The sequence below is a fragment of the Trachurus japonicus genome, chromosome 14, assembly GCF_045865225.1.
Source record: "Trachurus japonicus isolate A0001 chromosome 14, Traja_1.0".
Taxonomy (NCBI): domain Eukaryota; kingdom Metazoa; phylum Chordata; class Actinopteri; order Carangiformes; family Carangidae; genus Trachurus; species Trachurus japonicus.
In genome coordinates this window covers 17183541-17415312 of record NC_140920.1, presented here as the reverse complement: position 1 = coordinate 17415312, position 231772 = coordinate 17183541, and the positions used below count along the sequence as shown (strand labels likewise).

The 231772-nt window shown below is 42.8% G+C and overlaps 20 protein-coding genes across 33 annotated transcripts; 8 read left to right on the top strand and 12 right to left on the bottom strand.

Annotated features, from left to right (window-relative positions):
- Window positions 1-10498: 10498 nt before the first annotated feature.
- On the bottom strand, window positions 10499-30885 carry mybbp1a (MYB binding protein (P160) 1a). The gene is made up of 27 exons (XM_085798182.1): window positions 30671-30885; window positions 29980-30075; window positions 29163-29246; window positions 28997-29071; window positions 27307-27414; window positions 26346-26536; window positions 25993-26160; window positions 25624-25741; window positions 24762-25051; window positions 24547-24657; window positions 24327-24452; window positions 23146-23352; window positions 22305-22413; window positions 22074-22164; window positions 21795-21958; window positions 21002-21136; window positions 20743-20916; window positions 20444-20614; window positions 19991-20148; window positions 18804-18938; window positions 18617-18704; window positions 16905-17036; window positions 16728-16796; window positions 15488-15601; window positions 13726-13827; window positions 13504-13628; window positions 10499-11157 (listed from the first exon to the last, which is right to left on the bottom strand). The coding sequence occupies exons 1-27, from the start codon at window positions 30845-30847 to the stop codon at window positions 10791-10793; spliced, it is 3885 nt and encodes a 1294-aa protein (XP_085654308.1). The 5' UTR covers window positions 30848-30885; the 3' UTR covers window positions 10499-10790.
- An 872-nt stretch (window positions 30886-31757) lies between these two features.
- On the bottom strand, window positions 31758-36396 carry tbl2 (transducin beta like 2). The gene is made up of 7 exons (XM_085798181.1): window positions 36207-36396; window positions 35189-35310; window positions 34873-35057; window positions 34598-34749; window positions 33565-33691; window positions 32643-32795; window positions 31758-32374 (listed from the first exon to the last, which is right to left on the bottom strand). The coding sequence occupies exons 1-7, from the start codon at window positions 36331-36333 to the stop codon at window positions 31915-31917; spliced, it is 1326 nt and encodes a 441-aa protein (XP_085654307.1). The 5' UTR covers window positions 36334-36396; the 3' UTR covers window positions 31758-31914.
- A 920-nt stretch (window positions 36397-37316) lies between these two features.
- pom121 (POM121 transmembrane nucleoporin) lies at window positions 37317-47697 on the bottom strand. Its single transcript, XM_085798180.1, is given in 15 exon segments — window positions 37317-38819; window positions 39485-39583; window positions 39750-40094; window positions 40308-41462; window positions 42138-42416; window positions 42644-42743; window positions 42849-42973; window positions 43062-43141; window positions 43577-43665; window positions 43755-43926; window positions 44051-44131; window positions 45231-45380; window positions 45846-46052; window positions 47057-47168; window positions 47171-47697. Coding segments are annotated over 15 exon segments (3576 nt in total). The 5' UTR covers window positions 47652-47697; the 3' UTR covers window positions 37317-38718.
- A 1111-nt stretch (window positions 47698-48808) lies between these two features.
- Window positions 48809-53411, bottom strand: LOC146974627 (G protein-activated inward rectifier potassium channel 3-like). Of its 2 annotated transcripts, XM_085798177.1 has the most exons (4): window positions 53326-53411; window positions 52042-52267; window positions 49791-51018; window positions 48809-49240 (listed from the first exon to the last, which is right to left on the bottom strand). In XM_085798177.1, exons 2-4 carry the CDS (start codon window positions 52234-52236, stop codon window positions 49044-49046), a joined length of 1620 nt encoding a protein of 539 aa, XP_085654303.1. In that variant the 5' UTR covers window positions 52237-52267; window positions 53326-53411; the 3' UTR covers window positions 48809-49043. The 2 variants fall into 2 exon arrangements, with proteins under 2 accessions (XP_085654303.1, XP_085654304.1); XM_085798178.1 differs by lacking the exon at window positions 53326-53411 and having other exon boundaries at window positions 52042-52305.
- A 342-nt stretch (window positions 53412-53753) lies between these two features.
- On the bottom strand, window positions 53754-61502 carry zw10 (zw10 kinetochore protein). Its single transcript, XM_085798176.1, has 16 exons — window positions 61312-61502; window positions 60630-60764; window positions 60446-60547; window positions 60148-60225; window positions 59697-59856; window positions 59281-59433; window positions 58264-58461; window positions 57961-58097; window positions 57634-57816; window positions 57236-57456; window positions 56752-56823; window positions 56476-56645; window positions 56227-56357; window positions 55448-55579; window positions 55053-55255; window positions 53754-54464 (listed from the first exon to the last, which is right to left on the bottom strand). The coding sequence occupies exons 1-16, from the start codon at window positions 61414-61416 to the stop codon at window positions 54344-54346; spliced, it is 2301 nt and encodes a 766-aa protein (XP_085654302.1). The 5' UTR covers window positions 61417-61502; the 3' UTR covers window positions 53754-54343.
- Window positions 61503-64403: 2901 nt separating this feature from the next.
- mks1 (MKS transition zone complex subunit 1) lies at window positions 64404-69976 on the top strand. Of its 2 annotated transcripts, none has more exons than XM_085798174.1 (18): window positions 64404-64767; window positions 64893-65014; window positions 65211-65263; window positions 65462-65629; window positions 66107-66207; window positions 66358-66486; window positions 66728-66832; window positions 67026-67134; window positions 67227-67283; window positions 67400-67442; window positions 67526-67588; window positions 67679-67749; window positions 67838-67907; window positions 68016-68123; window positions 68418-68551; window positions 68777-68859; window positions 69244-69341; window positions 69448-69976. In XM_085798174.1, the coding sequence occupies exons 1-18, from the start codon at window positions 64691-64693 to the stop codon at window positions 69549-69551; spliced, it is 1695 nt and encodes a 564-aa protein (XP_085654300.1). In that variant the 5' UTR covers window positions 64404-64690; the 3' UTR covers window positions 69552-69976. The 2 variants fall into 2 exon arrangements, with proteins under 2 accessions (XP_085654300.1, XP_085654301.1); XM_085798175.1 differs by having other exon boundaries at window positions 64439-64767; window positions 66110-66207.
- A 519-nt stretch (window positions 69977-70495) lies between these two features.
- LOC146974624 (AP-2 complex subunit beta) lies at window positions 70496-88122 on the top strand. 2 transcript variants are annotated; one of them, XM_085798172.1, is made up of 22 exons: window positions 70496-70670; window positions 72980-73034; window positions 73242-73347; window positions 73578-73713; window positions 73943-74188; window positions 74340-74530; window positions 74632-74853; window positions 75423-75543; window positions 75953-76048; window positions 76261-76376; window positions 76465-76630; window positions 78202-78300; window positions 78423-78682; window positions 79938-80130; window positions 81016-81057; window positions 81453-81605; window positions 82972-83117; window positions 83296-83425; window positions 83785-83869; window positions 84255-84341; window positions 85354-85508; window positions 86510-88122. In XM_085798172.1, exons 2-22 carry the CDS (start codon window positions 72998-73000, stop codon window positions 86582-86584), a joined length of 2862 nt encoding a protein of 953 aa, XP_085654298.1. In that variant the 5' UTR covers window positions 70496-70670; window positions 72980-72997; the 3' UTR covers window positions 86585-88122. The 2 variants fall into 2 exon arrangements, with proteins under 2 accessions (XP_085654298.1, XP_085654299.1); XM_085798173.1 differs by lacking the exon at window positions 81016-81057.
- Window positions 88123-90022: 1900 nt separating this feature from the next.
- hepacamb (hepatic and glial cell adhesion molecule b) lies at window positions 90023-95898 on the bottom strand. The gene is made up of 7 exons (XM_085798171.1): window positions 95707-95898; window positions 93903-94244; window positions 92073-92354; window positions 91679-91772; window positions 91524-91597; window positions 91347-91420; window positions 90023-90962 (listed from the first exon to the last, which is right to left on the bottom strand). Exons 1-7 carry the CDS (start codon window positions 95789-95791, stop codon window positions 90810-90812), a joined length of 1104 nt encoding a protein of 367 aa, XP_085654297.1. The 5' UTR covers window positions 95792-95898; the 3' UTR covers window positions 90023-90809.
- Window positions 95899-97432: 1534 nt separating this feature from the next.
- timm10b (translocase of inner mitochondrial membrane 10 homolog B (yeast)) lies at window positions 97433-99591 on the top strand. The gene is made up of 3 exons (XM_085798170.1): window positions 97433-97688; window positions 97774-97869; window positions 98770-99591. Exons 1-3 carry the CDS (start codon window positions 97662-97664, stop codon window positions 99343-99345), a joined length of 699 nt encoding a protein of 232 aa, XP_085654296.1. The 5' UTR covers window positions 97433-97661; the 3' UTR covers window positions 99346-99591.
- A 1710-nt stretch (window positions 99592-101301) lies between these two features.
- ilk (integrin-linked kinase) lies at window positions 101302-109731 on the top strand. The gene is made up of 13 exons (XM_085798169.1): window positions 101302-101456; window positions 101931-102069; window positions 104702-104867; window positions 105470-105565; window positions 105680-105776; window positions 105880-105963; window positions 106046-106131; window positions 106220-106329; window positions 107605-107732; window positions 108377-108498; window positions 108587-108686; window positions 108921-109051; window positions 109199-109731. The coding sequence occupies exons 2-13, from the start codon at window positions 101981-101983 to the stop codon at window positions 109346-109348; spliced, it is 1359 nt and encodes a 452-aa protein (XP_085654295.1). The 5' UTR covers window positions 101302-101456; window positions 101931-101980; the 3' UTR covers window positions 109349-109731.
- A 602-nt stretch (window positions 109732-110333) lies between these two features.
- smpd1 (sphingomyelin phosphodiesterase 1) lies at window positions 110334-117649 on the top strand. Of its 2 annotated transcripts, none has more exons than XM_085798163.1 (9): window positions 110334-110599; window positions 110712-110949; window positions 112225-112545; window positions 113337-113617; window positions 114422-114595; window positions 114760-114931; window positions 115165-115241; window positions 115973-116118; window positions 116213-117649. In XM_085798163.1, the coding sequence occupies exons 2-9, from the start codon at window positions 110731-110733 to the stop codon at window positions 116632-116634; spliced, it is 1812 nt and encodes a 603-aa protein (XP_085654289.1). In that variant the 5' UTR covers window positions 110334-110599; window positions 110712-110730; the 3' UTR covers window positions 116635-117649. The 2 variants fall into 2 exon arrangements, with proteins under 2 accessions (XP_085654289.1, XP_085654290.1); XM_085798164.1 differs by having other exon boundaries at window positions 110334-110605.
- A 766-nt stretch (window positions 117650-118415) lies between these two features.
- On the bottom strand, window positions 118416-124586 carry tpte (transmembrane phosphatase with tensin homology). 3 transcript variants are annotated; one of them, XM_085798166.1, is made up of 19 exons: window positions 124529-124586; window positions 124036-124114; window positions 123804-123884; window positions 123681-123728; window positions 123423-123584; window positions 122725-122844; window positions 121022-121121; window positions 120818-120881; window positions 120663-120727; window positions 120496-120556; window positions 120323-120404; window positions 120054-120142; window positions 119910-119971; window positions 119741-119821; window positions 119192-119297; window positions 118989-119086; window positions 118792-118887; window positions 118635-118705; window positions 118416-118539 (listed from the first exon to the last, which is right to left on the bottom strand). In XM_085798166.1, exons 2-19 carry the CDS (start codon window positions 124080-124082, stop codon window positions 118437-118439), a joined length of 1536 nt encoding a protein of 511 aa, XP_085654292.1. In that variant the 5' UTR covers window positions 124083-124114; window positions 124529-124586; the 3' UTR covers window positions 118416-118436. The 3 variants fall into 3 exon arrangements, with proteins under 3 accessions (XP_085654292.1, XP_085654291.1, XP_085654294.1); XM_085798165.1 differs by having other exon boundaries at window positions 124412-124552; XM_085798168.1 differs by having other exon boundaries at window positions 124036-124112; window positions 124515-124552.
- A 1429-nt stretch (window positions 124587-126015) lies between these two features.
- fgl1b (fibrinogen like 1B) lies at window positions 126016-128693 on the top strand. The gene is made up of 9 exons (XM_085798162.1): window positions 126016-126234; window positions 126317-126409; window positions 126702-126942; window positions 127047-127206; window positions 127339-127436; window positions 127567-127655; window positions 127737-127862; window positions 128031-128095; window positions 128299-128693. Exons 1-9 carry the CDS (start codon window positions 126229-126231, stop codon window positions 128477-128479), a joined length of 1059 nt encoding a protein of 352 aa, XP_085654288.1. The 5' UTR covers window positions 126016-126228; the 3' UTR covers window positions 128480-128693.
- On the bottom strand, window positions 128548-134970 carry thsd1 (thrombospondin, type I, domain containing 1). Of its 2 annotated transcripts, none has more exons than XM_085798160.1 (8): window positions 134728-134970; window positions 133842-133961; window positions 132662-133053; window positions 131914-132574; window positions 131226-131387; window positions 130670-131090; window positions 130044-130578; window positions 128548-129960 (listed from the first exon to the last, which is right to left on the bottom strand). In XM_085798160.1, exons 2-8 carry the CDS (start codon window positions 133891-133893, stop codon window positions 129310-129312), a joined length of 2874 nt encoding a protein of 957 aa, XP_085654286.1. In that variant the 5' UTR covers window positions 133894-133961; window positions 134728-134970; the 3' UTR covers window positions 128548-129309. The 2 variants fall into 2 exon arrangements, with proteins under 2 accessions (XP_085654286.1, XP_085654287.1); XM_085798161.1 differs by lacking the exon at window positions 134728-134970 and adding an exon at window positions 134035-134053.
- Window positions 134971-136655: 1685 nt separating this feature from the next.
- vps36 (vacuolar protein sorting 36 homolog) lies at window positions 136656-141619 on the bottom strand. Its single transcript, XM_085798159.1, has 14 exons — window positions 141436-141619; window positions 141133-141201; window positions 140976-141046; window positions 140233-140347; window positions 140048-140137; window positions 139362-139448; window positions 138827-138859; window positions 138654-138731; window positions 138442-138576; window positions 138271-138336; window positions 138050-138114; window positions 137543-137627; window positions 137366-137442; window positions 136656-137223 (listed from the first exon to the last, which is right to left on the bottom strand). Exons 1-14 carry the CDS (start codon window positions 141529-141531, stop codon window positions 137142-137144), a joined length of 1149 nt encoding a protein of 382 aa, XP_085654285.1. The 5' UTR covers window positions 141532-141619; the 3' UTR covers window positions 136656-137141.
- Window positions 141620-141815: 196 nt separating this feature from the next.
- proser1 (proline and serine rich 1) lies at window positions 141816-152510 on the top strand. 2 transcript variants are annotated; one of them, XM_085798156.1, is made up of 12 exons: window positions 141818-142428; window positions 142521-142586; window positions 142822-142890; window positions 143029-143123; window positions 143235-143328; window positions 143577-143687; window positions 145612-145713; window positions 146345-146423; window positions 146739-146831; window positions 148101-149559; window positions 151063-151207; window positions 151307-152510. In XM_085798156.1, exons 1-12 carry the CDS (start codon window positions 142384-142386, stop codon window positions 151427-151429), a joined length of 2481 nt encoding a protein of 826 aa, XP_085654282.1. In that variant the 5' UTR covers window positions 141818-142383; the 3' UTR covers window positions 151430-152510. The 2 variants fall into 2 exon arrangements, with proteins under 2 accessions (XP_085654283.1, XP_085654282.1); XM_085798157.1 differs by lacking the exon at window positions 146739-146831 and having other exon boundaries at window positions 141816-142428.
- A 1596-nt stretch (window positions 152511-154106) lies between these two features.
- On the top strand, window positions 154107-157518 carry stoml3b (stomatin (EPB72)-like 3b). Its single transcript, XM_085798155.1, has 7 exons — window positions 154107-154226; window positions 155755-155858; window positions 155971-156043; window positions 156184-156266; window positions 156358-156561; window positions 156898-157032; window positions 157124-157518. The coding sequence occupies exons 1-7, from the start codon at window positions 154166-154168 to the stop codon at window positions 157310-157312; spliced, it is 849 nt and encodes a 282-aa protein (XP_085654281.1). The 5' UTR covers window positions 154107-154165; the 3' UTR covers window positions 157313-157518.
- Window positions 157519-160962: 3444 nt separating this feature from the next.
- mtus2a (microtubule associated tumor suppressor candidate 2a) lies at window positions 160963-200420 on the bottom strand. 3 transcript variants are annotated; one of them, XM_085798148.1, is made up of 16 exons: window positions 200112-200420; window positions 187993-190215; window positions 186433-186691; window positions 182793-183062; window positions 170777-170932; window positions 167950-168048; window positions 165034-165224; window positions 164803-164928; window positions 163447-163513; window positions 162871-163085; window positions 162633-162738; window positions 162456-162529; window positions 162255-162353; window positions 162025-162144; window positions 161832-161932; window positions 160963-161730 (listed from the first exon to the last, which is right to left on the bottom strand). In XM_085798148.1, the coding sequence occupies exons 2-16, from the start codon at window positions 190039-190041 to the stop codon at window positions 161199-161201; spliced, it is 4464 nt and encodes a 1487-aa protein (XP_085654274.1). In that variant the 5' UTR covers window positions 190042-190215; window positions 200112-200420; the 3' UTR covers window positions 160963-161198. The 3 variants fall into 3 exon arrangements, with proteins under 3 accessions (XP_085654274.1, XP_085654275.1, XP_085654276.1); XM_085798149.1 differs by having other exon boundaries at window positions 161832-161929; window positions 200112-200371; XM_085798150.1 differs by having other exon boundaries at window positions 170777-170925; window positions 182789-183062; window positions 200112-200346.
- Window positions 200421-202709: 2289 nt separating this feature from the next.
- On the bottom strand, window positions 202710-219926 carry slc7a1a (solute carrier family 7 member 1a). 4 transcript variants are annotated; one of them, XM_085798153.1, is made up of 13 exons: window positions 219711-219926; window positions 210992-211297; window positions 210718-210900; window positions 210387-210545; window positions 209919-210096; window positions 209606-209739; window positions 207977-208199; window positions 206410-206546; window positions 206042-206144; window positions 205322-205527; window positions 205065-205216; window positions 204834-204942; window positions 202710-204352 (listed from the first exon to the last, which is right to left on the bottom strand). In XM_085798153.1, exons 2-13 carry the CDS (start codon window positions 211176-211178, stop codon window positions 204168-204170), a joined length of 1956 nt encoding a protein of 651 aa, XP_085654279.1. In that variant the 5' UTR covers window positions 211179-211297; window positions 219711-219926; the 3' UTR covers window positions 202710-204167. The 4 variants fall into 4 exon arrangements, with proteins under 4 accessions (XP_085654279.1, XP_085654277.1, XP_085654278.1 ...); XM_085798151.1 differs by lacking the exon at window positions 206410-206546 and adding an exon at window positions 207253-207392 and having other exon boundaries at window positions 219711-219910; XM_085798152.1 differs by lacking the exons at window positions 206410-206546; window positions 219711-219926 and adding exons at window positions 207253-207392; window positions 214447-214596.
- Window positions 219927-220463: 537 nt separating this feature from the next.
- paxbp1 (PAX3 and PAX7 binding protein 1) lies at window positions 220464-231428 on the bottom strand. The gene is made up of 18 exons (XM_085798147.1): window positions 230980-231428; window positions 230609-230731; window positions 229873-230085; window positions 229530-229751; window positions 229347-229450; window positions 228832-229055; window positions 228310-228499; window positions 227095-227218; window positions 226297-226399; window positions 225082-225197; window positions 224756-224955; window positions 224508-224655; window positions 224283-224404; window positions 224104-224180; window positions 223945-224011; window positions 223080-223226; window positions 221172-221326; window positions 220464-221013 (listed from the first exon to the last, which is right to left on the bottom strand). The coding sequence occupies exons 1-18, from the start codon at window positions 231290-231292 to the stop codon at window positions 220893-220895; spliced, it is 2769 nt and encodes a 922-aa protein (XP_085654273.1). The 5' UTR covers window positions 231293-231428; the 3' UTR covers window positions 220464-220892.
- Window positions 231429-231772: the final 344 nt, after the last annotated feature.

Below are 231772 nucleotides of genomic sequence, written 5' to 3'. Positions count from 1 at the left end.
CAAAACAATCACATCAGTGCATAATTTGTATGACATATAGGGCCACATGAACAACATGTACTGTAGGAGGTAGGATCTAGTCCACTGCATATATAACAAGGTTCAGTGTGCCATCAATATCAATCTTCCTGCGACTTACTGACATGAAGGTTATCTGTAGAAATACCATATTTAATCCCTATACAGCCTCAGCATGTGATGGCGCCACAGCATGTCTTATTGGAGGTCAGTGGAAGTGAATCAGCATCAGTCAGTGTGTTGGCCAGGTACCAGGACACCATGTTCCTAATTGTCCCCAGCGAAAAGGCCTGGGAATATGAAGTAGTCTTTGGCAAATCTCCAGCTCTGGAAGATGCACTGACAGACTGCCTGTCTATCTTATCTCATTGGCATAAGTGCAGCGGAATGAAACCATTTATTTTCGCAGCGAAATTGGAAGTAAGTCAATGAAAGTTGACTAATGCATTCTCCATTTAAACATGTGTTTCCTCCAGGACAATTTATAGATCAGGATACACCGCATCATACGTGTTGAGCATGAAAAAGAAGCAGTATGGTGTAGTCACGACCAGATAAAATCACAATGTTTCTGCCGTAGCCATCTTATGAAAATGCAGATCTTTTTGTTTGCCCTGGTTGTGAGGGTTTATGGTTTATTTGTCTGGGAGATGAAACACTGCTGCCTCTTCATGGTAAAGTGGGATGAGGGATGGAGCGAGCTGACTGTCAGAGGTAAGCAAGGGATGAGAGAGAGAGAGACTAGGGATGGGCGGAGGTTAAGAGTAAATACCTGAGTATTGGCATTTAGAGATGGATGGATGGAGGTCAGTAGTTAGGAAAGGATAAAGGTCACTGGCTGGGATTGGATTAAAGTGAGTGACCAGGGATGGATGGAGGTTAGTAGATAGGAATGGGTGGAGGGCAGTGGATAGGGTTGGATTAATGTAATTAGAGGGATGGATAAACATTAATGGAGGGATGGATGATGGTCAGTAGAAGGACAGAAGGAGGTCAGTTGCTGGGGATGGACGAAGGCTAATAGAGGGATGGAGGAAGGTCAGTAAAGGGATTGATGATGGTCAGTAGAAGAATGGATAGACATCTGTAGGGGTGGAGGAAGGTTAGTTAATAGGGGATGAAGAGTCAGTAGAGGGATGGATGAAGGTTTACAGAGGAATCAAAGAAGATCAATATGTATGGATGAACATACGTAAATAGAGGGATTGAAGAAGGTCAGTTGAGGAACTGACAGAAGTCTGTAGAGGGGTGGATGAAGTTCAGTAAAGGGATGGGTGAACATTAATAGAGGGATGGACGAAGAATGGATGGAAGACTGTAGGGGTTGAGGAAGGTCAGTAGAAGGATGGAGGAAGGTCAGTAGAAGAGTGGTCAGTAAAGGGATGGATGAACATAGAGGGATGGATGGAGGTCAGTAGAAGAATGGATGGACGTCTGTAGGAGCAGAGGAAGGTCAGTTACTGGGGATTGATGAAGGTCAGTAGAGGGATGAAGGAATGAATGGAACTCAGTAGCACAGGATGGGCAGAAAATAAGGATGGATGAAGGTAAATAGTGCCAGAAATTGATGGCGGTAATTGGCCAGGAGAGGATGGAGGTCTGGATGTGCAGTAGTTAGCACCATGACTTCATGTGCCATGGGGTTTTTCTATGTAGAGTTGTTACACCAACTCTGGGAGCTCTGGCTTCCTCCAACCGTTAAAGGACATACAGGTCAGGTTCACTGGTGATTCTTAAGTGCCCATAAGGGTGAATGTACGCATTATTCCCCACCCTTACCTATTGTCCGCTGGGTTTAACACCAGGTAGGTGGGTGAAGGTGGCTGAGACATTGGAGGTCAGTAAATTAGCTTATTATTCAGAGATATATGAATTAGGTACTGCTGTTATTTATTGCCACACTTAAAGAGTTGTGTTACAGAGAGACACTGCAGAAGACACTTGTGTGTGATTTAAGTTTGCTCAGGGAATAGCCTAGTTATTGTATATAGCCTCATTTAGAATTAATGAGGCCAGTTTTCAGGGTTTTGTTGTCCCGAGAGGTTTTTCTCTTCTGTGCTGCAGATAGACTTTGTAAGAGGTGTTGGCTGGCCAGCGAGTGGATTAGGTCCTCTGAGGGGTTTTTTTTATTACAGCATTATTATGGTTGTGTATAGTGAATGTGTCACCTCAGGCTGTTGGCCTTCAGTTAGAAGAACTTAAAAACATTTAGGTGACCACATAATAGGAACTTTTGTTGGTAAATCTTATGAAACCACCAAAAGAAATCATTAATTTGGAGAAAGTGCTATATATTAATAGGTTATTGATTTTGTGGTGGAAAATTGCTATGATGGGTATTCTCCTTGTAATAAGTGGTAACATAGTCTTTGAAGTAGTTGTAGTAAGACCATGTAGCAATCCTGTTAACTCCATTAGTGGAGACATTTGTGTATTGACCATAATAAACCTGGGGGCAGAGGAAGGACACTAGGATGACCTATGTACAACCTTGTTTACTAACTGATCTAGGTTGTAAATTCCTATAGGGAAACCAACAACTGGGGTAGACATTTGTTGAGTAACACATCTGTTGATTGTTTTATTGTCTGAGAAAGCTAGAAGTGCTTGTAGTAATGAAGTAACCAGAGTCATAAATTGGGGTATAAGAAGGGACTGCAACCTCTGTTCTTGGGGCACTACTCTGAACTGCTACCTGCCATGTAGTTCTGTGTTCTGTTCCCTTCTCCCCTTCTCTGTGGAGAATGGAGAATAAACTTGGGTGCATGCTACCTCTCCTGTCTTGTTCTTTGACTCGCCACCGGCAGGACCAATATTCCCACGACAAGATGGTGGCAGCAGTGGGATCTCGTGAGTGATTCGTCCATCTGCTGAGGGCAGACAGAGGCTGATCACCCCGAACAGGAAAAAAGTTCGGTCTCAAACCTCGACTCGTTCAGAGAGAGAGAGAGCTGACTGACTCAAGGCAGAGGGACCATCACCGACGAGACAAAAAGAGCAAAAGGGCGAGTCAAAGAACAACACTTGTTACGGTAACGGGGTTTAAAAAAAAAGAAGGCTGTGTTTATCTTTCCTGTGCTGCTCACCTGGAGAAGAGAGGCTCTCAAAAGGGCACAGCCATATTCCGCCTGCAGAACTGCTGAGGGTATTCGGTAAAGTACCCATTTGGGGGGTCTGGGACCTCTAGTGCTTCTAAGGCGAGAGGCCGTACTAGTAAAGATCCAACTACGGGGTCGGGGTATTCTGGGAATACTGCCTAAAAGTTGTCTCTGGGAGGCACGTGTAAATAGCCGGGGTTTACACCTAATAGACGCGTAGAGGCCGTGAGGACGCTCATTGAGCATGGGATCTAACAGCAGTCAGGAATGTGAGCCTGTGTCGCCAAACGAGCAATGCATGAAAGATAAATATGGTGATGAAACAATTAAGTTTATACAGCTGTGGTGTAGCAAAATGGGTTTCCCAAAAGGGGGTTCCTTTAGTTTGCAACACTTGGCGTTGTTTAGAAGGAAAACTAAGTAAAGAAGAAAAAGAAATAAGAAAGGGTAAGAAGGTAGTAATGATGGATTTGAGGAAGTGGAATAGCAAAGAGCGGCATTTAATGCGTGGGAAAAGGAAGCGAAGCGTAGGGATAGAAAGCAAACTTGTAAGTTGATGAAGAAGGTGCTTGTAGAGCAATCAGACATGACAAGAACAGACAATTCTTCTCAGTGCTTTTCTCTGTATGCTTCTCTTTCACAGTTGGTAAAGGTTGACCTGGAACTCGACTCCTGTACCACTCCTCCCCCACCACAACAACAGCAGCCGCAGATGCAGCCGATGCCGGATGTGCAGCAGCAGCAGCAACAGCCGCAGCCAGCACACCAGCCACAAGCAGATGCGGGCACAATCAGCAGCAGTACAGCCGCCTCAGGCAAGCACAGAGACTGGTCCTGAAGCAGGAGCAACAGTATGGAGAGCGGGGAGCTGTACATCAGTCCGCTGATGTGATGTCACCTGATGTGAAGCCAAAGACACTGACTTCTTTGACATCTCCACACACAAGGACATGTGTGTAACATAGAAAAGAAGAGACACAGCAAGAGTAAAAGACAGCAGATCTTCACAACAGTTCACAGCAATTCTCAGAGAGACAGAGAGTTCAACACCCGAGGAAGATGCCGTGAAGGAGGACAAGTGGGCAGAAGATTTGGAGGGCCAAGCAGGGCCTACATTAAAGACGATGTGTTTCACATGCGGGCAAAAAGGACACTGGGAGCGAGATTGCCCAAAGAACAAATCAGACTGATGGGGAGAGCGGACGGAGGAGAGGAAAAGGTCTCAGCCGAATGCCACTGTGTCAGAGGATAGAGGTACTGCACACACTCACAATACACACAAAACACAAACACATAAGAGTGCTACTGGGGAAAACTAACGTAAACAGAGGCACATATGTACAAATGCAGAATGAGGCCTATCAGCGGTTGCCAGAATATATGCTAACTGTAGGTAAAAACAAACTCAAATTTCTTGTTGATTCAGGAGCAACAAACTCTGTAATCAGAGCATGTGATCTCTCTCCCTCTCCAAAGATGAGTGGTAGATATGTGTATTCCATGGAAGCATCAGACACAGCAGTCTGATCACTGTCCTATTAATCTCTTGGGAAGAGATGTAAGGATAACTTTGGGGATATCTATTTTGTCAACTATAGAGGGACTGAAAGTCATAAAAGCAAATGCCTTGGTTAACCAAATGGTGAATATTAACACTCCACTGTGGTACACGTATCAATGGCAGTTGGCCAACACAGAAGAAAAGCAGAACATTAATTGAAGAGGCAGAGACAATCATGACCGCTCCTAACATTGTATTCATGCAAGATTTACTGTGTATTGACATATGAGACTAACTGGTACCAGGACAGACAACCTGACGACTTGGACATACTGACTATTGGTGACGTTTACAGGGACACAGACAAAAGTGCAGAAGCCATAAACCTGCCTAACGACCCGTGACAACTGTTTGAAGTTCCCAATGCAGTCCCACATGTAGCCTTGGCTAATACAAACAACTGTTAGTGGGAAGACATAGGGTCATTTGTTAAGGACTGCACACAAGCGACTGACTGGATAGACACTTCCACTGAAGGTGTCCGATACTGTGCGAGACTGAGCTCATGTAAATAAGCATTTTCTGCTGATGTACTGTATACACAGCATGCGCAGCGTAACACTAATGTCTGAGAAATGAATGATCTAACCTATATGTTTCCATGTATGTCTGTAGAAAAAAAGAAAAAAGCGCATGTTCATCCCTTGTTAAGTCAAGTCCCTGTCGAATTGTGGGCTAAAGGGAAATATGATGTGGGTTTAGTAAGAACGATAGAACCTAAAGCTGATTATCGACCATGTCAGAAACAATACCCACTGAGGCAAGAGTACGTCCTTTAAGGTGAAAACGTGGACGTTTACACATATGAGTCAGGGTTACTGTGAATCACCTACTATTTACAACAGTGCCTTAGCAGTGTCACTGTCATCTCTGCAACTCACACCAGGATCAGCCTTGTTGCAATACTTTGGTGATCATCTCCTTTGTGCCTCAAGAAGCCTGTCTACCTAAAGCGTGGTTTCTGCATTTCGCCAAATAGACACATGGGTTAGGCCGCGTGTCAAAAGGGGGGATGTATGCCACATTGGCAAAATATTGGTTTATTGCTTGTCTTCCTTGTTAGTGGACTTTCATTCACAGGTGAAAGCAGCACTGAAGGGTCCAGCCAGCAGTACACTCCACCCATTCCAGTGAGGAGATTGGGTGATAGTAGAAGACCTGAGAGTGAAGAGGTGGAACCAAAAGAAGTGGCTAGGACCATTCCAAGTGCTCCTGATATACAGCAGTGAAAACTTCTGAGAGAGCAACGTGGATACGCCAGTCACTGCAGAGAGGTACCAGAGCCAGAAGACAACCCCACACAACCAAAAGGAGGGAAAACACTCACTCGCTCACACACACACTTACAGCGAGGCAGCGATGACCAGCACAGCTGAAAGGTGTAAGCCAAGCGCTGCCACAGCTGCAACAATGAAGTTCACATGTTGCACACGCATGATTCCAGGGTAAATGCAACACAAAAGACACTGTGTAGTGTCCAACGAGGGACAACGATGGAACGCAGAGCTTCGTGACAAGTGTTTAACAACCTATTAAGATACTGTAGTGCTAACAATGATGTCTATGATGTGTAAAGGTTGAAAAAAGTGCATTCAATGTTGTGTTGGATTGAAGCTTGTGCATTTTCTACAATGATGTCTGATTAGTTTATCATTAATGATAAAAAGGGGGGAGTTGTGGTGGAAAATTGCTATGATGGGTATTCTCCTTGTAATAAGTGGTAACATAGTCTTTGAAGTAGTTGTAGTAAGACCATGTAGCAATCCTGTTAACTCCATTAGTGGAGACATTTGTGTATTGACCATAATAAACCTGGGGGCAGAGGAAGGACACTAGGATGACCTATGTACAACCTTGTTTACTAACTGATCTAGGTTGTAAATTCCTATAGGGAAACCAACAACTGGGGTAGACATTTGTTGAGTAACACATCTGTTGATTGTTTTATTGTCTGAGAAAGCTAGAAGTGCTTGTAGTAATGAAGTAACCAGAGTCATAAATTGGGGTATAAGAAGGGACTGCAACCTCTGTTCTTGGGGCACTACTCTGAACTGCTACCTGCCATGTAGTTCTGTGTTCTGTTCCCTTCTCCCCTTCTCTGTGGAGAATGGAGAATAAACTTGGGTGCATGCTACCTCTCCTGTCTTGTTCTTTGACTCGCCACCGGCAGGACCAATATTCCCACGACAATTTAATCCCATGTCCTTTTTACTAGTGGCATGAAAAAGACAAAGTTTCCAATTTTAGCCCCTCACCATCCTGTCTAGTAAGTGCAGCCACTAACAGGTTGGGCTTTTAGAGAAGCTTTGTGGGTTTTAGATTTTATCTGAGCGTGCTCTCCTCTTCTTGTTATTGAAGTGTTTGGAGTAACCTTGGCTTCTGAGACATGGCTTGGACTGTCTCAGTAAATCATTTTTTAATCTAATCTGTTGGGCACGAACAGAATTCGTTGCTTCTTACCTCCAGTTTGAGCGTGTTTCCAGACAATCATTGATTTCCTTTCACTTCTGCAAAGTATGAAGATCAACTCGCAGACACTGGAGACTCGCTCGAGTTGGCAGTCGTTGGTTTGGTTCACCACCAAGTGCCAGACGGCCTCTTTGTTGAACACAGACTTGCACTCCTTGCTTGCTTTGGAGAAGGTCAGCATTATTATAAATTATACAGCTTGAGCTTTGTAGATAGTGACAAGGAACATGGAAGAAAATGGGTGTGCTCCTTTAAATTATTACTGCAGGAACAGAAATATTTCAGCACAGCAGTATTTAACAGGAGAAACAGACTGTGTGATGCATCCTGATTTGGGCTGCTTCCAAGCAGCAGGACAACTCTGGTTGTTCCTACAACGCCTGGCAACTAAACTAGTGGGTGCACTAATTAATAGGTTTCCGGTTGCACTCAATATAAAACCAACACCCTGCCAGCATGCCTGTCACGCTTCCTGCTGTGGAGCATCAGCCTCCGAAGACCTACACTTTAACTAAGGCAACAATGGCGGAGACAAAAAAAAACTGGAATGATAAACTCTCCACACTCTGCTGCGTTATAGATTGGGAAAAATCCAGTCCACATTTTACAGCACGACTCCATAGGAACTAAAATATTTCATGAGGCAACGGGGGCGAATCAGGCCTGCATTCATTTACAGCTTCCACATATTTATGAGGCTTTGCCCTCGACTTTACAGCTCACTCTGATTATTCTGCTGAGCTGTATTAGCAGATTGGCTCTGCACTCTATAGCTCAGCTCCCAGTGATGACAAGTGACAGTTCGCTGTCAGAGAGAGAGGACACCACCGCTCCTGTTCTCACCCCTGCCGTCACGGTTCGAGGTAGATGATTTGTCACCACCGGTGTCTGTTTAAATGCTTCATTGCTGCAGGTTCAAGCTGTGGCTGTGAGGTTACCAAGCACTCAGACAAGTGCCTCCTCTGCTCTGTGGGCCAAAGACGGAGTATCAAATCACACTTTTTCAAAAGGCTGCAGCATTTCTCTGTGGAGAGAGCTTTACTTCTAAACTTCCTGTCGGAGCTTTAGGAGCTCTATCACCTGAAACAGACACAGTTGTTTGACTCCACTCTCCTGCCATGACACCATGTTACTGTACTGATGCCAATACAAATCATGATTTAAATGGACCTGAAATGTACCAGAAATATTGCTTTATATTCCACAGTGTGGGTCTATCTACGGCAATGCTGTTCTTTATATCGGTCCACCACTTTGCTCCAGAATGAAACATCGCAACAGGTAAATACTGGATGACAGACAGAGATGACTTTAGCAGTTTTTGCTGCCAAATGTAAATTCTACTCCTCTGACCTTTTCAAATGCTTCTCACACAAAAATTACTTTCTGGTCCATGTTGCTCATGAGATTACAAAAAGTCTGACTCTTTTTCACTAGAGACACCAATGACCTGTGAAATTATCTTTGCCTTTCACACCCTAAAGATAAAAAAAAGTCTTAAATTTAACTTTGCATTAACTGATTTTTTTTGGTAACCAGGGGAAACTTAACCATTCATTTGTTTCATGTCTACGGAAACTCCATGAATTTAAGACCAGTATTCAGTTTCTTACCAACTCTTTGGGGAAATCAGGCTGCTAAATTCTCCTCTGTGTTAACTTATAGTTTCTAATATTGTCTGCTGTCTGGTGCTGAACAGTTCAAGAAGGAAAAAAACTTTGCAGGTTACATGATGGATATTCAAACTTCGATATTAGCACAAACTGACCACTGTGCAGGTCATCTTAACTGACGCGTAAATACTCACTGCACCTCCCACCTCCTCTGTGCTGCGTCTTGGATGCAAGATGGCTGTTACTTCCCACCAATGAAGGTTCCTGCAGTGAAGAGGGGCTTTAAGATGAGATTACTGATGGATGGGTCTGCTGCCCCGCTTGACACTCCTGTAGATTTATTACTGCACGGCTTCATGTCCTGTATAGTAATCCATTTGTGGGACACTACATCATTTTTCTGACAGGTGAATTAGAGTTCTGCGTGACCGCTCATCTTAGTTTACAGCACAAAGCCTCGCAACATCAACTCCAACGAAGGGGCTTGTGATATTTTTTCCTAATGACAATGTTGTGTAATGAAGCTGAATTTGTGTCAGTCCATAAACTTGACACAGAAAAGTGAAATCTGACACAGTTTCTCCCAAATGTGTCAGTGACGACTCTTCAGCCAAGTTTAACAATGAGTAAACTTCTATACAAATCTATATTTAGCATGTATACAATATAAATTAAGTTTATATGTATATTCTATGATTATGAGCTGAGCCATTATTGCCATATGCTGTCTGATGTTTGTTATTCCTCTGTGCCATCAAGCTCCATTGCTCCGTTGTCCAAAAACGAATAAAAATACATCAGAGAGTATCTGATAGATCGTGACACCATCGATGGGATCAGTGTAGTCAGTCAAACTCAGTGTCCTGCTGGTGGAAAAATATTCTCTAGACCAAATGTGTAGCTGAAAACATCCCAGACAAACGCTCCATTTCCTCCTGTTTGAGTAACGTTTGCTAAAAACTACACAGAGGAGCAGTTTAGAGAAACAACTGAGCCTCTTTATGAACCTAAAACTGTATTTGTGCCCCTTCTACTGAAGATTGTTCTCAGTATTAACCAGTTGTGTTGGAGCTGATAAACACAGTGTTGGTTTTGCTTTTTCAACAAAAACATAGAACTACTAAACTGAGAACACTGAGGTTTTGTCCTTGGCGTTTTTCATGGGAATCAAATTCTTCTTTTACTTTTAGAGCTGCACCTAAGTTTTAGACACTTTAGATGTTTAGATTGGGTTCATTTCCCAAACTCGTTCACCACAAAAAACAACAACAAAAAAAAAAACAGCTAGCGTCATCAAGAACCATCTTCAGTGACAAGAACAACAAGGAGTCCTGTGACAGATGGTCGAAGCCCCACAGAGTCCTGGTCTCAGCGTCAATCTGGATTCACATGAAGAGACAGAAGAACTGTAGAAGTTTCTCCAAGACACTCGGACCAAGCTTCCTGCCAAGGGCCTTGAAAAACTTTCTAAAAAACTTTCTAATGCTATATATTTAGATTTTCAAAATAAAAGCATCATCTCATCATTTTCACCACAGAGATATCAGATGATCTGATGGGGTGATGAAGGCAGACTTTTCATCTTATATTAGGGTTTTTTATTTTGTCTGAGTGGGACCGTGACTGGGCAATGGTATAATTAAGATTTCACTAATGTGTCTCATTAGTGCTGCATAGCAACACTAACTGAACTATTATGGACTTTAATTATGATGGGATCAGGGTTGTGATGGGTATTTGGGAGGAGAAATGAATTTATTGTTGTAGATATATATATATCTTTTTATCAAGTCTCACATTAGAAAAATAATGTGTCTTAATTAACCTTACACACATCATGGAATCATCTCACATGGAAACACACCAACACTTTGCCAGGACCTGCAGCCGAATGAGCTGCGCACACAGTAGAAAAACAAAGGGACAAAAACACAGCCTCCGAATTAACAGACGAGAGAACGCAGCCTCTCCAGAAGGAAATGAACAAAAACTTCTCTGTGTCCATTAAAAAAAAAAGAAGCAGCATGTGCTTTACATTTCACCTCCTTGCTGTTTCTTCTGTTTGGGTTTCTTCTTCTTGTTCTTCTTTGCCGGTGCGTTCTCTGTCTGTGTCTTACTCTTCTTGGCAGGGCTGGGCTGAGACGCCGCCGCCGCGCCGTCGGCCGCTCGTTTCTGCTTTGTTTTCTTGTCATGTTTCTTTTTGGCTTGTCCTTTGTCTGCTGCTGGTTTGTCTGTGGGAGTGGAGCTGACTGCCGCCGCCGCCGCCGCCGGCTCTAAAACGGGCTTCGTTCGCATTTTACGCTTTTTTGTGTCTGGTAGAAATCCTTTCTTCTTCTTCTTGGAGACCGTCTGCTGGTCGTCCTCCTTGACAGGCTTTGTCTTTTCCACTTTGGGCTTCCTGCGAATGTGAACAGGAACGAAATTCAAGGTCAACGCGGCGGCTTCAGTGCACAAAAAGAAAAGAAGAAACCTCATCTTTCACCAAGGCTCCTGACTGAAGCTCATTCATTTATCATCATGTAAAAAGAATCAATGAAATTCATTAAAAAAAAAAACTGATGTGGTTTTAATCAAACAGCCAACACTGGTGCTGAAGCCCTCACTCCACTTACACATTGAGTGGGGTTATTTCTATTTATTGGTTATATTACTTTCTAAATTGACTAAACTGAAGTGAACTATAAAGAAGTCAAGTGGAGAAGGAAAGAAAAACGCTGCAAACGTCTCGAATCATCAAAAAACTGAAGCATGGATCGAAACCCACTCTCTGCTGACGACCCTGAACTTCAGCGCGCCGCGTTAAAAAGAAGATAAAACCTCTGAGTGTCTTTCACTCGGCACTGAAGAGGTTCTGCTTCTCTTTGTCAGCGGCTGTCAGATCTTTTCCAGCTCCAACACTTAACGTTTAAATCTCAGAGTCGCCGCTTTTCCCTTTTTTAAAGCTTCGACTACAACTTCTGACCCTCAGTTCCTTGTCTCATTCATCACTTTTCTGCGTTGACAACCCCCCGCCCCTGACCACACTTAGAAACAAACAGGCAAGGCAAATAAAGAAGCCACCAGAAAGAATGGATAGGAGTCAGACAGACGCTTGAACTGCATGAAAATGAGACGGAGCCCTCGTTCACTTGAATGGGACGAGACAAACAGGTGCACGCCAACGTTTCTGGTCAATATATCTGAATGCACTGGGAACAATGGGCCTCATTCACGAACCGTTCTTAAGAACAAATTTGTTCTTAAGTCCTACTTACGAAGTTTTTACGAAGATTGTGGCATTCATGAATGTTTTCTTATCCAGAATTTGTTCTTAACTAAGAACAAAATCTACGAACAGTCAGGAGTATACTTACGCACTTTTAAGTGCTGAGACTTCTGCAAAAATAACCGATTATAGCGTTTTCTTTTGTTCTGCAGTTGTATGATATTATATGATTTGAATAAGAATTATTTTCTTATCTTTTGTGATGTTTTTAATAATCATATATTAATAATAATAATTGACAAGTCATTGCAGTTTCTTAAAAAAACATTATAGACACTTAATTCATATCAGTTTTTTTTTCTCTTTTTTTGGGAGGGGGGGTTAATGTGTTGTTTGTTGTTGTTGTGCGCAACATACAGCTCCTGATATGATTTTTTCTTCCTAATTGCGGGCTGCAACAGTGCACTTACTGTAAGTGTTTTTTTAAATATGTGATAATATGATGATATTTATGATGGCACACATGAGAGTGTGGTCTCTCTGATAACAACCCGAAGAGCTGCATCCACTAAACTAAATATAGCCTAAATATAAAAATATAAACTAAATATAGGCTAAGCCTTTTGTTTGTTTCTGTGTTTCATTCCTGCCGCAGTAGCGCCACCTCACTATTTAAGTTCTTTTTACGTTTGGAGTCTGGTGCTGCCTCCCAGATTTTCATTTGAGCATTTCAATTTTCTTTCTCACTTCACCTTCTCTGCTCAGTGCCTGTGGGTTGTGTGCACACGGCCCTGCAGTCTCATGCCCTTTTACGGGCATTGATGGGGCTGTTACCTATGCTAATCCTATGTTAATTAGACTCACCTGGCACACGCCCTCAACTTACAGCTGCGAACAATTCTGAGGCTTACGAACGCGTTGATGAATCTGACGTAGGGTTTTCTTAAGGAACTTCTTAAGAACAACTTAAGAAAGAATCTAAGAAGATTCTTAAGAAGATATTGGTGAATGAGGCCCATTGTGCTTATTCTGCTGTTTACCTGGTGGAGACAACAGTTACTGCTGCACCTGTGGCTTTAGCATTGTTATTTTTTATTTGAATTTCCCTCCAGGGGATGAATAAAGTATTTTTCTTTTTCCTCTTATCATCAACTGTACTCTGCTGCTGCTAAATGAAGAAACATCCAGATTGTCTACTGTCGTTTACTGTCAGCGATGCTCTAACCCGTTTCCAGGGAACTTTACGAAACGTTGATTTCCTGCCCGTGTGTCCACGTAACCTGATTCCCTATCGGCTTTTTTACATGTGAGCCTGTGCAGGAACGGAGAAGCCATCACAGCGGTTGAACGAAAACAGAGATCAATACACGTAGCGATGCATCCTCGTACTCAATGAACAATTTCATTCCAAGTCAGCCTCCAGCTGCACGCCGTCCCCGTCCTGCTGGTCCAGTCGGTTGGACACACGGATCAAGAAAAATATTGAATTTCCAATTTGTTATGAACCGTTTCAGAAAAAACAACCACACACAAACTCACGTCACTCCGAAGTGTTTCATCACGGCCCAGTAGGTGTCCTCCATCTTGCCGGTCTTATTGAAGGTGAGGACGCTCGTCAAGGACAGCAGGACCGTGTGAAGCGGCTCCAGGTCCACAGACAGTTTCTACACAGAGGGAGAGGGAGGGGCACAGGAAAAGATTGAAGGTCTGGACTGAAACCGCACACCGACGGCTTCCCATCATGATCCGGTCTTCACTCACCTGCTGGTGAACGTGTTTGACCAGGAACTGACAGAGCTCCAGGACCTTCAGCACCTTCTCCTTCACCACTTTGCTGTCAGTCTGAGCGACCTGCTGGAGACTCTGAGGAAACACCACACACACCGGTTAGACTGACCTTCCTGTTCCTCTGACTGTCAATATGATTATTAGATTTCCTGTATACTAGAATACAAATAAAGGGACGTTTGGTGTAATTGGTACTGGCTATTGTTGCCACTTAAAACACGGTCATATTTATATTTTTCAACTCTTTGTAATGCATGAATTTCTTCTGTTTTAGTTTGCAGAGCTGATGTTAAACTAAATAAAGTAGAATGCCGGCTATTTATTTTGATATCATAGCTCCTAGATCTGTTGTTGTTAAAAAAAAATAACACATAGAACTTTTTAACAATTGGCATAGATGCTCTTATTTATATACTGCTAATCTTTGTGTCTTGATATTGTTCTCTTTAAGAATGTCTTTATAAATATATACTATATATATTTTTTTTAAATTTTCTTACTCATCGTGTTATACTTTATTGTTATACTTAAAGTTGTCGCCCCCCAACAGGTGAAGCTCATCACAAGTTGAGCCCTCCAGTCCCCTGATTGGTCAGTCCCACCGTAATATATGTACAGTATATATATGAATCATGTTTGAGATGTTTTCCATATGCCTGATGAAGGTCATATTCCTGACCGAAACGTTGCTTTAATAAAATAATTGAGAGTGAGACAGTGTGCGGGAGCTTCTTCTGAATAAACTAAATAAACTAAAACTTGTTACATGTGTTTCTTAATGAATCCATTTGAAAGCATCAGACAGTTTTTTGTCTTTAGTTCATATAAAATAAAAGATGTAATAGGAGATGAGGTGAAAAGAGAGAGAAAGGGGAGACGTGCATCAAAGGTGTGGAGCTGGACTCGGAGCTGGGATGTTGTGATCAAATGAGCAGCATCTTCAAGGCCGACGGGACGCCATCAGTAAGAAGGATTTTAATGTGAAGGTCGTGTTCGGCCTTTACTTTGAAGGGCTGGTTAGTAAATGGCCTTGATCATGTTTTTTCTGTAGCTGGTGATGCTTCAAGTCCTCCATGGAACAAATGGTTTATTACACACTACAGTGCAGTTGTGGGCAGCAACATGTACAATATGTGTCTGTGAAGATGCATTTTATATTAGTACAACTGTGTTTTACTATATTGTCCTTGATTATGTTTGTAAACCAGCCTGCACTCCTGTTAAAGTGGCTCCAATGTACAGTAACAAACACTTACATCTTATAAAGGTTGAACATGGGAGTAAAAGGGAAGGAAATACTGCATTAAAGAAAAGAAAAAAAAAGAAAATATCCAACTGTTTTTGTGTCACGACTGAAAACAACGGTGCGACACAGAAGTGAAGTGGTTTGGCGAAGAATTGCAGCAGCGGGTAATTATGCTCGTCTTTTACTCTCTGCCGTCTCAAGGACACGCAGAGGACGGCGAGCGCTGTATTGGCTCTAATTATCATTTATCACAGCACGATGCAATCCCATTAACTTTGAGAACAATATAATTAAAATCTGTAGAAGCCTAAAGGAGGCTGGTGATTGGGAGTCTGTAGTCGTCGTGGTGAAGAAGCGACGCGTGGTTACGGCCTCGTGCCTGCATCGCTTTTACACACACACACGACTTCCAAATCGGCTCCGTGCAGATGTTACAGATGTGTTCTGTTGCTGGGGAGACGTGATGTCGCTACAGCGTCGTCGACTCACCGTCGCCAGCTGACCCGTGACCTTCGCGCACAGCTCGGCCCACGGAGCGCCGCTCATCACCTGCTGAACCTCCCGGCTCTGCATCGCGCGCAGCACCAGCACACACGCCTGGCCCTACACACACACACACACACACACACACACACACAGGATATATCAACATTGATATTGAATTGATGTTAATTCTTTACAAACAATGATCGATATGTGGTCAGTGACGTTGCACAGCTGGGTTTAAAACAACAGCTGGACGTTGGTTATAGTTGTGGCACTTTTGTGCATAACGATGACGGCCGACAGATTCATCCTGTAGCTATTTTTTCTCTAATTGTCCAGAAGTGGGCAGTGACGTCAGGCTCCGTCCATTACACAGTGACCTAATGTAATAAGAGCAGCGGTAAAGGGAAGAGACTGTGTGTTTAATCTGAGGCTGAAAGAGAAGGAACTCTGCCCGTTTACTCTGGTAAAAGGGATTTTATTAAAATACTGGACTAGACTTAAAGGAAATATATTTGTTTTTGCCATGTTTATTCTTTAGTCGAAAAATCAATTAATATTGGTTGTTAAAGCCACGACGGTGATATTCAATATTTTTCTTATTATGAACAAATCTCCTTTATAAGACCAAAACCAACAGTGAATAAATCCTGTTTATATATGAGCCAGTTGGAGCTTATTCCTCTGTCAATAAAAATGAAAAATGAAATATCAGACTGCGTTGATCCGCTGAGGAAAATAGTCCCCAACAAATGAACTATTCCCTCCACTTTGTGCATCATTTGCTAAAAATCTACAGTGGTCGGATGTTTAAATAAAACGTTTGTGACAAATCACCAAACTCTTGAGGGAGGAATAAATACTGAACTTCTCTAAAACATGAGTCTGTTCGAAACATTCCCACAAACAATTTTGACAAATGGTCGACATAAACTGAAGCTTTGCAGCCGTGTGTTTCTGCGTGTTTTGATTGTTTTGAAAAACCAGTGGACCCAACACAGGACCCAAAACTACAACAACAAAGCTGAAAAACACAGCTTCTCTTGAGACTCTAGACCACTACTCTGAGTTAAAATTGTTTAATTTACTCTCTGGGGAAAGTTCAGCTGCCTTTGTACAAAGTAGAAATAAATACATTTATAATTGTGTATTTTCATCACTCTTCATGTTCTCGCTGTGTGTCTGCCTGCAACAAATCTACCAAAACAAATCTCCTGCAGCAGAAAAGAGTCACGGTCTTCACCTGTTGATGTTCTCTGACCCCAGATCTGATGTGCTGCACGAGCGTGTCCAACAGGTTCACACACAAAACCTGCAAAACAACCACATCAGCTGCATTAGTCGGTGCCAGCAGAGACGTGTCCTCTGTCCTGAACTCACGTCCGTGTCCTGAGCGAGCGACACGCATCTCTGTACTCACGGGGAATCTGTTGAACAGGTCTGTGAACATCTGAGCGGTCAGCGGACTCTTCCTCCGGCTCATGAAGGACGTCAGAGCGTCTCTGAAGATCCCCGAGACTCGGTCCACGTCCACGTTGCCCATGAAGCTCAACTGCAAAAAAAACAAAAAACACACACACACACACACAAACATCACAAAAGATGAGTGGAGGTGTGGATGTAAAAGAGGAAAAGCAGACGTGGTGACATGTCACAGCAGGAAAAGCAGCGGTGTAAATGATGAAATGAAGGACGACTCGATTCCATTTAGACTTCAAGAAGCTGAAATGTCATAAATAGGATTTAATGTTTAAAGTTGGAGTGTTGACAAAAGCTGCTTTTCCTACGGTGACGACTCGGAGGCATTTTGATCTCAGTAATACTTTCCATTAAATACAAACATAAAAGATGATGAATAACATAATTTTTTCCATTCACCTCCACTGAACCTGTGTGGAGGCAGAAACCTCAGAGAGACGACAAAACCGGGAGATACAACCAAACCTGTCTGTGTGGTTCGATTCCACATGTGTTCTTTTGTTCTGTTTTTTGATGTCATTATGATCTCAGTTCTTTTTATCATTCCTTAAATCAAGCTCTACTCATGACAAATCAAACAAGAGCATCTGGCTGCTGCTCCTGACACATCAGTATGTTTTGTTGCTGTCGACCAATTGTGGAAATATTTCCCTCACACAGAGAATCTACATGAACAGAAACATTAAAGGGATAGTTCAAAATTTTGGCAAATTGGCCTATTGCCATAATCCCTATAGTCACAGCAGTAGGTTTGTTACCTTTAATTGTCGGTGCAAGCTATTTTTAGAACGGCGGAGCAGAGCCGCGCTACGGAGGCTAATGGGATTTCTTGGTTTCCCTCATCAAACTCATCAAATACACAACCCAACAACTCCAAAACGCTCTGGTGGACAAGTTGTGACCTGCACATTCACCACACTATGACAGACCTACTGCTATGAATATAGGGATTATGGCAATGGGCCAATTTGTAAAAATGTTGAACTATCTCTTTAAAACTGTAATTAACAACTGGTTTTGATTAAAAAAAACATATTTTCTCAAGTAAGAAAAACATCTTAATTTCCCACTGCCCAGTTATTTTATGCACAGTCCAAAATTTAAAGATGCTCAGATTATAATCACTGATGATAAAGGAAAAAACAAACCAACACTCATATTTAAGGAGCTTATCAACTGATTAATTAGTGAACTAATCATTTAAACCCCAATAAAATGGAAGGAAAGAAAAAAGGATGACAAGAAATCTGTGAGAAAGAGATTTGAGCAGAAAGAAGCCTGAGTTCTCCGGCTCTGACCCACTTCCTGACCCAGTAAAGTCCAGGACCAGACCTGGAGTCTATTTGGTGCAAAGCTGGACATAATATGAAAGATGAGACTGGAACAAGAATAACTGTATTCTATGAAAAGATTTAACTTCCATCTGTGAACTTGTGAACTTTGTGGTCTGAAATAAAAGAAAAGCTTGGCCTGTGTGTAACGTTTGCAAAGCCTACCTGTAGTTTAAACTACACTGATGTGATGTGGAAGATAAAACTCACAGACGCTACGACAAACTGATCAATTTGCTGCTTTTACTTCCTCCTGATTCTGAGGGCCGGACGGACGGAAAAATGCAACACATGATATGAAATCAGTTTGTGATGAACCTACGTCGTTTGTCGCCGCTTTCTCGGCCGTCTGCTCTTCTTTGCCCTCGGCGGCGGCTCCTCGCAGAACTTTGACCACGTACAGAGACGCACTGCAAGGACAGCACAACATCAGCAAGATACAAGAAAAAAAAACAGCACAGGTGTATGTTGCAGGGGGAAAAAGACGTTTAAACTTCATCTTCTTGTACCTGAAGTAGTAGAGGCAGACGGAGGACTCGGACAGTTTCTGGGTTTTGGTCATCAGTTTGTCCAACAGGTCGTGGAGCTCCCCCTGGCGGTCACCAACGGTCCTGCAGTACACCTTGGACCTGCACAACTGGTTCCTGAAGAAAATACACAAAAAAAGTTTCAGGTTCAGTTTGATTCACACCAGCTTCAACCAAGACTCTGACACAGATCTACACAGATCATTTACTTTAATTTCTTTAGGGTTTTTGTTTTGTCATTGTCTGTCATTGATCCTGTGTGGTGCACTGTGTACAAAGGGAAAGAAGGAAGGAAGGAGAGAGGGAAAGAAGGAAGGAAGAAAGGAGAGAGGGAAAGAAGGAAGGAAAGAGAAAGGGAAAGAAGGAAGGAAGGAATGAAGGACAAAGGGAAATAAGGAAGGAGGGAGAAAGGGAAAGAAGGGAAAGAAGGAAGGAAGGAAGGACAAAGGGAAAGATGGGAGGAAAGAAGGAAGGGAAAAAGGAAGGAATGATAGAGGGATGGAGGGAGGGAACAGATTGGGTCAAAAAAGGAAGGAAGGAAGGAAGGAGGGGAGGGAGGGAAAGGGGATTGTGGGAAGAAGGAAGGAAAGAAAGATGGAGGTAGGCAACAGAGTCGTTCAAAGAAGGAAGAAGGGAAAGAAGGGAGAAAAGAAGGAAGGGAAAAAGGAAGGAAAGAAAGATGGAGGGTCAATTGGATCAAAAGAGGAAGGAAGTAAGGACGAAGGGAAGGAATTATGAATTAAGATTAAGATGCTTTATTGTCATTGTATATCATACAACAAGATTTCCATTTGATGCATTCCCAGATACCCATAGCAGCATTTAAAATAATAAAAAACTCCAGGGAAAAAGGATTGTGGAAAGAAGGAAGAGAGAAAGAAAGGAAAGAAGGAAGGAAGGATGGAGGAAGGGAACAGATTGGGTCAATTTGACCCAGAAGGACAGCAGGAGGGTTAAGACAACAGGAAGTCCCACCGATCATCGCTGAGAGAGATGTGGTGCGGTTTGTTGTTTAAATCTCAGATAACTGCTTTTAATTTGAAATTTCACAGTATATAAAAAACACATAAAACCTCAAACTGTGTAAAACAAACACGACACCGACAGACTGAGTCAGTGACAGACGCAGATGCTGCGATCCGCCTCGGCGCTCGGCTGACGCTCGTTACCTGAATATGTCGGCGGCTCGACGGAGGAAATCCTGCTCCTGCTGGTCGCTGTCGCCGCTCATCCCTCTGTCGATGATGTTGAGCAGCGGCTCCACCAGACCCATGACCAGCGGACTGCCGGCCTGCCGCGCCACGAACACCTCGATCAGGTCCAGCACCTGCAGCAGCCGCACAGAGGACGGTCAGAGGTCAGAGGTCAGAGGTCAGAGGTCAGAGCGGATTCTCTCAGACCGAGGATGATGATGGTGTGTTAAATGTATAGTCTGTATGTAAATGTCTGGTCTGATGTTGATGTCTGCTCATGGATGTTAAATGTATAACTGATGTCTGTTGCTACACAGTACTATGTGCTGGCACTATGCTGTGCCGAAAGCAAATTCTGCCGACTTGTTGCGCAGGCCTTAATAAATGAATTGAATTGAATTGAATTGAATGAGGATGACGATGACGTACCTTGATCTTAAAGTCTCGGACCAGACTCTTCTCTTTCTGGAATTTGGCCTTCTCGTCCTTCTTGGCCTGCGTCTTCTTCTTCTGCTGGGAGAACAGCGCCGCCAGGCTCTTGTCCAGCTCCATCATGGCGTCGTCGTCCATATCTTCATCGCTGCTGGCGTCCTCCTCCGCCTGAACAGAGGACACCGGCTTATAACAACTGGCTGGACCAAACTGGATTAACATTTTTCTGAGCTCATAAATTGTTGTTCCAATAAAGTTATGTTTAAACGGTCAAAGTGAGGAGCGTGGACACCAACCAGAGCGTTCTGCTGCTGCAACACCTTCATCAGCTCCAGACGGAAGTTTTGGTCCACCTCCCCTTTCTCTTCCTCCTCCTCCTCCTCTTCCTCCTCGTCCTCCTCGTCCTCTTCCTCCTCTTCCTCCTCCTCCATTGCTTCGTCACCCTCATCTTCTTCCTCTGACGTGTCGTCCTGGCAACATGTTTCACAGCATCAGTATCGGGCGGTTCAGATGTTAAGACCGACCGGACTGTGACTGTGTAAGAAAAGAACCCACCTCCATTTCTTCGTCCTGTTCATCATCATCATCATCATCATCATCTTCTTCGTCCTTGGATTTCTTCTTCTGGGCGCCGTCGTCGGTGACGACCACAGCGCTGTCCTCCTCGTCGTTATCATCCGTGTCCAAAACCTGCACAAAGTCCAAAAGCACCACTGTTACGACAACGTTGCAATCACTTACAAAAGCTGCCGGTCAACAAACACGACTCATCAGACGTCGTTCATGTGCAGTTAGAAAACGGGAAACTTGTGCATGTGTTGATTCGCTGGTGTTAATCTAGTCGGTGTCACCGCTCAGTGACACGCAGCCAGTGTTGATGCTGCTGCTCCACACGTCACTTCAATAAATAAATAAAGGTTGAATTTGTGTTTCTCTTCTCTCTCTTCTCAAAATATCCACTTTAAACGTCAGGATTTCAACAATGTGACTGTCAAAGCCTGACAGGTGTTTTTCCTCCATTGTTGCTCCAACACAGCAGTGACTCACACTCCTGGAGCTGTTTCTGACTCAAATCCCACACACACTGTAAATACACACTGGGGGAGCAAAAGAAAAAAAGTGCATTATTTATTCTATACTTATTCTATACAACTGAACCATCACTATGACAACTGAGCTAAATCCTTCAGATAAAGATCACGAGAAGAAGCTGAAAGAAAATGGCCTCAAATTAAACACGACCGCTCTAAAGACTCCACTTCTTCTCCGTCGCCTTGTAAAAAAACAAACATTTTCTGACAGTCGGTGTTGACGTTGATTCGCCTCGACCTCGCTGTGTGTTACTCACGTCCAAGATGGCGGTGAGGGCTCCCGCGGTGACGTGGGGGCAGATGGAGGAGAAGACCGTCTTGCAGACCTGCCTGATGTGTCGGCTCGGCTGAGACAGCAGAGACAACAGGATGTCCACCATCACCTCCACCCAGTCGGGCTCCTCCTCCTCCTGCTCCGTGGCTGCAACAAGACAAGGGGAAAACACACACACACACACGTCCATACGATTGAGTTTCTCTGTGTGAATCAGGGAAAAAAAGAATGTGTAAGAAGAAATGAAGGTGGGAATATCGACCTTTCTTTTTTTTCTTCTTTGATTTCTTCTCCTGAGCTTTGTCCATGCAGCTCTGCAGGTCTTTCATGGTGTCCAGCAGCTCCTCAGGCGCCTTCGCAGGAAAAGACATTTACCAGAGCATTTAGAGTCAAGAGGATGATTCAGGATGAACATTTATATTTTGTCTTTAAAAACTCAATAATCCACAAACAGCGGTTCTCCCGTCTCAATGCTCTGAGCTGCACGTTGTACCTTGAACAGGTGCATGCCGACCAACAGGAAGAGCTGCTGGAAGGCGCCGTTCTCCGCTGTCGGGCCTTTCTTTGCCTTCTTCTTCAGATTTGCCACCGACTCCAACATGCTGGAAGAGGACGTGCAGAGAAGGAATCAAACATGTTCCTCTCCAAAAGTGCGGTCATTAACATTACTTAACCCTCCTGTTGTCCTTCTGGGTCAAATTGACCCAATATGTTCCCTTGCTCCATCCTTCCTTCTTTCCTTCCTTCCTTCATCCATCCTTCTGCTTCCTTCTTTGACCTAATCTGTTCCTTCCCTCCATTTTTCTTTCCTTCCTTTTTCCCTTCCTTCAGTCCTTCCTTCATTTGTTCCCTTCGTCCATTCTTCTTCGTCCTTCCTCATTTGATCCAATTGACCCAATCTGTTCCCTCCTTCCATCTTTCTTTCCTTCCTTTTCTCTTCCTTCTTTCCACATTCCTTTTTCCCTTCCTTCCCTTCGTCCTTACTTCTTTCTTCCTTTTTGACCCAATTGACCCAATCTGTTCACTCCCTCATCTATCGTACCTTCCTTTTTCCCTTCCTTCTTTCCTCCCATCTCTCCCTTCTTCCTTCCTGCCTTCCTTTTTTCCCCTTCATCCTTCCTTCCTTCCTTCCTTCTTCCCCTTTGTCCTTCCTGCCTTCCTTCCTTCCTTCCTTCCTTGACCCAGGAGGACAATAGGCGGGTTAAACCGTTTCACTGAAACTGTAATACTGTTTCATAAACCCCTAAGTGAACAAAACTGTGAGTAGAGTAGAGAAGAGTGAGAGTAACTAGGCTGTATTAAGTTGTCGGCAGTTTGAGGTTTTCTTGTCCCACCTGTCCCAGGCCTGTCTCTGCTCGGGGGTGAGGGGCCGGCTGCTCTGGACACATTTTGGCTGGTTAAGCAGGACTTGGGCGTACTGGACCAGGTGGTAGATCCACATGGTGCCGTCGGCCGTCACACCCAGAGCACGCTTCTGGTTGACAGGCGCGCCCTCGGCCGAGTCCTCGCTGAGGGGCAGGTGGTGCATGGACATGAGGAGGCTGGACGGAGGACAGACAGAAAACAGTCATGCACAAGGTCACCAGGCGCAAAACAGGTTCGGCTCCGGCTGCGATGTTACAGTTTTCTTTTGTTGGGATGGTAAGATGTGTTATTTTAGCTTATAATTAATGTGCATATTTTTGTAAAACATCAGGTAACGACTGCAACATGTGTGCGGCTCGGCATGTGAGTTCGTCTGATCCGTCAGAACTGTTAAAACTGAGGAGTGTTGCATGACGTCATAGAGATTAAAGAGTATCAGAGTCCTTTTTAACAGCTTCAACAGGAACTACAGCACAAATACAAAACAACAATGTATTATTTCTCGTGGGCTAGACTCTGACATGTTGAATAAGACTGCAACAGCTGGTTATGGAGCTTCTTATAGCTGCTGCTTGATGATATTAGAGGAAGTGTCTTATAGATAGTCACAGACCTTTGACTCAAAACTTCTCACATCCATCTTTGTGGAAAAGAGATTTATTTTACTGAGATCAATTTTTGTCATTATTTTGAACTCTTGTATATTAAAGGGATAGTTCAACATTTTGGCAAATTGGCCCATTGCCATAATCCCTATAGTCATAGTAGGTTTGTTACCTTTATTTGTCGGTGGAGCAGAGCTAAGCTACAGAGGCTAGTGGGATTTATTGGTTTCCCCCATCAAACTCATCAAATACACAATTCAACAACTCCAAAACGCTCTGGTGGACAAGTTGTGACCTGCACATTCACCACGCTATGAGATAGTAACAGAACGTTCACTCTTCTTCGTTCTAAAAACAGCTCGCACTGACAATTAAAGGTTAACGACCCTACTGCTATGACTATAGGGATTATGGCAATGGGCCAATTTGCCAAAATGTTGAACTATCCCTTTAAACAGTAGCTACTTGGACTCTTCCCTTTAATAACACTCTCCTTTCTACACTGGTTATGATCGATTGGTCACAGAGAAAATTCTGTGTCTCACCCAAAGAAAGAGGAGACGAGCGCTCCTCTGGTGTTGTCGTCCAGCGGGGCGGAGAGCTTTCCCTTCGTCTCTGCGATGTCGGCCGAGGCCTTTTTGGTGCTGAAGAACGCGTGGAAAAACACAAACCTGGGGAAAAAAACAACACAGGGACAAATGAAGGCCTCATATTAAAAAAAACAAAACACAAAGGCCTTCAGTTGCTCGCCCAGGGGAGTCTCACCTGGCCACGTCCATGATGAGGTCCTCCTGCTTCTTCACCTGGTGGTTGTCGATGATGGAGGTGAGCCGAGCGACGATCCACTTCCTCAGGCGGAAAATGGAGTTCTCCCTCCTGGGGAAGGAAAAATCAGCTGTTAACGTCCCGTTATAATCTGCGTGTGACCGGACCGGACGGGTCACAGCTCAGACCCTCGGACAGAAACGCGATTCACTCACTGCTGGCGTCCTTCCTGGCTGCCTTTCTGCTTGCGAGTGCTGAAGTCCAGCAGCTGGTCCAGCTGCGGCTGCAGGAACATGCTCTTCAGCCAGTCCACGTAGCCGAGCAGCGCGGCGGGCCGGAGGTGCTGCACCACCCGCCACACCGACGGCACCACGGGGTTCCCCTGGTTGGTGAGCGAGGAGAAGCCCACCATGGCCGCCAGCTGCTTGTCCGCGTCCTCGCAGCCCTGCAGGAAGTCTGACACGTAGACGTCCATCTCCGGAGCCAGCTTGAAGCGGTCCGGTTTCTGAGAGAGGACGGTGACGGAGGAGATGAGTCTGTGGTTTATCCCCATGACGACTGGTTTAAACACTAAGGAGTCACTTCTCTGTCTACTGGGAGTGGGGACTATAACACCGACCAATCAGGATACATCGCTGTTAAAATTACTGTAATACCAGTGTTTCTGCTTTCACATAACAATGGCTAAAAATAGAAACTAAACATACTGGTCAATAATAATTATTAGACATCACAGCTTGGACCCAGCTGTGAACACACAGTCACTTTTTTCAACAACTTATAGGCTAAAAAATCAGGCTACAGATTGTTGACCAAATATCGATACATTTTTTCATTATCTGGCAAAAGTTTGATTATGATCAGTAAATTAAGTTTTCTATTATTTCAACATAAAATCTATTATCTATTAAGACCAACATAAAAATCGTCAGCCTTATTTAAAGGCTGAATCAGCAGAAGGTGATTTCGAATCGGCAAAATAAACATAAATATTCAAATTGTTTAGACATTAAACTCAATTATGCAACTAAAACTCTACTAAGTTTGTGTCAGAGTGTGAATAAGTGAGCCACTGACCTGAGCAGCCACCACATGTTCCCCGTAGTGCATCATCACCTCTCCAGACAACACGTCCTTCAGCTGGGACAGGGACAGGTGGGGCAGCGCGGCGCCCAGCAGCCGGTAGCTCAGGTAACTGGACACAAACAGGACGAGACCGGGGAGCGAGGTTAGACGAGTGGAAGTGATGTAGATTGGATTTTGGAGCAAAGTGTCACACGGTGATTTAATACCATCATCATCATCACTGACCTAAATTTGAGCATTTCAATCTGGGTCGCTGGATTTATTGATCAGTGAAACTGCCTCCTGAATATAAATGTTCTTTCTGAGCCTTTCTTCTTTCTTCCTGAGTGTGACGTACATGTGTGTGTGTGCGTGACTCACTGCGTCGGCCCAGGCTGCTCCTTCAACATGCCGTCGATGATGGCTTTATTCCAGAAGAGCTGGAAGCTGTCCTCCTTCAGCGAGAGCTTCAGGAGGTCCAGGACCACAGGAGGGAGGACGCACTCCTTCTTCACGGAGCGGGCCGCCGTCTTCAACACCTCCATCAACCTGTCGCAGAACATCACACACTCAGCTTACACATAGCAGCTGTTAATCACAGCTTCTAATTAGCACCATGCGTTTTACAGCTAATATTAGAACATTATGCTAAAAGGAAAAGCTGAACAGAGGAAGAGAAAGACAGTGACAGACAGTGAACATGTGTGTGTGAGGCGGAGGGACAGTGTCTTTACTTTGGGATGTTTTCAGAGTTGATGATGGTGGACGAGCCCAGCAGCTTCTTGAGTTTCTTGGGTTTGAGAGTCTGTGGGAAACGCTGCAGCGCCACCAGCAGCAGCTGCAGCTGCTCGGGAGTGTTGAAGGCTGATGCCAGGTCAGTTTGCAGAGCGCTCAGCAGGACCTCCTCAAACACGTCCTCTGAGATCTGACAGACAACAACATTAGCTTTAAGATCTTAAAGGGATAGTAGCATTTTTTTAAAGTGGGGTTGTATGATCTACAAATAGCCCCTAAGTACTTTAATTGCAGTAGAAGACTCTCTGCACTCCTCCCGTTAGCAACGCCAGCCCATAGCCCTGCCCAGAGATTTACAACATACATTGTTGTGAATGGACCCAAAGAAACGGCCTATTTTTGAGGCCTAAAAGAGGTTTTACCTGAAAAAAAAATACACAGTTCCATTCTTCGCTATAATATAATTTTTTCCAGCCCTTCAAAGTGCAGGAAAAACACAGTTTTTATTTGGACCTAACCAACTGCTGATCGGCGGGCGCTAACCCTGGGCCGGAGGGATACGTGAGTTGGTTAGGTCCAAATAAAAACTGCGTTTTTCCTGCACTTTGAGGGGCTGGAAAAAATTATATTATAGCGAACAATGGAACTGTGTATTTTTTTTCACGTAAAACCTCTTTTAGGCCGTGAAAATAGGCCGTTTCTTTGGGTCCATTCACAACAATGTATGTTGTAAATCTCTGGGCAGGGCTATGGGCTGGCGTTGCTAACGGGAGGAGTGCAGAGAGTCTTCTACTGCAATTAAAGTACTTAGGGGCTATTTGTAGATCATACAACCCCACTTTAAAAAAAATGCTACTATCCCTTTAAGATGAGATGAAAACTCCTTGAGCATCATGTACGTCATGTCTGTGTGTTACGGCGGCGGTGACAGAGCTCCAGTGTGATGAGGCGGTCACTCACCTCATTGAGGATGTCCGTCATGGTCTTAGAGGGAAGGTCCTTCACGTGCTGTCTGTGCTGACTGAGGCTCTGGAGCAGCTTCACACAGCCCAGCACCACCTGAGGCTCCTGCAGGGACACGGGGCAGAGCTCAGACTACAACACACCCAACCCAATGTCAAGTGGTGTAACCGGTATTTTTTCATCAAAATCTGACTATATACAGGAAAATAAGTCTGGGCTCAATATAATGTAATTCACTTTTTCAATGCAACACTATGTTTCTTGACAAATTTGACATAATTTACGAATATGAATACAAATGACTTTATTAATCCCCAAAGGGAAATTAATTTGTCTGTCAGCTCATCTACCATTTGCAGAATAATTAAAAAGTTATTATTTAGAAAAAAATCAATGAGTTAGAATATGTCCTGCCCAGTGTTGCTAAAATGCATTGAAAATCTATTTCAATGTAATGTTATAAGAAAGTATATTCTTTATAAGTACACTTAAATCCACTGTAGGTGGATCAAATATTTAGTATTTATCATTCTTTTGTGGTAAAATTTTCAGGGCACACAACCTTTGCACAGAGTGTTAGACTGCAGCTGTAGTCTACATGGACAGATGTTGGACTGCACCATCAGTACAGACTAGAGGTGTATTAACCATCTGTTGGCCCAGCCGGTGCATATTCTCATTTGTCCAGGTCATAGTATTTCAAAGGAGGTTAAATCGAAAGCAACTGGACTTCAGTTCAACTGATGAAGCCTCTTGGATGAGAGGTGAAACGTCTTCCTAGACAAATAACTAAGTCCAGTTGCTTTTGATTTAACCTCCTTTGGAAAAAAATAAAAAATAAAAAATCTGTTGGCCCCTCACCTCTGATTATGGTGCTTATTTATATGATCATACATCATTTTAATAAAGGTTCTCAACACATTAACAGTGGGAATTTGTGTGATTTGAAAAGAAAAAGTAACACCCACTTCACACATTTGTTAAAATGGAAGCACATCTGTTGTGTGTGAGATGAGCGACAAAAAATCTGACACCGGTTAATAAAAAGATTTCATCCACTCAGCACGGTATCTCTGTCACACTGTCAAAATGACAATGAGCAGTCGACTTATAAAAGACATCATCTCTTTATTCCACATATGGACCAAGCCTGACATCTGCGTTACCAATAATACAACTCTGACACCGTGTCTATCATTATTTTTATCACACTGTTGCCCATAAAGTTGGAATAATTTTGTCACATTGACAGATACCTCTTTTTATTCCTATTGATACACATCAGTAATCACCTTTAACCAGGTGCAATGATTACATACTGAGTCCCAGTTATCAGTTTTGAGATGATATACACTTTATGCATCATGAATAAATCACACTGTCACAATCATTTCATGAGAAGAGTTGAAAAATAAAAAGTATTCAAACTTTATGGGCAACAGTGTATCTGCTTCTGTGTCTTACTTCTCCTGAGAAAAAGCTCAATTTAGAGTGTGAAGATGTCAAACCTCATGTAATGAAAACCCTGTCACAACTTTATTTTCCTATCATGACACAGTGTGTCCGCAGCTTCGATGCTCCGTTTATGTTTGTGGTCAGACACAATCTTGCTCCCTGTTCATCCAGTCAAACAAACAGAGATGAACTTTTCCTTTCAAGGTGATGAGCTGTTTGCGAGGCGACTTACTTTAGAGAGGCGGCCGGACTGTTGGAGGGCGAGGACGCCAAACAGGTTCCCAAACAGAGCATTTCTGACAAGTTTCTGAAAAACACGAGGAGAACTTCAGAGCTACAGATCTCATTCATAAAAGACTTTCTCTGCTGATAAAAAAACCCCCACACCAAACACTCACCTTCTTCACCGTCTGCAAATTGTGCTTTCCTTTGATTCTGTCAAATATGCTCTGCAGCGTGACGTCCTCAAAGGCGCTCAGGACCTGATAATAACAAAAACTCAGGTCAAGCTAAAGCCGACATGTTGATCATTTGCTGCTTGGCTCGGTAATCTTGGCGAAGTCACTGCGATCACTGATCACCTGCGGTTTGTAGCTCGACATCCTCTGACAAAGCCAAAACTCCTCAGTGCTCATCTAAGAAAACTATCCCTGCCAATTAAACATAAACTACAGAATCCCTCAATGGGTCAATGACGTGATGCAACCCAATGTCAAGTGGTGTAACCGGTATTTTTTCATAAGAATCTGACTATATACAGGACAATATATCTGGACTCAATAAATGTAATTCACTTTTCTCAATGCAGCACTATTTTTCTTGACAATTAAATAACTTGTCATATTATTATTAAAAAAACAGTGCGTTATAGATATGTAGCTAAAATGCATTAAAATTCAAATATTGAAATACAACAATGTCATTTCAAATGACATAAAACCAACACGAATATAGAATAGACATTTCAATAAATCTGATGCTTTTAAAACTATTTTGTAAGATATTTCTTAATTGCTCATCTTGCCAAAACTTATTTGTCACTGACCCCAATGTGTGATTGGACAAATGTGGATATAAATATGTTTTTCTATACTGCAAGTCAATGTTATCATCAATGACATCAGTGTATGAAGGTGCTGAGCTTCAGCTACATGACTGCAGGACTGTAACCATGGACACAGAGGTTCATTCAGCGTGGCGGTCGTCTCCACTCACCTGCCCCAGAGCCAAACTGAACCCAGGTCTGGCAGCCTCGCGCGTGTGAGCCAGTCCATCCACCAGCCTCTTGAAGGTGTACTCCAACTCATCTGCCTGTTGCACAAACACACACACACACCATCACAACATAACACACACACACACACACACCATCACAATATGACACACAGCACACACCATCAGGTAAAAACTGCTCAACTGGGAAAAGGAAAATGTTCACATTTAAGAATCTGGTAAAAGTGATTTTTGTTTCTTATTTTTTTTTTACTTTTTTCAATCAGCTAATTACAGCTCAGGTTCTGGTTGGTTTGCAGGTGACTGAGCAGATAATCAAACTACCATGTGATGTGTAAAGTAGGGCCACAACAAACCTGCCATGTCTGAGGGAAACACTGTACTTTATATTCCAGGATAATTATTTCACAGCTCCCGTTATTAATTTATTTACATGGATTAAACTACATGGGAAACATATGATGGGCCAATAAAAATAAAACATTGTAATATATTAGAAAATCAAGCAGTTAAAAAACAGCCAACATCAATGTTTCAGTGATATAGTAAAACACTGACAGGGACCACTGTGATCAATACTTATCATTTCATTTCTAACATTATCACTGCAGGTAGCAACAGTGCTGTAGCAGAGCCACGCTGTGAGCTGTGAGCTGTGATCTATCTGCCTCACCTTGTTGTTAGTTTTCAGGTACTGGATCAGGTTTTCCACCGCCTTCAGCCGGACCTCCTGATCCGGTTTGGCCAAGTCCCAGAAGAAGTCGAGGAAGACGCGGTTCTGCTGCAGGATCGCGGCCGGCCGGACCGGCCCCGAGGCTTTGACCGAGAGCTCCACCATCTCCACGGACATCTCCTCTCAGCGCCGCCGTGAACTGTCCATGCTGCTGCGACAGGAGGAAAACGTGCCTCACGGCTGAGAGACTGCTTCCGGGTCAACGCCATAACCACGCCCCCGTCCCCCCGCCCTCACTGTCACAACTTTATTGAAAAAACAAAACAAACACAGACAGAGCGAGATTTTTAGACTGGAAACAAGAAGCCGGAGTTGTAGTATTTGTAAAAGTCGCGTGTAGTTTTTCATTCATGAAACTGTTATTTCCCGAAAGGAACAAGCTCCTCTGTTGTGTATGTGCAGATACAGACAGGACGGAGGAGATTAAAGTCATCTCATCCATTCATTAACAGAAAAATAATGAGCATAATAATGGCTAAGAGTGATTTGACTTTTTTTTTTTTTTTCCAGAAAATTGTTGACTTTTTTTTATTTTTTAGAAATTGTCTAGATTATCTGTTTCAGCTACTCAAATGTGAATATTAAGATTTCCATGACGGTAAACTCAACATCTTTGGGTTTTGAGCCTCTTGTAGGACAAAAATCATATTTCTGCATAAGCTACCTTCATTTTGCATAGATTGTGTCATTCAGGAATGAGATACACTAAATTTACATCTTTACTGACAAGTTGCATTTCACATCACCTGAGAAAAAATGTATCTTTTCAAAAAATTCAGATGACATTGATAAGTTATAGGAAAGACACCCAAGTCGCCTGCTTCACTAAAAAGTCTTCAAGTGTCAACATTCAGCTTGTATATTTGTCTCATACTGAACCTCTGTTGGTTTTCAAACGTTCTTGGTTTCATAAATTGATTTTTAATGCAAGACTTGTGAGTTTTGGGAGCAGCAGAAGGCACATTTACTGTACAACAACCATCAAGACATTACAAAAAAAAAATTACAAAAACATGAACTCGGAGCATTTTAATTTCCCATAAAAATGTTCTCTTTATTAAAACTGCATGCAAATTCCACTTCCCGACCAGATCACTTAGTGACAGAAGGAGAGTTGAGGTTACAAAAATCATCAGTCAGCGTCTGACATGATCACAATCACAGTGTGGTTTCTTATGGATCCTTCACTCGGCGGGAGCAGCCAACACAGTGTCCAGTGCACTCTGAGCCTCCTTTATCTGCTGCTGCAGCCTCTGCTTCATGCCTTCGTTCTGGGCTTTCTTCAGCATGTCCTGCATGTCTCTGATGGCCGCCCGGTAGCCCGGGGCATTGTGAAACACTCGGATGGCCTTGTCGCCGCTGCACACCAAGAGGCGCCCGGTAACATCAAATCTGAGGTCATTGATCTCCTCGCTGTGGACGCCGTGCATTTCTTCCTCCAGCTTGCCACTGGTGCCGTTGTACATGGCCAAGTTGGAGCCGTCACTGACGGCCACCACCCGGCCGTCCGGAGACAAGGCCACGCGGCTCCCGTCAGACGAGGAACAGGGGACGGTCTTCAGGAGGTAGGGGTCCTGCTGCTTTTTGTACTCCACGTCTGTGTTCCACAGCTTCCATGTCCCATCTTTGGACACAGTCACCATCCTGAAAGAAGGTCAAGGTCACGTTTATTAATGTAGCATCTTCTTAACAACCTAGGTTGACCAAGGTGCTTCACATAAAATAAATAGCAATAAAATACAATTTCAACAAAGACAGAGATGAATACAAATACACTCAGCACTCAAACACGGGAGTCTCCGATGAACAGATATGAAGCGGTAAGCTGAGAACATATTTACACCACAGAGTTATTGTGTCAGGGCGAGCCACTTCGTCAGCTACGTACTGAATTCAGAAAAGCCCAAGTTACCTGTGAGAGTCGTTGGAAAAGGCGAATGCATGAACTCCTGCAGAGTGACCCTTCAGGTCAAAGGCTCGCACCACCTCTCTGAACTCTCCTCCCTTCCCGAAGCAAACCTCCCACACCTTCACGTCGGGGGTGAAGCCACACGACGCTACAAACCTGAGCAGAGACAAACAGCACACACACAATTACACCTGCAATTAAGTCACAAGTCTTCTGCGGTAACATTTTACCTTGAACTAGTCAGTTCAACTGAAAACGGCTCAGTTTAGTTGTTTCAGAAGAGGAGATGACCAGATACGGTACAATACGGCTATGACCAACACTGATCACATAAAGAGATAAGAGGTATTATTCTCTTTCACTGTAGGATTATAAACTGGGTCTAATACTTTATAGATGTTTAAACAACTGCTGTACAATCACTCTCTTTCTCCATTTGACACCAATTTTCCTTGAGCATTAATCATGCAACTGATTTTGAAAGTATCAGGAATTATAGATGTGCAGAATAAATTATCTAAGAGAGAGCACTTGTTTGGCAAATTATGAATGAGAAGTGCAGCATTAGGAGGCTCATTTAGTAACACTGTGGAGGAGGGGTAGTGAGAATTAAAACTAGAATATGTTCACTTTCCAAACAAAATCACCCCAAGTGATCAACTGATGATGTCTTTACTCTATCTAATTTAATTTCTGGATGATACACAAAGAGGAAAAACCTACAGCGCCTTAAAAATGCATCCCTTTGCTGAGAAAGAGTCTGTAGATCAGTGTCAAAAACCCACCACTATGATTAATCCAAATAAAATAAAATCCTTCGAGGGGGTGAATATCTTTTATCTTTTCCAGGCACAGTAAATCTGAGATAGATCGCCATTGGATCTTTCAGCTGGAAAGTATGTAGTGATGGAGGAGTGGGACTGACCTGCCACACGGCGAGATAGCAGCATAAGAATTGGTCATCTGGTTAGTGTTGATGGAGGCCAGTACCTCTCCTTTCAAGTCCCAGATGTGGATGCTAGTGTCAGTGGAAGCGCTCATGATGAACTTGCCTGCAGAGGAAACACAGAATCAGCACGACATGTTTTTAGACCAGTGACAAACTAGAAGACCAGTGAAATGTAAGAGAAGGAAACTGAAGGTATCTTTGATGACACAAAGTTATTCCAAAAATGTACAGTTACAGCGAACTAAATCCTGACTCTGTACTGGTGTTTTGTTATTGCTTCTTAAAGGGACATTGTGTAGGAATTACTCCCATCTAGTGGTGTAGTTGTAGATCGCAAGCAACTCAATCGTATTCTTTATGCTGCATTCACGTGGAATCGGGCAGACGGATGACAGCCGCTGCACGTAACGGGATGAACAAGCGTCTATGTAAACAGGTGGTCTGTCAGCACGAGGCAAAATAATACGCATGACAATATGTTGTCAAGGCGATGTCGTATTGTTTACCTGACTCACGTTTTACCGGCTTTCTCTCTACAACTAAAATGACATCCGTTTTTTTCCCGACTGCCGTCTGCCTGACTCCACGTGAACGCGGCATCAGTGTGACCCTCCATCCTTCCTTTCACAGACGCCACCTCGATCGTTTCTGCCCGAGCCGACCGCTCCGGTGTCTCTGGTGAGTTTCCGTGGTTACCTATGGTCACGCTGCCGCTGAACATAAAAGACGGCGGCACAACATGGCAGCCAGCACCGAGCTTACCCGCTCTATGTATATACGAATGATATGAACGGCAAAATTCAAAGCTTACCAGAGTAATTATTGATTAATGAAACGCATACTTTTGAACGAATTCGATTTTCGTGAATATACAATGAAAGAAGCTACACAATGCCCCTTTAAACAAAGCTGCTGCATTTCTCTGATCTTCACAGATACTCAGATGCAGCAGAAACACAAACAAGGGAGTTCATTTTTTATGAGAAGTAGGCGAGGTTGTGAACATCACCCGTCTCAGCGATGCCGATGTTGAGGATGGGGGCCTTGTGCTTCTGTGGAAAGTCCTCAGGAGCAGCTTTGAAGCTTATAGTCCCATCATCCTTCTTGCTCATTTTGAAGATTCGAATGGCATCCCCATTGGCCAACCAGGTGATAAACGCCCTGCAGTGAAAAGGTGAGAGTGCACGTTGTTTTAAGTTACATTTTAGATCTTGGTTGTGCTGTAGGCTTGTGGGACAGATGCTTCATGTAAATTAGTATGAATAGTAAGAGAGAGGAAGAGACCTGGAGTCAGGGCTGAAGCGAACCAGTGTAGCATGATCCAGCTCCACATTGGCTCGAAGACACTTGTGTTCCCGGTCCAGGAAGTCTTTGGTGCTCCAGATGCGGACTGTGCGGTCGTCAGCGCAGGACGCCAGGTATTTTCCATTACTGCTGAAATCAATGCACGTCACGTTCGCACTGTGGCCCTGTGACAGAAAAACACACATGCTCAAACTGTTCCAGACAGATATTATTTTGCCCACCTCATTTAGACGAACAGGAATTAGTTTCATGCCCAATAGTGTGTTTTTCTTTGTGGATGTGAGCTCCAGTTTACCTTCAGCGAGGCAGCCAGCAGCGGATGGCTGAAACTGTGCTGTGCTGCTTTGTCCTTTCGGCTGCGCTGCTTCTCCTGCTTCTGTTTCTTGGGTGCAGCGCCCTTCACAACATTGCCTTCAGCTGAGAGACACAAACAGGAGCACATTGAGGAACATTTTCACTTCGGGAGACACTACACAGCTCCAGGTCAACTTCTTACTGCTTGTCCTGATGCTGCAAACTTTCTCTTTCATGGTTTCTTTGGTGGAGGTGTTGGTGTCACCATCTATCATACGTAGGTTGTTTTTCATTGGGAAAGCTCTGAAGCATCCTCTTTGTTATTTAATGTTCACCCTAAATGTTAAATTATCAATATATCTATAAGGCTCACTGACCTAAAAACATGTTTAGTAATAGTTGCCAGAGAGACAGACATCCATGCATGGCCTGGGAAATGACGAAAATGTATTGTCATTTTTAAAGTGGTCAAAGTCTGGAGCCCTGTATCACATCACTGTATGGCCCCTGAAACATAAATATATATATCTATCTACATATAGAGATATATATATAGAAATTCATCTCGTCTCAAAATCTATTTCAACACTGACCTCTCTATAGGTCTGCCATGTTTCTTTGAGTGATAAGAGACGCACATTATGCAACGTTACCCCGCAGTGTTTCACGTTCAAATGCAACTTTAAGATGAACCTTTGCATTTTTAATTGAATCACTTGTCGCGTTTAAATAATTAATAGGAAATGAGTGACACACAGCGGCTCCTGCCATTGGTCCGTCAGTGTGACATCCGAGGACTGACCAACGACAGGTGACAGTGAGTCGCTCAAAAGTTGCTGAATGAGTCTGTGTGTCGCTGTGTGAACGACTATCAAATATCTCACACACTAACACTCATTGTGCAGACTAGTTGTGAATGACTGAACCTGCAGAAACGTGCGGAGAGACCCGGAGAGTCGGTGACTCACCGCTTCAGGGGCTAGCTGCTTCACTTCACGTTAGCTACAGAGGTAACTTACCGGCAAACTCCGCTGCCTGCTCCGTTTCCTCTCTGATTTCTTCCTTCCGTTTGCCCACCGCTATTGCGACCAGAATAACCAGTGCGCCCAGTATTAAAGTTAAGGCGACCAGAGCAGAAATCTCCATATCTAGAGTTTTCTGCCACGTACCTCGCACCGCTAACGGCTGCTACCACTCGTATGACACACTGCGCATGCGTAGTTGTGTCAAACCCTTCTTCGTCTCTATTGTAGTGCCGCTTGAAACAAAACGGGATGAGCGCCCCCGACGGATGGCAGCGGAACTGCCACAGCAGTGCATAACCATGGACGAAATTATGTACTTGTGTGATGTGTGAAGTACAGTTACTGCCGTAGGCTATTTTTATATTTTTTTCTATCCTTGAAATGTTTTTAATTGTGTCATTATGTGTTCTGATGCTGTGAGACATGTCTATGGTGGTGAAACCAAAGAGGAATTTCCACTCTGTGGATAATAAAGTTTTCGTATCCGTATTCGTATCATATCCTATATATAACATGAACCCCATAACTTTTTGGTGTTGTAAATTCAGTAAATTCAGTTATGATATAATTAGAATATCTAGATTGATAAATCATTTATTTGGACATACGAATGTATAACTTGAACACTAAAAACGTATTAACCGATAAACTATTTTTTACTGAAAGTACTCAATGCGATTAAAGCTTACTTATAACTTAATAAAAAAAGTTATTTGATAAAGTTTCCATATTCACATTGTAATTCTCATTTCTATAAGTATCTTGCATTTACATTGGATATAGTTCACATTAATCAGTCTAACCAAATTTACATTCACCAACATCTACTTAAATAAAACAATAAGTAAAAAACATAGTTGGGCACAATGTAGAGTAAAATTATATCAGAGAAGGACTTTGATTATATTCTAAAGATTTCTTTTTTGACAGATGTCCAGTAAAATAATACTAAATTACATCAACAAGTAAGAATCATGTATTGTGTTTGTCTTTGTCTTATTCAGTGGCACTGGAAATAATGTATTTGATATCAAAAGTAGAGACAAACTGTCACTTGGTCTCATAGCTGGAAACCAAAAGAATGGGGCCTTGAATAGCTGGATGTGTCCTTGTCCATGTCCAAAATTAAGTTTTTATTCATTCAAATTCAACAATCAAAAATGCATCAGATACTGCTCACTTGTCACATGAAGAGGTGATAATTATTCGGAACAGAAATAATTATGATAAAATGACCTTTGACTGCTGACATCAGTGGATTTACTATCATGTTTGAAATGAAAGACAAGAGAAATCCCTGCATCATAGTGACAGTTTCTGGCAGGTAAGGGTTTCCAAATCGACAGATTGCATTTCTATTAAATCTCATGTTACGTTAATGTGGTGTCATCGATAATAATAACAGTGATATTTCAAAAATGGGAATAATGTGGTGCTGTGCGGATGTTTATTAAGGTGTATCTGTAACAACAGTAGTCGAAGTTAAAATCTTTGATCTGGTCAATGTTGCCAGGTTTGTTATTCTTCAGTGAACTAACAAGGATTCAGTGCCTGGGAGTAAAGAGAGGTAGTCTGGCACAAACAAACACATCTCAGGATTTTAAGATGAGATAAAAGATCACAGATTCTTTTCACAGGCATGAAGATGAAGAATTGGCTTTGGTTTGACAACACAAGTCAATAGTAGTCATCCTAATCACATACTGATCTACTAATTACATCAGTGTTGGCAATCACTTAATTAAAAAAGGCTGTCCACAGGGGGACTCTGGGAATGCTTGCAATGACACAGAGTCTGAAACAAGAACAAAAGGATCCTCACTAACTACATTAAGACATTTACTAAGTCGCCCTTAAGTGCAGAAACAAAATCACTCATATACAGGGTCAGAGAGCCAATTAAAAAAATAATTTAAAATGAAAACGACTCATAACTTTACATTTACACTGCAGCGTCGTGTACCTTATCTGAATCAACTGTGCACTTCACTCTACGCAGACTCATTCAGAGAATGTACTCAAATATTCCGTAACATACAAACCAGAGCGCGCGTCACGTAAAAAAATAAATGTTTGAGCCGAGGCTCCATGTCTTTGTCGGACTCGACTTTCTCCTTAAGACGAAACCAATGGGAGTGTCCACATACTGAAAAAGGAAAAAAGAACTTTGGATATGCTTTTGTTCAGAATCAACTAATCGATCGTCTTTTCTCTCTTCAAGTATTGTACATTCTGGATTCTGTCTCCTCACTGCTACGTTCCCTCGCCGAGCCATGTGATCATCCAGGCAGCATGAACTCAGCGAGCTGGTGTGCTCTTTCTAACTCCTCTGCAAACACAACGTTTTCGGGCCAGCGCAACCCACTGGAGGAGGGGGAGGGAAGCAGAGGGCATGGTGGCGGCCTGGTTGGGGGATGTTAGGCTTAGAACAGAGCAATGTTAGCCAGATTAGCCATAGCAGCAACAGCTGGAGTCCTCTGAAAGCAGTGTCGACACATGTGGCAGGTTACTTCTTCCTGTTGTGTTGCCTTCGCGCCTGCAGCCTCTGGCGGGCTCCGGATGGTTTCGATCCGGCTCCGATAGAGAAGGAGGGAGTCCCCGGAGACCCTGGAGAAAAAAAGCACACAAAGACAGGGACACGTTAGGTCACATAAGTTACATTAATATTTCTTTATACTCTTTCTACTTCTAATTGTGTCACACAGAAATGTCTGTTGAACACAGAGTAACAGTGCACGCTCACTACCCTGCTCTAGTTTCTGCATTTCCTTTGCAGATTAAGGTAAGGAGTCTTTAAGATAATCTTTCAAATAAGACCAGTACTTTGTAGTCATGCTTTCATGTTTCAATTTAACATGAGGTACAAATGAAAGCTGCATGCCGTCCACCACTGTAAACCTGTGGCAGTGACCTTCCCCTGTTCTCGTGTGTCTTCTATAGATACACGGATGTGGTTTTACATGAGAGAGAGAGAGCTTCCTTCTTCAGTTCTCAGTATTTCAGTAAACTTGTTACCCATGTTCCAGATTGAGATCAACCTCATTTTAATGTTTACAGATTCTCCTCTGACTTACTGCTGTTACATAAACAAAAACCAGCAGGGTTTAATTAACTATTGCAGGAACAAACAGTGATGTTAAGTGTCTGCAGCACTTCATCCACTGCTCCTCATTAACACCAGCATGGGTCGACTAGCTGTGGTTGCTAAGGGCTCACAGGGGGCACAACTACAACCACTCCTGTCAAACAACGGCACTTATAGAAACACATACCAAAGGGAGCAGCTTGGAAGCCTGGGACTGGAGTTGCAGGGCTCCCAAAGCCGATGGGGCCGGCAGCAGCGCTCTGGCCGAAGGATGGGGTTGAAGTCCCTGCAGAGAGAGAAGCACGTAACTTTAACCAACCAACCACACACCCACTGAACCAAACAGGGACAGAAACAAATGTAGAACAGGCTAAACATGCTTATAGGAGGAACTAAATGTTACGGTGGATTTAAAATAAATAATTAAAACAGAGCTCGTCTTTGTTTCTTACCAAAAGCTGGTTTGTCAGTAGCGCCCCCAAAATTGAAGTTTCCCATAACCGGTGCAGGGTTATTGGCGACTGGTGTTCCAAACTGGGGGCATGGCATACTGGCGCCAAAGTTGAATCCGCTGGGCGCCGGCTGGGCGGGGCCCGCGGGCGCCGGCTGAGGAGCGCCGCTGCCGAATGTGAAGCCGGTCGAGGAGGCGTTCTGAGTCTGGGTCGCCGCGCCGAAGCTGGGTGCAGCCGTGGGCGCGGCGGGGGAGGCGGTGGAGCCGCCGAAAGCAAAACCAGCGGTGCTGCCTCCAAACGCCGGTTTAGCAGGGGTCCCGAACGTGGTCGCCGTGGTGGCAGCAGGTGCCCCGAACGTGGTCGCCGTGGTAGCAGCAGCTGCCCCGAACGTGGTCGCCGTGGTGGCAGCAGCTGCTCCGAACGTGGTCGCCGTGGTCGCAGCAGGTGCGCCGAACGTGGTGGCGGCAGCTGCTCCGAACGTGGTCGCCGTGGTCGCAGCGGGTGCGCCGAACGTGGTGGCAGCAGGTGCCCCGAACGTGGTCGCCGTGGTGGCAGCAGCTGCCCCGAAAGTGAAAGGAGCCGGGGCGGGGTTTGGGTTGGGGGCAGGGGCAGAAGATGTAACAGCGCTTCCAAAGTTGAATCCTTTTGGCGCCGCTGCTGTGGAGCCGAAGGTCGACGCCGGTGCTGCCGGTGGCGCTTCAAAAGACGGCTTCCCGAAGCTGAAGGTGGACTGGGTGGTGGCGGGGGCGGCGGTGGAGACGGTGTTGGCGATGCCGAAGCCTCCGAACGAAGCGGTGGTCGTGTTCTGACTCGGCGCTGCTTGGCCAAAAGCAAACACCTTCTGGTTGGCGGCGGCTTGCGGGTCTGGCTGCGCGGCACCGAACGAGAAGGCGCCGTTGCTCGCGGTCGTGGTGGCGGCGGCTGGAGCGGCAGCTGGAGCAGCGGTGGTGGTGGTGGTGGCAGCTCCAAACTGAAACGTGCTCCCTGCGTTCGGAGGCTGCGCCGCGGCCGAGCTGGTGCTCGTCGGCGCCGGCGTGGACCAGTTTCCAAAGAGAGACTTGACGCCTGCAGGCTGCGTGGCGGCGTTGGAGCCAGCAGCCGTCGTTCCAGCGGGGGTGTTGGTCAAGCCCGGGAAAACAGACGACGCGGCCGTGGTGCTGCTCGTCGATGCGCCAAACATTGAGGATGTACTAGTCGAAGAAAGCGTAGACGCCGGGTTGGTGGTCGCGAGAGACGCAGACTGTCCGAAGCCAGAATCTGTAGTGACGGCTCCGAAGATGGGCTTGAAACTTTGGACAGAGGGTTTGCTCTCTGGAGCCGAGGAGGAGGAGGAGGAGGTGGTGGCGGTGACAGCGAAGATGGGCTTGAACCCTGAAGACAGCAGAGGGTTGGTGTTACTGAGTGACTCGGGTTTGCTGGCGGCGGCAGCAGCAGCGGCGGTGATGGTGTTGGAGGCTGTGGATGCAGACGGGGCGCTGCTCTGGCCCGCCAGTCCAAACAGGCCGGCTCCCGCGACGGGTGGCGTGGCGCCGCTGCTGCTGGAAGCCTTGAAGACCTGACCCAGGACCTGAGTAAAGGCAGACGGCTGCTGCTGCTCCACGCCAGCGGTGGAGGACTGAGCCTGGGAGGCCGGGGGCAGCTGTGGGGAATCCACCGCAGTCATCGTCTTCAGGCTCAAGCTGCTGGGTTGCACTGGTGTAGCTGATGCAGACGCTGCAGACAGAACAATTTAATTATGGTGTGAAAAACATGTTTAATTAAAAACCAGGTGAATATCAGACAATGAGATTGTTAAAGAGGAACTATGCAGGATTTTTAAGCTTTACTATGCTACATTTTTATCTTAAATAAACAGTTTAGGAGTAATTGTGATGGTTTAATAAATGACTTGTCGCTATACAGTCACTGATACTGTATCAGGATGGATATTTTTGTTGTCTTCTGTGCTGAATTATTGTAAAATGTAAAAAAAAAAAAAGTATTAAAAAATAAATAAATAAATAAATGACTTGTTATGGTTATGAGGGAGAAGGGAAGCTCTCTGCCTTCGACGTAGCGTCTCGGCTAAAAATCAACTTTGCAGGATCCTTGACCCGGTGTCCCAGCTCTCGTCTCTGTGCAGCACGACACAAACATACCCTGTAACCCGTGACCTCTTGTTTATGACCGAGTAAACTACACAAATATAAACATCGTAACATCGTATATGATATATAACGTTATCTACCGCTCCATTGATTGATTTCTTGCCGACTTCGTTGTCAACAAATGCACATGGCCGGGAGGAGGGTTAGCAAAACAGTAGAAAAACGACCAGACTCACATAGTTCCTCTTAAATACAAAAACACGGGAGCACAGATGAAACAGCCTCGGCTCAGTGATCGTACCTGTGGTTGTAACTGTGCTAGCAGCAGACGTGAAGCTCGCAGGAGAGCTGGTCTTCATTTTCAGAGCCTCCAGGAGCGGGTTGGAGGCTGCGGCTGCGGCGCCGACACTGCTGCCGGGGCTGGGGTCGAGGTTGATGACTGGGATGGCGGCGCTGGAGGCTGTGGGAAGAGGAGCTGCGAGGAGGCTGCTCAGGGTGGTGGTGGTGGTAGAGATGGTCGAGGAGGCGGGCTGGCTGGAGGTGGTGGCTGGGGTCGAGACGGACTTCTCCGGCTCTGGAGCTAAATGAGGACAAATCGACAGGAAGGTCAGAGGTCAAGCTGGGGGCTCATCCAATCAAAAGCCAAAAACTGAGGCCTAATAGTTGCAGGAGGCGGCAGCAGGACACTTCAAGGGTCGGTTAATAAATGGCAGCCTGTCGTTCCACCAGCGCTGAAGTATACAAGTGTGAATGGAGGCGAGCCAAACATGGCAGACATTAAACTGGGCGCTCGGGTGTTTTACTCACCGGGCGTCTCCAGGACTTTCTGGATCTTGCTGATTGCAGCCTTCTTCTCTTCATCGAGGTCTTTCACAGTGATGGTGTAGCCAAGCTCGGGAGGTGGGGGCTGCCAATCAACAAGCACGGAGAATGAAACACATGTAGGCAACTCTGACACGTGAACTATATAACGACAGATTTCTGGATGTGAGAACGTGGCAGTTCTCCGTACCAGAGAGATGTGATCGTCCCGTTGGCTGGACACCAGCTGAATCTTCCTTTTCCGCTTCCCACCACCACTGCCAGTAGAGTCTGTCGAGGGAGTGACGGGGACCTTGGGGACTGGAGTCAGCTTGGCTGCAACAACATTATGTCATAATTACTCCATATCCTACATCACAAATCAGTGTTGACGTCTGCTCAGTGGTTGTTATACGTGACTTACAAGTAACAGGTGCCTTGTCTGACGCTGTGTGGTCGGACCTCACCGAGGAGGCCGAGCTGGGAGACTGTCCATCGTCCTCTCTGGGAACAAAACCACAAGTTTAAACATCGTATGTGGCTGGACCACCTGTGGTAAGATCTTGAATTTATAAGTGCAACGTCATCTGACAAAAACCACTACACACGAATGACAAAGAGTGAGCTGTGATTTCAGTCATATTAACTTCATCACAATGGATCTACTCCAGCACTTTTATTTATTTATTCATTTACTTTGATTTGTTTATTTCTGTGATTTTTTTTTTTTCCATTTTGTCATCTTTGCTTGGATCTTGTCTCGCTCCTGTATTTAAGTTGAGTTGTAATTTCTATTGCGTTACGACCAAAATAAACTAAAACAAAAAAAAAAAACGAATCGTGATCAGATGAGCCAGTCAACAGCATCTGATCTTAACAAAACAAAACAAAAAAATCACAATAAGAGATTAAATGTGGACGACTGGAGCAGATACATACCTGGGTCTTTTGGCGGCCGTCTCTGGAGTCTGAGAGCGAGATGAGCCGGGGCTGGACAGAGGGGAGCTGGGAGCAGACGGTTTCTTCCACTGTGAAGGTAAACACGGAGATCAGGCTCAACAAGTCCGCTTCATCACTGTGGGGTCGAATGCACTGTTATCCAACAGGTAGGCGTTACCTGGCAGAGGCCGACTGAGGAGCTGTAGGAGCTGTGGATGGGGTTTCGCCGGGTGCCTGGCGTTCCCCGCGGCGCGTGAGCCCCGCTGCCGGAGCTGATGGAGGACGTGCGGGACCTCTTCATGATGGACTCCTCTGCCAGCGAGGTCATCCCTCTTTTCAGGCTCCCTGGCCTGGAGGAGAGGAGGGAAAGCATTTCCACCAACATTTAGCCAGCGACATTATACTTCATGTGGTGCAATGAGCTTCAGTAGCGGTGTAAGACTGAAAAAAAAAGGGAGATTTCATTTCACTCACTTAGGGACCAGTTGTGACGGTGTTCCATTGGGCAAAAGAGGCTCAAAAGCAGAGTGAGCACTTCCACCGCTGTCGTTACGCCTTGGGAAATAATGGATTACAAAACACGCTTAATATTTCAATTCATAATATATGACCCCTCACTGCCACAGCTACAGAACTATGTTGACACAAAATTCAATCAACTCTTTCAACACCTAAACATTTTGGATGAACTGCGAATTTCAAAACCTGTTATTTTTTAATCCTGGCTCTGTGGTTTGTGGCTCTGTAGTTTCAGGGACCTTAAATTCAAGTGACAACATTTCAGCTTCAGTACTAAATTCATGCTTCCAATTAAACCTACCTTGTATTATATTTTATCAGTGTGTGGTTAGGTTTTCCCAGGTTGAGTAGCGCCATTAGGGGACAAGGAGCCAATGCTCAAGACAAAACACCATTTGGCAAATGCATCAATATTTCTTCCTCACCCAGAAACAGCAGGCGTTTTGACAGCAACAGGGTGAAAGAGAGTCTGTCTAAATCCTGCCACATCATGTTCAAGTTAACAGAAACCTGCCCTAACCTGTATGTGCTCCAAGTCAGTGAACACTTCAGAGAGAGTTAACGCCAAAACAAACTGACCAGCGAAGGATTGAGTGACTTATTTGGCCCCTGCATGCTTTGTATGATATCTGCTATGGCTACATGACCATAATCAGCAATAACCGATGTTTCATTCCTTTACTTGTAAATAACGTCTCCAGTGGTTCTAGTTATTTTTATATTATTGCCTCAGGCTTTTTGGGTTGCTGTCTTTGTTGCTTTTTCCTTGCACCTCCCACATTGATGCTGGGATGCTGAGAATTTCCCTCTGTGACATAAATGAAAGGCATATCTTATCTTAGTTCGAAAGCAAAACCAACAGTTACACTCTGATCTATTTTTTCGTCTATTTCTTCTACACTATCACTTTCACTCAGATTAGCATGCTAACCAGCTGCCCCCAGTCCATCCTAAAAGCAGTCCTGCTCAGAGGGATTATCATGCCACCTCTTGTCTTGTAAATGCAACAGTCTGTGAAGCTCTAGGCGAGATTTGCAAACAGCTGTTAATGCTAATGACGGCTACACACAGTGTTCACAATACTTACAAAGCCCATTTAAGCAAATAGAGCTCAGACTCTGTTTTAGCTTGGTACCTTCGTTTACTTTTCTGCTCTGTCGTGAAGCTCCTGTCCTCATCCTCCACTTCCCTCTTACGACTTTCCTTTAACACCTTGAGGACACTTTCTCTGGAGCAGGGATCTGCAGGAGCCCTGATGAGCCCTGAACAACTCAGATGGTCCAAACTATAAGAGGAGAGAAACACAGCAAACAGTGCAACTCTGGTCAGTAAAGCCACAAATCTTGGTTTTACTGAACTACAAAATATTAGAAACATAGTGCAGTTTACTTAAGACAAAGCCACATCAACAATCATATAAGTTGCAACCAAATTTTGCTACTCAGAACCAGGAAATATTTTGCTAATTTGCTAAACAAATAACTTCAAAGATTATGTTTCAGTTCCATCTATAAAACTAAAACAGTGATATGTGCAGGTTGATGTTGAGAAGTCTCCATTGCATTACCTCAAAACAATGATACAAGTGTGACAAAGATTCAGTGAGGCAAAATAGATGACCCAAATTTTTAAATGGGACACAGTAATGAAATGTAAACCTTACACAGATTATTCCAAGATAGTGAAAAAAAAAAAAAAAAAATACAGAACACACAATGATGACAGACTGTGAGAGTGTTAAAATAGAAACCTGGGGGTGTTGTGGTTGGGCCTGGCGATCTTGACAGTGACGGGACTGAGGGCAGCTGGGGAGTTACGTGGGCTGAGGACATTTTTCTTCCTGAAACCGTCCCACTTGACAGGAGGTAGGACTCCCACAGACGAAGCGCCCGGCTGCTGCAGCGGGTAATGGCGCTGCGGGGTGATGGTGAACCGGCTCACGGCGCCCAGCGGCTCTCTGCAGGAGAGAAGACAAGAGCAAAATAATGCATGTTACCAACCTGCATCAAGTGAGATGTACACATTTATAAACAAAACACCTACATCTACACCATGCTGCAGTGTCCAGCTGTGATGGTGATCTGCAGTGTATTGGCACCGCAGTTTTTTATTTTGATAATACACTCCTGCAATGTGTGATGTGTTTTCCTCCAATAACAGCAGCCTCTACAGTCCATGGAGAAAATATACTACTACAAAGTTACCTGTATGTAATAGTAATGATGTCTTTGACACTTTATCCTATCTGCCTTTTGAAAGAAAAAGATTACATGATAACATTTGTTGTTTTTCTTGTAATTTCATACATCGTAATCTCGCTGAATAACCGGCTGCCATGGTAAAGGTTGGAACAGTTTTAACACCTGCGACAACAACAGGTCCTTTGTCTTTATTGTTCTCGGGTCTGTGTAACTCAACTCACACACAGGCGTTATAAACATATTATGTAGTATGTATTCACCCAATGCCATACATTTAGTATACATTACAGTTTCAGGTCTGTTTCCAGTCCATGTTATCTATCTGTAAGTATAATTCACATTTTATTCTATCTATGCGATTTCCATTTGAGAATAATAAGGTATTTAATTATCAAGTTGTCATGAACCAAAGCTATACAAATTGAAAAATGTATTGATTGATGTTAGCGTGTTTTAAAATTGATCACAAACTCGATTTTTATAGTAAGTTTATAGTTTCATCCTCCTAACAGTTCAAAAAATTGATGTTATTTATAGCAACGCATGTGTCCAGTGTTAGAGTAAATCTCAGAGAGCGCAAATAGGAGGTGAAACAGTGAATTTCAGCTCTCTGCAGCTGATCGGGTCAAAGAGTGAAGACATCAAACCCGCCAAGATGTTGAACCTTTGACTTGAGGATTCATCCGCTCCAACGCCGCTGCCTCCTCACGGCGGCGCACGTTGTTGTTATGACGGGATTTGATTATAAACATAAACATACCCAGCAAACGACAGCCTCCTGTTGGGGGTGCACACGGCGTGGTTGGGTCTGCACAGCTTCTCTCGCAGCTGCTCCCGGGGGTTTCTCCCGGCTCTCGGCCTCCCGGGCTCGGCGGCTGTCCGGGCTTCCCGATGTAACTCCCCATGAGGAAATCCCGCGGACTGAAAAGAAACGAGTCACTCGCCAAAGCTTCCCTCCGATAAATCCCTGTTTCCCCGAGCGGTTGTCTGAAGTGTCCCTCCGGTTCCCGGTGCCCTGCGGCGGCGGCGGCGGCGGCGGCGGCGGCTCTGTTGCTGCTGCTCCTCGGTTTCCCCCGGTTGGCCGCCGACACGCCGGTCGGCCCCCAGCCCCACAACCAGCGCCTCAACGCGGCCGGCGCGGTCAGGCCAGCCCGCGGGTTGAGGCCTAGCCTGGCGGGAAGCGGCGCTCCGCTGTGATAATAACACACAATGCAACAAACTCCGAGAATTAAAGTCGCGTAAAGAAAAGTAGGAATATAATAAAGAGCGAGACTAACTACGCATAAAACAGAGAGAAGCGCTAAATGTTTCTCTCTAGGTGACATGGCGGCAACGCGCCGCCGGAGGACTCTCATATCCCATCATGCTGTTCTTCTAGCAATGGTTCTTCTTCTCTGGATTTAAGAACTGCAGCAGCGCCACCTGTCGGACTGGAGGAGGAGGAGGAGGAGGAGGGGGAAGAGGAGGAGGAGGAGGGGGATGGTGGAGGAGGAGGAGGAGGAGGAGAGGAAGAGGAGGAGGGAGGAGGAGAGGAGGAGGAGGGGGGGAGGAGGGAGGGGGGAGGAGAAGGAGGAGGAGGAGGAGGAGGGGGAGGAGGGAGGGGGGAGAGGAAGAGAGGAGGAGGAGGAGGAGGAAAAGAAGGGATAAGAAGAAGGAGGAGGAGGAAGAGGAGGAGGAGGGGAGGAGGAGGAGGAGGAGGGAGAGGAGGAGGATGGAGGAGGAGGAGGAGGAGGAGGAGGAGGATGGAGGAGGATGGAGGAGGAGGAGGAGGAGGAGGAGGAGGATGGAGGAGGAGGAGGAGGAGGAGGAGGAGGATGGAGGAGGAGGAGGATGGAGGAGGGGGATGGACAGCATGATGGACAGACAGACAGACATGGGATGGAGTTTGGTTTCTACAACGAGGAGGAGTTTAGGAAAAGTTGTTAAAAAAACCAAAACAGAATCCAACGTTTTCCAGAGTTTAGGGTTTAACCAGAGTAGTTCTCAGGTTGAATAAAGGTGCCTGTACACTGGTGCAAACTTCTGCAATAAAACTCTCAACAAGGTAAAAGAATAAAAGTGTTCTCAGTGAAATGTGAGTAAAAATATCCAAGTAAATGTTTTTCTTTAGGCAGAAACAAGTCCCTTTACATATTCCTTTATATGGCACAACAAGAAAGAAGCCCATGGTATTTTAGTGCTGTGGCTGCTTTCTTGACTCAATACATTTAATGCAGTGCAGTGGTTCCCAAATGGGATGTCTGGTAAATTTCTAATGCTGAGACTTGGTTATTTGTCTTAGAAGACGTTTCACCTCTCATCCAAGAGGCTTCATCAGTTCATGCTCGCTTCTGACCAGGCTGGGACTGGCTGGGACCAGAGGTGAAAGAGGTGAAGAGGTGAAACGTCTTCTAAAGACAAATAACCAAGTCCAGTTGCGTTCGATTGAAATTTCCTTGAGATAACTATGACCTGGATGAATGAGAATTTTCACAGGTCTAATGCTGAGACAACACCATAGACAATAAGTTGCAGCAGGATGTTTATTTTATGAAAATCACACATCAGAAAACATCTCAAAATGTAATATAGATTTAATGGAATATAGTAATAAAAACATAGAGCAAATCTTTATATAGACACAAATGAAAAAAACTGAAATGATGTCTACCCTGAGATTAATATTCATGAACTATTAGTGTTAGTGTTTACCAGGCAATATCATCATATTATATCATTATTAATGTGCAGAAACAATAACTTTTTGTTCAGTCAACATTTTCTTGTTCCTTTGCTGAGCTCCTGTGTTTTGCACTGAGTAGGGACATTTGTACTTCGAAGATTTTGTCAAATGCACTGTAGTCGACACGAAATGCCCCTTTCTCCAAGGAAATGCATGACTCAAATCTGTGGCCCCACAGGACCTCGTCCTCTGTGTAGGAAGTCCTCGCCTGGCATGTCATACCTGCAACACAAGTCATCAGAGAATGTGGTACTAAGTGTCACGTTATTGGGAAAGAAAACTGACAAATGAATTCAGAATAGTATTTTTATCAGGACATATTTAATTAGAGATCAAATCAGAAGCTCCATCCATCTCACGAAGCTCACTAAAATCTTCTTCAAAGTAGAAAAAGATCTGAATTATCTTAGTTGCAGGACAGAAACAGACTTAAAGCAGAAGTAAGCGATCCGGTCGTTTTGGCTAACTTCTTGTCAGCCGATGGAGTTAGCAGTCCCCGCCCTCGTCCCTACGTCACCACATTCACGCGCATCCCTTGGCTGCACACACAGAGAGGACCGCCCCTTTATGCCGTTCTCTCTCCTCATTGGATAAAGGTTGTAGGATACAAGGAAAGTTTTCTCCTCGGCTCAGAGCAGAGCAGAGTGACTGACAGACCCGTGTTTCGGACCAAACACTCTATATAAGTGATTGCTGTCGGAAGATAGAACTACTTAAGACATAACACAAACATTCCGCTTATTTCTGCTTTAAAAAAAACATTTCCACAAACCTGATGCCTCCACTATGCCCTCCAGAATGACAATGATCTCAAAGGTTTCCCTCTTCAGACGCTCAGCCCCCACCTCCCAGAAGGGGCTGTTTTCATTGATGACGTGGGTAATGGTCTGGGGTTCCACCAGCAGCAGCCTGTCTCCCCCGGTGTCGTAGCCCAGATTGATCTCCGACTGCTCCAGTGGGATGAACTCCCCCTCCTTCGTCTGCCTGGACTTGATCAGCTTGGCTCGGATCTTGGCGTCCACCATGTGGCTCGCTCTCAGATCCCCGATGCGGAAGAGCATGCACAGCTTCTCGTCGCGCTCGCATATGACACAGTGTTTGCTGAAGATCAACGTCTGGGCTCTCTGCTGCGGCCTGGAGATTTTAACAAACATGCAGCCCACCATGAGGGCGTCGATGATGGAGCCGAGGATGGACTGGACCATGAGGAGCACCGTCCCCTCGGGGCAGTGAGCCGTCACCATCCTGGAGCCGTAGCCGATGGTCCTCTGGCTCTCTAGTGACAGCAGCAGAGCCGAGAGGAAGCTGTCCACATTTTGGTAGCACGCCTTCCATTGTGGGTCGTCAACGTGTGCAATGTCGTCACGCAACCACGCACCTAAAAAGTAGATCACACCGAAGGCCACCCATGTGAGAATGTAGCACATGGTGAAGACGAGGAGGAACCAGCGACACTTGAGGTCGACTAACGTGGTGAAGATATCTGAGATGAAGCGACTCTTGTCTTCAATAGGCCCCAGATTGACCCTGCACTTGCCATCCTTGGTGACGTAGCGCTGGCGCTGGTGGCTGGCAATGACGTGCAACGAGGGCTCATCGTCACCCAGCAGCTTGCATCTCTTCTTGTGGCTCCTTGCACCGTTTTGCTTCTCTATCGCAGACGCTGGTGGGACACTGATGCTGCCGGCCGAGCCCCTCGATTGCCATTTGGAGCTGAAACGCTTGAGGTGTCTCCTGCGATGCGAACGCTGAGGCTTTGACGCCTCCTCCTCTATCGGTTGGAGAGGAGCTGCCTGGGCGGTGGGCTGCTGGGGGGCTTCTTGTTTAGCCAGAGTCAGAGCCTGAGAGGACTGACTCCAGGAACTCTGGGAACTCTGGGAGGGAGACAGAGACACTTCCTGCAGCGGTGGGAGTGAGGAGCAGTTTGCATGGTTCAAGTTGTGGATGAGAGAGGCTCGTTTCGTGATCATCATGGTAGCAACAGTGGATTTAGCTACACCCTGAAATGACAGACAACAATATATAATATTTACACAATGTACAAAACCACAAGTAACCACTTACGGGACATCTGTGTTAATCCACAGGTGAAAATAGTGAGTAACATTTACTTAAAACTACAGAACCCATCTGTTTCAGGAAATATTAGTATTTTTTTTGTAAATATTTAGTAAATATTTTAAAAAGACAAAACTATACATCTGTTACCAATTTTTTATCACAGATTTACATCTTTTTGTGACAACACATGAAGGCTACTTGGGGATGAGAACCTCAGAGTAGACTCATGGTTGGTTTTGATCTTTTCATGACATTTTCTGGCAATTATCCTTTAAATACAGACAACAGATGAGTAGTTTACCTACAGGAATGAATGTGTGAATGAATGAATAAATTACATTATTTATTTCAAACATGTAAAATAGAGTAAGTAAACAGAGAAAAGAAAACAATGAAAGCAAGTTACTGCACAACTTTTGTTCACATGTCTGAAAAGGAGAGGGCTGAAGTTCAAAACTTTTACCGCCCCACCCCTTCTCCTTCAATCTATCTACCAGCTAAGCTTCCTTTACATGCTCTGCCGTTAATTAAATATAACTACAATGTATCAATAGGCTATTGTTATCAAATCCACAAATTCTTTAAAATGTAAATTTGAGCAAAAATGAGATAGTAATAGTAATTACATACTCAGTAAGTAACTAAATAAATGAATAAATAAATAAATAAATAAATAAATAAATAAGAGCTGAGCTTAGGTACCCAGTAAACAGCCTGATATGGTTGAACACCTGCTTCCCTCCTTGTGAAAATCACATTTTTGTACATTCTCTTAACCTGCTTCATGTTTGTACATCCCTCCCACTGTTTCACCCCACAAACTGAAATACAACAACTTTTAATAGTGAATGATAAATACTGAATGATATTTACAGAGTTGTTTTTACATCCAGTAATGAGTCTTTTTTCTTCCTGCCAGGCCTCACATGAAATGGGATGAGAAGTGCTGAGTTTGTAGGTACCTTGAAGGTGTAGGGGCTGTAGCGTACGGCCTCTGGCTGTGGTCTGGGCAGGTAGGCCAGCAGATGTTTAGCGGTGAGGGTCTGGGTCGGGGGGATGGAGTTCCTGCGAGGCTCGGTCCTGATCGGGCTCCTGATGTGACTGTTGCACTGAACGTTTCGAAGCGTCTCTCTGCTGCACATCACTGTGGTGCTCATTGCTGAGGCTGGTCACACTTCAGGGGTTTTTCTCTGTTTGGGCAACAACATTAAATTAAATTGGACCAAACATGACAGTTCTCATAAACAGCACAACCAAATGTCTTCAATAAATACCTCTGAGTGAAGAAATGTGTTTTCCATTGATGAGCGTTTGAAAAAGTCACTCATTGCAACAATTTGTTTTATATTGTGTTGCTCCTCCAAGAAGAAAATCTTTGAGGTCCCTCAGATTCGTCTGTAGATCAGCTCAAGCTGTGATGGTGTGTATGATGCTTTACTTCCTCATCAGCATAACATGAGGTTTCATCTGTCTGAAGTGGGTTGATCAGTGTCCCAGCTCGGCTGCAGTTTTATTACACGAGGAGATTTTCACTAATCCTCGAAATTAATCTGAGAAACACCAAGGAACATGATGGATTTGTAAAGATTACGGTCTGTATTTACCAGAAGGCTTAGAAACAGTATTGTCCAGACATGGCCAAATGAACTGTAGTAGATTTACTCCTCTCTTGTTGAAATGTTAAATCCACGTTATGTTTATGGTGTCACACACAAAACATGAGCATTTTTCCTGAACTGTGACCAAGAGGCAATCAGGCTGATAACAAGTTACTCTGAGAGGATCCATCTGAACAGACAATAAACATTAAATAGAGACATTCTTGTTGTTTAAATAATTAGAAAGGGGAGTTTAAGAGTGAGCTACATCTCTTCTATTTCTATTTCTATTCTTAATTGGTGCTGCTGTGCTATTTCTAGTTCAAGTGGACACGTCTCAATCAACTGATTGTCTAATTAGGACCAGATTAATTTTCTATTCTGTGGTTTCTGCTTCTCCACTGTGAGTTTGTTGCTTTTACTATGTTTTATATTCTAGTGAACAGAATATTTCTTAATTTTGTGTTTTTTTTTGTCAGATTTAAGACATTTAAAGGCATCTCTGTGGACAGTTATGGTTATTTAAAAAACGTCCTGTCAATTTTACAAATGCTGTATACAAAACAGAAAATAACTCATCACTACCACTGGTTATATTACTGTATATACACTGAAAGGGTTGTGACAAAAAAGGGGAAAAATAATCACATACCTCTGAAGCATCCCTTATGATAACACAGCTGCTGCCAGAGTTTTTTTGAAGTCACCAGGTTTGATCAGATGGAGAAAGACACGGACTGAGAGGAGCAGCTGTACAACTGTCCAGCTGTTTGTCTCCTCCCTCTGCATCATCCAGTGTTAATACCAACAACTTTCAACCCATCACACTGGTCATGGCTGTGACAGCTGTCAGTGGACGACCTGTAGTTCAATTTAAACATCACTTTAGTTTCTTCTGTCAGATAAGAAGCCTCAAATTATTGTCATATATAATCTTATACATAAAGCATGACACTAGAGCAAGGACGATCTCCATCCTAAGCAATTAACTGCTCGATAATTTAGCTAACAGCATGGAAAGAATTCAGCACTGGAGCCAAAATCATTATCAGCATATTCACAAAAAACAAACAGTTTAGAAAAGTCTTTTGGTTTATTTGGACAAATAAATACAGTATGGAAGAGATTTAAATTCTTAACAAGAGAAGCAAGGTCCGGTGTGTCTTAGTCAGAACTATATTTGTTTAGAGTCATTGAGGCTTGAGCAAAAATCACTGGACAAACCTTCTCCTCTGAAATGACATCAGTACAGAAAAATGGAGATGAGTGTGATATGAGCCACGGATGAAGTTTAACCAACAAGTTAAAGCAAAGTTAACCCCGGGGATGACATCACGTGTCAACAGATGGCGAGCCGCTGGTTACACAACCTCATTTGGCTTTGTCATAGTAAACCCCCAAAGCTATATGCCTGAGTGTGCAGGATGCTGATGTTAAGAAGCCTTCATGTAATCACACTAGAAATAATTGCAGTCCGAATGTTTAGAAGGAACAAACCGGCTTATACGCCCAGAGAGAACATTTCTCTCTCGTTCAGTCTACGTATATGTGAGTTTATATATTTAAGAGACAAGACAGAAAACGGAAATGAAGGAAGATGTTAATTGTATTTTCCACAGAGGAAAGGTGCTGTTGTATCTCCTTGGTGGCCTGTGGCTCCAAGTGTCTATTTGATTTTGGTCAGAGCTACAGCTCTCCTCTCTGTGTTCTGAAACAAGGCCCGGATCAGGTTCTTCACCTCCGAGGGGGAGAACTCCAGCGCCAACGGACCTTTACCGTCAGCCCACCTGAGGAGGAGAAAAGCAGTATGTTACAGGAACACATCAAATTTATGTATAAAGGCCAGTTTATCAGGAGAAGAGCTGAGCATGTGAAAAAAAAATTATCTCCTGTGCTTAAATCAATAAGCTCTGATTAGTCAAACAAATAAGTTAGGACAATGTAACTTAGCTTAGACTATGAATTGATAGAAACCTGAGCTAAAAATTTAAGGTGTCGAGTTTGAAAGTGAGTTTCTCATAAAAGAGGCTATTGACTGGTATTATGGGAACTTTAGGATCCAGTGTTACAATACAATACAATACAATACAAACTTTATTGTCCCTGCAGGGAAATTTGTCATGGACAATCATGTGCCACAAGTAACTGCATTACGTAAGTACACATAACAGATAAAAAGCCAGTACATTTGACATTCCTCGCACAGTTCTCACATACACACAATTCTCCCATTCACACAGTAAAATATGTAGTAAAATAAACACCAGGGGGGAACTAATTAAAGAAAACAACTAACTACACTTCCTGGATGTAAAAACTACACTGAAGATGTTCCAAGTTATTTGTGAAACTGTTTTATTTACTGTTTCTCTTACCTATCGACGATCTCCTGCAGGTTGGCCCGCAGCACGATGACCAGCTCCTTGAAGGTGCTCCACTTCTTCACGTAGAGAGGCACTTCCTCCTGATACTTCTTGTTCTTCTTCTCCTCGGCCAGAGGGATGAAGACCAGCGGCCCTTCCTCGATGATGGTCTGGCACAGAGTGTGTAGATGCTCTCCATCCTCAGAGGAAATATCCTGGAGACAGCGAAAAATAAAATCCTTGTTGATCAACAGTAATGTAATAATGCATGCGTCAGCAGATCGTCTCCATACCTCATCCAGATAACTATACAATATTGGTTATTGTATCTCACTGACACTTTTTCATTCGTCTGTGACAGGTACACAAAAACCACTGTGATGTAAAAAAAAAAAAAAAAGACAAACCTCTAGCATCATGATTTTGGAAATGATCTCCGAGATGGCAGTGTTGAGGAGGCTGCCCATGGCTTTACAATAGATGCTCACTGGTAGGACGTCCTGCCAGACTGTACCCAACTGTTTCAACTGATGAATGACCTGCAGGCAAACGGATGAAAAGTGTATGCTTTAAAAGCAGCACAATGGGTAAAAAAGCCTTGATGAAGCTTATGATAGCTTTAAAGGGATAATTAAACATTTTGGCAAATTTGTCATTTGTCGGTGCGAGCTATTTTTTAGAACGGCCGAGCAGAGCCGCTAGCTGCTCAGAGCTAAGCTACGGAGGCTCATGGGTTGTCATGGTTTCCCTCATCAAACTCATCAAATACACAATCCAAAAACGCTCTGGTGGACAAGTTGTGACCTGCACATTCACCACACTATGAGATAATAACTGGACATTACAAGAGGGAGTTGTTTTCGAGGTAAATTCATGCAAAACCGCTGATGCGCGTTCCCGTCGGGGGCAGTTTTTGGCAAGCAGTCTCTGTATTTGCCTCTAAAACAACTCTGTCTGGTAACGTTGTGTTATTATCTCATAGCGTGGTGAATGTGCAGGTCACAACTTGTCCACCAGAGCGTTTTGGAGTTGTTGGATTGTGTATTTGATGAGTTTGATGAGGGAAACCATGAAATCCCATGAGCCTCCGTAGCGTAGCTCTGAGCAGCTCGCGGCTCGGCTCCGCCATTCTAAAAAAAGCTTGCACCGACAAATAAAGGTAACACAAGTCATTTCCTCTCTCTACCTGTCTCACTGCTTTGCTCGCTGCAATGTAATTATCTTCATCATCCAGGTTGCAGAAGTTGTGAGCAGTGGAGAGTCTCTCCAGCAGTTCATCCGTCTGAACATTGAGCTGTGCCAAGAAGCACTGGACACCTAAAAGAGAATGCGCAAAACCATTAATGTCCACGGAAAAAACCAAACAAACAAAAAAACCCATTCAAAACCAAAGTTCACAGTAACACGGCCAGTAGTTGTAGCAATTCTTGTTTACCCAGTTTCCTGAATCCAGGCACCATGTCAACAAACGTTGCAACGCCATCGCTGAGGGGCGGCGGCAGGTGGGCCCTGAAGTGGTGGCCCAGGGTGAGCAGGTGGTGGGCCAGGTACATGCAGTTGTTGTGCTGAATGGCAGCAAGGTGCGGGAACTTGAGCAGGTTCTCCCTGGAGGGGGGGAGGAGCGGAGGAACAAGAGCCGATGTTTCAGATTTTCAGGTGTAAAAATGTTGTGGTTAAGTTTGTCAGTTTGTCACGTGATGGAAAAACTTACTTGTGATACGTTGGTACGACATCGTAGAACAACTGGAAAATGTTTCTCACAGTGAAGAAGAGTTGTGATGCACTGAAAACAGAGGAAAAGGTTATTTATTTTTTATAACACTTGGGCAGCAAGGAGCATCAAGATGTACATGATGGGTGCAAATTTCAGGATGTGATGAAGCTTGGGTCTGTCAATCAATCAATCAGATAGATTTTTAATTTTTTTAATTGTATAATAAGAAACATCTCTGAGGAGGAGCAGTTTTTTTTTAATCCATCACCCTCCTGGCAATGTTTTGTAATGATGTTAACTCAACAGTGCTGGGAATCAAATGCTCTTATTAGATTAAATTATCATAATTCCTGTTATTTCATTACAGTCAAGGCCATAGAGTCTTTGTTGTTCCACTGAGCTATTACACTGCACTGGCACATCGAACTCGCATGTGAGTCAGGGACAGAGGACAATAAGCCCATTGAGCTCTGTAACGTACCACTGTGAGGAGCTTCCGACGGCCTCACACAGGGTGTTGAGTGTGAGCTCCATCAGCTGCTGCACTGACTCACTGATGCGACAGGCTGGCAGGCACAGACTCCACGCAGACAGTTGCTTCGTGTTCTCCATTATCATCTCGGTTGAGGCTTCTTGCTTCACCTTCAACTCTGAACTTGGAGCGGGCAGCCTGGGGAGAGGCAGCTTAGACTCCGATGTGATCTAAGAGGAGGAGATCAAACAAAAATTAACATCTGAAAAGACACATCATGTAAAAACTAGACTGTGCTCTACTGGACATATTTCTTACATAAATCTATTCTATAGGATATAAGATTTAAAGAACTTCTGTACGATGAACCCGGTCTCTCTCAGGTCATGGCACAAGTTCACACGTACCTTTACAGTGTTGTGCATCTTGGAGGTCATGAGTTTGCGGGCTGCTACGATGACGTCCTTGCACTTCTTGCTGGCAAAGTGACAGTTGACATCCCTGGCATATTTGAGCAGGTCTGTGGAATCGCCCTGTAGATACTCCATCTCCTTCAGAGACTTCTCAAACTCTGCAGTCTCCTTGATCACCTTAGATTTAAGTACAAGACACAATCTTTGTAGATACGTAAACTTTATCACCTGCTCACCTGAGTAAAAAAAAGGAACACAAAGTATCTCTACTGTGTATATAATATCCTGATACACAACAACAACACCCGGTTCGGTCCTTACAGTGTCAAACTTCTCCAGCTGACTGCTGTTGGTGGGGATGGAGTAGAGCAGACACTCGTGGATGATGCACTGGGAAATCTCCTCCCAGATCAGCTCTCCCAAGATAGCAGCGAGCTTCTTATCACCAATGGACACGTCTGAAAAATGAAAGAGACAAACGAGGATCTGAGGTGAACATGGGCAATACATGTGATGAAGGCTGTCTACATCAAATCCCACTCATGTTACCAGTTTGAATGTGATACCTGAAACGTAACCACAAGAAACCTCGAAGCATCATACTACGTTTTAGTGGGACTGTACCTAGCAGGTGTGAGTGCAGCGTCTTGAGCACCAGCAGCAGTTTGCTGTAGACCTGCGAGGGAGTGGATCGCTCCTCGTGGCTCTCCTCCAAACACTCCAGCGCCAGGACGGTGCCCTCCCCCTGCTGCTCCGTCACCCTCACCGACAGCGACGGGTACATCACCAACGGCTTCAGCATGTTCTTCAACAGCAGTTGACCTGAGCGACACAAATAACAGAATACATTGAGCAGGTTTTGACCTCGGATACACAGAGGTTTAAGATAAACATACAGATTAATTAGCTTCCTAAATTAGATGACATTAGGTTATTCCAGATATGTCAGTATCAATTAGGGATGTCATGATTACTTGTTTTCACATTAATTGTGGTATTAAACAACACAATTAATTCATCGTAAACATTCCTAAATACCGTCACTTCCCAAAAAAGATTATGTCGGAACCATATCTGCAGATTTGTGCCAAAATAAAGGTAAATGCTCAGATACTGGTCCATTTAACTAATGAAACATTGAATTGGTAGGAATTTAAATGTTAGCGTGTTATTTGTATTTAAAAAACAAAAGAACAAAACAAAAAACGAGAACAACACAATTTGGTATAGATGATCATTTATGACCTGAATATTTCAAACACTTCCCCTGGGGGATTAATAATTGGTCATATATTAATAGATACTTCAAATAATTTGTGTCAACAATGAGTAATGTAATTATTTTTTTACTATTTGATTTTACACATTCATAGTGTTGGGAAATTAATTAATACATAATAATCGTGATAATCGTAACACTGTGATTATTTCTGACAATAATCGTACCAAGAAAATTTATAATCGTGACATCCCTAGTATCAATGTAAAAATCACAGTTTCAGTGTAGAAAAGCCACGATTATGCTACGAAACTGTGTCTCCATGACCTCATCTAGTTTATTTTTCCAACTGTAAAATGTGTAAAATGATGAATAAATGAAATACTGAATATTTAACAGCCATCAGTGTCGCTTGTTCTTACTGAAGAGTTTGATCTTGTGCTGGAGGCCTCCCTGGATGGCCAGCGCTTGCAGGAGGCAGCACATCAGAGCAGGTGGGTTGGGTTCACCGTCCTTACTGCACGGATGGCTCAGGTTCAGCTCCACCGTCAGGAAGGACTTCACACCTGCAGGCTCTGGTAGGACAAATCCGAAAAAAAAAGAAAAAAAACTGCTAATGAAACTCATTCAGATACATTGGCTGTGATTTATCTATTTAATCTATTTTATACACGTTAGGTGATAGCATTCAATGATCAGGTGTTCAATGTGAAATGGGAGAGCAGTGAGTATTGGGTTGCAGTCATTCATAAGGTGAGTATCACATGCTATGCCCATATAGGTATTCCTGGCATACATAATTAAAACTCTCAACATTTTTTTCCTGAAGGAGTCTTACCCTTTGAAGATGGTAATCTCCAGATGACGAGGCGCTTCCATTCTTCTCCCAGTTGATATATTAAATTTTCTCTCTGCACCGTCAGCTCAGTGTTGAGAGAGCTGAGCAGAAGCAGCTGGGAAGTCTTCCAGCCCTTCAGTGAATTCACGCTGACTTTTGCCTGAAGATATATTACCCATCAATCATGTTGACGTGCACTTAAAACACTATGTGACTGTAAAGAGGCATACATGTAAGAATGTCCATCGTTACATTTCTCCTCAGTTCTCAAACACACCTCAGAAGTCAGGACGCTAATACTGTATGTGTTTGATCACACAGGGGCGACTCAGCGTTGTCCGGCTGACACTCTTTTCTATCTTTTAGCCCAGGTCATGAGAGATTAAATGCCCCGTCTTAGTTCAGAGTAGAGGTTATGTGGTTGTGTGGACAAGACGTCAGCAGCTCTTACCTTTTCCAGCTGGTTGGCTGCATCAACATATTTCTTCTCTGACAGAGCTTTCTTGAACTCCTCCATAGCATTGTGAAACTGGGCCACACAGAAACATTCAAACATTAATGATGGATGCACCAACTAGACTTTTACTTTTATTCAATATATGGCTAACACAAATCCCTGCAAACTGCTTTACAGATGGTACATTTTAATATGACTTACAAAAAAAATAAAAACATTACAAAATCACACTTGACAATATGTACAAATGACCATTTATGACATCAACTCTGACTTAATAAATATTGTGTACCTCCTTTAGGTGTCCCAGCATTGTTATGATGATGGTATTTTTCTCCAGCTGCTGCTTCAGCTTTGCATACTCAGCCACAGCCACATGGATATTCTGCTGCACCTGTGTGCACATACACAAAAACAGACTTGAACCCAGTCCGTTCTTCTTGGGCTAAGCTTTTTTAAAATGTTTTCATACATACCTCATTCCTAATGCAGTTATTAAGGACATCCATTTCTTTGGAGACATCGTCAACCTGCACCATCAGCTCCTCAGACCCTTGAAGACTTGGTAGGAACTCACAATACTTCTTGTTTATCATGTCACATACTTCCTCCTAGAAAAAGCATGAAGAGTTCATATATATATATAGTTTTATGCTGATTAACTTTATGGAAGAACTCTGTTTACATGGTAAACACAACTGTTGAATCATTGCTTTGAGAGGTGCATGCATACAATCAAACTTTGCAGATATCCTTACATTTATCATGATGCTTCTCATTTTTTGCTTATGGCGGACAATTGATAGAGGGTTATTAATGTGTCCTGGTGTTGTCACATGTATTATGTTTGTGCTGGATGCAGCGTAGCCACGTAGCTGGTTAGGTAGCACCACAGAGAGAAACAGTCCTGCTGGCGAAAATACGCCAAAATCAGCTTTGAAACTGGCTTGACCGTTCGCCTCATTATATCTAATCGTATCGCTCATGTTACCTGTAGCTGAGTGTTATTTCCCTGTAAAAACCAACCCACCGTTGGTCAAAGACGAGTCCAGTTTCTCTGTCAGTGGCAGCGCTAACAGCTAACAGCTAACAGCTAACAGCTAGTTCAAACTTTACAGCCGCTGCTATGCTAACGTTAGCGCTAGCGGGCGGATTTACCTTCGTGTCCTCCACCTTGCGCGACATTTTGCTTATTTTCCCGGACAGGTCCTCTTTCTCCAGTTTGCCAGAGCTGGCGAGAACTTCAGTCACAAACGATGCCATACTTTAGCTGCTGTTTTAATTTTTTTGGTTTCAAAACTGTGACAGGTCAGCACAACAACTCCAGCCAGGACCCGCCAGGCAGTGTGATTGGCTCCAGTCCTCTGCCCCTTTTTCTGCTTCGTCGGTTTTTATGGGATGGATGGGATGAGATCACTGCCGCCGCCAACTGTCGGGAGAGTTTATAACCTGTCCAAAAAAAAAGAGTTTATAACCTGTCTGCAGAAAACTGGGTCTTGCACTTTCTGTAACATTTGTGCACCCAGAGACTGTCTTCCACTTATTCTGGACTTGTGAACACACAATCTATGGCAGCAAGCCAGGCATCTCTCGGTTTGTATTGGAGTATAGTAGCCTCACGTCACCAGCCATGATCAAAACGACTTTAATTCATGAGGATTTTAATATTTCATTATTCCTTTTTGTTTTTGCTCCATAGACTGTCGTTACAGCATGTTTTGATTGTCATGCACAATCATAACGGGATATTCTGCAACCTTGGTCCCCCTCATTTGAAAGAGGTAAAATCTATCATTTTTACTGTTGATTAACGTTATCAGATTACATCATTTTACAATTTCTCCATGCAAAAATATTTTTCTGTGCGTTTATATGGATAGAGATAAAGTTAATTGGCTTGTTATCTCCAGCGGGATGGCGAAGGAGTAGGCCCGCATGCAGTTCAGTAGGTGGCAGCATGGGACTAGCCCAACCATGGATGTAGCCTGTTAGCTCACTCCTAAAGCAAATCCTAACAGGCGGTATCTGGATGAACTGACCACAGACTGGGGATTTAACGGTGACTTTCTCGGTAACAGGAGCCTGGGGGATCAGAGGTCGTTGCCTCGGTAACGGAAGTCTCTCTCGTCTCCTCTGCAGTTTGATCCGGGGCAGTGCGAGCGAGGACGGCGTCCTCCTCCTCTTCCTCACCGGCATCGCGGAGCGCGCCGCGGAGGAGCCGCAGGAGAAGGAGGCGCCGGTGCTGCAGGAGTCGTCCAGCGGCGAGCAGACGCCCAGCGACGGGGGCACACGGGCTTCAAGTCGGTGCTGTCGGCGGATTCATGTGACAGATTGGAGTTGTTCGTAGATCAAGAAACAGACAGGTTTTTTTTTTGTGAATTTCAGTGGACTGCTGCTGGATTTAATATTTTGATGTTGGACACTGCCTGAGGAGTTTTAATGCAGCCTGAACGCAGCTCAAACCGACCCGGTGCCTCAGCACGGACCAAGCTTTGATAAACACACCGGACCCGCGTCGGTTTTACCGTATCCTCCCGTACACGGCAGCTCAGTGACGGCGGCTTTTTGACTCGTTACACACTGTGGTCTCTGTGTTTTAGCGATGGTACATCCTGAGGCCAGTATACAACAGGTAACAGTGTTGTTGTCTCTTTTCACCTCCTCTCTCCCCTGTGTACATTTAAATAGAGATCCCGCTACTTTATGTCGGCTTTGCTTGTTTACATTTCACAAAAAACTCCTAGAAAAGGATTGATTGACTGCAATTAATTTAATTGTTTACATCCTTACTTGGCTTGGCATGCACTGAACACGTGTAATCACACAGCAGTGAGTGTCGGGCGAGAGAAGACACAAGCTCAACAGACATAAAATATCTTGGATGTTCTTTGTAAGAGCTGAAGACAAAGTCCTCTTTTTGACTACTGTGTTTCATGTATGAACCAAATTATCTTTCCTGAAACATTGAATTTAATTTCCAACAAAAATAATAAAAGTGTATTTTGAATTCTGCATTGGACTTCTTCATGGGAAAGGAGGGACACAGGAGGGGGGGCATACACACCGTCAACAACAATATTTAATGTACGCACCCAAATGGTATTTGTGCACTTTCACAGTGCATAACATGCAGTTACAATGTACTTTGAATGCTGTATTGGATACATGGCCTAATCTACATAATTTCATAAGGCCATTGATATGGTCAATATTTTTAAATATTTAAAATAATTTTTATGTATAAATTACGTTCAAATTCGGTCAATATAAGACGTCAAGAGGACGTCCACGCCGACCATTTTTCAACCTTATTTGAACCTTGTATAGACGTCCTATAAACGTCAAAACTGAACGTCCAGAAGACGTCCAAAAAAGACGTAACAAAAACTTTCATTCTGCACCCGCCAGGGACGTCATTTCGACGTCGGACCATGACGTAGAAAAGACGTTGTTTCGACGTCGGCTTGCTCGCTGGGATGATGCTTTTTTATTTTGTTTGGATAATGTATTATTTGGTTTTTACAAACTATGAAAAAAAATTAGATGGGATTTTTTTTTCTTTCTAATCTCATCATATTGCTGGTCAGGTTTTATATTCATAAATGTAAGGTGTTAAAAAATGAGACCCTCTTTTTGCACCTTTAAAAAGGACCTCTTGCAACAGAAAAGCTGTGAAAATGTGCTCCAAATTTGAAGTGTTTTTAGAAGAATTTTTATGCACCATTTGTGTTTTGTCTCCAATAACCCCTGGCATTGTATATTTGCACAATTTTATTTACATTTTTCATTTGTTTGTTTGTGTTACTCTTTCTAATATGATCTCATCACATTAGTCATATCAGCACATATTTGTGTAGATCATGTGCAACAAATAAAGCTTTAAAAATAAACAAACAAAACAATGAAGCAGGGAGATGCTGAAAGACATCAAATTATTTTATCATGTATTATTTTTCACATGATTTATTATTAAATTTGGAATATTTTTTATTGCTATAGATAGAGGTATCAAACTGATGAGAAGCTGGAGCCATTTGATGTTTGCAATTTTTTCTTGGAAATTGACTGAAAAGCATAATCGCAATTGTTATTATTAGTAGTACAAGTAATAGTAGGGGTAGCAGTAGTAATATGTAGTAGTTTAGCAGCAGCAGCAGCAGTAGTAGCATGGTTGTATTTGAGTAGTAGTAATAGTAATGTGTGGCAGTAGGTGGCGGTAAAGCGCCTAAAAACCAAAGCCTGAAAAAACAAAGAAGAACCACCATTATCTCTATGGTAACGACAACTATCCATTTGCCGTCCTCTTTGTAAGCCTGTTAGCTTCTTGTTGTTGCTTTAACCCATAACCAACAACATTAACATTAACTTTTCGCTGACATTATTTTTTGCCAATTACAGGGTTGCAAACGCTATGGACTAACAGACTGCAAGTCGTTGCGAAGACATTTACGACAAACTCAATGAGGCCAGCTGAGAACCAGCTCTAGCTGACCTCAAACCCAAAGCGTCGTGTGTTTTTACGCGTTAAGTCTTAATAATGGCAGACAGTTTTAACACAGACACCGGCGAGGCTGTGTATCGTTCCCGGGATGCTGTCAAAAACTTGAGAATAAAGTAAGTATTTAGATTTAGCCCAGCTACAGTCCTCCAGTGTGCTAGCAGTGGTCCAGACTAGAGGATGGGCTGTGAACACATTATTATTTCAACGCGGTGTCTATGTTTTCCTCACTTCACTGCAGGGTGCGGATAGAGAGGGTGACCTCCACCGCAGCCCTCTCTCAGCACCTCCAGCAGGAAGTCCTGTCCCAGCAAGACAGAGGAGAAATAGAAATGGAAACCCTCACCTCTCGAGGCCACACAGGTGATATTACCTTTACTGCTTCTACTATGGGGAAGTCTCACGCTTTGGGTTTCACTTGGCTATAATCAGTAACGTCTAAATGTACTGCCCTCATGTGTTTCTGCACCAGAATGGCTTGACTTATATGGATGCACACGTGTGTTTCCCTCAAAGCATATTTTTTATCAACTTGACATTTGTGTCTCTGTGTCAACAGGTGATTATGAGGAGGAACTGGAGGTGGGCTGGCAGGAGAAACTCTTCAGCCAGGTAGAAAATTGAGCTTTAAGTTTCCTTAGCCCACAGTAAATTGAAATCTCCTCAAGAGATTTAGATTAAAAAAGAAAATGCTATTTTTTCCACTTGTAGTTTCATTTTCCATTATAAAATCTAGAATTATTTTTGTATGTTTATGAACCACAATTCCTTCACCTCAATGCCATCATGTCTTTTTTTCTGTGTGTCTAGTATGAGATGGAGCTTTTCCAGAATGAGGCAGCATGTCAGACCCCACTGGACCGGCAGTATCACACAGAGGTCAAGGCCCTGAACAGGGCAAAGGGCCAACGAAATCGCAGGATTTTCACATACACTGATCATGACCGCTACACCAACTGTCTTCCATTACACCAACTGGTAGGTTGTGATACGTCCTACATTACACCAACACTCAATAATTCACACAACATTAATGTTTGTTTTTTTCCCCGTAAAAAATAAAAGTCATGATCCACTGGAGACATAACAATTAAGAGTGATCCACAGTTACTTTTCCTGCCTCCTCTTTGTAAAAATTAGAGACATTTACTGACGGAACTGACAAACAGATTAGGTCTGTTCTGTTGAGTGTTGCCAATGTTGCAATATTTGACAGCTCTAGTATTTATATGGTAAGTTTACCTCCTCTGACACCTTATTGTTATGCATTTACCAGACGACTCTCCACATTTCCAGTTTAAGTGCTGTAACTGCAAGACAACAACAAGTTTTTCTCTTATTGTATTGTACTAATGCCAACATATGACAATGTGAAAACGAATGTGAGCCCACAAATTCTGTAGATATTGTCTATAACTGTGTTTGTGACTAGCTTTTTGTTTTTGATCCTGAAAGCAGCACTCTTCTGACTTATTGACCATAACCAAATCTGGCCCCACCTTCCTAGCAGAGAGGATGGCTAGTATAAGACACAGGCGGCAGGACAGACGCACCGTGTAAGTAAAACACCAGCTCACAAACTGATAACTTCCTCTGTCTTCCGACTTCCGCTGTATTCTGTTTACTCAAAATCCATGTAATTACTCTCCCAAATTTCTGGTTTGTAATCTTAAACAATTGTATTGAATGATCTGGTATATTTTCAGAGACTCTAGTATCCCAAAGGCCAAAATCATCAACTGGGAGCCCACAGAGGACTTTGTGAGAAGCAGTCATGTTGTAAATAATGCTATGCAGACCATGCACATCATGGCAGACATGGGCTCTCCTGGAAGGTAAGATAATAACCACAAAAGCCCAGTTCATATTCAGTTCAGTTTATTTTATAGATTACTTCCCTACATGGGAAATTTGGTTTGCAGAACGGCAAAAACAGACTCATTGGTTTCTCTTTATTCAAATGTGATCTGTATTTTGATCTTACCACAGGACTTTACACCTGGTATTGATGAACATTGTTATCTTGGCGTTGTGTGGCTCAGTTGCCATTTTCTCTAAATGAGTTTGCTCTCTCAGGCTGGGCCAGAGGGAAAATGAATGTTTGCTGGTAACCATAAAATCAGATGGAGGTGGAACAGTTGTCATAAAACCCGACTTCAACAAAAGCAAAGAGGCTTACAGGCAAGTTCAAAACATGCATCATTATTGGCTTTTAATGTGTAAGACCTGTATTGACTGTCAAATGTGTATCACTAGACTGAAACATATCAACCAATGCTGTCTGAATGATGTGCAAACAAAGAAAACAGAACTATTACATATATTGCATTTTGTTAATCAAAAACAAACCAATGTGGTGTTTGCTGTGGCGCAGGATTGTAACAGAGGGGGAAAAGAGAGAGGTGTGGCGTCTCACCGTAGAGAACGTATCGACATCCATGAAAACAGAGGAAAAGGAGAGGGAGGGGAACATGTACAAAGATGTAAGTCCATCTTCATCAGCTTTTCCAGGACCAGGCAAGAATCCTATACAGTATAGTTTTAAATGATGAAATGAACTTTTCTCTGTATTTAGCTGTACGTGAGGCATAAGGAGTACCTCAACAGCCTTGTTGGACAAGACTTTGAAATGGTAAGTCATTTAGTAGGGAAAATGTTTGGTGCTTTTGTATGGCTAATCAAGTATGAGTGCTATATTAATAACTGGCTTTGAAAGGCTTTTGTACTGACCAGGTGTCTCTCCTCTAGCCTCCTGCAGGTATTCTGCGTTACCTGATGAACGGAGAGATAGGTGAGTAGAAAGGCTGTTCTCACAGTCAACCTTTCTACGTTTGCAGTTTTGGGCAATTAAATCCTCTTCTTCTTTCTGCCCAGTCTCAGCTAAAGGGTTCGAGTATGATAACTTATACATCCACTTCTTCATGGAGCTGCCAAACAGTGAGTCACATCCAGCATATTGCACTGTTCACATTGTGACACCTTTTAAATCAGCTCAGCTAAATTCAGTTTGCATTATTCTCATGTCAGACTGGTCCAGCCTGCCATTCCAGTCTCACTCAGGGGTTACCCAGACCTGCCGAACCAAAACATTAGGGAAGGTGGGTATAATGTAAACAATAATGATGAACAATTTCAGAGGACTTTCACAGAGTTTGGTCAAATACTCAACATGCTCTCTGCCAACAGGAAAACATAGCTTTCTTCAGTTTTCCCTTCAGCTTTGAGGCTTTCTACATGTGTGAAAAGGAAAGTGAGGGTGAGTATCAACTATTGAACGTGGTGTTTAGATTATGTGTTTCATCGATGCAAGTGTAGTGTTTGTTTGAAAGATTAGACTGATACATGACTTTTCCACTTGTTTCAGAGTCAGTTCTCCAGTGGCCGGTGCTTTACTTCAAGGTTCTCTCACTGGACACCTGGCAGCGCTATCGCACTGAAGGCTATGGCTATCTGCTTTTTCCTGCCACACCTGGTATGTTGTGTATATTGGAAAGGTGTGGGATTAAAAAATAAAAATTCTAGAAAAGAATGAAAAAAAAGATAACTTCTAAAATCACATGATTACATATTCAAATTGCTTGTTTTGTCTAACCGAGTGTTCAGAAGTCAGTTAACTGTAATGTACTGTGCCACATAGAATTTGGTGTTTTTGCTTTAAAAGGTTGATCAGTTATCTAAGCAGCTGAATTTCAAGGTATCTGTTGGCATTAGAAATGTAGATGCTTAACGTACCACTTATTCACTCTGTATATTTTGTTTGCATCAGGTAAACATATAATAACATGTAACACATGGAGACCACTTCAGACAGGAACAGTCTCTGCACTGAGACGCTTCTTTATTGGAGGTTCTCCAGAGCTGGAAGACCACAGCTACGTCCGAATACCAGGGACATTCATGGTAGGCTCAAACCTGTAGGCTCAGGGTATAGTGTGTCAATATGCAAATTAATCTAACCTCATCTTGGACTTTTTTTTTTTTCAATTGGCACATAACTTTTAACCTGGGTTTTATGTTAAAAAAAAATGTAGAAAGTAAAGTACATTTCCCTCCTGTACTATTAATGTACATGTTATGTCAGACAGTTTATTTTAAAAAAATTTTAATTACTCCACATATATCTAGGGAGACAGACTGAGTCGCTTTGGCTTTTGCACTGAAACCACAGGAAGTGTCACCTTCAATCTGCACTGCATCCAGCAAGCCAGGTAAGCAATGTTCAAGTTAACCCAAGAATAAAAACACTGAAATGGGTTTACATGTAGATGTATTGTTGAGTCCTACAGCCTAATGCACATGTATATCACTTTCACTGGAAGAGTTGATCTACGATACAAGTCTCAGTGAATTATTACAGGAACAACTTTGTTCACCGTCAGCAATAACCAAACTTACACAACCAGAACAACACACCAAACACAATAGTGCAAGATGTGAACTTCAGAAGCTAAATTCAGGTCATTAAGACTTTCACACAATCAGGTCAAAGTTCTCTTTTGAATCAAAACTCTCAAATTACTCAGCTTTTAGCTGAAGCTTAATGTACGGCATGGTATGTGTGGTTTATTTTGTCAATGTTGTGTATGTTTCAGGTCCTTTGTGGATGCCAACATGTTGAAGAAAAGGAGGCAGAAAGTTTTTGAGCAGTTAGGAGGATTCAGTCAGCAAGGAGCTGTCTGCACCATCCTGGGTAAAGACATTCACTGAGAATTGTCCAGCGAGAGTGGGAGATGAGCTTTTATTGAGTATGCATTGTTCAACAATCAGTTACATCACTCTTTTTTTTTCTCTGGCAGAGGCCTTCCAGAGGGCGAGGAGAAAGATGCAAGAGGCCAGAGAAAGTCTTCCCAGAGATCTAATCAACACCACGTCCCAACACCAAATCGAATCCTCTGCATAGGTGTAAAAACAACGTAGGACCTGTCAATCTGTCAAATGTTTTAAGTGCCTGAATAGTGTAGATATAGTGGTTTTAGGTTTGTCTCTGGTAAGCCAGAGACAGGAAAATAGTCTCTGATTGTTGTTTTTTTGTAATTTTTTTGTAAAGACAACAGACATGTCAGGAGGAATAAATATAAATTCATGTGGTAATGATATGATAAATGAGAAAAGTATTGGGGGTTTGTTCACACACTGCATTCAATGTACAGTCTCTGGTCGTCTCAGACTATGAAATAGTCTAATTTTTATAGTTTCAGACAGTAGGTTTTCTAAAAACTGATGTAGTAGACAGTGAAATCGTTTTTTTTTTCTTTAAATATGAACTGTATATTTTCCATAGTTTTTCACATTTCTTGTAATATAAACATTTTATATCAACTATAAGCTCTGTTATTGTGTTTTTTCCCCTTTGTCATTACAGTTATATAAGTTGTGTATGATACCTGGACTTTACACAGTCCTCAATTATTGTAATATAAAAGTGACATGGATCCCAGCTGACTCAACCCAGGGCATCACTTCCCAACCTAACCTTTACTCTCGTGCTACATTCACTGCTATGGGAAATTGCAGTACCATAGCCAGTCACGCCCGAGATCCATTGTACAGTTCATATATTTAAATTTCAAATAAGATACAGTGGTTGTACTGGATGATATAACTTGTGAATCTAAATCACAGTGGAGCATAATGATGTGCCCACATCAACTCTCTGCCGCTGGTTTTGGGTGGTCTCACTGCCCCTGTTGTAACTCGCTGTGTGGCATGTCCAATTTTTTGCGCACATACACATGAAGTTCCTGTCCACTATCCGCCGATTAAAACGGTATAATATCTAACAACAGTCGCCCGTAAAAGCGCTGATTCAATCGAAGCTGTACGTGGCACTGCATACCACCCAATATACACTACTTCCTAGAAAGATCAACTCAGGGGAGAAGCTGTCCAGTTTCCGGTGACCGTGAACGCACCATCACAATCCAGATTCTCCATCTTTCTCCCACCAAGCGAAAGGGACCAACCTGCGTCTTTCATCCACTGTAACTTAACATTTTCCCGCTGCCATACACTCAACCAGGTATATGAAATATTCTACACTTCATATTTACTGCGAGGTTATTGGCATTTGTGTGTGTGTTTTCGTGTCGATCACTTCGCTGGACAGGTTTTCCACCTAACGTTAATGTGAACATAGTTCCTGTCAGCGGCAGCAATGGAAACTGAACTGGGCCGCTGGTCACCTCTGTTATGATGTCCCCGATTTAATGCTGTAACGATACTCGCCACACCCGATCAGAAAAAGCCTGCTGATGTTTATTTATCCTGTACTCTGTAGGGTCTGTCTGCAGTGTGTCGTCAGTAGTTATCAGTTCGCATTGCTAACGTAGTCTTTGGCAGTGATCAGTAAACTGATGCATTTAGCATGCAGCAAGCTAGCTACCGTTAGCAAAGTTAAACTGCTGTGGCACTAGTGAAATGTAAACTTGGCGTTACACACAAGTCAAACGTTGTCACAACCAGAAATATTTTGTTGTAAACACTACGTCCAATCAGGGTTATTGATTGTTTATGGTGGGAATTGATGATACATTACTAACAAGTAACTGCTGCGGTTACGTTAATAACGCCATTAACCGGTAACGTTATGTTAGCAACGTAATGAAAAGCTTGCTTACGTTTCTAATGAAGGCGTTAACGCTGAAATACTCTGCAGACAACGTCTTACTGTTAAAGGTCGTTTGTGTGTTTAGCGCTTCATATGGTAATGTAGCATCCTGCACACAGCCACACAACCACAGAGCTATGAGAAAAACGTCACCATGCCAGTTTGTGTTGAATATATCGCTTAGTGTTTTTAGTAAATTGTGTGGTACATTGGTGTATGATGTATCAGGGCTCCAGACTGCCCCTAAAATTTGAGACAGTGCAAGGAAATTTTTCATCTACTTAAACATGCGCGACCAGTAAATTTGCAGTATTTTTTAACACTGGTGAAACTTGAAAGGGACGACTCAAATAATCTGGTATCTGTCAAATGTGTGTGATGTGTGTGATGATGATGAAATGTGAATATTTACCTGCAAGTAGATTTACAGTGTCTGGCCCTAGATTTTCTGATTGCACTCCTAAAGTTTTAAGTTTGGGGCCACTGTGCTCCTTTAAAAAAAAAAAAAGTTAGTTTGGAGCCCGGTATATGAACAAGTCTGTATGGATGTTGGGTGGCACTGAGGTCAAAGCTCTTGTCTCTGTTTTAAGTTCTTCCACAACAAAGTGGGAAAACTATTTCTTTATCGACCTCGACCACAGGGAGGGGACATTGTCATATTTGTACTCCCACCCTCAACATCCAATATTTTAATGACTGTCAGATGTGGTTGTAACATTGGCTAAGGAAGCAACATTGCATTGATAAAGAGTGAAAAACAACCCAATGTACCTTTACTGTTACTATAATAACCATGGATGTATTATATTAGATCCATGATAATAACACTGCCACACTGCTTACTAGCTAAGTGCAGGGCATTAAACAATAAGTCAAAGTCAAAGACGACTTTATTGCCCCCATGGGGTAGTTTGTTATACAGCCTTCAGTCTTAGTCAGTTAACGTGACTGCTTAAGTGTCATAAAGCTCCTCTGTGATCCATATACCATGCCTTACTACTGTAAATTAAGTGTTTCCTGCTCCTTCTCTGTGCTCATCCATGAAGCCAGTCACCTCCACCTGGTGGTCCCACCCTGTGGCTATGGCGACAGATGGGGCTGCTACACTCGTGTCTAAAATATGAGCTTCCTCCTTAACCAAACTGCATTCAGCTGGGTAGGGTAAACCTAGAAAACCTCCAAGCCTGATTCATATGTTCAGACAACACATCGTCACCAACCAAATGTCACATGGTGGTTTTGCTTTACTCTACTTCATGCAGTATTTGAGTATTGTGCATGTAGATCTTAGGTTCTTGTGCATTTGCTCCACTGTAGAAACTACGAGGCTGTTATTGAACAGCGTCGGCAATGCTCCCTGAGGCTGTTTGGGATTTGTAGCGAGTGTTGTATTCAAGCATTAGAAATGAGTCACCGTGCACGTCAGCACTTGGCGGCCCCATCTTGTGAGCTTGTATGTCTACCGGTTCATGGGAAGAAATGTTGTTGCTCCTTCATGTTTCCACTTCACAATAATGGCACTTACGACACGTCTCCTGCAGACCTGAAATCAGATTAAGTGTCATATGGGAAGGATTGTTTCCCTTTGATAGTGCCACACTGAAAAAACGCTGAGTACAACCAGATGGAGTCAACAACACAGATAAAGGGGATATTGGGAAGAGCTCAAGGCAATCTAATTCAATTGTTGTTGATAAGACTTGTGTATTTCTTCTGTACAGACTTAAAGGACCACAATCATGACGGACTCCAAATATTTCACAACTAACAAAAAAGGTCAGTAAAGCCACTGGCCGAAAAATAAATGTACGGTGTTTTTCACTCTGTCTGATTTAGAGTAGCTTTAATTTATACAGCACTCAGTTTTCTTTTACTTCCACTGCAGATAGCTGTAAGGTTAAAATAAAATCTATTTGGCACTATCTGACAGCGAGCTCAAACTGTGTTGCAGCCATCACTCTCTCAACACTTTTCCTCTTTCAGGGGAGATCTTTGAACTAAAGGCAGAGCTGAACAATGAGAAGAAGGAGAAGAGAAAAGAGGCAGTGAAGAAGGTCATCGCAGCCATGACTGTTGGCAAGGATGTCAGGTACGGTATACAATTTCAACTCTGACGGTTACCAGGCACAAAAATAAACTCTTTGAAGTAGTTTAACTTTGGAAAATTACAAAAATTAGGGCACTTATCGGAGGGACAAGCTTTTGTCTCTCAAGCAGTACTTTTAAGGGTGTATTTTGGCATCACATTGCTCTTGATGTAAACAGAAGCTTTGAAGCCTCACGCTGACCTCTGACTAAGTCATTTTGCTCTGCTGTCAGTTCTTTGTTCCCAGATGTGGTGAACTGCATGCAGACAGACAACCTGGAGCTGAAGAAGCTGGTTTACCTCTACTTAATGAACTACGCCAAGAGCCAGCCGGATATGGCCATCATGGCCGTCAACAGCTTTGTCAAGGCAAGAATTTTATTTTATTTTTTTAACATTGATTCAAATGCAAACAAATAGCTAATAAATTATGTTTTCCCATCCTTTTGCAAATGAGAAAAGATGCATTCTTAAATGTAAAATTTGGTATAGTGTGAAAGCAAAGGTTTACATAGTTTGAGGTGTACTTTTTCATGAAGCATTGAATTTCACAACGCCTTAGAAAAACCAAAACTGGCCTGCTTGTCTCGCTCTCTAGGACTGTGAGGATCCCAACCCCCTCATCCGTGCTCTGGCCGTCCGCACCATGGGCTGCATCCGAGTGGACAAGATCACCGAGTACCTGTGTGAGCCGCTGAGGAAGTGCTTGAAGGACGAGGACCCGTACGTTAGGAAGACGGCGGCCGTCTGCGTGGCCAAACTTCATGACATCAACGCCCAGATGGTGGAGGACCAGGGCTTCCTGGATTCTCTGCGAGATCTCATCGCTGATTCAAATCCCATGGTAGGTGTCGTGTCACGCTGACAATGATGGGTCATGTTTTTTTGTTTTTTTTCAATTGAGGTTTTATTTGCATAGGTTTTCATAAATTGTTGGCACAGATCGTAGTGTGTCGGTGATGTATTGCTCATCACAAACCGTCTTCGTCTTTTAGGTCGTAGCCAACGCAGTCGCCGCCCTGTCGGAGATCAGCGAGTCTCATCCCAACAGCAACCTGCTGGACCTCAATCCTCAGAACATCAATAAGCTGCTGACGGCCCTCAACGAGTGCACAGAGTGGGGTCAGATCTTCATCCTGGACTGCCTGTCCAACTATAACCCCAAGGATGAGCGCGAGGCCCAAAGGTAGCCACCATGTCAATAGAATAAGATCCTTTTAATTATAACAAATTATAATTTTCCCTTACTGACCATCATCTTCTCCTGTTGGTTTTTTTTTTTTGAAGCATCTGTGAGCGTGTCACCCCCCGACTGTCTCATGCCAACTCCGCCGTGGTGCTGTCAGCTGTCAAGGTGCTGATGAAGTTCTTGGAGCTGCTGCCCAAGGACTCCGACTACTACAACACCTTGCTGAAGAAGCTGTCCCCACCGCTGGTCACCTTGCTCTCCGGAGAGCCGGAGGTCCAGTATGTGGCTCTGAGGAACATCAACCTGATCGTCCAGAAAAGGTGTGTGATCACACCTGACACGGCAGCCACAATGGGTTTCATATTGCTACTACCCCGTTTATATTGTATTGGCCTGAATTTAAAGGGATAGTTCAACATTTTGGCAAATTGGCCTATTGCCATAATCCCATAATAAAGTCGTTTTCAAGGTAAATTCATGCAAAACCGCTGATGCGCGTACCCGTCTGGGGCAGTTTTTCGGCAAGCAGTCTCTGCATTTGCCTCGAAAACAACTCTGTCTAGTAACGTTCCATTATTATCTCATAGCGTGGTGAATGTGCAGGCCACAACTTGTCCACGAGAGCATTTTGGAGTTGTTGGATTGTGTATTTGATGAGTTTGATGAGGGAAACCAAGAAATCCCATTAGCCTCTGTAGCGTAGCTCTGAGCAGCTCACAGTTCTGCTCCGCTGTTCTAAAAATAGCTTGCCGCAACAATTAAAGGTAACGAACCTACTGCTATGACTAAAGGGATTATGGCATTGGGCATTTGCCAAAATGTATTAATGTCACAACCAGAATCCTCAGTTTCCCCCACAGTCTAATGTGTAACATGTTCATGTGCACAGGCCTGAGATCCTGAAGCAGGAGATCAAAGTCTTCTTTGTCAAGTACAACGACCCCATCTACGTGAAACTGGAGAAACTGGACATCATGATCCGCTTGGCCTCTCAGGCCAACATCGCCCAGGTACCTGACATGAAACACAACTGTGTGGAGATTTTGTGTAGATGATACAAAGGATTTGCTTTCTTTACAAATGATGGTTTATCTGTCTATCTAGGTGTCTGGGTAGAGGGTGTATTTTGCCCCTTTATTGAATTTCAGAATGGTATTAATACTACTATTGGGTCTAAAAAGAACCACTTTGTGATTTCAGCATGGTACCTTATGTGTGTATACAGTACTACTATATGCAGTGTGGTGCTGCATTGAAATGAACCGGAGGAGTAGATCTATTCATCAACCTGCTCAAATTCAGTGAAAGTGAAGCATAACAAAACACAATAGTAAAATGGTTCAATATACTGCAAGTGTGTGTTGGTGTTAATATGTAATATGAACAGTATATTTCATTGTTGTTGTCTGTCTTTTTCAGGTGCTGGCTGAGCTGAAGGAATACGCCACAGAGGTGGACGTTGACTTTGTGCGCAAAGCTGTACGAGCCATTGGACGTTGTGCCATCAAAGTGGAGGTAAGAAATGCAACCATCCCAAAATCTCACACATATGCGCCATTGAGGAACAAGAATCTTAATTCTCTTTAGTCTTGTTAAGGGGGGTGTTGTGGTTGTAGAAATATCATCAATATCCTCTCTGCTCGCAAGTGCAGACAAAGTGAAACATATTGTTATATTATCATGTGTAATTGCCTGAACCCTGAATGATCTGTCCTGTTCATCTGCAGCAATCTGCTGAGCGCTGTGTGAGCACCCTGCTGGACCTGATCCAGACCAAGGTCAACTACGTGGTCCAGGAGGCCATTGTGGTCATCAGGGACATCTTCCGCAAATACCCCAACAAGTACGTTTCATTTCAATGCAGGTTTTCTTTTCAGACGAGGTGCTTGTTTTGTTTTCTTTTTGACCATTGCGATATTGCTGCTCCTCAGGTATGAAAGCATCATCGCCACCTTGTGTGAGAATCTGGACTCTCTGGACGAGCCTGACGCTCGCGCTGCCATGATCTGGATTGTTGGCGAGTACGCAGAGAGGATTGACAACGCAGACGAGTTGCTGGAGAGCTTCCTCGAGGGCTTCCACGATGAGAGCACCCAGGTGGGTTTATTGTAAAAGCATGAGAGAGTTTTAAAGAGGAACTATGCAGGATTTTTAGCTTAAAGCAGATATCAGTGGAATGTTTTTGTTAATATAAGTCCTAAATAGTCCTATTTTCCGTCAGCAATCACTTACATGAAGTATTTCAGCCTAAACACGAGTCTCTCCGTCACTCTGCTCTGCTGTAACCCGAGGAGAAAATTTTCCTTGTGGGATACAAGTGTTATCCAATGAGGGGAGAGAACGGCATGAAGGGCTGTGTGTGCAGCCAAGGGATGCGCGTGAATGTGGTGACGTAGCACGAGGACCAATTGATGCCTGACAAGGGCGGGGGCTGCTAACTCATGGTGCGTTCAAGGAAACTCGTACTTTGTGTTTTTCCTTCCTGTGAAGTCATACCAGTTCGATCTGGTACGAGTTCACGGGTCGGAAGTTACGAGTGGCCGTTATAGGGAACTTTCACAGACAACAGGACGGTAAAAACACGAGCTACGGGTTACCTGGAACGCTACCAAGTCGTAGTTGTGACTTGAAGCTGTAACTTACGGTTTCAAAAGCCTGCCTTGAACACAGCATTAGCCGAAACGGCCGTGCCACTGATATCTGCTTTAACTCTTCAATTTTTAAATAAATGACATGATTTTTTTTTTAGATTTTATTTATTTGCACAATTGACAAAAGAAGAAAAAAACAGCATAAAAACAGCAAGCCAGTTGTGCAGGTGAGATTAAAGAAACCCAGATGGGTTTATAAGAGAAATCTCACCTCATAAAAACAAAAAATAAGAGACCACAATAATAAACAAAACAAGCAAAAACATAAAAAGTATAAAATCAGAAAACAAAAGTAATTCAAAAATCACAGTATAGAACATAACTAAATTAATGTGAGTGTGTATGTGTAAGTGTGTGTGTGCGTGCATGCATGCGTGTGCACTTGTGCTCAAAAAATCCCTATAGTGGAAGAAGAACAGACAATTGCAGTCAGGTATGAGTTTGGTTCATCAGATATGACCGGAGCCTTTGTTTGAAATTCTGCAGGGAGGTGGATTGTAGCATGCTATGAGGTGCCCCGTAACCTGTAATCTTTTGTTTATGACAGATAAGACTACACAAATATACACGTCGTATATGATAAATAACGTTATGTATCACTTTATCGATTGATTTCTCATCGGCTTCATTAAAAACAAATGCACATGGCCAGGAGGAGGGTTAGCAAAACAGTGGAAAAGGAAAAGCGAATAGAGGTGTACAGATGGTAAAGAAAGTAGGTCAAAGTTAAATGTGACTTTTACTTTTTAAACCATACCCTGATAAATGATCAGAGATAACAGATTTATTCCGTTTTATCTTCCTGTTGAGAACACAGTCGAGCATGTCCAGTGGTTTTCCTGTTTGCATTGTAAATATTATTATCTGCTCAGCTCCACTGTTGAACACGTCTCCACGTAGAACCGCCCTGTTCGGCTTTTTCCACTTGTTTGGAACCACAGTGAGAGCCGCAGGGTGGCAGTCATCGCACACTTCAAACTGACCATGAAACAACACTGTGTGCACTTTGAACCACAGGTGCAGCTCACTCTGCTGACCGCCATCGTCAAGCTGTTCCTCAAGAAGCCGTCGGAGACTCAGGAGCTGGTGCAGCAGGTCCTCAGTCTGGCCACTCAGGTTGGTTATGATTTCCATCCAGGTCAACGTACGTTTGAAGATTTATTTACTCACGACTCGGTAACGGTGCGTGAACTTCTCCTCCTCCTCCTCCTCCTCCTTCTCCTCCTCTTCCTCTGCAGGACTCTGACAACCCCGACCTGCGTGACAGGGGCTACATTTACTGGCGTCTTTTGTCCACCGACCCCGTGACGGCCAAGGAGGTGGTGCTGTCAGAGAAGCCCCTGATCTCGGAGGAGACGGACCTGATCGAGCCCACCCTGCTGGACGAGCTCATCTGCCACATCGGCTCTCTGGCCTCCGTCTATCACAAACCCCCCAGCGCCTTCGTGGAGGGCAGCCACGGCATCCACAGGAAACACCTTCCTGTCCAGCACAGCAGGTCAGACTCACAAACACTGTGCACGCTATCACAAACACATTTCGACTTGGCAGTTGTGCACCTTTTTAATCACTCACAGGCTTCGACTGCCTTCGACCGTAGCCACAGTCTTGCTATGTGGCAGCTTTGTCTTTTCTGTGAAATATTCAGCATCTATTCATTTAAATGATTTCAAAGTTTGTGTCAAATTAAATACACATAAAAGCAGAAATTACAAGCAAACCTCCCATCATAATGCAAATCCACTCTGGCAGTATAATAATAATAATAATAATATATGACATTTTGTTAACATCTACCATTGTGTCATTTATTATGAGTTTTTTTAAGCGGTTATTATGGTGTAAAATGTGGCATCAATTTAGGAATGGGTAACATGTATCAACACAGATTTCATAGCACATTTCATGTCAGATCAGCATTGCCCAACCCCCTGAAGGAATTGGACCATGTCTCAATGATTTCTTAAAGGGCAGAAATGTTTTATGAAAGAGGATTCAGTGCTGCTTATGAATTGAAAATTGTGTATTAGAGGTTTCACTTGGTCATAAAATGTCCAGTCAAAGCAAACTTAAATAACTGCACAGCAATATAGCATGAGGTGATATAATGTACAGTGGAGAAAATAAGTTTATTTTAACAGAAAAAGGCAAAATATCAACAAAACATCCAGAAATATAATATCATCATATAAAGGTTATACATTAATTTACATTTGATCAAATTAAATAAGGGTAAAAATCAGCAGGGAATCAAATACTTATTTTCCCCACTCTAAGTGAATAGGACTTTAAAATCAACTTTTGATTGACAATATCTTCACAAAATATAATTCAGTGTTCATCGTTTCAGATGTGTGCGTAATGCTGACATGAAATTTCCATGCAGACCAACTCACCTTGGTAAAAAGGTCATGATCAGTAGTGCAGAGGGCAGCACTAAGATCAAATGAGGACAGATATGTTTCCAGCATCTTCACTCAAATGGAGTCTGCATGCAATAAACCAATCTGTTTGAGGATGTTCAGAAGACAAAGTTTATTTATAAACTTTTATAAAAAAAATTAAAAAAAAGCTGACTCCATCTTGTCTCACTGTTCTCATCCTTTATTAAGAAAAAAAAGAAGACAAAGTTTAATTTTAGCAGCTTTGAAATAACCCTCGACTTCTAGCCCCTGTGCTAAAGACAAACTGGTGTGACTGACCAGCTAAATGCCCCTGTCCTTTACCAGTCTGTTGTGTCTGTCCCGTAGCAGCATTGACACAGGTGAGAGCCCAGTGAGCAGCGGACCGGCCGCCGCCATCGACCAGCCACACGTGATCCCCAGCCAGGGCGACCTGCTGGGCGACCTGCTCAACCTGGACCTGGGCCCTCCGGTCAACGTGCCCCAGGTCTCCTCCATGCAGATGGGAGCAGTGGACCTGCTGGGAGGAGGCCTGGACAGCTTGGTGAGCATGATAGTCTTCTCTCTCTCACACACTCACACATACACAGATTAGTTTTGCTGTAGAGGGGAAGCCTGACCACTTGTCGCGCATTTTTTATTTTTACTTGAATTTTCCTCAGCACAATTTTCTGAGCCGATGAACATGAGGTTGTGGTCATAATAAGCCGACAGTATTATCTGAGGGTGTGGCAACACAACGCACCATGGAAGTGTGGCCCTGAGGAGACAGTTTTTCAGTTTAACAGTTTTCTAAAAAAAAAAAAAAAAATCAGTACATCAGCATTTTGGCAACATTTCTTCACAGAGGAAAGTGGTTTATACTGAAACATGGACTGGTTTCTACTCTGGTCTTTCCTCTTATTTTTACTGCTGAATATAAAAATTGTGACTCATTGAGAATGAAGGGAAGAATTGCTCAAGACTTTGCATCAGCACTAAATTTCTTCTTTAAAATGGCATTTTCTCTTAGAGTTATAAAGTTAATTTATTTTTGTAATGTGAATGGTTTTCTACTTTAGCTGTATCTATTGTTCTGTGGAATATAACACAGACATTCTGGCTGTGAAACTACAGATGTGCGGCGCAGATGTTCTGAATGAATGATTTAACTAATATGTAAAATGAACTCGAGTATTTTTCCAACCATGTTGTATTTTCACCCTGTTAATTGTCATTTTTTTTTCCCACTTCCTCAAGTTCCTGGAATAGCTGGACTTATCTTAATGTCTTTTATGCCATGTGGAGTCACAACTTTTCCCAGAAATGAGAGCTCCTCCTGATGGGCTGCGGTTGCTAAGAAACTCTCTATCTCTGTCTGTGTTTGTGCGTTTGGTCTGTCTGTGATGTTTGGATGCTGTCTTTGGGGTTCCCGTCTTCTCTCCTGTAGCTGGGGGGAGACCTGGGCGGAGGTGTTGGGGGAAGTCCAGCAGTAAGTCAAGCCCTTCTGTTTGACAGCCTGCCTGTCTGCATGCTGCATGCTTCCTGAATTTAACCCACCACACTTTTTCAAATTCAAAGAGTTTTCATGGAGCTTTTCAAACCCGGCTTCGCTGTCGCGCACTCACATAACTTCATCAGTTCTTCTTTTTCATAAGGATTTCTGGCTAATCCCCACAAACCTCATCTGATTAAACATTGTTTTTTTTTCTTGTAATCACTGAAAAGTTTTACTAATTATTTCTATCTCCGGCATGATTTAACATTTCCATTGTTTTTTCTTGTTGTAGATTGGCAAGTTGCTAGTAATACTTACTAAAAGTCAGACTACTTATACTGCTCGTTTTGTGTGTGTGTGTGTGTGTGTGTTTGCTGTGATTGCTTTAGGTGGGACAGAACTTCATTCCCTCATCTGTCCCCAGTACTTTCGCTCCGTCGCCCACACCGGCGCCTCCTGCAGTCAGCAGTGGCCTCAACGACTTGTTTGAGCTTTCCACAGGCATGGCCAACACCACTGGAGGCTACATACCCACGAAAGCAGTGAGTTTACTACTTGAATAATTGGGAACAACAGATGGATTACTCACAGTAAGGCAGTAGTGGAATGGAGAAACTGAAGCTTGGTCTTTTGTAATTAGTTTCCTTTGCAGACATGACAAGAAAGTTTAGATATTATTTTCTCTAATCTCAAGTCACATCACATACTACCAAGACCAGTCATTGGCTGTATATTAAAGTTGCTAGGGCTCTAATACTATTAGTGTTCTTATTTGCTTTTCAGAAATTCCAAATAATCAAGTAATTATTAATCAAACTTTAAACTCATTTTTTAGCTGTCTTTTTTAAATCCCAGCTTGTTGAGAATGTTCTTTTCATCATCCAAATTCTGTGGACCAGACTTCATTCTGTCAATCACAAGCAGGGTTTGAAATTAACTTTTTGATCTTCTAGCCTAGTGGCTAGTAGATGAAAAAAGTGCCAGCCAGATTTTTTACTAGCCAAAACCATCAAGTTGCTTCACTATTGTATTTCGACATCACTAGTTATAATAGCAGTCATCGTAGTACCATATTACAGTCATCCTGTTCTTCTCAATCAATTGTGCTGTGTAGACGATGACCTGAATAACAGTATAAATTCCTATGCAGCAATAAGCAGACACATGGAGCACATTAGATTAAAATATATAAACTATGTATTAAATACATGTCAGGGGGGCATGTTAGGGTTATATATATACAAGTTTGGTTGGCAGTGCACTGATTTTGATTAGAAATGAGAAAATATGATCAAATAATACAAACATGTACAAAATACTTAAGACATACAGAGCAGCTGCAGCCAAGAGGCGAGACAGCTCAAAATCTGTCTGAATCTGGGTCGCAAATGGCGAGTGGCGACTGCTACTTTCAGGCCCTGGTCACAAGTCTGGTGATGTAAGTGACTAACGTGATGTTCGGACTGAAAATAGCACCATTGAAAACACATCTGTTTTGATGTGGCCGTGTTGCTCCGGTACCAGTGTGAGAATAAAACACAGTCCAGATGTGATAATGACTGAGCAATGAATCCAGTGAATTTTAAGATGGATCGAAAGCCAAAACACTGCACTTTGTATCTGAGTCCAAGTGATTCAATAACGACTGTGTTTATGTAGCAACCAATTCAGTTTTCAGGTTTCTCCCCCTCTGTGGAGGAGCCACACTGGGTCTCATTAAAATGAATGAGGCGACTGCATCCTTTCACCCTGTGCTTGTGCCTTTTATGAGCGTGAAGTAGTGAATGACCAAGTCAATCATGAATCTGCTTTTGTAGAAATGTGAGATATAATAGGTTTTAAGGGATAGACAGCCTCTCTATCCATCTACCGTCTGTCTGACCGACCACACGGGTCTTCTGTAACCAGGTGTGGCTGCCTGCTGTGAAAGCCAAGGGACTGGAGATCTCGGGAACCTTTTCTCGTCGCCAGGGCCACATGTACATGGACATGACCTTCACCAACAAGGCCCTGCAGCACATGACCGACTTCGCCGTCCAGTTCAACAAGAACAGGTTGGTGAGATGATGTTCAGCGACACTTGGCATAGACATCCCTCCAAAACAGTGCAGCTGTTAAATCGGCTGCTTCACTCTCAGCTTGTGCTTCCCCATAAATTGTTTTTTTAAAGCTGTATACAGGTGCTGAAAATCCTCAGTTTTGTTTGTTGATTTGTTTGTTTCCCACATGTAGTTTTGGGATGATCCCCACCAGCCCTCTGCCCATTCACACTCCTCTGATGCCCAGCCAGAGTATCGAGATCTCTTTGCCTCTCAACACCATCGGGCCAGTCATGAAGATGGACCCGCTCAATAACCTTCAGGTACAGAAGAACTCAACCTGAAACAGGCACAACATTATTTATTTTACAAGAGACACACAGGATAAAATACTGTCCACAAGCACTTGGCCACAAAATCCAAATACCAATCTGTTTATCACACTGAATGACTGAATGAATAGGTCTGGGTTGTAATTTTTCAAAGCAGTAGGTACAAATAGGAGAGAAGGTGCTGATATCAAACAAAATCATTTTTGTTGTTACATTAAGTAATGATGGTTTGAACCACAGCAAACCATGAGCACAAGGATGAATTCATATGATGTGTTTAATTATTGAAAGTTGCTTGTTAAACCCAAGGCATATGAAACTCATCTTCTTTTTTATTCATTTGTACACAGGTGGCTGTGAAGAACAGCATCGACGTCTTCTACTTCAGCGTCCTCATCCCCCTCAATATATTCTTCGTGGAGGATGGGAAAATGGGTATGAATGTGTTAACCACCACTTCATAAAACAACCTCACATCATGCTGTTGCTATGACATGACATAGACAGTGAAGAAAAGTAAAATCTAATGTGGAAAATTGGGAGTCCAGAGAGTTGAGCCACATCTGTGGATGCAAATCATTGTCCTAATGATTTAAAAACTGAATATTCCATTCACGGAAATGGTATTACGATGACAACATTTAATTGTCATACCTGAACAGAGTGGGCCTGTCATGTATTGTAAAAGAAGAAATCTGTAAAAAACTGTGAAATGTGTAATTGATGTCATCATCCCCAACATGCTGAAAGACTGACCAATTATTGATTCCTTGCTTCCACATAATTGATGTTAAGTCTGTTTCTTTGTTTTCCTCCTCAGAGCGACAGGTTTTCCTGGCTACCTGGAAAGACATACCAAATGAGAACGAGCTGCAGTATCAGATTAAAGAGTGTCACCTAAATGCAGGTAAAGTCTGACACGACTGCCCTCATTCATGTAGTTTCATATTGGCTCAAATTGCTGTGTATATTTGCATATTAATGAGGTTTCTTAATGATAAACTATTAGTACTGGGAGGACACATGTTTAGATGATTTCCAACTCCCCTTCAAGAACCATCATATTTACAACTATCATCGCCTGCGTTCATTTTCTCCATCTGATCCGTCTTGATTTGCTCAGTTCAAGAGACAGAACTATAAAACATGACACCAGGTTTCCAGTTTAGTGCACTACAGCTGCAGGTCAGCACAAAGATGGGAAGCTAAGGACAAGATTTGATCAAATTTGCTCACAATGGAAATAATTTGTTGAAGTTTATGCTGTATATATGGTGGATACAGCACACAAACAGAAAGAATAACATTAGAGTCTCTGTATCAAACATACAGATGAATGGACCACAAAAAATAATTTTCATGCAAGCAGTTGCTCTCTCTTGACCCCTCAGTGGGATATGCACATTCATCCACCAAGTGTCACTTTAAAACTTCATTAATGTCTCTCACTCATTCAAACTCATCCTAAGACCTCACCCCTCTCTCTTGTGTTTTCTCTCTCCACTCACATGCCTGTCTTGGGATGCTTCATCATTTTCTCTTCTTTGTACCTTAAGGAGTCCTTCACCTCTTTGCATTTATAAGCTGCCAGTGTTTGTTCCGTTACTACCTGACAGCAACGCGGCAAACAACTCATCTTTCTTCGAGCCCAGTGTTGTAGTGCATCTGCTCAGGTTTTCTGAACTCTGAAGATTCCCTGTCACGATTCATTAAAATCTTCCTAGAGCTAAAATACTTTTGATTCCCTGATAAAACTACTTCCAGTTGTAGAGTTAGCATTAGATGATACATATTAGTTTTAGTTCCCATAGTGATTACAGCCTCTTGTGTGTTTATTTTTCACGTGGCGCAGTACATAGTTGGTAACATCAGGTGAGGTGTGTTCACCTCCTTCACTAACCTTGGTTCTGTTCCTTCAGACACGGTGTCAGGGAAGCTGCAGAACAACAACATCTACACTATTGCCAAGAGGAACGTAGAAGGCCAGGACATGTTGTACCAGTCCCTTAAACTGACCAATGGCATCTGGATCTTGGCTGAGCTCCGCATTCAGCCCGGAAACCCCAACTACACGGTAGAGCATTCAATCGTTTGTAATCAGTTTTTGCTTTGTGTTTTATGGCTGTTGTATATCCAAAGATTTGTACATAGTCTTCAGAAAATGGCCATGCTCTCTTTAACAACTGTTTTTGCACTAGTCAGTAGCAAACCATCCACATGACCAAGTCAGTCTTTGCACTACACAGTTCAAGCGACCCAATTCTGGCGTGGTGGCACGGATTGGATCTGTAACATGAAAGTGTAACTGGGAAAAAATCCGATTCTGTCAGATTGGATTCAGGCCTCCTTCATTTGTGGAAGCAAATCAGATGGGAATCCGATATCTGCCAATACGTCTGTAATCTAAAAAGACAGATCGGATATTTCCTGGCATCATCAATATTTCGACGATAGCGCATTTTGATGATAGCATAGATAATCGATGTAGCAGCGATCACTGCTGCGTGCACCCAGGCCTTAATAGGGGCTCTCTTCTTTCTCCTCCGCCTTAAAATGCGTCCAATATTCTGTGTACCTCCTAAAATGCTTTGGAAAAAAATATATTGCCTGATATATTATGTCCATTTCATCAGCATCCATGTTGTTTACCTGCGTAGTTTCCTCTTCTGTGTTGTTAGCGAAACTGCATCTGCAGGTTGTTTAACACAAGCAAAGCAGGTGTCAATTCAGACATCAGATATGGGTCACTTCCAATAGAACATGTAAACAGACAGTCAAGATAAATTGGATATACTGTAGGCAACAAATCGGAAATTGGGCATCAAGACCTGTAGTGTAAAGACAGCCTTATAATATTAGTTTTCCTAAGTATCTAAAAGGGTTGCATTTTACCATCATTTTTTCTTCAGAATAAATGAATATAAAATGTGTCATCTCATTGTCCAACAGCCCGTAGGTTGGCTTTCCGAAACCGCTCGGTATAAGCAGCAGTATAAAAACAGATTGGTTCTTAAAATAGACAGCAGGATTTATCCCTTGTTGTCGTAACCATCCTGTTGTGTTTTTTTTGTACAGCTTTCTCTCAAGTGTCGGGCTCCCGAGGTCTCTCAGTACGTCTACCAGATGTACGACTCTGTGCTGAAGAACTGAGCTGCTCTCACTCTGAGGCACTCCGCTCCCTGACAACAAACAGCAGTGTTTTATCATTTCCTGTCACCTGCAGCTTACTGCCAAAACAAGGGATTCAATTTGGGACATTGGATAATTTTTCCTCTGAGGGTACCAACAAGGCTAATACACCGAGGTGAACTGTCGATGTTTCCTTTTTTTTGGCAGTTGTAAGCATCATTGAATTCTCTTCTCCAGCTCCCCATTTTGATTCTTACCTCCCAATGAAAAATGTGTCTACCATTCCATCCTTAACTTAGTGTCTTAATGTTGTAAAGCTGTGACTGATTGTGAAACTGTCCTGAGTGGAAAAAAAAAATCTCCCCACTTTCCATTAAGCCATTGTTGTTGTTTTTTTTTTTGTATGGTGCGGCTTCTTTTGGTAATGATTTATTTTTGATACTGGCTTTGCTTCCGTTGCACTCACAATAAGACTAGTGTTATGTTAATATTTTCTCCTTTTGCCATTAATGTGCTAAGAGTCAAAACCAGTAATGTGATTGTTCTTCAGCAGGTTAGAGTCCTAGAGGTCGTATGCTTGAACATCAAACATTATAAATCACTTTTAGCAACAGGTTTTCCTGTTTTTCTTCTTTTTGCAGCAGCAGCAGCAGTCAAATGTTACTTACCAACCTGAAACATTGAACTAGAACTGAGAAACTTTTATTGAAAAAAATTCAAAGCAAAGAAAACTTGAGGCCATGAGGCAACTTAATTGGAACCGCTCTGGCAAAATAGATCTAGTTTTTACATCATTTAAAGTTGATTGACATGACAGCGTGTAGTACATGTGGGTTTAAATTCCCAGAGAAAATGTGAGGTTGCTGTTATATCTTATCTTTGCCTATTAGCACAGAACCACTACACACCCTGACCACAGCATCTATTTCTATGTTCTCATACACCAGTGCCACTCCATTTTAAGAATGATAGCCTACTTGCTGATTAATTTAAAATGTATTACTATTGTAATAGCCCCGTTTACTGCAACCACATAGATGTAAACGGCTTTATACCCCTTCTCTGTCATTCATATTTATTGTGAATCTACCTCTGCGTTGCAGTAGCTTCGATTCTGTAATGTGCTTTAAATGTTTCACCTTTTCTTTTGATGCCAGTATTGTTTTTCTTTTGTAATCCTCATGCCATTGTTGTCAAGCCAGTCGAAATTTGTGGCAAGTCGGCCGAACCAGTCTCACAGGACCAAGCATTCATGCAAATTAAATGCCAAGTTTTATGTTTTAACACCCTTGTGTCAATATAACCTAATGTTGGCGTTGTGTGTGCTATAGAACATTGGAGCGCGTACACACTGAGACCCAGAGTTTCCCTAGTAAAGTGTAGTCCAGTAATGTTGTAGTTAGTGTAGCAAATGAATTAAAATGTTTTGGTATAGCCCTGAAAATAATGATATGAAGCCTTGCTTCTATCTGTTCATCAGAAAAGGCTTTTTTTCAGTTGTGTTGATGACACTATTTTCATACACAATAACATAAAAATACATTTATGTGCCTGCATGAGCTCACCATCCATTTGACCCTTCCTCGTTCAGACTGTGGATTTGCATTTAAAAACTAATCTCCCAACTCCATGCCTCTATTGTAGATCTCTTGATTTGTTTTGTTTTTTGTTTTTTTTAGCAGCAATGAGCATTGAGCACTCCCACATATAGAAGTATATCTACAACTGTTGCCAGCAATCCAGAATGTATGGAGAGAGCTATAATAGCATCTTATGACATGGAGTATTTTGAGCGTCATTGCTGTAACCCTGTTGTAAATGATTTGTTATTGTCACAGTACCACATCTTATGCCAATAAATTGTGAAACTCAGAATGCCATTGTGTTTTCAGAAATATCTACCACACAAGCACATTGCGGAATTTGTGGGAAGGGCAGCTATCATGATTTATCTTAACTCAAATTCTTTCAACAGATACATGTAGTCAAAGCCAACATTAATATGTATCATTTGTCTGTGCCACTGTTGTCCAAGAACTACGATAAACATCAATAAGCCACTGTGTTGTACGGTGTGACATACTGTATTTATTCATCAGCATGAAGACACACACAATAGTTTATTTGTGGCATGTTCTTCGCCCTGCTGCCAAATACTAGAACACTAAATGTGCACTTGAGTATTTACTTTTTGTTGCTTCACAAAGGGTCGAGGGTGGGAGGTGGTCCATAGTGGAGGCAATGTGATCATCAACCCTTTACAATGAAGAGACAAGTAACAGCAACACTTTATAATAACTACACACTATTAAGCATTATTAAGCATTAAATACTGAATTCATCATTTATAACACATGGATACACACACAAGTCTGTAGTTTATGAACACAGTTGTAAATGTTTTACTCATCATTGATAAGCACTAGCTGTATATATAAACTACATACTAATGAGTATTCATGCGTTATAAATGAAGAATTCAGTATTTATTAATGCTTAATAGTGTGTACTTAGTATAAAGTGTTACCCAAGTAACATCAAAGTGGCATATATTTACAGTTGCTTTCTTTTTTGAGTTGAGAGTCTTCATACCCCTCCCCACCCCCAAGAGCGGCCTGGGGCTCGGCCCACATGCGCAGGCCTTCACACCGGCCCTATCCCATCCAGAGCCTCTCATTCAAGTCAACAGCTTTACCCACTGACCTACCCAGCCACATGTGTTGGGCCCTCAGCTCCACCATACTATTATCCTACACTACATGTGTCACTTGACGCCACAAGACGCCAAGGTGCAGATTTGCAGGAATATTCTTTGGATCTGGAAGCTTGCGGTTTGGTTCCCAGTCAGAGCTAATGTTTGTCTGGGTCCAGACTGAGCTGGCCCAAGACAACCCACTGAGCTATCCAGCTGAAAGTGTGCAGGGACTTCTCTGACTCTCACTCACACTTTGCACAGACAGGTTGACAACTCTTTCATGTCAGTGGTCAGAGAGAATGAGATGATAATGTGACTGTTTAGTTCTGAAACAGATTTACAGCTACGAGGAATCTGCCTAGGTGATTAGTGGCAGGTAAGGTGTATGATATATGGTAACACAAGACAGCAATACTATGTAATGTTATACACATGTTGAATACTTAAGTCAGAAAGATTAGACTACTGGGGGGTTTTGTGGGCCCCTAGAATTGTCATCACCTTTCTCCCTTACGGCCCTGTGAGTCAGCATTGTGGTTGCCCGTCATCAGAAGCTCTACATTCATGCACTTTTCTCTTGTTTTAAGCCACACACATCTTTCAGTTTTAATCTTTGGTCTGTTTGAGAGGACTACAGTAAATTCAGCTGATGGTAACAACTCGCTCAGCATCTGGTTCAAAAGTTAGTTTTGAAAACATCAAAACAATGGTCAGAGGCAGTCTCAGTTTCTAAGCATCATCAAAACACTTCACACATATACTTTAAATGTGAAACTGCTTTATTCAATGGTTTTAACATTTCCTTAATGAATGACACTAAAGGAATCCAAACCAAGAGAAACACCAACACCATTTTGTTACTGCCTTGATGGAGAAAGTCCAAGCAGTAGAAGTTACATACCGTACCTTTAAATCATCTAGTAGAGCTGAAATAGTAATCACCAAATTATTAAAAAGTAATCATTGGATTTCATTGAACTTAACAGAAAATATCACAATATAATATAACAGAATAGCATTTGTGGATGTTTTTTTTTCTTTTCTTTTTTCCTTTTACAAAATGTGTCATTTATTTTCCACATGTCACCTTTATAAACAAACAAACAAACAAACAAATCCATCTTGTGTGGTGATGAATTTGAAATAAGTGACACTCAGGAGTGTTTGCCATTTAGTTGACATTCTCTCCATTACACAGCAGTTTGACAGTTACATCTTACCAGCACCGCTCAGGCTTCATGAAGACCACATGCCATTTTCTCAAATTTCAGGTTTTGTAGGTCCTGTGGTGGACCTGGATAAAGACTTCAATGCCATTTAAAAACATGTCACTTTCTCTACAGGCTATGTTTCTAACCTTAAAAGCAACTGCTATTTGAGTCTCGGTTTACTTGGATATTATCAACAGGCAGTAATGACATTGTAAAGCCCAAGAAAATGGTTTTGAGATGACTCCCAAACTCCAGGCAGGAAGTTGCCACCAGAAGAGGTATACAGTAGGACAGTATGACCTCCCACTTGCTTCATCGAGGAGTTTAAATTGATGGGCTTTCAGGTGAACCTGTGGTTGGAGCAGGTAGGGGACTTAGGGGACGGGGTAAGAGAAGCGGTGTATTTAGGGTAACCAGTGTAGCACGGTGGGTTGTCCAGTTCAGATGATGGAGATCCAATACTGTTGCTGGATGAGTCATCCATGGAGGGATCCTGCAAAACAAAAAATACCCTTAGCCAATATACATCCTCCGCTATACAAAGTTCATTAACAGTATCTAAAGATTCCTATATTCCCTGACATAAACTTTCATCAGCCTCTCATAATCTCAGTAGTCATTTACCTGCAACAACATGCTAGGTTGACGCTCATGTGGAGTATTAAGAAACCTGTAGTTGTTCTTGTGCATGTAGATATTACTAATCTGAAATCTAATGTATGTTGCATTTGTTCCGTTCTGCTAATAAGAGTAAGTGACAGAGCAGCAGCAACAGATGTCACTAATACACTTGATGATCCAGAGTTACTTTTAGTCTTCCTACTTTTTGTGAGTTAGAGAATCCAATAAAATTAGAGCAGTGATGAGAGAGAGTTACCTTCTGCTGCAGGATGTAAAGCGAAGTTACCGCATGTACTCCATTATGTTCTTTCGTTTTTGGATGAACATCATCTGTGGCAAAGAACAAAACAAAACATTGGACAATCTATCAAACAAATCGTCTGAATTCTTGACGTTAGATTAACATATTAGATGAAGTTTAACAATACCATACCTCTGGTACTGATTGGTGAGTGATGAGAGTGGTCTTTAAACCTGGATAGAGGCTTTCTTGGTGGATGTCTTGACCTAACAAAGACTAAACGTTATCAACGCATTTCTAAAATGACCTTTGTTAAAGCAGTCTTTTACAACAATAGTTATTCTTACTTTTTGGTGGGTGTCCAGCAGGCACATATTGTTAGCAACGTGATGAGGAGGAAGATACCGCCAGTGGAAAGAATGATATAAAGGGAACTTCTTCCTGGTAGGATTCAAGGTTACACATAGCAAGTAAATATCAACAATGGACAGAACAACATGGAACCATAAAGTAGTAAAGCTAAACATTCACAACATTGGTTAACATTAAAATGTCTCTAGTCCTACTACTGAATGGGTGACATTTTGTGCATATTCATGCATGTGGTTTGGCATTATTCAAGTGATCGTCAGATAGCCTATAGTCCTTTGTCCATGTAAGTGAAATTTGATATTAAAGATTTAGACATGTGGTTTAGGTGTAGAAACACTTCTGCATGATGGGTTTAGTTGAATCACATACTGTAGACTGTCAGTCTGATTGGTAGGCTCGACATGTTGCCCACAGGATTCTCCACTGCGCAGCTGTAGATGTCATCGTCTACCATCAGCACCCGTGTGATGGTCAACAACTTCTGGTCCGGTGACAACACGAATCTCGTTTCATTGGTCTGAGGCTTCCCGCCTTTAAACCACCTGTATGAAGTCCTGGTTCCGTTGTCATGGGAACAGTTGAGGACGACGTTTTCACTAAGCTCCAGTACAGATGTTGACTCCATGTCGATGTAGGGCCTGGATATAGGCTCTGGGTGTAGGTGACAGTAAATACAACAGTTTTCAGACACAAATAGACAAGAAAAAAGGTACAATTTCCATTCTGTTGTGTGTTAGCTACAGTGATCTCTAAGTCTTTAAACTACATTACAACAAAACAACAAAATCATTTCTGAAGAAAACATTTCACAAATGATTCCATAACAATTTTTTTGGTGCAGCAGAAACAAGCTGGTACTTCTTACTAATATTATTACAGATACACAGCAGCATTTGTGAACTGAGTTATGTTCTTGTGCACCTGAGGTATTTAAGTCTAATATCTACCTATCTCTCCTCAATAATAATAATAATACTCTGGGAAATGTGTGATATTTGTATGAGGGAGACATGGAGACAGTAGGCAGAGGGCCTTTTTTTAACAGGGGTTTGTTTCTCTGCAGTTTAGCAGGAAGAAAAGGTCTCCTTAACACAGACTGGCTCCTGTGGCATGTTATTTCCCCTACTCCTCGCCAGGATACAGGTGACCTTCTCTTAGGCTGCTATGTGGGTGATGCCATACACTATTCGACATACACCGCTGAAGGGGGTGTTTTCTACTAACCCACTTTGATTGCAAAGCTGGCAGTAAAAGATTTCTCTCTCATGGAGAGGTTGGAGATTAGCATGAGCCACAAGAGGTTATAGCCTAATACATGTGGTTTTAGTGTCTAGAGGTTAGTTAACATGGTCAACTGTGTGGACATTACAAATGCAAAACAGATCTCCACAAGACATTTGCCACTATCCCAGGTCCCTCATGAGCAGTGTGGTCTTCATTAACTGGATTTCCTTGTTCTAACAAGCAAATAAGAAGAGCAAGGGGGTGCACATGGAGTAAATCTGTCAGATAGGATAGTTTTTCAAAAAGTCAACTCGCAAGTGTTTCCAAAATATTTACTCTCAAGATACCAAATCATATCAAGGCTTTTGTGAAGTCCTCTGGATGCTCGTGGTCTGCTTCTTTCTCTGATAGGAACTTTTGTCACAACAAGCCCAAATTTGAGACCAGTGCTGAAGCAGAAAATCGCCCTCTTTCTTGACATTTCTGTCTGCCTCAGCCATTTATTATCGTGGCAAACCCCCCAAATGGCCGTGGCTGAGCCTCAGGCCAGAGCCATTGCTGTGGTCAATTAATTAATTATAGACTCCTCTGATCTGCAGTTAATCAATTCCTGACCCCTATCTCCCATACATTTATATGAAGTCTCTGTGAAAGACAACCACATGCAAGTTTGAGTTAAGTTTTACATTGTTCAATCAATGTAGTTTTCATAAAACCTGTTATTTAAATTTTTATTTCAGTTTACTAAATTATTTCTGTCACTGCTAGTTTCTTACTATAATAACCCCGCTGCCAAAAGAGTCTTGGGTTCTCAGGGAGCCACAGGAGCCAGACTTTGCAATTTCAACAGCCCATTAGTGAAGAGAACATGTTTCACCTCTGAAGTCAAGTCAACAATCATCACACTTGGGGTTTGAGTTGGACTTAATCCTAAGGTGATCATACCCTGAGATACAATACAACTTGTCCTCCTACCATCCACAGTGAGTGTGATGCTGCCCTCTCCTGTGAAGGTATCGTCTGTGATGGAGATCTCCACGTCATAAGTTCCTTCATCAGAGAATCTGAGGTTGTGGAGAAGCAGAGTCCCATTCTCGAACACCAGGATTCGGTCACGATACTCGGGCCTCAGGGTGCCAATGATGTCAGTTCCTATCGACTGGACGACGGTGACGGCCTTTTCCCTCTGGAGCTGCCACTTGATGACCGGCAGGTCGAGGCTGAAACTAGTGTAGCTGACCGAAAGAAGGGCCTCTCCTCCGACTATACCTTTGATCAAAGTGTTGGGGATGGTCATATTCACTGCCAGCACCTCACCTGGAGAGAAACGTGGCAGATTTTCTTTCCTCATATCAACACAATTGCAACATAACTCCTACAAATTAAATAACACCACTGTTTTATCCTCCTAAGCATTTCCTCATCAACCTCCTGCATCACTCCTTCAAAGGCAGAGCAATAACTTAGGAAGCAAGATTAAAAAAATACAGCAATTGTGCAACATGTCATTCCTCTATGAATGTTCAGTCCATGTGAAAACCATTTTATTATGTTGGTGGATTCATTTGTGTTGCTATTGGCCCTATTGCATTGTGCAGTGTAATGTAATGTAATGTAATACAAGTCAGCAGGCACGATAGGGACAGTACTCTGTCTAATGCAATAACCATATAAACAATAATTATTGAAATTCCTTCCACATGCAGGCCAGATGTAAATAGTCCACATTCTCTTTCACATTTACAGTGAGTGTTTTTCTTTGTTTACAATGACAGTGAATGATACAGTGGTTTACTGAAGGCTAGTGTGGGCATCACACCCCATCACAGCTGTGTACTGGAGCCAGTTTGCATGGCAGATCCACATTGCTATGGTAACAGCTGTCAGTCCTTGGGATGGGCGAGCATGAGCCAACAAAAGTGAGGATTGTTTGTTCAAATTTCCTTCTTGGCAGTTCATGAAAAGAGCACTGGGAGCAATTCAGATGCCATGCTAGCCTTGCAGAAACAGAGCAGCTCAGTGCCTCTGGTGCTAGCCACAACAATGGCAGGACAGGGATGAGACACAGCCACAGTTGAAAATAACTCAACATCTGAAAACACCCGTTCTTGTAGGCACAATTACTGTATTACTTACAAAGGGTGGGCTCAAGACTGTAAGCACCCACATAGTCTGATGCAATCAAATACCCCAACAACAAATACTACCTTTGTGATGCCTCTAATGCTCTGCACAGCACTGTCAATGTTTGTTCTGATGCTGTAATTGAGGGTAACATTGAATATGTAACAGTGTCATGCGAAACAATGCAGTTACAGCAAACATCTGGTCATATCACATTATTTCGAAGCCTGTGCTTTATGATGTTAATAACTTTTAGATCACCTGCCAACTGGCTCTGATGCTGGCAATGTCTTACATAGCTATGATCATAGAGGATGAACTGTCCCACAATACTGTATTTATAGCCAACATGTAATTAATTCCGAAATTATAGCTGCAAATTCTTTTTTTATTATTATTCCCAGAAACAAAAATACAAATTTAACAGTACAAAGATTTATCCTTAATCTGTGGTTAAATATATGTCACATTGCTATTTGTATTCTTACACAAACCTCCAGAGACATTTCATTAACATTCAAGTGAACCATCAGACCGTTCTGAGTCAAACTCTGTGCTCTAACATCAGCTGGATAAACATCCATAAAAATCCATAGGCCTTCCCCATAAAAGCTGTAAACCTTAATGTAATTCTAAAGTTGAAAACTTGACCTACCTGAATTGAAGAAACCAAGAGAGGTAAACAAAAAAATCTGGGAAACTATTTTGGCTTTAGAAGCACCTTCTTTCTCTGCCTTCATCTTGGGTCTCAAGCTTTGTTTTCCTCCCAGACAAGCAGCATAGTCTGTGTCTCTGGGCAGGACGGGGCACACAGTTCGTCATTCAGTCTCTGTAGGGACTGAGTACATGCTGTTCTCGAAAGCTGCTGCAGAAACCGGACAAAAGTGCATGTGTCTGGATGTCCGATTGTATGTTTACGCATGCTTTATGTGTTTACTGCAATGGTTTTTAATATTCTAATAAACAATACAACTATGAGCTGCAGTGATGGTAATTTAAATACAATTTAGGCTACTTGTTTGTCGTATCTAGTGGAGATAAACAAGCTTTGATATTTTGTATGCACAAATTGCTATCTTTGCCCACTCCTTTTGTTGTCCAGAATGTGGTGAAGATAAGTCCTATGCTGAAGAAAAGGTACATTGAAATAGAATAGTGTGATCACGCTCTTGGCACAACAGTTGATCATGTTGGCATGTTTATTTGTCAAGGTCAAAGTATGGTATCTAAAATACATTTTTTCTAGGCATTATGAATTTCTGCATTTTACTAAAAGCCCAAAATGTCAATTTGCTGCTAGCAGTAGGTTTCATCCTCTGGGGAGCATCAATGTTTGTAAAACCTGTCATGTTAATCCTAATTTCAAGTCTATAACATAGACCAAATAATTTAAAGAATAGGAAACAAAAATGAATGTATTTGTCAACAGCTATAACTATGACTTGCAAGCATTCATCGATGAATTCTGCTGCATAATGAATCACAGTATTTAAAAAAAAGAGAGAGAGAGATAAACAGCTTAGTTCTGCTACAATGTTTGTCTGACTGAAATCAAGACTAGGAAGTTGGTTCCATCATATGTTCATATATTGAAATATCTTAAGAACGGTAGTTTATGTTTTTAAACATCACATAGGCCTATATCACTGCATCCATGCATCTTTATATGTCTTAACCATGGTCTTAACATTTTGCTAAACTTCTACAAAGCGGAAATGGAATTTGTTTTCTCCTCTGAGTGACGCCTCCTCACCAGTATAGACGATCTTTGTTACAAACATGGCTGCGCACAGCGACCATTGGCTCTAATCATGACAGCGACGCTGAAGTCAGCTTCCCATTCGACATTTAAGGGGAAGCTTAAGGGAAACTTAACTTGCAGCTGAGCGACTGATCATTTTTGATGCTCCACATTTTACAAAAGTACTAAGCTTCAATATTTGGCCAGCACCTATGATAGCTAATTAGCCAGTGGCAATAATGGGAATATAACTGTATTTGCAATATGCGGCAAATGTCAATGTAAACAGATAGCCTACAGAAAAAACAAGCAGTGTAAAAAAAAAAGAAAAAAAAAGCATTATTATTCAAGCTTATCAATACATGATGTTTTACACACCATGTGTGATATGTGTGAATGTGGAGGGAACTATAAAAAGGACATACACTTAAAGTTGTGATGATCACTGCAATATTTTACTATGGATGTGGAAAGGTATTAAACTGTTGCAAAAAACAATATTTTTCCAATCTTACAAATTGTGTCAATGTTTCTCAAATTTGCACAACACTCCTCCACAGCTGAGGTGCACTTTTAAGTTTCCCTTAACTTCCCCTTTAACCTTGCCTTAACGGAAGCTACGAATCGGATGCTAACTTCGTGGATGTCAGTGAACATGTGAATGTCACACTGTTTTAATCCACCACCTGAATCTGTCCATTCCTGATATTGATCATTGATTATTGGAAGGAGGCATCCACACTGCATGTAGCGGGGCTGTGGCTTCACTCAGGGCGGACAGATCAGAGCTGAGGCTCGGACTCAGAGGTTTAATTCATCAGCTGCTCCTCCCGTCTCATGTTAGCATTTTAGCTTCAGCCTGAATCACGATGGATCCAGACGGACAGCTGAGAAACGTGAGTGAGATTATCAATAACACACAGAGACACGTTAATGGGAAATATAAGTGAATATAACTTTGTGTGAACGTGTCTCTTGCAGCTGCGGGATTTCCTCATGGTTTACAACCGCATGACTGAGATCTGCTTCCAGCGATGCACCAGCAACTTCAACTACAGAAACCTCACCATGGACGAGGTAAAGTCAGCTGTACATGTTGACTCGGTTTATATGTGTAGACAGCTGCAGCTTTGATTGTAATGGTTTTATCCTGTTGTGTCTGACCACCTTTAATTAACCTGCTCCATTTCTCCTGATACCGGTGTGGCCAAAAGTATATGGACACTCTGACTGTTTAAATAGGAAACTAGGGCTGTGTTTTGGCAGTAATCGGTGATACAATACATATCCTGTTATGATATATTGATATATTGGGATACTGTTAGCAACCCATTCTTACAAAAACTCTCAAAGTTTAAAGAACATACTGTGTTATATCTGCTTAGGCCTATATGCACAGACAAATACAGTTTATTTTTATGCATTTAGACTCAACATTTGCACCTGTATTTGTATTTCACAGTTCCTATAGCATCTTACATCATTGCAAACACCATGTCAATATCATGTATTGATCAAATATTGATGCAGGGCTTCAAATAATCGATATGGTATGATGTTTTACTGTAGTGTATCAAGATCTTTTTAAACTCCTCTAAGAGAATCTTGAAGATGTCTCTCCAAAACCTTTTGCATGTTTATGCTGTTCAATCCCTGCTTTTCTGGAAAGATTTCCCTTTGGGACCTGTTTGCAGGGGTTTTATCCCGTTCAGCCATGAGAACATTAGCGAGGTCAGGCACTGATATTAGGTGATGACTTCTGACAAAGGTGCTGGATGTGTTTGAGGTATGCTGCAGCATTGTGCATGGAGAGGAATATTTCCCTGATTGCAATAAAGGCTCCAAACCTCAGAATAAAAACGCTCACTATATAGCCTATTACCAGCATACGTCTACGTCCTTTTATAAACAGCATATGATGAACACATGATGTAGTAGTTCCTGCCTCATTACCTCTGATCTCTGGTGCCTGTTCAGGAACGCTGTGTGGACAGCTGTGCAGGGAAACTGATCCGGTCCAATCACCGCCTGATGGGCACCTATGTGCAGCTGATGCCCCGGATGGTGCAGCGCCGGATGGAGGAGATGGAGAGCAAGGCCAAGGCAGCAGAGGCAGCTGCTTCTGCATCTACAGAGGCGGCTCCAGGCCCCATCACCACCACCACCTCTGCATCCCCACAGCTGCTGACCCCTGTAGCGACTGATGTGGGACCAGAGGCTCACAGCTCAGTCTTACAACCGGCAGGATTAGATATTCCAGTTGGAATAGACGCGGCTGCCACAGGCGTCCACTTATCGGCAGCTACGCCCCTCACACCTGCAACTGAAACGCTAAATGCTCCAGTTCTTAATAAAGCTGGCGATGGACCGTCTTTTTCATCAGGCTTTGTACAGCCACCTGAGTCAGGGAGCTCAGCGCCTGTGTTTGCGCCGTCCAATCCAACCTCTTTATCAGAAGATGCGCTGGTGTCAACAGCAGCTGCAGCTACGGTGTCGGGGAGCCTGTCAGGCCAAGGTAGAGCCCCAGAGATTCCCCCTGTGTCAGGCCAGTAGTGAGGCCCAGTCTGGGTCTGTCTCAGCTGGACGGACTGTTGTGAGTCCCAAACATAATGATGAAATGAATAGTTGACTAATAGATTGACATACATGATGAAGTTGTCGCATGACTTACAGGCTGTTTTCACTGTGTAATTAAAGGTCTTTTAGTTTTTTCTTATTTGTTTGACACAAAAATAACATAATGACGACCTCACTTTAACCTGTGATGGGCAAAAACCGACATCTCTGTTGTTTTTGTGATGAGTGGCTGTAACAAGAATGAATTTGTAATGTGTCTATGTGTGTCTGTCCAGTGGTGTTAATGCTGACAGCTCTACAGTGACCAGTCTACAGTTTGCACCCTTGGATTGAGGAGACTTAACACATTTGGACTTTCAAAGCCTGGACGGCTCAGTCTGATGATTGTTGGTGATAATCATCAATAAACAAGGAAGTGTCCGATACTTTTGTTATGTTTTCTTAATTGTAAATGCTCCAGTGACGAAATGCTTTACTTGTTATTTGCAGAGATTTCATGCCATCCTGCTGCCGGATGCCCTAACGCAGCAGTGGACTGGGGCGTGTGCTACAAGCTCTCACTGCTGTGGGTGTAAATCCAGTTCATGACCTTTGTCACATATCATCACCTCTCTCCTCCCATCATTTCCTGTCTACATGTTATGTTCTCCAGTCCAGCAGCAGAGCCATGCGAAGAGATCAGTGTTCCCAGTCGCTTTATTCCTCGACCACAGGCTTTGAGATGTGACAGCTCTGTGCTGTAGAAGAAATTTAGTCTCATTTGGATAAAACACGACCATGGATAGTTAAATTCATTCGGATGATATGGTCACGCTATAGTTGAGATATTTAGCCAGCCTGTTGTTGTAGAGTCACGGCCAATGAGACACAAGTTTAAGAATCACTGGTATTTAGTGAAATGTAAGGGAAATTATTCATAACAATCTTATATAAAACCAGTTATACTTTAATGTACAGAAACTGCAAATAACTTTAGAGGTCGTAAATTCTCCTGATACCATGGTCACATTGCTTAACTGCAAGGGATCTTTCAACAAAGATGTTTTTGTTATGTATTTGTGTTGTATAAATATCTTATTTTACTCTCAAACCATCAGTATCAGGCTGAAAAATGTAGTATCAGCCAGACTCTGATTAAAATGATCAAGACCTTTACCACAGGTGTTATTAACAACGTCACTACTGGCTCAGTTTAATCAACATTCAGTAACATCCTCTGGGGGGAAAGGCTCATTATACTGTAATCAACTTATAACTGGTAAACATGCAGAGTGACCGATAAAAAAGGGTTAGGGTTGTTGCCATTATTTTTCAGCTCCTAAAAGCTGCCAATCAGCACACACAGGTGATATTTACAGAAGGTATTTGGTAACCAGGCAGCAGGAAATACACAGGTGTAAATAATCACAACAATGAAGGAGAGACACCTCGTTAATGTTATAAGCAGCACCTGTGCTTTTCTAACTATTGAAACCCAGCACGTTCAATAATTCTTAATTTTATTAGTCAAACTAAATTTATGTAAATGTAAAAGGAGAAAATAAAGAAGGAAAATGCTATGTGATTCACTGGATTTTGATATTGGCATTTTAATACCAGAATCAGAATACTTTACAATTAATAATAAAATTATAGGCCTACTAATGATATAACCCCCATATTCAAAATATAAAAAAAGAAAAAGAAAAAATAAACGCACACCGTCCATAATAAATAATATCTTCATATTCAAGTAGTTAAACATTTACATTCCTGCAGTTCAATACGAGTAATTAGTAAAAACAATAACCCAGAGCCACCTCACCTGTCCCACCTTTGTTTTCCTCGGCTCCATATTTCCACCCCCGGGTGTAGCAGCGCTGCATTTCCTCCAGCAGGCGGCGCCGCCCCGCCGCTCGCAGCCCCAGAGCCAGTAGCGGCTCCTCCGACGTTTCTCACCAGTAGCTGCCGACATCAGCGCCGAGGAGCGGGGCGTGGACTCGGACTCGACCATTCCCTGCTCTTAAAATTTGAGGAGACGGTCGACTTTCAGGGGGGAAAAGGGAAGAAAAAAGAAACTTGACAAGAACCCGATCGATTCGCACCAGGTAAGAGTTTTGATCAAGATTGTGTTTGTTGAATAGTTTGGTTTCTCTTGTGCCGGTGGAGGGTTTGAGGTGGATGTCCAACTTCACTTTGACTTTTTAACAATAGATCTCAAAGTGATCCAACAGGCCAGCCCATCCGATCCCACGGAGGAAGATAGAGCCTCGGGAAATGAGAAACAACAACAACATACAGCTGTTTAAATAGCTGCTTGGATTCAGCTAAATTCACTGTGGAAACTAATCAGTCTAAAACCCAAAAGACTGGACTAAAGGGAGAATGAGGGTTTAGGAATATAGTCTTTAAATGTACAGACAGGGTTGGATAGTGGATAGTGCTCTTTTCACTACACATTCATTTCACTTTAACTTAATACAAGTCAACCAGACAGTAAAGTCTGTTTACCTGCTTGTATCAGATGTGGGTATCACATCTGTACACTTTAATAGGAGTTTTCTGTTGAACACCTTTTGCAGGCTTCATGCTTGAAAGAGACTGAAAGAGCAAAGCGTCAAGAGACAAAGTTATGGATGACATCTTCACACAGTGTCGGGAAGGCAACTCTGTGGCTGTTCGCCTGTGGTTGGACAACACAGAGAATGACCTCAACCTGGGGTAAGAGGATATATCTGCACACAAACACACAAAACTTGGAAGATGACGGCATCACAAATGACCATAATGTGCAATAATAACACAACAAGAACAGTGTCTTATGATTGGAGCAGACTTTAAAAAGCAGACGTACCACATTTGGTATGGTAGGTGAGTGATTCTGTGTGTGTGTGTGTGTGTGTGTGCATACAAAGCAATCCTTGGCACATTAGAGGTGGTCAAATAGTTTCCATATTGTGCTCTCCCTGCTACTCCACATACTGCTGAACATCACCCAGCTTTAGTAATTCCAGTCCAGTTTGTACTTTTTCCCATTTTCTCTTGGATTTCTTCCCTTATGATGTCATCTCTAAAAAAGTGTGTGTGTGTGTGTGTACTGTGGGAGGTTGTGCCATGACGTCAAAGACTCAGACGACAGAATACGATCTAAAACGCATCCCACACTGGATTGAAAAGCACAGTCAACCTTTTAAATTAAAGCGCTAAAACCATTTGTTAGATTGACAAAAAACTAATCAATAGCACATCTGAGAGTCGGATGATTGTTTTTAATTGAACAACTGGGGTTTCATATAGAAAAAAAAACAACCACTTTCAAGATATCACTGTTCTCTGGGAACACCAGAAAAGATTTTTACACAATTTGTGACATATTATACAATAAAAAACAAAGCAAGAAGCGATTATGTGAATTCTTAATGGCCACGAGTTGCATTCCTATTAGATATACAGAGCACTTCTGCCTGTTTACATAATTTCCTTGCTAGAGAGAAGCTAGAAGACCTCACTGCTAAAGACCTTTGTTATCTCATTCTTGGGCCAGGCCATATATGTGCAGTTTGTTGACGTTGACTTTGAGGGCTGCAGAGCTGTGAGCCAACCACGCAACAGCCAAGGCCATTTCCTCTCTTCAACTCCATACAGGGCCAGGCCCTCGCTGACAGAGCTTCTCAGGCAGCTCGCTGCAGTCCCACATAAACATCTGAGAGAGCGCTCATTATGCTGGAGGCCCCGCTCTGGCTGTTACTCTGAGGAGGCTGGAGTGTGTGTGTGTGTGTGTGAAGAAGCAGCCTTCAGTTCAGTGTGTTATGTGTTGAGTGTTGCACATTTGGAAAGTATGTTGCTAACTAGGAATTAACATTTCAGATCTCTCCTGGGAGAAAGTGACACAGGAAGACGGTTGAAAAAAAAGAGGAGGAGAGGGAATGTGTGGCTGAGGATTCCTCTGTGTATTTTCTACTCTGTCATTCCTGAGTTTTTTTTTTTCCCCTGTTACTTTTTATAGCACACAGGGTTGCTCAGACTATGAACTATCTGTCGTCAGCTCTGGATCAGAATTGACAGAGAATGTGACTTACTGCTGTTTCACTTCGGTGTGAGTCAATGCTGCAGCTATTTCCTACAGCCTGCTTGGGTTTGATTGTTAAATGTAGTGTAACAGTTTGTGGCTTTGCAGGGAGTTGTGAGAAGGACTCAATTGGGTGAAGCTGGTCAGTCACATGTAGGTGATAGTTTGGCTCCTCGCCGCGGTGCTGTGTTCACTGTCTGTCAGTGTGTGTCCATCTCTGAATATGTTAGCAGGCATTCCAGCGTGCACACAGACGTATTTACCGCTGGGCCAGGCATCAGAGGGGTAAAAGGCTGCAGGCAGGGCAGAGGAAGCATGTGCTTAAGTCTAAATAAAGATTTGTAGGTTGTGGATGTGAGAACCGGTGTGACTGTGTGTCAGAGAAAGAACGGGGCACAGATAGTATTTTGTCAGCTGATATATGCTCAGGGTTGTTATGGGAGCCCACCAGAGCCCACACACACATATAGATGTAAAAGCAGCAAAGTATGCCCTTCCTTCTAAATATTGCTGTTTTACTAAGACAAACTGGACTTTAAAGTCAAGCCTTAAAGGGATAGTTCAACATTTTGGCAGATTGGCCCATTGCCATAACCCCTATAGTCATAGCAGTAGGTTTGTTACCTTTAATTGTCGGTGCATGCTATTTTTAGAACGGACGAGCAGAGCCGTGAGCTGCTCAGAGCTACGCTATGGAGGCTCATGGGATTTCTTGGTTTCCCTAATCAAACTCATCAAATACACAATTCAACAACTCCAAAACACTCTGGTGGACAAGTTGTGACCTGCACATTCACCACGCTATGAGATAATAACAGAACGTTACCAGACAGTTGTTTTAGAGGTAAATACAGAGACTGCTTGCTGAAAAACTGTCCCTGAAGGCAACGCGCATCAGCAGTTTTGCATGAATTTACCTCTAAAACAACTCTGTCTGGTAACGTTCTGTTATTTTCTCATAGCGTGGTGAATGTGCAGGTCACAACTTGTCCACCAGAGCGTTTCGGAGTGGTTGGGTTGTGTATTTGATGAGTTTGATGAGGGAAACCAAGAAATCCCATTAGCTTCCATAGCGTAGCTCTGAGCAGCTCGTCGCTCTGCTCCGCCGTTCTAAAAATAGCTTGCACCGACAATTAAAGGTAACAAACCTACTGCTGTGACTATAGGGATTATGGCAATGGGCCAATTTGACAAAATGTTGAACTATCCTTTTAACATTCCCTGAGCTAATTATTTAAAGCGTTCTCCGTCTTTCCTCTTCTCCCTCTGTGTCTGCTGTTGTAGTGACGACCACGGCTTCAGCCCCCTCCACTGGGCGTGCAGGGAAGGGAGGAGCGGCGTCGTTGACATGCTCATCATGAGAGGCGCTCGCATCAACGTGATGAACCGTGGAGACGACACCCCATTACATCTCGCCTCCAGTCATGGACACAGAGACATCGTTGCTAAGGTAAACACAGGCATACTGTACATACATATAAGGGCCTTTGACTGTGGCTTAGATATAACAAATAGACAGACTTCTTCCATCTTACGCTGGGCTGTGATTAAGATCAATTCTGGGGAAGTTTTTTTCAAATTAAAAAATGGCCAAATGAAGAATCACATAAAACCTGAGCTGAGCTGTGTTTACCCAAACAAAAACATTTGTCTTCACTCACTTATATGGACGTTGTATTTTGAAAACTCAACAAGAGTGTGACAGGAAAAAGAAAAATCGCTGCAGTCTCTTTATAACAATGTTAGAAAACCACAAATTATCCTGTTTTTTGTTGTTGGATGTTACTGGTGCAGGTGGTGTCACTGATTATGATGTCACCATGACATTGGTCTTAGATCTGAGTTACCCAGGGCACAACATGTCTTATGTTCTTGGCTTAAAACTAGTCAAACTTTAGTTCTGATGAACCAAAAACACTCCAGCCAAGTCTGAGATATCTTTATCTAAACCTTTTATCTAAGCTTTTATTTAAAACTGGACTGTGCGTGTATTGTTCATGGATAGCTGCTTTGTTGTTCAGTTTTCTGACTGCATTAACTTGCGAATTGCAGCTGATTCAGTGCAAAGCAGACCCCAATACAGTCAACGAGCATGGAAACACACCGCTCCACTACGCCTGCTTCTGGGGTCAAGACGAAGTGGCAGAGGTGCGTTAAAATACTCAAACAGAAACAGAAACTCTACCTTCTTTTTGCCCAGCCCCTCTTGTGGAGTTAAAGCAGCGACTACAGTGCTTTTGATTAACGCCTGTTTTTTTTTAGGACCTGGTGGCCAGTGGTGCCCAGGTGTGTATGTGTAACAGGTATGGACAGACACCTCTGGATAAGGCCAAGCCTCACCTAAGACAAATCCTTCAAGGTCAGAGGTCATTCGTAGGCACTTTAACACATTAGGAGGTTATTACTATGAAAGAAGAAAATCGTTTTCACTGCACTGATGCTTCTTTTCCGATATGTTTTAGAAAAGGCAGAGAAAATGGGTCAGAGTATGACCAAAGTTCCCTATAAGGAAACTTTCTGGAAGGGCACCATGAGAACACGACCTCGTGAGTAGCAGCTATTCAATATAACAAAATAAATCAGCATCACAAATTTTTTAAATTCTTTTTCATGTTTTTGCTCTTACAGGTAATGGGACCCTCAACAAGCAGGCTGGTATTGATTACAAGCAGCTTTCACTCCTGGCAAAGATCAATGAAAACCAGTCTGGAGAGGTCAGTTGTTGCTGTCTTTGTTTCCTGCTTGGTGAACACTCAGCTGCCCTGTTGTTTACCAGACAGTGACCGTGTGCTCCGTCCACAGTTATGGCAGGGTCGGTGGCAGGGGGATGAGATCGTTGTGAAGGTGTTGCAGGTGAGAGACTGGACCACCAGGAAGAGCAGAGACTTCAACGAAGAGCATCCAAAACTAAGGTTGGTTAAAGCCGTGATATGAGGAATCAATTCGGGAGCATCACTCCGTCACATGCTGTCAATCTGCTCATTTGCATAAACTGAAGCTGATGACATCTGGCTCTGCTGCTCCTCACTCTTCACATCTGGGTAAACAATGCTAATGTGAGGCTGGGTGTGATTGATTGGCGGTGAATGAGGTCAGTGGTTTACACAGGACTTCGGATCTTGTGCAATGAGCAGAGGATTTCTTTTTATCGTTAGAGGTCGGAGGAACGGAGGGGGGGGTGGTTGGTGCTGCAGTGAAGTATTTGCTGGCCTTCCTTCCTGTGTCATGTGTTCGGCTCTACAGTGTGAAAAAAAAACGACTCCCACAAGCCTCCTTCTGTTTGTAAACACAAAGTCCGCTATGGCATGAAATTAAGTTAAAAAAGAGCCTTAGTTTAAATCCTGTGTGTCGTTACTGCATCGGCCCGTGGTGATGTTCTTGCGTCGGTTTGTGTGTTGAGTTTTCACTGGTAAAATATTTTCCCAAAAGGCAAAGAGTTGCACCTTTTCCATTGTTGACACATGCACAGACAATTGCAAGAGAGGATTGTTGGTGAGCTCACACCAACATGTTTGAACAGGTTTAGCAGAACCCGAAGAAGGAGCGCTTCCGGATCCTTATTGATATAATTACAGCTGTGTGATGTACATGGATCACAGGCGTCAACGGAGAAGTAGCCAACTGTATTAGCTTATTACCGAGTCTGACCAAGCTTTAACAGGTCACGTGCCTCAAACCCTTATAGAGTGAGAAGAAAACTCAAAACAAAACCTTAAATAGATCAGGAATGAGAGAAACTTCTGAGACGGCCAAGTCAAAAAAAAAAGAAAAAAAAAAAGATCCCCCACCAGGAAGGCTGAGTGTGCAATAGTGAGGACTTGGCAGTGTGAGTCTGTGTTGGCTTCAGTTCTTGCCCTCTTATGGGAATTGATGCCAACACTGAAGTACTAAAAAATTCAGAGGCAACATAAAATCTGACATGGTTGGCAAAAATGAAAAACAAAGTACTGCTCATCTTCAGTTTCAATGGATTCAGATGATCCAAACGTGGTGTAAAAACAATGCAGATCCGCTAAGAGTTTATTTATATAATTTATATATGCAATTGCAGAGAAGGACATTTCTTATCTTAAGGTTTTTTTTGCTTCCTCAGAGCTCTGGACTGGTCTATCCCTTATCAGCTGAGAAACACTTGTGTTCTTGCTCTGTGTGTCATGTCTCTGTCATGTCTCTGTGTGTCTCTGCAGGATCTTTTCTCATCCAAATATTCTGCCTGTCCTCGGAGCCTGTCAGTCGCCTCCATCCCCTCACCCCATCATCATCACCCACTACATGCCCTACGGATCCCTCTACAACATCCTCCACCAGGGCACCAGTAAGTTATTAAAAGCAGCATGGCTGTAAAGATTGCTACTGTAGATGGAGGTAGTGCTGTGGTCAAGACCACCTAACCCAGGCCAAGACTGAGTCAAGACCAAGACTTTGTGGGGGTCCAGACCGAGTCAAGACCAAGACCTGGGGGAGGGGAGGAGACCAAGTCCAACACCTAGACCAAACCAATGCAAAAAAGAAAAGACAATTTAACTTATATCTATACTATATTTAATTGAAACAAAGTTTAGTTTGAACAGAATAACACTCCCACTTTTGACCCTGGTGCAACCAAGTTTTTCCAGATGGTTACACAAGTTTATACTTTTGTAGAACAATTTTAATTATTTTAAGGTGATTGAATTACATTACATTACATAAACCAAAATGAGCAAGTGACGGAGAGAGACATTTGCGGTTAAAAGAATAAAGACGTCACTGCAGCTGTGGTCTTGACTGGTCTTGAGAAAAAAAAATCCCGAGTCCAGCTCAACCGACAAGACAGAGTGAAAATGTAGTCGATTCTGAGACAAGACCAAGACCAAGACCTTGAAAATGTGATCCCCAAGACCGGTCTGGAGTACCACAACACTAGATGGAAGACATCATGCAACTATCTTATCTTGTGTCCTCCTCTGTCTTTCTCAGCCCTGGTGGTCGACCAGAACCAAGCAGTGAAGTTTGCATTGGACATCGCCAGCGGCATGGCGTTCCTCCACACCTTAGAGCCAATGGTTTCACGGCTTTCCCTCAACAGTAAGCACGTCATGGTGAGTACCGTCTCTGACCACCTAAACATCTTACTCTGTTACCGCCTCTGTGATAGCACACTATTAAGCCAATGTGCTGGATTTGCAGATTGATGAGGACATGACAGCCAGGATAAGTATGGCAGATGCAAAGTTCTCCTTCCAGTGTCCTGGTCGTATGTACTCTCCAGCATGGATGGCCCCGGAAGGTAGCTATTCCTTTTTCTTTCTTTTTTCCCCCCATTTTTCTCTCCTCGTTCCCGCCTCCGTCCTGCTCCCATAATTCCTTATTAAACCTCATGAGTCATACTGCACTGTATAATTTAGTTGCTCTTCAGCGGTAGTCGTGCTGTTCATCTGGTGCGTTGCCCCAAGTTACCGAATAAAAACAAACCCTGTGAGTTATTCCGTTATATTTTATGGTTGTCTCCTTGTTTTTGAAGCTCTTCAGAAGAGGCCTGAAGACATCAACAGGAGGTCTGCTGACATGTGGAGCTTTGCTGTGTTGCTATGGGAGCTGGTTACCAGGGAGGTCCCATTCGCTGACCTCTCGCATATGGAGATTGGCATGAAGGTAAGTGAAGCGTTCATGCAACCACAGGATTTTGCTCCATGTATTTCCTTGGGGGAAAAAAAAAAAGCTTAAAAAAGAAATTTTAAAGACGATCAGGATATTAACTGGGACTTTGCTTCTCTCCTCCCACCTCCTCCTGTTTCTCAGGTGGCTCTCGAGGGTCTCCGGCCCACCATCCCTCCAGGGATTTCACCTCATATCTGTAAGCTAATGAGGCTCTGCATGAACGAAGACCCGGCCAAGAGACCCAAGTTTGACATGATCGTCCCAATCCTGGAGAAAATGCAAGACAAGTGAATGCATCGGCAACAACTTGTACACTCCTGTTGTTCTGTTGTTGTTGTTTTTTTAAATCATCAAACCACTTATTATTTTCACTTCAATCATGTATCTGCTAAGCTGCTGTAAATAATGTCAGAGACCACTTTTAGCCACACGATCCAAACAATAAGTATTATATTGTGTTTCTTGTATAATTTAAATTTGAGGTATAAATGTTCCTTAGCCTTTGCTGCTCTTTTATTATAGCTTAACCGAAATACTGGCAATGTTTTCAGTCCAGTGTGGATTATATTCAGTGATGAGTTGCTCAGAAACTGATCCAAAGAAATGTGTATAGAAACACTGCTTTTATACACATGAAAAATGCAAATGCAATAAATGTTTTATATTTATGACAACACTTTGTCCTCTTTTATTTTATTTTAAGACATGTTGTTTGTAATTTTAAGAAAACCACAGCCAGCTCATTGGAAAGTTCTGGCTTTCTTCAGTGGATGCAGTTTGCAGCTGAGTAAACTCTTTCCTCTGATGAAGGCCACAAGATGGGGCTGAAAGCTCCAGCTGGTTGACCATGTGATGATTATTTCAGCCTACTGTTCAACACTGTTTCCATGGTCAATAATAGACCTTAAGGTTTAGCTTTTACATGCAGGGAGCTGTGAATGACGGTAGATGAGATCTCTGATGGTTTCTCCACCAGTTTAATACTTATACTGGATAAGAGGTAAGTTGGAGCTATGATTGTTTTTGCACCGGCTGCAGTTTGACATCGATCCAACAGTAAAAAAGGGAAACCGTCAAAACCGAGTATAAAAATAAGCACGCTGGTCAAAATGCGGCCCCCAGCCCCCTCTGCAAATTAATCAAGTGATCGATCAGCTGCGGTTCACGTCACAAATTTGCTCGGACGATAAGAGGGGAGTAAACAAAATGTGACCACGTGACCAGTCAGCTGACTCCGTGTGCCTTTCACAAGACCGCGCGCACAGACGCTGGGATCATAACAAGCCGCGTCCTGCAGCTGCGTGACGGCTCACACACCTCTCCCCCCCCCTGGTCCCCGTGGAGGTGGAAACAGGACCGACCTGACTCTCCTGGCCTACCCGTGTCTGTCGCTCCGAGCCCGGGGAGATAACGACGACGACGACGACGACGACCCCGCCGGTCGGTACTTTATTTTGAAGGAGCACTGCAGCGAGTGGTGGTGGCTAACTAGCTCCGCTGTTACCAGGCTGTTTTACAGAGGAAAAAAGTTTGCGTCTGCGGGTGAGCGTGAGTCATGTACTTCAGTCTGAAATGTTAAATTCAACCACTGTGTTACTTCCTTGACGCCCCGTTCGTCTTTGTGTCTGTCTCTGCCTTTGTCCTCCTCCTTCAGACACCTGCAGCCCGAAACAATGCGGCTTCCTGCACCGCCGCCCTCTGCAGGGCTCATTGCCTGCACCTTGGTTTTCATGTTGCCGCTGTTGGTGTCGTGTCACCCGGTACTGACCTCCGGACAGCACAGCCTGGTCTTCATGGAGCAGCTCAGCGGCCCACACGTCGGCTTCAACTGGAGAAATATCAGCTGCCCCCTGTGCAAAGCTGTCTTCACCATCCTGGACATCGCCCTCCTGGTAATGGCCTTTACACAATACAAAATACACAATATCACTTAAAATGAACTTAAATTAAACTAAACTGAGAGAAGCCACAGACAGGAACATCGCTGAACTGTTAACTCAAAAGTTAAACCAACCATGTTGGGTCCAGGAAGACAGAAATGTTAAAATGTCCAACAGCAGAATAAAAGTAGCCTAGTCTATAGGCAGTGGGCAAACAGAGGAAAGATAATATGAACCACTAAAAAGAAAAAATACACCAGCCATTTGTCATTAGAAAAGTTATTTTGATAACATATCTGCTTTACATGTTAGACTAAGATAAAATAATACTCTTAAATACAACAGCCTGCTTTCCTCATGAAGTTTGTCTTTCAGTCAGTGGTGCAACTGTGAAGAGAAATGACATGTTGTAAAGAAGAGAAGTGTTTATTGAGCTGTTAAGTTTCGATAGTGTCAGATAATTTTTTTGTCAATTCAAAGTACCACAAACTGCAACCCTCAAAATAAAGTTGAGTTGAAAGTTAACTTCATGGTGTTTGCAGTCCAAAACATGACATACTGTTCTTTACCCTGATAAAGACTGATGTGAACATCATTGTTTGTTCTTTTCTTGTTATTCCACTTCTTTATTGTTCTGTTAGTTAAAGGTTTCTAAATTATTGCTTCAACTTACGTTGATGTGATAGTTTGAAAATTATGAAATTCAAGATAATTTCTTCATTTAATTGTGATTTTTGGGGCAATGAGGCAAGTAATTCAGGTCCTGTTGCTAAATGTGCTTTGTTAGCACACTAGATATAGGTCAACACAAGTTTTTTTTTGTTTGTTCTACGCTTTACGAGGTTTACTCAAGTTTACAAGCAAATGCTGCAAGTGACACTAAAGGGCTCTGAATGGAGAAGGACCACTTCTTGTTCTGTTGATGTCATCACTTTTTCAGATCCTCCAGTGATTCCAGCTAATTTAGCTCTAAAGTCTGTTTGAGACATTTCATCATAGGGTCTCTTTGTTGACCTCGACCTGTTGATCTCTGTTGAAGCAGAACTGGACAGAATTAGCTTTTGTGTTCATATTCAAAGTCTGTCTTTGTGACTGAGATGCTGCACCGGCTCAAGAGAGCCACTTCTGCATGATATCAAGCATCATATTGTGGTTAGGGAAGTTGGAAGTTTGCATGTGATTGAAGCTAATTTCAGTTGCTGCTTGTTCTTTCAGGAAGTTTGAGGTTTTTGATTTGACACTGTGAAGCAATGTTTCTGATTTCTGCCTCTTTGTTACCTCTCCTAGAGTGACGTTAACGAAGAGCGAGTGGCGCGCGCAGTAGGCGAGGCGTGTATCCGTCTCCATCTGGCCGATGAGACGGTGTGTCGACAAATAACAGAGCTGTTCAGGGACGACTTCATCCGGGCCCTGCAGGAGTCCCTGCTGTGGCCCAGTGAAGCGTGCGCCCTGCTGGTGGGGCCTTCCTGTGGCAAATTTGACATCTACGCACCCTGGAACATCACCTTGCCCAAGGTCCCCAAGCCGCCCGTTACGCCGCCGTCTCCTCCGAAGCCTGGCTCCCCGCAGAACAGGGTCCTGTTTTTAACTGACATCCACTGGGACCAGGTGAGAGACCAGTCAAACAACTGGATTGAAATATTAATAGCAAGTGCTGGTAGGCAAATCTTAAAGCAGAAGTAAGTGATATATTTGTGTTAATATAAGTCTTAAATAGTTATATCTTCCGACAGCAATCACTTACATAGAGTGTTTGGTCTGAAACACGGGTCTGTCAGTCCCTCTGCTCTGCTCTGAGCCGAGGAGAAAACATTTATCGTATCCTACAGTTTTTATCCAATGAGGAGAGAGAACGGCATGCAGGGCTGTGTGTGCAGCCAAGGGACGCCGTGAATGTGGCGACGTAGGGACGAGGACTGTTATGGTGCGTTCAAGGAAACTCGTATTTTTCCGACTGTGAAGTCGTACCAGTTCAATCTGGTACGACTTCACCGGTCGGAAGTTACGAGTGGCCGTTATAGTGACTTTCACCGGTAAAACAGGTCGGAGAAACACGAGTGGGTTGCCTGGAACGCTACAAAGTCGTAAGTTGTGACTTGAAGCTGTAATTTACGATTTCAAAAGCCTGCCTGGAACGCAGCATTAGCGAAAACGACCGGACCACTTACTTCTGCTTTAAAGTTCACACATTAAATGCAGCGTCATATTGACAGTGATGATCACTGCTAAGTCAAAGACCACAAGGTTGCATGACATCCAGAAGGTTAAAGTTATTGATTTACTTGAAAGGATGTTGGCGTTCTCCCAGGAAATCTGGTCTAAACTGAAAATGAGGGCATGATTTTGATCACCTGATTTTTAAGTCCTGCTGGAAAAAAAAAACCATGTCCCCTTGACAGGAGTATGTGGCCGGCAGCGCTGCAGACTGCAAGGACCCTCTGTGTTGTCGTAAGGACTCGGGCTCTCCCAGCTGGAGGCGGAGAGAGGCCGGGTACTGGGGAACCTACAGTAAGTGCGACCTGCCTCTGCGAACAGTGGAGAACCTGCTGGACAACGCTGCCAGGACCGGACCCTGGGACTGGGTCTACTGGACCGGGGACATACCAGCTCACAATGTTTGGTCCCAGACCAGGAAGCAGCAGCTGTCAGAGCTCACAGTCATCTCCAGGCTCATCCACAAGTAACTCTTCTTTCAGAGCTTTTTGACACAATAAACATCACTGCTTTCTTCACACATAACATACAGCTCTGGGAAAGTGACCGCTCCAATTTTTTCATAATAAATCAGCATCTCTACATGTATGGCAGCTGTACCACTCCAGTGTTTAATGGATTCAAGCACACCTCATTCTACTTAACGAGGCACTGATGAGGTGACCACCTGAACCAAATCATATTTAATGAGGACAAGTATAAACACCTGCTGTGATTAAATAATCAGGGTTATTCCACCAATGTTGATTTATGAACTCTTCCTAAGTTAAAAACTTAGTGTTATGATGTTTAAAAATGAATATGGAGTTTTTAAGTCTGAAAAAAATGCATCTTTTTTATTATTTTGACCACTTGTCATTTTCTGCAAATAAATGCTCTAGTCTAAATGATCATTTTTATTTGGAATTTGGGAGAAATGTTGTCAGTAGTTTATAGAATAAAACAAGTGTTCATTTTACTCAAACACATAACTATAAATAGTAAAACCAGAGAAACTGGTCATTTTGGTCTCTTCATTTTCTTCCAGAGCTGTATGTGCACATGTGAAATCTACTGCGGATAATATCTTCACCAGCGACTGACGTCTAACTGATCAAATACAGTGTTGAAATATCAGACCTGCCAGTCTTGTTACTGGTGATTGACGACTGCTATTGGGTTGTCTTGATAACACAGTCGCTCTAATTTAACCTTTTACCAGCTGTTTGTCATGTGCTACCTGGAGTTCACCCAAACTGGTTATTTACTCTTCCTCATATCTTATGTGCAGGCACCTGGGACCTAATGTGACGGTTTACCCTGCTGTAGGGAACCATGAGAGCACGCCCGTCAACAGCTTCCCGCCACCCTTTGTTCATGGTAACAGATCCTCGGCCTGGCTCTACGACACGATGGCGGAGGAGTGGTCAGTGTGGCTCCCAGAGCAAGCTTTGAAGACTTTAAGGTTCACAATATTCATGTTTTTTATTTTATCTGGGCGCTTGTTGACATTGTTGTGCACCTTGCAGATAAGAGATAAATGTTGTTTCTAGATAGAAAAAGAGTAAAGGCAAGCAGAAAATAAAGAAGAGATTTGTCCTTCAAATATATTGGTATGTTCAATTTCAGATATGGAGGATTTTACACAGTGGTGATTCAGCCCGGTCTCAGGGTGGTGTCCCTCAACATGAACTTTTGTGCCCGAGAGAATTTCTGGCTGATGGTGAACTCTACCGACCCTGCCAACCAGCTGCAGTGGCTGGTTCATATACTCCAGGCCAGTGAGGACAAGGGAGAGAAGGTGAGTAGAGCTGCAAAGACAAACACTGACAAAAACAAAGCAGCCTATGGATGGAAACTGAAAAGAGGAGTTAAGAGTAGATTATCCACTAACTTTATGAACACATATCTTATTCCAGATCTAGGTCATGACTTCTGGGTTTCACTTTACTGCCCTCTAGCAATAAAATATATAAAAAATATGTTCTTTTATTAGTACAGTAATCGTCCTCTTTCGTTTTCTCCTTCATTCAGGTGCACATTATTGGTCACATCCCACCCGGTCTGTGTCTTGGCAGCTGGAGCTGGAACTACTATCACATCGTTAACAGGTAGCTACACTGATCATATAGAGATGCAGAGTCCCAGAACTGAAGGTTTAGTGCTGTAAAGACATCCACAGTGACAGCACATCATTGTGCTCTGTGTTCACTCGTTATCACTGAGGGAAGGAGCGTTTGTCCTGTGCACTCAGCGGTTTGTTCTTGTTCATGTTGCATGTGATTTTAGGAGAAGCTTCAGACCAGGTTGTTTCATTTCTCCACTAAATACTAGCTGCATTAGGTTTAGGGTAATCCATCCAGATTATTTGTAAACTGGGATAATTTTACAATGTGATTTAAATGTGGTTGACTTATTACCAGCAACGCTTGTTTCACTTCCCGTTGTTGTATTTGCATGGAAGTCGTGTCCTGTCGTTTGGGTCTGTTTTAGTAAGCAGGACGGGAAGTTTCATTGAATTTAATTTTTTTTATTAACCTACCGTAGTTAAATTTGCTGCTTGTGACAACCTGTTTTTGACCTGTCAGGTGAGCTGGGTTGTACTGTAAAGTTATCACTGTTTCTTTCTTTTTTTTAAATTTATTTTTGGGGGCTTTTCCCCTTTAATTGATTGGACAGCTGTAGAGAAACAGGATGCAGCAAAGGGCCACTGGCAGAATCGAACTGGGGGCCACTGTGTTGAGGTCTATGGCCTATGAACCTGCTCCACCCACTGTGCTAAACAATACCCCAAATTTTCACTTTTTCTTGTTCAACATACTGTATTTTTTTTTCAATCCAGATATGAAAACACCATTACTGGACAATTTTTTGGACATACACATCTGGATGAGTTCCAGATGTTTTACGATGAGATGACCCAGAGTCGTCCAGTGGGAGTGGCATTCATCGCTCCCAGTGTCACTACTTTTGTGAATCTCAACCCAGGTGAGTTTGTCTAGTGTCTAGTTGAGTCTTGTCTGAACATTTCAAAGGAAACAAACAACACAACTGAACAAAAAAAATGTTTTTCTCTTCCCAGGATACCGTGTCTACTATGTCGATGGGAATTACAAAGGGAGCTCTCATCTTGTGCTCGACCACGAAACCTACATCCTCAACCTCACCGAGGCGAACCACAGTCCGAAGGCGCCGTCTACCAAACCCGATCCGAACCCGAAATGGACTCTGCTGTACCGTGCCACTGAGGCCTACGGTCTCTCCACTCTGTTTCCCTCAGATTTCAACGGGCTGATGCAGGACTTTATCAAAGATGACCGGGTTTTTCAAAAGTTCTGGTACTTAAGACATAAAGGACACGTGTCGGAGCCCTGCAAGGAGACCTGCAAAACCACACTGCTGTGCTTCCTGCGGAGCGGTCGCTACGATGAGCTGGAGCAGTGCGACCTCTTGAATGGATTTGGAGGAAACTTGGTTAAAGCTGCCAGAAAAACTCTGTGTTGATCTGAGGAAGTTTGGACTGAATGGTTGGGCAGGGGGAAAAGCAAAAGGACCAAAAATGAAATTGAGCCAAAAAAAGTTAATTTTGTTCCTGTTGCTGGTGCGTCAACGAGGAACATTGTGTTTGTTTGTCTTTTACTCCTGCACGGGTTTATGTAGGTAAAACCTGACACTGAGTGTGAAGAGTTCTCAGTTCTGCCTTGTGTTGTCAGCGATGTTTTCACAATAACATTTCACCGATTGTGTTTGGAAACAGGGCTCAGTGTTGGTGTCCGTTGCTGTTTCGTAAGGCCAGTTTGTGTCGAGGCTCCTCGAGAGTGTGTAGTGCGATGTTTCTGCCTGAAATGCACAGAGTGGCAGGTGAAGTGCTTTTCTTCAAAGTTGTCATGATGATTTTGTGTTTGGTGCCTTGTGGGAGGAAAAAAACCCATCCTTAACAACAATCTCAATTTTTAAAGATGCTTAAATGCATAATACTACATTTAAAATGAGGTTGGATTTCATACACTTTAGGCATTAAGATTAGACTGTCTCCACACAGGAAATTTCATCAGGTGGTTTTGTTTAAACTGGGACATAGTTATCATGCTTAAAACAATCCATCTTTCTGACAATTAATATTTGATTTGAGGATGTGTAAAATAACTCAGACCGCCTATTTAATTGAATCTGGTGAATTTAAGAGCCTGACTGATTATGTGAGATTTCCCTCCTTCATATCTACCTTAGATAAGCGTGACAACACCTGCCTCAGCAAAGACTTCAAACCTAAATGAGCATCAGTATTTCTCAGCGAGGTTTACTTCTGTCTGCACTTTAATTCTTTTGTTGCCTGGTTGACTTGTAGGTTGAATAGAGGACAAATTTTGATTGACCCCGAGTGTGACGAGCTTAGGAAAAATCTCAGATCTTGATCTGTGTGACCTGTGGTGAAACATGAGCATGTCAAGGAATGCAACTTGTAAAATGAGCAATAATTTAAAAAGTTTGTGAATTGTGAATAAAAGATGATCTGATACTCCTGCCCTTTTTTCTGTTTGTGAGAGGAAGAATACTGATTACAATTTTTACACAATTATTTATTTTTCAGCGATACATGGGTGAGATCTTTCAAAAGTAAATGCAGCATGTACTTTTCCACTACATGACAAGCACGAATGCACCACAGCTTGCCAGTAACTCTCTTAGTGTCAGTACAGACACGAATGTGCCCCGTTTCTCACAGATAAAGTTAGATGTCTTCAGTTCCTGCTGCCTCCACACGTTAGAGCTCAAGGTGGAGCTGTGTCACATCTACTCTACAATATGAGAACACATGTACTCTTGTATCTCATGTGTCATCCTGTCCTCTGGTTAACTGCTCTGTGGTTTCCACTGCTGCATCACAGCACAGATGCCCCTCACTAAGATCAACCACTCGGTACATATAGGTGTAGTCAGATGTGGGACGTTACAAAATCGCTAGTTTCACATTGACTGGAGGGGATAGCCTGCACCAGCGTTGTAAATTCAATGGGTGCAAATCTTTTTCCGATACTTTTTAGAAGACACAAGAGAGCCACAAAATATACACACAGATATCATTGATTCACTTCAACACATTATAAAATGTTTCATGCTACTTCATCACATTATCTAACTGTACACTGATTTGACTTGGAGGTAACAACATCTGTCAACGAGTACTGCCTATTTTTCGATTTAAGCACCGAGCTCTTGTTAAATTTCTTGAATTGGAGCTGCTCGTCATCCATCATTAAATGTAACAAGCCGTTTCTCCTCTATATCTTTCTGTAAGGCTTTTATTAAGGTTCTGAGAAAGACATGGTGACACCAAAGTCGTTCTTGTACAAGTCCCAGGTCTTGGGTTTGTGTGGGTTGTCCAGCTCCTCTCGGGGTAGAAACAGCCTGTGGAGAGTTAGGAGAGAGTTCAGACTCAGAGACTGAAACTTCTCAGTCAAGAGCAACAGAAACTAGATTAACATCCAGCGGCAGAAACGTACTTGTTCTCCTCTACGAAGGAGGTGTTGAACCAGAAGTAGAAAGGAACATCTTCATATCCTTTAGGAATACCCTGAAGGTGAAAGAGAGGCCCGTTAGACTACATGTGAGGCTTCCTTACAGATGTTTTTATAAAAGCGTGTGAAGTGAAGTACTCACAGCGCTCGATTCAAACATGACCTTCACGTCTCCATCGACCACAGGCCCGTCCTGTAGGCTGATGACTACAGCGTTACTGCCCACGTCGGGAAATACCTGCAAACAGCAGTGATGCATAAACCCCCCAGTCTCCCCAAGTCCACAGATGAATCAGTCTGAACCCAATGAGTGTGTGTGTGTGTGTGTGTGAGTCTTACTGTGCAGTTCTCCTGTTTGGCACACACACATTGAAACACCAGCTCTTTCCTCACAATTATCTTCACCTTGAGGTCACTGCCATCACCTTTACCCACACCTGGGACAGAACACACACACACACACAAAAGCAGGTATTAACACAGACACGTTTAAAAGGATGAAGTTACATGTTGGAGAGCCCTGCTGGTTGCCACGGTTTCACCTGCTATGGAGTGGATGCGGATGCTCTTGACCTTGAGGCTTTTGGGTGGAGGCAGCTGTCTGCCGAACCTGTTCTTCATGACCTCGTAGTAGCCCACGTACCTGCTCTGTAGTCAACACAGACACAACACAGATACATAATCATCACTGATTGCCTGTGGTTAAGGTTTTATGAGGAAATTTCTCATTACTGCTAGACTCACACTTTATTATTATTATTTTTTAAATATATTTTGGGGCTTTTTGCCTTTAATTGATAGGACAGTTGAGAAGCCCCAACTCACACATTATTTAGAAATAAATAAATTACTATTTAGTCTGCCAATATGTATTATTATGGTAGCATAGATGTATATATGTATATATAGAAAAATATAATTTGAATGAAAATTTGTCCTATACTCCATCCGCTGTTCATCTTTTATACCACATGGGGGCACTAGTCAGAATTACGGTATCTAAAATGTACACAGTGGCTTTGAGTGTGTCCAAAAATGACTTACACTATAGTAGATACAATAAGTACGGCCCCTGATCACCTCGTTCTTACCTGAGAGGGAGTCTCCACCCCCTGGAACTTGGAGCTCCGACTCTTGTCCGTCCTCCTCTCACCAAAATACTCCAGACTGTCCTGGTGGACAATCAGAAATGTATGTAGTAGTGATGTTAGTCTGCAGTCACAGATTCAATAGACAAGTCTCAAACTTAAAGGCACGTACCTGTGCATTCTCAAACTGGTCACTGTCAATAAGCCAGGTGCACACCATCGTACCTGTGCGTCCTGTCAAACAGAGCAGAGTCACGGTCAAAGTCAAATATTCTCTAAATGACAATGAAATATAATTTGTGATCAATGTCATCACCTTTCCCTCCTTTACAGTGAATTGCGATGATGTTTTGGGGATCAGCAGACATCCACTCCCTCACATTGGCTGTGTATTTCAGCATGTCCCTGAGACAAACAGTACAACACACACTGATAAAGACAAGCTGACAAAGTGATACCGGTTTGTGATACATCCAAATGTGGTGAGGGGAGGATTTTCTTCATGCTCATATCAATGACATACAGTGAGAAAAACGCTGTAAATAAAGAAATGACACATCATAACATCAAGAAAATGTTACTCACTCTAAGGAGGGGACGTTGTGGTCATCGACAAAAATCCGCTCAACTTTGTAATGGAAGAACTGAGGGTCGTAACCTTTCTCACCTGGAAAGAAAAAAAGATGATACATGGGTTTTGTAGAAAGAAAGAAAGAAAGAGAAGGCATTTCATGTGATAAGAGGAGGTGCCAACTTACTGCACAGGTTGTAAACTTTATAGTGGCCTTCATGTTTAGTGTCCAGGAACCGAGCGACCTCCTGTGCAGAAAAAGAGGAGGAGTCATTCTTCGAGGTCTCAGTTAATGTTGCATGTGGATTTCATATATGAAAAGTGAAGTAGGTGAACTCAAGTTGAGAAATGTACCCTAATTGGATTCCTGTAGAAGGACTGTTTCCCAGAGGAGGGGAAAGACATGGCGATGACACGGTCTAGGGGAGCAAACAAATGTTCAACTTCTTCAAGTATGACATTTTTTTGTGTGATCCCTTTGCTTTATTTACGCAGTATGTAACACCTACCCGTGACATAGGTGAGGTCAAGGTCAAATCCGTCCTTCTGGTAACGTCGCTTGTTCTCAGAAACCTGACAACAATAGTAACGAGTCAAGAATCAGGAGGTTGCAAATGTCTACAGTCTCATTGCCACACCAGATGCTACACAGCTGCAAATCTCCACAAGACTTTAAACTCGTCAGACATTCAGAGATTTCTGTGTGACCTCACCATCCTCCTGGTGACCTTCTCCAGCTCTTTCTTCTGAGCTGCCAGTCTGAAAACCCTCACCAGGATTAATATCCTCAGGAAACGAAGGAACGTCACCACCCTGAAAAAAAACCAAAAAACACTCGTGGACATTAACAAACATAAGTATCATGTATTCATCATCACCATAATAAAAATACACAGTTTAAAGTTTATACAACAGTGGAGATGATGTGCTACAAATGATGTAAGGTAAAATAAAACAGAATATTCTGAAATGAATAAAACAGCCAATATAAAAGTTACTGTAGTCCAAATGAAAGGAAATAAAAGCACATGATGGTCTGTAGATCTATAGAGGTATAAGCAATGTGTTAGGGCCAACATTATTACTTCACTCTTATCAATATTAAGTGGGAGGTAAATGTGGACCGTGCTGAATTTGGGGTTTATAACAGAGTCATCGAGCGTATTCATTTCACAATTGTCATCTGCATAGCAATAAAAGCTCACATTAAGCTTGCATGTTTAAAATCCAGCGACAGCCCCCTGAGGTCATCTTCACAGAGGATGACAGTGTTTTGCCAGTGGCCACATAAGGAAATCTATCTTGTTAATAATAAAGTCACTTTAATAATGAACTACAAAAGCCAATAGAGACATCACAAAACCCACTAAAGCTTTATCTAGAACTCCTACAGCTACAAGACCCTTCATCTCCAGTAGTTTTTAAAGGTGTACAGAAATGGCCGTTTGTCCTGTTTGTCGTGCCGAGTTGTCACGAGCTGCAACACGAGTTTACCCGAGTAAGGAAAACAAATTTGATTGGTCGTTATCGAGCAGGCGGCATATTCAAAGTGTGGGGCGAGCCCGAGCTCTGTGTGTGTGTGCGTGTCTCAGACATTTGAATGACGGATTACGGATCCAATATCAGTGGCTGGTGAATCGTGTACAGGCTGACGTATAATCCGTGCGCCTGCATTATCCAATGCGAAAAAAAAAATACACACTTTCATCCCGGATTTACTCAAAAATAGAATTTTGCACAAAGTTTGGCCTGCATCGTCTGAAAGATGAGTTATCACATTAATTTTATGATCCAGAGTGGGCTCAAATTCAGTTTTCTTTTCTGTACACCTTTAAAGACCCTGCACAGTGGGGAAAATAAGTATTTAACCCCCTGCTGATTTTAGCCCTTATTTCACTTGATATTTAATACCTTTATCTGATGATTTTATTTCTGGATTGTTTTGTTGATATTCTGTCTCTCTCTGTTAAAATAAACTTACCATAAAAACTATAGGCCGTCCCTTTCGTAAGCAAACTCACAAAATCAGCAGGGGATCAAATACCTACTTTCTCAACTGTACATGTTTTCAACCACTCAATCAAAAATAAACCAAGGTGGTCTGTGCTAAGAATCACCACACATCACCAAACTGCAGGTGAATAAGCCCAACATGAGAGTGAAGGAGATATCAGTTCATCGTAGTTTCACACAGTCCTGGGCAGAAGTGAATAAGTAATGTAGCTGTTTAGCTCTTTAAAACAGCAGAAGATTAATGTGAGAAGATAAATCTTATCATTTAACATGTTAATTCAAATCTCCCAACAGATCTCACAGAGCTGCCATGTACTTATATTATTCTTTATTCACTATGAAGAAATCAAGTGTCTAAAGAACTGTATGAGCCACGTCGCAGTAAGATTTCATGCGAAGGTACCTGGGGATGAGACTAACACCTGTCAGGTCAGTGAAGGCATAGATCATGGTGACCACCAGGGTGACGACCACAACGCAGGCATCTACGATGTTCAGTTTGGAGCTGAAATACACTTTAAACCTAAAAAAAAGGGGGGAACAAGACAATTAAAAACACAAGGTGGAGAAAACCACCAACATCACACTGCAAGAAATATCAACTGACTTGGTTTCAGGATGAACTGGATCTTTTCAGTGACACTGTGTTAGGGCTCTTAGTCATTATGTTTCATGAAGTCTAGCCCAGTACATGCCAAACATTTCCTGCTCAACTTCCCCTTCATAACGTCCTGTTTAACAGATAATCACACATGCTTTCTGCTGACGCTGGACTCTGGGAATGTTTGCATCACTAAATAGCTCTTGCTCTCACTTTCCCAAGTAAAGCAGTCGTAGCATAGAAGCAAGGCCGCTTACAATACGGCTGCATGAACCGGTGCAGGAGGGAACCCACTTCTAACACAGTGTCAGCAAATAATTAACATTCCCACATCAGATTTACTGCAAGAGTGCAAGGTGTTGGTACTGTATCTATCCACAAAGTTAACAAAGAATGAGGAAGGAGGTGTTGAGATCATAAAAAAAAATAGTTTTCATCGTGCTTGACTTCGTAATCATAACAAGGTGCTGACTATCATAAAACGTCCTGTCCCTACTCACCCTTCCACATAAACCCGCAGGAGAACGTCAGCGAGAAAGAAGAAGGAGATGGTGAGGGACACGGCCTCTAAGGCGTCTCCAACCTCTCTGCTCTTGGCCGGCAGGGAAAGGTCCACAATCACCAGCACAATGTCCACAACGATCAACACCATACCAAATACGCTGCAGAAGTAGACAGAGTCAGCATCATCATCTTCAAGGAAAGGAAACAGTGCAAGCAGCTTTCACTCTGCATCTCTCCATCCAATAGACACTCACCGAAATCCAAAGGACATAACAAAAGGTGTAATCTTCTGACGGATGTTGCTGCAAAGGAGAAAAAAGGTTGTCAGTAAAAGCTGAACGTGCTTCTGAATAAAAAAGTTTGTGGGCAAAACTTACTGGTACATAGTGTCTGGCACCACAGTCTCATCCTTTCCATCATCAATCTCCACTTTAGCATCCTCCATCTTTGCAACGTTTCTAAGAGGATGGGCAGATAAAAGTCAAGACTGACACCTTCACAAGTAAACCAACAGCTGCAGTTCAGGCATTTACATGGTACTGCACACACACACACACACACACACACCCACACACAGATTAAAGGTTAACAATTCCCATGAAAATTTACCCATTTACACCAGAATCCGAGCCTGGGTTGAAATGGACAGTGGACATGATGTGTGCGTCCTACTCTGAACGTGTTGTCTCTGCAGTTTGAGAAACAAAAGAAACTGTGAGTACAGATCAAAACTCTGGCTGCAGAGTTACAATGTGAAACAGACAGGGGAGGACGAGGACAAAGACTCTGTGTCCTCTCCTAAAACACAGTATCAGCTGACACCAGATTAAAAGAAGAAACAGTTTTATCATTCAATTTCTACAGAGGCTGCAGGAGCTCATCCTTTAACAAATGACGCAGAGAGCGACGCTTTGATTTACTGTTAATGAAAAAACAAACAAACTACAAACAAGATATTTTGCAACTTGTGCCAGGATGTTTTTACCTTTAGGAAAAATGCAAACACAAAACAAACAGCTTCCCTCAGTCCTCTGCTCTTCCTCCCTGGAGCGTTTCTTACCAAATTAATCCCCCTACAGAAACTTAACTGCTGCCTTCTTACCGTTTGGACAGTCATTCGTGAATTATACGACGGGTTGTCTTGTGACTTCATGTGAAGAGAAAAGGAAGACGGTTCAAAGGTTAACCGGGCACAGTTTTTTCTATCCATCCACTTTCCTCATCGTTTTTTGCAAACGTAGCGGTTTGAAACTTCCTGGACTCTCTGGTAAAAGACGCTCGGCCCTTTTTTCTTCTCTCGCGCTCTCTCTCTCCAACCCCTTCAGTTACTCTTCACTCATCTTTCCTCCTCACCCACTCTCACACCAGCGCTGACAGAGTCTGACCATAACCTTCCTGTGCGGCTATTTTAGCTGGTTTTGAAGTGAACAACTAGGCCAACAGTCTGTCCGCTGAGCTCCCACCTCCCTCCCTCCCTCCTTCCCTCCTGTCTCTCACATCTGCTTTTAATTCACTGTGCATTCCCAAGCGCCAAAGACTCCGAAGGGCAACAACTGCCTGGTTTCTTTTTTTTTTTTATTCCCCTGCAAAATGTACAGCTACATAATGATAATACTTGCAGAAATCGTTTGGTAACATTGTTAAAAATAAATAAATAAATAAAATAGATAATCCATATACAGTCAAAAATGCAAAGGGGGTGTGAATCAAAGTTGAGGGGCGCAAACCTGCAAATCCTGCATTACACCAGTAGTGGGCAGAAATGTTTACTGTATGATATATGATCTCAAACAAGTGCGTAAAAAGCTCACATCCGCATAGAAGTTTGGAATTTTATATATATAAAAAACCTATTACTTAATAAAAACGTAGCCTAGACTCATAAAAAGTTTGCAATATGTCAATATAAAAAAATATGTTTGTTCATCGACGATAGTGCAGTATCCAACAGAAGCCACTAGATGGAGCCCGTCAACACCACACAGGCCTCCCATGAAAAGAACAGTCTGCTTCTTTTTTCTGTTTTGTTTTGTACCAAAATGAATGAGGTGTTTTCTTTGGTCTTTTGGCTGTAAATTAGACAAGAGAAACAATTTCAAAACATCTCCAGACTCTGAAACTTGTGACTGGCAGTTTATCAAGAACTCTGGTGTTTTGTAACCAAATAATCTGTTTCAGGCAGTCCATCCAGACCATCTCTGTCTATCAGAGATCTATTTACCTTGTCCTGACAATTGTTTGTTATCTGATTTGACTGTAAGTTTTTTGAACAGGTTTCTGGCGCTTGTGAACCAATCAGCACATTATTACTTTAATATTTAATCATTTTAATTCAATATAAAACTGTGCAATCTTCTAATGGTTACATGTTGTCATTTTAAGAGACTGTTCATGAGGACGGACTTAATTTCAGTTTATAAGGTTACAACTAGCACATTGTAGCATAACAGAAACCAACAGTTGGAATTAAAATAGGTGCTTTATTTAGATTTTATTTTACAATTTAAAAAATAAAGGAAAAAAAATACTATTGACAGCACATCTGGTATGTCAGGAATGAGGGAGTCCTCTTAGCACGTTCTGTCCATGAGGCCATTTGCAGGTCTGGGATCAGCTACACTTTCTGAACACGTGAATGCTTGATAACGGCAGACTGGCTTGAGTTCAGCCTTTGGCAAGGTTGGTCAAATCTGGATCCCCTAATGTGGACCATGCAGAACTGGCCCAGCCTATAAATAATACTGACAAATTTAAGAGGAAAAGAACATTGAACCTGGAGAAAACGAGGGGAAGCGCTGTGAAATGAAGGTAGGCTTGTGATGCAGAGAGTCTGAGGAATTTCGTGTCTGTTTTTCAATCTCTAACATATAGATTGTATTTAAAATTTCAGACTGATACAGCAGCAGGTTATTCTTTCCTTAAAGTCATGCCAGTGTTGCTGTTGTTGGCTCTGGTGTGCTCCATGGCGTCTACACAATCGTCAGTAAGTAGATTTTCCTACTTTTGAAGGGCTGCTGGATTTGTTTCTCTCTTTGTTTTTATGTTAACACTGAAAACTGATCATTTATTTGTCAAAATAGTGGTATTACTCATATGCTGGATTGTTTAAGAACTGCCATTCCTAGAAAGAGCAGACATAAAAAAGTCTTTTACAGATCCCTGAAGGGGCCGACTTGTTGTCCCCTCTCTGGATACTGCTATAGTATTAATAAAAACATATGATATGACGGTAGAAATGTCACAAATAACTTGAAACTGATTTTCCTTATTTGAAGGACGTAGAGACGTGTGGGCCAGAGATTGCAATGCTGAGGCGCAGCATAAAGAAACTGGAGAACAAAGTCTTGATCAAAACTTGGCATGTTCAGCACTTGCAGGCGCACAAATACTTTCGTCCATTTCAACATGCTGTGTCTGACACTGAAGCAGCTTCTGATGAAAACCACAACAGCAGCACTGATACGACGCTGATGAAACCACTTCCACCTGCAGGCAGTTTAATTGTACATGACAAAGGTGAAGTAGGCCACAGTATTTTAAAAGTTACAGTGTTAATGGTGATAATCAGCAGTCTCCTGGTTGTTGTTTATTTATTTATTTTAACAATGCTGTTTTCCTAGATTGTTCTGAGTTGTTTGAGAGACTGAGACCAGCAAGTGGATTCTACCGCATCAGACCTAAATTACACCAGGAGCCATTTTTGGTTTACTGTGACATGGATGATGGAGGGGGATGGACGGTGTTTCAGAGACGTCGGCATGGAAAAGTTGACTTCAACAGGTATTAGAGCAGAGAATGTATCCCACACGTGTGGGAACATTGTAAGTCGGCATCAGATTACAATGTAGGCGTTGAAAGAGTTTATACAGCTGTTTCATTAAATATAAAACATCTGCCAAACTCTCATTTCAGAGACTGGGTCGACTACAGAGACGGCTTTGGTGACTTTAAACTGTGGAACGATGAGTTTTGGTTGGGAAACGAGCACATTCATTCTCTGCTTTCAGAAGGTCAGTCATGACAATAAAACCCAGATATAAGTTCCTGCTTCACATAAACATTATTGTATTGTATTTTAATTTGAAATATTCTATATATTCTGCCTGATCAACCACTCATCTGTATTTCTTTACCCTAAAGGTCAGAATTTGGTGAAGATAGATCTAATGGACTGGGATGGACAGAGGACTCATGCTTTTTATGAGAACTTCAGGATCACTGACGAGGCTGTAAGAATAATTATCTGGCGGTTGCTCTGAATTCAAGTGTATTTCCCCTCATACATTACTTGTTTTAAATGTCCATTCCAGGATAAGTATCGTCTCCAGTATGAACAGTACAGTGGCAAAGCTGGGGATGCTTTGACTGGTGGCGCTGGGATGGTGGAGCAGTGGTCTGGTTGCCTCAGTGGCATGCAGTTCAGCACCAGGGATCAGGTGAGTCATCCATTCCCAGTTCAAGATGGTATTTATATGGCGCAATCAGAGCTATTTGCACCATAAAAATACCATATCAGTATCTTGGTCCCATCTCAAGAATCTTGCAAGATTCTCGATCATAGAGAGATTGATGATTGCGATAATGCTTCTGATGGTATTTGACAGGACAATGACCGCTACCTTCACGGCAGCTGTGCCCAGGAGAATAAGGCAGGATGGTGGTTCAACAGGTGAGACCTTTAAATTAAGCCAAGTGAGAATTACTCTTACTCTTTCCATCCATCTTCCTTCTGTTTGACTGTTGCACAAACATTACCACCTGAACTGTGACATCTTCTCTGAGCACGCACACACACACACACACACAAGCAAGCTTTAGAATAAATACAGGTTGAATTATCATAATAATTTTGTTGTTAACCTCTATTCACAGATGTCATGCAGCCAACCTGAATGGGAAGTTCTACCGCAATGGGAAGTACGAGGGTCAGTATGACAATGGTGTGGTGTGGGGGACCTGGAAAGGCCTTTGGTATTCCCTGCGACACACCGCCATGAAGGTGCGGCCTCTGGTTTTCTTGGACGATGTGGGCAGTGGCGCAGGGGATATTTAAAAACACCAGGCTTCACAGACCCTTCTGTGATACAGAACGAAGTTGAAAAATAAGGGCAAAGACTGATGTCAAGTTTGAACTCTGTATTGTTTTAATTTCTCCCTTTGCTTCATTATTTGAAACTATCAAAAATCTATAACACAGTATTATCTGTTCTTCTTTTCTGTGGAGTGTATGAAATTACTCAAACAATAAAAACAAGCAGCATCTCAGCTGAACTGCCTCACTGATGTTCGTATTGACTGTCCTCAAACATACACAACCGACACTGACACTGTTACTGTAACTTGTGAACTTATTAGGAAACGTATGAAAAAAAACACAACATTGCCTATACCACACATTCAAAATGTCCTTTAAAAGTAAAACACGTCATAGTGAGGAGCACAGCATGACTTCACAGCATGATACAGACAGCACATTCACCAGTGTAGAACAATGAGCCTTCTTCTCTGCTGTTTTGAATAATAATGACATTGGAGCTTGTGTTTAACACAGATGTAGGTAGAAGGTCATTTCAAATTTGACTTACAGTATTAAACTGCACCAGTAGCTGATCCACAGAGAGAACTTCTGAACATATGTTGAAATATGTTTAACTATAAAGCCAATCAGAATTTAAAATAATAAAGTAATTATATAAAAAAATGCAATAGGACACATTGTTTTAAGTAAAATAAAAGTTGTAGTTTTTGTTCCCAAAATCTCTTAATTTAAGCTATAATACAATCTTCGCCGATAAGTGTGCCTATGCAGGTAATATTAGGGTCAAGTCACAGTTGTTGCAGGAGCAATTTATGCACAGGTGTAGTGCTACAAACCTGCATGGTCTACTCCTCCTCCCCTACATATGATGAGGACAGATCGAGGTCCAACATCCTCTGTTCTGCCTCACTCAGCCTGTAGGGGGAGCTGCAGCCGCTGCTGTAGTCTCCGGACATCGGCAGCGAGCGGCAGCGACCTTTCCTCTGGTCTGAGGATGAGACGCTGAAGGTGGAGCTTCGCTGGCGCCCCCTGGCCCCGGAGGAGGACTGAGCCTCCTTTAGCTTCCTGGCCAGGATGTTCCTTTGGATCGGTGATGGGCCACGGCGGTTCCAGTTCTGCTCTGCCCGCTCTGCCCGATCTATACTCAGCTGGTTGACTCCAGGAGGACCGGTGGGACCTCCGATCCCTGAGATCCCCTGTCTACATGCACCTCCAGGCTCACCGCTCCTCTGCCTTTCCGCTGTGCCGACGATGTCTGCTTTAGCTTGTTTGTCTGATGCTGAAATGTTGTTTGTGTTGGTTCCTGTGTGTCTGAGTTCACTATTGTGAGAAGGAACCACTGTCTCTGTCCAGGGCTTCCTCTGATCATTTCTCTGCGGTCTGAATTTAGCCCACTCCGAGACCCCATGCTCTGGAATAGGGTAAGCGTGGTATGGCCGTCTCTCCCATCCTCCTTTGGTCCAACAACTTCCTTCAGGAAGGGTCCGAGATCCCACCTGAAAAGAACAAGGTATAAAGAGGCTTAAGCAGACCTAAAATATACACTGTACATAAATATAATCAAAACTGGATAGGTGACCTGAGTCATGCTCCGTTCTCTGAACTGTCTGGACTGTGCAGAGGGTGGGAGCTGTGGTTTGGTGTCATTGAAGCTGGAGGTCCGGCGGAAATTTGGATTCTTGTGGTTGGAGTTTCCCATCAGTGCGTCTCCTCCTCTGTGACCCGCTAACCCGCTCCTCTCGACCATCTCCACCCAGTCGGCAGTGCGGTCGCGCCATTTCGAGCTGCCTCCACCTCCGGAGACGGCGGGGCCTAGGATCAGCTCCACTCTGGGACTCAGTCTGTCCGGCGGCGTGGCCCTCGCAGTCTGCGACGGCGGCTCAGAGAAGGTGGTCGCAACGTGAAAATGGTCGTGGTTTGCGCTGTCCTGGCGGCTCAAGGAGACGGCGGACTGAGCAAATCCAGTTGGTGTAGGAATCGGGGAGGTGTTGGCCGAGGCAGACGTCTCCACCAAGGTGTCATGGACTGGGCTCGAAGAGACGTGGTACAGCTGCGTCGCCTCCTTTAACCCCTTCTTTTTCATTTCCTTCAACTGCTGCTGAGCCAACCGGTAACTATGGAACGATATTTTATTTTCTGAGACTGGGAATACGTTTAAGCGTATTATATTATGTGTGGTAAAAGTAAACAATGTCATGAACATACCCAAATATTGGTGGAAACATCTTCTGTCCGGAGGGAGACAGCCTTTCCGGGTCCTGTGGAAGAGGGATCACCAGGGTCTGAGACAGAGGCTGGCTGCCTGGGGAGGGAATGTCTTTCTGGGCTACACTTGCACCCACGCCCCCCGGTGCACCATGGCCGTCAGACAGGCTGGGTCTCTGAAGGCTGTGTCCACAGATCGAGGCCTCGTCGGAGAGCTTACGCCCCCCAGGGGAATGCATGGAGCCTCTGCGGACAGAGCTGCACTGAGGGGACTGGCAAAACTTTCTCCACAAGGCCACCACAATAGTAGCCAGAATCACAGCCAGGCAAAGAGAGATACCAGCCACCACGACCATGTTACCGCCAAAGGCGGCAAATCCGACAGGCGCAGGGGGGTTAGATGGAGAAGGTGCTGGCACCACTGAGGAGGGAAGGGAGAAAATTGAATTAATATGTGAAGTATGCATGCTCCACAAAGTTTCTTGATTAGAAATTCTACAAAAAAAATCAATGGACAGGAGGCTATACAGTGGAGATAAGGGGTGAAATGACTGACCAGCGCAGTCCTCCAGCGAGCAGAGGGACTGTTCCTTTACCATGCCGGTGCACTGCTTCCCTCCCACACTTGAGGGCAGCAAACACTCACGCACCCGCTCCCTCACCCCCTCTCCACAGCTCACACTGCACACACTCCATGGCTGCCAGGGACCCCATGACTCTGCAGAGATGACAACCAAAAAATAAAAAAACGCATAAATACCTTGATTTAAATGATTTAAAGCATGGATTATGTGCCTTGCTACTTTGCCAAGTTTCCTAGATAATCATACATATTGAGGCTACTATACCATAATATGAACAATTAATGTTGCTGGCCTTCTAAAGCAGGATTGCAGGGTGTTGCAGTGGTTAGCACTGTCACCTAGTCTGGGGCCTTTATGTGTGGAGTTTGAATGTTTTTCCTCCAGGTTCTCTGGCTTCCTCCCACAACCCAAACTCAACATGCACATATGGGTGAATATGATTGTGTTTGTCTCTACTGTCAGCCCAGTGATAGGCTAATCACCTGTCCAGCGTGTCCTTGTATAGTAAATGGATGAATAAAGTAAAGAGCCTCTTTCCCTCCTTCCTTTAAAATCAAATTTTTCATTAGCTACCCCATACAACCCTGCTCTAAATGACATAGGGTACAGTGTGATTGTGGCAGTTACCATACATGAAAGTGTCAATCCACCAGATCTCACCTGCACTCCTGTGAACCAACAAACAGATTTGTGCTGGACTGGGAGAGCGACTGAAGTTGAAAACAAAGCGAAAGCAGTACTTATTTCTTCCTGTGTAAAACACAGAACAGTTGAACTCTGTCTCATTCTCGCCCTGAGTCAGCCAGTTAAAGGCCAGCGGGGAAGAGGAGGGCTCCTCCGGACTAAACCCCATCAGGGCTGTTCCACCTGCTCCAATCCCAGCCGCTATGGCGCCCGCTCCTCCATCGCCTGCATCCTTATACAGCAACACCTTCCCATTGATGTGAGCACATGGCGGGGTTATCAGTCTAACAGTCATAGTCCCTTCACAACCACTTTTGTAAGAGTTGGCGTTTTCCACCAGTAGTTTATAGGAGAAGATACGGGACAGGTAGAGAGGTCCAGAGCTCTTTACTTCCTGTGATACATGTGGAGACCGCAGGGCCACTTGTATGAAGTCTCTCTCCGTGAATGGGAATGCGCAGGACAGCTCGATGGTCTGAGAACGGAGGAGTTTGACCGGGTGTCGTGTGCGGGCTCGGACCTTGTCGATGCTGTTTCTCCCAATCTGGTTGTACTCTATGTAGCTAACTTCTAGGAAGAGGGCAGAGTCAAGGATGCTGGAACAAGCCTGAAAGTATTCGTTAGTGGATATCCCAACCTGGTGAGAGACGGAGGATGAAATAAATGATTCTGCATCAATTTATCAAGTATCACTTTGTAAAGTCTGAGATCTTTTTGGTCTTGCCTGAAAAGATCCTGAGTGGTTTCCAGCCCTCTCCACGGCGATGTGAAAGGTGGGCCACTGCACCTGCAGCTCTGAACTCCACCACGAGGTGGTGCTCTCAGAGCTTCTCACATCAGTGCCGTTGGCATAAGACACAGCAGTGGTGGTCTGCCTCAGCAGGAACCTGAACGTTCCTGCATACAGGAAGCTGGAGCAGCCAAACTCCACCTTACCGCTCGATTGGTTGTTGGGCAGCGTCCTGGTCAGAAGGGTGGTGTTGGTTTCCATGTTGACCAGAGAGAGGCTTATGTTGCGGATGGTGCTGATGTTGGATTTTGTGTTGAAGTCTACAAATACACTGGCGTTGCTAAGGGCAACGTGTAAGGAGGGCCAAATACTGAGCCCTGCAAAAGCTACAGAAGAGGATGCACAGGAGGGAGACAGGACAGAGATAAAGAACATTTTACCCAGTGTTCATACATGTTGCACAAAAACATCTGAATACCTCGTCTGTTGTAAAAAATCAGTACCGCTGAATAAGAAGTTCAATATTAACACATTCTGGATAGATAAACAGTAGTAGCAAAAATATGAGTGTGTCAGTTTTTTAATCTGTGACTTGTAAAATAGGACTTGTGCACCCGTAATTAAGAATCTATGAAGGTGTTTGTGGGAGAAAAAAATATACAAGTACACAACTCATGGAGCTCTGTGACCTCAAATATACTGATACACATATGCAACTATTGTATACAACTAAAGATTCCACTGTTACAGGTGCTCAAGAGTTTTGCACCAAAAATACCTTCATACAACAGTTATACATTAACAGTAGTAAGCTACAGATTTTGAACACAAAATAAATCAGTTAACAGCTCCTGTGAGTATATTAGTGCACAATCAGTACCAAAAAATGTAAAAGTTGTAGTAAATTATTCTTAGAACAGTTGTGCTTTGTTGTGTGTAAAACCTATTGTGCAAACAAAACAATGAGGGTGCGTGAGGAGGAAGAGGCCGGACCCTCTTCTGCCTTTTCCTTCAGCTCAACTTCCTTTTCCAATTTGAATGAGGACACATAGGGTACAGGGCAGTGCAGCCCATTTAAATTAACGTAATCAAATGAATTAAAAATCAATGATCCTGTCATCCTTTTCCAATATTTACTTGTTGTATGTTATTAAGATGGTTATGTGACCCTCACCATAACCCATGAGCGCCAGCAGGAAGGGCAGCAGCGAGACAGCCTGTGGCATTACGAAGTCTGTGCCTCTGTTTTCTGCTACACCGCATGACCGTCCTCCTCCACCATCCCTGCTTTCTTCTGCCAAACCAAAAAAGGTGAATCACAAAATGAACAAACGACCCATAAGAAGGCAGCTCACAACAACTCGTACCGTTCCTGTGGGTGCCATCAGACAGGAGAAGACATGGAAGAAGTGGTCCACATATCTGAGGAATGAAAAACAGGAAGGCTAGAACATGACCGTGGGTTTTCTGGATTTACAGTGGCGTCTTCCTCTTCCTTCCATCTTCACAATGGGTACAGAGAGCTGCCGTCATCACACAAGTGCAGCAGCCACAGGAGGACTTTGTCCACAACAAATACTTATGGGACTGAGCCAAATACTTGTTTGGCTGCCTGCAGACATTTTCTCTCTGATTGTTCATATTCTCTTGAGTTTTGTCTTTTGTTTCTTTGCAAACACAATAAACTTCTGACTTTTTTGTTTCAGAAATAAAAACATATTGAAGGATGCTGGGAATTTTTGAGCCAGAAACAGTTGATACCTCAACAAAGGCACAATCACATGTGGGTTGCATGTAGTGAATTTAATACAAACATATCAATAAGTTAGTTTATTGATGTAAAAACTTCAATAGTGTTGCCTGAAGATCTTTTCCCCCACTGATAATTAAATACATCATGTTTATGAGTTTAAGAGAATGAAAATGAAATAAAGAGACTAGCAATTTATTTTCAATTCCCTCAGCCTGTGTATATATACTGTAGTTAACTAAACGTGTCTTTAGGACGCAGAGCTCTTAACCATCGTTGTTTTGTGTTGGAAAATAAAGTTTTTACTCACGTCACGCGCTGACTCGGCGCAGCATTATAACTCCTCTCCACTCCTCCGATACAGAAACAGAAGAAGCAGCTCCTCCATGTGCAGGTAACGCAGTCATTCACACGTATAAATATCAGTTTTAAAGAGCCACACGGACGCTCGGCGGGACGAACGGAGGGGGGCGCGCGCTGTTGCTTACTAGAGCGCGTGAGAGGCAGATCCGCGGCACAGTCACCTCGCGGTCACCGAGAGGGCGTGTTGAGTGTTATGTGCAACTCGCAGGGCTTTATTTTGTGTGTGTGCCAAAAGATAGAGGTGCAGCAAACACAATGTGCTCAACTTGGAGTAACAAGAGGAATTAAATGTGTAAAAAAACCCAAAAAAACCAAAAAAAAAAAAAAACTATAAAATAACTCGATTTTAATAGATTTGTATTTCCTGCCTTGGAGTTATGCAAAATGAGGCAGAACTATTTGCTGGTTTTGGAAGATGCTCTGTGGGTTCTGTGTTATAATTGAGAGACGTTCCTATCAATTTACATAATAGTGGTTTTCGTGACCATGTGCTGCCTTCACCAGTTTAAGATGAAGTTTAGCTACAGGTAAAGTGCATAATAGGAAACTAAAGATTTTTTCTTCTCCTGGAAGTTTAACCATTGTATTTCCAATCGCTCACTGTCAATCACCAGCACTGGTGCCTGAGGAAAGTGACTACATGTGAAAATATGTGGGATGCAACAGATGGATCCATAATTCACTCCTCAAGCTGCCAGTCCCATGTAAAGCTTTCTTTTTTTTTTTTTCTATGAATGGTTGGTGTTAAAAGGAATTGATATTAAAAAGAAACTTCAGGCATTTATATGGAAATGTGTCCATAATAGCACAATATGTCCTAAGTGGCTGTCAGGGGGACAAAACATACAAAGAAAATAACATATTCTAATCTAATGCAATTCAGTCATGGTAGTAAACTGCGGAACTATTCACCCCGAGCAATCAAATTAACTTCCTCCCACATAAAATTATCCTGAGTCATTCTAATATAATCTATTGGTGAAAAAACAGAACTTATTGAGATTTAAACAGATGACACTCAACAAGTCAGGATATGGATTCATTTAGAAAACACCACTGAGTAAATTAAGTCCATCAAAGCTTGCAAGCACTGGCTCCAATTCATATTTATGAAAAAAAAAAAACACCAAATAAATGTTCAATGCCGTGCATGAATCCTTGTTATTATAATCAGAGCTGCCCGAGTTCAGTTCTCATGATTTCCTGAACCAATTAAGTTACTATCAATAAGTGAACCACATGGCATGGTAATCTAATCAACTGTATTGCTCTGCAGACCTTCATTTTTCTTCCAGAGAGAGGGTCAGCAGCACAAAACAGGAAGCTGCTCTGGAGATCAAACACTTTTACTACTCTGCCCTGTTCACAGTGGGAACAAGTAACTTTTCTATCCCGTGTGAAAAAATCCTACAGAGACGGATAGAAATTAAAAATATAAACACAGTGGCACCACTCCCTGCAGGTATAACATTTAGACATGATGCTCCTTAGACCTATTATACTCATATTTCACATATTCATTACTACTTATAGAGTTACTTTTAATATGATATAAATGGTAAAGTGATTTGGTAACACTTATTTTGAAGGCTTCACTGTGCCAATAAACAGGGCGCTCACCTTTCAGTTGAGTTTCAAAACAGTCACAACTGGAATTTCTATAACACAACCTCAGCTCTGAGGGGATTTATTACCTGAAGACTGACATTTGGCAATGTGCCCAAAGTTTTATGATCTGTGAAGCAAACTTTTTGCAGATCCGGTATTTTATGTCTATCACAGTCAAATGTTATAAGATGCAAGGAGGGATATTAGATTGAAATACAAATATTAACCATGTTTTGATGGAAAGAGACCAAAACACGACTTAGATCATTTAGACACGTGGACTCGTTCTTCAAGAGACAGCAGGACCGAGTTTTATTCATCTATTATGTACATTTTACTTTGGAAATAAGTGGCAGAAACATGTCTTGTAAAAAGCATTTTGAAATTAAAGCAGTGAGGAAAAACTACACTGTGTATCCCATTAGGTGGATTTTCCCAAACCCATTAATCACTGAGGACACTCTAAGTTGGGCAAATCTGGCAACACTTTGCTGCAGGTACAGTATTTGCAGTATGCAGATACATTTGGACAGAAAATAGCTGCTGGTACATATAGAGGATGAAAGAAGACCGTCACCAGAACACCAACCAATCAATAAATGACCGGATAGCACAAAGTACAGCAGGAACCTTTCTGCTGAAAACAGAATGTAGAGGTCAGAGGATTGTTTAAATGCATCAGTCTCTTGGTAGGACAGTGCAGGCCAGGTGAAGTTATTTCCCTACATCTCGAGAATAATGAGTGTAAACAGGTCAGAAGAGGTTTGGGTAGAATCTCAAACCCTCGACAGAGTCGTCTCTGCACAGGTGGCCCATCTTCTCCGCCAGCAACAACCTGGAGATCAGGAAGGAACAGAGAAGAAGACACTAAGACAAGAAGATGGAGAAACTGGCCCGCCAAATATAAAAACTACACAAAATGAGAAACAAAAGCAAAACTTTGTAGATTCACATCATGGGCCAGTGCGATAACTTACCGCTCTTTAGACAGAAGAACAGAGAGACCAAGGAGCTTGGCAAACTCCTCTGCTGTCAAGGAGCCTTTCTCTGACACCTGCAGAAGAGGAAGAAGAAAAAGGGTTGAAACTGCTGTGATCAACCTAAGGTGTGACCATGTCGGTGTCAGTATAACATCTGTAACAGTCTGAGCTCACGTTGTCCAGTGCTGAGGCTATCATTTCCTCTTCGCTGTGAGACTGCAGCTGGACCACCATCACACCACTGTCAAACACACGCAGCCTACGGACAAGAAAGACAGATGAAGGAAAAGCTGTGCGTGTGTGTGCGTGAGACAAAGAGGAAGAAAGGAAATGGGAGGGGGAGGAATAAAGAGCAGGTCGACTGCTCAAAGCACAGGTGATCTTTTATTAAACCAAAATGCAACCACTTAGGGGGGCGCTGGGAGCAGGACAGCAGGGAAACCAGCCAGTGTTTCTTTTTAAAAAAAACCTAGGAAGTGACAGGAAATGACAGCTGCAAAGGGCTGGACACCACCTCCAACAACAGGAAGCCAGGCAGGAAGAGCCTGGCCTCTGTGAAGCAGGCGCTACCCTGCCCTATATTCCTTTGATAAACACACAGCCTTGTCTATAGAGAAAAATAAATGCATGCACGGATAGTTTAAACAATGCAATACAAAGACAAACACAACTCAAACTCACCTCAGTGGAAGCTTCAAGGACTCAAACATCTTGCATGCGTTTACTAAATCTTCTGGAGATAGAAGCTGTGGTGTGGAGAGGGGGAAAAGTAACTTAAAAGACATTTGTGTGCAGCTGTAACATCAGTGCAACTAGAACACAAGTGCAAGAGCATACCCACTCAAGTATGATCTATAAAATGATTCATTTGTTCACTTGTGTGTGTTCATGTGCAGCTTTACCTCCATCCCTCTGGCGCGGTTGACCAGACAGTACACCTCGGTCAGAGCCATCATACCCCCACGCTCCTGTGAAATGAAGAGTCAGAGGATGAGGAGAAGATGCAGAGTGGAGCAAGATCTCAGGCCTGTGGAGATGTAAGTGGCAAGACAACAAAAACAGTCCACTTCTACCTCGAGAGGGGCCTGGAGCATATCTCCCAGCTGCTTAGCCAGCTGCAGGTGGTAGTGTGTGCCTGATCCATGTGTTTCCCTGGTAACTGGGTTAGCAATACCCATGCTCAGTAGGTAGGACTTAAACCGGATCGTCTGTAAGGCAGAACAAAACCGTTGGAGAAGCAAAGTGTTTGAAAACTCAATGATTATACAGGTCGAGCTCATCTTACCTCATCTTCTGTTATATCTCCCTGCTTGTCTTTGATCTTATTGGCTATAGATCTGGACAGCTCCACCATCTCTTTGGCCTGTTTGACAAATAAGACACTAATTTATTAGTTTCTTAACAAATCACCAACTACGAGAAAATGTGAGAAATGTGAAAAAGGAAAGCATTCTTTACCTTCACCATCAGTTTACTGAGGTCCTCAAAGGCCTGAAAAAAAAGAGTAATAGCTCTAAAGCATGTCCACAATAAACCACTAAACTTCATGGCCACAGACAAAAATTTAAATAGCACCCCCTCCCATTCCCAGAGTGATGATAGAATTAAACACTCAAAAGATCCTCAAGACCCATGTGATTCAATGTTGCACCTTTCATGAAGCTCAATAATATGTGTAGTTTAATTGTTTTACATTTACACGGTGTCCAGCAGCTGGTGTATGAGTCACAGCGGCTGTGGTCGGTTTGACTTAACTTCACTCACAATTAATTCTGATGGTGACAAGTTTTTTAATGACAGAATAAAAACAGATCAAAACATTCATGGGATTTCTATAAAGCAAACCCGCTCTGTATACACAGTATATTCAGTCAAAATACAGTTAATATAAAACTGTAGCACTGAGCTGTGAAGAAGGACATGGGACTTTACTCAACTTCTTTCTGTTCAAAACTCAACACACATCTGTCATTATTTCAGCACTTTATGTCACCTCTGAAATATTTTTGTCCGTTTCTTTCCTCTTCTCCTCGATCTTTCTCTCGATGCCAACGATCCCCACAGCACGTGTCTTTCCTGCCTGTATGACCGTGAAGGAAAGAAAAACAAATGTCGTGAAACTGAAATGTCGGGGAAAAAAGCCAGACGAGGACAAGACAAGGGAAGAGATATATACAGTCTACGATCGCAGGAAACGTTTATTACAGCACTTAATTCAAATTCAGTGACTGTAAGTTCATAGCATCAATAAAAAAAGATTAATACAATTTAATTTGGAGACACATGACCCAATTCAAGTGAACTGACAGAGTGTAACAGCCCTAAAAAGACCTGAATGTACTCAACTCTCATGGTAAGCTAAATAAACCTAGTTTGATTATAATTTGATGTACAATAACATTAAGTATTTTTGAAAAGTCCTTAAAAATAAAAATAAAAATAATCCAAGACAGACCCACATTTAAAAATAAAATAATAAGAGTAAAGTGACAACACTGCCATCCTGTGGACTATAATTCAAACTGACAGGACAGTTATTCCCACATACAGAATGATACAGCCCCCAGGTGTGAAAATTATGCAAAGAATCTGAATATGGAAATTTCCAGGAATATAAACCAGTGGAAAAGAGAAGATTTAAGTCAGATGAAGAGGTGAGTCTGTTCGGCCTCCACCAACCTGAGAGCCAGTTCCTGTGGGGATGGGCTGTGAAACAGGCGTACTCTCCCATCTCTTCTGAGTCATCTCTTCTGTTAATCTCCTGTAAAACTGGGAAAATGGCAACATGTTGTCAGTCACCTGTGAGGAGGAACTCATACAAAATATATATAAACAAAAAACATATTTTGCCACTGAAAGACTACCTCAATCTGCCCATGCTCTTTGAAGGACAGCTTAATGTAGGAGTACTTGCTGTGTTGGTAGGGACCTGGCTCCTTGTTGGCAGGTGTCGGATGGAGGTGAACAACTATTTTTGCACTGCGGAATAATAAGTAATGATTGTTTATTCATCATTTACTTCATATACACTGTCGTACATGAGATATCATGCTTCATCTTTCATTAAAAACATCTTAACTTAGAGTTCATCTGTTAGCATTTCTAGAGGTTTTAACCACATTTACCTCTCCCCACATACAACCAGCAATTATCAAAGCTCCAGTTACATGTAGTATGCAGTTGTACTGGGATGTGTGGATGTTCCTTAAAAAAGAGATGTTGCTTATGGTGAAAACACTCTGATTAATAGGTAAACAATACAGCCAAACTGTGTATTTCTGAGCAATGACTTAGATGAGCTCCATTTATATTTATATTTAAGACACTTAAAAACTTTATAGGAAAATAAACAATCTATTAACATTTGAAGGCTAGTGGCAATGTGTTTTGACTGGGCTGTGTTTGCTGCTTTTAATTTCAGATGTCGACAAAAATGAGTAAGTTATGGCCAAAGATTTGCATTCAATTATCCTAAATGTAATTACATGCAGTTTGAGTGAACTACACTGATGAAGACATTGATTTAATAGGTTTAAATTCTCCCACAGAAAGTTAGTGAGGGGATGGATTGCATTTCAAACTACAGAAAGTATGTTGTGACACTGACCTCTTTCCTATTCCTGCAGCCTGCTCCTCAAAGAAGATGATCTGTGACAGGGGCATGGCTATGCAGCACTCCTGGGAGAAACACACAGCTCAGAGTGAGGAGAGCACCACTCAAACAGTCAGTGTAGTCACTTTAGTCGTGCTTTGTGCTGTCTTACATGATTTTTAACGTCCCTCCAGATCAACCGATGGGTGCTCAACAAAGCAACTCCAACATCCAGCTTCGCCTGGTTTCAGTGAATGGCAGAAAACGAAATACTATTACTTACCACTTACCACTATGTACTAACGCACCACACAGTCAGCCACTTTAAACAACAACGATGGAGTTGAATTTTATCAATGCTGTCACTGTTGCGGTACCAATAACCAATTTGAACATTGTTGTTTAAGGAACTTAAACGAGCTGCAGTGTTTTATTATAAGGCCACAAACTTGGCTATGAAACAGCAAAACTGTACCTTATCATCGCCGTCATACAGTTTCACACCCCGTTGCTGGATCACCAAAGTTTCATTTATTTCTAAAAGCCCATTCGACCATGAAAAACGGTCCATTTTTACTTTAATAAGAACAATTTACTGCCGATTTCACTGCGCCGCCGAGACTCATTTCATGTTTTCTTCCGGTGCACTCTCCAAAGCTGCCCTGACTCCGCCTGCGTAGAAACATTAAACAGAGCATAAAAATATATGTGACTTAAAATTAATTGAATGGATTATTTTTACGAACTTAAAATCACACTTTTGCCCTGTAAAGTATCACCCAAGGCCATTTGAGTGCTTTTATCGTCGCATAAATTGTAATACAGTGATTTTCCTGTCAGGCTCAGGCTCCTCGAGGGTCCTTCTCCGTGTTGACGTTACTAGCGCCAGCTGTCAGTGGAAGCTAGCTACAGTGCTAGCTTTCCTTCACTTATTTGAATGAATTTCTTTATTTTCCGCGTGGCACTGTGTTCATCGATAGAATCAGACTCGAACTAAGCTGGAATGAAAAGATATGCGGATATTTTAGTTGCACTTTCTCGCTTGGTTTCGTTGAGCTGAGCTCAGCAATGCGGTAGCTGTAGCTTGTTGTTAGCTTGTTGTTAGCTGCGGGCAGATCTGCTGAAGGTTTGTCATTGTTCACTGGAGAAAAGTTGGATCACAAGGGACTGTGGAGATCATGCAGTTGTATTGTGGAACTAATCGTTTTTGGCGAATATTTTTAGTTTTTAATCATGCTTTCAGTGCGTTATGAATGAATCAGTGACGCTGGATCAATAACTAAGTATTCAGGGTTAAAGTCATCCGAATGCATTTTGTCGTGAATTACTTTATCTGTTGTGGTGTATAAAGTATATTTACCAAGTACTTGGTATAAAAAGTGTTCATTGTCAAAGAGGCCATCGTTTATAAAAGTCAACAAACATGGATAAAAAGTCTTTTGACATCGTCTTGGACGAGATAAGAAAGGTAGAAAAAATCTCTGAAGATAAACTGTCCTGTGTAATGGTTTGAAGTCGTTTCATCTCCGGGGTTTGTTAATCCTCCATCCTGTGTTTCAGTGCGTCCTGACCGATCAGCGCATCAAAGCCATAGAGCAGGTGCATGGGTATTTCTCCAGTGAGCAGGTAAAGGCCCGAAGGACAACACTGTCATTTATTATTCATCCGTGTTTTAACACGAACATGCATGTCATGTAGTTGCTTAGAAAATGCTAACTGTGGATACATTTGAAGTTGTTTTCACATTAGTTATAACCTACAAAGGAAATCACTTTAGTTGATGACAATATACCCCTATACTTAAATACATCTTTACCACTACGTGTGATTGTAAATTGTAACACTGTCTTGCAAATTGCAGGTGATGGAGATACTGAAGTATTTTTCATGGGCAGAACCACAGATTAAAGCTGTGAAGGCCCTGCAACATGTAAGTGACTGGGTTACCAAAATGCAGGATTTTATTACAATACATGTTAAAAGTAGTACTAATTATGTTTTGCTAAGAATAAATGTGAGGTGGTTGAAATTGTGTGAGCTGATTTTTTTTCTCCTTTTTTGCTTTTAGAAAATGGTTGCAATCCCTACAACCAAAGTTGCAAATATCCTGAACTGCTTCACTTTCTCAAAGGACAGACTCATTGTACTGGAACTGATAGCTTTGTGAGTATTTTGAAAAAGAAAAAAAATGTATACACAGTCAAATTTGTGTCAGCCTGTTCGGTTCATTCAGTAGTAAATCCGACTAAATGTTGTATCTTTGTTCTTGTACAGGAACATTTCAGATGCCCAAAATTACCGGCCTGTTGAGGATCTGTTCCGCATTCACTTGTCAGAAAAGAAACGCGCTCGCAGGATATTGGAGCAGGTAGGTTAAATTCATTTCCATAATCTTTTTCTTTCTAGGTAGCTTTGTAAGGAAGCTCTGTTTATTTGTCTCATGTATGAGTCTTTGTATTGAAGTACCTTGTGGGTTTCTTTGATAGCCATGAAGTCCCGAAAAACAACAGTTATCTAGCAAATATGGCCCACTGAAATCAATGACTGACCTTAGACATCCATAATAATTATTGATGGAACATGATTTCTAAAATGATTTTACTTCTGTTTCATTAGGTGTATAAGGTCGGCTGCAAGGCTCCTGTAGCCATGATCTCCTCCTGTGGTATGATACCGGGGAACCCGTACCCGAAGGGCAGACCCAGTCTGGTCACTGGCACATTCCCTGTAAGTATGTGCAGGGCTGTATGCTGAAGACATCCTCGTCCTGAGTGATAGGGTTTTACATACCGTTTGCTTTCCACAAGCTCACCACTGCTACGTGACAGCAGATAAGAGACTGTCAGTTTTATTATGTCTTTGATATGTATGTAAGTATACAGTTCAACCTGTCCTACTCTCACGTCTCAGGTAGGGATGCAAATTATCGAGTAATTCATTAATCGATAGTTGATAGACCTTATCGATCGATGATCGATTAATTGATAAGCGGCGATTTTCCTGAGAACCTAAATTTAAGGGGAAAATTCCTTATGGACTTTACACTAGTATTTGTTAATTTATTTTAAGAGCACAGCACAATGAAAATGTTTAAGTAGCACGTTATTTGGGACAGAGAGCTCTGAGGTTGAAGTCCTATCATAATGAGATGAGATGAGGTGAGAGAGCTGCGTTTCCATTACAGATTTTCGCAAAATAAAAGCGATATTTCTGAAACTTCGAAAAAGTGCAATTGCCATTTGCGGGTGTTTCCATTGAAAGGTATTTTGCGAATGAGCCGTAATGCGTCTTGCGTTTCTATGGTGACGGCACAGCGATCTCAGCTGCCGACAGCTGTTGCTGTTATTGTTATTAACAAAGACGAAAACAGCGCTTGATTGCTGAAAGGCAAAGCCCGTGTGGCGCTGCAGCGGCCACAAATAAGGACGCACTCACACGGGACAGTTGTTCCGTACCGTGCTGAAGCCCCCCCCCCCCCCCCCCCCCCCCCCTCTGTCCCCCGCTGGCCCGCACTCACACCACCTCCAACCCAAGCTGCTCAAGCACGGCTGCCTCCGTTGATATAGAGGGATTATTTGTTTACCAACACAGCGGATGTGCGCTTTAACCTGACTGCAGAAAGAACGGAGCCTTTTAACACCAGCGGTGATGAGGCGCTGTCGCGCTGACAATATTGTGTCCACACACCCGTACTGGTTTATGTGACTTAAGGTGACATGTCGGCGCAGGAGGGAGTGGGAGCGTGGATGCGAGCCAGTCTCCTTCAACCATGCAGGGAAAAGGGGAATGATAGGAAAGGGTTTTCTAATTTATTGAGAAACAATGCCCAGGTCAGCAATGCATGACAATAAACATGTGGTTCATTTGTCCCCTCAAGTTACATAAACCAACACAAACCAACACAGCGTGGACACACGCGCTGTTCTCCGCGGCACCGCAACGAGCGCTTTTTTTTTCTTTTCTTTTTTTTTTTTTAAATTAAGCTCCGGTAGCGACCGGCTAAACTACGGTAGGATACTGTAAACCAGCGCGGATCCGGTGTGTTTATCAAAGCTTGTCCGCCGTGCTGAGGCACCGGGTCGGTTTGAGCTGCGTTCAGGCTGCATTACAACTCCTCAGGCAGCTCCGTGTCGGCGGCTTTTTGACTCGTTACTCACCGGTCGTCTGTGTGTTAGCGATGGTACAGCCTGAGTCCCGTATAGCTACAACAGGTAACAGTGTTGTCTCTTTTCACCTCCTCTCCCTCTCTCCCTTGTGTGCTGCAGTGCGCTGCACACGTTTACACAGAGATCTGCTACATTATGTCGGCTTTGCTTGTTTACATTTCACAGTAAAACTCCCATTGAAAAGGAACGATTAATTGCAAGTAATTTAATTTAATCGATTAAATTCTTATCGACAATTAATCGATAGTCGATTAATTGTTTGCATCCCTAGTCTCAGGATTAGTGAGCAGAACAAGCTGACCTTCTGCACTGCTAGGGAACTTGCAAGAGCACTCTTCATAAAATGTTGATATTTGACTTTGAAGCTGTATAGCATTGCTTTGTTGTAAGAGTCTGAATGTAAAAGAAAAAGACAACATTGTTTTATTTTTTCATAACTTGTGCAGCCTGGCCATTACAATGATATATTTTGTTTACAATCACAGGGAATCCCTCCAATAAAAAAAGAAGGAGAGAAGAAAGACGATAGCTCCAACAATAAGGAGGGAAATGGAATTGCTTCTCGGATTACTGGACCGTTCAAACCTGTAAGTGCTGGAAAGGAAATCAGTGACTGCGATGACATAACAGATGCCTCACATGACTCATTATGTGCATTATAAAGACCTAAATCTGTGTGTCAAACCTTGTAAAATAGGCCAGTGATACAGTAGGTCACAGTAAGAGTGGCAGAAGGACTTGAATAAAGGCTTTTATGAGAGGTTGTAAGCAGAACAATGGAAACACTCGCATAGATAAATATATGAGTAATGAGGAAGAGGACGACCTTAATGACCCTACATACCCGTATCTGCATATAAAACACCTGCCCTGTATATGTTTATGGAGGATGTTTTATTTCTTAATTTTCATTAAAATCTTCCATAAATATTCTCTGCACTTGGAAAATGGGAACATTTTAGATAACTATACACAACTCAGGTTTGACCTCTGTGTTATCACTGCGTTAGGTCATATTTGAAAAGTCGCACATAACAAGTGGTGAAAGTCAGAAATCTGAATTCTTTTCACATCCCATACATACAGAAAGTCAAGAGCGTATTTATGTGAATTTTTTTTTCCTAAATAAACCAGAAACTTGAGCCTTTTTAATTTGGATAGAGCTGGTTGATCAGTAAATGGAGTCTTTTATGTCTGTTGTTGTCACTTTGTTTTTAGTTTCCTTCAAGCTACAACCCACACCGGCCTGTGCCCTACCCCATACCACCGTGCCGACCTCATGCCACCATCGCACCAAGTAAGAAATAACCCTCCTCTACACACACACACCACTTCCTTTCCCCTGCTCTGTGCAGTAATACAAGACTGTAAGCAAAGCACCCTGTTAATAGTAGAAAATAAAAGATAGTGAGCTGTAGGATGACGGAGGATGGCGATGCTGCTTGTTTGGATCTAGGTTGTAGTTAGATATGTTTTATTACTTCCATCTGGGGCTGGGGTGAAGTTTGGTTGGTTGTGGATTCAGTTGTGTGTGTGATTCAACACTTTCTGTGTGTGTATTATCTGCATGAGTGTGTGGTGGACACTGTTAATATTTGCAACTGCTACTCAGGTGCATACAACAACGCAGGCCTTGTTTCTGTGGGAGGGGTTATAACAGCCAGCGTGCCCCCTCCCCCCTACAACTCCACCCACAAAGTAGCAGGTATGATTCGATGGAAGCGAGTGTGTGCGCGCGCGTGCGTGTGACAGCAAAATAGGTCACTCCCCGAAGCTTGCCGCCTAACTTCCTGGCATGCTGCTTACCTGCGCTTCTCCAGTTTTCCTGCCTTTTTATCAGGTGAAGGATGCGCTTCTCACTTCTGCTCACTGTTCACTGAGTGACCAGAAAAATACAGGCCCCCATTCATTTCAATGCATTCCACTACAACAGCTGTGTATTGGATGTTGATTTAATTTTGTGGTCATTTATTTATTTTTTTTTGGGGGGGGGTGTTTACGGACGTTTTTATTGGATTAGGCTGGATTATGTTCAAATTCAGTTTATTTTAATTTCTCATTCATAAAGCTCAGGTGGGATAACAGGAAAATTGTGTTGAAATACCATTCAGTATAACACAACCACAAATTATGAGAGTCAGTCAACACATAAATGTTTCCAATTGGAGTTTTAGCAAAAGCAAAAACTATATGTTTTCCCCCTCAAGGCTGTTGTATTGTTTTGCTCTACATCTCGCAGAGATTCCTCTTTTCTGGTCAGTCAGTGCAGTCAAATGCTTTGGTGATTTGTGAGGAACACAGGTCTGGGATTAATCTCAAACTAATGTCATCAATGTTTTTCTTTCTGGCATCATGCTGTGGGCTGACATTTAACATGCAACGCTTGGGATAACTTTTTTTTTTTTTTTTTTGAAGCCAGGGTTTTATCAGTTTTCACAATTGAAATAAATCTTTTAGGGCCTTTGGGGACACATCTGGTCATAAACGATGAAGATGACTGGTTTTATTAAATTGAAAATTTGCTCAGATGGTCACAGTCCACTGGAAGGTAATTTGAGGTTGCCTGGCCAAATAAATGATTTAAACTCTCCCCCAAAGGTAAAAAAGAAGAAATATTCCAATCTTGAAAATTGTTGGATTTTCCATGTAGGAAGCTGCACGCAGGGACGCTCTCTGTCTCTTCCTCTCTGCTCTGTTTCCTCTCTCATTTGTTTCTATATGAGTGGTTTGCTTCTTTTACAATAGTTTGTTGGGCTTTAACCTGGTCTGCCTTGTCCTGCAATGAGATGTGTTTTTCACAATAACACTACTGATCAGAAGGAAACAGATTTAATCATTTATTTGAGCCATTTTGCACTATTTGAATGTACAGAATGGATGTTTTCGTTACGCCAGATAATGGTCACGACTTCTTGGTTGTTTTGTTGTTGTTTTTCCAGACCTTTTACCATCTCTGATCTCGTTCTTCTTCCAGGTTACGCTAAACCAGGCAACCCCCAGCACACCACACCTGGAGTCAACAGCGGGCCCCTCCTCATCCCTCACGGGTCCACGCCCTCGACCCCTGTCCCGCCCCAGGCCTCTCCCGCTCAGCCGCCTCCCACGACTCCCATCACCCCCGTTTTCCCCGGCATGGTGCCCTCTCACAACCCCAACGCCCCCTCTCCCTCCCCTGCTCCGTCTCCATCTGTCATCAAGGCCGGGCCGCAGACCCCCGGCGGTCACGTCACACCTACGCCCTCATCTGTCATCAAAGCCCACACTCCCTCGGGCACCCCATGCGGAACGCCGGTCCCTGGCAGCGGCGGCTTCCCGTCTTCCCCCTTTCACGTCATTTCCCGACCAGGTACCCCCGCTAACTCCCGCAGCGGCCCGGACCTCCACTCTCAGACGAACTCCATGGGCTCGGCTCAGCAGAAGGTTTTTTCTCAGTCCACAGACGCCTTCCCTGGCATGCACCCACAAGCAGGTGGGTCGGTGATACGGAGCTACACCCCCTCCGGACCGCAGTCTCTCACCCCCAGATCATCCACTCCAGTGATTCCGAACTGTTCCACCCCAGGGCCCAGTCCCAAACCCTCTCCGGCTCACTCTGCTCACTCTGCTCACTCTGCTCACTCTGCTCACTCTGCTCACTCTGCTCACTCTGCTCAGGCTCAGGCTCAGGCTCAGGCTCAGGCTCAGGCTCAGGCTCAGGCTCAGGCTCAGGCTCAGGCTCAGGCCGCCATCGCCGCGGCCAGCGTCCTGAGCAGACACCCCGGGGGCGGCAGCAGCGGCAGTAACAGCCCCGTCCACTCCGCTTTCAAGGGCACCTCTCGTTCTTGCACGCCGTCTGTCAGCTCTCTGGTGGTTCAAGGGTCTGCGCAGGCGGCCCTGGCCCGTTCCCTGGGTCTGTCGCACCCCTCAGGTTCCCCTCAGGTGTCTCTCCCCAGTCCCGTCGCCATCACCGGCCTCCAAGCTCTGTCCTCCAGCCCCGGTCCTGCTCACTATCCCGGCCTGTCCCCTTTCTCCTCCCTTTCCTCCTCTCTCCCTCCATCCACAATTCCTACATCAATGTCTGGCATGCCGCCCACCAGCAACATGTCTAGCCACCCACCGACCTCCATCTACCCAGGCTTAACGACCAACGCCGCCCCCTGCGCGGCCTCCCCGTTCGGCCTCGGCCTCACCTCTGCCGCTTCTATATTCCCAGGCCTTCCGCCCGGCCCCAGCCCCGCTGGCTTCCCGCTAGGTGTGTCGGGGGGGCACGGTGCCGGGAGCCCTGTGTTGTCTTCATTCATGGGTCTGCCAGGTGCCACTCCATCCTCAGTGGCGTCGGTGGCGCCACTGCAGGCGGCGGCGGCGGCAGCGGCAGCAGCAGCAGCCGGGGTTCCATCATCGTCACCAGTGTTACCGGGCTTTGCATCCGCCTTCAGCTCCAATTTCCAACCTGGGTACGTCAGACTAGTTTGATTTCATATTGATTTCCTGCTTATTTTAGTTTCAGGTATGACCATGGCAACTGGCCACTCAGTGATGTAGCTGTTACCAGTGATGGGAATAACGGCATTGTAAAATAATGGCGCTACTTTTTCGGTAACGAGTAGTCAAAAAGGTTTCAGTTTAGTTTATTTCGCACCAATAAAGAATAACAAAAATGGGACATATTGACAAAAAACAATAGGTGCAAGCCGAGACAAGAGACCCAAAGGGCCTATACAAGGCCTCAGCTCAGGAAAAAAACAATACCAAAACAAACAAACAATATGTTACAATGCCGTTACCGTTACTAACGATAAAATGCAGCGTTACTTGACTCATAAGTCCTGTTACAAAATAATAACGAAAAAAACAAAAAACAACTCAGTATTCCTGCGTTAGTTCCAGATAAACGGGAGGTTGGTGGGCAAGTCCAAGTAATTTAACATATTTGAGCATTTTATTTATCTTAATCTTTATCTTAAGTAACGCAATAGTAACTTTTCCTGGTAATTAGTTACTTTTATACTGTAGTAATTAATTTACAAACTTGGTTACTTTTTTGGGAAAGTAACTAGTAACTACAACTAATTACTTGTTACAGAGGACTCCTTCTTTTGTTGTTAATAGTTAAAATAGACTCAGAGTTAGAAGTTGAAAACATTGTTGATATTTCAACAGAACCAATAAACCTCCCTTCAGAAGCTCTGTCCACCAAAGTAACGTACTGTATGTGCAAATCCAAAACAACAGTGTTGTGTTTGTCTGTTTCTCAGCCACCTATACAATACTATTATGTTGAGGAGTAAATGTCTAACTGCATCAATTGGTAGATTAATTGATTTTGTTAGAAAGTGTTGCTGGCACAACCTTTGACAAAAAGTGTGTTTGATTACAATCGCTGACTGCACCTTCATTTATTTCCACTTGCGGGTGATATTGTGGAAAAACGGACGTCATAAATTGTTATAAGTTTCCATCTCAGGTTGTGTTTGTTAAGTGGAAACACTCACTGTATACAAAGTGCATGTGCAAAGTTCACTCACACCGCTGGTGGCGATTAGACTTTGGTTTATGTTGTCTTGAAGAGTCCTCTGCCTGCTCTTTGGCAGGATTACTGTCAGTCATACATTAATCATGTTATCTTGGTAATGAACATGTGATAGGGGAAATAGGCTGCACCTACTCTTTGTTAAGAGACGGGTGGGAACTAATAAATGAGCCGGCCATTAGTATACTTTACAATAAGACACTCCCTGTGCATAAACGTTAAAGTATTGGTATATCACAAACACATACACACTGATATAAGATAATCATTTGGACAGTAATTGAGATGTATCATATGTTAATTGGTGAGATTTACAGATGCTGGTATGCTATGCTAAGTATTTATTTATGCAAGAGATCCAACAATAGTGTTGTTTTGTTTAGTGTTTTATGGTGTGTGTGACAATAATGATGTGTAAATATTCCAGGTTGAGCAGCGGACTCCAGCCTCCAGGAAGCAGCGGGTTCCCAGGTCTGCTGTCTTTCCCTGGGGTACCGGGCTTCTCCCCCTCTGCCTCCCCTGCTGCCCTCAGTGGCCTCCACAATCCAACCATGCAGTCTGCCCTTCTGCAGGTACACACACACACACAGAAAGTGCAAGTATTTGAATATGGGTTTGATAAGGCCACACTGCTGTATATATATTCACTACCTTTCTTTGTCTTGCTCCAGGCTCATTCCACATCTGCTCTGGAAAGTTTCCCGCAGCCCAACAGCTTCACCAACTACCCCCCCGGCCCAGGAAACACCTTCCCCCTCCAGCCGGGCCTGCACCCTCAGCTGGGCTGGCAGTGAAATCGGCGCTGGTGAAACATTATTGAAACATTGATTAGACTTCCATGTTGACCCCTGTCCTCACAGCCTAACCTGTTTTATGTTTTGGCCTTGAACCCTGCAGATGGACAACAAATAAATGTTTCCATACTGTGTATGTTACATCCAGAATGACTCATTATCTTGAGGAACACTACTGTGGAAAGCAGTTGAGATAGCGTATAGGGGAGAAGGCATATTTCCTATATAATTATAATTGATAGTGAACGGTTGTAAATATCAGTTGTTTTAGGTTTTACAAATAGACTGTGACTTGTTTTAATGTTAGCTGGAATTTCCTGTTTTTAATGAAGATTATCAACATTTATTAGTGAATAATGAATTATAGAAGAATTGAAAAATGTACATGATATCATGTAACGACCTGACATTATCCTCATGTAGTATCTCATGTCCGATCTCAGTAGGATGAACTATGATACTGACAGAGTGTCCTGAATTGATGAATATTGTATTAGGACATGAACTTTTTTTTTTCTTTGGTTGACCTATGGTTTCCTGAGTCGCATTTTAAAGTGAACAAACCATGAATATTTGAAATCCTTGTTTTGTGTCTGGGGGAGTGGTATACAAAAGTTACATTTGGCAGCTCAGCTCACGTTTGTGTTATTTTTACTGGACACACACACACACTTGTGGCTGTCAGCAGTTTACTGTGATTCACATTTTGTATGTTTACAAAACCTCATTCTGACAGATAGGACTGTGCTGGTATGACTATTACAGCACATGCCCACACACACACACTGTATGCAAATATTTCTGAGGACATTTTCAAGCATTTGTCGACTAACGTGGGCTTCAGATGCCTGACTGTATTCTGCAGCAATGCTCTGCAACATATTGGAAACTGTAAATTTTCCACATGTACTTTTCACCTCAGTTAAGACTCTGACTGAGAGAGTTTATTGTTTGAGGGTAAATGACATTTTGTTTGTTACACTGTGTTGTTCTTATTTGTTTTGCTTTTTTTTTGTATTGCACCTGTTTTCTTATTTTGTCAGTAAACTGCTGCTTGCTGGAACCGATGCCGTCTCTCTCTATACAGTGTCATAATCGTCTTGTGGGCCCTTGAGGAATATTACTCAAAGTGGAAACAGTAATGAAAACAAATAATAGAAAAAAGCTTTAATGTAACTTACTCATTATAACAAAAAACAGACCAGGCTGCAAATAGTGCCAAGAACAAAAGAAACAGGTCAAGAATTGCTATTTTGAGTGTAAGGTATTACATTTCATGTGTAATTGATGACAAATATGTTAGACTGACTGCAATGAAAAGTAAAAGTCTTGACTGTGGTTTCATCTATGTGGAAGAGGCTACAAGAGCATCACATGGCTGCTGAACCAGACACCTGCAGCAGTGGTTAGGACGTAAAAGACCCGTAGCCTATTATCCTCGACATTGCATAAAATCAAATCAGGTTAACATGATTTGAAACTACTTCACATTTTAGTGGCACTGAGAAGGGATTTAGTTTTGTTTGTTGTATGCATGATGTTAATTTATTTAATATTTATTTTCACTTTATCATGTCCTGTGTAAAACAACCTCCTTTCAGAGTTTCCATAATATTGCTCAACGCCCTTGTGAGGCAATCAGTCATGAGACCATTAGTCATGAGCCATGGGATCTTACCGTAATCACTTTTCACATTTTCTATTACAAATACTTACATTTTTAATGAAGAATCATTTTTATCAGATTCATAAATTCTGTTTGATTATGAGAACATTGTATTATACCCATGAAAAGAAATCTTAAAATATGATTTATGTGATGTCAGGGTACAGCTGATCTGACTTCATACAACCCTTTTTAAGAATTTATTTATTTCTTTAGCAGCAATTGGACAATTCAAAGAGCACAAATGTGATTTTATTTACATAATTACCTTAACATTATGTTAATTATTAATTCATAAATGAATCAGTTAATTAAACCCACCACATTGCTTTTTATTCTAAAGAACACTATAATATTGAAAATGTGAAAACTTAGGTGTAGAGGTTGTTTTGTTCAGTTTTGGTTAATAAATTATTGTCTCTTTGAGGCCAATGATTTAAAAGATACTGAATTTCCTTTCCCAGTTCTTCCTTTTCTTTATTCATTTTATTTCCCTCCATTTCCCCCATGCTCTTATAAATTGTAATATAAAACACAAATAAATGAAACATAATCCATTTCCAGCTGTGTCAAACATTGTCAGAACAGAAGTCGGGCCTTTAAATAGTTCCTCATTCTAGTAGGAAGTAAAAGTAAAACACTGGATATTGTATTTCTTTCGTTGTTATACAAGTTATTTTGTAAAGTTTGATTGGGTTGGAACTGGAAGGGTTTATTTACTCATAATATGTGATATCTAATATTATGACATTTCATAATGTCATACAGTATCTATACTGTGTAAATATCTTAGGTCACTTCCTTCATTTATTAGCAGCTGAATTATAATTTTTCCAAATTTTCTATGACAGATTTTTACAAACTCTGAGATTATCTGCAACCATGTTGGCATCATAATGACACTTAGTTGATGATCAACCCGGGCTAGGAGCCACACCTGTGACCCCTGAATCACATGATGTTGCAGCGTTGTGTTGCCTCTTTAAAAGGCTGGACGACTCCCTCCTGAGTAGGTGAACATTTACCAACTCACTCAACACACTTCCCTTCTCAGTTTTGCGCAGTAGTACATGGAAATGGACCAAATGGAAAGCCAGAAGAGAAGAGGAGTGAGCAAAGATGAGTTAATATGTGAGTTAAATCTTGTTTTCTTTTCTTTTTTCTCATGAACTTTGATGTTAGAGAACTGGCAGTGTGTTAAAAAGTGAAATATTTCTGACACCAGGCCTTTAAAGTTTTAGATCAACATGTGAGTTCTTTACTGCTCCTCGAACAATCAGCTCCATGTCCTTTGCTGTTAAGCTCTGTGTATATTTACTTAAACCATCTCTGTGAGCTGGAGTGTGTATTATCTATGTAGAGCTCACCTGGTGAACCAGGAGCTATAAAGGCTGTGGCAAAGTGTAACTCCATCGTCATGGAGACAGAAATCACATGTCACCAAGATAAGGAGTCCCAAAAGCATGTGACTCAGTGTTTGTGTGTCTCTCTTTATTTGTGGGATGTGAGGAGGAAGAAGAGACGTGTTATGTTACACGGATGGTTTTGAATTGTGTTTTAAATGTTCCTTAATTTGGTTGTCGATAAGAGCTCTTTATCATATCAGAGCTTTTTAGTTAGCATAATAGTTTTCCAGGTCTTGGTTATGACAGACCTGTTGGACAGGATCCTGTAACACTGATAGCTGTGTACACAACATTTGCATTCATGCACTGTTTATCATCTCTTTGTTGGTGTGTGCACAGATTGTGAAGATGAAAGATAAAATGTTTACAATCCCTGGAATTTCTTTCTTCTTCTTTTTACCCATTGAAAATAAACACACAAATATCACAAAGATTATCACAGTGTAAATTATGATTGTTTTACAACAGGTTTCATAAACTCATGTCAAACATACACATAAACCTCCCAAATAACTGTCACTGATCATGTGACCCAATGGAAAGTTTTGCATTGTGCAAAACAAAAAAAAGCTCCCTGAGAGTGAAGTGTAACTGTGTGTTTGGAAACATCATCAACAGGAAACAAACCTGTGGTTTGACCTATAGATGAGAAAATCTGCAGTTTGTAAAAACCAGGACGAAGGAAATGCCAACCACAGCTGTACACAGGAAATGAAGTGGGGTGTGTGAAAATGTCATTATTATCTGACAAATGTATTATTACTGCTGGGTGCTCAGGTATCAGTCATTAAGTCGGTGCCTGTGTGCAGCGATAAAGACTGAACTGCAGCTTTCTGAGCCGGACATCATACAACAAACAGAGCCTTCCCTCTCTTTATAACTTTCTCTTATTACCAGTGTGTTGCTCCAGGGATTGAATACTGGATGAGTAAACATCTCACTGTTTGCAATGGGAGTGAAAGAGAACTGTAGTACAATCCATCCGTTAATCCAACAATAATTAACTGATAAACGAGTTATAAGTAATGATCTCTTATGAGGCCAAAATTAATCACTGTCACTAATCACAAAACCTTCATTTTAAATGGGCGTGTATGCTCTGCTTTGTATCCCAGCAGTATTGTACATCTGTTCAGTGGAGTGTATGGTTTCACCTCGTCTCCGCATCCAATGGGATCAAACCGGTTTCTGATCATTGACCCGGTGAATACTCAAATACATCTCTCTCTCTCTCTCTTTCTCTCTCTCTCCAGCTGACAGGACAGGGTCTTTGGGCTGCGTCGGCTGGGTCATAGTCATCCTCTCTGGTATGCTCACAGTTCTCCTCAGCCCCTTTACCGTCTGGTTTTGCCTGAAGGTGAGTGAACTCACTAATTAGTCGAAGGGCAGAAATCGTTGTTCACTATTCATGAAACATGAACGTGAACTGAGCTTCCGTTGTGTTGTGTTCTTTCCTGTCCATACTGTAGATTGTTCAAGAGTACGAGCGTGCTGTCATCTTCAGGCTGGGCCGCATCACAGACAAGAAGGCAAAAGGACCAGGTAAAAAAAACAACTAACAATTCTTTACTTTTTCACCAGCTGTTCGGATGATAATAGTTGTTTATAACAAAAAGTAATATCACACTGTTAAGTAATAGTTATTCTTACTGACGATTTGTTCCCTGTTTTGTTTTCCACAGGAATCTTCTTCGTTTTGCCATGCACTGATTCCTTTGTGAAAGTGGATATGCGAACAATTTCATTTGACATCCCACCACAAGAGGTAGATCTTATGCAAACAAACAGCACAAAACCACACAGAGGAATTCAAAAAAAAAAAAGAAGAAGAAGCTCAAACTGTACGTCTCTCCTAGATCCTGACCAAGGACTCAGTTACAGTCTCTGTGGACGGAGTGGTGTACTTCCGGGTCAGTGACCCCATCGCCTCCGTGGCTAATGTGTCAAACGCTGACTTCGCCACCCGTCTGCTGGCACAAACCACCCTCAGAAATGTTCTGGGCACCAAGAACCTGGCTGAGGTCTTGTCTGACCGTGAGGGCATCGCTCACAGCATGCAGGTACAGAACCCAAAGCCCATTTAAAGCTGGAAAGCCTCGGAAACTAGAAGCAGAGAGCAGCTGTTAAGATCAATGTTGGGCAACTTGGTAAAGGCTATTTGTTGTTTCAAAAGAATTTCCCTTTAGATAATTAGCATTTACTGCAGAATCTGACTCTGACTCTGGAGGAAAATATATATTTTTTTAAAATATGGACAGAGATTTTCTTTGGTTTAGGAGTGAAATTCCTATTCCCATTCCTACTGTTTCACTATTTCCTACCAAATACACAAAGAAGCTTGTATTATTACACACTACACTTTAAAACATAGTGTAAGCTTGTTCTCTTTTTTCCAGTCTAACCTGGATGAGGCCACAGACGACTGGGGCATCAAGGTGGAGCGTGTGGAGATTAAAGATGTGAAGCTGCCAGTGCAGCTGCAGAGAGCTATGGCTGCAGAGGCAGAGGCTGCGCGAGAGGCCAGAGCCAAGGTCAGGACTTGTGACCTGACATAACATGACACAGTAACATGCATGTGCGTAGATGTGCCGGCCTAATCTCTCTGTCTTGCTCTGCACACAGGTGATCGCAGCAGAAGGTGAGATGAACGCATCTCGTGCCCTCAAGGAGGCGTCGCTCGTGATCGCAGAGTCTCCATCGGCCCTGCAGCTTCGCTACCTGCAGACCCTCAACACCATCGCAGCAGAGAAGAACTCCACCATCATCTTCCCTCTGCCCATGGACGTCATATCTCACTTTATGCGGAAGTGATGCCTCCGTGACGTCTCAATTTGCTGGTCCTATGAAATCGCTGTTAAATGAAACGTAAGCGTGAGTTGGAGTACATTTCTGCAGTTGGCTATGTATAAAATGACAGGACACAAGATAATAAGATGGTGTTGAATGCCTAATATGTTTTTCAAATGTGCTTTCCTGTGACCAGGCCTGAGCTGCCAACCAATGGGATTTGGAGGAAATATACAATAATCAGCATAGTTTACACATGTTTCACAAGTTATGTCATGAAACTGGTATCATATGTCATGAAAATGATATAATAAATATTATATTGTATGGTGTAATTTTGATCACCTTTAATACATTAAAATGTCTGATGGTTTTGTAAAAGAATGAAAATGTATAAGTACAAGTATAAAAGTATAATATATATATACATATATATAAAGTAAAAGTTATTGACTAGAGGTTGAATGTTGAAGCAAAAGAAAAAAGAGAAAGATGGATGGATGAATAAAGGATATCTGAAAATATACTTTGAGTCTTGAATTGACCATGTTGCACTTAATTTGTGTCCTGAACACATGTTGGTATCGACACCTGAACATGAGAAGGATCGATCTTAATGAACCATGAACACTCATGACTTTTCTTTAACATTTTTAATACTGTGTTCTCCCCCGAAAAGTACAAATAAAATCGTCAACATACTGCGTATACATTACATGTTGAAGTATCTCATTCCTTGTCCTCTAGGCCTCCTATCATACGCTACAGTTACATTTTGACCATCACAAATGCAGAGAGGTAAAAGAAGAGAAAGAGAGAGCGAGAAACAGCAAAGACAGGAAAAAACATGCTTCTATCACTTCGTTGGTTGCACTAAGACACAGCTCATGTCGTAAATATATTTACATTCAAACATACAATCAGTGCCTGAACAAATTCAGTAAACTTTGTCTCCACAAGGGGGTAACTGTATAGCTTACCTCCACAAATCCAAATCCTATAGTGCTGAAAGTTGACAAGCCATGAAAACATTTGCTACAACAGCATTTCAATATCAACATGGACGTTTGAATGTCTAATGAATTACCCATTTTTCTTGAGGGGAGGCTCAACCAAGTGCTACATATTCAATGGCTGCTACATAGTGGTCAACACAAGAGGCCCTTCTTCTATATTGAACAAAACCACACCAATGACTCGTATAAAATGCAGTCATTACAATTCTGACATTCAGCGCATAGTGAGACACAGATGTCCACAGGACACATCGAGGGGTCATAACAATACCAGATCGTCGTTTTTGAAATCAAAGGTGAGATATTCATTTAAGATGAAATCTGTAACTTTATGCTGTCATTTGTAAACATTCATTTTGTTGCATCCTTGTAGACTGTATTTCTTTTGCCTTTATGAGGACCCTGAAGAATCATTCAATGACGTATACGTGAACTGCAATCCTAAACATGTGAAAACACAGTGACTTTCTGACTGGTGTACATATATATATATATATATATATATATATATATATATATATATATATATACATATATGTATGTATATATATATATATATACATATATATATATATACATTTTTTTTTTTTACAATTGCTTGTGAAGACATTCTCAAAATCGACAGCATCGGTATAAAATTGTCGAGAACTGAGATACATTTCTCAAATCCTTTGCTGTTCTTGACATTCTTTTGTTTTAAGAGCGTTTAACCCTGTGTGTGTTTCGTACAAAAAATTGAGGATCCATGAAAAGAATCTTTTTTTTTTTTTTCACGTTTTTCATGACCATCGAAAAAGTGCTGGTATAGCAATTACAGCTCTAGTTAAAAGTCTGTTATTGAAAAACTCGCAACCCAGAAATATCATCCTTTACACCAGGGACGCTGCAAGGAGGCCTCAATGCTGCCCCCCCACCACACATCCACCACCCCTCCCCCTCCCAATATCAATTAGTTGCCACCCCCTAACCCTCATCCCTTCTCTCAGGGCATGTTTATTTACAGCAGCTCATTTTAAGACTGAACAGCTTTAGCTTAGTGTGAATAAATCACCGAATAATGCTGTTGTGTTTAACGCTGTTGTTTTCAGTGTTGACTTATTCAAAGCCAGGTGAAAGTTTCGGGCCCTGAGGGTAAGTTAATCAGTTGTGTACAGTACAGGAGGCAGCTTTGACGTACTATACTGTATGCTATAAAATAACTCTCATATTTTTTTACACCAAAGGTTGGTTTCTATATCGTAGGTTTTTATAGAAGTGGAAAATCATCTTGGGAAATATCTTGTGTATCATGTTCTGTAAAGAAGCTATACAAAATAAAACTGAGAGAATTTCTAATCTAAATTTAGAAAATAATTCCCTGAATAATATAGTCTCGCACACTGAATATTCAGTGATGTTTGCAAAAGTTTGGAACATAATCAAAGAATAAAAAAGTGTCATTCAGAAAAACAATCCAGAGGGGGTTAACCACAGGTTATGAAGAGGTTCGCACAGGTTCATAGAGGGCTACACTAATCTAATACATCACAAAGAGGTAAACAGAGAGTTAACCTGTACTTTTTTTTCAATCTACATAGCTTATAGACTCATATTATATCATACCACTGTCCCAAGTTCATTAAAATCTGCACTACCTATATCTCCTGGAGTACATCACATCTTCCACTTGTGTCCTATAGGTGATATCTTCAAAGTTTCCACCATTCGTTCCTTCACACCTCAAGCTTAATAAATAGACAAAATCACAGCAATAATAAGTTTCACGTTAAGACCGGAAGACTTTCATAGTACATGCTTGCTTAAGTAGCAAAACACATGTAACAAATAAATTAGATATAAACATCACATTAAAAAGAAATCTACAACAATCTTTAAAACAGTGACTCCTGTGCTAGGTTCCCCCTTAGCTCTGCGCTCCCTGGTTACTGTGTGTTTTTGTTGTTGTTGTTGTTATTGTGACTGCACATTCCCGCTGAGGTAAATATAAAATGGCAGGCGTAGTTTTTGCAAGTTGACCTGAGGGATCCCGAAAGTGAAGAGCTCATGTGGCGAGAAGCTGTAGGAAGACCTGGCAAGGTTTTTTTTTGTTAAAGACTCGGAGTATAAAGTCCTGTGTATTTCACAGGTAAAATGGCTGGGGTTCCAGGGAGGGCTGTCTCACACACAAGTACAATGTCAGCAATGCAAAACGTTAAATACACCTCGAAGAGGCTGAGAGACGTGATTCGCTCTGAATTTACAAACCAATTCTTTATGCAAAGTCCCTTTATGGAATAAAATGCTGGTCGTTCTCTGCTGGTGAGACGGCAGGACCAAGTATAAGGCGCTTTGTTGGGGAAAATTTCCAGATGCAAAAAAACATAACAAAACCATTTCAGCTGAAAAACTGGTTCAGTTCAATTGCAGTTCATCGTTTTACAACAGAACTGACTATGAGAAAACTAATCCCAATGAGAGAGAATATAGCTTTTTTTTTTTTTTTTTTTTACCAAGAACGGTTATTGTGTTGTGGTGACGAGTGTGCTACTTTCTGCCTGTTTTTCTGACTATATGGGGCTCGTGACTACCCATGCAGGGGAGGTTTAACTACTATCATACAATATATACAGTCTACATCTCAATACTTGCATTGATACCGGTTGGAACAAAGAACTGAGCTGCAGACATCAGCATCAGTATTTACTGTGTTCATGAAGATGCATGATGGACACACCCTGCTGTAGAGACTGTGTGGCTTTAGTGCTCTGACGCTGTCTGTCCAGTTTATCCTGTGATGAATGGGAGTTTTCTCCAACATGAACTACAACTGCATTCACATTCAAAAACACGGAGGAGAACTAAGGAAATGAAAGAGAATGAAACTGGAAAGAAACTGTAGAGAGAAAGATGCAAGTTTATCTCTGTAGAGAGTTGAGACTGGAGCTTGAGTTACAGCGATTGGCTGATACTCTGTGAGTGGGCGTGGCCGGGCCGGGGGAGTAATTCTGATTGCTCGCTGCCCTGTGGGTAGGTGTGGCCGGGCCGGGGGAGTAATTGTAATTGCTCGCTGCCCTGTGAGTGGGCGTGGCCGGGCCGGGGGAGTAATTGTAATTGCTCGCTGCCCTGTGGGTGGGCGTGGCCGGGCCGGGGGACAGGTTTTGATTGGCCGGGGCTCTGTGGGAGGGGGAGGAGTACTGACCCTGCTGGGGACAGCCATGGCAGTGGGTGGGGGATTCGCATCCTGTTACGGGTGAGGAGGAGAGGAATGGGGATGAGGGGACGGGGGAGGTGGAGAAGGAGCGGTGCAGGGGGGAGGAGGCGGGGGACATCAGGGGACTGGTCTGGAGACGCCACAGCAGCTCCTCGTTGTTCCGGCTCAGACGCTTCTTCTCAGTGTTCTCCTTCTCTACGGACTCCTGGAGATTGGCGTTTTCCTCCGACAGTTGCCTGCAGGGACAAGACCAGCACAGAGGAAGCTGATTAGTTAGTCTACAGATGATAAGGAGAACAGCAGTGATGACAATGATAAGGATGATGGTGTGTCTTACCTGGACAGGGCCAGGTTCATGTCAATACGACTCTTCAGATCTTCATTCTGCTGCTGCAGAACCTGGACCCTCTCCTCCAGGAAGACGTTCTTTTGGGCCTGCTCAAAAGTGCAACACAAACACAGTGTAATCTTTCATCCATCATTTACATCAACAACATGATAGGGGGTTAGATGGCTAATTTTGAGCATACCACTTTCTCCAGGTCGGAGATCTTCTTCTCTTGCTGATGTATCTGCTGGTTCTTCATTTCTACAACCTCCTTCAAGCTCTTCAGATCCTGCTCAATGTGTTGGTATGGAGCCAACGCATCCTGGTACAGAACAAAACATTTACAGTGTCACCATTGTAGATGGAATTCCCATTTGGGCCCTTTATTATAAAAGTACGTACAGATCTCTACATAAAATGAATGCGACTCACAACTATCTGTTCGTCTGTACTCCTCCTCAAAGCTTCTTCGAAACGTTTGGCTTTTTCCCTCAGACTCTGATTTTGAAATGTGAGAGTGTCGACTTGATCCTGGGCATCACACACAAACAAAGACACACACATACATGGAGAACAGATTAGGGTGCATTGACAGAAAAAATATAACATAGATTTTTTTTAATGAAGTCTTACCTGTAGAGAAAGTCTGAGTTTCTCAAAATCCTCCTCCAGAAGCATCTTCTGTTGCTCATGAGCTTTCCTTAAGTCTACACAGATTCAGAAACACAATAAACAACAAGAGAGAGGCCGGTTTGTTAGTGGTTGCACTGGTGTCATATTATGTGATTTCAATGGGATCTAAAATCAAACCTCTCATGGTACGGGCGTGCTCCTCATGCAGTGTTGCCATGGTAATGTTATGCATGTCCCGGAGCTCCTGAATGGCTGCCCGGTGGTGGACTGTCATCTCCTCCACCTGACACACACACACACACACACAAACACACACACCTTTTAATGCCTGACCATATTTCATGTGAAAGCTCCGATCTCATCACAGAGAACATAAAACAGACACATCTCCCACCACGGTGCCTTTATTTCTCACCTGCTCCTGCTGCTGAGCCCGCAGCTCCTCCATCTCTGACTGATGCTCCACCCTCAGGTGCTCTGTCTCCGCTGAGTGACACTTCCTAAGCCCCTCCTCCACGGCAGCCAGCTCCGCCTCTTGCTGCAGCTGCAGCTCCTGTAGCTCTCGCTCAAACGCCACCTCCAGCGACGTCTTTTCCCGCTGGAGTCTCTCCCACCGCACAGAATTAGACGCTGCAGATGAAGAGGAGTGTGTAGCTGATGATGATGATACTGCCACAGTTAATTCACTGTCATTTTAGACGGATAAAATAAAAACAATTCATATAATCATACATACAAACGTCTCTAGCAAGAAAAGCAGATATTTTGATCATAGGAAGAAAATCTCAGAATGACTGATGGCTGAATCCCATTTAGCTGCTTCGCTTTCTATTGTGCGTGCTGTCGCTGTCACGCTGTCACTAGGACACTTGAATAGAGCCGTGCCATCGTTAATGTTATTAGCAACACCTGTGTTTTTCCTGTGGTGCCAATCAAAGTGTCAGCCGTGAATAAACTCTGTCTGCTGCTGGAGCGGCTCAGCATCACTCACCCATCTCCTCTCTGATCTGCTGCATTTCCACGGACAATCTCCTTTGATTTTCTCCCGCATTTTTATTCTGAAAAAAAAAATAGGAAAGTAAACAGCTTTTTTAACAACAAGATTCCAATACAATCCAGACCCAGGCGTGTCAAACTCATTTTAGTTCAGGGGTCACAAATAGTGCAGTTTGCTCTAAAGTCGGCCGGACCAGTAAAATAATAGCATGATAATCTAAATAAAAATATTTTTTCCCTTTGTATTAGGACATTATTAAGATGTTTACAGTTAATGAACTATCCTTTTTCAAAACATATTATGAACAACCTGAAATTTCTTGATTCAAAATATGTGCAATGTTATGCCTCTTTTCACACTTGGCAGATTCATCCTGATGACCAGATTGGTTTTACAAAAACTTTTACAAAAAACAACTTATATAAAGGTTAAACAGAAGATAAATAAATGTGTCATATGTAAATAAATAAAAACACTCAATGTACAAAAATACATATAAAAAAATCCAAATGCATGTATTTAAAAAAAGAAAGAAAAAAAAAGTATATTCAAAACAGTATTTGCATTGACTGTGCGTTTTGGCCGGTTTTAGCCCGTGGGCTGCATGTTTGACACCCCTGATCTAAACAATTCATTTTGAAATATGGATGAAAATCCTAAAACGGCTGGTTGTTCTGTAAAAGACACCAACTGGGGACATATCAGCTGAAAAAACAAAAAAAAATTCCCCATTTCATCCCTAGTCATTCAAAAACTAGTCACTCCTAGTTTTATAGAGAATATATGAAAACATAAATAAGAAACAGGAGGATTATAATACATATTAAATAGTCAAGATCTATAAATTCTGTTGTTAAACTGAATTTTAGACACATGGACTGACAGGATGATGTTGTTGTCCACCTGCTGCTGTGTGTGACTCCTGCAGTCAGCAGGGGGAGCTCAAACCTATTCCAACAGACCGACACAACCACTTCCCTCCCTCTCCCTCTCCTCCCTCTCTGCACTGTGGGTCAGTGATTGCAGCACTCAGACGGTGACCGTAAAGAAGTCAGACAGTCCCTCGGCCGTCTGGGAGCAGTATAACAGCTTAGAGCAGCTAAGAGGCTAAATGGGCAAAGCCATCTCAGTGACACACGAGGAGCCAACACACACTCACAGTCTCTCGTCCTCATCAAGCTTCTTATTGTGAACCTCCTTTCATTGTGTTTAATACTTTATGTGGTCTTTGGTTCATGTGTGTGCGCTGCTTATGTGCCACATAATCTAAGCGCAGAGAGGAAACGTTTGTAAAGTAAATCTACATGAGACCACAGATGAACCTCTGGATGTGATTGCAGTTGTTGATACCTTGAGGCAGTAATGCTGAGTGGTGATGATGAAGGCTTCTAGACCTAGGGAGGTCTTCCTCAGTTCGTCTCTCAGAGCCCTCAGCTGCCTCTCCTGCTGCTCACAGCGCCCCTGCAGCCTCTGAACCTGGGCGACCAAGAAAGACAGTAAAAACGAAAGCAATGAACAGAAAAGAAAAGAGGAATCTCCACATGGGAGCTGCAGAATTTCTATTTCTCCACCTCGACCCACCTCCTCCCTTTGCTCCTCCTCCTTTTCTCTCTCCTCTGCTTCCCTTTCCCTTTCTTTCTGTTGAGCCTCCTCTTTTTCTCTCTGCAGGCTTTCCTGCTGCTCCTGCTGCAGCCTCAGGGGGGCCACGCGGCGAGGGGACCCCGGGGGAGCCGACCCCCTCACCGCCGCTGCGGGACGCTGCACAGACTGGACTGTGGAGAGAGAAAAAACAAACACAGATGATGATTAAATTACCACTGACAAAATTAACCTGCACAAGCATGTTTACAAAAAACCAAACACTATCGATACACATGATATCCTGCTATCTTCCAAATGTCCTTAATTAGTCATGTTCTAACTCTGAAATCTATCCGTCTATCTAGAACAATGAAATTGATGAGTATTAAATCAGAGGAGATCTAACCTGACCTATGGCTAATGGCCATGTTCACATGATAAATGATTGTAAGTTAATTGAATCTTTTCTACAGAGGAAGCCCCGGGGTAATTCCCAGGCTGCTGGTCCTCATGACGGACCATCTAATCACTTGATGAATGTGATCATGTCAAGTAATGATTGAGCTGCAGCACACAATAAGATGTAGTATTTGTATATTATGTATAAATACTATTTGACTTGTGTGTCTGTAAAAGCATTAAGGTATGTTATTTTTAAAAAAGCCAGACAAACGAGAAGAACATGTGAAGGCCATGAGGCCATTTTTCCTTGGAGGAGGGTATACCTATTAAGCTGCAGTTGACATACAGACAGGCCTATTAACCTCTGTGTGAGTCACCTTCTCGTGCAGTGTGAGCATGCACCAGCGTGTGGAGCGTTCAGCACCGCTCGGACCGACGGGACATCTTTTACATTTTATCGCCTTTGTGTTCACGCGCACAGACAAATGGGCAAGTGTGAGTGTGAGTCCGATTGTCTTCTTCACACACAATAAAGGAACCGCTGCGGCTCCACATCACCTGCCTCGCACAACCATCTCATTCAGGGTTACTGAGGCACGGGGAATGGTTTCCATGACAACGGGAGGCTGGGCTTGGGGTGCAGGGTCCCAGGTAATGAGAGAGAGAGAGATCGGTTAGAGGGAGGTGGTGGTGTGAGGGGGGGTGGATAAAATGAGGGGAATGCTCAGATAAACAAAAGGAGAGAGTAGAGAGAGTCGCTAAGAAGGTAACTGAGCAGGTTCAGTGTGTAAAGTGTGCAAATAAAACCTCAAACACAGGGAAGTCCTCTCTGTACTGAGAGATAAATGAAAGAACCAAACATCAACAGAGAAACAATGTTTCTAAAAATACAGCACGTAAAACTGCAAAGTGCAAATGTTTCATTGTTTCATCTTCATCAGTGTCGAAGCCTTGGAGGCACATTAGGATTCCCCGTCTTTGAAAATGGCTTCCAAATGTTCTGCAAATGATATCTAGCTCTTCTGTAGGCATACACACATAGGCACACACACACGCACACACACACATACCTGAGAAGTTAGATAGAGAGAGAACCATGAATACTAAACGTGGCTGAGTGTGAAGGCAGCATGCTGATGATGACACAAGGGTTGATGAAAGTGGAATAATGATGCGAGAAACAATGAGAAAAGGTGACGGCAGCCTGTGTGGGCCACGCAGATAAGCGTGTGTGTGTGTGTTTTATGGGGTGTGGTTAATGGTTTTCAGGCTGGGTTATTCATGAGATGAATTTCAGGTTCATTTCAACACACTGACATCTTGCTGACACACTGTCCAGACTGGCTTCAGGTCAGAGCAACACCAGACTCTGTCAATATCTGTAAATCACAGCAAACAATGGAGAAGCCTCAATACTGAGACTAAAGGAGAGAAGAGAAAATGTTTTTATTTTACGACTACGTGGGAGGAGACGAGGTCTCGCAAAAGAGCAAGTAAGATGCCATAAAGAGGAAGGATGAGCAGCTACAGCAGTGAGTAATGTGAGCAAAGACAGAGGTGTAGCCTGAGGAGATGTGGGTCAGCTCTGAGAGGAAAGATGGGGAGGCCTTCTGCAATCCTGCGAGAGAAAATGATTTTACCACAGCAGAGCCTAGAGGAAGGAAAGTTCAGATTGCATAGTTCGGAGGAAGTGCTAACTTTGAAGTTGTGTTTGACCAGCGCTGTAGATTTCTGAAAAGGATGCCAGCAGCTTCTGGGGGCGGGTACACTGAGAGCCGGTCATAAATAAAAAGGACTATTTTTTTTCAAGAAGGCAGTTGATCAGGTGGAGTGGAAAAGGAGATATAGGACTCACATGGTGAGGACCAGAGCTAATAAAATGATCCTTTCACTCACTGTCATGGCTGGCATAAATGTGCAAATACAATACAATCTGGTAGTTCCAGCAAAATTAAATCCAACATTAATACAATCGGTTCATCCTGTTCAATAGGGGCTGTGCGTTGTTTGATTTTTTGAGATGAATGTGGCATTGAAAAAACAATTGATTTTCTTGACATGAAGCATGTGCACAGGTGTTAGGAGCAGTGTGGTCATCACTTGGCTCTGCAGGTGGGATAAATTCATAGTGGCTGCTTCTGTTCAGTTTTAGGTAGACAGCAGACATCCACATTAAAGTGTCAGTTTTCAGTGTTGAAATAATGTAATATATGGAATAAAAATGTCTGTCATTATCTGTAACTTTGCGTATGTTACTAACAGGGAACCCTCTATGCGGTTGTTTAAGGCCACAATCGCTGGGAGGGGTCACATGATCAGAAAGGTACAAACTGGGGTTCAATTCAATTCATTAAACACATCTGTGTGTGTCTGTTCATTCAGTTGTGAGCAGTGTGTGTGATTTGGTGTTTGCACTTGGACTGTTTTGGGGGCCACAAACAAAATCTTGTTTAGGGCCAGCAAAATCCTAGGGCCGGCCCTGGTTACTGACGGTACATAGTGCAGTGGACTCACCTGGGGACTGAGGTTTGGGAGGAACCACCGCCAGCCTCTTCGGGGAGGACGGGAGGGAACGTGTGACCTCTGAACTCCGCTGAAACTCCTTCCTGCCAACTGTCAATCAATAGGACACAACCAATCAGTGTGTGTTATGTAAGAAACAGTCACATTTGGCTGATACGTAACAATAGACATGCAGCAGTAGCATGTTCAAAAATCGTATCGTAGCTTTATATAACATTATGTCAGTCAAGTTTCCTCACACAAGAATCAAACAAACATCCCTCCTCTCTCTACCCCCCCCCCCCCTCTTTTCCATTTCAGCACAGATTTTCTGTTCTCCTAACTTTTTTTTTCCTAGTTTTCTGTTACACTCCTGCTTTCATCTCCAGCTATCTCCACCCCTGCTGTGTAGTATAACTATGTCCCAGGGGGCTCTGGGTCAAAGAGAAGCAGAGCAACACTGGAGGAGATGTGCCCATCACCTTCTCGCTCTCTGTGACACACTTTGCAGCCAAGGCAGACAAGAATCAGAAACTCCAAGTACTTTTTTTTAAATATTGTCTCTGAGCTCACGTGTCTTCCCTCGAGTGTCACGATAAATCTGTCGCAGAGCTGGTGAGGTGTGTGGGTGTAAAGAAAATAGCTGGATTTGAAACAAGAAATGTGAGATGTGTTACACAGGAGCTAAGAGTGATGAAAAGTGGGGAGGACAGATAGTGTTGGAGAAAAAAAACAGATGATAGTGAATAAAGAAGTAGGTTTTGTGAGGTTAGCAGGGAATCTGTTATGAAGCAGAGTGGAGAGGAGGAGAGAGGCCTTGAAAAGAAACTAATTAGACCTGTAATGGGAGCGAAGCCTCTGATCCTGAACAAATCCCCATATAACCCAGGAGAGATAGTTCAGGCCTGCAGAGACACTGTGTGTGTGTTTTTTCCTGTGTGTCTGCATGTGTGTGTCTGTGTGTGTGCATTCACTGTGCAAGTGTTGGTGTGGTGATGTAAACTTGGCTCTATTGCCAAAAAACACACGCACACACGCAAACAAAACACGACTATTTTTTCGTACAGATGTGAAACAGCTATTTGGTTCTGGATAATGTAATGAGACTCCTATGTGTCTGGGCAAATATACTAAATGCTAATGTCGGCATGCTCACAGTGTCATAATATTAAAAGGCTATAAATGTTTACCATCTTAGCATGCTAACATTTTCTAATTAGCACTAACAGCTAATCTACACGAAGTACAAACAAAGCTGGCGAGAATGTCATGTACAAAACTGATGGCAACAGAATAGATGTCAGCAAAAAACACCCAAAAAATGAGTCAGTCACTAGTCAAAGTCCAATAAAACACTGACCATGGATTTATGCTGGGAGCATGACTAAAAACACCATTAGCTAGAGTCTCCTCCTAGAGGTCAGTGTGCTTACAGTCAAAACCTGAACTTACATGAACTCTGTGGCTGCTGGAGAAACAGTCAATGGGCACCGCTCTCACTTATGATAGTGCAGCTGTATTCCAGTTCATGGAGTATTAATAAGTTGAGTTTTTATGAGGTTGGCTGGAGTCATTTAATCTGCGGAGTGGTTCACATCACATATTCTGATTTGGACATTTTTTTGAACATGTGGTCCTTGAATTATTCCTGATAATCAATTCAGGACTTTTTTTTATGTAGAAAGTCAAAACACAGTCACTGATTATTCTCTGTTTGATCAGCACAATCGATTGCTTTTGTGCTCAGTTAATAAAAAAGCAAAACAATTATTATGATTGTAATAATACTATAGCCTCAGTGTTATGCCACTGTGCGATGTGTGTGCGCTGTGAGCTTGTCTGGGGCTCAGCAGGACAGTGTATGTGTTAAATAAAATGTGTGAGTCTGTACTGTCTGCGCTGTGATAGAGAGACAAAAACATAATATACAGTACAGATAAGAAGTAGTGTCGGTGCATGACTTGCAGGCTGACAGGGACTCCTCTGGTATTTCTTCATCAATAATTTACCGCGCATTTAAAATCAGCTCAGGCCTACAGAAACACAGAGTGAGAGATATTTTCTCACAGTCGCTACACTGTCTGCATCCTCAACACCCAGACCTGACTGTCGGCCCGCTCTACAATGTTCTGCTGTTTAAATATGTTTCACCTTTGTAAGTTGTGTTGTTTTTAGAGCAGCAATAGCTCAGACAATCACAGTAAAGACATGATGTATGTGAGTGAAGTCTGACACTACACAGCCTGTGGTGTTTATATCCATGTGTGAAAATACAAGCATGTGTGAAAACCACCACTGCTGCTGCAACTTCCTCTCCGCTGCACTAACAGTATTGGCACTGTCAACCAGGACCAGGTGTGACCCTGGAAGTTCATCAACATTTATTAGCAGCAGACTGTGGCCAACGTGATAAATGTGATTTATGGTAATTCACCTACTGTAGCTTTAAGTGCTAAACTGCTATTTTAGTAGGGTGGAGTAATAAATGGCCAAACTGAGCCTCTGTAATGCAATTCAATATAGTTAATCAGTCAGATTTAGTCTAGTAGCCTCATATTGTTCCAGGACTAAACACTGTACAGTACCATGGATGTCTTATTTACATTTGTGTAAAATACTTGACAAGTACTGAAACTGCTGTCAGTCAAGCACATATGTGACAGTGTGGTATCAGCTGCTGGTGGACAAACGCATCTCTTAAAGCTCAAATGTGCAATGAATGTTGTTCGCAGAGTCTTGGGGATCGAAATGTTTCACTTTGAAGGTTTCTATGAGCCAAATTAGATAAGATTATCCACATCTGACTATTTCTAACATCATTTCTGTTGCTGTTGCTGACCTCCAGGGGAGCTTCTCGGTTGCGGGGGCAGGTAGCGGCGGGGCAGGGCCGGGGTGCTGGGCGGCTGGAGGCTGTTGCTGCGGCACGGTGCAGCTCTCTGGTCTGGAGGGCTGGTGGTGACTCTGTGAAGAGGAGGCTCCTCACTCACACTCAGACCTGAAATACACAGAAATAGATCAAAATAAGGTTTAAGGTTTTTTTTTTTTTTTAATGTGATGAATGTTGTGAAAAAAATGTTCATTTACAGCAGATATGTGAGGATTTATCTTCTGACTTCCATCTCTCAGATTCATTTCTCCCTCTCATGATTACATATTGGTTTTCCTACAGTCTGACTGTGGTGTGTCTGAATTTAGCTCCACTGGACTGAGAAATGGTTTGTAACCTCTGGGTCTCTGCTGCTGTTCTCAATTTTCCTTTTGTTAACCTGGAGCAGTGCACTGGTCCTGCTACTCTCTCTCTCTCTCACACACACACACACACATGAATCTAAACACAAAGTTTACAAAGAAACACTTCAATGCTTCCACATGAGCACATACACATGAGGAAGTACGACGCATGCTCATACAGCAGCGCCTCATCACAAGCACATCATCGCTCATCCTGGCTTATAGCGAAGCTCAAATCTATCAAATGAGTCGTGGATAGTTTACACACTCACACACAGGCCGTGTATATCCCTCCCTGCTCATCTCCCCATCCTCGATCAATAATGACACAAGAGATTGCCTGCACTCCTCCAACTCCATCATGCGATGAAACAGGAATCTAAAGCCTTGAGACGGTGATTAAGCTTCGTAGCACAACTTGTACGTCCCTTGAAATTTTAGATTTTGTTTGCCATGTTTTATGTCGGCGCAGAGTCCCTCAGGGACGGTACACTGCAGGCACACATTGTTTCAGAGGAGCAGCTTTGGTGTGGATTGTTTCAGAGAAGCAACACACACACGTATATACTTCTAAAAATACAGACTATGAACAGCATACAACACATTGACATTTAGAGTGTATACATAAACCCATACTTTGTGTCCCTGGAGCCCAGGGACCACATAAGGCTTCCATACCACATAATGAATTAATTTTATTTAGTTAAGCTCAAACTATTTGTCTTGCTTTCAATATTTTGCTAATGTACATTTTTTAATATTAGTAGATGGACTTCATTCAATTCACTCTTTATCAAAGCAGCTTTACAGTTTCTCTCCCATTCACACACCAGTGGTAAGTGATCTGACTCTGATGAGCAAATTAGGTTCAGTGTTTTGACACATCTGTCCACAGCCTGGATAGACCTCAACCACAGCCATGTACTGTATAAGTCATACCTAGCACTGTATGCACATAAATTAACACAGAATATATTAGTAAATGGTCAGAGATATCAGATTTTGAGAGGAAACATCACAGACATTTCTCAATGGTTCAGTCTTTTCAAAAATATTTGTTGCTTTTCAATCCTGTTTATAATATTAGACCTTACTGTAGGTTCATTTTGATGGTGAAAATTGAAATCTACACTCATAAACATGCTACCTATTAAGACCTCTGCCTGTGATCCCTCAGTGCTGTGATCGCTCACGTTTCTAAGTCACCATGCAAGTGATGCATGACATGTTCCAAAAGCTTCATTAGAGTTCCTCTAGGAGCTGAGTGGTGAGGCTGTTTACACTGTTTCCTCCTCATTAACCAGTCAAGCACACGGGCAGCATGTCCAGACTAGATTTGATCCTGGATCCACTGCACTGCTGCTCCTGAGCTCTGCATTTAGCTGTCAACTTCCTATAGAATAACTTTATTTCAGTGAAAGAAATTTAAATATCTGGTCCTAACATCACTCGTCTGATTGACACCAGACAATTGACTGGACAGAGATTTGCTCATTAGTTATAGGTCAAGTATGTGAGAGCAAATTCCCAGAGCTTCAAAGAGCAGAGTGAGGACGAGTTAATGGTGACATGGACTTGTCAGAGATACAAAACTGATGAATGCAAATGATGGTGACAGAAGATGAGATAAAAGAAGAGAGAACGCGATTCTGGGGCTTAGAGAAAGAGAGAAAGAGAGATGTATTTCATTAACGGTAAAGGCAAACTGATATGCATCGCTGATTGGCAAAATGCCAGCCGAGGATGGATGACAGAGCGTGAAGAGGATAAGAAGGAGGAAGGAAGAGGCTGGCTGTATGGGATCAAGAAGAGGCAAACAAGACGGCATGAAAAGAGAGGAAGAGGAGTAAATCGAAGGCACTGCAATGGAGCTGTCAGCAGTCTCAGAATATGAAGATGGATTGAAAATACCAAAGATATTAAAAAGGGACCAAGAGGAAACAGCTGAGAACAAAAGGAAGCAGATTTTTCCAGCTCAGTGGGAGGCCGTGTTATTGGAGCAGCTTGTTCATCAAAGCAAAACTATAATGCTTGTAGAATAACACTTTGTCTTCTACCTCAGCCCTCATACACAGACTGAAGAGGGAACAGATTTTATTGAAGAGTCAAGATGAAATTGAGCTTTGTGCCTTCTTAGACTTTTCCCTTGGCAAAATCAAAATGTGGTTTCACGCAGCCTGCATGTACGCCAGCTGTGGCAGCAAAATCTGATTGCAAAAACTGCAAAATGTACCTTCGAGGTGTTTCCTTTGGCTGAAGCAGAGCTGAACATGGTGCAGTGTGTATAAAGCACAAGCAGCACACATGTACACACATACACACAGTGCTGAAGTGGACCCACTACACAGTGTGCAGTGCTGACACACCAACGAAATAGCTGTTATGCTTCAAAAACATATGGCCCCTGAGAAATATGTGAATATTTTAAATTGTGTTGTGTACTGGGAAGAGGGGGGTAGTTGATAAACTGGATGGAGGTTCTGATGTGGAGACATGGTCAAGTTATAAAGTTCCTAACACAGTAACACAGTTATTTTATTCATGTTTTATGAGCATTTCCATAAAAAAATACCTCTGCAGAATGGGAGAATGGGCTCTTTCACAGCTATAATATTACACATACACACAATATTGTTTGATTGTTCTTACTAGCGCATTGTGAAACAGGATAATAAGCTTTTAGCTGTGGAGCTTATTTCAACCACATTTTACATAGATGTGTAAATGTAAAAGGGAACAAAAATAGCTCTAAAAGTTAGGGTGTAAAAAAGTTCAGTGTGGTTTTGTCCTGTAAATGACACACAGCAAAAAACAATAAAGATTATTGAAATACAACAATACACAAAAAAAAGATCAGCCTCAATCATAGACTGTATATAAAAGAGGCCTCAACTGGTTATTTGAAATGACCTATTTGTTTTCTGTGTTGTGTTTTAACATGTTGCTTGAATCAATGTCCCTTTAATGAGTCCTATACATTGAAGTTTTATTCCATATCAAATGGAAGTTTACATGAAATACATATATGTTGACATACAAGTAAAGACTGAGAAACCAACTCAACACAGTTGTATATAACTACAGTATTTCTGCCAAATGAACAATATTGGTTATATATTGATTGATACTGATTATCATTTCAGCTGTTAGTCTAAACTTAGTTGTGTTTAATTAGCTGCACATTCCCACAGACAGATGTCAGCTTCATTTAGCGCTGTTCACGACAGAAGTGTGTAATTAAGCCTGAAGACTGTATTCATCAGAGTCTGTAATTTGTTCTGCGTATTAACTGTTGTTTCCTGTCATTTATTTAAAGCTGCTTTAAATGTCTCGGACCTTTCGTCTCCAAGTTGTAAAAGCACAGGCCACTGTTTTCCCAAATGATCACTACCCTTCTTAACACTTTTTATTCATTCACTATGTTCATGGTCATTGGTCACGTCATGTTGTCTGCTTTATGTTTCATCCTGTCACAAGACAAATGTGAAAATCTCAGGAGCAGCTTAAATCAACATGCTGGTGCAACAGATGAGACCTGGAATAAACAGTGGAAACAAGCTGCGTGACTTGCTCTGATTTAATGAAATTTAGATTTGATACTAGAGGTTGAATGTGGATTGCTGGAGTCAGAATGACCTTTAGTGTTAGTGAGATGACAAGACGTGTGCAACAAGTAACTTACATCCTCACATAATACATACAGAACTTCACAACAGCTGTCAACCTGTGAATAACGGTGTGCTTTGAGCCGAGAAAAAAAAAGTGCAAATGCAAAGTAACTCAACTGTGCATCTGCAACCAAGTGTGTGAAAGTCAAGGTTAGAGCTGCATACATAATAAAACACAAAACAAATGGCCCCTGCAGAGGCGAGGCCTGGGTGTGCGGACAGAGAGATAGATTAGATGATAACCCTGGAGCTGACAGCGGCAGCCCGGGCCTCCTGTCCTCTGTCATAGCCCAGATGTCAGGAGATGAAAGATTCAGTCCAGCCAGAGGGACGTGGAGTTATTTCTCCTCTTATGGTCAACAAGAGAGGGACACTCCTCAGCCGAGTTGTTGTCAGACTATAGTAGTCACATAGTATCACTTATAAGGGAAGGATGGGACAAGAGGATGGAGCCAGGTGACAAAAAGGACTGAATCAGAGGTGTCGGAACTCTTTTATACGGCCCTGAATCTCACCGAGGCAACAGTTTACTAAACAAGGAGTGAGTACTACAGGTTTTCGGCCTTTGTCTGCCATCGCCCAGATTTCTGTATTGAACCGATCGGGGTGAATCAAAGGCTCTGTCTTTCTTCCTGTGCGAGTCTGAAGGAGCAGCAGCAGCAGCAGCAGCCTTTTACAAACAGGAACATTTTCACACAAACACGATCCTTGCAAAAACTGGGTGAAGGTTACTGTAGAGCAGAGCAGACTGCAAAATCACCAAAGCTTTTGGCAGAACATTTAATTTGAAACATAGCCAATGGACGCGTCCGCAAAGTAGAATAAAATATAAACGTTCACTTTAAACTCACACTTGGTGTTTTATAGCCACGGGCTGGATGGTATCTCCATTTGAAGCATTTGCATTTCACAAGGTTAGTATGACATTCTAAGTTGATTTTTTTTTTTTTTGGGGGGGGGTTATTAAAGAAGGTATAAAAATATTTTAAAAACTGCAGTGCTAATGCTCGTTCCCTGCAGGTGGCACACGTGTTTAGCTTTTGTCGGTCCAGGTCAATGAACTGCGTGGAAGTGGAATCTTAAGAACGTTTTTAATGACGCAGACACACTGGCTAATAGTGAGCTACTGTTCAACACATACAGATACATACAAGGTGCCAAATATCTTGTATGAATTCCAATTTCCAATTCCGCTTTCCCTTTCGGCCATGTGTATTGTATTATTTGAACTAAGATGAAGTGTGATGATGATGATTTAAATTGACATGCCCGAAATAAACAAATTGATTGATTGATTGATTGATTGATTGATCTTGTATGAATGAGTTTTGCATTCTTTAAAATGTTTCTGCAGAGTGTTACTGGGGAGGCTCTTGTGCGATTCTCCCATAAAAGAACATTTATTGACTTGTTTTGAAGGAAACAGCAGAGCACTGAACTGAATCTAATTAGAAAATAAATAAAAACTGAGAAATAATAAAGCTAAATGTCAACAGGATGTAATCATTTGGTAAGGAAAACAGCAGACTGAGTGTTAGGTAGAAGCTCGGGTGTAAAGCCTGTACATGCTGTGGAACAGAGATTGGCAGCGCAGACAGAAGCGAGGGCTGCTCAGTAGGAGAGAGGATGAGGAACAGGGACTCTGTTGGTAAGTTATTATAAATAGATGACCAGGACTCTCTTTATGAGTCGCACGTTAAGATTTCTCTGTTTACCTGAGTCTAAAGCTGCTGTTCGTCCACATTCTCTGTGTTTGTGTCGGTCAGGAGCATCGGTTAAGCTCATAAAGAGTGATTAACACGGCGCTGGATGAAATACGGTGGGAGTTTATCAGTTAATGAACAGGCCCATTGAGCTCGTCCTCACTGTCACAGCTCTGCAGCTTCACTATAAGGCGCTGCCATGTTAGTTTTTCTCTCCTCAGCTGCAGAGTGGCCATATCTAATTGGCCCATCTAATTTGCTTCTCTGCAAGTATGTGTGTGCGTGCGCGTGTATCTGTGTGCGCACATGCACCATAGAAACCATCTGTTCACAGTGAGCTAGCATGAGTCACAGACCAGATCTGAGCCATGGCATCTGGGGTATGGCATCCACTCTCCTCCCTGTGCCAGCCTCTCCGTTGCTTCTCTTTCCGCTCGTTTTTCTTTCACATTCTCCGCTCCCTCTCTTTCCGCTCTGCTCATTTTGACTGAATTGAATTTACTTTTATTACTGCGGCTGCCTTCAGCTCTTCTTCTCCGCTCAGCTGTCTGCTCTCTTCTCTCTATCTCTCTCTCTAGCTATTATTTCATTAATACCTGAAGAGAAGATGGGTAGAGAGGTGATAATACTGTTTGTTTTGGCGATTGAGTTTCCATCAGGGAGTCAGCGCGGCTCAAAGGCGCAGGCTTCATCAGCTTCCTCCTGCTGGATTCTCCTTTCATCGATGCAATAGTCTGTCAATCACAGAGGAATTAACAAGACGTCCCCTATGAATCTTACATGCATGCATGCTCTCTTTTCAACGTACACACGCATACACAAACACAAGTGCAAGACCTTAGGGGATGTCAATGACTGGGCTAAAGGGAGGATTGAGCTAATAGCTAATCAATGTTATATAGAGTAACCTATAGCCCACAGATGCTAGTCAAACACACACATACTTCAGTGCATACTTAGATGTAAACAGGCGATGTGAATCAATCAAGCCCACACCAGCCAGGCTCAATGTCACCTTGTCTTTCCATTTCAAAGGTTTGGTGTTCTAACTCGACCTCTTGTGGCGTCTAGCCATGTTGATTTTATTCAGCTATCAGTGTCTTAGATTGTACAGATCTACCTCTATGAATGGTTTGTGGTGTTGAGAGCAGTGAAAATCAACAGAATGAGTTTATCTTGTGGAAATGTTCAATGTGTGTTTGTTGGAATATCCGTGAAGGAACTGGGACATTGTATCTGGAAAGAGATGCTGAATTTTTAAAATGCTTTTTTTTTCACTGCTTTGAGCAGCAGAAACCAAATTCTGTCCAATTCTTCTTAGCTGCTTGAAAAATCTTTGAGAATAAAACCAAACGTGTGTACATGTGTGTGTGTAGTTTGGGTGAAGCAGCACTTTGCCATCATTAAGATGAACCGATGCCTGTGCAAATTATGTCCCATTTTCTCAGGCCAACATCCTTTAGCTCTGCTTCTTCCGTCTCATCTTTACAGTCAAACAAGCCACATTTACACATATCATGTGGAAGCTATTGACAAGCTACAACAGCGGGGAGTCTTAACTCCAGGGATCTTCCTCTAACCCACTTTACTTGAGCCCTGCAATCCTTTTCCCTCCCCGGTGCTATATTCTTTAATGATTTCTCCTGTTGGTATCATCCGCAGCCCTAATGGAGTCCGTTTTACTTGCTGATCAATGGGGGAAAACAAGCGACTGAGCCTGGCTTTTCTTCTCCTTGTTACAGAGGGAGATACAGTACTGTGCTGCTGCTGCTGCTGCTGTTGTTCCCCGATATCCTTGATGGAGGGATGTGTGAGAACTCATCTGTCCGTCTTTCTGTTCTTTGATCTCAGTTGGAGTGCGGAGAGGGGAGACAAGGATCCCTGAGTGGACGGGGAAATCAAGTGTTGCAAACGTAATTTCTGCATTTGCATGTGCACATATGCACACATTTTCTGTCCTCATCTGACCGCAAATCACAACATCACCCCAAAATGGGTTTGTGCAGTCAGTCACGCAACAATATTTCACATGTTGCAGGAAAAAATCTTTAACAGTCATAACCAGGCCTATAAGATAAGACTTCAAAAATGTTCCCAATCTCCCACAGAAAGGTTAGACCAAAACACACAAGGTGACCTTCTGGTTTAAAACTCAACATGTTCTCACACAGAGCGGGATCTACAGTCGAGCCTGTTTTAGTCTGGAGGGTTCAAACAGAGTGGGGAGTTCAGACGCCTTGCAGCTAAAGGTCACAAGCACCACACAGAGTCAAAAGTGGAAGTTAAAGTTCCTGTGCTCCCGTCCTGCCGTTCTCACTGTGTCACACACACAGCAATGAACATCAAAGGCTCCTTAATCTTTTGCCTCTCATGTCAATCAGCCTTGACACCATCTCGGCCTCGCCGTGCTCTGAGCAGCAGCAGGAAGAGGAACACTCTGCTGCAGGCAACACTTTTAAAAATATCTACTCTTTCATGCTCTGCTGGCAGGTGCTCCTGTGCTTTGTGAGTATGTGTGTGTGAGAGAGAGGGAGAGAGAGAGTGAGTGTGTGTGTGTGTGTGTGTGTGTGTGTGTGTGTGTGTGTTTGTTTACAGGTGGATTTATTGTATAAAATGGTAAAAATGCCTATGGAGTTTTGCGCAACAGATGATAAATGACTACCGAGGCCCTGAGGACTCAAGGCAATGTGACTTCCATTGTCAAATAGATGAAGATGTTTTTATATGTATTTGAATGTGTTTTCGTCATTTGCAGTGTATTGAGCTCTCAGGGCCACCGTAGATTACTGTGTAAAATTGCACATTATACTGGAAACTGCATAAACAAAAGATTAGGTCACCTGTTATATTGTGTATGTTTATTTAGTGGATGCACATGTTACTGTCAGTAACAAGCTATATTAAGTCTGATGTACAGAGCTGAAAATGAACTAGTGATCTTTGGTCAGAGTGGAGCAGCAGACTCTTTCTTGCTTGATTCATGTTTGCATTGTAATTCATTTGGAAAAGTGCTTTAAAAATGAAGCTGTTAGCTGCCGCAGAGAGAATGGTAAATCAAATTCTGTTTTTGTCTGTTTTATTTCCAGAAAATGTGGCCGGAAAATTCAGTGTGGTGTAAATTGTTGTCACGATGTGCAATTCAGTTCAGGGAAAAAATAGTGTGTTAAGCTGCACACTAATACTGCAACAAATAATTATTCTTCATTTTGGGCGAATCTGCTGATTAGTTTCTTAATTACATGATTAGGCCTAGTTGTTTTGTCAGGAAAATGCCCATCATGGTCTCCCAAAAACTCAAGATTGTAGCTTTCTTTGTCTGATCATTATTACAGAGTGCAACGATTTTCAGTTTAATATCGAAGTAAACAAATAAATACAAATAAGAAGCTGGAGCTGGTAAATGTTTGGCATCGCTGCTTTAAAATATCTTAAATTATAAATATATTAGCAAACTAGCCTACTGATTAATTCTCTACTAACTGATTTAGCTATTGCACAACCATGCACATACACTTGCACAATTAGTTTAAGGCACTAATTAATACGGAAATGCTATTTGCAAGTTTTGCTAGGGCTACATAGCTAGAGTCAGCATTAGCATCTCCCTACATGCCAGTCTAGAGGAAAAACTGCAAATTCAAACTCACTCGCGACGAGTAAAGAGATTCCAGAAGTGGGAAAACAATCCAGATGTTAAAGCAGAAGTAAGTGGTCCGGTCGTTTTCGCTAATGCTGCGTTCCAGGCAGGCTTTTGAAATCGTAAATTACAGCTTCAAGTCACAACTTACGACTTTGTAGCGTTCCAGGCAACCCACTCGTGTTTTTCCGACCTGTTTTACCGGTGAAAGTCACTATAACGGCCACTCGTAACTTCTGACCCATGAACTCGTACCAGATCGAACTGGTACGACTTCACGGTCGGAAAAATACGAGTTTCCTTGAACGCACCATAACAGTCCTAGTCCCTACGTTGCCACATTCACGGCGTCCCTTGGCTGCACACACAGCCCTGCATGCCGTTTTCTCTCCTCATTGGATAAAAACTGTAGGATACGATAAATGTTTTCTCCTCGGCTCAGAGCAGAGCAGAGTGACTGACAGACCCGTGTTTCAGTCCAAACACTCTATGTAAGTGATTGCTGTCGGAAGATATAACTATTTAAGACTTATATTAACACAAATATATCACTTACTTCTGCTTTAACCCTAAAGATGGAGTGAATAAAGCTCTTCTAGTGTAAAGACAAAAGTGGCTGAAGCTTCCCAATCATGTCCACCCACTAAGAAACAGCCCCTTTAAAGAGATAGTTCAACATTTTGGCAAATTCGCCCATTGCCATAATCCATATAGTCGTAGCAGTAGGTTCATTACCTTTATCGGTGCATGTTGTTTTGAGATCCGCGGGGCAGAGACGCAAGCTGCTCAGCAAACACAATAGAGGTAAACGGTACAGGTCCCCTGTCCCTCATCAAACTCATAAAATACACAATCCAACAACTCCAAAACGCTCTCATAGAGAGGTTGTGACCTGCTATGAGATAATCATGTATAATTATGTAACAGCACACTGACAGTCGTGTCTGGAATGTAGTTCCGGCTGCATTTGCCTCGAAAACAACTCCGTCTCTTAATGTTAAATTGTTATTTCATAGCCTGGTGAATGTGCAGGTCACTTGTCCACGAGAGCGTTTTGGAGTTGTTGGATTGTGTATTTGATGAGTTTGATGAAGGACAGTGGACTACTTGCTGTCACCTGAGCAGCTCACATCTCTGCCCCACGGATAACAACATGCACCAACAATTACAGTAAAGGTAATGATCGACTATAGAAATTATGGCAATGGGCAAATTTGCCAGAATGTTAAACTATCCCTTTAAGGCCTTCCTTCTATTCCCTTTATAATGTTTATCACCAAACACAGAGAAAGCCCTGATGAAAAGAACAGAATAAACTCAATACCAGTGCCTTCATGAAATATGACAAGCTTCTGAAAAAAATGTCAACCTCCTCATCTATGCCTGTGGGATTCCTCTTTTCCCTGCTCCACTGTAGCTGAAAAGGAGCCTCCTCCACATTGCCACACAGTTTGTATGATTTTCAACCAGCTAGAGAGAGAAGAAGGGTGTGGAAAAAAGAATGAGCACAAGAGAGAGAGAGGGGGGGGGGGGTGTTGGGGGGTAATGAGGAAAGGAAAAGAAGTGATGACATAACAGGGGGCCTGGCGTGCGTGAGAGTGCAGGTGCATACGTCATCTGTAACTGGGAGAGGGAGAGCGAGCATCCTTTATGTAGGTCACATTAAAAACACATGCAGCAACCAGAAATTCAGCCAGCTAACCAACCAACCAACCAACCTGACAAGCAGCAGTGAAACCACCACTGTACGTTCACTCCCCTCAGCTCGCTCTGTGACTGTGGAAATGGAAATTATTCCCACAGTTGAGTCAGTAAACTGTTATCTCTGCTACTGCTGCTCTGTGAAGCTGCAGCACAGACCTCGTTACCAGCCCGCTCAGTTTCTAATTAGTCTGGGGAATTACATCATTTGCTCTGTTATTTTTACATAGGTTTAAGATTTTTTATTTTTTTTTAAAGAAAAAACTGTCATGTAGCAGCATTTCCTGACTTTATGTGTCTTGTTCTGAAGTCAACACACAGCAGCTTTTCACCATGTCACCACCCTGAATTGTCCTGGAGCAAATTAATTGGTACCAATGTCACAACGGCCTCCAGTCTTAATGCGAAAGACTTTACTAATAACATAGTGCCCCTGACCGGGCCAGTCATGTGTGACAAATTCACAAACAACTCAAAGAGCACACAGTAAATAAATGCAATAAAAGTTGTCAGATCACAGACAGTTCTATTGGCAATATATGGAAATGGCTGGAAACACACATTATATTGTGTTTTTGTGCATGTGTTATTTAAAAAGCTTCATAAAACTGCAGCTCTTAATCACGTGGAGCTTGTGTATGGAAATACAGGTAGAAGAATACATTTAAAATAGGGTGGAGCTCAGAAAGAGAAAGCAAACTACAACATAATGAAGGTGGGAGGGGGATATTTATGCAAACTATATTCATGAGGGGAACACATAGAAGAGAGCAGTTAAAAAAACAGTAATGTGATGATAATAGTATGCTCATGATGTAAGTGGGTTAGCTGGGAAATATCAGTATGTTGTCAAAAAAAAAAAAGCTTCAAAATGAAATGTTGGGTCAGAGTCAGATTTGAAAGAAGTGGACTCACGGTGAGCTGTCCTGCAGGAGGGGTCACTCTGGGTGCTGTCGGCAGAGTGGGCCGAGGAGACCGAGGACACGCTGGAGCTCCTGACGAAGCCGAACGCTGCCAGGCGGCCGGCGGGGTGGCGGCTGGAGCTGAAGCCTGGGGGGCGCAGGCCCGACTGGCTGGCTTTGGGCAGCATGGACCTGGAGGCTGCGGCCTGGGGCTGGGGCTGGGCCGCTGCTGTCGCTGGAGCAGGAGGAGGGGCTGCAGCATGTTGGGTGAAAACCTGGTCATCTGTTAGAAAAAACATAATTATATTTTGAAAACAGAACTCTAGATGGTTTGTCCTCAGTTGAACTGACAGACAGCGGAAAACAATACAACTCATTTAATCTTATCTGGTAATTAGCTGCATGTACAGTTAGTATGCTCCTTTTGTTTGAGCTGCAGCATGTGTGTGCTGAATGGATCGTGGCACAAGTACAGGGAATCATATTATATGTGTGTGTTTGAGTGACTGTGCTGTAAACTCATTAACCACCACTCACATAGCAGCAAAAATAAATCCAGGAGATTAATCATAAGTATGTTTATTTCCCTTGTGAGTCATTCATCATCATGTGTTGACTAAGCTCTCAGTGGGCACCAGGAAGTTGTCTGTGTTATGTCTGTGACTGCTGCAGCAAATATAATAACCATACACACCCAACAACCTGCTAACAGCCACCTCTGGCTTGGCCCAGGCTGGGCTGCAGGCCAGCAGCTTCTCTAATGCCAACGCTGCTATGACATGTGATGTGACACCCACGATTCAGGACAATGGTCATATATCTTTTCTATGCATATGCTATGTTTCTAGTTTGCCTGCATTTACATTACATTACATTCCCAGTAATTGGTTGTTAGTATGGGTTTTACAGTGATGACTGCAGTAACCCAAACTATGTAAAAGCTGTGGCCCTGCAGGTTTCCAGACTTAAAACCAGAAGAGAAAGCTACAATGGAAGTTGGATTAAAAGAAAAGAAGAAAGAAGAAGAAGAAAAAGAAAAGAAAGCAAATCAAAGACAGAAAGGGAGGATAAAAAAAGTAATCATAGCTCGACAGTGGCAGCTTTTGTTGGTGAGCAATGGGGAGAAATCCTCCTTCTTGGTAATCTATGATTTCCAACAGCAAAACAGATGAAATGTGCAGGCATGAACAACCAAGGCTAAACACACACACACACAGCGGGCAGTGGGCAAATCCCCAGGCCTTGGATAGAAGCCCCATTTTGGCTACCTCAGCCTGCAGTAAAGGGTCTAGATCCTGGGCAGAAGAAGAGCATTATCCCCTGCTGGCTGCAGAGATAAGGCAGGCAGTCCTCCTTTCCTCTCCATTGGCCACAGCTGTGTGTTACAGCGCGTGCAGAGTTGGTGGAGAGGGACAAAAGGGGACAAAAAGATGAAGAAAAGTCTCCGATGTGACTCCCTCCCAGCATCATCAGGGCCTCTGTTCACACTTATCACCTCTCTCTCCTCTTTCCTCAATATCTGCCTGTGCACCACGCGCTCTGTTTATTAGATCGGTGCTCGCTCCTCTTGAGTGAGAAGGTCAGGATCATTAAAGATAAATGTCCTCATCCTCCGCCCCCACTGCTCCATTCATGCCCTCTGAGAGACGAGGGAAGGGAGCCTGACTGACAAATATCCACTTAGGCCTAGATATTACGGACCAAGGCTCCGGCTAAATGAACCCACACATAATTCATAATAACCTTATAGAAAACTGGAAACAGATAAAATTCACGAGATAACTTTGAATGTCCTTTGCTCTCTCTGTATTTTCTCTCTCTTTTATTCTCTCCATTTGGAAGAGCCCTTTTGTTGTCTCTCTTGCGGCACAGATACAAAATACTCTACCTGACTCTAAAGTGGAATGTATGCAAGTGTGAATTTGGGGAATGCACTATAAATCATAAAAGCTTTTGTGTTTTTGTGTTTCTCTCTTCAGCCATATGAAAGATTTGAATAAAACCACTTCACTTTGCCCTCAGGTCAGAAACACAACCAAACTAGTTTCTCAAAAGCCCCTTGGAGAAGAAAAACTAATTCATCTGCTGGCTTTCACTGAAAGAAAGACCACCCTATAACTTAAGATGAATTATGTAAATATGGCTCCAAAAAGTCATTGGGACAGGCAGCTGGGAAAAGCAATATAATGACCGAACAGTTTTAATTACAGCCCAAGGTGAGCTTCAACAACCTGCATGGATTTCCTCCACAAAGCGTTAAATTGCATGTTATTAAATGTGATACTTGAATGCGTCGCAATCTCTGCAGCGCTGCTGGAGCGAAAGCACAGGCCACCATTGTTGTTAAGAGAGGATGACAGCCTCAACATGCAGAGGTTACAGTAGCTTCAACACAAATGTCCTGCCATGTCAGTGGACGAGCCTCATTTCCATAACAATACCCAGTTCAAAGCCTACACATTAATTATGAGAATAGTTGCAGTAATTTGACAGCAATACAATAGCTATACAGTGTAGGTACTATATTATGCAAGGTGGGAAGATTTGCTTTCACAAAAGGCTAAAAAGTTGTAGTTCACAGTGATGAAGAGAACAAAAGAACAATGAAGTGTTTTTTTGTTTGTTTTTTTAAAGGTAATGGTTCTGCTTTCTCCACACATGGATGAGAAAACAACAAAAATCAACAGGAAATCCCTCAGTTACAGTACACAGCCTTTATACACAAAGACAGATGCTGATACACACAATGCTGAGCAATGTATATGTTTATACACTGTATTTGCACTGGTATTTATCCATGCAGTGTGTGCAGGGCAGGGTACAGCAGGGATGGGAGATGATTCGGGCAGGAAGATACTGACGTTACTTAAGTGTTAATTGCTTTGCACTTCAAAGCCTGTGATTCCCAGAGGGCCGAGCAGCACCGAGACACCATACATATGTATTAATAGGGATTATGATAAGGAAGCCTGGCACATCATAACACTATGCTGATCAGTTCTGTATGTGCAGTTTTAAGATTGTGTGTGTGTGTGTGTGTGTAGGTGTGTGTGTGTGTGTGTCTGTGATTGTACAGATCCACATGCATGTCTCTCTCCGTATTTTTGGTGTGTGTCCCAGTTATCACACTCTGGGAGAGAGCAGATCAAATATGCATGGAAGTGATAAATGCCACAGGCCCTCCAGCAGAGTGAAGGGTGATGAGCAAATTTCATACTTCAATATTCCTGCGACAGTCGAGCGGTAACGTAAATCTGACTTCAGCAGTCAGAGGTGGTATCTGAATCATCTGAATTAGACATTTGCTGTGTGCAAGGAGGAAGAGGAAGAGTAAGCGAAGCTTCTATTTATTAATTTATTTATTTTGTTTTGTAGATGGCAGCCTTTTGGAGCAGAGAGAGTCCCCGCAGAGTATTTCTTAAAGCCCTCCAATCACATCAGCCAAAATTAATCTCAGAGAATGCATAATGAGCTGCCTTCATCTCAAGCCAATTTGAGGGGAGAAACAGTCCCACAACTGCTCGTTGCTGCAGAGGAGAAAAAAAAGAAGAGATATTCGCTCTCGAGTGTCTCAAATTTTTTGGTTGCTGAAATAAAATCTGACACATACTGAGGCTGAGAAGAGACTGTCTCCACCTGCATGTTATATTTACCTGTGTTGTCTTGGCTTTTCTGACTGGTCGCTGGGCTGACAGGTTGGACTGGCTGGCTGAAGACCAGCGTTGACCTCTGACCTGGACCAGGCCCTCTGCCCTTGGTTGAGCCCGTAGTCGTCCTGGCGACAGCTCCCAGGCCCAGACGCAGACCTCTGCCTGAGCGCAGGAGGCTGCCGCTCCCGCTGGCCTGAGCGGCGGTCCGAGGCTGCAGCGCGTCCTCAGCAGTACCGCCTTTAAAACCAGCAGACCTTCCCACCTGGAAATCAACATACACTGTGTTCTGCTGTAATCCTTCAAAAAAACGTGTCACATGTCATATTGTGTCATACTTTGTAAAGACTTTGTTTTCCTATTGGAATTTCCTGCTGGCATTCGCTAACACGCTCACTTACATGTGTTTGCTGATCAAAGTTTCACTGCCAAGACGTGTTTACTTTTGTGTATTATGCCTGTAATACTGTGAACACGCTGTAAAACAAGACACTTAATGCACCATGCAATCTAATAGCTGACACGAAATTATATTCTACATTTGTAAATGCAGATGCCTAGACTTAAATGCCTTTGTCATCAAACTTTCAGTATGAAGAAAACAGATGATTAGAATATGATATGACTGATAATCATACACAATAAATATCTGTAGAAAATACAAAAATGTCCTTATATTACAGTTTTGGTCGAGATATGTCAAGAGGAAACAGCCAGACCATGTAAAGATATTCTTGATATGGCTTGGAGTGTATTGCATTTACACTTCGCCTACCTACCTATACCTGCCTGTTTGTCTTGTTTTGTTTTACCTGTTTTCAGAACCCTTTTTGATTATTTGAATGAAATATAATAATAAAAAAAGATTTACAAACAAATTCCTTATATTGGTTGCATAACTGCAGCGTGTTATTGTGTGTTGTTGCACTGAAAGTGAATGCAGCAAAAGCCTGCAGGGAAGCACTGCTGATTGCCATGTCATCTCTTGAAAGCATTACTCTATGTATGGGACAAAATGTTAACATACAGTGTACATGTGAAGCTTTGAGAGTTGTCTCATCCCCGTGGGCTTTGTACTTCAGCCTGAATTAACTATTCATTTCCACATGTTGGTGCTTGATGCTGCCAAATGAAGCTATTTAATCAGAATCAATAAGGACCAATTTTAAAGCAATAACGAGCAGCACTCTGGTGAGAGTGCAAACGCAGAAGATCTGTGATCAATTATACATGGTTTATGGAGCAGCTGGATGTTATGGATACCAGCGAAGGGGATTAATATGCAGAGTCAAAATAATGAACAGAGGACGTTTGTCTTTGTATTTAATGCACATAATGCACTGTATATCATACAGTTATTCTCTGTTGCTAATTGCAACACCATCATAATTAAAATCTATCTCTGTCTTCTTTTCACTTTTAATGTGTCTGCGGATGGAAAATCCATGACTGAATGAGAACGAGCTTATTAGCAAACTATGACAGAAATCAACAGAATACAAGCTTCATTCTCCCTAAGGAAGATCTATTGAAGTTAGAACTTATTATAAATAACAAGATACTCACTTCTGCCTGCGCCCCGTAGAAGTTGTCCGCTTTGCTGCCCAGTTTGGGTGGTGCTGTATGGCTGTGTGTGTGCGCCGGGGGGACGGTGTTTGTGTGCCCGGGGGGCCTGATGCTCCGGCCCAGCACACCTGAGGGGAAGACGTTTGTCTGCATCTCCTGTCGGTACTTGTCGTAGAGCGGATTGGAGGCAACGAGCACCGGGGCTCCTCTGGTCTCTGCCTCAGGCTTGGAGGGGTCTTTACAGGCGCCTTTGAAGGAGGTCGGCGCTTGGCCATGTGAGTACGCAGAGAGCCTGGATGGTAGAGAGGACACCTGATAAGGTCCGTCGGCAGCTTGGGGCTTAAACTGAGGATTCTTTCGGACGTAGGTGATGATTTTCGGGCGAACACCTTTAGGTTTAAGTTTGGGCGACGGGGAGCTCTCTTTGGGGCTGGAGCTGTGGTTGGAGAGGGGGGAGCTCTGCTGGCTGTTTAGAGGCGCTTTGGGGATTCCACTTGTGCTTATATTAGTTTTGACTGGTGCTCTCAAGCAACTGTTGCCATAGCCCTGAGCTGACGTTGTGACGGCAGGGTTGCATCCCGACGGGATGTGTTTAACCACTCCGGAGACATTCCTGGAGACGAGGTACATGGAGGGTTGCCTGCGTGGTGAGCTCTGGGGTGTCCTGAGAGGGGAGTGTGGAGGGGTAGATGACCTGGAATCAACCCCGGTCCTGTTGGGGCTGGAGCAGTTCCTTCTGTATGTGAGCTGAGTCTGGGGTCTCCTCTCTAAGGGGGGAGGGACGGAGGGACTGGAGCTGGGCTGTTGGGCTGAAGCTGGCTGCGTTTCCACAGATGGAGCCTCCCTCTGGGCTGCCTGGTTGGGCTGTCTGGGCTGGGAGACCCCATATGTGTACAGGTGGGAGAAATCTGATGGTTCACGCAAGGATGTTTTTGTAAACTTTTTGTTGGAGCCGTTACTGTATGGATCTGGAGAGCGGTTTGGGGAAGCCGGTTGCCCCATCTCTGCTTGATGAGCGCTGGGCTCCGTTAAGCACCTCGTCCTTCCCACCTCCGTCTGACAGAGGGGTCTGACGAGCTGTTGCCGCCTCGGTGGCAGAACCCGCTCCTCAAATCCAGCCTTCCTCCTTTGGCCAAACCCGACATCAGCGGACAATCCGTTTCTATGATGGCTTCCATCCCTCTGTCTCTGATCCTGGCTGCAGAACTGAGGATGCTCATGTTTCTCCTGAGGATGTGACGATGCAGAGTTCTGGTTGGCATCTACAGAGATCGCCCTTCTCCTGGTCTGGGCTGAGGTAGTGTTGTTAACATTTGGATAAGGATTGGTCTTGGAGCTGGACAGATGGATTGAAGACTGCGCTTCTCCGCCGCCGTCCAGAGCACTCGACAAGCTCCCGCTGAGGGAAACAGCTGACAAACTGGAGACAAACACATTTGTCTCCGACTTGGACTCCTTCAGACCTCCCTTCCGCCTCTCCCTGCCTGACCTGGTGTCCCTCTTCTCTATTGAGCCTGTCACACATGTGTCAAGCTCCTCAGTGCTACGACAGGCGATCCTGTTCTGCACCTCTTTGCGTCTGCTGTCCACTTTGTTGCTGTCGTTGTCGTTTCTCCTCATGCCGATTGAAGCAGAGCTGGCAGTCGAGCTGGAGGATATGGACATGGCTCCCTCGTCCTTTCCATCCCTCATGCTCCCTCCATCGTCGTCCTCCTCCTCATTCTCCTCCTCCTGATCCCTGTCTCCTAAGAACGCATGTATCTCCTGACACTCCAGAAACTCCCTGAGCTCAGGCTCCATGCACTGCTGCTCCGATCCCCAGATCACTAACCTATCAGGTGAGTCGGTCTGAGAGACCAAAGGAGGAACGGGACTTGTGCCGTACCCTGGGCCCTCTATCAGTCCTCTTCCTTCCTGAGCACCAATTGACGATAACCGATTGGCATTATCATCCCCACTCCGCGGGAACTGGATCTGGGTTTTGTTTCCAATCCTTTCCCCTCGGTCAACATTAACCCTCGGCCCCTGGAAACTGGTCGGGATGCTCATGTTGGACCGATCGGAGTTAGAAGTATCTCTTTCCTCCCTGTCTCTCCTCTTGAGGGTCTGTGTGACGATGGCCCTTCAGTTGAGTATTCCAGGGACGAAATGTCATCTCACGAAATCTTTTTCACTTGCATTAACAAAGCTGTGTGTAATAGCTTTTCAGGGATGCGGTCTGATCTGAAATAACAACAAAGAAACGCGTTAGAAAGAGCAACAAATATGCATGAAATACCATCACCTCTGCTCACCCTCCATTCAACCCCTTAAGCTGTTTACGTAATGCAGAGTCTGGTGGCAGCAGCAATTCCCTGAAATCGGCTGTGCATAATTTACATAGCTTTGTTTGGCTCATGTCAAGAGATGGTCATTTGAAACAAAACAGAAGTGGCAGCTCATGAGACAAAAAGACACGTGAGGGATGACAGAGAGTGACAGGCTTGGATCCAGCTTGTTTCTATAATAGATGCATTCTCTCTTTTCATTCTTTGACAAGCAGCTGCTGAATAAAAACATGCGTGACATATAAGAGGATAGGTAGATAAATATACACTCACTAAGGAGTGATACTGTCCATACAGTAAACAGCCAGAACAGTGAAACATTAATAATAGAAATGCTATTATCAAATGATGATGCATGTGTACTGTAGGGCAGAAGAAAAGATAAGTGAAGACAGAAGAGGGGGATCGCTCAGAGAACAGACTGTTTGTATGTAAGCGAAGGAATCGCCGTGGGAATGACTGATGAAGACAGGGGAGAGAGGAAGAAGAAAGTGAAGGGTGTTAAGTGTTTTGTAATGAGCTTTTTTCCTCAAGAGACACTGAAAATAGGATGTAGGATGGGGAGAGGGCGAAAAACATCTGCAATGTGAAAGAATGTTCCAGCCATTTTGGTTTTACAGAAAATACAACATGAACACACTGCGTCTTTAAAAGGCTCAAATGCAAACAGGTCTTTTACATGAAAAGCATCAAAATGAAGTGTGACTGTTGTTTTAGAGGAGGAGGAGAAGGAAAACCAGCTCAGTGGGGATAAATCCATACTGTATGTCTGATCGCTACGGGAGAGATAACACTACAGTACAACAGGCCATATGGCTGATTAAGCCAATGGCCCCCAAACGTGCACGACAGCATGCACTGCTTCATTTAGCCAGCAACATGTAGGACTGTACAGCAGGATGTACAGAAAACTGAGATTAAAATAGCTGCGTCACTCTGGGTAAACGATACTACTTCAAAGTGAGCAGCTGTATGTGGCGCTGCTGAAACATGTACAGACCACAGACGGCCAGATGGCAGGGAGGACGAAGATCTGAGAGGTTTTGTCACCGTGTCAGGGCAGGATGGTTTAATCACAGCCGTATAAAACAAAATATCCGATCAGGTGTCTCTTTATATTCCATGCATAACTATGCAAGAGCTCTGATGAAACTGATTTCAAACCAAATAGTACTGATGGACTCATTTTCATTTGCCCAGTAAGGAGAGTATATTTAGTTTCCTTGTTGGTAAAACACAGCTCATTTTCTTTATAGAGAAAGAACTATTTTTTCAGCTTCTCAGGTAAATATGGTGTTTATCTGTATAGGCAGTGGGCATTTAGACTGAGATGGTCATTACGTTGTCAAATATGTGTCTTGGAAGCATCACACTGAATATCTGATTAGTTTCCACAGTTCAAATAGCACTCCCACCCTCTAATTATATGTGCAGCGGGGGAGTCGGCTCTCATTAGCAGGTGCCTGCTCCATGTGTCCCTCTGGCAGTGATGAGTGAACTCAGAGAAGAACTAAGACACATCTGATGCTGCTGTAGAGCTACGTTTTGTCCAAATGCACTGAGAGGGGAAACATTCATGTGGCTGGTAATCCTGAAGGTCATCCTAAAATAATTTGCAGATATTATCATAGTTTCCTAAAGTGTCTGTTACAAGAACACACACACACTTTTGAGAAGAAAAAAAAAGCCATAATCTTATTCGAGCATTGCAATTATGAAAGCCAAATATCAAAAAAAGATATTCAGATACTGGTTTAATGAGATTTTTTTTCCTACAGGGGTAAAATTTGTTTGGGAGAGAAATCCATTGTGGTAGACAAACAGGCAAACATCAGGAAGGATAATCCACACACTGCCTCCTGCTGTTGTTGTGTGCACTGCTAATATTTACCATTAACTGGCGCACACAATCAAATAATTAGCTAATTAGAAGACTCGCAGACACATTTCAAAGAGGAGGAGAAGGAGATTGATGGGAGGCGGACGGAGAGAGACAGAGAGCGTGCATGAGAGAGTGAGAGAATTCTCCGAGAGGACATGGTGGCAGATCGATTACGGCACTGATGTAGCGCCGGAGCTTTTGCTGATGGCAGCAGTCTTGGTCTCAGTGGCTGAACCAGAATAAGCTGCGCACACACTCACAGAGAAACAGACAAAACCAACCTGGTAAAATCCTTCACACAATAAGACACAATAAAAGTGAAGAAAAAAAAACTGTAAAAAGACTTGCGATAATAAAAAAGCATTGAAATTAGGTCCATCCTGCTGTTGCACTGCTTTATGATGGTGCATTGCTACTCAGATGTATAATGTCAAAATTAAAGAGGTTAGAATGGGAGAGAGGAGTTGATGTAACCTTTGACTAGAATATGAATTATGCAGTTATAGGTGTAAAAAAAAAATGTGGGGAAAATATCTTTGATCATCAAGGCCCTGACGTACAAAGGGATCATGGTTTGTGGATGCAATGTCATCAATGGGGCTTCAAGCAAAAACAGTGGTTCATTTCCATGATTTCTGTGTTTCTTTCTGTCGGAGCTGTAGCAGGACCACCGCTCAACCTGGATCACTCTCTGTTAAGGTGCTGGAAACATAAGAGTCCAAAAGGAAAGAAAGGATTTCCGCACACTGTTGGAGCTAAAAATGTTTAATAGTGGGACTATTTTTTGAATTGCATTGAGAGGATAGACCACAGAGGACAAGAGCAATATTAGTAAAAACCTGGGACAAAAATTGAATGGGCCTGCTTCTGTTGTCATGGCAATCACACATCCCTTGGAAAGGAGGAATATACGTCTCGACCTCTCCATCTTCCATCAGGGAAAAAGGTCAGCGATGGAGAGAGACAGCATGGTTGTGAAGGTCAGCTATGCTTTTACACTCGCAGCTCATGCATGCATTCTGCTGTGCATCGCTTTCATGTGTGAACTCACACTCAGCCATGAGTAAAGATAAATGTAACCACTACTACACTATAGTGCACACAAAATACACACAGTGCACTAGAATAGCTAAGTAAAAGCCCAGTTTTTTTTCCCACCAGCTCCACACTACTCTCCCAAGAGCAATCACATCCCTGCAAGTGGGCAGATAGACACCACACATGAACAGATGAAAGCATGGGGCAGGACAAGATCTCAGCAGTGATCAAATTCAGTCAAGGACCTGGATTTGTGGTTTTCACTGGGCTGCTAACCTATCAACCGCTGCATTTAACCACCAGAAGCTCTTCTCAGAAGGTGGGAAATGATGAGCTAAGAACATGACATGAGGAAGGACTCACTGAAGGGGGAAAAAAATCTTAAGTGTAGTAAAACTGAAAAAGCAACAGGCCTTCTTCACTCTCCCCCTTTTTCTTCTCTTGATGTGAGCAGGAGTCAGTCTGTGTGGGTGAAAGACTGAGACACACATGAGGTGGGAGAGATGAAACATGATGCAGATGGATGCAGAAAGCGAGAGAGAAGGAAAGAGTGGATGCAGGACGACTGACGCTCTCTAATCAAGCCGAAGGAAGGGAAAACACCATGTGGACCTCTGAAGTGTCTTACTGATATGAGCCTAAGAGAATAGAAAGAAGTAATTATTGAAAATCCTTTTCCATATATAATGCTAATGTGGGCTAAATTGCTCGCACAGGGGAAACTGGGAACATATATTTCCATAAGAGTTATCCATGTTTCTCTCATAGGAACCGTATGGAAATTAGTAGGGGAGGAGATGGGGTCAAATACATGGTGGGGGGGGGGGGGGGGAGTATTTTCTAAGTTTAAGTTCATAATATTTATGATGCTGGCAAAAGGTCTTGCTTTTAAGAAAATTAAATATATAATATGAAGATTCCCCTCCACTCCCAGCCTCAATAAATTTGATACGGTCCCTTAGGTATTAACGATGGAGCAGCAGAATATGAGAGGGGGTCATCGTTGTCGAGATGGGGTGTGGGAAGGCTGTGAATCTTATTTCCAGTCAGTGGATCAAATTCTGTGCTCCGCAGAATTTTTTCTAAGAGAAAGACTATTTCTAATTCAAAAGAGAGATAATGTTCGTTTATCTTATACGTTTTCAGAGCAGTGTTGGTTTGTGTGTGTGTTTTTTTTTAGAAAGACATGCTCAACTGTGACAGCAGAGAGACACTCATCTGCACAGACACGGACATTAACACATGCACACACACCTTCCCTCGGCGTCTTTGTTGTCGATCCAGCAGCACATGTGGCTATAACAGAAGCTATTTGTCTCTGGCACTTTGGCTTTACTCCTCTCCTCCCCCACTGGAGAGCAGACAGGTTTTATAGCATGTAGTCCCAGGGGAACCCCAACGACACACATTCACACACATACACACACACACACACCTCCATATATACATACATACTTCTGCACAGATGTGAATTCCAGCACATTGAGGTGGAGTGAAATGGACAGAGCGACAACATGCGTGTAACCATAATTGATGACTCCTGAGTGTTACCACCCACCAAAATTAGATTTAGTGCAGAATTTACATTAAAAAGAGGCGAAGCAGTTATCCTTTAAGATGAAAATCCATTCCTCTAATACACTACATACTCTGTCTTTGCATGTAATTAATCTCTTATGACACCATCCTTGCATGTCCTTGTACTTTCCCAAGGCTAGATTTTGGTGGAAATGTGCATGTGTGTGTGTGGGTTGGTGTTTCACTGTGAACCTGCGAACATCTACCCTCTACAGTCATATTATTTAATACACAAAACCTGCAAATGCTGGGCACACAAAAACAATCTTCATCTTGTCCATTTTGGGAAAAAAACCTCTCTTGTTACTTTTTTTTCTGTTCGCATTCAGCGATCCAGCAGGATAAAGCTTAGTGGGAAAGTCTATTCACAAGTAAGCTAAGCTTTTAGTCATCCATCCCTTCTCCTCCCATCCCATGTCAGCAACACAACACAGACAGAAATAGCAGTGAAATAAGCTAAACGCTCCATTTTCACAGAGGACACAATAGACACCCTGTAGACAGAATTTCACAAGTGATGATTCACTACGTCTTTGTGTTGTGTGGAAACCAAGCAGCAGCTCACTATGCACAGTGAGGAGGTTGCCACCACACAGAGAAGTGCAGAAGAAAAAGGGGGGAAAATATCCAGAAATAGCATCCTCCAGTTACTTGGTTGTTGTTTTACACTGGTTTCCTGTGTAGATGCGCATCACAACACAACAACAACAAACCAGCTCCTTATTAACAATCTTTGCCTCTTTTTGCAACCCAAATTGCTCACAATTGCCCCTTCAGTGATTTTCCCCATCTCCTTTCCATGCCTGACTCTTTCTCTTTCTCTTCTCCCTTCCTCCATTTCTCCTATCACCTTAATAATATGGAGTTAATGAGGGCCGGGTGAGGTGATCAATCCCATTTTCATCCATATAGACGACACCAGCAGACTACATCTGCCCAAATAATCTCCTCTTCTCTCCCCCCTTCTTCTGCCTCTCTCTCTACCCCTCCACTCCCACACACACACAGTCAGATGCCTCTTTGTACCCCAGGGGGTGTCACTCTATATCGCAGGGGAAACTGTAACAGGATTTCTGCAGGATGTTGGGTCAGAGTGGGCGGTCATAGCTAACTGAATGAGGAGAATGAGAAAATCAGATAATCTGCAATAAAAGCTGATTTATTTCCTTATTGCACGCAGACAAGGCAGTGGCTGTGATGAAATTTTTGAAAAAAAAAAAAAAATCGCAATATGTCCATAACAGGATTTATTAGTCGAAGCAAAATGAAAAATGGCCAAACACATGCGCACATCTTCCCTCGACACATGTCCACACACATGGTTTGTTTCTTTGTTATCCAACACAAATTAAAATGAGGAAATGGGTGGTCGCCAAAAAACAAAAAAGCGAAACACAATCACGACAAGTGCTACTCTCCAAATTTAATGTGAGCTGTAACCGTGCACTTACACACACATGTGCATGCAAAGTTACATGCTGAGAAACATGAGTACCACCTACACACACTCAGGCAGCGACTTTCACTGCAGCGGGAGCACAGACAAAGACACAGCTTCTCGAAAAGGGGGAAATGTGGCTTAAAAAATACAGCTCTGTTCATTTACCATCTCCTTTATTGTTTTTTCTCTCCCTTTTTGTCTCCGAGTCTCCACTAAATCAGACATGGTCCTGCTCCACTGTCTGGTTTCTGCTGTAGTGTGCAGTCTGTGAAGATGGATTGTGGTAGAGATGGATAAAGGGAGGACAAATGTGCAGGAAATGAAAAGAGAAATGAGACGATAATGAGATAAGTTGAAAACAAAAAAACAAAGAGGAACTGGTAGAGAGATTAACATGATGGGAAATAAACTGAGTGCTACAGTCTGGAGGAGAGAGACAGCAGAAAAGGAGAAGACGTGAGACTTGTGTTCATTGGTTGAATGTGCCCTGCAGCTGAAACACAGACTAACAGGGATCCAGACAGGGGTGGCATGGAGGAGAGGAGAGAGAGAGAGAGAGGGTGTCTGTCCATGCTGGTTGCTGGTAGCACCGCATTGTTATTAGCAAAGCCCCTCCGCCCACTACCCTCACTCGTGTCGCAGAGAAAAATGTTAACTCTTGCATGTCTGGTGGGAGAAACTGCTTGAGGGGGACAAAGAGGTGAGGAAAGAGCAGTGTTCATCTCAGATGCAAAGCTGTTGCAGACAAAGAAAGAAATGATAGTGGAATCCTCTGTGGGACGGTAAAGGAAGTTACCCACATGCTCTCTCACACACACACACACATACACACAAACACACACATGCAGAGTCAGACATAAAGCAAGGTAAAGTGGGAGACAGAACCAGACAAAAGGAGGCAGAGTGCAACTTAGACCATGCTGAGTCACTTTTGTTTATTTCAGGAAAATATGATAATAGAAGCAAATGATGCTGCAGAGAGGGGAGAGGGGGCGGTGGAAAGGAACAGTGATGTGGAGGGGGGGGGGGTCTGGTTTGTATTGAAATGTGCGAGTGTGTGTATGAATGTGTAATGTGCAAGTGGCAAACCCCAGGGGTGTGGGGGAGGGAGAACTGGCAAAGGATCAGTGAGAGGTGAGCAAAGAATAGCGTGAGCCGGGGGTCTTGGGGTGGTGATGATGTGCAAAAAAAAAAGAGGGTAAGAGGGGACAGGATGGGGCAGAGTGCTCAGCTCAGAGTTTATTTCTGGGAACGTGAATAAGCCTCAAAAAGAATATACGTAGCTATACAGTGAGGAGATGTATCATAAAAAATGAATGATGTCGACTCATTTAATGTTTCTGTGGCTTTTTACGGTCAAGTTAACTACAACTCTTACAGCTAAAGAAAAACTAAACAAAAAACACAGCTGCTCACACTGACCTGCTTTAAGCTCATTCATAGCGTTGCATCCATTTGCTTAATAATAAGATGGAGCTTGCTGACTAATATCACTAAAATAACCTTGTCAACAAAAATATCTGCACCCTGTCTCTGAAACTGACTGCACAAATTCAGCAAATGGATGCACACACATACACACAAGTGGGTGACAAAGGATTTTTGTGTGTGTGCCGACCTGTGTGTGTGTGTGTGTGTGTGTGTGTGTGTTGCTGGTGGAGGCGTGCCTTTCCGTTCACCCTCTGATGTCCTGCCTGTGACTGCAGGGGAGGAGCTACCACAACAAGCTCATTGCCACCTTCCAGGCAGACAAAGACAGTGTGAATTTGAGAGTGTGTGTTTCGCCTGTGTTGACACTTCATTCACGCCGAATCTACACACACACACACACACACACGTACATACACACAGAACCAACACAAAAAGCCTCCACATCCTCGTATCGAGCAGACTGGAGCCTCCTAATTGCTTAATTATGAGCAATCACAACAGTTATTATCGAAGAGCTATTATCCAAATAACTGCGACCTCTTTCTCCTTCTTTATTTAACTGTGTTTATTTACATTTATCCCTTTTCAACGTTCATACATATTAATATTCTGTAAAATAAAAAAATCAGTTAAGATGAAAAACCATGGGAATAAAACACATAGTTAAGAGGCATACTGACATACTTTTCCTCCATCCCTCCTCCTTCTTCTCCTCTGTTCTGTCCTATAAAATGACCTTGAAGGTCGCACCGGTGCGCTATCCACTTACAGGCTGTGTGACAAAGTGTCTTACCTGCAGAAACACACACATGCACCTGAGCCAGAGCACTTGAAAACAACACACACACACATTCACACACATGCATGCACTGCTGAGAGTGGCTTTCCTGGCAGAGATCTGCTGAATTGATCGGTGTTCAGACATTGCAGAGGTCAGATGTAATGAATCAATCACACATGCATCAGCATCTAGAATAGCAGCTACAGCAGCAGCTACAGCAGACAGCGTAGAGTTACAAGGCCACAGGCGCTGCTGCCCTGCTTTGATGCAGTGTCAACCTCCACATTCACATGACTGGGGGGGGATTGACAAGATTTAGCAAAATGGACTGGAATATCCATAAATGTGGGAAGTCTCTGATACCAGGATCAATATTGGCAGCAGGCAATCCCAGTAAAACCACACTTCCCAAATATGTAATATGCACAAGCTCTCAATAGAATCCAGTTGAGTACATGTGTTTGGGCCGTGCAACCAAAATGCTAAAGCGACTAAACTCTGGCAGAGTTGCAAAACTCGACATAACAATTGAGTCTGTAAATAAAAGAACCAGTTCACTCTAACAAAGACAGGAAAACTGAGCCAACCGCAGCCTCAAGGACGACTTGATCATTGGATACCAATCAATCAGGACACGAGACAGCTGAATGTGAAAGACGTGCCCTCAGAGGGCTCACCTTTATTTGATCCATGTTTTCCTTGTCATTCTTCACCTCACTCTGCTCTAAGGAGCCTAAAGGTGACGGTGAGGACATGAGAGATGGAGCAGAAGAAGCTTAGGCAAGGAAAAGTATCACTAACATGTGCTTAAACAGTAGACAGGAGATAGTGAAGAAGTGAGGTCTTTCATACAGTAAGTGCAGCTGCAAGAAATTCTCCTTCACGAAGAGAGGAAACTAAACTGAAGCATCCTACAGAAATAAACCACAGCCATGTGGTTAAGAGTGAAAGTGATCACAGGATGTTTTTATTTCAACTTCACATCCCTCCTGGACTTTCATACCACTGTCATTAAAAACATTTTGATGCGAAAGAGGATTACTGCACTCATAATCTGACAAGATACTGCACAAAAATAGAGCAACCGAAACAGGGGGAGTAGGAAGAAATGAAGTCTAAATAAATAAATAAATAGTCTTACAAAATGAATATCAATACGGATTCATTTTAACTCCTGACCTCTCAGGACAGTGGATCATAGCTGGAGTCGGGTCCTCAGCCTACACAATCCATACCTGATCATCAGCCTTACCACAGAGACCTGACCCGCACCATCCATCACACCAACCTGCTCTTCCCTGTCTGACCTCACTCTCTCCCTCTACTCCACTGCTCCACTTACACACACGTCTGCACGGGTCAACTTCCACATTGCACTGTTTTTTTTCCTCCCGCAGAGAGCAGCTGAGAGATTTCAAACATTCCCTCACAAAGTGCTGCTGCGCCGCATCGACCTGCGAAAACAACGCGCAGCCGGATCCCAGTGAAAAACGCTGAGCTGAACCGAGTCAGAGGCAAAAACCCAGATTCTACAGGCGACGGTTTTATATGAAACCCGATGCATCGTTACAAAAGATTTAACAATAAAAAATAAACAGAAAATAAAAACACCCGCACTGTGTTTTCACCTGCTCGACTCACCTGCAGCTTTCTCTGGTGTGGATTCATTGGAGAATGTCGGTCAGATGCAGGAGTTGCAAAACAAAACACAAGCGTGTCTTTGCACTTCCTCCCCTCTCCCTCTCTCTCTGTTTCTCTTTCTCTGAGTGGCAGAAACAGCGCAAGGAAAGAGAGAGAGAGATGCTGCGGACAGGAGGAGGTGGTGGAGGAGGAGGAGGAGGAGGAGGAGCGGTGCTGATGCTGCAGCCGACACCTCTCAGGGCATCCTCCTTCTCATGCTCATGCTGAGGCGCCGGATCCTTTTCCTCTTTCAACACGTTTGCGCTCTCTGCTGGATCATGAGAGAAGTGTGGATGATGAAAAGTCTGTCCACGCAATACAATGACTGGATTACACCATAAATTTACATTTGTTTTTACAATGTTTTATTAATGTACACTGTCTCTTTAAAAAACAACAACTAATAATTAAATAATAAAATAAAGAGCTACTAGACGGATTTTTTTGAAAAGGCTGATTTTATTTACAGGAGTTATTTACTTACAGACTTTAACAAAAACAAAAACAAAAAAAGGAACAGAAAAGGGGAACAAGATGAAACAACACAGGGAATCTTAATGTATAGGATTAATGTGGATTATTTAGACCTGCACACTGACACTGGTGCTGAAGCACTGCTGTCAGCTCAGTCTCCCTGGGTCCTGGCACAAGGCAACAGCAGATGGCACCAGAGTAAAGGTGTAATAAAGCCCATAGTCTTGAGTCCTCTGTCTTTTTGTCAGACACAGTCATATACCATGTCCAAAGAGACCTGGTAGCCATTTTGTTCTGGCCCATTAATAAACTGCGGGTGTGCATCTGAAAATAAACAACATCATGGTGCATCTTGACAACCTGACAACAAACTAAGAAACATAACTCAAGCTCCACTTACTAACTTTTCTGTAGGTTTCTGGTGCATCTTCCTAAACAGATAGTTCATTCAGCCGTCAACAGTGAGTATGAATACACTGAAAACCAAACAAAGCCGAGGAAGACTGTGAGGTTGAAGCGAAAGCTCAGTGAGGTGAAAACACAGAGGAGGAAAAAAAAAAAAACCTGAACCACAGAGACGAATAACAAGTGACAAAATATGTTTTGTGCTTTTTCAACACAGCGTACACAAATCCAAACACACTGGAAGCCGAAATGACTGATCCAAAGAGCGCAACAAAAAGAAAAAGTTTGAGAAAGTGATGTAACCACAGCAAAATGACATAAACATGAAGCAGCTGGTCATCAACACGGGTGGATCTGAAACATCAAAAGCCTAAAAAAGTGACATGTTGTGAAAGGAGAAAGCGAAGGTCAGGAGAGTTTTAAAGCAGCATCAAAGGAGAGAGAAACAAGCTCCTTCTTTCATCCATGTATAAAAGTGTGTGTGTGTGTGTACATCATATTTTCGTCAGAGATAAACACAGAGGTTTGGCAACGACATGTAGGAACCAGAGGATACACATGAATACCTTTGCATTGACTCAACAGAAAATCAAATGTACCATAAATGATATGCACAAAAAACAAGTAAATACCACTGCAGACATTCACAGCTCCCAATGCAACTGAGCTAAAACATTAATCAGTATAAGTGAGAATTGTTTTGTCGTAACAAGTGGGACTGTTAATAGTTTGATGTCTCTGAAACAGACACGACAAGTATGTAAAATGGGATTTCTCATGTGCTTCGGCTGTTTGTTTTTGTAAAGAAAGAATTCCCAATGAAATACTGATGAAATTCAACAACGTCTTATTGTGTGAAGTCCACAACCAAAACCTCAGGAGTAGTTAGTTGTAATATGATGTCACAGATCATTATTACACTTGTACTGTGAAATGCTGCATTACAGGTGACCCACTACGACCCCAGAGCACAGCCAGGCCGATATAGTCCATGTTTGTATAGTTGTATAACGGCACTGTACCGTTTATGTCAACCACAGGGCAACAGAAAAGTGACTGAGTGATTTTGCCAATCCTGACAATTCTCATTTTCACTTGCACTGACACAATGTTGAGCACAAACAGAGCAACGAAGCCAGAGAACCTAGAGACAGACGCTTCTATGCACACTCAAAAGTCACGAGGCTTTCAAAATAACAAAAAAAAACCTTTTCTCCAATTTACAAATAATTTACTGCAAGAAATATACACGGCATTTTATATACACCATTACACTGATTACACATGTACTTTGTTGTAAGGGACTCCCAAAACCACAGTGAATGCACTTCAGGGTTAAAACTAATGAAAAAGATGTGATTGTAATGAGAGGATAGATATTAATCAGTGAATATATCTACATATGAAAGGTGAATTAAACTTTTATTAGACTCTAAAGTATGGGGGTACACTACAGCACAGGAGTTACTAAAGCATTTTGTGGAAGTCAGTGACTTTACCAGACCTCTCTGCATGAGGTAATGTAGAAATCAGTGAGGTATTCTTTTAGGCTCATGAAAAGAGAAAAGATACCTACAAGCATGAGATGTTTTAATAATAACAAACGAAAAAAAAATGTTGGAAATAAATGTACAAGTGTGGTGAAATTCAAACTGATTGTATCTTTATCTTTACAGGATCTTATTTAATCGTAAATATTACGCTGTATGAACACGTTTTAGGAAGCGTGTATTCAAAATATATTATGGTAATAAACTTGAATACAATAATCCAAATTGATTAGTGAAAAAAAGTCGGCCTGTTGTATGTTTTTTTTTTCCATAGAGAAACTAAATGTAACAAGCTACAGATGCAAAAGTCCACAGCAGCCAGCACTGTGAAAATCCACTATCATCTAATGTTACATGACATTAAATGGCACTCGGCAACTGCCAGTGCCATCGCCTGATGTTCAACATGTGTCAGGATTCAAGAAACCAGATTCCAATATTTTTTGGTTTACCCAAATAAGAGAAAAATATTCTAACAACTGTTGTAATTCCTGTGAAGAGTATGTAAAATCATAGCCACAAGACCTGCCAATATAAAATGTTCATATTAGGCTTCAGACATTTCCTCTGGATCTGATTCGCAGTGTTCAGCAGGATAATATGTCCCTTAGACAAGACTTCCTGCATCATAATTTGCAGCCAGATCCATGACATCTGATTGGTCACGACTATTTCTGGCTGAGACATATCTTTTCCTTCTGTGAGTAAAAGCCTGAGACCTCAGACGACGTCAACGCAATCCTTTAAACTTTAAAGCTGGACACATGGGTCGGGTAAGTTACAGCTTCCTGCTGGCCCACCGGCCTGCCCTGCCTCTCCTGCTGGAGCACAAATGTAACTACATCAGCGACTAGCCGAGTCGCTGCTGCAGTGTGTGTGTTGTGCAAGCTCCAACTTGTCAGTGAGAGCTGCATTTCAACATCAGTTACATAAGAGTTTATCAAGTTTCAGAGAACGCAGCTATTGGTAATACTGATGTGTGTTTTCTCATTGGCACAATCATGTTGATATATACAGTAGTTTTTATGGTTTAACAAAAAAAAAAAAGACAACAAATGTTTTACTGTAGAGCTTCCTGGCACCAGACTAGAGCTGCTACCATATGTGCGCACAGTACTACTGTCAGCAATGTAACCCAGACACTCCAAAGACGTAACTATGACCCAACGTGAAGAGAGACAAATATTATGGTTTGGAGGTATTTCTGAACCTCCCTAAAACACAGCCATGTTTCATGTCTCCAACATGAACCCCCCCTCCTCCAGACAGCCAAGCGATAAGGAGCAGCTGATCCTCAGGGTCAAACACAAGGGGAAACAAGCTTATATCATAATACTCAAATAATAGAACATGTCAAATGTGACTGTGGAAGTTCTGTTTTTGCATGAGTATTATCACCAGTTATCGGCGGTGCTGAACCCAGCAGTGGACGGGGAACGTCACAGGTCTGTGTATTCTATGTCAAAGTTTTTTTGTCGTTACTGTCCGGAAAGGCCAGTGAGGGGCCGGGAGCTGTCCTGTCAGAAATACTCTTCCACAGACTGGCGTCAGGGCCGGTTGAAATGTACGCAGCGCCTTCTATTGCTTCCTACAAATCGCCATCGTCGTCTTCCCTGGCACTGATCCCGTTGTGGAGGAAGGCCTCCTTCTCCGGCTGCCTGGCCGCCGAGTCGTGGTTGAGCTTGAAGCCGATCATCTCCGTGTCTGGAGATGAGCGGGCCGTGGAGGCCTCGTTGCTGTTATGAATACCGTAGCAGAAGTAGATCACGAAACCTGGAGAAGCAGCACATGAAATATCAGTCATGTGCGATGTCGGAACTGAAAAACTGAATGATTTCTTCAGGCTGTTGTTGATCCGACTGGAGCCAGCAAACTGAAAATAAACTCTTGTTAGCACAGACCATTTTCAACATCTCAGGAGAGATGAACTTTTTCCTTTCGATGTAAATTCCAGCAACATCTCAGATTTGAATCAGTTTTTAAGGCAGAAAAAAACTATTGGCAGCATTTTTAAGTATAAAAAAAGAACAATGGTTAATATCATTCATGTCACATCTTGGAAGTCAACATATAAAACATCTGCAATAAGCCTCACTGTGAAGATGTGCCTATTTCAAACTATAAAATTACATCTGTGTGCAATTAGTCTGAAAACATCTACAGTGAATGATAAAAACAACTGAGACTCAAGTAGGAGGTGACTATTCCCTGGTTGAGTCAAGTTTCTACAAATAGCATGTCAGAGTATAACTACCTATCGCCATCCAGACTGAAAATCGTATCCAGGTGCCTCTGTCCAGCTGCATCATCAGGTAGACATTGACGAACATGCTGATCACAGGAATGAATGGCAGCATTGGAACCTGAAGAGGCAAAGAAACGAAACTTGAGACACCAGATATAAACACCAGAGACAGTGACGAAGAACAAAACGGACCCAAAAAATCCACACAATCCTTTACAGAGTGAGTCTCTGGCATCGAACCTTGAAAGAGAGTTTCGTCTTGCTTTCAGGCTGTCTCCAGATGATGAAGGTGAGGAGGAGGCACGCCATGAAGATGACAGTGAGGAGTATGATGTTCCACGTAGCGAAGCCTCCCTGCACTGCCATGATACTAAACACCAGGATCAACGTTCCTGCAGGGGGACATTCATCTTTATCATCATTTCATACAGGTGCCATATGTAAGTCATTTTTTTTTTTTTTGCATTTCATCACTGCATGAAGTCTGGGTCAGGTACCCATGAGCGAGGCGCAGATGTTGACGGTGTAGCCTGACAATGAGGACGGCTCGGGGATGTCTGGGAAAAGCAGGGTCTTGAAGCTGAACCTCTCCTCCACTCCGGGCAGGATGCCCATACTGGGGACGCTGATGCCGTCACTCAGCTCCGCCTCCTCCTGACTACTGGCCATCTGATATATTGAACAGGTCTGCTCCGGCTGGTACCTGACACACACACACACACACACACACAATATTTATTTATCATTGCGACTTCACCCTGCATTGACTTTTGAAACTAGTTGCCTGTGAGTTAACTTTGGTAACACTTTATAATAAATACACACTATTAAGCATTAGTTAAGCATTAATAAATACTGAATTCTTATAACGCATGAATACTCATTAGTATGTAGTTTATAAATACAGTTAGTGCTTATCAATTATGAGTAAAACATTTTTAACTGTGTTTATAAACTACATACTAGTGAGTATTCATGTGATATAAATGATGAATTCAGTATTTAATGCTTAATAGTGTGTACTTAATTATTATAAAGTGTAATCTTAACTTCAAGTTTAAGTCAGTCATAACGGTACAATATTAACCTGAGCTTCAAAGACAGACATAAACATTCTGTATATGGCAGCAGGAATGAAGCTGGACCAATGTCAACATGAAAATGACTCTCCCAGTGTCTCAGACTCGTCTCCATAAACTTAATGTATCGTCACTCACCTGAGCACCAAGACGCAGGCAGCCACTAATGTGTAGGCCAGCAGCGTCCCTATGGACATCAGGTCCACCAGGTCCTTCAGGTCAAACAGAAATGCCATAATAGCTTCAAACAAGAGGAAGAGAAGAGAGGAAGATGAAAATATTTGTTTGACTGTTATAAGCTTTGATTCAAATTGATTGATTAACAGAAAGAAATGTTCATCTTTTCATTTGTGTCCTTAATCAGCAGCCACGATTCCTCATTTACGCTTGATTTTTAAAAATTCAAATTCAACTTTTACACCATCTTATATCTCGTATCCTCTAGTTTCTCGCTCTTTCTCAGCTTTCCTCATCCCTCCCTGCTCCACAATCCTTATCCCTCTTACCGGACATCACCCCGGCGGCCATAGTGGACGTTATTGGGGATTTCCTCTCACTGACGTGGGCCAGGAAGGAGAAGAGCAGGCCGTCCCGAGCCATGGCAAAGATGATACGGGGTAGGGGGAACATGGAGCCCAACAGACTGGGGTGGGGCGGGGAGGAAAACATCAGATTGGGATAGCAGTCGTAGGTGTAGGGTGGAGGAGCAGGAGGAAAGGAAGGATTGAAAGAGGTCAGTGAGGGAGAAAGGGGGGGAAGAATTAGAGGAAGGAGATGCGTATGGCTGGTGAGATACTGTAGGGGTTATGGGATTTGGGAAGGGAGAGCGTGGAATGGGATATCAGGCTGGCTGCACTGTAGAGCAGCAGGGACATGATGTTGGTCCAAGGACATTCTCGTGCCAGCATGCAAAACTTCTCTCCCTTAAATAGCAAAGATGGTGCTCCATGCTGTTACTCTCCAGTCCAGTGCAAAATCTTTGGTTACTTCACCATGCAGAATAGTTTGGTGAGATATTCTTCCTCATATCAATATGATGCAAAATGAAAATATTTTGCATCATATTGGGTACAAAATATCACGTCTCCTAAGGTTCATTAGGAGTAATATATATATAGTCACTGAGCCATGCTGAATGAATGACAAAGTAGAGATACAATAACCTGGACGAGCTCAGCTGACTAAAAACAGACCTGCAGTTAGTGGTGACCTTTTCATGCTCGAGTGCTGATTTCTGGCAGGTTTCTTCAATACGCTTGTTGTAGGAGTGTATCGCAGCCTTGCAGCATGAAAAGAAAGCCTTAGCGCAACGTGGGTGCTGTTTGAAAACATGCGTGTTAGTGTCTCACCTGCCCCTATGCCAGAGGTGAGGGTTGCAGTTAGCGGGGTTTTGGTGCGGGGGCTGATCCCGGCCATGAACTTGAAAAGCAGCCCATCCTCAGCCATGGCCCAGATCACACGGGGCATAGGGAACATAGCACCCAGCAGGCTACCGTGGGGAGGGGGGGAAGACCAGCATATATAGTATCCACACTTACACCCACGAGAATGCGGTGAAACATACATGAACAAAGACACCAGCTCACATATACAAACACAACATAATAAATACTGTTAATGACAAATGATGTATGAATAATAGTGACATGCAGGAACATAATTAATATCAAAGCATCAAGGCAAAATCTGATCACAGCCTCAGACATACCATGCACATATTTTTACTTTAAGAATGTATATAATCCATGATCATGAAACTATTAAAATTACATTAAAACCACCATTATAAAGTACAAAAAATCCGACTTGTAGCCTTTGGTGACATGTTACATAATCACATATAGACCATGATGGTACAATATACTCTGGGCAGTGCTCTTTATTTTTAGTTAAGGGATCAAATGCCATCTGAGGTTAAATATACTCTCAAGTAGCACACACACACACACTGAGATGTCTAAGTGTGTATGTGTGTGTGTGCGTGTTTTTCTAGGAGACAGAGAACTAGAGTGCATGAGCATGCATTCGAAAGCTAATGCATGCAAGCTAGTGCAGGAGTGTGTGAGTGCTTACCTCGTGGACAGAGCACAAAGGGAGCCAACAGCAACAGCGTATTTCGCTCCTCCCCAGCCGACATATTTAAAGGCTACAGGCAGAGGGCTGTTGCTGTCCAGCATGTAGTACGGCATCATGAGGGTGAGGGCAGCGGAAACACCGAAGTACGCTACGAAGCAGATGAGCAGCGATGACACGATGCCGATGGGGATGGCTCTCTGGGGGTTCTTCACCTCTTCACCTGAAAAGAGACACAGTTAAAGGAGCAAAGGCTTTTAAACTTTTTTTTTTTTTTAGCTTACAGTGAATTTAGGAAGAAAAAAGGTCCTGTCTGTTGAAACTGCAGCAACATCATTGGTTTAATCTCTCTATTACATGTGTGTAATGACAGTTAGTCCTGAGATCAATACAGTACCACCATTACAAACAGTTTCTAGCATCACAGGTTAGCAAATCTAATTTGGTTATATTGATAATAGCATTTCTTTAATGAATAGTTTGAATGGGTTAGGTCATTTATTTTAGACAAGGCTGATTTACAACTGCACAAAGGCTGCTATATCAGCCTATTGTCCCTCCATTGGCTGCTATGCAACTGTTGGTAACTGACTATCATCACACTGACGCAGGGACTGAGCAGGATTGTACCCAGCATTCACTGCTCCGTTGCTGCCCTGGCAGACGTCCAGCAGACGTGGAAACCTGAGCAAACAGATGTATTTAAGAAACATTCCGCGCGGTATTTTGCAACAAATCGAACAAGGAGCTTATTTTTCCCGCGCACCCACAAGACTGAAACACCCGACTATTCGGCTGCAAGCGATTACGCAACAGGCAGAACATTCAGGTCTTGTTCTGCAGTGAAATCACACAGCGATGATGGAGTGTGTTTAACCCCGTCTGGATCCTCTCCTTCACCGCTGTTCATGACGGGTGACTGCTACTGATTGGCCCGGCTGGTTGGAAGATTCAGGGGTCACAAGCGCAACAGTGGTCACAGTTGTGTGTGTGTGTGTGTTTCGGGGGGGGGGGGGGGTATTGACAAGGGAGGGAATAATGGCTTCATGACAGCTTGACTGTAGGTAGCCAGAACACACACAAACGTGTGTGTGTGTGTGTGTCTGTGTGTGTGTCAGCAACATGCTCACACAGGCAATCGTTCAGGGATTCAGCCAATCAAAATTCAGGAAAAAGAGGGGTGGGAGACGCTGAGGCCAGGGAGGCTGGAAGTAATTTGTAAACGCTCCCTCTTTTACAACCTAGAGTTCCTGAAGCAACCGCAGCACCTGCATGAAGACACATTACTATTTACAGGTGTAGGTCTGAATTAAAAAAAAACCTCACACCATATTTTGATTCACTCCCCACTCACCCACGTCACAGTGCTTGGCATTCTGCCGAGAGCAAAAGTGGGCCAAACGTACAAAAACTACATCTTTTCTCTCTGCTCTGGCCCTTCTTATGTAATACTCCTGGCTGTTTAGACAAGCATAGGATTGAAATGGTCCCAACGCCAGATCCAGTTACACACCAACCCCCCCTGGAACTGGAACGTACCCATGAGGCAGTGGAAAGGATTTGAGAAGTGGAACAAGAGGAGAACGGGGCCAGCAGAGTGAGCGCTTTCTGGTTTAATCTGGCACTAACCTGTGGTGGCGATGCAGTCAAATCCGACAAATGCGTAGAAGCAGGTAGCAGCTCCTGACAGGACGCCTGAGAATCCAAATGGCATGAAGCCGCCCGCTCCTAAACTTTCTCTGGATGGCAGGGTCACTGTCACACTGGACAGGAGAAAGAAAGAGTAAACAAAACCAACAGAAGACAACCATTATTGGAAAAAATGTTGATTTAAAGTCAGTTTACCAAAATCCTAAAAAAAAACACACAGGAAACCAAAACACTGAAAAATAGCATACTACGTTTCCAACATGTTATAAAGTGTGTACATCTACATTCTTACTTGTTGCTGGAGTTACTGGTATGATTGGCATTCAGGATCTCTTCAGGGTCCAGCTGCCAGTTCTTCAAAGTACCCTTGACCAGCCCAGAGACCACCATGAACAACAAGACCAGGATGTTGATGCATGTAAAAACTTTGTTCACCATCGCCGACTCTTTGACCCCAAATGCCAGCAGACCTTTTTAAAAAAAAAACACACACAGAAGGGATGAAAAACTGTGAAAAAAGACAGTACTTGGGGGTAGAGACACAGTGACACAGGACCCCAGTGAATATATTCAACTTGTCACACAGGTTCTACAACTAAGTATTTACAGTGATTATCCCCCCCTGCAGCAATGTTAACTGCTCCAAGCGTTAAAAGCTTTAGGGTGAGACAGTGCTTAGTTACAAACAAAGTTAAATTTGCTTTTGTGAAGCAAACGAGACAACACAACACAAGAGCCAGAGACAAGAGAGCTTTTCTACCTGTGAGGGTGATTATGATGAGAACAGCAAACATGTCAGGATACTCCGCCAACACACCCGGCGCATCCATAGACATGTACTTCCTGCAGAAGTGCTCTATGTGCTTCCCTACCAATTCATCAAAGGTGGCGCTCCATGCACGAGCCACACTGGAGGTACCTGAGACGGAGAGAGAGAGAGCAGGGGAGAGGCATCGTTCAGTGTCTGTTCTCTGCTTTGAGCTACAGTGCTTCAAGTTCTTCAAATAAGCAATACATCTAAGACAAGAAATTGCCTGTCACTAGAAAACAACAAAAAGGAGGCAACAAAGCAGAAATGCTGTAGTATTTACCGATAATATAGGAGAGGATGAGGTTCCATCCAGTGATGAAGGCCCAGAGCTCGCCCACAGTCACATAGGAGTAAAGATAAGCTGATCCTGTTTTAGGAACGCGGGCTCCAAATTCAGCATAGCACAAACCAGCCAGCACGGAGGCTAGCGCTGCTATCAGGAAGGACAGCACGATAGCAGGGCCTGGAGGGGAGGCAGAGGGATTTAAATGATTAGAAGATTTGTCTCAAGAAGATTTGATTGATCATGTTTCATATACACGTCGTAAACCTACCAGAGTTCTCTCTTGCAACAGCGCCGGCTAGCACGTAGACGCCAGCGCCCAGGGTGCTGCCCACGCCCAGGGCCACCAGGTCAAAAGTGTTGAGACATCGAGACAGACGGGAGTCCTCTGTGTTGCAGTCCACCACCTTCACCCTCAGCAGCTGCTTCCCAAAACCCAGAAGCTTGTCCAGCGCCATGGATCAAGAGTGTGGCCACAAGGGAGGAAGGGAAGGAGGGAGAGAGGAAGGGGAGGGGGAGGGACGGTCGATCCGAGTTTCAGAGGTCACAAGGGAGAGGGCGAGGGGTCACATACACTCTAGAGGAGGGGGCAAAGGACAGAACAGATGAAGGAGAGTCATTAAACAAAGTAAGGTTCACAGACTTGTAGCTCAGTTTCACTGAAACACGGCATTTCCTGTTTGTTAAATGCAACCTGTGTGATCGGCCGGTTCACATCATGTGTTTCTGTGAAAGCTCCAAGTATAAACACCGGTGGCACAGTGGTCAAGTGGTATAGTTCGGGTAAAGGGGTTCACTTGTGCTCGACAAACTTGATTTAAGTAGAACACTTTCTTGGTGTGTTACATAACCCAACCCAAATCCACAATGTGTGACTGCTAGCCAAAAAACTGGGGGCCTATAGGGATAATCCATCTTATTGCTGGATACGTTGCTGACATACTGTTGCGTAACACAACACAACTCACAGGAGAGGAGGCAAAACCCCCTGAACCGACTGTTCAACAAAGAAGAAACGTTAGTCATGAAACACTGTTCTTGAATCATCACACATGACGACTCCTACACAAAGCAAAAGGAACAAAAACCTACCAAAACTCCTACTGGCTTTTGTTTGTCACACAGAACAAACAAGGATGCAGCACTATTTACTGTGCTCACAGTAAACAGAATTTAACAAAAAAAAAGGCAAATACTTGGAGAAAGAAAGTAGACAAAAGGAGCATCTTAACTGTGACAAACACTTGTGTACTCAAATATTTTTCTGCAGTCATTAAAATGAGGATTGGGGGGGGGTCATTTAGCTCTGTGGGTAGAGCAGGCTTTCTTCATGCAGAGACTACATGTAGTCCTTGCCACAGCGGCCCACGGTTCGATTCCACCAGCGGCCCTTTGCTGCGTGTCATTCCCCCATTCTCTGTCCCTCCATTTCCTCTCTCTCTACAGCTGCCCAATCAATCAAAGGCATAAAAGCCCCCCCCCCCCCAAAAAAAAGAAGGGGAAAAGGGTGAGGATTGGATTAAAATCTTGAAACTGAAAAATGACATAACAATGTATGCTCAGAATTAAAGCAACAGATGCAGAGACTTCTTGATTTTTGCCACAAAAAAAAGTACTTGCACTATGAATTAGATCCTTTCTGCGCCCCTCTTTTAGACCCCTCACCTCACACAGGCTTTCTGTTGAAATATTTATGTCTCAAACCAAAGCTGAACTAAACCCCCGATGGTGTTGGGTTGTTTTCTCAAACATTAGAAAGTTTCTTTGGTGCCATACAAGACACAATAAAGCTTTCTGCACAGGCCAAGTCCTTTTCATAACGCATAAAAACTGGATTTCATGTGTCACTCAACCTTTATATCAAAGACTCCCAGCTGTTACTGTTTGACTTAGCTACACACATAAACAGGCTCATATTAAAATGTGATGGTCTGTCATCATATGAAAACATTAAGAAATGTGAAGGGATGGGCTGCCAACCCAGACTGTCGACTCCCTGGACGCGAAACGCAGCTGTAAGACTTCTTTCCAAAGTGGGTTCTCTGGGTCAGTAGTCTGTCCAACATCTTATGCACATTCCTCAGTGCTGAGCTCACACACTGAGGGGTAATACTTGATATTTGGAAGGAGAAAAAAAAATATGAGGGGCAGATTGGGGGAATGGAAAGCAGGGGGTTGGGGGGTGTAAACATTGTAAGTTACGTTGCGGCGGTCTGGCAGAAGTCGTGTGGTATGTCCTAGGGAAGAAAGACTAGGAATTGAATGAGTGACATGCAGCAACATAACGCAGCCACACATTTCTAGATAATGGCTTCTCTCCAGAGCTCATTGACACGAGGACACAAACCTGGAAAGGTCGTGCGGAGAGGGCAACAGTCATGTCACACCTGATGGAAACTTCCACATGAGGAGAAGCCAAGGTGACAACCTTATTTTTATTTCCAGAAAACATTCAGGCTCAAATATCATACAAGTTTCCAGCCTGTTCTATTACATTTATCTATGATTGACTTTTCCATGTTGAGGAATAACCAATTAATATTCTCATTAATGCAAAAAAAACAAAAAAAAAACATTTAATTTGCAGAGGGCTATGTTTGCCAAGAAGTCATCACACACAGTGACTTAGAACACTGTTGAGTCAATTAATTGAATAGTCACTTTTGGTATTTAAATGACCATTTTAGTAATTTTTTGGCTGGAGCCCAACAGTAAACAGACTGTCTGACTCAGTGCTGATACCTTTACCACGACTTCTGCTGCTCAGTGGGGTGCTGCTGAGCCACAGTCTACCAAACCACTCTGGTTTCCTGGCTGCTCAGGAACTACATGAAAACATTTACCGCCATGATGGTAAATTAACTACTTTCATTATGTGTATCATTATTACTGGAGGAGGCAGAGGAATAACTGCACATACAGTATGATGCACCAAGGACAGAGGACTCATCCACAAGGGAGTTCATCATAAACACCTGCCTCTAATAAAAGTCTGAGATGTTCAGGAGTTGGAGTGAATAAAATGACTAATCACTAATGAAGCAAAATGAAATTGTAGTATTAGTGTGTAAAAGGATAAAAATATGATTATAAATTATACCCCTGGGTGTGTACATATATATACATACATAAATATATATGATGTATACATGGTGTATCTTACTGTCATAGGGGACTAATTAAAAAAAAACATGATTATGAAGTGCAGACATATGCAAAAACCATTGCCTGAGGAAAAAAATGAATAAGCGCATTTCATCTTTTCACAAAAAAAAAAACGAATAAAGACTACAACTCCTCAAACAATCTATGAAACTAGCCCGGATAAATAATAAGCAGCTGATTATTACAACAGTTTGGACGCCACATCACTGTAAATAAAAGCTGAAGGTGAGAATGCCATGGCTAATCCTAAAGCGGTTACAGGAGTGAAGACACACATGCGCATTGCACACACATAAACACAGGAGAAAAGTCTCCACTGTGAGCCACATGACCCCTCCCTGACCTGGGCACACAGGCTATGCAACTGCTGAGTCAAACTCTCCCCTCTTAATACAATTAAACACCTTAAAAGGCAGGAAATCTGACAATCCGATGCTACTGTGTATGAAAGCATGCTGAAAGGTTAACATTGCATGCAAAGACAATGCTGCAGGTCAATGTCAAAATGTCAATAACTTCTTCCCACGTGGTGGGCTGAAAAAAAATAAACCAAGTACTTACTTTGGAGCCACCTACAGATTCAATGTGCCTGTTAATCTGAGCGTAAAGTTTAAAAGACTGATGACAGGTACAGGGATTATTTGTTAACTATCCTTCAAGCTGCTGTGAAGAGTGAGAGCATTCGACGGCCACCGTTCTGAAATAGAGTCTGGAGGAATCACATGGCTTGGCTATTCCAAGCAGCACACACACACACACATTACGCACACGCACACACAGGCACGGACAAACTCTAGCAGTAGTTGAATAGTTGCAAAAAAAACTTGATGCATATTTTTATGGTAAAAACTCTGGATGAACTCTTATGTCATCACTGCTCCACAGCTGCACAATAACCAGGATTGTGTGAAAGTGACAGCTTTTTGCAACAGAAATAAATCATAGCAAGCTCTGACAAGTGGTGGTAACTGATGGCTGCATCCTCACAAGCCTCTGTTTTAGTGCCACTCACACACACAAGGACACACATGCATGCTTTATTTGAATTTGCAGTCATGAACCGATTATTTGCACAAAGAGACCACAGGAATAACTACCGAGAACTGAAGTCACAAAACCTTTTGGCCTTTATAAAAACACGTTCTCCTTTTCTATCGGAGTGTACGCACGGTAAGACACGTACGGGACCGTGACGGTTTAAAAGAGACTTGGCCGGGTACAGTATAGTTGAGATGTGGAGAAAGAGGAGGCAGTGACCATCAATGGGAGGGAGTGGGTGAACAGGAAAAGGGGGTGTGGGCCTTCAGCACCAATGAACGTGGACCATAAATATATGACACTGCCTGACATTTCAACGAGGAGTCCTTCTCAGCACTACAACACAATAACCACATTTATAGGCCAGTAATTTGCTTAAAGTGCATCACCTACTAAGTAGAACAAACAGTAGCAGGTAACCAATAGAGCATTTAAACAAACTTAAACAAGCAAACACCCTTTCCTGTGGCCTCTAGTATCTTTCCCTTGAACATTTGTTCTTAACATACCTGATGGCAACCAAAGATGTGCTGTTTTCTGTATGTTATGTGATCTTGTCAGGTGTTCTTTTTTCTATGTCTTTTTGAAAATCAATAAACATATTTAAAAAATAAATAAATAAATAAATAAACCTGATGGCAAAGCCACACTAGAGAAGAAGACAGAGGGTTTTTTTTTTTTACTACACGGACACAACAACGTGATCTCACACTGCTTTACTAGCAATGCTCCAAGTTGATATAAACCTGCACAATATTTTCAGACGCACGTAAAGCAGCTTTTGTGTCTGCATTGCGCTGTGTAATGTTCAGGAAATAAAAATATATAATGCACGCCATTCTATTTTTTGTGTGTCGGTGGACTCTTTTCTACTATTTTGGAGTCATTCAGTTCAACTGCCCACATGCACACACTCACTGTGGGTGTGTAGCTTATTGAGTTAGCAGGTGTGTTCACCGAGGAGAAAGAACGGCATGCAACAGTGGCGTGTTGACTGCTGCTTGTTGACATTCCCCATCTGTTCCCAACCCACACATCTTTGTCCACACGTGACACCATCCAGCTTCAGCAAGGTGGACCTCAGCCCACGGTATAGAAAGATGATCTGATTACTGCTGGATTACTAAAGTCACCTTGAGCTTGTACTAGTACGTGTAGGTTTCAGTAAAGTGTGTCAGTCAGTCAGTTGGTCAGTCAGTCTGTGGGAGGGAGACACGGTCATAAGGTGGCACCACCTCTCATCCAATGACCAAAGGCCTTTCACGTGTTTGGATAAACAACAGAGCTTCTCTTTTATCTTCCTCTGTGACGCAGAACAGAGAAATAATCACATATTTTAGGAAACAGAAGATTTACCCTTTACCTCCATTCAGTTCAAATACAGAGGTGGTTTACTTTGATTTTTTTTTTGGTTAATAGAAAATAGAGACCACCAAGCGTATGGCAGATGCCAAAATTCACTGATATCTCTGCTTCACACTAGACTCTCTTTGCTGATTATTTGTTGATAATTTGGGTGGACTAACGGTCAGCACTTCATCCAGGATATTCAAAACAAACTGTGTTTACAGTTTTTCTCCATAGCTGATAGTTGTAACTGAATATTCACATTTTTCTGGCAATAAAATAGAACAAAAACTAATACAACTGTATATTATAGCGGTTTCTCAGATTAAAGGCTGAATACAAAGTTCACTCTCAGAATTTAAAGCCGTTTCCATTCCACCAACTAATCACTTCAGTAATGGTGAATACGCAATTGCGTGTGTGTGTGTGTATTACTATTACCCAACATTGTAATAAGTCGCTGATCCAAGTTTTGTACTCACTGTTTCTGTTTACTCCAGCAACAGTCATTTACATTTTGCACTCTGCTTTGATAAGTCAGAAACCACCACTGGCAACTTGTTTTAAAACTTTAGTTTGAGCACAAACAAAAGCTGTAGACTCTTCAGGGACAGAAGACAGGTTCACAGGGATGTGACTGAGCCTATAGCTAACAAGGCATTTGGCCTGGAGGGAATATGAAGCCCAAGAATGCAGAAGCAGTCCCCAGAACCTCAGTGAACCTGGAAAGCTTCCATACGCACAGCCCTCCTCCTCGGTATAGGCTACATACAACACTGCACTCAGCAACTCGCCACTGACCCACTTTCAGACCAGCTAAAGTTAGACCAACTAGAACTGGTCTGAACTGTTGCCATGAGGATCTAAAAGGTCATCTCTTTTCACTGAGTCACTCATGACTGACCGTCTAATTTGTACAGATAACGCTCTTTAATTACTTAGCATTTTTAAAATCTCTTAATCGTGAAAGGTTTTTTTTAACGAAATGTATATTATGCACCGGCTTAACGAAATGTATATGTACATTGTATGTGAGTCATTTCCAGCTGTTTTTAAATGCCAAATTCTGAGAGAGTCGCTGACAGGTTGAGTCAGACCTCCATCCAACCGTGCATCACTGTTACTGGATCAGTGTATTGGTTTTTATAATGTTCTGCTCTGCTGCTATTGACTTTTTTTTTAATTTTTTTTTAATTTCCTGCAGTCACAGCATGAAGGTTCTGGGTTCAATCCCCCAGCCTGGAGCCTTTCTATGAGGAGTTTCTCCCCATGCCTGTGTGGGCTCTCTCCAGGTTCTCCAGCTTCCTCCCACAGTTGAGTGTGTGAGCACTGTTTGTCTCTGTGATAGACCGTCAACCTGACCCGTCTCCTGCTAATGGATGGATGGGTGGACACTCTTATAAGTTTACATATCAGATCATTGATCGTGCAGTGAGTGGGACTCTTCTCTTTTTACTTGTTTGGTGATTTCAAGCCTGTCAGTATCTTGCTGCTCTCACTCCAGATCACACTGCCCCATCAAAAACCATGTTGTTAAATCATGAACTAACTGTGATAAACCTACATTTTTTTTAAGCTGACATCAATTTCACTGTCCACACCCAGGCCTGATCACTGCCAGACCTGTTGAATAAAGAAACCACTTCAATAGAACCTGTTTGAGTGAAGTGAAGGAAGCTGAGAGACCCCAAAAAGCAACACATCATGCCGCGATCTTAAGAAAATTCAAAAAGAGATGAAAAAAAAATCCTTGACACTTATCAGTCAGGAAAGTGTTACAAAGCCATTTCTTACGTTTTGCGACTCCAGTGAACCACAGTAAGAGCCTCTATGAACATGCAGAAAGCTTGGAACAGTGGTGAAAACCTTCCCAAAATGGCCACCCTACCAAAATACTCCAAAAGTGCAGCAGCAACTCATCCAGGAGGTCACAAAAGACCTCAGAACAACTTTTAAAGACCTGCAGGCCTCACTTGGCTCAGTTAAGGTCATTGTTAATGATTGGGTCTTTGAAGAGGAGGAGAGCGCAAACCGGCGTTGATGAGGTGCTCACAAACGAAAAATAGACAGAGGAAAAAGGATGTGGCACTTAGATGCAGGAGAATTTATTAATAAAGTTGTGTTAAAAAACCAACGTTCTGACCATGATGGTCTTCGTCAGGGTATGAATTGTTAATGTTTAGACATTAAGAAAGAGACAAGGCAAAGACTGCATCCATGGGAGGGTTCAAAGGGTGAAAACCACTGCTGAACAAAAGGATCAGAAAGGCTCGTATTTTGCAAAAAAGAACAAAAAAAACAACAAAAAACTTCTTGATGATGGTGTGCATCCTGTTAGATCTGGTGTAAAAGTAATACAGCATTTCATAAAAAGAGCATCATACCAAAAGTGAATGAAGGTGGTAGGATGATGGTCTGGGGCTGCTCTGCTGCTTCAGGACCTGGACAACTTGCAGTAATTGATGGAACCATGAACTCTGCTCTCTACCAGAAAAAACTGAAGGAGAACATCCGGCCATCAGTTCGTGACCTCAAGGTCAAACGCTTGGATAAAGGCTCTCACTGTTTTTCACTGGAGTCCCAAAGCTTTAGAAATGTCTCTGTAAGACTTTCCTGACTGATAGGTGTCAATGCTTTTGTTTTTTAAAATCTTTTCTTAAATTTCTTAAGATTGCAGCATAATGATTTGGTTCTTGAGATCTTCTAGCCTCTTTCACTTCATGCAAAAACGTTCTAGTGATTTCTTGATTCGACAGGTCTGTGAAAGTGATCAGTAAAATTGATGTCACCTTTAAAAAAAGATTAGGTTTATCACGTTAGTTCATGATTTAACAAGGGGGCAATTACTTTTTCACATAGGGTCACACATTTGTTTGATGATCTTAAACATTTAAGTGTGAAAAATATGCAGCAAAAGTAAGAAATACAGAAGGAGCAAATACTTTTACATGGCACTGTACATCAGCGTACCTGCTGAGACAGACTTCACTGCTGCTTCTCACACAGGTAAAGTCAGAATGAACACACTGCAGGAATCAGCCCTCTCACATTACATGATCGTGATTAGAGAAAATGCAGCCCCTTAAACGTGGTTGTAAGATGTAAGGAAGGGAAATTATGTAATGCTCAGATGTGGCTCTTCTGCACCGCTACGCTGCTGGCAAACGACAGCACTGGCTGTAAATCGGTTAAAAATGGGGTCTGAGCGAAACGAGCATGTGGTTTACAGCATGGACGCGTTTAGTTACAGTGTGTTTTCAGCCATGCATTCAACTTTACGCACGGAAACGCGTTCCTCAAACGGCTCTCCAGCTGATGTGTGCAACCCAACAACCATCCAACCAGAGCTACTAACATTGTGAAATTACTTATCACACACCGCTCCAACATGTGCACGAGCGTGGCTTTGTAAAGATTATTTTTTCTACTTTCTTTTTTACCTTGTAAAGCTGTGGGAGCGCATGAAGCAGTGATCCAAGACAGCGGGCGTCCCTCTGAGGTTTAAAAGCTGCAAAGTAAAAAAAAAACAAAACAAAACTGCGTCCACACACACACGCCGTGGTTCGACAAAGTTAAAGAGTTGTTTCTTTGCAGGTGGTAAAGAGGAATTTAACATTCCGTGTTTGTTAAGCACAGTGAAATGGAGGAGGGGATACGGACTGAGGCAAACAAGCGGCCCCGCCCGCTCATTACTATTACGGTTGTGCAATAGCCTGAAGCTGCATTTAGTGACCAACTGCCACAAGTGGCTTCTGGCATAAGTCAATAACAAAGTAGTCATGATGGCCGTTTCAGATTGACGGCATTTTGATCAGCTGGCAGAAAGAGTTGTTTTGTAGCTGCAGGATTGATACTTCCTCTGTGGTGAAAAACCATTAGATCAGAGATAGTGATTCTGTTACAGACAATAGAGAAGTAATAGAAAACTGTAACTGAGCCACATTGATAAAAACAATTGATTTGGGTGTTTAAAAAATATATATCATTAGTAGTTCTAATATAAAATGTAAATCAAAACTTAACATCAAACTTTTCAAATGAATATTTTATTCACAGGCAAACACTAAAACAAAAGTCTTACAAATCTGATAATGGAGCCCTCAGGTGGAGGAGTATTGTAGGATGAAGTGGGGATCAAAGAATGACCATCAAGTCACCTGTCACTCTTTGTGTGCAATTTCTACCACCAGGAGTTATATTATTTGGCACATACGGAAAAGAGTATGTGGGTGGAGCTGTTTCTGCTCTTTTCACTTCTTTTATTATCGATACCCGGTTGAATAGTGTCAATGGCTAACAGTGATCCATGTTGACGAATGTTTACTCCTAATAAATTATGCATTTAAAATCGTCAGCGTGAAGCATAACTGAGTAGTTGTTTTGAGCTGACAATACAAGGCCTCATTTCAGCATGAGTCATGTGTCGCTAGGTGTGTGAACACCTCTCTATACATTATTCACAATATTTACAAGTTGTTTTTTTACCTTCTGTTTTCAAGGTCAATGTAACAAGTGTTGAGTTTTATTTCAAATCCATTTAGATGCACTTTTCTTTCCCAAGAATCCAACTGTGTGATCCCGCCGTGAGCTGAATATAACAGAAGATAAATGAAAAGCTGCTTCTACGACTTGGCTTCCAGGAGTGGTTTGATGTCTTTGATGCCATGTTCTGCTGCCAAACGAATGATGTGGTCCAGGGCATTCATATTACCCAACATCCTCACCACCTCCTTGATTTGATCCCTGTTGGCAGATAGAGGTTATATTAGAGGAATGTGAGGACAGACCCAAAGCATCCCAACACATTTATCATCCCACAAATGCAACCCCAAATAATGTTACAACATATGAAGCTATAAATCAACTCAACGTCTCCAATCTGAAGAACTAGAGCCTCTTACTTGGCGCTGCGGCGTTCCACGTCCGTAGCGCCGACAGTGCCGCGGTGCAATGAGTTTGCCAGGTGGGTGAGGTAGCGACAGAAAGGCTCCAACTGAGGGAACGTCTGCTGGCCCTTCAGCCCAGAGAACCACTGCGTAGGTAAGCACTCCACCACCTGAAGAGGAAAAATGGTACAAGAAGAGGTTAACGCTGACTCTGCTCTCACCCTGGTCAGTGAGTCACAAACAGACAAAGCTGACCGGCTCAGCAGGTGTGTTTGTCATGTTGAGGCTGCCAGATGTAAAAAAAAAGGCAGAGGGTAGTTGGAGGGAAGCAAATAACAGAGATCAAGGCGGAGAGGATTTTGTTTTAAAATACAAGCACCTCTCATCAAACTGTCAGTTCCAGGAGAGCAGCCAGTTTCCATTACTCAGGTGACAACAAAAAAAGTCTATTTTTAGACATGGCAGGGACATCATGTTCTATTAAACAGCGTGTGAGGCCTCTGGAGTCATTGTGAATCTATGATAAAATAAAATGTAAAAGTAGTTTTGGGTTTCTGAAAAATAAAGTTATGGTGCGTTCCAGGCAACCCGTAACTCGTGTTTTTCCGACCTGTTCCTATGGTTACCCGTTGGAACGTACAGTCAAACTCGTAACTTCCCACCTGTGAACTCGTACTAGATCGATCTACTCCCAGTTCTCACTTGTAACTCATAACTTGCCTGGAACGCTACAAAGTCCTAACTGGTGACTTGAAGTCGTGACTTACGGGTTCAAAAGCCTGCACCGTTAATTTCATATTCTCAGAATTCTGACTACTAAGAATTCCAACTTTAATCTCAGAATTCTGACTTTTATCTCAGAATTCTGACTTTAAATTCAGAATTCAGACTTTTTTTCCTCAGAATTCTGACATCTGAAAAAGCGGCCCTAATCCTCTTCCATACTTTTCACTGCACTAGTAATGTGTATTCTGAAATACGGTCAGGCATCCGATGAGTTAAATGTTTTTCTTTTTTTACAAAAACAGCAATGAATTAAACTGTTGACTTACTTTGGTATCAAATACTTAAGTGTTAAGTGTAGGGTGGTTTATTTAAAATTAAATCTATTTAAAACAGCATTTAGAGTCCCTCTCCAGTGAAGAAGGAGAGTTATTGCTAAAAATTCATAGTTTGGTGCAATACAGAGCAGAGCTGCTGACAGATGAGAACCCAAGTTCAAGTTCCAAGTTCCTCTGAATAATATGTGTAGTGCATTGTTGACATTGTGACATGGCACAAAGCATGTCATGGCTTCTTCTTTTCTTTTTACATGGCTTGTGAGAAAAAAAACAGGGTGTCAAGTTTTATGATGTAACAGGATGTTCATTTGCCATAATATTTTGTTTAACACAGGAAAACACACAGTTGGTTCTGTTTTAGGTTTCTTCCTGTTAAACGGTTGTTTTTCCTCCCCTCTATCACTAAATGTTAATTGTAGGAATGACTGGGCTTCCCTCTCTAATGTTGTCTTGAGCTTAGCCGCTGAAGGGCCTTGAGAGATGTTTTATGTTATTGTTTGGTGCTATACAATTAAAAAGTAAATTGAAAATCAACCCATCCTTTTCAAAACAGACTGAACAGACCAAGTCGTTTCACTCATATCCAAAGATGAAAGTTAAGTTCATAAATGAGAACTTGTATGTGTTGACTTCTAAAACTAAAATGAACTCCTCCTTTGCCCACAATATTTGCCCTGTGAACTTATCTTACAACATAAAACAAGCTAAAACCTGTTAGACCTGTATCAATTCACTTTACAGTGATTAATGTCTATTAATTTAAAACAAATTAATCCAAAATGAGCTGCTAGTTATGCAAGGACGTATGTATGTGTTTACACCTGATAAATGACACTGAAACAAAACAGTGTGTGTCTCCTACCTTCTGGCACTTGGGTACATTGTCCTCTGCTGTATCTGTGGTCTGAAGAGCAGAGAGGATGTATCTGTTCAGGGTACTGTCCAGAGCCAGGTCCCTCAGACAGGTACCGGACAAGACGCCGTCCCACTGCAGGATGTTGCCCAGCAGCTGTGCAAAGAGAGAACGAGAGCAACATCAATATTGAATAGTCTAATTTGATGTCACAGCTGTAAATACTGCTACCGCCACTGGTTACAACACAAACGGTGTGAAGTACATGAACAAACACACACCATCATATTTAATATAAACGCAATGCATTTGTTTTTGCTCCCATTTTTCACGAGATGAACTCATAGATCTAAAACATTTTCTATATACAGTAATGGTACACAAAAGAACTATTTCTCTCAAATATTGTTCACAAATCTGTCTAGATCTGTGTTAGTGAGATAATCCATCCACCTCACAGGTGTGGCATATCAAGATGCTGATTAGACAACATGAGTATTACACAGGTGTTCCTTAGGCTGGCCACAATAAAAGGCTACTCTAAAATGTGCAGTTTTACTGTACTCATACGCCACATTGAGGATACCATTTGAGAAATTTGAGATATTTGAGAAAAATAGGTCTTACTTAGAAAACGTTTTAGACCTTTAGTTCAGCTCATAAAAAAATGGGAGCAAAAACAAAAGTGTTGCATATTTTTGTTCCGTGTAGTTTGAATCAACAGAGGAGTGGCAACAACTTCCCTCCACTTTATCTCCAACATCTCAACAGATACACTTCCATTAAACACTTTGCTGAAACTCATTATGCAAAACACTTTGCCTCATCCTTTAATCAGATTACATTCAGGGGAGAACTGTGAGCATGCTCCTACCTTCACACAGGACCAAAACTGCCTCTGGTAGAATAAGTAGGGACCGCTGTTCTTGTTCTCCAACACACTGATCAGAGGCAAAACACACTTTTGGATAAGTTATCCTACAGATAAAAAGAAATTAACAGACTCTTATGTTGATAAATATGTGGGACATACTTTTTGGGGTAAAGTGGAAGGAAGACATCTTCATCCAGAGTCCGTCTGGTTCTGAAGACAATAGTTCTCAAAAGCTCCTGATAGAAAGAAAAAAAGTAATTAAGATGACAACAAAACTACCACAAGAACCAAAACAGACTTAACCTGTGTATGCAGGTAGCTGAGAGACTGGGCCGTACCTGCGTGTATCGGTTGTCCCCATGCAGCACGGTGGGGTAGCCTTTCATTAGTCGGTGAATGAAGCCCACTAGCTTGGCTGTTTGACTGCTTGACAGCGGGTCCCACATTTGCTCTGTCAACACTGACACACACAGCAACCAATTCATAAATACACATGCCTTATTTTGCACTGGCCAAGGTTGTTTTTCCGTGTGTGCCAGGTGCTGCTGTGCGGGTTTGTCTACCTGTCAATTTGGCGAGGATGACCTTCTCCACAATCGCTGGCAGCAAACTGACGTCCCCGTCTCCGTGCTGCAACGTGCTGTGCTCCTCGAAGCCGTAAAACAACAGCGACTCAAACCAGAGCATGTACTCAAAATTTGCACACTGTGGCTGCACAGAGAGGGAAAAAAAGAAAGGACAAAGCAGATTCAGAATATTTGCATCCCATTTTTAAAAAATGTTACATCGAAGCCACGACTGTGTGCTGTACCTCGACTGGGTTCCATGAAATCAGCTGTAGGCGGACCAAAGGGTTAAAGAGCTTGGGCAGACAGAGGCCGATGTAAGCGTCTCTGTAGCAGTCGGCGTAGTCTCTCCTCCACACCTCGAAATGCGATTTGATGCAGTCAAGAGAATGAAAGTCCTCGACCACGTCTTCAAAGATTTTTTTACATTCCCTCATGATACGATCTGGAGGGGATAAAGCACAGGCGCATTTGTTAAGCTATAACGTTTTGACGTGAATAACAGTTTATCTACGTAAGTCACCCTAAGTGTTGCAAAAACTGTAATATTTGCAGGAATTAAATGATGAACCTCTCTCCATGTTGAAGCTGGTAATGTCAGTGGACGTTTCCTCGTCGTCTGATGATAAACCTTCATTGTGTTCAGCCCTCTTGCCGTTCTGCTCCCGAGCTTGTCGCCGCCGAGTTCTGCACAAACACAGTCACAAGGTTATTTATTCATTTATTTCGGACATGTTAATTGAATCAGACTTCATCACACACAATTTCAGTTACACAATAGAAGCAACATGACCGAAAGGGAAACGGGAAAAGCATAAAGCTTATCAGGTCCCGCCCCGATTACCATTCAGAATACATTTATTTCATCACAATTTTTCTTTCTTAGCATACGTGATACAACAGCAGAGCTGCAGTCTGGACTCCAGACAGCCAGTCCAGAATAACGTTAAACCTCTTTCTCTGGGTTTAAATCAATTCATAATTGTCAAGAATAGAGTTTTGTATTTCTTTTTTAAAAGCCCACAAGTTTCTTGATTTTTTAACCTCATCGTCTAGTTTGTTCCACTATTTGACACCAGTGACTGAGATAGTTCTCACTCTCCTCTGCCTAAATAACATAATATCCTCCCAGATTGTGTCACTTCTTAGCCTGACAAGCCAGACTATATCATTAAAATGTCTAGTCTGGCAACGACCGGTAGACCTCGGCTCAATCCAGGGGGCGGGATGAAGGCTGTCTTTCAAACTGCCTCTGCACGCAATAGGGTAGCGCTACGACTAATCAGAGCAAAGAGCAGAATGACGTTAGCCTGACAAGCCAATTAAAATGTATGTCGTTATCGCGTTAAGCCCGCCCAACGACTCTCTAAACAGATAGAGCGCTGTGACTGGTGAACACAAACGGTGTTCGAGACTCAAAAAGTTCCTATGGCTCTTTTCTAGACCCACCTACGGAGTAAATATATTTGCTGCCGCTAGGGTGCGTCTAGATTTCTAGGCTAGTCACTTCTCTGTCTATGAAAAAACCTTGTAAGTTATGCGGAAGGTCTCTGTACATAAGTTTTGTAGTTGATTAAGTCGTGTAGTTTGAGGATTTTTGCATTGATGAACAACTAAAAACAAGGGCAACTGTTCTGTGAGTAAAAACAGAAGAGACCTTTCTGTCATTTCATGGGCTTAGACAATCACAAACATAGAACCAATACCTTGACTGGAAACAAGTCACAAAAACATCCAGCTGACAAATCCTACAATGATGTCTTTAGAGAACAAATGAGCTTCATACCGTCGTGCTTCTCTTTCTGCTATCCTCCTCTGACGACTGTTCTCTTGGTACGCTGCACGGTCTCGACCAAATGAGTCTAGATTAGGAGCCATGACAGCTTTATCTGTAAGAGACAGGAGCCAGTTTAGAGCCAGTAATGAAAAGCAGAGACAACCCATAACCTATTTCTTATTCTGGGCACTCAACATCTCTGAGTTCTCGACATAAAAGGGTTTCCAAATTCTGAATAAATCAAATGATTACATATAAATTGGACTAGATAGGTAAGTGGTAAAGGACTGTTGTCAGCCAATGAAACCTTATCTACTGCATTAGGAACCACCAGAAAAAAGAAATCATATTTGCTGCAAATATTTTTTTGTATGGCTCGTTGTTTAGTCACCTACCTGTCTGCACCTTCCTACATGTTACAGTGAAAATGACAGATGACAAGTCACTCGTGTTTCTGTCATCTTTACTTAGTGACTCATTGCTTGCACTGAGTTAGACCCAGTTGACTGAGACTCAGCCAGTACAGACTAGAGTGGACAACAGAGCCCCTCTAATAAAACATCTCCCATGTACATACATGTTCTTGCACTCAAAATCACACCTCAATTAGCTGAAATCAGACTGATGAGGGAAACAAAACAGCGGTAGTGGGGAAACAAGAATGATACGTGCACGCGCATACATACACATACACACGCACGCGCACACACACACACACACACACACACACACACACACACAGACATACATACAGAGAACTAACGAGGCCGTTCAAATAAATCATAAAAACCTTCAAGATGGACTGACTTGAAAGGCTTGCAAACTCCGACGATTCATCTTTAATATCATCCTGTCTTCTCTGGACAAGTCGTAAGGCCCGTTGCCTTAGTAACTGGTGCATGGCAGCCTCCAGCTCCAGGACAGCAGGCACCTGAAAGATATGATGCTTTCTGTGACCTCTGACCCAGACAAAAGTGGGGCTCCGAGTCACAGGGACGTCTTGCTGCAGGATCATGGACACAAAAAAAACAAACACTGGAACCAAAATGTCACCAGTGTCAGGTGAAAACCTTGTATCTCTAAAATGTCTTTTTTCATAAAGTGTCACCAGGCAGGACTCATGACCGGCTAAAAACTATGTTTAGGTCCTGGATAAACACTTTGAGAGGTTAATATTGAAATCTCAAAAGCAAATTTAAAAAGGCTTTTACCCAACACTGACAATTTACAGTTCCAGTCATGGTGTTTACGCTGTAATAATGCGCTCCAGACTAAGTCATAGTGATAATGCTTGGTTAGTGTCCCGTTTCCATCACAATGTCCTGTGCACTGAGTCACCCTAATAGGATTAAAAAGGACATTAGTGTTGGCTGAGGAAACACATGTTCGCTGCTGGCGGGCCAGATGTCTCGTCATTCATCCCATGTAGCTGCTGTTCTGCTGCTGCAGGATCAAGACCGAGTTATTCTGTTTGGACATGCGTTTAAGACGGAGCTACAGGAGTATAAAAACATAATTTAACAAAGTGGACTCATCCTTTTTTACAAGCATGTGTATATTCTTAGCTACAACACTATTATGGGTTCACTTAAAGCACCAACTCATTTTACAGTGTCTTTGTATATTTAATGTAGCAGTGTGTATAAACTGAGTATTTTTAAGAAACGACTGCATTAAACAACCTGATTTATTGTGAGTAAAGTATTTTTCTTCCACATGAGCATCTTGCTGTGATGGTAAATTGTTATTTCTGAGCAGTTGTCAAGCAACTGGGAAATACAGCGAGTGTGTTCTAAGTAACCAAATTGCAGTCACACTGATTTCTCAGCAGTGTTAAAGAGTGACAACAATAGTTCCTAATCAATTCACTACTTAACAATATATTAAACTTTCTATGATTCTCAGGTAATACAGATTTCTATTAGAGATTCTATTGCTTCAGAATCCACACGAAGTGGTCAGAGATCACACAAACACAAAACAGAAAACAGCTAATCAGACAGCAGACAAATTCTCCCTTACCTTTTCACTGAAACACTCAAGCAAGTCTCCAACATACCCTCGCATCTCTTGCAAGAATTTATATTGATCTGCATTGTCATTGGACGAGCCCTCCAGCTGCTCTATGGTGCTCTCAGACGCAGCTAGGTCTCCTTCGATCTGTTTGAAGCGTTTGGCGTTTGCGTTGTGGCCTGCGTGCATTTGGCTGAGTCTACGGACACATGACATACAAGGACAGGCGTTGAGAAAGGATCACTTAGAAAACAAAGCTACGTTAGTATTAATGACTGACAGCTCGTACAGAGATAATACTTGTTTTAGCGTGCATCCATCAAATCAACACATCGTGAGAACTGAATAACGGGAGACAAGGAGCTAAACTCGTGTCTTCAGAGCTGAGCAGGGGTCGTGATTATGAGGACTTATGTCAGACTCCCTCACTCCCTCTCTGGACAGCTTTCAGGACCACAGCACACAAGAGATGACAGCAGTTGAGTTGAAGACTGATATTAGATGATTGCTGCGGTCTTCCACTGAACCTACCTATCCTGCAGGCGTTTCTTTACCAAATCAATGGATACCGGGGTTAGATCACTAACGGGGGCCCCAAAGTGAACAGAGCCGTTGTCTGCTCGGCCAGGTGGCTTGCCGGTCTGTGGGGTCACAGTACTGTAGGTGAAAGGCATGCTGTAGGAAGAGCCATAGGGCTGCGTCTCGTAGCTGTTCTGGTAGTAGACAGTGTTGTCCTCAGGCTGGTTGCTCTGGACCTGGTCATTATAAACAGCAGAGGAATAATACTTTTACTATGATAACTCGTAGATTTTGCTGTTGGTTACGTAACCTGTCATAGCAGACCTAATAGCCAAACTTTAAAAATTATGTCAAGTTGACATAACGAGGACATCTCAAACAATGTCAACTTTGCATTAAAAGTGACATAACTTACCGAATGACACTGAACGACAGCTGTCATAAGTATTCATTGATGTTTATGACAGGTGTCATGTCTTATGAACACGTATTCAAGTAAAGTGTTACTGAATATTCTTACTGCTCACCTGTGGTATGCTGATTCCTTTCCTGATCTGCTCCTGCTCCCAACGGCTCACCTCCTCATCCTGCTGACCCGTATCCAGGGCCTCGTCATCGCTGCCCTCGATGCCTGTAAGTGTGAACCATGTCTTAGAGACAACTGTACTAATCAATCAATCAGTAGTCAGTGCAACATAATCATTGCATACCTATCTCCTCAGCTATCTTTTGTCTCTGGCTTTTGTTCTTGACTCCACTGAAGCGGATCCTCTTCTCTTCCTCATCCTCGTCGTCGCTGACGTCTTGGTCTTCGCGTGCGAGACGTTTCTTGGGAGTTTCCGTCTCCACCAGAGGAGCTTCGCCTCCCAGTTCTCGAGCCATTTGCCGCCGCTTCCTTGCAGCATGGATGAACGCTGCATCTGGGATTTCCCCTAGAATTAAACAGAAGCAGGTCTTGAAATCACTCCTCGTGCAGTTGTGCACAAAAATAACACGTCTCTCAGTAGATTCCTAAAATCAGTAGCAGGCTACAGGTTTAATAATGTGTTTTACCTGGTCTTAAGCTGCTCAGGGAGGAAAGCGTGTTGAAACTTGCTCCGGCGTCTTTGCTCTTTGACGCCTGACTATGTGCCTGGACACCTTGGCTCTTCGCCTCTTCATCCTGCTCATCAGCACTGTCCACCTCCATTTCTTCCTCCCCCTGCTCACTACCTGCTCTGCTAGTGACTTCCTCTTTGATGGCCACTGGAGGCTGATGAGGTGCATCTACAAAAAGCAGAAACAAAGACAGAGGTGAGTCGTGAGGGCAACATGTGAGTAAATCCCAAGGTTAATTCAAGCACACACAATATGATTAATACTGCATGCTGTGGCTCAGGAGGTAGAGCGGGTCATTCACTAACCTGAATGTTGGTGGTTTAAATTGATTATTCTACCATTAATATTGAATAATTGTTTCCATTGATGTAAATATTTTAAGCCTCAAAAAACAAAATTAATGATGTTGTTTTACTTGGGAAAAAGAAAAAGCTAATTCTTCAAGATGACATTCCTATAAAAGTGAAAATTGTATACATTTGCTACAGAAATTAACTTAAATGAATATTAAATAATCACCTGCAGCTTATGGGACAAAAACAAAAGTCATTTGATGCAGCACATTGTCACAATTTGAAATATTATAGCAAAATCTCTGTGTGATATCTGGTTAAGGTGCTGTCATATTGGCTGATAATGTGACAGCAGAGATGACACTTGATGTATCATGAACACTGGGGCTGATTCCCACCTGATTTGACTTCCTGTTTGACACATCCCGACCTCTCCAGATCCTCCTTGTACTCTTTCTTCAGCTGCTTCACAATCTTCTTGCTGTGATTGGACTTCTTCACTCTGAACACCTCGGATCCCTCTGTTTACAAAACACATCATGAAAGCGTGAAAGTGAGTGGAGAGTCCTAGCGAGTCTAACCATGCACATGGTTAAGTGACTGTGTCGGCTAACAGAAAGACTTTATCTGCGACACTTTCTGCAGCTGTGAACGTGTATTTTCTTCTCAGCAGAGATGAACACGGTCAGATTAATACTAAACCCTGACAGGACAACACGTTTCCTTCAGCTACGATTAGTTAGCTAGCCGACTTAGCACCGTGTGTTACCTTCGTCGTCGTTGAAACTCAGGCAACTGGCTTTCGTGGGTCCTGGCACGGGAATGATCTCTTTGCTTTTCTTTTCCCTCTTGACAGCTTTTACACTGTTGAAGTTGGCCTGAAAGCCGTTGCTGTGGTAGCTGTCCGTGCTGCTCGGTGCACTGGTAACGCTGTTGCTGGACGTCTCCATGAACGGGATTTCCTCCACCACAGGCCCGAACGACGTCGGCGCCAGCGGGGGCAGCAGCTGGCCGTCCTGCTGCTCCTCCTCGTCGGACTCATTCCTCCGCCTGAAGTTCGCTCTCTTCGCCTTTTTAAACATTGTGATGCCGAGTTAAAAATGCACCTGTTCTGTGGTCAATCGCAGGACGTCTTAACACCGCAGTTGGAGGCAAAATAAATCATCCTCACATTGCAGGTCAGCCATTTTCTGGTCTGATGCGGTGTTTCTTCTTCGTTTTCACAATTGTGAGTACAAGGCAAGTAGTCAGTGGCGCGTTACTGCCCCCAACCGGTCAAAACTAGTAGATGCGCAGAACCATATATAGGGGAGACCGGGGTTGGTTGGCTCACTTTTCACTCTTTGCCACAGCACTCTGGCATCATTTATGTGAGAATATTCAAACCAGCATTAAATGAAAGGTTAAGGTCTCCGTTTTGACTAAACACATTTCAATGTCAACAGTTATATTCTAAAATCAATTTATTTATGAATGAAATCATACTGTGCGCACTTGTGCCAACCAGCCCGTGTCGGGGCTGGTTGGCACACTTCATGGGGCTGGTTGGCACAATGTAAAAA

Coding starts and splice junctions, on each gene's coding strand:
- tbl2 (XM_085798181.1), bottom strand. CDS start 36,333: ATGGAGATTTCTGCTCTGGTCGCCTTAACTTTAATACTGGGCGCACTG. Junction 35,311..36,206: donor GCAGGCAGCGGAGTTTGCCG/GTAAGTTACCTC, acceptor TGTGTCTCTCAG/CTGAAGGCAATGTTGTGAAG. Junction 35,058..35,188: donor TGCTGGCTGCCTCGCTGAAG/GTAAACTGGAGC, acceptor TTTCTGTCACAG/GGCCACAGTGCGAACGTGAC.
- LOC146974627 (XM_085798177.1), bottom strand. CDS start 52,236: ATGAGCACCACAGTGATGTGCAGCAGAGAGACGCTTCGAAACGTTCAG. Junction 51,019..52,041: donor ACAGCCCCTACACCTTCAAG/GTACCTACAAAC, acceptor CTGTCATTTCAG/GGTGTAGCTAAATCCACTGT. Junction 49,241..49,790: donor GGGCATAGTGGAGGCATCAG/GTTTGTGGAAAT, acceptor CTTGTGTTGCAG/GTATGACATGCCAGGCGAGG.
- paxbp1 (XM_085798147.1), bottom strand. CDS start 231,292: ATGTTTAAAAAGGCGAAGAGAGCGAACTTCAGGCGGAGGAATGAGTCC. Junction 229,056..229,346: donor AAGGAATCAGCATACCACAG/GTGAGCAGTAAG, acceptor TATAATGACCAG/GTCCAGAGCAACCAGCCTGA. Junction 221,014..221,171: donor GTGGAACGCCGCAGCGCCAA/GTAAGAGGCTCT, acceptor ATCTGCCAACAG/GGATCAAATCAAGGAGGTGG.
- fgl1b (XM_085798162.1), top strand. Junction 126,943..127,046: donor TTTAATTGTACATGACAAAG/GTGAAGTAGGCC, acceptor CTGTTTTCCTAG/ATTGTTCTGAGTTGTTTGAG. Junction 128,096..128,298: donor GCAGGATGGTGGTTCAACAG/GTGAGACCTTTA, acceptor CTCTATTCACAG/ATGTCATGCAGCCAACCTGA.
- slc7a1a (XM_085798151.1), bottom strand. CDS start 211,178: ATGGCGCTGGACAAGCTTCTGGGTTTTGGGAAGCAGCTGCTGAGGGTG. Junction 205,217..205,321: donor CATCTGCGCCTCGCTCATGG/GTACCTGACCCA, acceptor GTCCCCCTGCAG/GAACGTTGATCCTGGTGTTT. Junction 204,943..205,064: donor AGACGAAACTCTCTTTCAAG/GTTCGATGCCAG, acceptor TTGCCTCTTCAG/GTTCCAATGCTGCCATTCAT.
- zw10 (XM_085798176.1), bottom strand. CDS start 61,416: ATGGCATCGTTTGTGACTGAAGTTCTCGCCAGCTCTGGCAAACTGGAG. Junction 58,098..58,263: donor GCTGCACTCACACCTGCTAG/GTACAGTCCCAC, acceptor TTCATTTTTCAG/ACGTGTCCATTGGTGATAAG. Junction 56,358..56,475: donor GCCTGGATTCAGGAAACTGG/GTAAACAAGAAT, acceptor ATTCTCTTTTAG/GTGTCCAGTGCTTCTTGGCA.
- mks1 (XM_085798174.1), top strand. CDS start 64,691: ATGGCAGACAGTTTTAACACAGACACCGGCGAGGCTGTGTATCGTTCC. Junction 65,630..66,106: donor GTCTTCCATTACACCAACTG/GTAGGTTGTGAT, acceptor TGATCCTGAAAG/CAGCACTCTTCTGACTTATT. Junction 68,124..68,417: donor GCTTTTTCCTGCCACACCTG/GTATGTTGTGTA, acceptor TGTTTGCATCAG/GTAAACATATAATAACATGT.
- hepacamb (XM_085798171.1), bottom strand. CDS start 95,791: ATGAAGGCAGAGAAAGAAGGTGCTTCTAAAGCCAAAATAGTTTCCCAG. Junction 91,598..91,678: donor TGCTGGACACCCACCAAAAA/GTAAGAATAACT, acceptor AGTCTTTGTTAG/GTCAAGACATCCACCAAGAA. Junction 91,421..91,523: donor CTCACCAATCAGTACCAGAG/GTATGGTATTGT, acceptor TCTTTGCCACAG/ATGATGTTCATCCAAAAACG.
- tpte (XM_085798166.1), bottom strand. CDS start 124,082: ATGTCCACTGTCCATTTCAACCCAGGCTCGGATTCTGGTGTAAATGG. Junction 120,882..121,021: donor AGAAGGTCACCAGGAGGATG/GTGAGGTCACAC, acceptor TATTGTTGTCAG/GTTTCTGAGAACAAGCGACG. Junction 118,706..118,791: donor TCATGTTTGAATCGAGCGCT/GTGAGTACTTCA, acceptor TTTCACCTTCAG/GGTATTCCTAAAGGATATGA.
- proser1 (XM_085798156.1), top strand. CDS start 142,384: ATGGATAAAAAGTCTTTTGACATCGTCTTGGACGAGATAAGAAAG. Junction 142,587..142,821: donor GGTATTTCTCCAGTGAGCAG/GTAAAGGCCCGA, acceptor TGCAAATTGCAG/GTGATGGAGATACTGAAGTA. Junction 149,560..151,062: donor AGCTCCAATTTCCAACCTGG/GTACGTCAGACT, acceptor TAAATATTCCAG/GTTGAGCAGCGGACTCCAGC.
- timm10b (XM_085798170.1), top strand. CDS start 97,662: ATGGATCCAGACGGACAGCTGAGAAAC. Junction 97,689..97,773: donor CAGACGGACAGCTGAGAAAC/GTGAGTGAGATT, acceptor TGTCTCTTGCAG/CTGCGGGATTTCCTCATGGT. Junction 97,870..98,769: donor GAAACCTCACCATGGACGAG/GTAAAGTCAGCT, acceptor GTGCCTGTTCAG/GAACGCTGTGTGGACAGCTG.
- stoml3b (XM_085798155.1), top strand. CDS start 154,166: ATGGAAATGGACCAAATGGAAAGCCAGAAGAGAAGAGGAGTGAGCAAA. Junction 154,227..155,754: donor GAGCAAAGATGAGTTAATAT/GTGAGTTAAATC, acceptor CTCTCTCTCCAG/CTGACAGGACAGGGTCTTTG. Junction 157,033..157,123: donor CGCGAGAGGCCAGAGCCAAG/GTCAGGACTTGT, acceptor CTCTGCACACAG/GTGATCGCAGCAGAAGGTGA.
- vps36 (XM_085798159.1), bottom strand. CDS start 141,531: ATGGACCGTTTTTCATGGTCGAATGGGCTTTTAGAAATAAATGAAACT. Junction 138,577..138,653: donor GAGATATAACAGAAGATGAG/GTAAGATGAGCT, acceptor TCTGCCTTACAG/ACGATCCGGTTTAAGTCCTA. Junction 137,224..137,365: donor GTTCTTCTGTCTAAAGAGCG/GTAAGTTATCGC, acceptor CCTGATCTCCAG/GTTGTTGCTGGCGGAGAAGA.
- thsd1 (XM_085798160.1), bottom strand. CDS start 133,893: ATGCCACAGGCTGTCTCGCTGCTGCCCTTCCTGCTGGCGCTCATGGGT. Junction 131,091..131,225: donor CTCGCTGGAGGACTGCGCTG/GTCAGTCATTTC, acceptor TTCCCTCCTCAG/TGGTGCCAGCACCTTCTCCA. Junction 130,579..130,669: donor ATGTTTCCACCAATATTTGG/GTATGTTCATGA, acceptor ATCGTTCCATAG/TTACCGGTTGGCTCAGCAGC.
- smpd1 (XM_085798163.1), top strand. CDS start 110,731: ATGCGGCTTCCTGCACCGCCGCCCTCTGCAGGGCTCATTGCCTGCACC. Junction 114,932..115,164: donor GTGAGGACAAGGGAGAGAAG/GTGAGTAGAGCT, acceptor TCCTTCATTCAG/GTGCACATTATTGGTCACAT. Junction 116,119..116,212: donor TTTTGTGAATCTCAACCCAG/GTGAGTTTGTCT, acceptor TTCTCTTCCCAG/GATACCGTGTCTACTATGTC.
- mybbp1a (XM_085798182.1), bottom strand. CDS start 30,847: ATGTCCGTGGAGATGGTGGAGCTCTCGGTCAAAGCCTCGGGGCCGGTC. Junction 29,072..29,162: donor ATTTGCAGACGGTGAAGAAG/GTGAGTGTTTGG, acceptor CGTGTTTTTCAG/AAACTTGTCAGAAATGCTCT. Junction 18,705..18,803: donor GTCTGCCTCTACTACTTCAG/GTACAAGAAGAT, acceptor CTGTCCTTGCAG/TGCGTCTCTGTACGTGGTCA.
- LOC146974624 (XM_085798172.1), top strand. CDS start 72,998: ATGACGGACTCCAAATATTTCACAACTAACAAAAAAG. Junction 80,131..81,015: donor GAGGAGGCCTGGACAGCTTG/GTGAGCATGATA, acceptor TCTCTCCTGTAG/CTGGGGGGAGACCTGGGCGG. Junction 81,058..81,452: donor GTGTTGGGGGAAGTCCAGCA/GTAAGTCAAGCC, acceptor TGATTGCTTTAG/GTGGGACAGAACTTCATTCC.
- mtus2a (XM_085798148.1), bottom strand. CDS start 190,041: ATGAGCATCCCGACCAGTTTCCAGGGGCCGAGGGTTAATGTTGACCGA. Junction 164,929..165,033: donor AGGAGGAGCAAAGGGAGGAG/GTGGGTCGAGGT, acceptor TTGGTCGCCCAG/GTTCAGAGGCTGCAGGGGCG. Junction 162,739..162,870: donor GGGCTCAGCAGCAGGAGCAG/GTGAGAAATAAA, acceptor TGTGTGTGTCAG/GTGGAGGAGATGACAGTCCA.
- ilk (XM_085798169.1), top strand. CDS start 101,981: ATGGATGACATCTTCACACAGTGTCGGGAAGGCAACTCTGTGGCTGTT. Junction 105,964..106,045: donor CACCATGAGAACACGACCTC/GTGAGTAGCAGC, acceptor TTGCTCTTACAG/GTAATGGGACCCTCAACAAG. Junction 109,052..109,198: donor ATATGGAGATTGGCATGAAG/GTAAGTGAAGCG, acceptor CCTGTTTCTCAG/GTGGCTCTCGAGGGTCTCCG.